Source organism: Falco cherrug, chromosome 6, assembly GCF_023634085.1.
Source record: "Falco cherrug isolate bFalChe1 chromosome 6, bFalChe1.pri, whole genome shotgun sequence".
Taxonomy (NCBI): domain Eukaryota; kingdom Metazoa; phylum Chordata; class Aves; order Falconiformes; family Falconidae; genus Falco; species Falco cherrug.
In genome coordinates, this window is record NC_073702.1 from 66,767,146 (window position 1) to 67,055,503 (window position 288,358).

General features: G+C 41.0%; 3 protein-coding genes across 10 annotated transcripts; 2 read left to right on the plus strand and 1 right to left on the minus strand.

The window, feature by feature from the left end:
• The first annotated feature begins 17,578 nt into the window (after positions 1–17,578).
• PDSS2 (decaprenyl diphosphate synthase subunit 2) lies at positions 17,579–137,856 on the plus strand. Of its 2 annotated transcripts, XM_055714167.1 has the most exons (8): positions 17,582–18,094; positions 70,266–70,397; positions 94,155–94,353; positions 110,771–110,845; positions 119,208–119,381; positions 120,832–120,963; positions 126,344–126,379; positions 135,606–137,856. In XM_055714167.1, exons 1-8 carry the CDS (start codon positions 17,868–17,870, stop codon positions 135,762–135,764), a joined length of 1,134 nt encoding a protein of 377 aa, XP_055570142.1. In that variant the 5' UTR covers positions 17,582–17,867; the 3' UTR covers positions 135,765–137,856. The 2 variants fall into 2 exon arrangements, with proteins under 2 accessions (XP_055570144.1, XP_055570142.1); XM_055714169.1 differs by lacking the exon at positions 70,266–70,397 and having other exon boundaries at positions 17,579–18,094.
• Positions 137,857–151,301: 13,445 nt separating this feature from the next.
• BEND3 (BEN domain containing 3) lies at positions 151,302–173,197 on the plus strand. 7 transcript variants are annotated; one of them, XM_055713552.1, is made up of 6 exons: positions 151,302–151,481; positions 158,365–158,486; positions 161,508–161,552; positions 162,020–162,243; positions 167,298–169,238; positions 172,233–173,197. In XM_055713552.1, exons 3-6 carry the CDS (start codon positions 161,519–161,521, stop codon positions 172,245–172,247), a joined length of 2,214 nt encoding a protein of 737 aa, XP_055569527.1. In that variant the 5' UTR covers positions 151,302–151,481; positions 158,365–158,486; positions 161,508–161,518; the 3' UTR covers positions 172,248–173,197. The 7 variants fall into 7 exon arrangements, with proteins under 7 accessions (XP_055569527.1, XP_055569526.1, XP_055569523.1 ...); XM_055713551.1 differs by lacking the exon at positions 172,233–173,197 and adding an exon at positions 170,222–172,080 and having other exon boundaries at positions 151,303–151,481; XM_055713546.1 differs by lacking the exon at positions 172,233–173,197 and having other exon boundaries at positions 151,307–151,481; positions 167,298–172,080.
• A 6,189-nt stretch (positions 173,198–179,386) lies between these two features.
• Positions 179,387–183,956, minus strand: MTRES1 (mitochondrial transcription rescue factor 1). The gene is made up of 4 exons (XM_055713553.1): positions 183,798–183,956; positions 181,849–182,287; positions 180,941–181,013; positions 179,387–179,853 (listed from the first exon to the last, which is right to left on the minus strand). Exons 2-4 carry the CDS (start codon positions 182,277–182,279, stop codon positions 179,677–179,679), a joined length of 681 nt encoding a protein of 226 aa, XP_055569528.1. The 5' UTR covers positions 182,280–182,287; positions 183,798–183,956; the 3' UTR covers positions 179,387–179,676.
• Between the last annotated feature and the right edge of the window lie 104,402 nt (positions 183,957–288,358).

Here is a 288,358-nt window from a genome sequence, read left to right on the forward strand (position 1 = left end):
GGCGCGGACGGACGGGCTGTGGGACGGCGGCGCGGTGCCGGGTTACAGCGCACCGTGGGGATGCGCATTGATTATTCCTGGTTGTGCTTTCCCGCTCCCCGGCAGCCCCCAATTACCCGAGACAATACAGCACGCTACGGGGCTGTCCATTGTTCCGTTAGTCAAAATGGTAATTGTACGGGGGTTCTCATTATGACTGCGGTACACCTTAAAATTACACATTGGGGGAAGAAAAAAAAAAAAAAAGAAAAAAAAAGAAAAGAAAAACCCGCCCCGCAGTCAAAAGATAAACTGCGTTCCATGTGGGTATGAGTAGGCTCCCCATATAAATCTCTGTTTAGCCTGTCAAAGATAAGTTCGTTTCGCGTGCAACAATGTCTAATTTGCATTCTCTGTTTCTGAAGCCTAAATCACTGACATTTTTCAGTACGAAAAGTTGAGCGCTACTCCTCTGCTCACTTCATGACTAAAATGAGCCTTGCTTGGCTGCTTCAGGTGGCAGAGCAATCAGAGACACGGAGCACGTTTTCCCCCGTGGCATCGAAAGCGTAGGGAGAAACTGGGATTTTGCATAGCCTTAGCTGTTAGGGCAGCAAGCATCCAGGGGTGAGACAGCAACCAGACCTCAGCCTGTAAAATCCTACAGCACGGTAAGGTCACGGCCGGTGTGATGCGAAGGTGCTGCCACTCCCCTTGCTGCTGCCTGAAAGAATCGAGCAGATATTGGGGGGAAACAGATCCCGATCGTTGTTTTTCAGAGCAGCAGGACCTCACACAAACACTTAAGAACGCTGCGCCGGTGGCGAGGGGCCACAGGAGCCAGCCACGGCGGGGGTCGTGCTGTGGGCTCGGTCTGTTCCGGGGGTCGTGCTGTGGGCTCGGTCTGTTCCGGCACCCCAGGAACACAAGGTCTGGCCTCAGACTCACCAGCAGCAAGCATCAGAAGCAACCAAGATTTATTTTTTACTTGCCTGTAATATTTTAAAGTACAGTGAGTTCTGAAACTTGGGGAAACTAACTTGCGGCTCTACAGGTAACCTCCAAAGGGTGGTGCTTAACAGGGAAGCCTCCCTCCTCCTGTGCCCCACCACCTCCAGCAACCTCCTCTTTATGTTTTGTTCCCCATATTCTTCCAGCAACCTCCTCTTTATGTTTTGTTCCCTGTATTCTAGCATAAATAAAGCGGTACGGTGGAGCTCTTATCAAGTACAGGAGATATTCCCAGAATCTCAATGTGTTCTCTCGCGCAGTAGGGGCAAGACAGATAGTGCAAGGGGAAGCTGTTTATAAACACAGTCTCATGTAGCCTCAGAGCTCTGAAACCTTTAGCTGGAAAAAGCAAGCCGACCTCAGACAACTATTCTGCTTTGAACCGCCACCACCTTGCTGACACTTGAAGTTGTTGTAAAGAAAAAGGCAAAATTAATTCTTGTGTTAGGGACATAACTCTAGTCTCCCTGTAGGGCTGATGGCAGAGTTTTAATGAAAACCTTAGAATTTCTACTAAAGAGAGTATTGCCTCAAATGGTTCTCGTTCAGTGAAACATCCAAAGGCTGCTTCCCAATACTTACCATATATATTGCAATAAAGCACTGGTTTGCTACATAAATTTAACAGATTGAGATGATAATCTGACAAAAAAAATAATCCTGAACTCCCAGCATAAACAGAACTTCCTTTAATATTGGAAAGAGGCTTTGGAGAGTGTATTTGCAAGCCCAAATGTTGTGAACTGTCTTCAGCAGGTGACAGTGAGTACACCAAAATGAATGCCTTCAGGATAAAATCTGTCACTCCAGTTTTCCTGCCTAACGATGGTTGGTTTGGCTGCAAATTGAAGCACTTCCCACCCCTCTTGCTACCAATTCTAAATGCTGATCTTCACTTCTTGATCACCAAAAACAGTGGCTTTCAGTTAGGATTTTTTCCCCAGTATTTTTCCAAAATGCTTTTGAATGGAGATGTGAACTCATGCCTCCTGACAGTGACAGTAGGCTCACTTTTCTTAGCTACTTCTGCCAAACTCCTGAAAACTAGCTGCCAGTCCCCCAGTACCTCACCAACCACCAGATGAAAGCCATGGTCGTAGGGCACATCCTGGTTTTCTCAGTATCTAACACAGGCTTGTGATGGATACAAACGTTCTACCTCTCTGTGTCCTAATAGTAACATCTTTTCATCTGACAGCAGATGATTTCTGCAACTGTCATTGTGATAAATTGTGAACTGTTTGTTCATCAGACTTTGGCAGAATAATGGAAACTTACGTGAAGCATGCAAGGTCAGTCACAAGCATCCAGCTATGTAAACACGATATGCAGGAATGCTAAAGAGACTTGAGAAAGAGAGGGAGTTGGGGTCTGAAACTTGAGAAAGAGAGGGAGTTGGGGCCTGAAACTTGAGAGGGGTGGAGGACTCATGAAGACAAGGAGCCTTCATCTCCACGACCACCAGGAGGAAGGCAGCGAACGACCCCCTTAGCAACAAGCCGCACAGACGCAGAATGCACCACTAAAGAAGACACATATACTGGAAGACGAAGGGTATAAAACCAGTGTCTTCCGGGAAATGAGTGCACGCCATTGGTGGAACAGGAGACTCCCTGGCCGCCCAGCGCTGTTTTGCTTACTTGTCGCTTGCTTTAATAAATTCATTTTTTTAATTTGGCCAGTCTCTGTCATTTAATTGGACAGGTAAACTATAACAGTCACGATTCCTACTTTTCTAGAGCTGTTATTACCTTTATATATTGCATATTATTATATTACATATTCTCAGGAAGTTCTTCTAGCGATAGCATATGGAGGACCATCAACTGTCAACACAGAAGTTCATGCATTCAGGGTGCTCTGACACGTTATCTGACATGCATCATAGGTACCGAAATAAGTTTTGGAAACTGCCTAATTATTCCACTTGTTACTGGGGAGGGAATGACTAAGAAAAAGGAACGCTTTCAGGTTTTAATGGTAGCTCATGAACTCATAAGGGGAAGCAGAATATCAGAATCTATGGAAACCATACATTTGTCAATCGTACAACGGCATTGATCTGAACATCTCCATAAAGTTATAAGAAAATAAATCTGGTATTTACATTACCGAGACCCTAACATTAAATACATTTACTGAACTGTGACAGCACATATTTCCTGTGTGAAAACCTGTATTTTTGGTAAAGAAACTTGGTGCAGTAGTGCTCAATATGGATTCTGCAAACATCTTAAATTAGGTGAATAAAGGTGGCTGATTGGACCAGTAGGGCTGCTCGCATTCATTCTGCCAGAGAGAGATACTGGGGAATGTGGTATCAGTAAGCAGTTTTCAGCCAAGGATGAAATCCTGATCCTGTGGAAATCAGTGAAGATTTTGCTACTGAGTTTAATGAGATCGATTTCCTTGTGAAATTTCCAATGTGATTTTAAATCAATCTATCATATAGTGTGCATTGGAGAGCAAGAATCCCACACTCTTAAAGAAAGAACATGCAGGGTTTTCAAAATATGTTTCCATTCTTGTTCAAAGCAAAAATAAGATTTTTCAATGTGAGGGGAAAAAAAAGCTTCCTGTGCCTTATTTTAACTCATCTCAAAAAGAAGTAGGAACTGCAAATTGGGCTTACCACGATGAGTGTGTGCTCTAACCACAGTGCAATAGAGCAAGTTTCTCACTGTCTTGCCTGTTCAAGGGTTTGGGGTTGGTTTGGGGGGGGGTTCTTGGTTGTTTTTTGGTTTGGTTTGGTTTGGTTTTGTTAGCTCATTGGTTACTTTCAAAGTTCGGAAGAAAAAAGCCACAGGATCTGCCTTTCAGTGGTCACTGAGTCACCTGCAAGACTGAGGTTCAGGTCCCTGCGGTATCTGAGTCACAGCAGGAACCTGTGCTTTTCCTTCCATTGCCCAGGCACATGTCTTACTCCCAAGGCGCTTTGCCAAGCTCTGTATTTCTGTTTTAGCATGGCTTTGCATTTCCAGCTCTGAATTTGTGCTTGGATTTTCGCAAGCACCGTAATTTGGATTTCTGAAAAACAAGTATCGTTCAAAAAATGACAGGTGTAGGTAAATTGCCTAAACTAAATCACCCCGGGTTTATTTTAGATTCTATTATTCATATTCCTATTTATTAGCGTTTTGAGGTTTTAAAAGGACACCTACCCACTTAACCAGAGTTGCTTTTTAGGTAATGCAAAAGCAACACTTTGCTATGACTAAATTCTTCAATCTGGTCTTTATTAAAGTGCAACTCTCTTTAATATTCTTTAATATTTCTTCCTCTGATTGCCTACCAGAGGGGACAAGATAAACACGCAGGCCTGATTTTTCCAGCTGGTAAATATGTAAGCGGCACCGACGGCTTTAAAGCAAAAAGGTTTGGAGAGGCGAGGGCACCAAACAAGCGGCACTCGGTGGGCACGCTGGGGAGCACGTGGCGGTTTCCAGAGGCAAAACCGGGACGGCCGGGGTAATCCCTGCGGCGGTCGCGCTGCCCCGTGGGGGGCGGGGGCCGAGCCCCCCGGCCCGGTGCCCGCAGCATCCCTGCCCGGCCCGGCCCAGCCCGGCGCGGCGCGGCGGCCGCGGCGAGAGCTCCCCCTCCCGTTCCTCTCCCTCTCGGCACGGTGGGAAACGCATGTGGAACCCGGCAGGCCGAACGTGGGGATGGGTCTCCGCAGGGACACCGGGGCGCACAGCGAGGGGCGAAGGCGCGTGGGGTGGCCGCCGTCTGTGATCCCAAACGGCAGCCACAGGCTGCGGGGCAGCGCTGAACTAGTTCCTCTGAATCTCGCTGATAATTCACCTTCCCCGTCCCTGCTTGCCAGGGTGTTGCCAGCTCTCCATCAGGTTGCTTAGTAATGCCAGTCACTGTGGAAAACATGTGTCTACGCAGTCTCTCACCAGCCAACCCATTCTCATTTCACCTGTGTCCAAGGGGAAGCCATAATAAACAGCAATTTAAATTCAGGTATTTGGTTTGCTGAAGTGTTTAATTAAACAAAGAAATTCACTATATGTGTCATAGAAAAGCATCGATACGCTGATTTTTTTTTTCATTTGACTTGAAGTGGAAGTGTTCCTTTGCCTTCTTGTGTGACACGCTGTTGATAGATTTATGCCATCAGAAGCAAATAAATGCACTGAATAATTAAAGTCTCAGCTCCCAGTCTTTTAAAGTACAGCCAGCCATTTTTATACACGTGGAAAACACACATGTGAACTTCTCCCTCGCTTCAGTTCCACTCAATCTCTGCTTCCACTTCAGTGATGTTGTATTCCACCCGTACCTTTGAGAAGGGGTACATTCCACTCGTTGCTCAGCTTGGACAGACACCCACAGCATTACTCACACACAGCACAGTACGGTCCGTAGGTTCCTTTCTGCTGTGGTTACTAATCTCAATCCAGAGTTTCCTTAGACGATTAGAGGCTGTTCTGCAAATTGTCAAGAAGTAGTCTCTCCAAAGCAGACACAGTATGGCTGTTGAAATGGAAGTAGTGGCGACTTTCCAAATACAAAGGCCTGGAAATGTTTGGAGGTATTTTAATACTGACAAATATTTCAATTTTTTGTGCTGCTTTAGGATATCAGTATCAAATCTGTCCAGATTAATGGCAAGAGAGCCTTAATGCTGTTAATGCTTTTTAAAGTTCTGGCAAACAGAGAGAAACTTTATTTAACTTATTAAATCATCAATTAATGATTTCTCTTCTTGACTGAAACTTCACATAATTTGATAAACAGAAAGAAATGTTAACTTGTTTCTCTGGTTCTTTGTTAAACACTTCCAAGTCTTTTTTTAAAATGCCTTTTTGTTTCTTGTTTCATTTCTCATGTTCCCCACACCAAAAATAAGCAAGAAGGAGTCTTTTCCTTCTTCAGCATCAGAGAACACCCATGCCATTAAAAATCAATCAATATTAAACCTTTAAAAAGGTATCAGCAATGCATTAAAAACCAAATTAGTAAAATATGCCCCGGACACCAGTATTGACTTTGGGGAAAAATCTTTATCATCTGTCTACTGCTACACCCTACCTATCCACTATGGTTATGCAGTGACCCTGCTGTGACGCTTTCACATTGAATATAATGCCGAAGATCAGGTAGAGGAAAATGGAAGGACCTATGGGTGAGCAAGAAACTTAGACACATTATACCAGACTTGAACTTAGCTGTGACAAACTATGCATTTGCCACCTGTAGACTTCATTATGATTAAAGACTGTACCTCAGAACAAAACTTATGAATCTTTTAATGTTTCATTTGGTTCAAAACGGTGGTCTACTTGCTTTGTCATACACGTTGGTACGAGCGTATACTAAGCCCTGCTTTCTTGAGGGCTTCTTGTTTCCTTCTGACTGACGCCCCAAATGCTGACCTCTGGAGAAGGTCTGAGGTACCTGAGAGACACTCCTGCTCTCAGTGTGTCCAGCCCCTGTTTGTCACATACCTTGAAAGCAGGGAACCATCAAAGTCAGAAGCAAAACTGCTGGGGGCTGGACACTTGTGCTCTCTGCAGCTGTCCCACAGCTGTAAAGCTCCCTCCAAGGTGAACTGAGAATATTTGCAGCCAACGCACACTCATTTCTTCACCTATCATTTCTCGACAATGACCATTTCTGTCCCTTCCCATTCTTTTACTTCTCCACACAGAAGGCGGCAGGAGAGTCTTCTTGTTTTCACTTTATTAAATGGGCAAGCCTCCCAGATGCTAGAATGACAGGAGGAGAAGGGGAGAGGTTGTGTGGGATTGGGATACAGCAGAAAGCTCTCCCTTCTTTTTAACTTCATTCTTTCTTTTCTTTCTAATAGAATAATTGTGCTGATACATTCCTGAAAATATTATTACAGTAATTTACATCAAGTTCTTCCTAAAAGGCATCCCTCCTCTCTTTGTTTTTTTGAGAAGAATAAAAGAATCTTTTACAATAAAGATAGTGGTTTATACATTTTCTCATAATCCTGTATTTCCCCTGTGAGCTTTGTTGCACGATATAGTATGTCAGTTTAAGTAACATCTGTCAAGGGATGGAAAGCAATTACAGGTTCTTTTCATTCATAAAAGTCATTCTGGAGTTTCTTCATCCTTAATTTTCTTGTCATGCTTTCAAAAACATTACATCATTTTGTCCAAATCACCCCCTGCATTGCATATACAAGATACAGTGGGTTATTCATTTCTTTCCTGGACCCAAAGAAACATGTCAAGGTATCTACAGTGACACATACTAAATGATTTAGACTTGGGTAGAGTTGGGCTTTGACATGTCATTATTTGACAATTACTCTTCTTCCACAATGCTTGCTTTCCTGCCAGCACCTCACCAGAATCCTACATGACATATGATTCAATCTCTTGATCTTCTCAGTTATATTTACATTAATTTTACACATCCTAATGTATAATGGCAATGCATTTGCATCACTGTGGTGAAAAGTCTGTCAAAAAAACCCCAAACATATCTTAGGAATGCATAACAGAAATATATTCAGGACTAGGATGTGGCACATATTTTCAGTGTAGGAAAACGTTCTTCAGCAAATCAAAGAGTAGCTGAGATTGGAAGGGACCTCTGGAGATCATATAGTCCGCTCTCCCTGCTCAAAGCAGAGCAGGTTGGCTCTGTGTCCAGTCATGTTTTGAATATCTCCAGAGACGGAGACTCCACAGTGACTCTGGGCTACCTGTTCCAGTGTTTGACAACCTTCACAGTAAAAAAAGCTTTTTCATATGTTTAAATGGATTTTGCTGTATTTTAATTTCTGCCTATGTGCCCCTTATCCTTGCACTGAGAAGAGCTTGGCTCCATCTTCTCTACTCGCCTGCTGCACTATCAGGTATTGATCACATTGATCAGAACTCCCCTGAGCCTTCTCTTCTCTTGGTCAAACAACCCCAAATCTCTCAGCTTCTCCTCATATGTCAGATGCTCCAGTCCCTTCATCTTCTCTGTGGTCCTTCACTGTCCTTGTTCCAGTGTGTCCCTGACTCTCTTATATTGGGGATCCCAGACCTGGACCCAGCACTCCAGACGTGTCTCACCAGGGCTGAGCAGAGGAAGAATCACCTCCCTCAACCTGCCGGCAGTGCTCTTCCTAATGCACCCCAACCTTCTTTGCTGCAAGGGTGTGCTGCTGGCTCATGTTCAGCTTGTTGAATATCAGGGTCCGCAGGGACTTCTCTGCAAAGCTGCTTTCTAGCCAGTCCCCACCTATATTACTACAAATACTATTCCTCCCCAGGTGCAGGACTTCGCATTTATTTGCTGAACTTCATAAGATTCTTGTCAGCCCATTTCTCCTGCAATTTATTCAATTTGCTTCAATTTATGGAAGGATTTTGTCTTCCTGAACTGTGTTGCTTTTCCTAATTAAATCACGCATATAACATTAATGATAATAATCTATGTCTTCATAACCAAAAATAGATTTTGCTCAAAGACAGTCCTGAGAATCCTTCTCTACACAGGTAGGGGTTTTTGCCTTAAAATAAGATCAATGTATGTATCCATCTCCATGCAAGATTATTGAAGTCACGTGTGTTTGTCAATTTCTTTTGACAACACTACCAGTCAAAGCAGTGAAGACATGTCCTCACCACTCCCTTTCAGAGCACCAGAGGGTGCTGATGGCAGACGATCCCATACAACTTCCACCCCACCCAGCCAGCCTGGCAAAGGCTTGCCAGAAGACTTCCGCTCCGGGTGACTTCCAGGAACTGAAGGTCAGAAACTCCATGCATATCCCGATTAACATGCTCTGAAATCCTGCCCACATACACGTCAACCCCTGCCATGCTGTGGTTTCTTCTGAGTATCGTTAGAGGACCCCAGGTGCACCACCATTCCTGCAACCTCAGGCAGCAATTCAGTTGGCTTGCAGAGCCAAAGCTCTGTATTATTGCTTCCTCTCACCCACTGAGACAATGTGAGAAATTACCTCTTGCATATTGTGTGTCACAGCTAGTGCCTCTTAAGCCCCCGCGTGAAGAGCTGTAGACTGAGGTTTATTTGCTTTACCTGAACTGCCAACACTAAAACCAGGTCCAAGGCCAAGTTCCAAACCTAGACACCCATATGATTAGTTGAGGTCTTCTTGTCTGTTGTTAACTAATATTACAACTGCCAGTTAGTATTACAGCTATTTTGCAGATGAGAAATCATCAGGAGAGAGATAAGGTGACAAAACACATGTACTTGAAGAGTCTCACAGCCTCAACTAGAACCCAGCTCTTATGTCTTGTAGGACAGTCCTGTCACCATTAGAACATGTAACCTAACCTTCTTGGAAAAAAATGAAATGTGAGACTCCCTTTGAACCAGCTTGACTTTGAGCTTACTCATGAAACACCACTGACCTTTGAAAGAACATGGGGATGGCACCATTGACAGATTTTGCCTTACTTGGCTGCAAATAAAGTTATTTGAAATAACTGCCAAAGCTGTAATTTATCAGACTTTTTCACAGATTCCACAAAGGCAAGGAAATTCAAAGTTGAAAGGCTTTCTCCAGGCAGCACATGCCAGGCATTTGTGCATGAATTGCAGGATGGGAAATGATATGTTTCTTTTAGAGCTGTTGTTGCCATCACGGAAAGCGAACAAGCATCTGTGCTTCGGAAATCAGCGGAAGGAAGGTGTTCCGTGAAAGGGAGCATGTGGGAAAGCGGCTTAAAATGGTGAGAGTGTATGAAAGTAGCAGGAGTTCTGAATGCCATTGGGGAGAAGAACTGGAACAAGGCTGACACATAGAAAGGTGGTGAGAAAGCAAAAAGAAATGCTAAGAGGAGTACACTGAAGGGAAAAAAAAAAAAAAAGAAAAGATACTTTTGGCTAGAGACTAGGTCTGAGCAAATTCCAAGAGTGAGAGGAGAACAGAGAAAGAGGAAAAACTATAGGGCAGATGGAAAGCGTATCTATTGGATGATTGTGCACGTGAACGTGTAAGTTAAAGTTTTGGTGTGTTTTACAGTGGAAACAGATAGAAAGCTGAAAAGCAGATATTGAAGCAGGAAGCCTGATACAGCAATGATCTATATACATTTATACTACGCAAATTCTGTAAGATGGCTGTCTGCTGTAGCATTTGCCACTGATCTTGAAAAAGATGGGAAGATTCATATTTAATTCAAGAGGACTGCTTACCTTAAATCACCATAAGTAAGGGCTGCACCGCTAGTCCTAAGGTTCTTAATTTCATTCTGGGGCTGATGGTTTCCTGTGTCCCTACACTGTGAAGCTGAATCCAGAATAACAATTTAATCCTTGAGTGCCCAGAGCCAGGCAGATGCTTTGCATAAAAGTGTTCTCTTGTGCGTGTCAAGTGCCTGCAGCTCCCCCCAGGAGGTGGTGGGTGCTAAGCACCTCTGAAAACCAGGTCACCATCATTCCACAGCTCAGAAAGGAACTGAGGTGCCAGAGTTTAAGATTAAATTTACAAGCAGGTGACATCATCGTGGAAGAGTATGTCTCTGAAGGACTGCCATGCTTTTAGTCATTCGAATTTTGGTACATAATAGGCATGCATTTATAAATTGGATGCCTGCGTAGCTTGGAGAATAAAAGAAAGAAGGAATGAGAGAGAGAAAAAGGAAGATGGGTGGAATTAATAAAATAGAAAGGGAAGGAGATGTTGTTCAAAGCTTCTTTTAGACTAGCTTGGGCATGCCTTATTGGCTCTGAGTGCAAACTATTAGTTAGGAGGCTTAAAATAAATACAATGAAGTGGGTTTTTTTCCACATAACGCATAATAAAACTGTGGAACACATATCCACAGGATGTTCAGGGGAGCAAAAGTCTAAATAGCTTCAAAGAAGAGCTTCGAAGAACCAGACTTAGAAGTTCTGGAAAACAGATCCATTTTGGTTTATTAAATGTGGTAGACTTGATAGAGCAGCTGCCTCAAGAAGTCTCTAAAGTGCAGTCAGGTGGAAGCTGGGCGGACATGCCACAGGACATACTTCTCCATACTTGCTTGATTTCTCATTTTCTCCCCTTAAGCACTTCATGCTGGCGCTTATCAGAGACAGGGTATACTACCTTAGGTGCTTCTTTCACATGACTCAATACTCTTATATTCTATTTGGCACTAGTAGCTTATGGTTTCCCTTCTATAGCTTACTTAACACTGTTGGCCTAGATCAATTGTTCTTCCTCTTGTACAGCAGCAGTAACTATGATTGCTATTAATGTTCAAATTTTAATCATTTAAAGGCACGTACTGAAGTGGCAGGCTGGCTTTTTAATTACAGGCACTAAAAGGAGAACAGATGCAAGTGAGTCAAGTGCTAGGTAAAAATAAATGCATTGCCCCTTGTACCCTGAGGACCATCACTCTTTGTCTCCAACGGACTGACAGGATAAATTCAAAAGCAGAGGGAATCATACTGAAAAACACCTATATTGAACAGAAGGGTTTACGTAGACTTGGGGGAAAGTGTCTAGATAGTACAGAACGCTACAGATGAGTACCTTTGTTTATCTTGTTTTAATTTCCCCAAAGCCACTTAGTCAGTGCTAATACATTAATTTGTTCAGACACAGAATTATAGGGGTGGATTCAAATGGTTTTGTGTAACTTGGGTTTTCTAACTCAAATTTTAAACCCATTTTCTTTATCATCCAGGTTGACTTTCATATATTGAAACTTGGTACCCAGACAGGCACTACTCCTCACCTGGTAGCAAGGCAGCAAGTGGGCACAGAGGCAGAGTGGCCCCTTAGAAAACCATTTCCTCGAGTGCTCTGGGCTTTAAAGTTGACAAGTAAACAGCAAGCCAGGGCTGAGTCTCTGGTGCAGAGCACTCGTGCTGTGCTGCACTGCTCAAGGAGTGGGTAGCGGCTTTCTTGGGAACTGGATCGTTCAGGCACACTTCAAAGGGGACTCATAAAGTAGAGAAATCCAGGTGGAGGTAATAAAGGCACCGGTGACTTCTGCAAAATTCACTTCAGAGGAAATGTGCAGCCAGTCTTGGTGGAGAACACATAGCTTCCCATCTAAGTAAAAAAATAGAGAAAGACAGAAAAAGGTGTATAGATCTTCTCCCCTTAAACCCAGCATTACTAGCAGAAAGAACACTTAGTATTGTATCTATGATTTGATTATGCATGTGAATAGCAAGCAGCAAAATATAAATAACACTTCATAAATTACATATGTTTAATCTGTGATAAATAGGCTTTTTAACTGATAAAGGCTTCCATTTATTTGTTTAAATCCATATAAAATGTGTACATTATATATGTTTGCCAGCTTCCTACTATACTATGAATTTAATCCCTGGTTGTATCACTGCCTAGTAATTGTGGAATGATTGAGGCAGAGTTTTTCAATCTATTTTTCACATAACGTACAAAAATCCCGTATTTTTTTTTCTACTGGACACTCCCAAACTGCATAATCTGCCGTGATTTTAAGGGATGCTGAGGTGGAACTCACTGCAAAAAAAAAAAAAAAAATCCATAGAAAATCTATAGATTTGTGGTGTAGGGAGTTTGATAGAGGGCATGTGAGTAAACCTTTGTTCAGCATGGCTGTCATTTCCTCTTTGCTGCATTTTGCTCTTGCCCAGACCATGAACTCCTTAGGCAAGGGACCATCTCCTTTGTTCCAGTTTGTGTCTGGTTGGAGTTTTCCACTGCTACTAGAGTTCAATTAAATACAAATAATAAATAGTTAATGGGTTGCTGAGCTGCAGAGGTGGGGCTAATCAGCTGAGGCTTCATGGGGTGGTTAATGATGGATTAGGAATGGGGGAACTGATAAAGCTGAATATTTAAAGGCTAATATTGTACAGGATGATGGATGCTTTGTCAGCTTCAATTGCATATGACCAGAACTAACATTGTGCTTATCTTCCTCCCCCTTCTTCTGTAGATTACTTGGCTACAAAACATTGCTGTTTTGAGAGTCTCTGTCCAAATTCCCCTGAGTGGAGTACTGCCCGTCAGAAGAGACAGCCTAAGAGGCTGTCTTACAATTGAAATTGGGTTGGGAGGTGAAAAAACAGTGACTCTGTGAAGGAGGGGCATTATCAGCCACACACTCGTCTGCTCCTGTTCCCACTCAGCTTGCTGAAATGGAGGGATTTCAACTGATTGTTTTCTGTGCAGTGCTGGCTGGCAAGCCATGAGAAGGGAACTGTGTTCTGTGAGTGTGCAGCACAGGAGGGGCACGTCCCACTGCCTGCGCAGCACTGCTGAGAGCTACCGGGAGCTTCGGCTTCTCATCTGTGCCGTGCACCGACGAGCTACTGTATCACTGCATTTTGTGCGCAGAGTGGAAAGCGTAACATACACCTGCTCATACAAAGGATCCCTATATCACAGCTGTATTTATTTATTTGTTATTTAAAGAAAATTGAAATAATTATGCATTTATTATCATTTATTAACCAGCAACGCATCATGTACTGATATTGGTATCTCAGTAGGTTTAAAAATTAATACCTTTTAGTGCCAAATTCTGTCCAAGGGACATGACTCCTACTGAAATCAACTCATGCTAAACAATGCTGTTTTTTCAGTGTCTAACTATAGGATCAATAAGGCCTTCATCCTTCTTGGTAGTCTGTCAGCTAGTAGGAAGACAGGCAGCCTTGTAGACAAGACACAGACAACGAGGTCAAGAAAAGTGGATTCTTTTCTCAGTTTGCCTTAGGGGTTTTGCAAAGCCTTGGACAAATCACACAACCTCTCTGTTAAACCTCCTGACTTCCAAAATGGAAATGATCATCGCTGTCTACTTTCCCAGGATGTTATGGAATAAATCAATTAACTGTATGTAGGATAAGGAGACACACACAAGACAACTAACTACCTGGATGATTTGGAAGGAACAGACATATTTCTGTTAACTTTTCTTTTTGTAAACATCCTTAAGAGTGTACCTAAGCTTTAACATATTTAAAAAATATAGCAACATCTAGAAGAATATTAGGTTATATAGGCACGGTATAGTTAGTATAAAATATTAACATTGCTAGTTTCATTCTCCTATGGACAACATTTATTTTGGATAAGGCCAGAGTAACTATAAAAGGTTGAAAAGTCAAATGTTCCCAACCAAATGAGAGTGCTTTGCAAGAGTTTTATTTTAGATGGTAGTCAGGAAAATATTTCCACATTTCATTTGTTAGAAAAGATATCCAGAGATGGTATTAGTTGTGGCTTTGATGTATTCTCTGGTACATTAGTCCAGAGCATGCTGGTGTAAACAGAAGTGTCTCTTCACCTTTCATCTTTGTTCTTCAACTTTGATACTGACCCCCTGCAGTGGCTTCTTTCTCCTCCTGGGGAGGCTTAACAAAGTCAATTGATAGAGAAAAAAAGAGCTTCATTTCTCTTCTCTACTTAACACTCTAAAGAAATAGACACATCTATTGTACAGTCACTGAAGCTCTTGAAATAGTGTGGGTTTTTCTCTCAAATCCTGAGGGGAAATGAGCCAAGGAGAAAAAAGAAGAATAAAGCTTGTGGTTTTGTCCACAATTTAAAATATGGTAAGTACATCATACTTCTGCTTCTCATGGTTTTGTGGAGAGAAAAACTGAGAAACCGTAAATTGCAGGCAGCACAAGCAGCAACGCCTATGGGTAAGTTGGTCCATCATTACCCATTATAACACCCTGGCTTTTGATGCCTGTAACTGTAAAATATTAACTAATTTGTAATGATTTTTATTGTGATTGGTGTGTCAGCCTGAAGCTGATTTTTAAAATAGTTCAGTCAGTTTGCAAAATAAGGTTGGCAAAAAATACATTTTACTTGTGTTAAAAAATATTGTTGGACTGTATGACTGAGAAACTTCTTCTATCTGCATGAACTAAACCTGAAATTTGGCGAAGGATTTGCCAGTGATTTGATGGGTAGGCAACATCTCAGGCTGTTTCCATAAAAAAATGTAAATACAGACCTCTGGTCAGAATGGTCTTTCCATATTCTACTGTCTGAAAAGTCTCAACAGTAATGGACATCATCTGTAGGTTTACTGGGGATGGGCAAGATTTTCCGGCAATTGCTTTTCCTAGCAACAGAGGCCTTCGTGGAGGTGAGTGCAAGAACTGAGACAGGGTTCTGGTGTTGCTCCCCACAGTCCCACCCATAAATGTGTGTGAAAAGAAGAGTCCATCATTAGGATGCAGGCTGTGCAGACAAGAGGATGATTGGAACTTAATGAGAAAAAGATGAGGCAGCTGTGAAGAGAATGAAAGAACTGTAGCCAGCAGGGGTGGTGTGTGGTACTGCAGTGAAGAAGTGAGCAGTCTGGGAAAAAGAAACCATTAACTTGGACCAGGAGTCAAAAATGGACTAGTGAAGTAAGACTGCTACATTGGTAAGAGAAGGGAAAGGGATGAAGGCATTGGGCTGAGAGTGAGACACAGAAGGTCCACGGGTATTACAGTATAATCTTGTCAAAGAGTCTCTGTGGTCAAAAAAATGATGTGAAACTTACTGACAAAATGTATACTTTATTTCTCCAGTGATGACATGTAAAGAACATCAACCTGCTGCTGGTAAATCCTTAGGTAGCTCTAGTGGCAGTGTGCAGTGTTGTGGATATCAAGTGTCTTGCCCGATTTCTAAACCATTTGGACTTAGGAGAATTCTAAATAAGGGGGGGAAAAGGTGTTCAGTTTCTTAGACTGTAACACAAAGAACAGTGATTTTGAAAAGCTAAAGTCTCACACATTAGGAGATGGTAGGTTTACTGCCCATAGAACTCTAATTCTCCTCAGTTTATATGTATTATTTTAAGCAGACCTTAATTGCATAATCATGTTAGTTTTTCACAGAACACTTACCACATTAAGTGCAAGAATGGATATGGCTCAGGAAATGAATCAAGGAACTTGTCACCATTACAGGATGAGGTGACTTGGTCGCTCCTCTTAAGTGCATCCCTCCGGCAATTTTCATTAACTTAGTCTTTCTGCACAGAAACGTGCCATTGCATTCTGTCATTTTTAGACTGTGTTTATGAGCTGAAATTCCCTATTTAGCAACAGTTTGTTCTATGACACTAGCTAACTACACTCACTCAATGACAGCTCCTTCAAAGCAAAGTTTTGTTCTTTCAGAGACAGGCAGCACAGAAAGCAAAGATCTGACACTAGAACCTTAACTCTCCTGTCACCTTTCCAGTTTTTACAAGTTCTCTGCATTCTAGTTTTTTCCTTCTGCAGTTTGGGAGAGGCCATTTATGAGATGCCACATGTACATCCAGCCATCGCTGACTCCACAGTCAAACCCCCTTCCCTGAGACAGTAACTTTTAGTTTTGGCACCCATTTTGAGTTGTCTCAGGCATAAGAACAATAAACACACCCTGTCACTGTCACTTGGGAACAGGTAAGGGCGTTCCTTTTTTTTCAACTTCCCCCTTCTAACTTCAACAGTTACTTGTGCTTTCCTGGACTGCACTTCACCTTTTGATGGAATTGTTTTCCATTTGCACCTTCTTTTACAGTAACCTCCAGTATAACTCTTTTTAATTATGTGGAATAATGCAAACAAAATAAAGTGGCCTGTATCTTGTATTTGTAAAAATAAGAAATGTAACATCCCTCATTTTTCACATGAATGTAGTCAATGGGACTGTTTTCTCATCAGAACTCTGCCAGACACGTTGCAACAAAGCCTGGAAGTTATAGGAGGAATGAATGTAACTGATCATAAAGACAGAATAGCTTGCATTCTTGCTGAAGTATTTATAGAATTGAGGAGGTCATTAAATCCAATTTCTGAAAGCGTCCAGTTAATTTTCCTTCTCTGGGCTACAGAAAACTCATTCTTTGAATTCACAGAAGCTTTGGGTGCATGTAGCTGCAAAAAGGCATCAGTGATGGCTGTACTCAGAATAAAAGACTACACGATATACAGTAGACCACAGTATAGAACTGCAGGACCCAGCAGTCTTCAGCTGGGCACTCAAGATTAGTTGTCGGTTTTGACATTAACCGCTTGAAAGTACCTCTTCTGCTTATACAGAGGCTGTCGATAAACTCCTCAGCTGTGTCACAGCAGAACACCATAGGACAAACCTGCACAGAAAAGGCAGAGCAGGCAGTAAAGCCTGCTGGTTCCACGTCCCAAACAACTGTGGGAAAAGACAAAGAAGAGCATCCATACACTGCAATCATGGAAGCGTGACTGTGCAGCTGCAGACTACACGTTGAAGACTTTATGCGGCAACTTGAACTCCCTTCCCCGTTAGCCTCCGCATGCACCACCGGGAGCGGGCTGCGCACACCCCCTTCTGCGGGGCAGCCCCAGCCAGCCGAGGGCCCAGGCCCGGGAGCACCCCCGCCGTGCCCGGGCCGGCGAGCGCCCGCAGACCCCGCGCTGGGAAGCGGCAAGCACAGAGTGGGGAAGAGAGGAGGCTGCCCTTCACCCACTGCAAGGGCCGAGGGTGAAGGACAAGGGGAGACACACCTCGCAGGCATCACAGCCCTCCTCCCCAGCAGCCGACCTCCCTCACCCAGCGTCCCTCAACCCCGCGTCCGCCTTCCCCCGCCCAACCGCCGCAGCCGTCAGGCGAGGAGGGCGGGCGGGAGGGGGAAGGGAGCGCCTTGCCGCCCTCGCTTTACGTCCCGCCGTGTTTTGCGACACCCAAGATGGCTGCCCCCAGGGCACAATGAGCCCGCACCGGCCACCGCCGCGCTGCCTGCTCGCCTTCCCCTCGGCAGCGCGGCCGCAGCGGGGTCCCGCCGCCCACGGCTGAGCCGGCTGCTGGCGGCGGGGTGTGTGTGTTCTTTGGCCTCAGCGAGCGAGGAGGCGGACTCATCCGTGGCCGCTTGGTCTCCGGGGCCCCGCCGGGGCGAGTAACGGGAGAGAGGAGCCGGCACCCGGGGGCCTCCCCGGGGCGGCGGGCGTAGATGTGGGGCGCCTTGCTGCGGCGCGGGGGCCGCGGCGCCGGCGGCCTTCGGCGCCTGGCGTCGAGCGGCCCACCCTGGAGCCAGGTGGTGTCGGAGGCCGAGAAGATCGTAGGGTACCCGACGTCCTTCATGAGCCTGCGGTGCCTGCTGAGCGACGAGCTCAGCAACATCGCCATGCAGGTCCGCAAGCTGGTGGGCACCAAGCACCCGCTGCTCGACACCGCCCGGTAAGCACCCGGCCCGCCGGGGCACGCTGCCTCCGCCTGGGCGGCCCGCGGGCGCTGGGGCCTGGGCCTCTGCAGTGCAAGCGGCCGGTAGCCCTCGGGAGGCTTGTCACAACTTGTGGGACGTTTTGGGCGTCGCTGGTTGTCAAGAGTTGAGGCTCGGGTGGGCGGCAGTGCTCAGCATCGCTCCGTGGGCCCTGGCGCGGGTGGGCGCCTTGGCCGTGGCGGCTGCGGTGCCCAAGAGCAGCCGTGGAGGTGCCGTAACCTGCGTGTCCTAAGGAAACCCTGCCCTGAGCCCCGAGGTTCTGCGTGGGCGGTTAACCTTTTGTGCCAGCATCTTAATTTCCTCCCACAAACAGGTTTCCCCTGTAGTCATCCTCTGTCATTCAGAAGTTGCTTCATTGTAATGCCACGTGCAATGAACGAGTTTGCCCATGTGCTTTGCAAAAAATTCTTTTGGCAAAATGGAAGAAGTGTGGCTGGCTCGCTAACAGTTGAGTATTCCTTTTAGTATTAACTATATTGCAAGGAAACCAGTGGAAAAAATGGAGGAACTAATCGACTTTAAAGCTCAAAATGACACTTCTCTGAACTGTGTAGTTTGGTAATAAGAGCTTCAGAAAACCTGGTCTGATTTCAAATGCCCAGCTGGGAGCTGGGAGTTTTTGTATATTGCTGAGATTTTTGGGGTTGCTAAGCTGATTATTCACTCTTTCATTTTTAAGGCAGACTGATGGAAGACTTGCATTCCTGCCAAAAAGAAGTTGGGATTGTTGGGCAGTGTTTTCTTTGACTGTAAAACTGTGGGGTGTTTTAAACAATGAAACATCAGATGCTTTAAAAAATAAAATACAAAAGTGCAATTTTCCAAGGGTAGTGCATTGTGGGTTTGTGGTTTTTGGGGTGGTTGGTTGTTGGGTTTTTTTTGATAGAAGTGTGTTTGCTGTAACCACAAATATAGTGATGTTAATAAAACCCAGGTTTAATAGGCACAGAATTTTTGAGCAAGTGTAAATCAAAAATTAGCATGCCTTCAAAACAAATGCTCTTCTTTTAAAGGATAAAAATTGTAGCTGTGTAGTAGGCCTTGGCAACTCCACAGTTATGGTGTAGTGGTATAAAAACAAGATTTGTTTTTCAGGCTCTCTGTCTCTAAATCTGATTGTCTTGAGCGAGCAAAAGGAGTGTAGGGGACAGGCATAGCTTTTCAAGGAAACATTTGGGGGGAGTGGGATTTAGATACTGTTTTTAAGTAGACTTTTCTGGAAGAAACAAATCAACTTAATAAAAATGGAAAATACTGACTTCAGAAAATGCTGGTGGAGGGGATTTCATTGAGTTGTTTATAAATGCAGGTTGTAATGTTGTAAGCTTAGCAAAGGTTTTTGTTTTTCTTTTTTAAGAGGAGGGAAAAGAAGAAGATGATTTTCTGCCGTTGGATCTAACTTTAAGACTGGTTGATGGAATATAGGGAATAGGAGGACTGAAGTGCAATATGGTTGGACTCTTTAAGCTTCCACTGTAGTCATAGAAGTATCATAAAGACCAACCTGCAGTGCTAAAGTGGGACTTAACTTTAGAGAGTCTACTCAGTGTGTAATAGTTGCTGGTTTATTTGTGAATTAAGTTCAAATGCAGTATTTTAGGGCATGGTTGGGGGTTTCATGGTGGAGCTGTGATGTGGAGGGGTTTTTATGTTAAGTGGGCTGCTTCAGGCTTAGTTCTATAAGCCTGTGGTTTGTGGTACACCAGTAGGAATATAATCATGCATAGGGTCAGCAGGATTGAATCCATTCATTTTTTTTAAATTCATACATGTTTCAGAGTAGATTATTAACGTGACTTGTTGTGCTGAAAACAAAGTCAGTATTTGCTCACATAGAACGGAAACAGTGTGCCCTTACTGTGGATATTCTTATTTGGCCTCACTGGTATTTCCAAAGGCTTCGTTGCAGATGCATTTGCAATGGCCTTGATCTTTTATTATAATTAGAGTTAATTTCCTGCTGACAAGTTTTAGTACACCTGTAGCAATGCACAAACTGTACCACACCTTGTTTTATGATTGTGCAATAAGGTGAATTTTGACCTTGTTCTTTCTTAATAATCTTATTCTCTTTCTGCAGTCTGGCTGTTGATTGTTTGACTGTAAATGTGAATGATTTTAGATATGAATCTGAGATCTGTGGTCTGACTTACCATAGCAGTTTAGGAAACAAGCCTTGATTTTTCAATACTAGATACATGTTTTCATTCTCTGGCTCATTACTCATGCTTATTAGGTAACGTAGATTTCCTGTTGTGTGTTCAAGCAAATGTTTTAAGGCATGGGTATCTAAAATATGTTCTTTGATGATTTTTTAAAAAAAAACTTAAGTAATTGGTATGTTCTGCAACTCTAATTTTTCAGACTGTGAGTGCATAAATACTGTATACATGTACTAAGTACTCCAGCACTTAAGGAGTTTTTTCTGTTTGTGGTAACATCTGAAAAATTTGTGCAGTGAAATTGATTAATTGCACATGCTGTTTCTCAAGTTTCTGCTCATTTATTTTTGAGGTTGTAAGTGGTGACAATCAAATTATGATTGCTTGGTGTCATCTCTAAGCAATATTAATTTTCTTTAACCCTCTTTGACTGGTGGCATTTTGTCATCAGTGTTTTTGTGTCTACCCTCCCTTGTGTATAAACGTTTTGCTAGCCTTTTAAGTTTTCCTTAGACCATTAGGGGTTTCTAAAGCACTGGTAGAAAACCCTCCACCGGTTCTGAGCTAAGACAGCATAAGACATAACTGCCATCACATTGAAAGCGTTTACTGTACCAGGAGTACTGCTGAGCGTTTTTAACCCTTTGCTGAGCTTTGGGTCACTAGGCTGTTGCAATGCATAGTGTGTGCTAAGAGCTGTAAAGAAGGCAGCTTAAAGATAACTGTCCATGAGAGACAGGACATGTGGAGGAACAGCTGTTGGGGCAGTATACGTTTCTCTGATGATCCCATCCATTTCTTCCTCTCATTTGGATGCAGTGGTGGTAGCTCCTGGGTGTAAGTGCCTGCCATGAATCAGGATGGCAGCAGGCGTTCTGGGATGATGTGTGACCCTGAGACCTCCTAACAAGCCTGTGCCTGGCTGGTACCTTTATATCTGTGAGCTGTTGCTGACTGCTCTTGGGAGGGCAGAGACGGGTAACTGAGCCCTACAGTGAGGGAGTAGGGACTTCTGTAATCCATGTGGTAAAGTTGAGGTTTTGGGTTTGTTTATTTTTAAGTTTTTAGTTTCTTAAGTCAGCCACATGAAGTGAACATCCTCAGTACTAGCTTTGCCAGACTTGTTAGAAAGAGGGTGAAATGTTAGGGGAAGGCTAAATTTCATTTTAGAAAGGCTAGTGTCTAGTGGTTAGAAGATCATTGGAATCTGGGGTATCTGGATTATATTCACAGATGTGTTTTTGGCTCTCTGACTAGGGCAAGTCACTTAATTTTTCATACTTGCATTTACTTATCTGTAAAATGAATAATGTAGCATCTGTTTTCTGGAGGTGTTACACTTCATTCATTACAGCCGGTATCGATCACTGTGATCTTTGAGTGGAAAATGGTGCATAAGCAATATTAATAAAGAATATTTTAAACAAATGTTACCATTAAAATATTCACCTCTAAAGGATACTCTGGAAACAAAATTGCAATCTGACTACTTCTGGATCTTTCTGTTTGTAGTCCTGTGAGTCACTGTATGGTTCTTCAGAGCTTTCAGGTTTCTTTCCCCATAATGAAGTGCTTTCAGCAGCTACTCAAAACTACCATTTACATTTTTTTGCTCTTCAGGCTTTGTTGGACTGAAGGAAAACTTCTTCAATGCATGAATGTATGACCTCCTTTTCATGTGGGAAGCAACCAAATCTCCAGTTTTCTCTCTTACCTTTCCTCCTCCTTTCTAGGCTAGCATGCATCCTTAATACTGGAAAGAATCTGTAATTGGCACAGCGATCTACTTTTCTCAAATACAGAGTATGAATAATGTTTTCTTGATTATTTAATCTCCCTTGAGAAGGGTATAGCTTGCTGCAGATAGTAAACAGTAAATGTTATGGCCAATGCATCACTTTTATAATATCACTAAATGAAATGGAACACTCCATACACGCAAAATTATTATGGGATACTATTTAGGTCTAGCCATTCTGTCATTAGCATGTGGGAGGAATGGTTATATTTTAGTTCTGTCAGAATTGTTTGTCGGTGATAAATGCTTAAGTAGACTTAGTTGTGGTTTTCCTGGATTATTACAGAAATAAAAAGCCTTGATAGACCAGGTTTTGTTCTCTTGCAGCCTGCTCCGTGTAGATCTCTAGCCATTTTAAGCACTGAACATAAAATGCAGTCCAGAGTAGCTTCAAGACTACATATTTTTCAGTTAAAATGTCCAACAACATTGTTTTCCTCATAGTTCTATTTCTCTGTCAGCTTGAAATAGCTTAGTTCAGTAACACGTATCTTGTTACTTCAGATGTGGTGTACATTTGCCCTCCTATGTGGGTGACTTATTTCAGCATAGACCTAGGGATTTGTTCCAACCTGGTGCTGATGGAATTGTTATTGCCAATTTATATTTTATCTTGAGAATGGTGATCTTAAAACTATCCTGTTTTATAATTGCAGGTGCTGCGATTGACTACAAGTAGCCTTTTAGCAACTTGTTTCAAATGTTAATTAATCTATTGGGGGGTGTGTGTGTGTAGAAAAATGGGAGTATCTGTTTACTTGCTGGTGGCTAATGAGGTAACTTTCTCTAAAAACAGCCAGCAGCTGGATGCTGAAAGTGACAAGCACGAGGGCCTGGTCAACCTGCAGCTTCTAAAACTAATACTTAATACAGTCTTGTTAAGTTTTACTGAATTGCTCAATCTGTAATGGACCTTGGGGGCATAAAGTCCCTCTCCTGCTGTTGCTGTATCAGAAATTGTGGTGGTTTGACCCTGGCTGGATGCCAGGTGCCCAACAAAGCCACTCCATCACTCCCCTCTTTAGCTTGACAGGGGAGAGAAAACAGAATGAAAAGCTTGTGGGTCAAGATAAGGACAGGAAAATCACTCAGCAGTTACTATCACAGGCAAAACAGACTCAGGGAAATTAGTTTATTACCGATCAGATCAGAGCAGGGTAATGACAAATAAAAGCTGACTTAAAAACACCTTCCTCCAACCCCTTCCATCTTCCCAGGCTTAACTTCGCTTCCAATTTCTCTACCTCCTCCCCTCCTGAGCAGAGCAGGGGGACAGGGAATGGGGATTGTGGTTAGCTCATCACACCTTGCCTCTGCTGCTCCTTCCTCAGGGGGAGGCTCCTCACACTCTTCCCCTGCTCAGTGTGGGGTCCCTCCCACAGGAGACAGTTCTCCATGAGCTCCTCCAACATGAGTCCTTCCTGCAGTTCTTCATGAACCGCTCCAGCGTGGGTCCCTTCCACAGGGTGCTGTCCTCCAGGCACACACTGCTCCAGCGTGGGTCCCTTCCACAGGGTGCTGTCCTTCAGGCACACACTGCTCCAGCGTGGGTCCCTTCCACAGGGCACAGTCCTTCAGGCACACACTGCTCCAGCGTGGGTCCCTTCCACAGGGTGCTGTCCTTCAGGCACACACTGCTCCAGCGTGGGTCCCTTCCACAGGGTGCTGTCCTTCAGGCACACACTGCTCCAGCGTGGGTCCCTTCCACAGGGTGCTGTCCTTCAGGCACACACTGCTCCAGCGTGGGTCCCTTCCACAGGGTGCTGTCCTTCAGGCACACACTGCTCCAGCGTGGGTCCCTTGCGGAGTCACAGCTCCTGCCAGCAAACCTGCTCCAGCCTGGGCTCCTCTCTCCCCACAGCTCCTGCCAGAAGCCTGCTCCAGCACAGGCTTCCTGCAGGGTCACAGCGTCCTTTGGGCATCCACCTGCTCTGGGGTCCTCCACAGGCTGCAGGTGGGTATCTGCTCCACCGTTACCCTCCAGGGGCTGCAGGGGCCCAGCCTGCCTCACCGTGGGCTTCACCACAGGCTGCAGGGGCATCTCTGCTCTGGTGCCTCCTCCTTCACTGACCTCAGTGTCTGCTGGGTTGTTTCTCTCACATATTCTCACTCCTCTTCTGCTGCAATTTGTTGTTCCCACCCTCACCCCTTCTTAAATACACCATCCCAGAGGCGCTGCCACTGTCACTGATGGCCTTGGCCAGTGTCAGGTCCATCTTGGAGCTGGCTGGCGTTGGCTCCATTGGATAAAGGGGAAGCTTCTAGCAGCTTCCCACAGAAGCCATCCCTGTAGCCCCCCAGCCCCACTACCAAAACATTGCCATGCACACCCACTACAGAAGTTGAAACACATTTGTATTCACTAAATTTTATTATTTTTTTCACCCTGCTGTAACACTTTATAAAAATATTTTTGTGGTAGAGAGATGTGGTTTTTATAATTGTGGTCAGAATGCCTGTGAAGTTAGCTATGAGGCAGCGGTTGTATTATTTCCTATGCTTACCGCAGAGATCTGTTGGACTTCCTGGAAGTGCTGGCGACCAAAGCTAGCATGCAGGGCACCTCTGCACAAAGTCTTAGTACTGATGTTGGAAATGCAATGTTTTTCCTGCTTGATATGTTCAATACTTTTTGCAAAATTACTGAAATACTGGTGTTACAGGAAGTTTGCCCTTGTCTGGGAAGACTGTTTCTCAAAGCATTTTGTATAGCTGATGGAAACAGAGGTGATCTCAGGAGAGCTCCACTTGAAGCACTGGAGTTAAATTCTTGCTTTCACCCATCAAGAAACTCCTCCCTTTCAAGAAGGGCTGGTCTCTCTTAGCTAAGTTAAGTTTTGTGAGTATCTTTTAGCCAGTTTTGATAGACTTGAGCAGTAACTGTAAAAACTTCGATAGTGTTACACATCTCTTATAAATGTTGGTACTCTCTAGGGGTTTCTGTTACCATACTCACTACCAAGTAACCTGTTCTTAGACAGTAAAAAGCAGCTTCTTGTCTATTTTGGCTGAATGAATTCACAAAGAGCTGTCATGGAAAAGTTAGATATTAAACTGTTGTAGATTCATACATGGACTGAAACTTCTTTCTGCATCTGATTTCTTCCATGTTCTTCCTTGGTTTTCAGTTAGCCACTGCTTCATATTGTCTTGTACAGTTAAAGTGAAGAGACAATCCATTTCTGTAGGTTACACTCGTCCTTTACACTGTAGTAAGGTGAAATGGGATGAATAAATGTGTGCAGTTTGTTCTTTTTTGCAAATTTTGGGGTTTTTTTCTCTTCCTGCATAAGTTTCACCAGTGTATGTTTTTCTAATGAGTTTACCAGTAACATAAGTCATATACTTAAATGCTCATATCTATCAGTTATTACTGCTTTTTGGAAGAGCTGTCCATAGACTTCAGAAGATGAGTTGCATCAGAATTTGTATACTTGGGCTTGAGGTTCACAGTTCATATTTAAGTGGCCTTAACTTTTTTTTTTTGTTGCAAAACTACATTTTTGGGGGGGTTGGCAGTGAGAATCTCCTTCTTGAAGGTAAAGTGTATTAGCCAGTCATATGTGTGTATATATATTAAAAAAAACAATTGGGAACCTAAGCTAAAAAAGTCTGACGTGTATGATGGTATTCTGAGCGAGGTAAGTTGACAGTCTTAAGTTGTACTGACCTTCCTGTTTGCCATCTCTGTGGTGGGCAAACTGTAGTATAGTAATGAAGACATCAAGTAGTAAAAAAGTGTTTACTCAAATTTGGTGCTTTTATTCTTGAAGATTCATTCCTCCTCCCCCCCCCCTTACTAAACTCTAGCTCAAGAAGTAAGCGCAGTCATAGTTACAATCATGGGTTTACTACAAATGTTGGGAGAGGCTGAACTGATGAGTAAACAGCTAGTTTTCAGCTGTAATGGTGCTGAATTCTGTGTTATCATTCACTGATAGTATTTGTGTGAAAGAATTTATGCAAAGGATGTTTAATTGTATGGTACAATACCCAGTTTTGCTGAATATTTTGCCACTGTAAGCAAAGTAGGATTGAGTAGCAAATCTGCAGTATGGATGTGCAAAAGCTCGGCTGTAAATTTAATTCTCTTGCATTTGGATAATTGTTTTTTGCAATGTTTCTCATTTAAATATCTATGTTGAATCCAGGTTTCTGTGCTTATGAGGAGTGTATTATTTCAGCATATAGGGTGGTCTTAGTAAATGAAGTGTATTAAGTAGGTGATTATGCTGTTTGGGATTTTCTGATATAATTATTTATGATGAAAACTAATATGCTGTCCTGATATTGATAATTTCTAGTATTTTTATAGGGAATATGAGTTTGAAGATTTCAATAGAATTTAATGTACAACTCATTCTGATTAAATGAACCTTGGGATTTCTTAAGCTTGGGTCTCAAGCGTGTGAAAAAGAAACTGAATGTATAATGAACAGATCCAAGTACGAGTCAGTCGGGAAAGGACATAGTATACTACACCAAGAGAAAACTTGGTTTTCATTTAGGCACGCAGTAGCCTAAGCATCTTTTTAAAATAAAGGTAATTTTTCAAGTTCACTCTGTTCTTTCCTGCTTTCAAGTACAATTGATTTGTAACGCATGTGAATATTGAATACCAAGTTTAATGTACCAGTGAATGAATGTTAGGTCAATGTTTGCTCTACACAGTCAAAAGAGTAATGAATATGTGGAAACAGTTTCAAAATAATTATTTCTGTAAGCCAGAAGAGGGTTACCAAATATGCCTTTATATAAAGTGCAAATAAGAACCAATGTCAAAGGGTAATCAAAATTCATGTTTGGGTTGCTGGAAATGGTTTTTACTCAGTGAATCTTCTATTTGGCTATGATAAGTTAACTTCCTTGCCTTGCAAGAATAAGGAAAAAAGTATTTGTCCTAGTTGTTCATGCTGCCTCCCAGTTGACTTCTCCTTGTTTTGGAGGCCCTCACAGCGACAGGAGACTCCGTTAACAAGTCACCATGAGCTTTTTTAGAATTCCTCCAAAAACCATGGGTAATACTGTATCCTCTACAGCACTTCATAAATCTATTCAGGAAACTACAAAGTTCACAAAAGACTAATGTAACCTTGGGAGTTAGATGTTTCTGTACTTACACTACTGCTTTCTCCTAGGGGTGGTAGACCATTGTCTTAAATTATTAATATCTTTCCTTTGCCCCACATCTGAGTGTCTCAGTTTCCCTCAGGGTAGGCAGACCGTCTGCTGTGCTTGCCCTAAAGGAACTACTGCTAGAGACAAACCTGACAGTCTATGAAGGAACACCATGAATTTAAAAATCAGATCTATTATAAAAATTAAATTTAAAATCTGTAGCAGTGGCTTTGCTGTCCTTGAATTGTCCCTGCCAATTCTCTGGCACCGACAATCACTTTAGCTTAATTTTTTTTCTTTTCTCTTGCTGTGTGGAAGATTCATTTAAGGAAAGGAAAACTGATCATATAGGAAAACCGGTGAGACTCATTATACACGAGCTTTTATCAAACACATGCTGTGAACTAGTGAGATTTTACTTATAATGATAGGGCTTAGAAATTGGCCTCAATACCTTACTTAACTGAGAAACTCTGAGCTGTTCAGCCTGCTGGAGGTTCTTCAGGTGAGCTACAGTCATCTTTCCTTCAAGCCTCAGCTATTCCTAAAGAAGCATCATGGGCTCCAGCTTTTGCATTCATCTTTCTCATTTCTTTACCACTTAAATGGGAGCAACCATCGCTTGTAATTTTGCTTTCTCGTTCTTCCAGTCTCTTTCTTCAAAATAGCACTAGTTGGTTCTTCTCCATGGCTGCTCTTCCATTTTGGGGAAAAAGAAAGGCAGGCTTGCAGGTAATCTTCTGTTTCTTAATAGAATGACAATGTATAGTAAACATCTCGTCTATTTTAGTCTCCTTTTCTTCTTCCCAGCTAGGGAAAGAAGTCATACCTAGGAAATACTGATTCAGCTTTATTTTTCAAGTTAAAAACCAACACGGACAAGCAAACCCGGTAGCCTTTACTCACAAATTGTTTCAGAAAGTACTCCCTTTAGAGGAGTTTTCTTCAAGATCAGGTAGAAATTATTTTTTATTATTTGTTTACCTAAACAGTCCTATAAACATGAATTGATTGGCTTGATAGCTGCCAGAAGTATGCTTAAAATCAATTCATTTTATAGAATTTGAATTTTTTTTTTTAAATCATTCCTGCTAACAACTTCCATAATTATTTTTTTTTCTGGATCTTCACACTCACGATGCAATCTTGCAGGAATGACAGCTATCTTCATTAACTTGGCTAACGTTAATGTAGCTTCCTCATTAACTGCCTGTTCAGCACACTCCACAAATAACCATAATCAAAGGGTTAATACATCTGTGTGTTGTCACTGGTCCTTGAAATAGCTTACATATTGCACCTTTAAAAAAAAAAAAAAAAAAAAAGAAATTCTGTATTTCAGTCACGAAGTAGTCTTGGGTCTGTAACAGGATGGGCTTGTGTAGCCCCCCATCCTGCAAATGCATAGTCCTGATTAAGGCAATTTGAGGGTAATGGTCCGTGCCAACATGCTTTGTGTCTGGTTGTCAACTGAGTGATTAGCCAGTAGCAGAAGCACCATAATTAGTTGGTGTGGTAAGACTGCTTTTAATCAAACTTAACAGAAAGTTCAGGTTAAGAGCTGAATGCAATATTTGTTAGGCCAAATACACAAGGCAAAGCTTTGTGATCATAACTGGAAAAACGTCTCTCATTTGCACATTTAAAAAATGATTGTGCTAGCGTATGTGTTACTGATTTTTTTTTTTTGCAAACATGCATTGTGTTCATGTTAAATTAGTGTTGAACTTTGAAACTGAATATGACAGAGCCACTTTGTTTTCATATTAGGAAAAATCATATCTTTTCATAGGCTAGAAAATAAAGGTTTGTATGATATATATATAAGTACATCCTTTGTGCATGTTTGTTATATGGGGGAAAGTTGTTATTTCAGTAACCTTCCTGTGTCAGATTCCCAACTGCTTTTCATTTAGTGTGGCTTGTGAAGATGAAGTTATCCTGTGTGCACATTTTAAAAGGATTTCAGTGATGTTAATGCTACATTGTGAAGTTCATATTTAGATCAATCTTTTAGAAGTAGACTTCTGAATGTGAATCTATCTGGTATGACATTTCAGTAATTAAAAAGCTAATCTACAGGAAAAACATGTCTTCCCCAAACCTGTGTTGCCTTGTGGAGGTGAAGCTCAAGTGTAAAGGGCCGAGAGAAGAGTTCATCATGTGTTCTTGATCCCTGGTTGTTAAAGCCAGAAATACTGGGGAGGGTGTGTACTTCTTATTTTATTGTCCACAGGAAAAATTTGTCACTTTCTGATTATATGTAAGGTTAGAGAGTATGGGAGTCATTGACACATTCTGCAAGAAATCAGATTTCATCCATCAGTGGCAGTAATAAAGTGAAAAGACCATTTTCAGAAATAAGACTCAGAATTCTGACTTGGGGAAGCTGGAAGTATGAAGACCTTTGGGGTAATTGAGGGGGAAGCCCTTCTCCCAGTACACATTTATTCAAGGAACGGAAGGCATTAAAGGAGTTTCTGCTGTTAGAACTTAGGGTATGTTGTGTCTTTTGTCTGTACTGTAACTTCATAAAACTGAAACAGTCTTGCCAGTTGGAAAGTAGGAAAGGAATCCATGTAATGACTATAATGTGTCATAGCAACCAAGTTTTAAAATAGTCAAATTCCAAAATAATGTTATAAAAATGACATTGGAGGAAAAAAAGAGTATTGTGTTGTGCTATAGTAACAGAAACATAGGCTTGTTTGTTTGTGAATCACTTGAGATTATATTGATGCCTGTGGGTTTTTGGGAGGGGAGGGTTTGGAGTGTATGTCCTAACACAGTGCATGTTCGAGGGGGTATGTGGTGTTATTTTTTTTTATTTTTTTTGTTGGCCCTTTGTTCCTGTGACACTTTGAAAGAGCTGAAGTTAGGTTCTCCTGTTTTGAATTTATTTTCAAATAAAATACTAACTGAATGTTCACCTTCTTGTTTGCTTTACTGCTATTAAGACTTTAGGATTTCCCTTGAATCTTTTGGGTCTTTTACCAGGGCTTGTTAGGGAACGATTAAATTTTAGTAGCAGAACATTATGAATGAAACTTCAAGAGTTGGAGGGGTTTTTTAATTACTGCAAGCATAGCATTATGAGCGAATGCCAGCCTGCAGTGTGAAGTTTTGGTGCTTCCCAGAGCAACAGTGAGGTTCACAGTGAATGTGTGTGCATCCCTCTGCTCCCTTGCCGGAATGCCCGGCTCTGGGCAGGGAGGTGCTACCTGGGTGGCAGGCAGGCTGGCTCTCCATCCCTCTTACCCGAGTGCCGGCTGACGCTACAGAGAACTGCTGTAAGGAATCGACTTGCGACTACAGCGTGACTAATAACTGTGTGAATGTAAAGGGCTGGCAGCACAGCTCTGTGTCGGATTCGAAGTGTGGACCCAGAAATGGGATGCGTTATATCTCGTTCTACTTGCGCAGATGTTCTGCTTTATAAGATTAGCCCGTGCAGTTAGCTCCTTTGAATATGTTTTCATTTGAGGGCTTTGATTTCTAATTTTGTCCGGTCTTATCGTCAGTCCTCAGGGTTCTTTCAGATACACCATCTTCCTAATAGTTTATCCAAAAAAACTTTTTCAGGTAACTGCTAAGAATTAAACATGCGTTGCAACCAGAAGTTGAGGTGTCTTCACAACTAGAGTTGTTCTCCTGTCTTTCCCTCTTCTGTGGTAATTGCCAGGTGACTTGCTAGAAATATCAAGTCGGGATTAATATATTGTCCCTGGGTGGTACCACCGCTTCAGATTACCTTGGTGTGCATGTAGGTATTAAATATTGAAAGCTGTTTTCATGTTCTCATGTGGTGAAGCTCTGTGTAAACAAATCTTATTTACTGAGCAGTTTGGGAAGCATGTACACACCAGTATGCCTTAGGAAATCTGCCATTTAAGCCTTTGTTGTGATTTTCTCTGGCTATGATAAATGGAGTGATAGACAAGGAACCGTAATAGTGAGTGTTATTGAGAGGAAGAAGCATTGTTCCGAGAATGTGAAGAAAATCTATTTAAGCTCACGGATAACTTAAATGTGTACCAACTCCTATCACTAGACCTCATTAAACATTTTTCAATCTGCTTTTCAAAGGAATTTGAAAGCAAAAGTCTCTGATGTTGTATAAAATAGTGTCTTTATGCTTTAAAGATTTATACCCCATGTGTTCAATCTGGAGACAAACTAATATAAGCCCTTCTTATGAATATAATTATTAGGGAAGCAAGAAAAGACATATTAATACTTTCAATCTACATGGAATGAATGTTGCTATGCTATAGTATGTGATGCAAACATATGAAACCTATCAATGGTGCTGCTAATTACTGAGAGTAATTTGTACACTTCACATTTAAAAACCCAACCAACCGAGAGAAAAAACCCACTTCAAGAAATGGTGATGTGTAAGTTTTGTTTGTTTTCTACCTCCAAACATGTATTGGCAGCAGATGCTCAAACATTATATATGTTTAACCCTTGCCTATTATGAGTAATTTGAAATGTTTTTACACTTCTGTATCAAGAATGGGAAATCCTTTCCCCCTTTGAGCGCTAAACAAACCTTTCAGAGCTACTTTAGCTTTAGAAAGAGTGTTAAAGGAAGGAAAAGAGGGGTAACTCTTTTAGCTCTAAATTTCCTATTTATGATTTTTATGAATTCACAAACAATTGACTATTTATTTACTTATTTATTATTACTACTACGACACAAAGGCAGAAACCTGCAGGCTGGTTGTGGCAAAAGGAAGTATAACTGTGGGTAGCCTATTGTGTTTCCATACCTGATGTAATTTTATTTAAAAATGGAATTTTGCATTAGATTACCTCAAAAATGTCATCATTTGTTGATATAGATAACTTTAAATTCTTCTCTCCCCTGTGAATGATGAATTATTCTTTCATGAGAGATCTAGATTATTTTAATTAATTACTTGGGGGTTTAAATCTTTAAATTTTAAATTAAGTTACAGGTGAGTTAAGCTCTTCCCTGAGGAGCTTTTACTATTTTAGCAGTGGTGAAGAATAATATTTGCTGCATAATTCTCTAATGGGCTGTTGTATGCTGCTCCGTTGAACAAGACTGCTGTTTTGCTTTTGATTTCTGGTCTGTGTCCAGCATTTCAGGGAACAACTTGGACAATTAGAAGGTATCACCAGAAGTGTATTTTTCTGTCAGCTGTGGAAGAGAAAGATTAAGACCCATTGAAATATATTGCTTTGTGAAGTTGTTAAGAACCGCGGAAATTTAATGTAAAACTGAGGCACTGATAACTGCATATGTGAGTTTTTTTAGACAGTGGCAAAATACAGACACAAGTTTATTGGTGTGAATTTCATATCCTGATATTGGTAGGTATTCTTGCTTAAATTCTTCCTTATGTATGTATATAACTATATACAATTATAAAAAGGTAAGCTTATCAGTTGCTTAGGGGCTGTGGGGATTGAACCAATGCTTATTTTCGTAGTCTCGGGTGTGATTACTGGTTGAAGATGTGATACATTTAGGTCATATTTGGCATGTGTTTAAACTGAGCCTGAGACTGATTTATGAAAGAGGGAATAACGAATCTAAACAGTATTTTCCCTTCTGTGGCTGTTACATCCAAGGTACAATTTATTTCTTAGTGTCTTAAGTTATGATAAAAGATACATTCATAAAATAAAGTCGAGTAAAGAGTCCAGTCAATAAACCTTTTTGGTGTTTTTTTTTGTTTTTGGTTTTGGTTTTTTTTTAAAGTTAGCTTTCATTATTGTGCCTTTAATTGTGTTAATTCAAAGAATTTTCTTGGAGGCTAGCTGAAGAGCAGAATCAAAGGGAAGGGGAAATTGCCTTAAGCAAAGGCTTTTTTGTGAGAAGATTCTTATAATGACTTATGGGAGAGAATCATTGAAACAGTCACTTTAAAAATCCCAACTATTGATGTTTGTTTTTTTTAAATCTTAATATTGCCCTAATAATCTTCCAGAATACCATATTTCAGTGCTTGTGGCCAATAGTAGAGTGCAATGTGTTCGTCCTGTAATTGTGGCCAATAGTAGAGTGCCAGGTGTTTGTCCTGTAATTAAAATTTTCTTATATATTTTCATGCTGGTATATGTTGCAGACAGGATACGAACTTAGATGAGTTGAGCTGTGCTTTGGGATACTGGGCTCTGGGCATTTAGTGTGCTCTGTGGGCTACTTTTTTATCTTCCCCTCATCTGATGTTCAGTGCTTAGAGTACTAGCCGCTCACTAAGAGGCCTAAGAGGCCCAGGCTGGGCTCTTCGTTCTGCCTGTGTGACTGACTGTTGGCGAGTCTCTTTTTCTGGGCAAATTGTGCAACTTCGTGTGCAGCAGCATTTAGGGATTTGGGCTCAGAACCCTGGCAGGAGTGCACTGCCTCAGATACCTTAAGGTCAGAACACATGTGTACGTTCTGTTTCCCACTCTGTTGTGCTGTGGAGCCTCCCCCTGAGAAGGCCAAAAAAAAAAAGTTCCCTAGCCTGCAGCCACTGCTTACCAGGGTGCAAAAGCTGGAATACTAACAGAAAAGTTAATGAAAAATTTAAATGTGGGTAATGGCATTTTGTGAAGGTTGGGGTTTTTTGTGTAGTTGGGTACCCTGGGAAGCAAGTGCTTGGAACTCACTCATGACAATGTGCAACTGATAAATGTCAGTTTTGTTGTGTTTTTTGGGTTGTGGCACATGTGGGTTTTTTGTGTTGGTTTTTGGTTTATTTGTTGGGGTTTTTTTTAATTTTTACCATCAGCTACTGTGAAGTCCTCCCTTCAAACGCTATGTGCAGTTAACCTGGAAAATGCTTCATTTTTTTTCACTACACGATATAAGATTGCTTTGGTTGTTACAAATTCAATATAACTAAGTTATTAATACAGAAATACAGTAACAGTTTGGGACATCAAATAGCAAACCCATTATTTACAGAAAATTATGAAGTCCATGATGCCAAATAAATAGGAACTTTTTATTGGTACCCTGTGACACTGAAAAAAAAAGTCTTCATTTATTTCACATGTAAAAAAAGTTACACCCAACCTGATTTATTTATTTTTTGCTTCATGCACAAGTGGTCCTAACACATTTTTAGACTGAGGCAGAAAGTATTCTCTAGGTAACAATATTCTGTGCTATTTTAAGTATGTATGCCCTACTGATGATTTTTAAAGTGCAAAATAATGATGACATGCTATGCAGAGGTCTTGATTGCCTGAGGCAAAGGGTCTGAATACACTAGATGCAGGCTTTTGTTTCCTGGTGAAAGTGTTGAAAAAACTGGGTTTCATTGTTTTGTGGTTATTTTTTGTGCTGTTTTGGGTTTTTTTTTGGTGACGTTTATTCCTCTTAATTTGCTAGTAATTATGTTGCAGTCAATTAACAGCTGAAATATTTTACACAGGATAAGAAAAGAAGCATAAAGGCTTCTGGGAAAGAAGTTTTGGAGCTAAATTTTGGCAAAAGTAAGGTTCAGTTGATTGCTTCATAATGGCAAGAAGAATGCCAGGCAGTTTGGGCAAAGCATGCCAAGCCAGGGGCAAGGTGGCTTTTCAAGCAAAGGATAAGGGTCCTGACAGATAAGCTAGCAATTGGGGAATAGGAGTGTTACCACTGAATTATTAGAGAAACAGCTAATGAGATAGGAAGGAGTCAGGAAGGCTAAGAAACCCACAGATTTCAAGAAGGAAAAGTAAAGAGGAGTATGTTAGAGGAGTCAGATTAAAGAGGAATTGAGTGGAGTGTGTGTGTGCACTAAGGGCTGGTCATGGTGAGGTTGTTAGAGATCTGTATGAAACAATTCCAGTTTGCATCCAGAGTGTTCCAGTATTTTCAGAAGGTTTCGGCTGTGTAGTGCTTTTAAAAGCGAAGCACTATGTTCACTCTTTTCAACACTTTACATTGAAAACAACAGAAAGATGTAGTTCAGTGGACTAGCAGCTCCCCTTATGGACAGCAGTTCATGAACTTTGTCTTGCACTGTGTGTCTGTATTGTGCGTACACTGTATGACAGCCTCTTCTCAGCATCAGTGTATACCTGTCAAGTAAAAATGGAAATATTTAGCGTTTTTCATACTGATCTTCAGGGTACATATGATACATAGAAGGATGCAATGTGACTTTTTTTTTTAATTGAAGAGGTATGTGAATAATACCCTAGAAGAACTGTAGGAAAGGAGAATCTTTACTAATTAAAACTTTATTTTTATATTATATATATATGAATATATATATACATATGTGTATATATATGTAATACAGAAGTAATGGTGGTGTCTGAGTGTGCAAATGACCAGTCAGGCGTTAGCTTACTGCAGATATATTTGGACACAGGAATAGGAAGTGCTTTCCTATTCTTTTGGGACTTAAATAGTGTAATAGCTTTCTAATTTGTAGTGAAGTAACTTCAATTTTAGTTTCATGATTTGCTGAGGGATTTAATAGTTCATCTGAAATCTTGTATTGTGTCTTGTAACAACTCTTGCAATTTGAATCTCTGGAACAGATGAATTTAAAAGTCTGCAAAGCTTTTCCTTTGGTAAGGGAAGTTCTCCAGTATAGCAGGCTCTGAAAACTTTTACTCCTGTTGCCTTAGTCATTGCATTAATTTTTCTCAATCTTCTCATTCAAAAGAGCTCTATGGAGGAAAAAAAAGCCTGTAGGAAAATGGGAGAGAGCCAGAAAATCCCTAAGATATGTGAATCTCCTTTTCCTGGAGGACAAATGAAAGTTGTACTGAAATTGAGGAATACTGTGGAAAATGAGGTTTGTATCAGATTACTGTGTCAGAAATTATAAACCCATCTAGTAACCAGAGTTCAGAAATAAACCAATTTATTTTTTCTTTTCCCTATTTAGTGTCAAGAACACTTCTTCTGTATAGGATTAGTACATAAGATATATTTATTATTGCCATATTATTGTTCTTTGAATTTTAATTTCCTCTTTTGAGGAAGAAAATTTTGTAAGGTGGAAGAAGAAAAAATACCCTTGCACCTACAAGAAGATGACTAATACTTTTGTGAGCTTGTAAATACTTGAGTTCTTAATGATTCGGGGGAAACTTGCAGATAAACAGTTTTATTAACTGAAAATCTTTCTGGATATATTGCATAGCTTAGTTCAGAAAACATGCAAGAAATCTTTTTGGTTTGGTTGTTTGCTAAGTGATGCAGTAGGAAAACTTCAGTAAGTGGCTTAAGGCTCATTGTGTTGAGTGGAAGAAGCAGAACTGGAGTGGTCTTGGATTTTGGTTTCACAAGCAGCTGAGTTGGTCTGATGGCTTGCTGCTGGAAGGGAGAGATCACACTCTTCTTTCCCTTGCTCTTGCCTGTGCAGGTCTGCACCTCCCATGCATTGGCTGTGGTGTGGGTCTGGCCTTTCTGTAAACTAGTGTCATCTGTTAATCCAGGAAAAAACAGGTGTTTTCTTCATTTTGGGTTTGTTTTCTGTTGGGCTGATCAGATTCACTGGTGGAGGTGGTTTAATGTCTACTCTCTTTCAGTGCATGATATTTAGGTTCCTTAGTGAGGTTGCTTTGTTGTGGAAAAATTACTGCTTCCCTTTTTGCGTCAGCAGTCTGTAAGGGCACTCTTGCCTTATGTCTGAAGTAGCAGTGAGCTGCTGAACTCTGTGGCACCTTGTGTGGTTCCACTAGTTTCTCTTGTAGCTGAAATGAAAAAAAGCTTTAACAGTTCTGTTTCCCTCCTTGATTTCAAAATATGGATGTATGGCCTTGCATATTGCAGTTGTTCTTTGCCGTTACTATAGTTGCATCCAGCTGGCAGCCGGTCACAAGTGATGTTCCCCAGGGCTCAGGATCAGGGCCAGTCCTGTTTAATATCTTTATCGACAATCTGGACAAGGGGACCAAGTGCACCCTCAGTAGGTTTGCAGACAGCACCGAGTTGAGCGGGATGTTGATCTGCTGAGGGCAGGAAGGCTCTGCAGAGGGAGCTGGGCAGGCTGGACCGATGGGCCCAGGCCAGTTGCATGAGGTTCAACCAGGCTCAGTGCCGGGTCCTGCCCTTGGGTCACACCAGCCCCACGCAGCGCTACAGGCTGGGGGAAGGGTGGCTGGAAAGGGCCTGGGGGAAAGGGCCTGGGGGTGCTGGTCAGCAGCCAGCTGAACGTGAGCCAGCAGTGTGCCCAGGTGGCCAAGGAGGCCACCAGCATCCTAGCTTGTATCTGAGACGGAGTGGTCAGCAGGACTGGGGCAGTGACCGTCCCCTGTACTGGGCACTGGTGAGGCTGCCCCTCGAATCCTGTGTTCAGTTTTGGGCCCCTCCCTGCAAGAGGGACGTGGAGGTGCTGGAGCCTGTCCAGAGACGGGCAACGGAGCTGGTGAAGTTGTATAAGGAGCAGCTGAGGGAACTGGGGTTGTTGAGCCCGGAGAGGAGGATGCCCAGGGGACACTTTATCATTCTGTACAACTACCTGAAAGGGGGGTTGTAACAAGGTGGTTGTTGGTCTCTTCTCCCATGTAACAAGTGACAGGACAAGAGGAAACAGCCTCAAATTGCACGGGGGGAGGTTTAGATTGGATATTAGGAAAAATTTCTTCACTGAAAGGGTGGCCAGGCATTGGAACTGGCTGCCCAGCGAGGTGATTGAATCACCATCCTTGTAAGTCTTCAAAAGACGTGTAGATGTGGCACTTAGGGACGTGATTTAGTGGTGGACTTGGCAGTGGTAGCTTAATGGTTGGACCTGATCTTAAAGGTCTTTTCCAACCTAAATGATTCTGTGATCCTAAGGTTGTTACCTGTTTATAGAACTACATTCATAAATGAAACCAAAAGGTAGTATCAAGACATGAATTCAGGCATGTGTCTAGAATTTCTGTTTACCCTTTCACTTCAGGATCAAGTTAGTAAGGCAGCACAACTGTTGGCGTTCCTTGTATGTGTCTGGCAGGACTGATCCCTCTCTTTCATGATGGTTTCATCATAATACAGAGCTTAGTGTAGGAAAGGATGTGTTTGTCTGTCACAGGCTGTCTAGCCTTGTGAGGTGAGTAGATGTCAAATATGCCTTGAATATTTTAACAACTACTTTTGTCTCAGATATAAAAAGGGAAGATTACAGATCTGTTTTCCTCTTAAGGATAGCCAAGGTCATGCCCAGTCACTTCTGTATGTTTTCTGAAATTTAATTTACCTTAGGAATGCATTTCAGTAGTGTTTTTTAAATACCTTGTCTGAAGAATCTCAGATAAACTGAGACGGGAATGGCTACCCTCCCAGACAGGGTAAGTGTGATGCTTAAAATCTTCCAGCTGTTTGTCAGATACTTAACTCTCTGCTCTGGAGCTGCTGTACCATCTGTCTAGCTAAAAAAGGTGCGCTGAACAAGAAGAAAAACATCTTTCCAATTCAGATGAGTCTACTGCATCCTGTGAGATAATCAACTCACAGATGAATATAGGAACAGTGAATTCTAAATTTTTTAGGAATAACTTCATAAAAGACATGATAGATGAAGTTTGAATGAATTCATCTTCTGGGTATCTCAAAGGAGCAACATCATACCATCCTAAGTTTAAGTCATGTTTTTGTCTGCTACATGGATTTACTTGTTATTCAACCTTGCATGTAGGTAACAAGTTTTGCTTCCTCTGTAAAATGTGCCATTTTATTTAAATTAATGGTATTAACCATTCATTATTTCATTTACAAAAAAATAATATAAGTTACAGATATCTTATGTGATGAATATTTTTTTATTATTATTATTCTGAAATTTCTGAAGAGATCTGTAAGGTGCAGCAGGAAGACTGGGTAAATTTTAGAGATTAGAAATAATCAAGATGCTTCAAAGAAGTTTTCTACAGTAAATTCAATGAACATGAATGAAGCGTAAAAGGCATCTGACAAGAAAAATATGAAAGAAATTTCTTAGTCCCTAGTGCCATCCACAGGTTTACTACTGGAGCAGACAGGGAAAATAGGGGAAAAGAAATTTGGATGGCAGTTTGCAATGTCTGGTAGGAAAGCAAGGAAGTGCCACCTCCAACAAAACATGCTGAAACAGAATTTCTTTGTTATGCTGAGTTTCATAACAATGTATATGTCAATTTGTTTTCAGCTTGTGAGTGGCATTAGGTTTGTTGGGTAGGGAATACGCCACGTCATGAGGTTTCGCCACACATTTTGTTTTCTGCTTCTGCAATAGCAGGTGACTTAACTAAGCTTGCTTTCTTTAGACTTCTTGGAAGAAATATCAGTTATTTAAAATCATACATCCACTGTGAGCTGTTTTAGGGATGACTGGCCCTTGGGTTCTGCTTCCTTTTCAAAAGCTGTCTCCTCAGAGAGGTGTGATGGACCCTAAATGTTTTCCTAATATTCCTTACCATCAGCATTTATGTAAAGGTGCATGTCAGAAACAATGATGTAAACTTGCAGATCCCTTGTCAGGTCTGGTGGGGGTTTTTGGTGGGTTTTGTTTGTTTGTTTATGGTTTTTTTGTAAGAAAATAATTATTTTCTCCACAGAGCAGTAGGCAAGCTGAGTGTAGTTGTATGTGCTAGAAGTAGGCAAATGATGTATCCATGAAAGGATATAAATAACAACCAAATATAATCAAAGTTGGGGTTTTGGGAGATGGGGAGTATAAGCTGAAACCAAACATGGGTAAGATGGAGGTGATAATGGTGATGGTATCTGGAAAATTAAGCCCTATGAAGCTGCCTTTGGTTAAGAATACACACCTGCTGTTTGGCATGTGGCTTCAGCAAGGCATCTGGGAGCATTCGCATCTGCTCTGCAGGAGCTTAGCATTCATGTTTTCTCTTGCCTCTCACTGACAGGAAACTCTCCCTTGTCAGAAGTTGACCTGACCTCAATTACTTACCTATTCATCACTTTCCTCTCACTATTGCAATGTGATACTCCTGGGCACGGAAGCCTGCAGTTCCTCAGAAGCTCCAGCTGGTTTAGGGTGGTCTTGTGAGCCTGATCTTCCTTTCCATATGGACTTTTCTGCAGAACAGCAAGCTAAGATTTTGGTCCTTAATCTTCAGAGTGCTTGCTGATTTGGGTTCAGCGCGTGTAAAAAGCTGTGGGGACCTGCAAGGGGAAAGTTGTGCCTGCTTGCTGTGCTTTCTGATGTACTGGAGCTCTTTAAGGTGAAAATTGTACGTGGTTGAATGTTCTCTGTCTGGTGTCTTGCCAGAGAGGTAGGTCCCTTTGGGACTAAGGACCTCTTCAACCTGCATTGGGCAGTCTTCTGATCAGTGTCTGTTGTGTATAGAAAGTTAATCATGTACATTTTTGAAGTATCTTGGACGTGGGGCAAAGAGTTCAGCCTGAGTGTTGACATGTCTATCAGGAGCTAATTTTTCTGATGTCAGTGTCTGTATCTGAGCTTGTTGCTGTGTACAGCCTTTGTACAGCTGAACATAGGGAAATGAACGCTTCAGAAAGCACAGTCTGTGGCGTCCTGTGCTATGTTACTGAAGTTGAGTTCGATAGATGCCTTTCTGAGGACCTGTGCAGGGGTGGGGAGCTGAACGATGCATGCTACAGTGTTTCAGGTCTACAGGTGTCACTACTTCAGCTAAAACTGTGAATCTCTAAAATTCAGTAGTCACTTTGAAGGAGTCTTTGGATCAGTGTAGAGAAGTGGATATGGGAAGGAAAGATTTTGAAGTGACATCAGAGGTCTATTAAAGACTTTGTTTCTGCAAAAGTGGAGATCAGACATGCGATGGTAAGTGAGGCATACAGGGTTGGTCCTGTACTTCTGTCTTGTGAAAACCTGAATCGAGAGATTCTCTTAATCCTGGGAGAGCAGATGTTTTTCCCAGATACATGCACTACCACAGAAGGGACATCAAGACTTCCACAACAGAAGCTGGGTTAGTAAAGTGGCTTCAGCACTGAAAGAGTATCTTTACTCATGAGGCTGTTCTGATGATCTTCTGAAAGCAAGAAAGAAGCACCCTAGCAGGACCAGGGATAGGAAGAGACAAAGGCCTTACTTTGTGAGTAAGCTTTTGCTTGTTTAAAAAGAAAAAAGCTGTAGTAGAGGTATGTGTACATGTGATTGATAGACTATGTCTCTCTGGCCTGATTAACCTAGCATTATGTTTCAGAATTGTAAGAAGCTTGCAATTTCTGAATCAGTTCTTTGCTTGGACCAGATCAAAACTAAAGTTCTGAAGTGAATTATTATTCCTATAAGCCACCAGAGGAAAGTAAACAAATAGAAGAACATAGCTGTATTGTAAGTGCATGGTCTTTGTCAAGATGCATGTTAAACAAGTAGACTCCTGGCCTTGAGTTCTCCTAGGAATGCTATACCTTTTTATTCTGTGGTTTTTTTGATGAAAAATAAAGTACGAAAGTGAACCTCTGATGTAGATCAGACATTATCAGAAAGCAAGAAATGATGCTGATGCTAAATGAGCAAAATATGGGAAAGTTGCCATTGAGTACTTACTCATTCTGCACATCTGAAAGGCAAGTGGCTGCTCATATGAGAGCATCTGGAATGAGGTATTTCCATACAGAAGCATCAGTGCATTTCTTGTGACAGTAGTATTTTAATCTGCAGGATAATGCTGGCTTTCATTTTCATTTGTGTCCTGTTTATTTTGATTCCATCTTGGTTAGAATATTATTGGTGTTTAGAAAGCATGCAGGGATAAAGAAAAGCCTCAAACAGCAGGCTGTAGTATGTGACATCAGGTTTGCTTCATTAAAAAATTGTCCATTCAAATCTTTTTAAGGTTTTAGCAGAAATCAGTATTTATTTGCTGTTGCTTATTAAGAGCTAAGTAGGAATCATAAACAGTTTGAGATCAGTAGAGCAGTTTGGGCAGAGAAGATGCTTCATTGTTTAAAGGTGGATGCTAAATGAAGTGTTGTGTACTCTTCTGTAGCTGAATGTGTATGTATATAAGCTGTCTCTCAGTAATTTATTTCCAAGGGCCTGTGGAGAAGAGAATAATTCCATTAGGCAAATTCTTGTAATGAAAATGTATGTACTTCTGGACCAAGTTCTCCTCTAATTTGAATTATTTTCTTCAAAAATAATTTGCCTATGAATGCATGTGCACTGAAAAGCAAGGTTACTATTAGCATGAAAGACTAAAAGCAGATGCCAAAGTGGATGCTCGATTAGAAGACTTTTCCTCTTGGTTTTAAGTGACATGATTAGTCCTTCACAATGACACGGTGGGGAAGGTTTTCAGTGCACCCTCAAGACTGCAACAATGAGTTCCTGTTCACAATGGGAATGGTGGTGTTAAATCCTCATGTGTCGTGCTGAATGTCTGTCACATCATGTCAGTTATTAAGATATGAACCTACTGGGCGAACTGTGAGAACTTCAGAGGGTTGCTGTGGAAGTTATTAGGACCAATAATTAGTTTTGTAAGTTAGCTATACATGTATAGTCATTACTTGTTCTGTTCTGTGCTTGGATTACAAGGAATAAAGTGACATTTAAAAAATCCATACCGTAGGGTGCTTATGTCCTTACAGCTTAAGTAGTCAACATTTAGATATTTCTGTTCAAAAGCAAGAGCATAGAGGGAGATAGAAGATTTTTGGCTTTAACCCTCTTAAGATATTATGACAAAAAAAAATATGTTACTTTTCTTTTCACAGCAGTGAAAGAGCCTGCCTGGACCATGAAGACTTTGGGTTCAGTTTTGGTTTCATCCCCTAGGTCTTAGCGTTTTCTCCCCTCTTTATCTTGCCTTGTTAAAGAAAGGACATAATTAGCTGAGCTCTGCCCTCCCCCCCCCCCCTTTTTTTTTCTTTTTTTGGGGGGTGGGGTGGGGTGTGTTGTTTTGGTTTATGGTTTGTGGGATGGTTTTTTTAATTGTTGTTTTAATTTGATTCATGGCTGCATGAAATCCTGCTGGTAGTGAAAGTCCTGAAAGTGAATTAATTTTTCTAGTGGAAAGCTTTCATGTTCAGTAAGGAGAGAAGCACTGGCTGGTCAAAATCGAAGACTGTTCTGTGGCCAGGAGTCAAGAAGAGCCCTGTAGCCAAAGAGAACAGGGAACTTTCCCGTATGGATTCCTAGTTAAAATGTAAATTATGTAAATTGAGGCACTCACATTTCCTCATACTTTTCTAGAACCCTCCAAGAGAACTCTGTACATTTAGCTGTGGCCTGATGAAATGGTGTTTTGCTGCATTTTTGAGAAAAGGGGTAACTTCTCTCAGAAGTCAAGTGCATTTTGGAGAGGAGGGATCAACTCTATTATGACACCTTTTACTCTGTTTCCTCACCTTTTTTTCCCCCCTCTCCTTCTGTTCATCTTCCCTTCTTTCTGCAGCACCTTCCACTGTTCAACAGTTACATATTGTTAGGTTTCTGCAACAGCTTTCCAAGTGAAGAGCTCAGACTGGAAACAGAGGAAATCTTCCCGATTGTTGACTGCTGTGCTTATCTTGGGAACTTGGTTCCATACAGATTAAAACAACTATAAAATGGACATTTGAATCTGGTGGAGTTAAAAGATGCTTTTATGGAAAAAATTCTGTTCTCTATAAGTAGCTGGATCTTTCCAGGCTGTTACGAAATTAATTTGAGTGTTCATTTGGGTGCAGATTGTAGGAATATGTCACTTTAAATGGTAATCTACATTTAAAAAATTTTGTATCCTATGTAACAAAAATAATTTAAATCCTATATGAGGTGGGCAGATGTTAAACATGTTTTTGCAGTGGCCCTTAAAGTGAAAATTCTGTAAATTTCTTCCATGGTTTTAACGTGTGTTTAGCTGCACAAAAGTGACTTTGTTTTTTTTGTGGGACCATGGAAGCAAGACCATATGCTAAACTTTCATGCTCTGTCCTTTGTATTGCCAGTGGTAGCATACTGTAACCCTACAACACTATCTCAACATGGGATTGAGTCCTAAAACCAGAATTGTTTGTAAAGGGTGTGCAGTCAGGTTACTGCTCATAAGATGAGCTGTGGACACTGAGTAATGTGCAATCACCTAGCCCAAAGCAAATGCAAAATAATGGAATGTAGCTTGACCTTTTCTCATTGCAGGTTAACCCCAGTCTAATTATCTTGGATTTGCCTCAGGCTAAAACTGGCCGGGAATCACGGTTTGGCTGACTAGTTACTTTTTAACTCTTAGTAACTTGCTTTTGTGTTTACATCCTGTGCTACTATGGAGAAGGCAAGGAATTGAGGCTAGAACAAAGGAGAACAAACAAAAAGGGCTTGTAGCAGCAGTGGTAATCACCTGCTATAAATCTTAACTAAAGTTCAGGACCTGTCTACTGGGTGTTGTGCTATAGTCTTCACTAACTTACAGTCCAAACAGCTTTAGGACTGATCCTGAAAATAAAAAGGGATCAGTAGCTGTATCACTGGGTGGTTTGGTTGGGTTTTGGTTGTTTTTTTTTTTTTTTTTTTCTTTGTGACATTGTGAGAAAATGAACCTGAATTGTAGATGTTCAGTGTTGAAACTTATTCAAGTACCTAAAGTGAAGTTCTTAAGTTTTAATTATGTTTGGCTTTGTGATATTGGGGGAACTGCATCTTAGGTATCACGTTTATTTCTTTAAACTTGTGTAATTTTTATTAACAATTATGAAAGTGGCTTCATTTCATAAATGTTTTCTTCACTGCTTTGAAGTGAGGACACTGAATTGGGGATTCAGTGCTCCAGGTTTAAAGTTTAGAACAAAGACATACCCAGTTTTAAGAGATGCTTGCTTTTTCTGTGCCCTCTAAATTCATAAATTTGTTACTTTGTTCTAGAAGTACTCTGGATAGGGTTAACGAAGTAAGCTTACAGTCATGGACTGAGGTAGCTGTTGTGGCTATGCAGTATCAGAACTTTCCATTTCAAAATGCCATTAGGAGGTTTTTTTTTCTTATTCTGAATTGTGCTTTCCTTGCTGTGTGTTCTGCAGTGAGATCTTGGTCATTGCAGCTTGAGATACTAGTTGAAAAACTTGTAGCTTATACAGTCAAGTCCCTTCTAGAAGTTCATGCAAATTTTTTGAAGGTCATAGTTGTGTCAGTGTAGCTGAAAAACAGGAATTTCTCTACCTCGCTGCAATTAATGTGTAAGGTCATGAAACTGAGAAATATACAGCTACATTCTAAATTTGCGGAGTGCCATATAGCTCAGCATGAAATTCTGTTTCACAAGTTATCAAAAAATTCACTGTGCAAAGCTCAAAATCCCACACTTACAAATAACTTACTTAAGCTAGTGATGGTATGTGCCAGGTATTCTCAATGTGTTTATGCATTTATTTTGAGTGTGGTTCAAAATCTCCAACGCTTCAATCTAGTTTTTGTAGCTAGGAATAAATATACCAAATAAGCAGCTTGCAAATGGGAATGGATTTATGCCATAGCTTTTCATGTAGCCATAGCAAAATGAGAAGTGAGGTAAGGAGGTCTTGACTGATGGATTGGACTTCAAAACTATGTTCGCAACTTTGCCGTGAATTATTTGAACATCTCTGGACATAAGAGACTTTTAATAACGTTTAGTGCTACACATGCAATTCATGCAGCACCTTATAGCACCCCTGGGGAATTGTTGAATAGATTCAGAAAAACATTCTAGCTTTATTTTGAAGAAACAGTAGTCTTTTTTTCTTGTTAAGATTATGGCCAGCGTCCATGTTATCCTGTTTCTTGACTTTGCTTTGAAAAAATAGTTTTGGTCTGGAAAATGACCAGTTTTACCCTGAAGAAAAGCATTTCTGTAAAACTGTAGGAAAAACGGTGAAGTCTGAATTACAGTACACTTGCAGTTTTGTTGCATTTTTTTTCCTTTTAAATAAAAAAAACAGCCTTCTGTTTTCATCTGAGGCAGCTTTACTTGAAAGTATTTCCAATATACTTCAGACTTATTTAGGGTCTATAGCTGAAGAAAAAACAGTATGAGCCCATTCATTGATACTTTCAATAATAATTTTGAGCCAAATTCTGCTCATCCTTTTTTACATCAGGGAAAATGTCTATTGTACCTTGCAATTGCCATAGCAATGTACAGTACATCTAGTAATATACAATATTTTGCTGTTGACCTAGGAGACAGAAAGATCAGCCTATTGATTGATTACATTAAAAACTAACCTATTCACAACCTCCACTCCTTACATAAAACTAACCCACTAGACCATATGCATGTTTTGTTGGTGGTGGATTTTTGGTGGATTTTTTAATAGCAACCTACCTAGTGGTGGTGCTTTGTCTATGCACAGAAATTGACTGGCACATCTATAGCATGAGAAGCTATTCTGGAGTAGGGTGTAGACTCTCTTACAGAATAAATTGTCTTTATTCTGTAACAATTGTGGCCCTTTTTGAACAGTGTGGTTATTTAAAATTTCTTTCTTACGTAGTGTTCATCTATAGTTGCTGACATAAGTAGTTTAAAGACCCGTAGCGGTGATCCCAAGCAGCAGCTTGTGAACAACATCTTGTTTATGTGATTCTTTGTAGCCCTGGGAAAGAAAAAGTCAAACCTGATGCTGCCACTGCTATATTGAAATGGAGAGCAAGTTACTGTGATAATGTAGGCCAGCTTGCTGAATGTTTTCTCTGGGTCAGCAAATGTTTTGTATCACTGCTCTCTAGCTATTGGTGATAAACTACATCCTTCAATTTGCTCTGTCTTCTCTTACAACAAAACAGTTGTCATCTTTTCAGTTGGTGCCTGCTGATGCTGAGGATGTGGTATGTGGTTCCATACACCTAACAATTTATTCATCTTGCATATGTTCCAGTATAAGAAGCCTTGATGAATGGTAGAGTCTGTGAATGGGGTTCAGGCCTCTTGATGAGAAAAGCCAGTGAACATCAGCTGTGCCCTCTGGTAATGGATGTTTTGGTCTCCCCATGAAAGAAATCTTATTTGCCTGACTCCTTGAACAGTGCAGTAGATCACCTCATCCTACATGTCACCAGGTAGTGCTTAAGGACGCACTTAACTGCTGCCTAGTCTCTAAAATTTTAATTATTTTGTGCAGAAATGGGATTGCCGATCACTGACCTGCAGTAGCAGTAACATTAGCCAACATTGCTGGATATTCATAACCCTTGGGTTTAGATGAGGACACATTTCTAGAGGCATTCAAAATGAATCATGTGAGAGCATATAAGTGCCTATAGTGCTTATATCTGTCCATAAATTTGTGAAGGATTATTCAGCTTGCCAGTGGTGGTATGGCCAGAATGAGTGACCCAGCACTGGTGGCTCTGATCCTCTCTCTTTAGCAGAACCCTGCACAATGACTTAACAGCAATTATTCCCCTGCACTGGGCATACCAAGGATAGCTTCCCAGCTCTTCCAGAATCATGTGCTTCCTGGAGAGAGATGTGAAAATGGAAACTGAATATTGTTAACTGAAGCATTCTTGCTCTGTATCTTCTGGGACTTCAATTCTAAAGGAGATTTAGGGAAATTTTGGAGTTTTGTTGTTCCTAGATAATAATGAAAACCTTTGTTGAAAGATCCTTCCACTGAAAGAATATTAATAACCATCATCTGTCACTAACTTTAACAGCCAAGGGGGAAAACCTGATTAAATCAGTTGAAAGCAAGTTATATTAATTGGAAAAGGAAAATAAAGCTTTTCTCAAGCTAAGTTTTACCCTAAAATGTAACATGCCAGAGACCAAATGTACTCAAATATGGAATTCTCTGTTGATTTCATGTGAGAGGTGCAAGAAGTAGTGATGACCCTCAGTCAGTTATATTCCAGTGTTACTTAAAGAAAAGAATGCACTTTTAACCTTTCACTCTTTTCCAGTGTGCAATGTTTTTTCCCTTCCTTGCATGCTTGATGGAATCATTTTGACTGTAAAACTTAATTGTCTTAATGCAGTTTGACTGCCACCTTTTCTGAGGTGAGAGAGGAGATTGCCACTTCAGTGCTGCTTTAGCCAATCTCCTCCTGCATTCCCAGCTTGTGCAGGGCTGGGCTGTTTCTGGGGAAGAATCTGGTGATTGTTAATCCACCTACCACCAATGTAACCTCTGCCACAAGAAGAGCAGCTTCAATGGGTGCTGTGACCTGTGGCACAGCCTCCAGCCTAGCTCTGTCCTTTAATTTTGCTTTCTTTTCAGTCCTGTCTCCCCTCCTTGGGCTGTAAGAGCAAGGACAGGAGCTTTAGCATGTGTGGCAGTAACTGCAGCGCTAAGGAGGAGCATGGTTGATAGCAGCATGGCGTAGGCAAGAAAAGGGGAGGTTGGGAGCCAGCACTGCTGCAGAATGCACTGGAGAAAGGTCGGCGAGGGAGTAGCCTAGAGCTGTAGTCCAACCACAAAAGTTGCTAAGATTGTGTTTTACAAAGGCCTCCAAAAAGTCAGAGTAGCCTAGATACTAACAATTCTAGCTTCTAAAATAAAACATTATTAATAATTTTTAAAAAATAGTCATTCCCTAGAGCAACACCTTCTTGGTTTCAGTTGGCAATACTACCTTGCATTGCACAGCAGACATATGTGTTCCATTGCGTATACGTTACTGCATTAGCTATGATTCTTTTCTTAGGTGTGGATTGTGTTGGGAGAGATCTAATTTGAGCTGCTGTGTGCTTTACTACGTATCATTTACAAGAACGGTATCCTGATGATGTCTAGTTAATGATGATGTCGTTCCTCTCCCTTCCCCTCTATCTTGCCCTTCAAGAAAACTCTGCAAAATTTTTTTTAACAATAATAAAAGAAATTAGTAAGATACACGGCTGGACCTTCAACATTCAGGAAATGCTGATGTTGTGTTTGTAGTCTTATATATGTTCTTGGAATAGTCATGGTACACTCTTAGATAAAAGAATAAAATGCTATGGATGTTTTTGGTTTTCTTTTTAGTCGCAGACTAATAGTAGGATTGTAGCAGATCCCCAAGAATAAGAGAATGTACCAGAAGCACCAAGTCTATGATATTTGAGATACGAGCTTATTTTCTTTTATTAAAGGTACTACATCCTTTATTTAAATCAGTCCTGCAAAGAAGTAGTCATAGAAGCTTCAACATGCGTTAAGAGTCACAGTATGCAGCTACTCTGCAAAACTGGAAGGAAATACAAGGTTAGCAAAGGAATATTTGTTCCCATCTCTGTTAATCTCATGTTACATTGAAAACTTCCCTAAAAAGAGAGAGAATTCTAAGAGACCGTCTGAAGAATTTTATTGCAGGGTCCTAAAACTGGGAAGTTAGTATTCACTACAAACAATTTTTCACATGAAATTGATGGAAGATCATGACTGATAGAAAGAATTGAAGTCCTAACACAAGTTCTTTTTGCATTGGCATTGTATTGCATAATTTCTATATGATGAAAAAGTGAAATTATTTAAGATTTGTGATGTCTTATAAATCATTGGCTTGAAGTAATTGAAGTAATCAGTCTGACATTTTGATAATCTGTAATTCCAGGTACATCCAAAGTTATTTGTATTACTTGTCACTTATACCAGTTAACTTGAATTTTCTGCTTGATGCACTGTCTCAAATACTCCTTTGGAGCTAAATTGAGGTGATAGAAATTCTTCAGTCTTCGTTTTTATGGATTTTGAAGGTATGTTTTGTAAATTTGATGCAGCATCATTTACTGGCAAAAAAATTTAGATGTTCCACGTTTAGGTGTTATCTTACATAAATGCTATTATACACTCGTATTATTTTACAGAAAGAATGTTTTAAAATTTTGTGTTCTGATTCTTCTGCAAGTATAATAGACCTGATGAGACTGCAGTACCAGTGCTACAAAATCATTGTCACACGTGGCAATAAGAACTTGCTTAAGAAGTAAGGAATGTAAGTTAAAAGACAGTGGGATATTTGGCTTATCTTCATATGGAGTCTTTGAAAGAGGGATTGTCCTTATACATGAATGTGCACTGGAACCCTGGTCAAGGACAATATATTCTAGTAAATTTAGTATTAAAGTTAGCAGATGAAACACACCAAGAATTAGCATGTCTGTCCTCCCTTTTTTTGCCTGGAAGAAGCATTTACATTAAATCATCACATTGTCATTCAAGTCTCTAGATGACATTACCAATGCCCTCTGACACAGTCACCAAATTTCTATCTAATACGAAGACTGAATACGCTGTTTTTATTCTTTTATCAAAATATGCTCTGTGGAGTCAATTCTTAAAAGGTCAGTAAGGGGAGCTAATTAAACTTTACTTTTTGAGAGTTTGCACCAGGATTGACATTTTCTATATACAGTCTATTAACATTTACAAGTTCTTATTTTTAGATTTCCGACCTATCTATAACTTACAGATGCACCCTTGACAATTGAATTATCATTTTCAGTCATTAAATCTAGAGAACAAGAATCTGATTACTTAAAGACTACAAACTTTGATTTGATCTCAAGCTCTGCTCAGTGAATATAGCTAGTAACTACTGTTGTAATTACATTTCATTAGCATGCATCATTTTAGGTCCTGCCATAGTGTTAAAGTGCCCTCAGAAGTTGCTGTATTTTTAAAGCAGTGATTTCAGTATGTGAAGAGAAAGGACTTCTCATGAATGGATGTTTCTATATGTGTTTGCAGTGGTTGAGAAGATGAAATACTTTTGCTTATGGACATCACTCTATATTTTTTTCTCTGTGTAAGTTAATGAAACCATGTAGTCCTTTCTGTGAGGTAACAGGCTGTCAGTAATTTGAAGTTTATTCTCTGTCCAAGATGGGCAAAACTGAGACTTTCCATAGATGTTATTGTTGGGAGTTATTCTGCATATTCAGAAGTATCACCATGGTACTACCATTCTGTTTTGTAACACTAGTCAGCAGAAATGTGTTTCTGTAGAGAGGACAGTGGTCTTCCAAAACCATGCAAATCCCAACATTGACCTGAACATTTGTGTTTGATTTTTATCTGCTTTACTCTCTTGCTCTAGTCCTGCAAGAGTAGGAACCCTGACTCATAACTAATTTCAAAGTTTTGGGGCTTGGTTTGCTTTTTTTTCCTCTTGTGGTTTGCTACTAAAAGCATGCCCTTTTGTTTACATATGATGTGGTGGAAGAGGTAGTAAGTTGGGGAGCTTGTTGAGGCTGAGGAGGGCACTGCCTGGTTTGCTGACACAGCAAAGCTTTGCAAGTTTGCTTTTGGAGTGAGCATGTGTGTGAACAACAGGGTTTCTTCTTTGAATTTTTAAAATTTGGGGAAGTTAAGGAGGTTGGTAAGCATAGAATCTAGAAGAAAGTTTGTTGTACTGTTATCAGCCTATAAATAAAGCTGTACTTCAGTATCTTTTAGTGTTTTGGGGGTTGAATGAAAGCTTGCCTAGCAGGTTGAACAGAAAAGTCAGGCTCAGCCTTTATATATTGATGGCCTTTTTTCATCACTGGCTTTTGCAGGTTTATCTGAAGAATTATCCAGGTTATAAAAAACTGTGTGTATTCTTGGGTGAATTTTTCTTTTCCCCCTTCTGAGAGACTGAATAATGTTTGTGGCAGGAGGTGGTGCATCCACAGTTGTGTTGCGACATAAGCACCTCTCCTGAGGCTTGGCTATTAAGGAGCAGTGTAGATGGGCAGGAATGCATATACAGATGTTTATTGTGAATTATGTCTTGCCTCTGGGTCAGATTGTTCATTGTGTCTGGAGATTTTTTGTACAGTTTCTACTTTATTTCTTCTAGTAGAGCAAAGTATTTTCAGTATCCTCACAACAGGGTTGCATGTCTCTGCAGAAATTTGTCGTAAGAGGGAAGACCTTTATGGTTTTTAATTTTTCATAGAGTCATAGAATGGTTTGGGTTAGAAGAGACCTTAAAGATCACCTAGTTCCAACCCCCCTGCCATGGGCAGGGCAGACCAGGTTGCACAAAGCTCCATCCAGCCTGGCCTTGAACACTTCCAGGGATGGGGCATCCACAGCTTCTCTGGGCAACCAGAAGGTTCCAGTTCCTGACCACCCTCACAGTAAAGAATTTCTTCCTTATATCTGATCTATATCTACCTTCTTTCTGTGTAAGGCCATTTCTGCGTGTCGTATCACTACGTGCCCTTGTAAAAAGTCCCTCTCCAGCTTTCTTGTAAGTCCTCTTGCGTACCTTTTGTTGGCTATAAGGTCTCCCTGGAGCCTTCTTTTCTGCAGGCTAAACAATCTCAGCTCTGTTAGCCTGTCTTCACAGAAGAGGTGCTCCAGTCCTCTGATCATCTTTATAGCCCTCCTCTGGACTCACTGCAATAGGTCCATGTCCTTCTTATGCTGGGGGCCCCAGAGCTGAACGCAGTATTCCAGGTGAGATCTCAAAAGAGTGGAGTAGAGGGATGGAATCACCTCCCTCAACCTGCTGGTCATGCCTCTTCCGTTGCAGCCCAGGATGCAGTTGGTTTTCTGGTTTACAGGTGCACACTGCTGGGTCATGTTGAGCTTTTCATCCACCAGCACCCCCAAGTCCTTCTCCTTAGGGCTGTTCTCAATCCATTCTCTGCCAGTCCTTATTTGTTTTTGGGATTGCCTCAACCCATGTGCAGGACCCTGCACTTGGCCTTGTTGAATTTCATGAGGTTTACATGGACCCAGCTCTCAAGCCTGTCACGGTCCCTCTGGATGGTATCCCTTCCCTCCAGCCTGTCCACTGCACCACACAGCTTGGTGTCATCAGCAAACTTGCTGAGTATACACTCAATCCCGCTGTCCTTGTTGCTGACAAAGATGTTACATGGAGGTCCTGATACTGACCCCTGAGGAACAGCTCTCATCACTGGTCTCCATTTGGATATTGAGCAGTTGACTGCAACTCTTTTGAGTGTGACCATCCAGCCAATTCCCTATGCACCGAGTGGTCCATCCATCAAATCCGTGTCTCTCCACTTTAGAGACAAGGATGTTGTACGGGACAGTGTCAAATGCTTTGTACATTTCCAGGTAGGTGACATCAGTTGCTCTTCCCTTATCCACCACCACTGTAGCCCTGTCATAGCAGGCCACCAGATTTGTCATGCATGATTTGCATCTAGTGAAACCATGTTGGCTGTCACCAATCACCTCCTTATTTCCCATGTGCCTTGACACTGTTTGCAGGAGGATCAGCTCCGTGATCTTGACGAGCACCAAGGTGAGACTGACAGACCTACAGTTTCCCAGGTCTTTCTTGTTTTCCCTTTTTAAAAATGGGGGTTATGTTTCTCCTTTTCCAGTCCATGGGAACGTCACCGGACTGCTGTGACTTCTCAAATATGATGGGTAGTGGCTTAGCCACTTCATCTGCCAGTTTCCTCAGGACATGTGGAGGTTAGTCATCAGGTCCCGTGGCCTTGTGAGCCTCCAGGTTCCTTAGATGTTCTCAGACCTGATCTTCTCCTACAGTGAGTGGGTGTTCATTCTCCCAGTCCCTGTCTTTGCCTTCTGTGACTTGAGTGGTGCAGCTGGAGCACTTCCTAGTGAAGGCTGAGGCAAAAAAAGTCATTGAGTACCTCAGCCTTCTTCATGTCCCTGCTAAACAGATTTCCTGTTTCCTTCTGGAGTGGGCCCATGTTTTCCCTAGTCTTCCTTTTACCACTGATGTACCTACAGAAGCATTTCTTGTTACCCTTGATGTCCCTGGCCAGATGTAATTCTGTCAGGGCTTTTTAGCTTTCCTAACCTGATCCCTGGCTCCTCAGACAATTTCACTGTATTTCTCCCAGGCTGCCTGTCTTTGCTGCCACCCTCTATTGGCTTCTTTTTTGTGTTTGAGTTTGTCCAGGTGCTCCTTGTTCATCCATGCAGGCCTCCTGGTATTTTTGCCTGACTTCCTCCTTGTTGGGACACATTGCTCCTGAGCCTGGAAGAGGTGATCCTTGAATATCAACCAGCTTTTTCTTGAGCCCCTTTTCCCTCCAGGGCTTTATCCCTGGTATTCTACCAAGCAGATCCCTGAAGAGGTCAAAGTCAGCTCTCCTGACCTCCAAGGCAGTGTAGTGAGCTTGCTGTGCGCTTTTCCTGCTGCCCTAAGGATCTTGAATATTTTTTTTTGAGGAATGAGTAGCCAAAATACAATAAATCATAGAAACAAGATACTGGTTTTTAGGGTAGAATCAAATTTCTTCATTTTCTGCCGCCTTTATTTCTGATCACTGACACTTCACCACAAAACACTAATCACATTTCATTTTAGAAACCTCAGGATCCACTGTGGCTGGCCTCATCTGCAGAAAGGAAACATCTGAGCACAAACACAGAGGCACCAAAAGGTTCTAGCTGGCTACCTCCGTAGTCTGGTGAAGAGAGTAAACAAAATCTCTGAAATTTTTTTGGAATAGCATCTAACAATGCTAAAAGCAGTTTGCCAACTGGCAGAAGCAAAGCTGATAGGTAAAGAAAATTGCTGAGAACACTGTGTATTATAATTGTAGTGCTACTGGTTTTTTAAAAGCTCTAATACATAATTCTGGTGACATGCTTCTTAGATATCTGTGCATTTTTCATTTACATTTTGACATTTAAATTTACATCGTTTTGTGATCCTGTAATTTTACAGCTCATCTTACATACGCTTTTTTCAATGGCAAATTGAAATCACAGATGAAGTGTGCTTAACTTGAGTAAAGAAGAAAAAAAAATGTTTAGTGGGATGGGGAAAAAAAAGAAAGTCATAGCACACAAACATATTCCTTGGCTGCAAGCTTGTATGTGCAAATTAGACTCACTTACAAGAACGACCTTTTTCGGTTTTTCTCTTGTGCTAACAAATCCCAAGGAAAGTGCATATGGTTCCTCAAAGTATTAAAATGTATCCCGCTGTTGGCATGGTAGGGAACACAGTTTGTAATACTTAAGAACTTGCCAGCAAACTGCAGTAAAAATATAACTGGACTATGGGATTTTTGGTGAAAGTTTAGCATGTTTGTTAGAAGTACTTTGACTATGATCCAAAGTTAAGTTCTATCCTTCAGTTGTAAGGTAATATAGGAGAAAAAAAGTTCTATGTTTATGTCTTTTTGTTATGCTCTATCTCTTAATTTTTATTAAAAGTTATTTTTGTAAATCATGTACCTTGGAAGCATTTGCTGCTGAAGTATTTGCCCGAATGTTTGCCTTCTAAAAGAAACTTAATAATTATACATCTACGTTAGAGATAATAAACAGCACCATTATATGCCATGTAGCAGTAAGAAAATTGTATTTGAATGGACCATATTGCTTTGACCAAAGACAGCCAAACAGAAGAATAGAGCAGGCTGGCACTCATCATAAATTTAAAATCTTGAGCATGCAATCCTAATGTTTTTTTCCTGCACTGAAATTGTTTCAAGAGTATTTCACTCATCAAGCATAAGCTCCTCAATTAACTGAATGATTTTTATGTGTAGGTAGTACAGAATGGCTATTTCTGAAGTCTTATAGAATAACATAGAAATTGAAGTGAGAGTTTCAAGGCTGTCCAGTTGTGCTGAGATGGTAGCTTTCTCCTCAGTTCATTCAGATTTACTTACAGGAATGTTTGTAGTTGCCTTTCAAAAGCAGAACGCAGTTAGCGTTGTTGTAGTGATTAATCAAGTCACGCACGGCACATCAGGCAATGTGTATATTGGATTTTGTCTTTTCCACTGTCTCATGTGAATTAAGCGAGGTCAGGCATGGTTGGTGTTCAGCTAAAGTAACAGCTGGAGAGCTGGTGGAGGGAAAAACAGTGTTCACAGGTAACTTGTTAACTTGTTTCTGCAAGTCAGCAGTGTATTAATACTGACAAAATACCATTTGGGAAAAACTGTTTCATAGAAGCTGCTAAATTTGAGGTGAGAGTTTAAAAAGATCCTGAAATCTGAGGTTTTCTTTTTGTGTAACTTTTTCTGCAGACAAGATGTAGCCCTGCCAGTTCTGTGCAATAGTTGTTACGGGTTTTCTGGAGCATTTTTTTGGTTTTGCAGAAGGTGGTGGTGATTTGTCTAAACCACTTTTTTTTTTTATAAGGTCTTGCATTAATTTTTTGAGTGTGTATTTTGAGAGATAATCCTGAAATGGTATTTGTATTTAATTCCAAAGGTGGTTTATATAGCCAAAAACCTAAAGGATAAAATAATGGAATACTGGAAATCATTGTCTTTTTTTCATAATTGTATTGGTTGATTTTTATTTTTTTCTCCAAAATGTCAGTACACTTGGGAGAACAAAGAGCATGGGAGTTGTCATAGTTTTCAGTGAATTATATCTTTACATGGGTTCGTTTTGCTGTTGACAATAGTAGGAGTTTCCTTTTGGTATAACTAAAGAATATTCGAAATAAATGTAAAATTACTTTCAGAAGCATTTGACATCTTTTGTCAGTAGGGTGTTATTGGTTTAGATAATGTTACATATATGGCTGCAAACAGCATTTTGTTGGTCTTCATTCCACACAAATTAGAAATCTTTTTTTTATAGGGATAAAAGTTCAGATATTTTTATCGCGATGTTGAATTGCAGTTTGTGCGAATGAAAGTATTAAACAGAAACATTCTTCCAGGTCTTTAAGGAAGAAATAATATTCTTCAAAGTACGCTGGACCTCCTGTAGCAATTTGAGTTCACATTTTTCATGTAACACACATTCTATCATAAATTGTCTAAGATGAAACTACTGCTGAAAATGCCAATCCTGTTCCAAGTTACTGTCAATGGAAACTTGCAGCATTGTGAGCTATGTGGCAAGATGTGTGCTAGATCAGAATAAAATATCAGGTACACCTGCATAATGTAAATAATACTAAGCCACATATAAACTACACATAAAAAACTTCAGCTACCTTCCTGCATGTCACAGGCAAAGGTTTCTCTCTCCTCACTCCCACTCTTTGTCTCAGCAAAGGTTTAATACCAGTGCTGTATTCCTCTGTCAGAGCCTGGCATTTAATTTTTTTTATTTATTTATTTTTTATTTTTTATTATATATTTAATTCTATATTTTATCTGTATCTCTTGGAGGCAGGATCAGATCAGTGACTTAAATTTTCTTCCTTCTGACTTTTAATACTGGGGTAATTTTTCTTTTGGCAGCTTTACCTTGAGGTCTCTTCAGTTTTCCATAGGTGGTAGACCCCAGAAGATCTGTATTTTTAGGTTGCCTGAAGAAGATTTGTCTATTTTCACCTTTCCTATTACAATGTTTGTCTTGGAAATTTTTCTAAGGTTGCCTGACTGGTATAGTGAATAACAGTTTTCCTTGTACTGTAGGCACCTGAAGTGGTAGATGCACTTCTTTAAAGCAAATTGGCAAATCTGGCATGTCATTTATTTTTCTTTTCATTCTTGTTTCTACTCCAAGAATCACATTTTAGTAAGATGCCCTTTTTGGCAGTTCTGGAGTGGCTCTTTTTCCCCCTCTGTTAGCAGTGCTGCTTCCACTTGTTTGCCGTGCAGTTGAGGTTGCTCTGGTGGGGAGAAATGAGGTTCCTGCTTCACATTCCAGCATTGCTTCCTCTTGCCAGGTTTTTCTTGTGGACTCCAGTAATTCCTACAGGCTAAGGTCCTTAATTTGCCCTCCAGGCTCTGGCACCAGGTAGTCCAGGAAAAATTGAGGTGCTTGGTACCACCAACGCCTTTGCTGCATAAGTACCTAACTTTAGTACAGCAGCTCCATCTCTTACTTATTTCTGTTGGTGTACTGTTTTGAGACTCTTGTCCATCTTTTTGTATTCTGTTTTATGTTATGTAAATAAAGCAGTCAGTGAGAGCTTGGTTGTCTTATGTTACATGTGAAACCTGGAATCCTTTTGAATGGTACAAAACATGTTTTTGCCTTTCACTCCCCACCCCATTCCAGATTGGTTGTGGTCTGCATACTCACCAAACTGAAGTTCAGGTCCTTCAAATAATGCTTGTTCTGGTTGGCCATGCCTTTTGAAAGGGCTATCTTAAATTGAAGGCTCATTTATTTGGAATGCTAGTTAAAGGTTTTATCCCTACCTGTGTTCTTCCAGCTGTCTTTGTAATTTCCCAGCTTTTTCGTTGCCCTTCTTGAGGGCAAGAGTGACACTTGGTTTCTTCCAGTTCTTGGAACCTCCCCTGATCACCGTGACTTTTGAAAGATTATGGTGTGACCGGGCAATAATATCAGGTAGTTTCTTCAGCACCTGTGTGTGCATCCCATTGACTTGTGCACATCTGATTTATTTAAATGTTCTCTAAACTTGTCCTCTTCCACCTGATACTGATCAAGTTTATATATCAAACGTAAAGGTTAATGCTGGTTTTATGTTATGGTGGAGTTAAATCACCTGGGGCATGGAAATGGTGGGTTTTGGTGTAGCCAGCAGGTGATCAACAGTATCCTAAAGTGTCAAAAGTGTATTAGGATTGCTGGAATGTTGATCTTGGCAGTGGGCAGTTGCTTGATCCTTGAAGGCATAGACAACAACAGGGCCTTCTTGTTGTCGGAATGTGGCTTGCGCAGCCAAACCAAGCTGGGAATTTTATGTTAAGTACTGTTGGATATCTGCAGTTTAAGTACTGTTGAAAACTGGTGGGATTTTGGCAGAATGGACTCTGCTCTTAAGTTGTACTTGTGTATCATTTGCATGGTATCAAACAGATAGATACAAAACTAGCAACAAAAAAATTGTGTGTGACCTGTTGAACTTGTTGCTTACTGCAGTCCCATTTGATATGCAGGAAGACTTCTCATCCATACCCTTGCACATTTCTGGGTTCTCTGTGCATACTGAATGCTTGTTATCCTCTTGATCTTTACCAAACATGTTCACATCTTTAGTAGTTCACACTTTTCCAAAATGTATTATTGGTTGTTTTATGAAGTTGAGTGGGTTTTGAGAGCTTTGGTTTGTGTGGGGATTTTTTTGAAACTCAGGCTTATTAGTGATAACTACTGTGATACTGGTAGAAGACTGGATAGGAACAGATCTGGAAATTTGAATTTGGGGTAAAAAAAAAGATAACTTTTTAGGTATTACTTACATCCTTGAGACGTTATTGCTTAGTGAAAAAAACACCAGACTTCACAAATTCTCTGTCGTGAGTTTGGTCAGAATTATTGATATTTTTAATAGTTTGATAATAATCTGGTTAGAATACATGTGATACTTCAATCTAAAATGTGTAATTTGGGCTCCTGACAATGTACTCTGTAAACCTGATGGGAGTTCTGCTTCTGCCTTTCCTCTGCTCTTTTTTTTCTGATTTATGGCATGAAACACATTAAACAGCCAAAATACTGGAAGAATAAGCTGGATGCAAAGGCAAAAATCTGTATTAGCTTGCGCTGCTAGTAGTTAGTGCTTCAGAGAGGTACCAAGTCAAATTCTCTTGATACTTCTAGCCATCTATGAAACAAGAACACTTGGACATGGTGTGCAGTAGCTACAACTGAAAGATTAAAATCCAAAGAGATTTTTTTATTTTACAAATCACCTGCAAGAATAACCTGTGCTTATTATGACATAATGAAAGTGAGTTTAGTTTGCTACATCTTCTCCAAATAATTCCAAATGTAATACAACAAAACCATAATTCTAAAGTACACTTTAATACCAGTGGGTGTAAATATAGTCACATTCCTACTTCCTGTTTGAATTCATTATTTTAATCCCTGTCAGATTCATATTTGTGGTAGTAATGTACCCTGTGTGGCAAGTGCTGAGAAAACATTTATAAAAAGCTTTGCCAAAGAAATGTGACTATATAGACTACAGTGACTTTACTGTTGAGAATCTTCATGTGCTTATGGAAAAAAACCATACTAGTTAAGCAAGTCTGATTTGTAGATTTTGTTGCTCGAATATCCAAGTTACTTAATAACTCTAATATATGCGATAGAGTAGTACAGCAGTTCTATTGATATGTTGGCAAAGAAGCGAATATGACCAGTCTTTACCATCTGTTTATAATGCTATATAAAGAAGACCTTACTGGTTGCCATGGAAACCAACATTTCCCAAACCACAAGTGTTTGCTTAAAATCTCAAGCTTTCTAAAATCTTGTATTTTCTGAGGGAGAAAGAATTGAAAATCTCTAAAGTTTTCCAGTGATTTTTTTTTCCTGACAGTTGCTTCAGTGTAAAATGCTTTCAGTATTTTTGCGCTGTATCTTCTTTCATGACTTCATAAATTTAAATAATGCCGCTGGTAACTTAATAATGTTTATTTGATGCTTAGCAGTGATCCAGAAAAAGGAGGCAGATACATGCTGGGGTTTTTGTTCATCTTTGTAAAAGATTTTCTCGTTCAGACAAACAAGCCTGATTGTGATAATTGACACAGCAGAGGGAGAACTATGGAATTTTGGTGGAGGTCATGTTGAAAATACTTCTCACCTGAGTAAAATCCCAGATTCATCTTAATTAGTCAGCCACCTGGGTCTCACTGAAAAGAGACTCTAGAATCAGTAGTCAATAGTCTAGAGAAAAACATCAAATGAAGATAATAAAGCCCTCAGTGCGTAATTTTTAGAGGTATATAAATTTGTTATAGTATCCGAGGGTATTTCTCTTTCTTCCCATTTGTGACCTCACATACCTATTCCTGCCTTGTGTTCTGTTTTGATTCTCCACTGTTTTAAGATTATTTTTTTTCCCCACCAGTTTACAAAAGGCTTCTGCTATGTATAACCACTTAACTCTAGTAGGTGTTGACACATGTAGATGAGCTGCATTTGGACTAGTGGTGCTGTTTGGTTTTCAACCGCTTAGAACAATTTGTATTTCTTTCTATTTAAAAGGAAGATTTTTATTTTCAGAACTCTTGGTGTATATTTGGTTTAAGTGACTTATTTTAAGTGAGAACAATCCACTGAAGAACAGAACTTGGAACCTCTTCTTCACTACTGGTAAAGAGCTTTCAGTGTTTTAAGGAATAAATATTTGTAATTAATTCATCTGAATAATGCTGAGGATCAGTTAAGTTAATTCAGAAATATTGTTCTTTTGACTGTCTGTACTCAACTTTTTAGATCATTCTGTAACAATAATATGTGTCCTAACATTTTTGCCTTTTTGTTTCATGCATTTGTAAAACATGAGCATCTTCTGTGTAAGATAATGGACAGGAGTTGACCTATTTCATTGTTGCATTTCCCTAGTAGAGTTTATTTAATGCAAAATAACTTTTATGACAGGCTTAGCAATTACAATGTTGCTGAAGTGACACTGGACCTCCAGAGGTGTCTGAATTCATTAGGCTTGTGAAGCTAATCATATTTCTGTCATTCATAGAACTCTTCCAAAATATTTGTATTGCTTTCACTTAGCAGAATATTCCTGTGTCTGAGAATGCCTGTTTTCAAAAAGGTAGTCTTGTGCTTGAGTAGACCTGTTGATATTGGTCAACGGTGGGGTGCTAGACCTCCCACAAAGTTTAAATAAAGCAAATATTGATGGAGAAATCAGACACACAAAAATTAGGCTTCTATCTAAGTATTTGTGGTTAGAAAAATAAGGGTGCCAGACTTGCAAGCTACTATTGGTCAGACTAATTGCACTTCAGACACTAACTGCATTTTTTGGTATTAGCTTGCTTTGCTATCCACATCACATTCCAAGATAGTCAAACACGGACCATGAAAAACAGCAGACTGGCAGTAGGTTTAAAAAAAACGTTTTGGTGGTTTATTTTCCATGTGGTGTCTTTAGCATCACCCTTAAGGTAGTCCTTTTTGCCCTCCTCCTACCTGATGGGGGGGAGGGTAGAATATTTAAAACAAATTTAGAAACAAAAATATTCTTTTTTCTGAATAATCAATATTTTTTAGATAAATGCCTGATTATAGCTGTCCTTTGTTTTTACAGTGGGTTTTTTCAGTGTCCATACTAAGCTGTTTTCAGACCTTAAATGACCATGCAACCTAAAACCAGCTCTTTTGAAACTGCTTTCAAACTGTTGCTGTGCATCTTCATGCAAATGAAAAGTTGGTGGTTCCCTTCTAACCAAGAAAAACCTTTTCCTCTTTGTCCTCAGCTGGTGATAAGCTTTGCAGAAAAGTGGGAGTTTTGGATGTTTCTGTTTGTTTTTAATAGCAACTCCTCCCAGTGATCCTAGGGGATAACCTCTCCTTAAGGAAGCAAGTACATCAAAAAACCTGCAAAATAATACGCAGTTATGTAGCTGATCTTCATGGCAATGATTCAAATAATGTCTGCCTTTGGGAAAGGCAGTGAACTTAGTAGCAGTGGATGGTAGGCTGGTATGAGTGTCTAAATGGGGTTCTACAGGCTCCAGGGAAAACTTTTTCTTTCAAGAATTTGAAGGCTGTATTGGTTTCTAGGAGCTGTAAATGCTCGAATACAATGAACTGCATGTAACTGAGGCCAAGAATAGGTATTTGCTTTGCACCTACCCAAAAACCTATAGTTGCTTGACCTTCATCTTTGTGATAAGATTTTATTTTTGTGGCATCTTGCCCATTTGAATCTCCACGACTTTATTCAGCCTTCTGACTTTTACAGGTTTTCCAGAAGGGTCCACTTATGATCATTGCTGTGTTTAAAAGGTTGTTGGAGTTCTCTTCTTGAATGTAGTATAGAAGGCGGGATATATACTAAAGCCTGAAGAAATAGGTACATGTAGCAACTCCAGGAAGAGATCACTCTCTCTTCTGATCTTGAGGGGTGCTCTGACTTTTCCTAGAAATGCTGCAAAAAGTTATTTCTTAAGACTTTCTCTTGAGATAAATTAGTTTTGGGAAAGATGCAGTTGACCCCAAGTTCTGTATGCCTCCTGCTCTTCCAAGCATAGTTTTCTGCACTGAGTCCCTGTGAAGATCACATGTAATAAGCAATAAAGTGATGAAACTTTGCATGGATTTTTCACCTTTAGTTAAGAAACGTTTCTTCTCGTAAGCAAAATCATATGAAAACTGAGCAGCTATATTCTACTGTCATGGAGTCACTCAGGTTGGGAAGGACCTTAGGAGTTCTCCTCCACGAGTTCTGGTTTTAGAAGGTATGGTCCTGCCACCTTCTTGCAAGACAAAGCAACTAAGATCATCTTTGATATGTTTCTATTCAGTTTGTGAAGAATATATTTAATATTTTCAAGACACACCTTATGTGGATCTCTGCGATACCTGAATACCTAAATTTCATTCAAGCTGTATTTTAAGTGTACATGGAGTGATCTTTAGTCACTCTCCCCAGCTGAGTTAGGTGTCTGAGACTTCGTAAATGCAAGAAACATTACCTGGATCTAGAAAGTTCTTTGCATCCTGAAAAATGCTGCAGCTTTTGTGCAGCTAAGCATTTTCAGGCCTGTTTTTCACTGAAGGCCTTGGCTGTGATTCATGAAGCATCCTTAAGGCTAAGGCCAGCCAAGCAGGAGCACAGATACCATACATCGTCTGTCAGTTACTCAGTGACTGTACCTATAGAGGTGCAGCTGTGAACCCCTGATTTTCAGGCAAGTACTTTCTCACTGGGCTGCAATCATTCTTCTTTTGCACATGGTTAAGTTACCATCTTGGCTTAGTCTTAACTGTCCAAGTGTCACACCATGTGGTGACTGAAGTTATTCAAAAGTTGCTTTTTATCATAAGGGAAGGCCACACTACTTCTAAACTGCCTTTCTTACTACTTCTTTGGCTTTGTATGAAGAGCCAGTGCAAAGGCAGGCCTCTGTCATCTTCACACCAGAGTCCTTTTTGACTGTGAAATGTTGTGTTTCTTTGTGACTGGCTTCACAAAGATCGTGAGTTAAGGCTCCTTGTTTGCTCTCCAGCGGGCAGAGCAGGAGTGCTGTTAAGAAGTCCCCTGTAGCCTGCCCTAAGAGCACCTTTCTGTGAAGTGCGATGGGAACATCGATTCCCCCAAGGCTGGCCTGACTCATTGCACAGGTGTGCTCTTACTGGCTTAACCTTTTAACTACTAGACACTTACATAATAGTAATGAACCCCGTCCCCATCACAACCCTGTTTTTCAGATAATGAAATTCCCCCAACCCCAGAACTTATTTTCTGTATGCAAAGAGATGCTTAGTTGTCTGAGGCCAGGAATAAGTTTCTGAAATGCAGGTTTTCTTGTCTGCAGCCTCTAGCGGGCTTTTAAGTCGAGATGGCTTGTGGGTTTCAGAGCATCCTTCCTTCTGTCGTTTCTTGTCAGCTGGATATTCTGTTTGAATCCCATTTTTTAATTCTGTTCTTCCCATGTGATGTAAGTGTGTCTTCCCCAGCCCCTGCTGAACCATGCTCAAAAAACGTGCCATGACAAGGCTGATCCCCCTTTACAGGTCTGGCTATGCATGTTGGAACGGACCAGGGGTTTTAATGTGTTTTGAAGGTGTATTGTGCAGAAGGTTATTTAATATGTATTTGAAACTTGAGTAACAGGTGAAAGTAAGTTGCTATAGACAGCTGTTAGCATATACCAAATACGTAAAACTGAATGCTCTGAGTATGTAAATGTATGCATATTTGACTGTGATCATATGGTCATGTGGTGAATCCTATGGTTCATGTAAGTGCATATGTAATACAGTGGTTTGACAACTGTTTTAAAAATGAGTATGTCAGAGAGTTTTCTCTTATTTACTTCTGACAAGTCATTAATAAAGCAAATTGGATAAAAGCCCTGAGGCTGGTAGAACTCCTGCATTTCTAATAAGGAAGCTGACAATCTTGCCAAATAGCTCCATGCCTTACCTCTAGTGCTAGATATAGAATTGTCAGTTATAATTAGTTTTGAAAAAGAGGGTTTTGGTGGTTTTGGGTTTTTTTTCAGATGTACCTGCAGCAGTAACCATGAATGCATCCTGATAACCCTTCTTTGTTGAGAAAAATAGATGTTACTTTCCTGAGATGTTACAGATTTAAAACTGTGTTTATATTGTCACATCTGGGACTGTCAGTTTGAGTAGAGAGGTTTCTTTTTCAGAACAGTTTGTATTTCAGCCTAAAACTAGCCTGTGTTTTCAGTGACATTATCTTAGGCTTATAAATCTTCTTCATCAACATAATTGATTTTGGTTGTGTTACAGACTTTCCCAGCTGCTTTTTATTAGAGCTACGTGAACAGGTGATTTTTTTCCCCTCCTATTTGACATCTGAAGTGGAAAGGTAGAGGAATGGCTGACCACCACCCTGTATTTCTCCTTGTTTTCCTTCCCCTAGTAGCTAAACAGCTTGTGTATGACCTGAAACAAAATGGTTGATCTTGTCAGTGGGACACTTCAATAAAATGCATGGAAAGGATGGGCAAAATTGCCAGAGGTGGTGAGAAGGACAGTTCATTTCAGCCCCTACCAGCAGGCCAGTGGCAAATGCACACACCTGGGCAACGGTGGAGAGTCTCCCACTGGCCTGCTGGGTTAACTGGTGGAAGGGCTACAAATCCCACAGCTCTTGTTTGCTTGGATCATGAGCAGAACATCTGGGAAATAAACATTTGGCTAAACATTTACCATCCCTTTTTGACCCTTCCAAAATACCTTATCACATCTGTTTTGATGGGAAATTTGTTCTGTATTCTTAGTGGTTAATCTTGAACTAGCATTGCTACCCATAAGTGTGCTGTCTTCTGCTACACCTACTTGCAGAGTCAGTTGACTTCATAGTTGCCTGAGCTTTCCCCCACACAGACACTTCCATGAAATTTCCCCCATGTCCATCTCTTTCTCACAGTAACTTCTATTTGCCGTGTTTCCTCTCTGTTCTTTAATTTCAGAGTTTAATGAAAAAATGTGGTAAGAACGTTAGCTGGTTTTTCTCTCATGCAAATAATTTAAATCTTTGCAGTATTTAAATAAGATTGCTCAAAAATATGAATGGTGCTTGCAATAAATAGTTGATCTTTTTTTAATGCAAGTGTAAATTACTGATGGAGTTAAACCTGACAGTTATTGGAGGTTAATATTTTAACTGCCGAGTCTACTGAAATGGCTGCACATGTGGAGAAACACACAAAGCATTAAGTGAAATGCTCATGTTTGCTTGATTTATTCTCTGCAGCAGACGGACTCTGGTAGTAGGAGGTGTAATTTGCAGCACATTAGCTATTAGCCAGTGTCATTGCTTGAGTGGGTGGTGTGAGTCTCTTGTGCCTGTACAGCGTCATACTGCGCATGTGTCAGAGCCAGACACTTCCACTCAGTGCTGCAAGATGAGTTCTTTGTGAACACTGTTCTCTGTTTAAAACTGAGAATCTGCTAGTTTTGAAATGGGTTATTCTGTCACATGGATAATATTTAGCGTAAATGCCTAGCCCCCCTGGCTTTTTTTTCTCCCCACCCCCCAGGTCCTTAATGTTTTGCAAAACTGAATTGTAGAACCATTTGACTTTCCTACCTTGTTGGTGTGCAGTCCCCTGGAGATGAAATATGTAATTTGCAAGATAACCAGCCTGTAACTTGGAGCAAGAAAATTGTGCTAATGTTTCTTTTTTAGGTACCCTATGCATGTACTTGTGGTGTTCAGCAGAGGTTTTCCAAAAGTCTCAGCTTGATGCATCTTTTTTTGTGTGCACAATTTCACTTGGGTTGCTTTTGGTTCACTTTTTTCCCCAGAGGCACCTGTCTCCTGCCACATACCCATCAAGACTAATTGCACCATCTGGAAGACTTTTGTGTAGCTGTTACTTGTGCAGAGTATCTCTTGGGAGCTTAATTCAGAATGTGAATGTGACCCCTGAAGCCATGTCAAGTAGCTGCAGTAGTTTCCAGTGTCTAAAGGATGATCACCGTGGGCTTTATTTGTTTCAAGTCTAATTCGGTTTGCTTTAGTGTGGATATGTTACATGTCAGTAACACAACTTCAGTCATGTTTTGAATGGAATTTGACTACTGGATTTGTAATTCATAGAAAATGCTGTCTAAAATTACATCCAAACCATATGTAACATATAGGCTATATGATTAGGTGTAGAAATGGCAGACATGTTGCTCCTTATTATTACACTATTTTAGTATGTCCTGTTCTTCCCTCACCCCCCAGCTGCACTTCTCATTGATAGCTTTCTGTTAAGAATGCAAGGCAGTCGTCGCTAACAGTGTTGCAAGCACTCTGAACAGCTCTGGACACTTCTTTTTGTTATTGCTATGAAACTGTTCAGGTATTTTCAGCACAGGTAATTTTCTTCATCTGTTCCTCACCTAGTCTGAATCAGGTGAAAGTACTGTAGTGCTTCACTTCTAGCGGTGTCTGTTTAGGCAGTGGCTTATTTGAAGGCTGGTGCTTTATAATTGTGTGGTGAACACATTTCCTCTGTACTTCTGTAATATCTTGTCCCTTGGCAAGCTGCAGAGCACTGAGTATGCAAAACCAAAGTGTTCTGATTGTTAAAAGTATCACCATAATTGCTATATTTTGGTTTAAAAAAGAAAAAGTGTTATTAATTTCTCATGGGATCCTGCATTTAATAAGACACTCTGATTTTTACCAGCATACATACGTGGGGAAAAAAGCAATTTTTTCCTAAACCCACTTTTTTTTCAAAAATGGAGTTGTAAATAGTGTTGAGGAAATATATTTAGTGGAATCATCTGTGTAACTTGTGAGTAATGTGGTCAACTGAAGTTCAAGCCAGAGAAGTACTTAAACCACCACAAACAATTATGGATTCTGTATACAGGATGTATACACACTATATATTATTCATCATATGTATTTTCTGTTTTTTCCTGGGTAGTTTAATGTTCATTGTGGCTCTGACTTTGGAAATCTATATTGTTTTAAGTGTTTAACTGTCTTGGCTGCATTCTGTTAACTGTATATTGGAACATGGGAAGAAAAGAATTATTTATTTGTGTGCTTGAGAATAAAGGTATGCAAGTTATGAATTCACAGAATGCTGAAGGCAAGCAACTGTCCCCTCCTTAAAACCCCTCACTACATGTACCCAGTACCTAAAATGAAGGTGCACGTTGCAGGACCACAGCGTGTGCTCTTGGGGAGAGATCTGAGCTGTCCAAGCTTTCATGGGTTTGAGCGGTTGGGAAGCACTGGGGGACTGATCTAAAAAAGAAATAATTTCTGCTCTGGGAAGTTATATAGTATCTTCCTTTCACCATTTTTTAATGCTGTTTTAGTCAGAGTTATGTTGCTGTGTTGGGGTTTTTTTGGTGTTTGGTTCTTTTTAAAGGCTCTTTGAGGGTGGTGAGAGCTGGTGGCTCTACGGCATGGTTTATCCTTGGGAAGTTATGTTTGAATCTCGTGCTAAAATCTGTGCTGAATGTCTTCCACTAAAATATTGATTACCCGTGTTCTCCTAATTTTCAGAAACATTTTAATTGGTTTATTTTAAGATAGCTAGCAAGGTAATGTGTTAATTGCTATTTGCACGTTACTGCTCTGTTAAGATAGACGTAACATTTAATTGCATTATTGCAGATTAAGATTGGTGGGTAGCGCTTGCTTTTGGGTAAATTTCAGCTTTGGCTGTAAATGATTGGTATCCACTTGGTTCTTAAAAACTCAGCTTAGTTGAACCAAACTCTGTAACTGTCTGAACTCGGCAGAAGTTGATACCTTGTGTAACACCAACATGTCGCTATGTGTGTGGGGGTTAGTGCTGCTGGGCTCCCACAGCACACCTAGCTTGTAATAGGTGGACCAGCCTGTTAGTCTGCCAGTGAAGCAAATGAGATGTGGGCAGATTATAAAGGCACAGAACAAGAAGTCATGGGCTCGTTTGGCTAATTAGACCTCACCAGAGCTAAAAAATGTTGTGGGTTGTGGTAGAAAGCCATACTGGCCTCCTGTTATGTTAGTTGATAGTGGTATTTGTAGGATGTAGCTGCACTGAGTGTGAGCTCAGGGCTTCTCTGGAGGGAGAAGTGCTAGCCTGGAATCAGTGTGGGTGTGAAGATCAAGCCCAGTAGCTGTCCGGCACCAGCTACCTGGATGGACCCGCTCATTCTCCTAGAGCATGCATGCAGTTTAGGCCATTTCCCCATCACTGTAGAACAGGCTGTAAAAACTCAGGAAAAGAAGTCAAAATTTTATTTTTAGTAACACAGGAACTTTCACACAGAAGGGTGCAATTTAAGTTATGATTTTTTTATTTTGATGTGTCTGTGTAAATGAAATAGTATACTAAAGATATTCTTGCATTGTGAAGTGCTGTAAATGTAATGAAAAAAAAATCCAAATGAAACTTTAGGTTGCATCCACTGTTCTCTTTATTCAAACATACTTCCAAGATCAACATCTTGCATTTTAATTCAGATCTTTTAAAGACAGTTCTGTTTTGATTTCCTTTGGTTATTAGGGCTAAAATTATACTCTGTAATAAAATGAGTTGAAGTGCTTGGTAATCTGTGATGTAGTTCTTCATATGATTTATTTAACAAATATTTAGGTGATGTAAATATGGGCTCTTATTTATTTAATAGCATCTGGAATGTATTATCCTTTCCTCTAGCTATTTAGCCTTATTGATGTATATAGGAACGAGAAAGCAGCTTGACAAGGACAGGACAAATACAAATGGAGACATTGCAGTCAGAAAGGAAAGCTAAGCTTGCTTTAAAATGAGTTAATTTCTGAGATAGTGTATCTAAGTGTCATTTAGAATTGCTTTCAACAGCTGTGTTTTTGGGGGCAGTTTCTTTCTGACCCCAAATTTAAAGGTGCAGCATTTCAAATGTTTCTTTTGTTTAAGACAGCCTTCATTTATCTCTAACTTTTATTTTGCATCTTTCATCAGTTTCTGTAAAGTCTATTGCTAATATACTTAGACATGTTGTATGTATTGTGCAGTCTGTCATAACCACTCTGATCTAAACAGTTTTCTTTCAGGAGGTTATAGATTTTGGTTGTACCTTTCCTCCTTTCCCTTTCTTCTCTTGAAGTATGAGACTTCTTTTGTCTTTTTTTTGTACTTCAAACAACAAACTGAAAGCTCTTATGTTCCTGTTACAGTAGATCGCTTTGAATTATTCTGAAATACTCCTTACATGACATGAAATGCAGGACATACACTGCTCCTTGGAAATAAACAAGATTTAATCCTGAATACTTGCTTTTCTTTGCAATAGTAGTATTTCATTGTGTCAGGTAAAGGATGACAAAAGATCATGATTAATAATTGCAGCTTATTTCCATGCAAATGTGAGTATTAAAGAGTTGATGAAATGATGGCAGCCTGAGGTCTGAGTCTTTCTTTCCACTTTAGTATGACCAGTGAAAATGGATAGTGAAAACATGCTTTTTCTTCCCCCTTTCTTTTTTGCAGGGGTTTTGTGTACGACAGCCGAAATAATTTACAAATGCGAGGTTTGGTCGTGTTGCTTATTTCCAAAGCTGCTGGACCCAGCACGGCAGAACTGTCTTTCCAGCACAACATGGTCAGTGGAATTTATTCCAGGTATGTAGTAACTTTCTTTAGCAAGATACACCAAGTTATATTTGATAGGCAACTTATGGTTGTATAAAAGCATCTTAAGTGGTCTGCTCAGCTGTTAAGGAAAATCAGTACTTACCTAATCACAAAACTTTGTTCCTCAGGATTATTAAAAGCTTTCCACGATAAAAACCATTTCTTACACTCTTTGTATAGCTCTTATAATATCTACATTGATATCTTAATGGTGGCTTTTGGGCACAACCAAATTAAAAACATTTGGATCAGGGTGGTTATTTGAAAGGTTATGTTAAGAGGTACTCAGAACCAAAAAAAGTAAAGATGCTTGAAAATACTTTTAATAGAGTATTTTTGGTTTTGAGTTATTCAGGTGTTACTGAGGTACACCTACTTAATAGAAATTTCAGAGTCAGATTACCAGTCTTCTGGAATACCAGTTGGTTTCACTGAGCACATAAGCTTTGCTATAGCCCCTTTGAAGGATATTTCCCATGAAATAGCAGTGTAGAATAAAGCTTTTTACCTCCCATGTGTCACAACAGAATTACTGATCCTACTGTTAAGGTTCCTCGGGCTCTCACTGAGATAATTCAGTTTCATCGAGTTCCTAAATATTTTTGAAGTATTCAAACCAAATGACGTAATACTAGTAACAACAGTAATCAAAAATAGTGGTTGGTCTCCTTTATTCAAGTGAATATTCTCCTAATATTCAAGTTAACTGTTCCTTTGAAGTAATAAGTGAGATCTGATTGAAAAATTTTAAAGTTTGAATTTTTTAAATCCTTTTGAAAAACAGTGAGTGTTGCTTGGTTAAGGGAACAGACTTGTATTTTCAGTTAATCATGTTTCTGAACACTGTGATGTATTAAATGAACGTGTGCAAACTTAGTGACATGCCTGTATCCTGATTTGTTTTAGAAGTGCAGAGGCAGCATTGTAAAATTGAAAAGACCAAACAAAGATGTTAAAATATATGTAGTATCTTAAAATAACAGAGAAGAAAAATATGTGTAAATGGGTACAGACAGAAATAACAGTAAGGAAGAAAAAAGACAGGGCTATAAAAGAGGTTTGTTATGGAGGCCGGTGTTATCCTTTCAGCTGTTTAATTCCATTCTTGTTTTGTTTTGTCCTTGATGTCCCCTTAGGCTTGTAAAAATTTTTATATTTATATGCAAATGATTCTGTATGAAAGCATAATTTTACTTAGTTAATTATGGTGCAAGAGGTATTTTAGTTTTTGTAAATGATTGTAAAAGTTTACCTTAAGTATGCCCCATAAAAGGAGAGAAAAAGCATTATTTTTTGATAACTTAAGTTCTTGACTATGATGATTCTGACCATGGAGGTAACGTTTGAGCGTTTAAAGCTGCTGTTGGGAAGGTGACTAGTGGAAGTACTCATTAAGGAGCAAATAAGACCTTGAATTAATAATGAGCCATTTGGTGTAAATGGACATCATTGGAACTATGCCAGTTCAACCAGCTGAAAATCTAGCCTAATAATCTAAGTTTGAGCAAGTCAATAGCCATTATATCTAGTTCAGAGTTACAGAGGTACTCCAAATGTGAAGCAGTTTTGAATACGCCCACACAGGTTCCCTTAAGGTTCATTATTATCTGCAAAAGTGATAACTATGGAGTTGTTAATTCAAATGGGTTTTCAATGACACTTGACACAATGAGTCTATAGCATGTTGTAAATATGAGCAAACTAGTGCACGCTAGGAGAATGCCGATGCGTTGTTTCATTTTGTGCCTATAGTGGCGAGTTCTTGCCCTCCGTTGAAGTCACTGTGGGCTCTGCCTTTGGACTCCTTTCTTTATTTAAGGTACTTTTCCAAATACACTCTCAAATGTGGGTCTAATTTCTAATTTTGAATTCTCCATTGTGTAAAGCTAAGAGAACAGGCAACTTGTAAAATTGTGATCTTACAGGGCTTTTGTGATTGTTTTATGTATTACAAATAGTGTTTTACGAACTACTTGTGAATACGAACAAAAGGACATAGTTTGCTATTAGTATGTCTTTGTCTGCTATCTTGGTTACAATGTAATTATATATGGTGTCTATATTAATCATACTTATTGAAGGTAAAGTATATCCCTCAGTAATATGAAGTGAAGAAATACACTTAATCCTTTATTGTTCATATATGTCTCCAGCTTTGGAAAGTATTTTAGGAAATAGATTCTTACAGATTTTCAGCTCAGCTGTAAACTATACAGCTCTTTTTGTTGCCATGCCATATAATTATTTCATCTTTATATATAATATTTTGCTGGAAATATTATTTCTGGCACTGTAATGAGCATCTTCATTGCCTGATACTTACGTGCTGTGAACGTTATATTGTGGACTATTAGCTGGGATATGGCTCACTTGATTTTATGGTACTTAGTAGTGATTAATTAATTGCATTCCTGAAATCTGAGCATGAGCTAAGTTGTTCCAGTACTTGTCAGCAATTGCACCAGCCCAGTCTTTCTTTTCCGACTGTTTGTATTGGAACCAGCTCTTGTGCTCTCTTTAAATATTCAGTCCCACAGTGGATAGCCAGGTTACATCAGCCCTCTGTATCTGGTACAATACAATCTGTGACCAGGAAGATGTAACAGTGTGATAATTATTTAAATTAGAAAACCACAAAAAATATGATGAACTTTTTCATCCTGGAATCTGGCATATTCTGCATGACCTCTTCTCCCTATTTCATATTCTTGAATCACAATATAAGCATGCAGTGTAATAGCTATAATTAAAACAGAAAGATACTGAAAGCTGAATTTTTATAGCAAAAAAAAAATAATTTTAGCCTATTCTCCTGTTCTCTAGATATGTCAATTCGTGGGACAATTGACCTAAATGTATAAAAATAGATTAGCTAGCTGCTTAGCTGGCGTCTGTTTTTTGCTGGTACACAATGGAACAAAACTGATGGCTGCTACCAGAGAGCAATCTTTCCAGAATAGTGAGGATTACAATTTAGGTAGTTACAGCAGCAGGGCTAGTGTAGTTATATGGTGCTGCCTCTGGCCGGCATTGCCTCCAGCTTTAGCACTTCATAATTTGCAGGAGATGTGATCTGCCTGTGTTAAGCTGGGAGTGTGGGGATCATTGTTTGTGAGTATATCACAGTAAATGCAGGTTGCCTACAAGCCATGCTGAAGATAAGGGGGGGAAGTGTTATAAAAGCCTGCTTGGCATGCTTTAACTCTGTACAGCCGCCTCCCTATCATGTTGCCAGCAACCTGACTTTATTCCTATTGGCGGGGAAGAGAAACTGGCTTTACTTCCAACTCAACACCAGTGATCCCAAAAGAGGATGAAGAGGAGAAGTAACAGCATGATAAACAGCTCTATTTCAGCTGCTGGACAGATTTCCTAAAGTTGAAACTTTCTGCTGGTCTCAGCCTTTAGGAAAATATTTTCTTGGCTACAGAAGCATTGCAAATGTAATGATGAAGTGCAGCGCTCACTATAGAGTATGCAAGCAGTATCGGGTAAGGGTTGATGTCATTGCCTGTACTTGAGCAAAGCATGCATCCCATATTCCCTTGATACTCCTTCCTACTCCTGTGCAGAAGAGAAAGCAGAACTCACATTTGGGTTTAGACAGAATCCAAGTAATGATAATTGATCATGCTAACAGTGTCAGAGAACACTTTAGATGTGACACAGGAGCCTAGAGCTTCATAAGAGCTTTGAGACCCTTTTCCTAACTGGGGATTATATTAGAGTCTGACATTCTTATTACCTGCTTTCAGAAGAACTCACTTGGATAATCAAGTATGCAGCTTACTGTTCTTTGCTGCTAGAACTGAGATTTTTAATGGAAGCTCCAGGATCATACGGATTCTGAACACATAGAGCTTTATGCTTTATAGTTGGAGCTAGATTCTTAAAGTTAAAGATACCAAGACTGACTTGGGGCCTCTCACTAAATGCCCAAAGAGGTATCTTCTGTTCATGTCTAGCACTGCCAGACACAACTGGCTGGGGACTGAGGAATCTCCTTGGCTTTGTATTGAGTAAGGAATTCCTGACATAGCCTCTATATTGCAGCTTAAAATGCAAGTGACACCAAAGAACAAACTTACACCATCTCTTCAGGCCTCAGTATTCTTGGCTGTAATACAAGAAATTACTTTTTTTTTTTTTTGCCATTAGTGCCAGTTTCAAAAATACCTTCTAGTACTGACATCCATTGAGTCAGATTTGCAGATTTCCTTGGATGCTTGTCAGAAGTTTAAAAAAAAATATCCTTTTTTTTTTTTTTTTTTTTAGTCAAATCTGCCTGTGCACACACACTGGTGACTCCTATGGTCGTTGACAAGCAAAGACCTTTTTATTCTACCAAATGCAGCAAGCATGGGTCAGTGTGTGTGTAGAGTGGAATATAGGAAGTACTATTTCATATCTGTACTAAAACATGGTAAATCCAGCAAATAGATTGCTGGGCTGGTACTAGCAATACTGGGCTCTGTCCCTGCCTCTTCTGCCTCAGAATGATGCAGCTGGTCTTTAAAGCTGCAGGAATTCATCTCATCCAAGATGAACATGCTTTCCTTCAAGAAGGTGGTACTCACTGGATAAACTCTTCTCTCAATCAGAATTCTTCATGGTGCTTGGAAGGGTGGTGGTAATACTGTGATCATGTGATCATGACAGTGATCATGAACATACGCTGCTTTTCCTTAATGTTCTAGTGATGATTTTGGACCCAACATTGATACTACTTTCAGCAAAAGCCCAGTTTAAGAGGAAGTTAGCAGCAGATGTCAACTCCTTGCTGTGGTGATGGTTTTTTTGCTCATTGGATTCCAGTAGTAATTCTTACTAAGTGTCCTGGGTACCCTCTTTTGGAGACATACACAAACACACACACATCACACGGTCTGATTTCATATGCTCTTCAACATTATGGCTGTGCCAAAGTCATCTTGTTCTCACCTTCTGTAAAGGAACATAGATTCGCACCTTAAATGTCTCCAAGAAATACTGGACCTTAACCAGAGGGCTCATTCATCCAATGGTTGCTTTTCCTCTGGAAGTTTCTTTGGTTGCAAAGAGGTTGGGAGGTGGTAGGTGTCATTCTAAGGCCCTTAAGGACAGAGGGCATACTGCTCTGTTCCTTTGCAGTTCCATCTAGCTTAGTCCCAGCTTTTATTTGCTAGATATGAAAACAAAGCATTGCCTTAACTTAATAATTTCCTTCCCCTGGATTCCAGAGAGCTTTAAACTATTTTCAGAGAAAGTTCAACCTTCCATTACTGTCCTTTCAGGGTAAACCAGATGCTGCTTTGATAGTACATCTAGGTTCACAGGATAATTCAAGTTGGAAGGGATCTCAGGAGGTCTGTAGACCAATCTCCTGATCAAAGCAGTGAGCAGTGAGATCAGACTTATGTAGCTTTCTTCATGAAGGTCAGGTATTTCGAGAACATAGTCTTCTCCACAAGGTGATAATCAAAATGTGTTTTAAACAGATGAGTGAACTTTCTACCCCCTGCCTGTAGCCTCATGCTCTGTGTTTAATGCTGTAGTTGGTGTGCATTCATGAATGTGTAGCTCACAAGGGGCTGCACTGATGTTGGCATAATCTAGCCTGTTACATGTCCCTCAGGTAATTTGAGAGCTGAAATATCCAAAGAACTTTTCATCCCAAGATTTTCAGAATTAGTAACATTGGCTGTGTCAAGGCCTACTATGAGAGCACAAGCGTAAAGTTCTTGTCTGTCTTGGGGATGTGCCACCAAAAGTTGCTGTGTATTAGCAGAGACACTAGGAATCTCTTCCATTTCTCATAGGTGACAGCTCGCCATCTGCAGCTCTATCTGTTCCTTCTCCAAAACCCATGCCATGGCAGGCATAACAGAGGTGATGCTGTGCTTGTTAGAGCAGTCTTTAATTGCTGTATGCATGAAGGGCAATCAGGCTGCCCCCAGGGAATTGGAAGCTGTGTGAATAATGTTGCTTGGATAACTTCAGTCCGTAAAGGTAAATACGGACTAGCGTATTCAAAAGTGTAGAGGTTTTATACTGATTATAGCATGCTCTTGAGACTTGCATTCTGCACAAATCTAAACAAATGGACATTGGTTTATTGACTTCTGCATGTGCCCTGGATTGCTGTGGAACTGGCGTTTTATGGTTGAGAGGGATCTGAAATGGCAATAATCTGTTTAGTCTAATAGTGTATGAGGTGTACGCACGCAGTGTCTGGAAACTGAGAAAATGTAAAAGGTGTTCCACTTTGAGTGATGAACAGAATACATGCTCCATGAGGATGTGTACCTTGGGCTCTGCATTCCCTGAGAGCTCCAATTATTGGCAAGTAGCTTCTGTTCTGTCCTTCTGAATGCTACCGAACAGCTGAGAGCTGATAATGCTGCTCTTGACTTAGAAGACTGTCACATCTCCAATTGGAGTAGGTGATTACAATGGCAAAGGGCTAACTTCTGCTTTAGGAGCAGGTAAATGTTTACTCTGACAAAGGAGGTCTTTTACTGTAAGCTGTATCTTCACTTGCTCAGCTCACCCTTGAAAGCTTTACCAGCATATTCTTTCTACTGTAGACAAGCTTAAAGGTGTTTGTAATTTTTAAGAATTGTTTAAATGCTTTCGAACTGAAACGTGCCTCCACATAAATCTATATCTGATTAATTAATAGTTCTATGCAAAGAAATCAGATAGTCTTCCTTTATAAAGAAGAAAGGAAAATGCAAATCCATTACAAAGTCTCTTGGCTAATAAGCCATGGGAAACATGAGTAAATTTTGGTGAAGATAAGATTAATTGTATTGTTACAGTCTAAGTGACACTTAAAGGTTGCCTTGATGTGTTTGCTACTAAATTTTATAAAAGCCTCCTTTCTACTTTGCATGGTGTAGGTTTATCTGGGGACAAATTCTGTTTGCGAGTTATTGTAAAAGACAAAACTCAGATAACAAAAATCAAAGAATGACCATACAAATTATTATTCTGGTACCTACATAAATAAAAAGAGCATGAGTGTGTAACTTTTCACCTCCTCTTCAGACCTCACCTTTCTTTCAGTTTCTGTACTCTGACCTGTGTAGCGTATTAACTTGGGGGATTGGATTTGACTATTTTGTAACTTCATATTTTGAAGTAAATAAATGATGCCTAACTCTGTCGTGGACTCCTGTCATATGAAGAGTACTTCCATGTTTGCAAGAAGTTGGTTTTTTCCTCCATTACTACTTGTCTCAGTTTACTAGTAATAGAAAACAAAATTAATTTACCCTGACCTGGTGCAATGCAGGGGGAGTGGATGTGAACCAGAGTCTGGGAGACTTCATGCTGCATTGCATCTGTCCACATCAAAGATGTAAATCCTAACAGAATGTGTTTAAACAAAACAAAAAGCAAGAAATCAGAAAAATGTAGTAAGACCAATAGTGTCTGTAGGAACTCAAAACTCAAAGAAGGCAGGGGTTGGTTTTTTTCGTTTGCCTGTGTAAGTATTCAAACTGGAAGTTTTAGTGCAGAATAGCTGTTACACTTTAAATTCATACTGGCTTATTGCACACAAGCCGTGGGTCTCAGCTGCAGATATTGCAGAGATTAATCTTATTAATGGAACTGCTAATTGGTGTTTGACTTCTAATTATAGTAACAATAGGCCATAATAATCAATCCTCACCTTTACTGGGGCACATTAGGACTCTTTATCATAAAAATGATTTCCTTTGGGACTTACTGTTCTTATTCCTATATTCTGGAAGGCTGGCTTTGAATGAAGGTGCAGTATCCCAACTAGCATGTACTTTGGAAGCTTAGCTAATTAACTGGTAGAGAAAATGCATGGTCCTAAAATATTCAATATCTAAGTACATTAAGAAGTGCAATGCTCTTGACAAAATTATTTGTTTGAAAGATAATGGGAAAAGTAGGTCAAAATGAGCAGTCGTGTCTGTTATAACCTTTAAGAAATGTATAGTTTTGTTTCCCAGTCCTTGGTAGCTTTCCCTTAGATTTCAGTGACAGGAAATCTAAGCAATTATTCTAAATTATTCTATTTAGCTTTTGCTCTCCAGGATAAATCCTATGAGATTCTTCATCTCATTTACAAGGCAAGTCTCAGGAGATGAAAAGCACATACAACTTGATTACATATTCCTATTGATCATCTTCCACCCACAACAATAAAAATCAACTCCAAATACAAATCTAACAATATTACTAATTCATTACAACCAGTACTTTTCTTCATTAACTTTTTATTGTTTTCAGCATACACAGCATGTGCAAATACAGCAATTATGTGTTGAATAAGAAAAAGTCCTCTCCTTACACTGTAGGATAAATCAAAAGGCACTGCATTAAAGCTAATCAAAGACTGTGTGGAGGTATGGACTCAAATGTTGTTCAAAATTTGTTTAGCACTAGATAGCTGAGCAAGGTAAAGTCTGTGTACATTACAAAGTTGTTCTTAAAAAAAAAAAAGGGAAGTAATTTTCAGTATCATATAAAGCACAATAGGGTTGGCTTACCTTGGAGAAACTGTAATGCTCCTTGCTGGCTGGCTGTATAGCCCACCCTTTCACTGGAGCTTCCTCCTACCACTGCTTGTGAAGTGAGTACTAGACTGCCATGATGTGCAACGTAGCGCTCAAGACCAGGGCAGCACTGATGAAATTCTGGAGTGGGTCAGGAGCAACAAAGTCCTCCCCTTTGCCCTGCTGGAAGGCCAGATGACCTGTGGGTAACAAGAACCTAGCACAGCCTTCCTGGGGCATGGCATTTCCACGCTCCAGAGCACTTTACCAGAGCTGTGGTTTTGCTGGTTTGCTGTAAAATTTTTCCCTTGCAACAGATTTCTGCTTGAGAACTTTCATATTTTCTTTAGAAAAAATAGTATTTGTGAAGAGAAATCTCCAACTGTCACCCAAGCACAATCCAGTGCTGTGATGAAAGCACACAACAGCTCTGGGGAGTGCTTGTCCCTCAGAATGATGATGTCAATATGACCAATTGCTTCACAGCAAGTTCTTAAGTAACTGTATCTATGTAATTTATTTGTCCTGCAGTCCCAAAAAATCTCCCATGCTTTCCCATCTGCTGAAGTACCAGCTGTCCTCTTCCCAGGCACAACCTATTAACTTTCCCTTGACAAGTTTTACAGTTGCAATTATACAGTTTCAATACAAATTCCTGCAATACTTGGGAAGTTGTAGCAATATGATGTTAAGTATTACAAGGCTTACTGTACCCATTAATTTATTTTCTTAATATGATTCAGTCAGTACGCTGATATTACAAGATTTTTTCATCTGCTGTGGTGGAGTTGAGAACAAGGTCTTCAGGTCTTCATTATACTCCACAAGAATATGTATATAAAAATATGTACTGATCTTTGGCATATTTGGATATGTATGGAAACTATGTTGTTTCTGTGGTGGTAACAGATTGTTTTGAGGTTGAGTGTGAATAAGAGTGGGCCTGACCACTGATGAATGATGTCCTCTTAGCTCAGAAGGTATCACTTTTTGCTTAGAGCTTATGAGATTCTATAAAGACTATACAACATCCATTCTCTTCCACTTGAAATAATGGCCTCATCTGGACCCTGATTGCATTATGTGTTGAGTGAGTATTTCTTATCACTTCCCTGGTAACTGACCTTTAACTTTCAGTAGATTTTTGTGTGGAATTTGACAGCTCTCAGATGCTTCTGAAGCAAAAAAATAGTATATTAAAAAAGCAGCATATTATTGCAGGTGATACAGACAGAGCATTGTGTTGCTGGACGGACAGAGAAGCTTGGTTATTTGTAATATAATATGTTACCAATATAATATATTACCAATATAAAGGTGCACCTGTGCGTACCTGCAGACAGCAGGTAGAAGAGACAGAAGTTACCACTTACTGCAGTGCTATAGACAGGACTCTTCAAGGTAATAAATTTTATGTGGTGTGCAAAAACAGGAAGCCAGGCAAGGGAAGATTGCCTAAGAACCTTTCGTGTGGGTTTTTGTTGTTGGGTTTGCTTTCTTTTTGAAGGTGGGGAGAAAGGTTTCTAAGCTGCACTCTGGAAAAGAATGTAGAATCAAAAATTCCTTGTTTCAGAAACTGAATTTTCTTCAGGACATGACAGCTGAATTGGGAGAAATGAGTTTTTGGACTGACTCCCTTTTAAGTAGACATTGACAGTGAAATAGAAAGTGCACGCTGACATCTTTATATGGTAGGTCTTCATCTTCACAAGCACAGTGGGGTTTTTTATTTGATGCAGTGGTGGGAGGCAAATTACTAAGGAACAATAGCAAGAATTAACCTTATGGAAATGACTCGTAAAAATGAATCGGTTTTTAAAAAACATTTCCAATGGGCATGAAGTGGTATTTCAGTAGATTGGAATGGGCAGCGTTAGTCCTTGTTATGTTGCATCTTGGCTCTTAGATTAGAAGGAAAGTTGAATTGTTATTTAAGTTACGGATGGATGGATTGCGAAACTAGCAAGTCTAGATTTAGAGGTGATGGTTCCATTCTGAGTTTAAGGTACTAGAAATAAGTATGATGACAGTGATCAGTGATTTTAGAAGAGGAATAAGGAGTTGGAGAATTAGGGATAAAGATTTCAAGAATATGAATACAATGTGATATTCTAATAACGTATTTAAGAAGGGGCTTAGGCAGTCAAAAGAAATCAGAAAGATGAAGTTGTTTTTGAGGGTTTGCAGCAGTTGAAGACTTCTGATCAGCACTGTCGACGTGATTGTGAAGCATGTTCAGTGTGTGTGACGTTTTGGGAGCTTGATTGCCCAACCCTTGAAATCTATTAAAGTATTTATAGTTGCAGATTTTAATATTTCCAAAGACTTGCCATATTTGTGTAAATTTTTGTGGAAAGAGTAGATGCAGCCTGTTAAATCTGTCATTTCCAGAAAGGGAAGAAACATAAGAAAGTTTCAGATACTGGACAGTATTTCTGGTTTCTTTCTCGTAATTGTTATGTTTCACCAAAACAATGTTCTGTGGAAAGCTTACTTCAGTCTTTTACACTGAAACTTCATTCTGGCTTCTGATACCCGTGCAGCAAAACCAGTACAAAAAGTTCAGCTAAATTTATGTGCTGTTCCAGTCAGCAAATTGAATTTTAGCAAAACTACAGTAGTGTCTGCAATCAAGAAAGGATCCTATTTGTGGACTCTGGTAGGAATTCAGTAGAAATTAAGTTTGTTCTTGAAGGTGGTTTATTGGTACATAGCTCTGTCTCCACCATCACTCACTTGGGGTTAGTTGCTTGAATTGGTTGATGTCGTTTTATCCCATATTAAAATGTGTAGAATCACTGGGGTGAAAGGAGTAAAAAAATCAAAGCATGAGATTTTCAGATACCTTATAGAGCTGCTGTAAATAAGATAAAAATAGGTGGAAATGATGCCGGTGGTAAAATAGTAGGTCTTTATTTTAATCAAAAGACAATATCCCAACCTGGATATCACAAATTCTTAGTATCACACGGTACTCTATTTGCATAAAAGAGATACTAATAGTAATGATAAAATTTTGCAGACATCAACAGCACCAAATGCTTGTTACTATGCTGATATGGTCCCAGAAGCAGCAGTCATTGCCTTGCTCCAAAAGGTTTATTATCCTTTCCCTGCTGGTGATTCTGTCAACACACCTGGTGTAAGGGGCAAGGTCTCTGAGAAGTCTGCTGTCTCCCTTTAGCTATTTGTCTCATTCCTTGTACATGGCAGGCAATATCCATCTGCTGCATACTTCTGCTTTGTGAAAAGCAAAACCATTCCTATAATAAACCATTTTAATATATGTTATTAATGTCCCTATCCAGTTCTGAACATTGAAAGTTCAAGAGGGGATAGGAGAGAGAACAGGTGTGATAACCATACTTTTAATTGCTGACTACCTTAAATGCAGTTACAGCTGTTCCGAGTAGGACAGGTTTCCTTGATAGCATGAGTATCTGTGGCTGTGCAAGCAGTGAATATTTTGATATTTTTTTTCCTCTGTGGGTTGGATATTTGTTGGTATTTCAGAAAATAAAGTCAGTTTTACATAAGCGTGATAAAAAAATATATATATAAAATAAATCCCAACCCTGTCTGGTACAGTATAGTCTGGTAATTCAGATTTTATTTTTTAATGCCTTTTTCTTGTGCAGTTAGACATATGAACAATCTATTCTGTTAACAGGACTGCTCATTTATCAGGTGTTCATTCTTCACTGCATAAAGAAGGTTACCTTCTTTTCTCTCGTATAAAAAAGTTCCATGTATTCCAAGTGTCATTAGTAGCAGAGCTTTAATGTCAAGGTTACTGCACCTTAACTTTCAGCTACATTGAATACAATTATAGACAAACTCTTCAGAGAGATTTCAGAGAAACTCTTGGAGTGATAAGTCATGCTGGCAGTCTCTGCATTAGCTGACCGTACACAGGAATGGGAATTTCTGTTATGTTGGTTCTGTCTCCTGTAGTCATTGCAAATAAAATTATAGCTAGGCTTCAAAGTCTTGGAGGGCTTAGAAACAACTAATACAAGGTAAGAGAAAGTATGGTCATAAAATTAATTATTAGTAGCCTGTTTCTTCCATTTACCTGCAAGTGAGACCTTTTATTTCCCTTCATATCCTTGCAGCTGGATTTAATGCAATAAATATTTTGGTTAAATAAATAGAATAGTCAAAACAGTTTTTAAAGCATGATGTGAAACTTGTTATAGAATAGATGCATGAGACGTAATTAGAGGACACTTGCTGAGGACCTGTAGAGCAAATCTGGGTAATCTGGGATGGATGGGCATCCTGGGTGGTGCCTAGTCGTTCCATAAGCAGTCTGGCTGATACATGCTGCTGTCATAAGGGAAGGAATCTTGGTCATTTCCATAACAAAATGTGATTTTTTCCATCATCATGTTCCTTTTTGATTTCTGCTTTGGTCACAGCTCTGTCATCCAATCTACAAATTAATCTTTTTGTTCATACCTCATCTTTTGAGTTTTTTCATCAACATGCCTTATTCAGTTCTGAGTCTTACTGTCTTTCCTTGCATTGTGTGTCCTACCATCCCATTTTCCCAGAGGCGGTGCTAGAGAAGCTGTCACCAAAGGCTTTGATCACCTCCTGTCTGTTTTAGACTCCCGTTTACAATACCTGCACCTTACTTCAGTAAGCCAAAAAGACCTTTATGCTAACTTAATTTTAAACTCTTCTTTTGGCTTGCTCTTCTTTCACCCTGTCAGTGTTCAAATGTCTTATTGTTACCTTCAGGTTTTAGAAACGTAGCACTGCTGTTTGACAGAGACGGTGGTGGTTCTGTTGTTTCTAGACCACTGGTAGTTGTGCAGAGGTGGACCTGCTTGTGAACAGCTTCCTTGGAATTAGCCACTGGTCTTCCATTTCTGAATTAACATTACAGAATTTAAACTTACTCTGAATTGTCTGGAAACTTGGCCTGAAAATAACTATATAAGACTTCTGCATAATATTTGCTATGTTCTGCTTAGACCTTTAAATTAGCCTGATGCCCTTTGAGTTTTACAATGAATCAGGCACTTGCGTTTGTTTCACATTGCACGAGTTTCATATTTGTTTCATATTTGCTGATCTGCCTGCAAAAATGCCACTTTGCTGAGGTAAGTAGTTTTTTGTCAGTAATAAAATGAACTGTATAAATGGCAGGTGGTAGAATTAACTTGATGCAAAATATTGTTAATGATACAAAATTGTTTACTGTATTTAGTCATTTAGAGTACCTGTTCAGTTATCATAGATTCGCATTACCTGGAACTAATAGAATTCTTTTAAAATTTGTGAGCTTTGTTTTTAAGACTCTATTAAATAAAACATGCTTTTAATCTTTCAAACAATTGCAAAACATGGATAAGATTTGTTGGCTAGTTTAACTTCGGAAATTATTCAGGTGGGATTCTCAAACTGGATATGCAGTGTTAACGATGCTCCGTGTTCTTTAGCTACTGACTAAGCATTCACTGATGACGAAGGAGGTCCAGGTTTGGCTCCCACAAGTACTGGAAAGGATGCAAACTCCCGGTACTTCTCTGTCTGAATTTTCAGAAAAATCCTCTTCACAGAGGGGTGTAGGACACCTAGGTCAGGAATGCCTGAGATTGTAATGTTGTTTCCCTCGCAGTAACTTTGTGGAGCAGGAACTGGAGTCCAGGTGTCCCACCTTTCTTTCCTGTAATCTCCTGGAGACTAACTGACTTCAGCCATCTGGCTGAATGAATAATTCAGCATTGTGTGTAAGGGCAGAATAGCTCAGCAGGAGTGGCCAAGGAAGGAGGTGTAAGGATACCATGGCCTTGTGAGCCGGGTGGCTGCCTGATGCGAGACCCAGATTTCCAAGTGATGCTCTGCATGCTTCAAGAGAGAAGCTTGGACTGAAAAGCCAGTTGTCTGCAGTCGTGTTGTCAGGTGGCATGTCCAGTGCTCAAGTACTCCCTCTCTTTCACAGATCCTTGACTTTCAAATGCTGGCTATCACTTGGAATTTGGGAGACGTGGGCACATTTTAATGGGATTAATATATCCTTGCTTGTGCTGACAAATTTTATATGCCCTGTTACATCTTTTCACCCACATACCTTCTATAAACACAAAAAGGCAGGAAAATGTCTCCAACACTCATTTTCTAGCTGGAAGTGAACATAAGCAGTTGGGTGGAAAGGTACTTTAAATCATCTTGTATGTGTTTTCTCAGAGATGGCTGCCTAGTTGTTTGAGGCAACTATTTTTCCAACCTGCTGTGAACAATGAGTTGCCTTTTGGACACTTAAATATTTCTGAGCTGTTAAAGCAGTGAACTGCAGATGAGAAAGTTCAAAGCCAGGGCTGAAAGTTCAGTTTCAAACTTCTAGTTTTAGGCCTTTTGTCACTTTGTGTCACAACCTAACTGTTGTTTTCACTTAGTATTATTAAGCAATACAAAGTTTGCTCATTTGAAATAGGCTGACTTTCTTCATGGCAAATGACAGTGAATTTCATTCTTTTTAGTGTCCTGTGTTAGATAACAGTTGAGAGAATAATAGATTCCAGGGACCTTTGATCCACCATTACTGTAAAATAAAAATACAACTTAATTTTTTTTTCCCTCTGACCGTAATGATTTTAACCTTGTGTACTAATTTGAATGGGCTTGTGGGGGCAGAGTCTTAAATGAGACACAAATGAAGGAAAAATTGCTAATGCTGCCACTGTATATCTAATGAGTGCTGTGTAATAAACCATAACCTCTTCAACATTTCTGTGGAAAATGGTGTGATTATTTTGGATGGCTGGCCCTTTGTGCATGGCTCATTACCATCTGGCATAATGTGTATTGATATAGCTTGTAATTGTCAACTCTTATTTGACGTGCTGCCTTTAATAAATGTGACTTGCATGGCCAGAACCCCCTAATGGTTATACAGAAAACTGTAATTAAAGAAAATATGTATACTTAGGTAAAATACCCACCCTTATATACATAAAATAATTTTGTAGATGGTCTCTGTTTTTCTTTATCCCCTGTTCTTTGTGGGAATACTTGTATGTATTCCCAGGTTAGTACAGCACCAAATACATTGCGTTACCAATGTGGATACCTAAATGCGTGAAGACAGACATGAATCCCTAATGTAGGTGGTTTCCTCTTGCAGAACTTGCTTAAAATGTATTTTGAAATAATTATTCTCTAGGTGCCATATGATAGAATTAATATACCTGTTGTAATAGAACAAATTCCCAGCCTGCTGGTGGCTTTGGATGCTCCTGCGCTGGGAATGGGACATAACTGTAATGGGCAAAGGAGCTCTGTTTTTGTTATTTCTCCTGAATAAGGTGGCTGAAATAAATGCATTTGGAAATCCCAATGCTGAAAGCACCTATAACTCCTTAAAAGAAAATGGACTTCTGGCCGATAGTAAGTTTTCAGATAACAGGGACCAACATTATCTGCTGCCAAAGCTAAGTTATCTTTTGTTTATTTCCTGAAAACTTTCCTTCCCTTGGCTTGATAGTTTATGAATACATGAGTAACTAAGAGACATCATTTTGATAGTCAGATCAACTTGCAATACAAAACAGGGCATAGGATTTCCTTAACGCTAATCAGCTTTAATACTTGTGCTTAAATGGGATTTCATCAGGTGTTACCTTCAATTGTGCCGTTGTTGGAGAGTCCATCGTTGCTCTTTGTAATAGATTTTGGAAAGTGCCTTCAGCTTATTCTTCTCTGGGTTTGCTTAGGTTCAAGCTTCTGAATCTTTGCTTGATAGTCTATTTTCTCCTCTTGAATTTGTTTTCTGTTGTGTAGATAACTTTCTATAAATGGCAATGACCATATCAATCTGCAGATTCAGTATCAGCCTTCTCCTTACATTAAATAGATGTAGTTTCTCACTTCATCTGTTTTCTTTGCTCTGATTGTTAGTGTGACTTTGCAACTTTTTCCTGCTTTCCCAAATTCTTCCTGAATGAAGTTTCCCAGTAATGATTTTTACTGGCATCAGAAACTTAGGGTTGACAGAAACACTGCTTTTGCTAGTATTCTTCCCTTAAATCTTCAGTGGATCCCACTAGCCTTTTTGACCACAGTGGTATCCCCTATCTTAGTGTTGTGGTTTAACCCCGGCCGGTGACTAAGCCCCATGCAACCACTCACTCACTCCCCCCACAGTGGGATGGGGAGAGGATTGGAAGAGTCAAAGTGAGAAAACTTATGGGTTGAGATAAAGACAGTTTAATAGGTAAAGCAGAAGCTGCGAACACAAGCAAAGCAAAGCAAGGAACTCATTCACCGCTTCCCATGGGCTGGCAGGTGTGCAGCCATCCCCAGGAAAGCCGGGCTCCATCACGCATAACAGTTACTTGGGAGGACAACACCGTAATGCCAGATGTCCCTCCTTCGTCCTCTTTCCCCCAACATGGCGTCATATAGTATGAAATACCCCTGTGGTCAGTTCGGGTCCGCTGTCCTGGCTGTGTCCCCTCCCAGTTCCCCGTGTCCCTCCAGCCCTTTCACTGGCAGGGCCTGAGAAACCAAAAAGCCCTTGGCTTGGTATAAACATCACCCAGCAACAACCAAACCCATCGGTGTGCTGTCACCATTGTTCTCATGCCAAATCCAAAGCACAGCACTGCCCCAGCTAGTAAGAAGAAAATCAACTCTGTCCCAGCTGAGACCAGGAGTCTTGGAGCAGGTATACCCTAAGGGATGTACCTTAGCTGATTATCTGGGATGATCTATTCCTTTACCTTCCTTCTACCCTTTTCCAAATCTTGAGTGTTTTCTTCCCGAAAGAGTCCCTGTTCATGTATGTATATGGTTTGCTTTTCTGTAATTCTAGCTGAGATCTTTTGGTTGATCTTTTTTTGCAATGTGTATTTCTACTTCAGTAAAGCATATTTAATCAGCTCAGGTGACTGTGTTGAGGATGACTCATTTTCTTTGCTGTTTATCAGCTATGTCATTCCTTTTCTGTTGCCTTCTCTCAAGTGCAAGTTCTCTGGACCTAACAACTGTAAAATCTTAACCACTGCTGTTCATGAGCATTATTATTCACTGCTGGACTACAAGATATTTGTATCTGGTTGTGTAAATATATTGCTTATAAATAAAACAGGCTTTGTAAAATCCCTTGCCTTTATGTTGTTTATGCTTATGTTTCTTCCAAACCTTATCTAATGGACCATTGCAGTTCTTAAAATTCTTCTTGGCTTTGAGGGTTTTTCAGTATATCCTTTTTTAATTACCTTTGCTCAGCTCCCTGTCAGTCTCTGTACTCCTTCATTCCTTTATCAATTTTCTTCCTTCCCTAGTTTCTTTGATTTGTATTTGTTGCTATCATTTTTTCAGTTTGTTCGAGCTAGGGAGGGAAGGAATTATAGCTGGTTTGGCTTTGTCTAAGCCATGATTTTTTGGCTTTTTGTTTTGTTTTTAGGCAGCTTAGTCTTTTTAACTGGGGAATTATGGCCTTTTGGTCATACAGAAAAATACTCTTGAGTACTTCCCGGAGGCTATTCATATTTTTCTGTTTAATTTATCTGATTCAGCTTGTTTTATCACTGAAAGTATCGCTCATGTATAATGTTTTATACATTATCTGAATATTATGTCATATGTATAAAGAATGTTTGTATACTGATTTTAATTATATTGTTTTCATATAACAAATGTATTGAGATCATGTTAACTTTTACCTAAATTTTTAGTTCTGATCTGAACATTTTATAGCAAATTAAATTTTTAATAGAGAATTCAAGTTGAATGCAACATTTCTTGAGATAGGAAATTTCCTTTTAGAATTTCAAGCTAGTGACAATACATTACATTGCCAGTATATACTATTCAGAGTATTAATTACTCTTGTGTAATATCTGCATCATTATTTAGAAAATGAAAGAAGTACATCTTTATAGAAGGAAACATCTTAGTTCTTGCTATGACTTGATGTAGTACATGATATGTTCTGCATAGCCGTTACTATAATCTGTAGTGGACACCAAGTTGTCTATTTATTAGACGTTTAAGTCTTGATAGTTGCCTTATAAAAAAACAAAATTCATTTGGAAGCTTTACTTCGTTTTGGAAAAGTGAATCTTCCCATAGAGATAACCAGTGATTTTAGAACGGGAATTATAGTATGTGATTTTAATAATGTCAGATTTTAATAAACTTGACAATATGCTTATAAATGAGTAGCTTTAACTTTTGTTACTGATATTTTAGCATCAGTGTTCAAGTAATCCAAGAGTTCTTTTTCCATATATCTTATTAATTTTTTATTTGCATCTTCAGGTAAGTATTCCCCTTTTTTTCCTTTGGTTTGGATAGCCAGGTTAAGCTAGCAAGCCCTCCTTTTTTTTTTTTTTTGAAAAGAAGAAAAAAAAAAAGCCATAAAACCTAAATTGTAAAGCCACTTCTTTTTAACAATACTTACGTAATTACTGGGTAATGTCTACAGTCTGCTTCTCTAGCAGTGTAGAAAGGATCTCTAAGAAAAAGGAAAAGTAATTGATGTCTCCCTCTAACACTTTCTAGTACTCACGAAATCTGTAATAAAGATGCAAAGCTATTTAAGTTTCTCATATCCTTGTCTGTGGGGCTTAAAAAACATACCTTAGGCTTGCCATCACATCTGAGCAATGCAAATGTTCTTTTAATACCTGTCCTTTGCAGAATGTCCTTTGCATCCTTTTCACTATTAAACTCCTAGCATGACAAGATTTGTCTTTATAGAGAGTGTATCTAGAGTCTTACCTTGACAGCCCAGCCCGCCTGCTCCTCATCTGTTTGCACAGCTGGATTGTCACTGGCTTTCTGGTTCTTACAATGGTTAGATACTTCTTACTGTGCAGGCTTCCTCTTGATGTTCTCTTCTTTATTGGTTCCAGCCTGCAAGTCCTGGAAAACATTGGTTTGGCTTATTGATTCTGGTGGTGTTTTTCTACTTGCTTCTCTGATTAACACTTTTTATTTTTAAACTGAACTTGAGGTAGCGATTCTTATCAGGTCTTTGTCTAGATTCTCTCATCTGCTTCCCGGAATTGATGCTTTTGCTTCCAGGCTGGGAGTATTTTTCTTTTAGTCTGTGGATTTGAAAAGGGAATTGCCATGATGGTGCTATCCAGCACAAGAAAAAAGATGTGCTGTAGGTTGTGATCACTGTTACTTCGGGGGAGGGAAGCATAGAGGAATAATAGAAATTGCACTTGTTTTACTTGTTGCAGGATCTAATTGTTTATATAACTTAATCTTGCATTTTTCTAGCATTTTTCTGCAAGCTGGTGTTTCACAGTCCTGGAGTCAATATAGCTCCAGCAGACCTTGCTGAAGAGTTTTTTTTTAATTACTTGTGAAGTTAGTGTTTCCTTTGTACTTTCCAGGATGACATTTACTGTTTGAGGAGCTCATAAGCTAAGGGATACTTCATAGCAAGCATTTTACAGAGATTTAGGTTAGGTACGCTGGTACTAAAAGTGCAGGAACAGGGAGTCAAGAGAAGAAAAACAAGAGGCCACTTTACATGCTGCACCCTTTTACCTGCCACAGGCAGGAAAAGTCTGTGAATTAAGATTTTTTTTTTTTCCTTGAAATAAAGAGTAGAACTAAAACAAAAGAAAGCCAGGAACAAGCCTGAGGATCTTATCAAAGACTGGGGGGGGGGGGAGGAAGTAGTCACTGAAGTGTTAGATATTAATTGACTTGAAAGCATAATAAATATGTCCTGTTCCTGTAAACAGAGGTTGCAGAGTCTCCGTTCTTGGAGATGTCAAAAAGCTGCCTGGATGTGGTCCTGGGTGACTGTTTCTAGGTGGCCTGCTTGAGCAGCAGGGTTGAACCAGATGGCCTCCAGAGTTCCCTTCCAACCTCAACCATTCTGGTATTCTCTAAATTGAGGAGGGGAGGGGGGCCTGTGTTTCACAATTAACTATGCTTAAATAATGCACCTAACAGTGGATCTTGTGCCTTTTTGACTGTGACACATCGAAACTTCTTAGAAGGGTCCCCCAGGTGCTGTCCAAGCCTCTGTACCATCCTCTTTGGAAAAGCCATTCCTGCATGTGGGTTGATTTTTGGAAGGAGAGAAAGAAAAGGAGATTAGGGCACGTGTGGAGTTCAAAATTGTATCATCTGTCAAAACATGATGCCTGTAAGTGGAGCCTCTGGGGCATTTGGTGGTGGTTTGCAGGGAGTTCTTGCTTCACAGGTGAAGGCCATGAAAGTATGTTAGCATTTGGTGAAAAAGCTTTCCCAGTTCTTAGCCTGCTTCTGTTGAGGAACTTCGGGCATTTTAAAAACACTGAGTGTTTCCTCGGTACTAGCTTGCTATGTAGGTAATTCCTGCGGCAACCACTTCTTAACAAAGAAGTCTGAACATGGCTTTGGAGCGGGAACAGGATGGAAGCGGTAGGAGTTCATAATCCTGTTGCCCTGTTGTTTCTGCTTTTGTACTCTGATGTATGTTGTTGTTTTAAGTCTAGTGTTGCATAAATATTATTTTTTATTATTATTTTGGGATTAGCTGCTTTCAAATACGAAATTACTTAATCACTGAATAGTACTCCAGATCAAGAAAGCTGTATATAGTATTGCTTTAGCCATTCAATAGCAACTTAATATGTGAATTTTTTTTATTGGATGCTGGCCTTTAGAAAGAATTGTCAGGAACCCTCCTGTATCCGTAGCAGCACTGTGGGCCTCTTATTTTGCCTGGGTATTATGGAGGTTATCACAAAGGCCGTTAAGAAATCTATTGCCTGGGATTTCTGCAATAGCTTGGTTCTTGTATTTTCAGTTTGCTAGAGAGAGAGGGTGGAAGAGCAGTGTGTAAGATCAGAATTAGTTGCAGATTATCTGCCTAATACAGTTCTTGTTAGCACAAATAATATGAATAATGTTTGGAGAACAAACGGGTTGTAGAGAAAGAAATGAAAACATCCAGATCCTGAGCATTTGGAAGGCGTGACACTGATGTATTTGTGTAACCTTTTCATGAAGAGCGATGCTGAAGTCAAAGAGGGGATTTTGATTTCCTTCATTAAAAGCTTATTAAATGAAGAAATAGGACAGTCGTTGTTTTGCTTCAGTAGTTGGGGGTCACAGAGGCAAGCCTGATCTCCTCAGGATATTAATGCCTGCTTTCAGCTGGGGGAAATGAGCCATCGCTTGAGTTAGCTGCAGCTTTATGTGCTCGTCACTAGGGATCCCCATATGTCCTGGGATCTGTGGCAGTCGGAAATGGCAGAGCTCGGCAGCAGGGAGCAGAGGGCTCTCATTGCTATTCATAACAGGTAGCTCGGCTCAGTCTGCCCAGAGCAAGTCTGTTTAATGTTGATCAGCTGTCCATCTGATAAAACGAATTGATATGGACATTTCCTCCAAGGGCTGCCCTGACAATGACAGCAGGAGCATCGAGATGTCTTGTTAGTCTTTTTCTCTAAGCTTAAAATTTTATTAACCCTTTGTTAGAGCTGAGCCAAGCGTGATTACAATACTGCAGCTGTAGATTGTGCAAGTTTCTCCCTTGCCTCTTTGGAAAACAGCATCACCTTCAATTTTGTTGTCTGTATGGAGAAGGGCTAGCTGTTTTGTTTTCAGATTGTTTTTCCTGCATGGAGCAAAAATTGTGAATTATAAAGGTAGATTTTAAAACAGCTTAGTTTTTTGAGTGTGTGACAAAGTATGTTGGGAACTTCTGTTTATCCTTCCCCCCTCCCCAGCTCATCTACCTTTTGCATGCCTGCCCAGGCTGTGTGACACTCCTGGCTCTTCTCTCTTGCTAATTGGCATGGATCACTGGCCTGAAACAGTTGTTGCTGGGGCTCTTCACAGGTCAGATACGTTTAGGGCAGAGGGTTACTTTAGATTAATATCACTGGGGGCAGTTGCAACACATCTGCACTGTCCAGAGGGAACAGTGTTAATTTACTCAGTACTGTGCTGATACTGAGGAAGAATCTAACCTGAGCGTGTATCAGAAGGTATATATGTATGTGAAGGTATGGAGCAGTTTGGTTACTTAGTGTATCAGTGCTTGGCCACTTTTGAATAAGCACAGGGAGCATAGCATGCCTTCGTGCTTGCAATTAAATCTGAACTTTAGGAACCTTTCAGTCATCTGTCTAGTTGAGGGCATGCATTGGATTTTTGCTCATGTGTGAAGTCTCCATAAAACAAAGAGTGAGTCAGAAAAGATGTGAATGTGATGTGAATGTGCTGAAGATTTCGGGGGGGGATGTATCTAGGTTTGCAGCGTTAAGAGGATGCTCCAGTGTGTTGCTCTGTTCCCGCCTCTCCTTGTCCCTGCTCAGTTATTATGTGTGTTCATCGCCCTGTTGTAGTTCTGAGCTAAGGTGACATCTCTGGGCTCCTTGGAGTGACAGTCACTAACTATCAGGGGCTACAGGGTTGAATTGTGGGAGGAGGGGAGGAGAGGGTTGTGCTAATGACTCTTTTTGTGCCTTTTCCAAAAATGAAAATAAATAGAGGGCAAGCCTCTGTGGTATAACCACTGTGGCAAGCTATTCACGGGGATTTGAAACTCCTAAATTCAGAATGTAGCACACTGTGTGTTGGAATAAGAAGTAGTTTGTAAATCTATCCAAATAAAACTGGGTCTGCCCCTTTGCCAGACAGTCACCTTTGCTGCTTGTGACTAAAACAACCGGTGAAATATCATTAGTACACAGTTTTAAAATGTTCAGCTATTTCTCGTCTCCCCCCTGCACACTTCCCCCTTGGTATTATTGAACTGCAAGGTACCCTGTTATTAATTTAACTCTAATTTGAGCAGTCATTGACTGCAGCATTCTTACAGTGTTCAGATCGGCTTGCTTGCAACTCCCCTGCTGATATGTCCCTTGTTCCTTCCCATCAGTGCTTCCTGCTTGGCATTTTCTTCGCATCAGTGTCCCTCAGCCTTCTGGAAGACAAAACAGAAAAAGAAAGCACCGTGAGGACTGTATTGATTACTTAGCTTTATTTTGTGAAAGAACTCAAACAAAGGACAGTGTTCCTCCAAATGGAACCTGTGGCACCTGTGACTTACCTGGAAATATTAGTGATAGTTCTCAGAGCTTGATACCACCTGGTTGTGGCTTCTAGAAGTAGGTAGAAGAGCTACATGAGAATTCATAAAATATCTGCTTAGCACATGCAGTTGGGTTACACCAACCCACCCACCCCCCACACCACTCCCGAATCTATTTTATTAATAGCATCAAAAATAATTGTACTTTTTCTTTGCTTTCAGTCAAAGAAGTCTGGCCGAGATTACAGAATTGATCCACACTGCCTTTCTGGTGCATCGTGGCATAGTGAATATTGGTGAGCTCAAGTCCTGCGATGGCCCGCTGAAGGATATGCAATTTGGAAATAAAATGGCTGTTTTGAGTGGAGATTTTCTTCTAGCAAATGCTTGCACAAGCCTTGCACAGCTGCAGAATACCAAGGTAAAAGAAAAAAATTCTTCTACTAGCAGAGCAAGTAACTATTAGCGAATCTTCTGAAAGAGAGGCTCTTTAAAAAATCAGCAGTTATGATATGTATGTATATATGGAGCATCCTTTGAAAATCAGCATACTTACTTTGTAGCTGTAGATGGATTGACAAGCTGCTGCTGCTGTGAACATGTTTACCACAGTCCTATAGAATTACTGTGGTGAGGCCTTTAATATACATTCTGAAGCACTGTAGTAATGGATGAGTGGTTAATTTGGTGAATTTAACGTATATGCAGTGGCATCTTCGTGACATGTCAAACTGCACCACCTCTGGCAGTCTACCAGCTGAAGAAGTTTGGTTTGTTGTTTTGGTTTACCTTGTGCTTTGTGAAAGGGTTGTCTGTCTCAGGAAATTCTTGGGGGAGAAGCTTCATTGCTTTGTCTACACAGTGCTCAGGTGACTTTTTACTCTTAATAAAATACTCTTACTTTGTTGGGCATTTGGATGCCCCTGAGTATCAGGTTGCCCTATTAACATGGATCTGCTGGCTTCTAAAGGGCAGCTGCAATCTGGCTGCTCAGCCAAACTCTTTGAAACTTTACAGGGAAATGTTTTTCATGACGAACTAATTGTATATATGTATGATCTTAGAAAATTAGACTGATGGGGACCTTAGGAGATCATCTCTGTAGCTGGTTCTTCTTTTCACTAGATAGCATTAGCTACACCAAATCATTCTTGACGTGTTTGTGTAGCTTGTTCTTAGACCCTCCGATGGTAGAGACCAATTCCTGGGCATCCCTGTGACAGTTTAGTGTAACACCTAACTGTGTATGGGTGAAGAGCTTAGTGTGCCATTCCAGTGGAAACAGAAAACAATTCTATTTTGCGGGGGTACTTTTTATACATCTGAAGATTGCTGCCATATTGTAATGTAAAATAAATGTTTATCATGCATGCGGTTGTCAATAATCAACGCAGTTTTAATCCTAAGCTTAAGGAGTCTATTGTTTTTAGATCCTCATGCTAAACTCCTTGTGATGGTAGTTGAGTATTTCTGTACTGCTTTGATCATGAGTGTGACAGTTTCTCTCAAAAGTGGTGTCATTTTGTAACATAGAGCAGAGATTCAGGAGAAGAGAAAATTAAATGTCATTCTGCTGGAATAGTGGGTTAAGCCATTATGGTGATAACTGCTAGTAAATATTTTTTTAAAAAAAGTTTGCAATAGTGCAAAATTTTAGTCATACCGTAACCAAAACAGGGTGCAATCGATAATTACTAATTAGTTTTGATTTGTATTTGTTCATTTTTTTTAGTACTTAGTAAGATTTTCGAGATAGATGAAAGTATTTAACCCTATATCAACTTTTTGTTTCAACATAAGAGGGAATTTTATAAAATGTAGCACTTACTACTTTGCATGTAGTACATCATTAAGTATTGCAGCAGGAATGCATGATCCCTGAAGGCTTGCCAGGAAACAAGCCTACAGTGAAATGAGGCACAAGTGCAAAGAAATACTTACTTTTTTTTTTTTTTTAAGCAATTATTATATTGCATGTTGGAAAATTCTGCCAAAACATTTTAGCACTTTTTTCATTTTTCTGACATCTAAATACTTTCATAGCTTCTACATACGATAAGTGGGATGCTATTATGGAAACTGATTGACTTAGTAAATTATTCTTTTTCATATGTCTAACCCTACTAGCAAAGTTAGAAAAATTGAAGTACAAGCTACAGAAATCTCTTGACAGGTGCAATGATTTAAACATACTGTATTTATTCTTTTGTAAATGATGAATTTTCAAATCTGGCATCTGTTTTTCAGCAGTGTGAAATAACTTCGACTTTTTTCCTTCATAATGTTTTGTTTTCTTTGGTGTAAAAAGTAAAAATCACAGTACTGCTTTTTTGCTGGCATTTATTTGGTAGCTCAGCAAACTGGCTAATGAAATGAGTAGGATTAGATCGTACATGGTACTGACAATGGTAGGCTGTAACCTCTATAGACATGCATAGCTGTTGTATAGACTAGAATTTAAACTAAAGGGCTTTTCAGCATTAACTGAAACCACTGCTACCAAGATAATTTTAATGTGCTGTTAAACTCTTGTCTGAGCTTGTGTATGATGCATTTATCTCTGTGCTTCTCTCGGGGCTGACAATTAGATGTGAAATTCTGTAGTCATAATGAAATGCAGAGCTATTTTATAATTGCCAAGGGTAAAATTAGCAAAGTCAATTATTTTCCCTTAGGCTTTTCCCTGTAGATATTAAAAGGCTGCAAGGTAATTGCCTTAGGTAACACTTTGATTTTTAAATAACATTAAATATAGGAATTGTTGTTGTTAATTCGTTGTAATTCTCCTCGCTACTGTAGTAGAATATAACTGTAATGACGTTAACAAGAGTCTAGGCTCAGGGTTTGATTTTGGGGGGTTTCTTTTGAACTAGTGCTCATACTTCTATGTTTGCTAAAGTTATGCAAAAAAATGGTTTGGAGGGGGGGTGGGGTGTTATTTTTTGTTGTTTTTTTTTTTAATATCTTTGAGGTACAAAAACTTTAGATTTCTTGAAATGCCAATTAGGAAACCTCCTGTAAGATAAATTTTGCTGTTGTGCTATTATAAAGTCATCCAAAATTTTGATTTTTGAACACACATGATAATTCAGGAGGAATCATTCTCATTTTCTACTTTGTGAAATTAGGAGACATTAATTATGATTACAAAGTTGGTATTGACTGAGACTTAAAATGAATTACTGAACTGCATGTTATATTTTTGTAATCATGGCAAAATTTTACATTTATTCAGATAATAAAAACTGTTTAAAGTGAACAGTAGTTTCTGCAGCTACAAAACATTAGCTTGATCAGATCACATCTATTTACAATTTTTTTGTACATTCATGTTAACTTTTGATCATCTCTATATAACTGTCCTTTTTTTTTTGTCTACTTTGTATTTTGGATGGTAGCTTTTCTTGGCCTGCTGATTGCTGTGATAAATTGTTGTGAATTGAAGATGATACAGATAAAACCTTACTTCAGATCTGCATCCTGTAGTAGATTGGACATTGTTAATCCATGCATTTTTAGAAAATAATTGAGCCCAAAGATGAGTTGGGTTGGGATTTTTTAGTAGCTGGTATATCAGCAGTGGGTTTAGGAATGGTGAGCCTTTGACAAGGAAGGATATGTTTGTTTTTTGCTCTTCAAATAACAGCACAGTAATGCCTGGTAACGTGCTGATTTATTGGATTGGGATATGTTTATTTGGGATGATGAGGTTATTTTGATAGGTTTTCTCATTTTGAGGTTGCTGTGTTTGGATACTAGGATTGTGATACTTGTAAAAATCATTGTAAATATGTAGATGTGGGAAGAGATGGAAAAGTAAATGATGTTTGCCTAACAAAATAAGATGGCTCCCAACTATCTTGTGGGATATATGACCATGTGCAGTTTTAAATAAATATGTGAATAAATTATTAAGAAGTGTGAAAGAATATGTTTAATGGTTTGTTCATTGTTGCCATCTGAAGGTAGCACATCTTTAACATTTGTCTCCTGCTTTGCCTAGCTAGGGATATGGGGATGAAGCTGCTAACAGCAAGTTTTATTGCATGAAGGTCCTTCTTTGACTGTGGTAGCAAAACCTGATATTTTTGTCTATGATTTCTGCATAAGTAACCTTCACTTGTAATGTTTTTAGGGTGGCGTTCAGATGCAAACAGCAAAAGTAACAAGCATTAATTGGCATTTTTTTCACCTGGCAGCCAGATGGACATTTTAACACATGATGATATTGACCATGATGATACCATCTAGTGTGCTTTTTCCAGGGTATATCACAGATAAGTTGGAAGAAACTTGTTGCATCATTGAAGGTGGAGTTTCCTAGAGTATCTGAATCATCAGTTGTCTTATGAAGCTATGGAGAGGGTGCATAAAAGATGTAATTATGACCAGTAATGTGCTGATGACTAAAGAAAACGATAAAATAATATATAAATGCATTGCTTGCAACTCAATATACTGATAGGGAGGCATTCCTTTGTATTTAAAAACAAAAATTCCACAAACCAACCAACTAAAACCAAACTGCCAAAACCCAACATATCCAAAACAAAAAATACCACACACACCCACACCCCAAAAGCAAGAAAAAAAGAAGAAAAAGCAAAAAAAAAAAAAAAAAAAAAAAAGAAAGGCCTAGCTGAAAAACCTGAAATACATGTAATGGTTATATTCTCTGTAGTTCTTACTGGAATCTTAAGAATGACTTGTTTTTTCCTACTGTAACTTGGTGAACTCGTTCAAATGATTAAACTGTTCACATAAGGACTTAAAAATCTTCAGCCTGAAAGCTTGGAATTGAATTTAAGAATGTTGTCTGTCAATGCAGAGCTTTGCCAGAAGACCGTATTATAGAGCATTGTTTTATTAAGCATTATTTGTTTATAAATAAACAGTAGCACAGATGTAGTACTTGTATAGTAGATGCATTTCCTTATGTTAAGTTTATGTATTCCTAAAGGCATAAATGTGGTGTTTACAAAATAGGCCTTGTGTTTGCATAAACATCAACAAGTTACTGCAACAATCTGAATATACATTGTGCTTCATAAAAGAACTGCTTATCTTGAACTATGATTTCTACTTCTGTAGCATCAGTTGTGTTCCTTGTGGGGAAGGCTTAGTTTTGAACTTGAGCAACTTGGTTCCTTGCTGATCAGTGAAAGGTATGGAGAGTATCCGCTTTCTGGAATTATGCCAGTTGCTCTTTCGATGTAAATTGACATTTTTGAGAACTGACAAATAAGTTAGCTAGAATCTTCAATTTATTATATGTTGTCTAAGAAAGGTAGTACTTGTATCAAGATTTTTATTTCCTTGAACGATGTCAAGAGAAGAACATAAACTTTTCAAATAATAATTAAGTATTAAAACAGTGAAAAATCAGGGATTGGCTAAATAAATGATTGCTAGGATCAGTGGCAGTTTTCTGGTCCTCTCTCCAGAACTCTTTATCCTAAAGAACGCGAGGAGTGCATACCATCAAGAATCCTGTAAGAAATACCCTTTCTAGAAGGAAGTGTCCTGTTGCCAATGTAATGGCAGCCATTAGCAGCCACTGACTTGTCATAGGTCCAAATTACTGTCCCTCAGAAATGTGCTTTTCATGTTGTTTGAAGTGAGTAGAAGGTACTTCTTGGTAAATGTAGTTGTGAGATGAATTATTTTCAGAGCAGTGAAAAGTATTTTGAAAAAGCTATTATTCATTGTTTTCTCTGGTGGAAAATGTTAACTATAAATACCCATGAAGTATATTTACATTGTATTTTACATAAAATAAGACCCTTACTCTGAATTTTCCTACTGATCTGAGATTCAGCTGTATTGCTCAAAGAAGGCAGGATGAAAAAAATCGTGGAGAAAAGGTGAGAACTAGAAGAAACGTGTTTGCTCCCAGTTACAGTGTTAATATAGAAAATATTTATTCTTAGCAAATAGTTATTCTTAACTCTTCACCTCTGCTCACATATGTACTACTTTTTTTTTCCCCAATACAAGCTGCCCTTAATAGATGAGTACCTTTAAAATGATCAGCTCATAATGCAGCTAGGTTACACTGAAGCATGAATTTGGTAAGAAGCAGAGATGAGAGTAGATTGAGGCCCAGGTTATGAACCTTGATAGAGAAACTGAGTTCTTGAGAGGAAAAAAAAAATAAGAAAAACAACATATTTTTTTTCTTTTCCAAAGTATGCTATCATGTCTATCTCTCTGTACCTTTCCCTGAGGTACTGTTTGACAGTGACTACTGGACTAGATAGGGTATAGAATAGTATGTACATTGCTGAGTATTTTTATTCTAATTCAGTGTTTTAGAGTGCCACAGGGGCGTGTCTCAGAACCAGACACTAGTAAAAAACATAGATAAGTTTAAAGAGCTCTGAACTGATTTATGGAAAAGTATGCCTAAGAATCTCTGTTTTATCTAGGTAATGGAGGAGAAGAAAACCAAGGAAGAAATGTAATGTTTTGGAACTTTTAACCTAGTACGAGATGACGTAAGACAATGTAGCCATCATGATTGCATTATTACAGAATAAAGTTCTTTGTGCAGCCCTAAATAAGCAGTTCTGTATTGAGATACCTGCTCAAAATTGGCAACATAGCATAGATTTTATTGGAAAATGCAAACACACTTCCAGGACTGAGAAATACATCATTATGATTTGTACGTAATTATGAATCAATTCTTAAGAAAAATGTTTCTTGTTTTATTAATTATTTTCATGATGCACCAAAATTTACTAATTTGCATCCAATTCTGAGAGGTGGATCTGGTTTTAGTTTACCTTGAAGTAAAACATAAATGCGATTGTAATTCAAACAAACTTTAATGGACATGTATTGGTTTTTTCTGTCCAGTGTTTCAAACACTGGATTTTTTATTAAGATTTCTTTAGTAAAGTTTTGTTGACAGTCGTGTGAAGTTCCTTTGAGAGCAAAAAGGCACTCTTTATAATAGTTGATGAAAGTATGTAAGCATTAGGGGGGGAAAAATCCTGTATGTTAGAGAGAAAATACGAAAATCTATTGGAATCAGTACTTGAGAATCGAATTTTTTCCCATATCACTGCCTTAAAACTTTTGTCAAGCATTTCTGCTGTCATTAGAGGTAACAGTTCTTGTGATGATGATGATAAAATTGTAGAATTATGCTAGTGAATCTCCTAATTACTGCATTATGCTCTTCCCATTGCCCCTTTCTGTGCTGGTGTCAGAGGAACAGTTCCTTAGCAAGTGCATCATTTGCCTTTGTTTTCAAGGAGTAACTTTATATTCTCTAAAATAACACCTGAGCAAGTGAAGCATTCAGTTTTCTGAATCTTTTACAGATTTTTTTTTTCTATTTGACTTTTGCGATTTGTAACTGGTAATATAATTGTAAAATTTCATTACCTTAATGGCTGCAGTTAATCTTTGGGAGAAGTTAAATTAGAGGATTAGGTGACACAGCTTTATGAACTTATTAAATTGAAATTCTAAAAGTTAGACTTAATCTGTAATTGTGGTAATATGTTAGAAACAGGCTCCTTTTTGATCTGTAAGAGTTCTGTTGCGTTGCGGTGATTGTCAGTTTTGAGATTATAACCGTTTAACTTTGCTTTGATTCCTAATCAGTGTATTCCTCAAATAGGACTATCCTTTACCTTAGTGGCCTTTTGCACCTGTACTTTTTTTAAAGCTAATGCTTATGTTAAACTTCCCCAAAGCTAGACTCCACTGGGTTAGTATAGGTCTGTATTGAAAGAGTTTATTTTTTTTGTGGTTCTTGGCTATAGTGCTACTAGGTGTTTAGATTTCAGTCTTTTTTTTCTGTCCTCCCATTTCTGCATGAAAAAAGTTTTTTTAAAAAGGAGGAAGAAAAGAAAAAAGTTATTTCTGCCACTTTCCTTATGGACATGTATGACTTAAAACCACTGCAGTGCCTTGTAGCAGAATGACTGCTGCAGAACATGGAAGGACTGAGATTGAGACAGATACCAAAATACATAGTCATAGGTATCACTGTGAATCAAGTCTGAGATTGAAGCTTTTTCCCAAAAATACACTGCAAGAATATTTTGAAAGCATCAAGGCGTGGCGCTGGTGAGAACAGAATTGTGTTTGAGATGCTGCCTCAATGCTGCGTTGCCTGAGCAAGTAACAGTCTCGGGAAAAAGTTATCTACTCAGTTCTGATGTATTTTCAATAGACTGCTAAGGATTTTCATACGGATTTGCACAAAGTCTGCTTAATGTTCTTGCCTCTGTATCGTCTCAGTAACAACTTCCCCAACTAGCATCTGAATACACCTTCCTCATAGCAGCAACTGGACACATCTTTCTGCTTTGGTCTGCCTAGCAGACCAAAGTCAATGTTTACTGCTTGAGTTTCTGAATTGAATGCCTGTCATTATTCCACATAAATATTGTCCTTCTCAGAGGTAGACACACAGCTACTTCTAACATGTGGTTAAGTAGTTCTTTTTCTCATATAACTAGTTTGTCTCTTTCTAATTAACAAGATAGTCTGGAAAACTCTAATATGTGTCTGTACATGAGAGAGGGCTTTTCAGAGATGTCTGTTGAGCATCAGTGAAGAAGTGAAAATAAATTTGAAGGAATTGAAGGAAAAGCTTATTTTGTTGAGAGGAAGGACAAAGGTCATTCAAGATCTCAAGATAATCACTATACCTGGGAAATGTGTCCTGGATAGTTGGGGTAGCAGCGTCTGTCCCTCTGTTATTTGTTCCCTTAATGTATGACGCTGAATTGGCACTTGTGTGGTGCTGAGGACACATGGCTTAGGAGTCAAAAGTATTTGCAGGCTTTGAGATACATACGTGCATATTGTGTGTGTGTGTGTGTGTCTATATATATATATATATAAAAACAGTTTCATTGAATGTTAAGGCAAAATTATGGAAGAAGGGTTCTTATTATATTTTTTTTAAAGGCAAACCCCCTCACTTTTCAAAGAAGAAATTGCCTTTCAAAGAGTTGAGGCAAACCTTAAAAAGTAGCTATATTTGGTATTTCCTTAAGTGTTAACAAGAAACTGTATCCAAGATGTTGATCACTGCCAGAAATTGTAGGAAATAGATACTCAAAAGACAACAGAATTTATTCTAAGAAATTGAAATAATGAAAACTTGTGGGTATGTGATGTTTTATTCTCCATGAGATTCACACTGTGAGAAAGGACTCTAAAGAGCCAGCAGTTTGCTGCTTCGTTCGCCGCTTACTTAGAATAGGTATTGGCACTGTCCGGGTTTCTTAAAAGCAGAGATGTTCATTACAGCTCTTTCTTTCGCAGCCATGAATAATCATCATGGGGGAATTCGTTGCTAAATAGCTTTAGCTCATACGCACATTATAAAATGAAAATGAATTTTCATAAGGTTGTGGAAGGTGATGTCCTCCATAAGTGATATTTGCGATGCCAGCTTCATTCTTTTTATAGCTGAAGCAGTGGAAGATCACAAGTTCTGTTTTCTTGGCTTTATTTAAAGTCTGTTTCTTAAACATAATAAGAGTCATATTGAGAGTGGTAGTAGAATAAAAAGCAATCAAATCTGTTTCTGGTGAAACCCTGTCTTAACAATATTATCTCAAATAGACTTTTTCTTTTCTTTTTTTTAATTTTTTCATGAGTGAGGACTTAATACATGTTAACATCCATCTTTGGGTGGGTGGGATCTCAGGACATACTTGGTTCTAGAGGTGGACTTTCATGCCAATGTGGTCAATAAACAGTTTTGCAGAAGGACTGGAGGTCACAGTGGTTAGTATATAGCCAGCTGTCCACCTGAAGTACAACTTCAACAGAGAATACACTATTAAAAAGTGAAAATAGATTTTTATGATGATTCAGTTGCAATTCAAAGCTGTCAACAATAGTGATCAGAATCTAAGGTTTGTCTGCCTGGCCTTTTCTTAGTCTCCCAAGAACTTAACTATTCGTAAAAGGGAAATCTGTTCCCAGTACAATCAGTAAACTTTTCCCTAAGAGAGTACAAAAGCACCAGCTTTGTAGCCTTGGTTTTATTATTTCAAAGACAAGAAACATTGTTATTACTGGTGCTGTAGATGTGAGTATGCAAAATCGCTGTGGTCGTCCTCCTCCACCAGCTGCTGGTATCACGGAATGGTTGAGGTTGGAGGGGACCTCTTGAGATCATCTAGTCCAAACCTCCCGTTCAAGCAGGGTCAGCTAGAGCAGGTTGCCCAGGACCGTGTCCAGATGGCTTTTAAATATCTCCACAGATGGAGACCTTACAACCCCTTTGGGCAACCTGTTCCGCTGTTAGATACCCTCACAGTAAAGTGTTTTCATGTGTCCAGATGGAATCTCATGTTTTAGTTTGTGCCTATTGCCTCATCCTGTCAGTGGTCACTGCTGAGAAGAATTTGGCTCCTTCTTCTTCATTCCTTCCCAGCAGGTGTTTATACACATTGTGCTGCTAGGAGAGGGTAAAATATGTGTCTTGTAAATCAGGTGATAGATAATGTATTCTCCCCGCTTTTTGCACTGCTGTGAAGCTCCACTTTAAAATGAACTTTCCCAGGGTCAAATTTTTAGTAAAAGTGCCTTTACATCTGGAGTGGCTTCAGTGCAATAATACAGTATATAATGTATAAAACTATAGCAGTAATGTAGCTGAGATAATTGTATTTTTAAACAAAACACAGGTATTTGATATCTGGTTAGCTAGCAAGAAGATTGAGTCTTTGGACAGACTGGAACTGGTCATTACTATTAGTGTTTTGAAATTCAGCAGCATTTCACTTGGAGTCTAGAATCTGATTGCCACTGCTGCTGGTACAGTGGGTTGCCGATTTGTTAGTTTAACAAAAATCTGCAGCTTTGTTTAGTTGATTCCATCTGTCAGATGCTAAATGATATTACTTCTGATTCACATTTATTCAGATACAGTCTATGCAAAATAAGTAATACCACTTGCAGGTATAATTTCTGTCAATTCAGAGCTGATCAGGGTTTTTTTTAATTGAGTTTAATCTGCATTTCATTTGTGAACTTAGCCCAGTTTAATGCTTGTCTGCACCAGTGTGACTGGAAACAGTGTTTTACAGCCATGCTCTTCTGCGTCATTTATTGATGAGGATGGTTTTATAGCTACAGAACCCTGTGGTCATGATACCTTCTTTGGTCGCTGTTTTATATAGTAGAAAAATATGTAATGTAATTACCCTATCCAAAAGGGTCAAGCTGAAGAAATCACATGCTTCTCTAATCCGAGTCACTCGTGAACAGTTGGTTGAGTACTTTAGTGCAAGGATCAGCTGCATTGGATCTGCAAAGATTATTAATAACACTGTGTAAGGTACCATGTGGAGGTAGAGAAGGGAAAACGGTATCTCTTCTGTTGGTTATGTTATCATTAAGGAAAATTACTGAATTACGCGCTAGAAGTCTTTATACTACTGAAAACCCCTTCCGCAGACAGTGTTGCATCAGCATAAAAAGGGTAACAACACTGTTGAAAATTCTCAAGGCAGACTGACCTTAAGACAGGTATTTGACAATAATAACAATATTCAGATTGACTGCTGCTGATTATTTTGAAGAGGTCTTTTATGTCTAGGAAGTACCTTTTTATCAGGTAATGGGGTTTGAGTGATGCGTTTACATTGCACATTGTATTTTGCTGCTAATTCATCACTAACAGGGTGAAGAAAACCATAAATGTGTTTTCCAAGAGCATTTAAAACTTGCTAGGAAGCAAATCACTTAAGGAGCCCTTTCTGTGTGTTTCAACTAGGCGAGGGACAGCTTCTTACAGTAAGAATACTAAAGAATAGTAAAGCTCAAGATGATTTAAAATAGTAAATCCAATAGGATTCAATAACCATTACATTAAGAAAAATTCTGTAGGCTGGCACACTTAGTTACCTGTATGACTAATGATGTTTGATGAGATTACCAGGAAAGAAAATTGAATTCCAGTGTTCTTGAAACTCGTTGGAGTTTTTGCTCCCCCTTTTTTTTTTTTTTTTTTTAAGGTATTATTGAACAATCAAAATCCAGTTTCAGCTGTTTACTGAGTTTTGTCTTTACCTTCCTGGCGTTACAATGTTTCTGTGTTAAATGCAAGAGAATATTTAATTTTAAGAACTTTCTGTGGAATTTTTAAGTGTGAAACTATTTCCAAAGATTAACGCTTCTTTGGGGAGGGATGTCAAATGCAAGTTGAAGGAACTTTTGTCTGTATATTTAGCATTTCCTGACTATTTAATTTTCTTTTTTATTTGTATGGAGAAGTCTTGCTACGTTTTCAAGTCTATGCATCAGCAGCAAGGAGTAGGGTCTGTCATAGCAGATGTGTGTGGAAAGGATATTGTTTCAACACTTACAAAAGGAAGAAATTACTTTTGGCCCCTCTAGTAAGAAATCTGGCAAAGCTAAGGAAGTTTGTTGAATAGAAATTGTGAAGGATGAGGAACAAAGATATCCATTGCTGTGTTCTTCATAGTGCTGCTTCCTGTCTTCCCACAGGAGCTTCATCCTTTCCCTGATTTCCCCTTGAAAATACCTAGCAAAGTCTGGAGAGACACTGTGTTATTACTCTGAAATAGTGGTCTGTGTAAGCAATTCCTTTTCAGCTGCTGAATTTAAAATAAAACCACCACACATTGAATGGATCTCAAATTCGTTCCTGTTTTTTTTTTTTTTTAAACTAGAATGAAAAACAGGAAAAAATACATATGCAGTGTTATGTTGCAGTGAACTTTAAACAAAATATTTCAAAGACAACTAAAGGGAACAAAGTGCTTGAGTTGCTAAACTGATGGCAGCAATGTCTTCTTTTCATCCAAGGTGTTTAGAAATCTCGTGAAGGATGAGTGGGACCCAGAATCCATTCTTTTTTCTGTGCTGGAAGGAGTCTGAATCGTACCTTCTAACTCTGAAGAAAGTGTTCTACCAAAATGTCTGATATTCTGTGATTTCCTTGCAGCTTTAAAATGTCACTTTAATTAAAATACACCTCTGTGTTTATCAACAGAGCTGGATTTCCCAGGGCGGTCAACTGCAGCCAAGAACTGGGCTGCGGTACCCGTGACAGTGCACACGTGGCCCTATTCTGTGTCATCATGTATGCAGGGTGCTTTGGGAATTCTGAACCCTGAATTAACTTATAGATGGGTCTTCAGTAAACTGCCTGAAAGACTCAGTCTCATTTCAGGAAAAGGAGGGAGGAAATTCAGTGTGTGGCTGGTTGAACGTCCCAAAGTAATTTTCGGAACCACTAAGAAAATGACCACTGTTGTGTTTTATTTCTTCGATCAATATGTAGAAAATCTGAGCTTGGGAAACTAAACTCAAATTGAGTTTAAAGAACCTTGAAGGGCTAAAGCTGTGCATTTTTGACAAACAAGTTACTATACCAGAAAAGGGCGAATTAAGTTTCACCACATTTCTGATCTTCAAATCTACAGCGCTCTTCTGGCATTGAAACATAGCACAATCTTCTGGACTATTTCCTATCTGCATAAATGGGAGTTATCACATTGTATTATACACTTAGTCTGCCTAAATAGTAGGAGAGATTTTAGCTTCCATCCATCTCTTTTCCTTACGTTCATCCTAAATTGATGGCCTTTGTGTGACGTTTTGGAAGCAGAAGAGATCACATGACTACAAAAGGTCATGAAGTAATACTGCCTTAGGAAAAACAAACAAGCAAAAACCAAACAAGCAAATGAAAAAAAAACAAAATGAAACAAACCACCTCCAAACACCAGCAGAACTGTTGCAGAACATGCATTTAAAGGGCGTGGAATTATTTGCATGTGCATGTCACCAGCAAGTAATGGGTCATCTCCTGGGCTGCTCCTAGCCATGTGGATGCTCTGGGGGAGCAGAAAACACAACGCTTTGGAAGATGCTGATGCAAAATGGAAAGTGAAAAATAGAGTAGAAGCTTGTTTTCTCTCAGTATGATGTTACTCCAGCTCATCTGGAATACCTAAGAGGGACTAGGCTTCTCAAAAGTGTGTAGAAGAGTGGAAAAAAGTAGTGGGAAGAGAGCTTATGAATAGGCTGCCTTTGGTCTCCTTTGAGACGGTGCTGTTTTCAAGCAGTGATTCTGGCAATCCTTTCTTCCCTTTCCCCATCTTTTTGAATCTGTTTAAAATGGAACTCAACCTTCAAATTGGAAGAGAAGAAAAGCAGTTGGGAGCACCTGATTTTTCATTTTCCTTCCCTGCTCTTCAGACTTCTCAGAAATGTCAACAAGTGGAGCAAGGCTCTGGTCAGGCACCAGTGAGAATGGAGACGACCTGAATACTGTTTTCTGCTCTTCCAGTGGCATGCTGCATGATTTGGGGGAAAATCAGTCTTTTGTCACTGTTTTTCCCTTATATAAAACAGGAGGGAATCAATTTTACAGAGGATGTTGATTGCTTTCAAATTTTTTGATGAGAAGTAGCTGCGTAAGAACAAGTCAGTGTATCGTTGACAGCATGGATACTACTGAATCTGTAACAATTTTTCTTCCTGTATGTCAGTTTGGGATGCAGAGTAAAAATTACCTGGTTTCCTCGTTTCTCATTGCTTTCCCCAGTGCTCAGGACCCCAGGCCACTGACATTAAGCAGCATATGCTTTTCATAGATCGGATTAAGGGTTGATGAAGTAGCAGAGCCTCTTGCAAGCATCCCATTGTGCTCTTGAAACTGGAATTTCATTCCTGGTAGTGATCTGTATGGCCTTGCATTTACCTTAGAAAAATATTATTTTTAAAAAAGGGAGATATTTGGAAAGAGGGGAAGTAATATTAATACTAAGTTCTCACTAACATATAGTGTTCGATATGTCACTAAAGACCTAATGGTACTTAATATACTGATTCTTCTAAGTCGTGGATGTGTAATTCTCCTAAGATGTTTTATAATCTATAAGAGGAAGAGGTACAATTGTTCACAAATGTTTCACCAAGATTGTTTTAAGTCAGTTAAAATTGCCTTTGAGAGTAGAGTTGCACTAAAAAGAGGGAGAAGAGATGGAAAAAAGAAACCCCAAAACAGGGTCCTGCTCAGTGTAGAGTTACAGGCGAGAGAGGAAAAGGTCTAGTTATCCAGAGCCAGCTGCATTGTTAAAAGTTCATACTATCACTTTGACATTTAGAGTAGGACTCAGTGTCTTTGTAAATTCCTCTTCGTATTACCAGTGTAGGTCTCTGAGCTCAGACCATTTCACAAACCATAACATTTTTTAGTGAGTGATTGATCTGTATTATGTGTCCTAGCCATCAGAAGAATCTTGGGATGTTGCTTGTATAAACTGTAATACAATCTGGTCCTGGGCATTTAGTTACAGACTTTCATAGACCTATTGGCGATACTCGGTCCTCCTGGATTTGGGAATAAGGCTTATCTGATACCTTTAAAAAAAGGGGGGGGGTAGGGGGGAGGTGGGGGGCAGGGGGCACAAAAAAAATGACCCTCATTTTCTCTGTACCCCACTTAAATAACTCAACACATCTGGTAACACTGTAGGATCATTGTCCTTTCAGTTCCTCTGCAGCTCATATTGCTACAATATTTCTTTGGTATCTAGTTTCCTAAAGGGTAATGTGATTTTTCTTTTTTTTTTTTTTCTGGCTGTTTTTATAGGTCTTGCAAATTAACCCATATGCATTGCAAGAAAAAACATGACTTTTAATCAGCACCATTTCTAAAGTTAGCGCTTGCTCTGTGTATATGAATATGTATATGAACCAGTGTTTAAAAAAAAAAAAGAAAACACACAACCTTTCTGCTAGTACTCAAAACTAGCATACAAATGTGGGGGGTTTATTATCAAATAAAGTATGCCTAAATGTTAAAATATCTTTCTGTTAGGGGTTTTATCATTTGACTTGTCTTCAGTTACAAGTATGATAAAAATTGAAACTAAATCTTTTAACTCAATAAGAACTACATTCAATTTTAGGAAGCATAAAGAGGAATCAGATATAGACTCATATGCATAGGAAATTAAACATTCAAGAAATTAAAACTTTGTGAGCAACTAAAGGGGTAGCCTTAAGGTGTGCTTATTTGAAATGCCTGCACTTAATTTTACAATAAATCTGAGTATTTTGTTCCAATTAAGACAGTTCATGTGCATGACTTTAAATTGTACAGTAGTTCCAGGGAGACCATGGACTGCTTGTTTTACATTCTGGATCAAGTTCAGATTTTTAGGCTTCGCTTGAATAAAATAAAAAGTCTGAACCCTGAAGATAGTACAGATTGATAAATCTGATTTAAACATTCCCGTGTTGCAGACTTTCAGTATATGTGGTACAGCTGAGCCTCAGGCCATGCACTAAATACATCCACAGTGCATTCCCAGGGCACCAGAATACCAAATGATCACATTTGAAAGGTTACCTTTCTATGGATTCTGACTTTTCTGTATTAGCCATGAAGATTAGAATTTTAACAGCTCCCAATGAGAGGTATTGTGAAGTATTTACTTGGCAGGAAAAAAACAAAACAAAACAAAGCCCAGATGAGGTGCTGTCTCATATTCATGAAGTGGGATTTATTAGTTCTGTGAACATCCTTGTGAGAATACACTCCATAGTTCACACTTTGGGGGGGGGGGGGGGTAGAGTCTTGTTTTTCATTTATATTAACTTAAAACTTTGATAGAAGAGTTGCTGTAGTAGAGGTTTTAGCAGAGAGACAGGATCATGCTTGTGCAGAATATATCCCAGTAAATCCTGCAGTCTTTTGAATTAGCTTTCTGTAAGGAAACGACTGTTTATCTCTCTGGAAATCTGGTGGTAGCTTTGTTAATAAATTTGGTGATAATTAAAGATGTAAGGCTGCTTCTCCTTTTCTTTTACAGGTTGTGGAACTCATTTCAAGTGCTATTGGTGACTTAGTTCAAGGTATATATTATGAAAACTCAAAATCATCTGAGGTAAGAATTTTAGTGGTTTTATGTACCCAAGTAGTTTGGTGATATTAATATATGACTACAATAAATATGATGACTTTCTCATCTGTTTAAAAAGAGGACGGAGAGGGAGGAAGAGAATTAGCTGCAGTGCTAGTGTGTTTCATCAGTAACATCATTCTGACACCTGTGAACTCTGGAAGTTTCTAGAAATGCTCAAGGAGGGACTATTTTATTTCTGTGAGTGCATAATAAAACCATATCGTGTGTCATTACCGGGAGCTGTAGACATGTCTTACTGTGGCCTTTCCAAACACTTCCAGGGGTTTTCAGTCAGTGTTCTGTTAAAGGTATTTGTGACAATGTTGTCAACGTCATTCATATTTTAATCTTAAATCTCTCATTTCCAAGCCCAAAGATGTTTACAAAATGCTTCATCCCAAACTTGGATTGGGTCATTTTTTTCTTCTGAGCGTTCATCTTTTGATAATATGTACACGTGTTTTGTCCTGAAGCGGTAGGTGTGTAGCACTGCATTATTCTCCACCAGCAGTCACCATGCACACATTGTGGGAGTCGGCATGGGCAAAGACAGCGGCTGCCAGCGCTGATTTCACACCAAATAATCTTGTATTTTTTCAACGGCAATTACGGATGTACTGTTTTCGTTTGGCAAGAACTATAATGAAAATTGGTCAAATTAGATCTAGGTGTTTTTGTCTTTGCTAGAATGTTTAAGGAAACTTGTAGAGACACTTCTTGAAGTAGACTTGCTCGGGCAGGGTGTTGGAGCAAGAAAGAGTTCTTTCTTTCATTTGCAATGACTGTATCTTAACACATGCAAAAAGTTGATAATTTGAAGTTGCCATGACCTCTACAGGCTTTATGATAGGAAGTTTTCACTCGCTGATGAGCAGTCTGTATATGTGAATATCTGTCTTGAAATCCACTGAGGTAGGTAGTTTTACTTATAGTGACCTTGTCTCATGTGTCTAGTTTGCCTCAGAGGTCTGAATCTTCATGTTCAGTAGGTGAAATGGCTTGAAGATTGCTGAAATATATGAATTCATTTATATTTGTCGTGTATTTAGATTGCACCTCTGGCTTACTATTGCCATGTTGTAGTATACAGCAAAATTAACACCTTAGCGGAAGCCCTGATTTCATGGGTTACTGCTAGAGTCGATACCTGCCCTGATGCCTCTGCACCAGCCAAACCACAGTGGACAAGCAGAGTGCTGTCAGCTGCCAGCGGCTGGGTCCTGGAGGGTGCTGCTGCACCCGGTGACTACTGGTCAGTGTCTGCACCTCCTGCTCTGCAGCAGCAAAGACATGGTGCTGAAAGTAACCTTGTTTAAGCTTATCCCTCTCATTTTGATCGAAGCCAGTTAGGTGGGAAGCGACGACGCTAATGAGCTGAGGTCATCCCTCGGAGGAGGAGGTGAGAGCCTCTAGCAGTGAGGCAGTACTGGCAAGCTTGGGGGACACCCGGGGCCACAGGCTCGCCAGGCAGCACAGCTGCACAGGGGGTGATGTGCACAGAGTATCTTCTGGTTGGTACCTCTCAGGAGGGGGCCTGGGTGGAAGCACGGCAGCAATGTGATGTTGGGAACCTGGCAGTCCTGCACTTGCTGGGTTTAACCTGCGGATAAACAGACTTTAGTCATCGAGGTTGTCCCCAGGTACTGTGCTTAGGGTTTTATGTTAAAATAGATGATGTCTTTGAGATTTTTGCAAGTAGTGTTTAAAATTTTATTTTCCATGTTCAGGCAGGTTTCTAAATACAAGTAGATCCCAGATATATCGTATTTTAAAAAACATCTATTTTTCCAGGTGTAGAAGTAAAGCTTTACAAGTTCATCTTGGTAATGAAACTGCATTTTATTTTAACCACAGCCTCTGTGTAAATGAGAAATGTTGCAGACTCTCTTGGGTTCCTGCCGCTGCAGAAGGTCTTAATATTCTTTTTCTTAGCCTCTCTTTTTCTGTTTGTTTTCTGTTAAGTTCCTGAAGCACTCCACATGTGTAGATTGCGAGAGAAGTGTGATAAACTAAGCACAGCTGCATGATGTTTACCCCTCCCTGGCCCAATTACAAGTAGCAAAGACTTACTTTGTTTCAGTGACTTTTTTTTTTTTGTCTAAAGGAGAGTTGAAAGTACAGTATACCCTTCCTAAGGGGAACCCAGTTAACTCAAAACATAATTAGTATGGTGGCATAATAAATACTGAAATTTACGTGATAGCGTAGTGCATAGCTTCTGATGAGACCTAAAACAAACAAGTGCAGGATCTACTTTAATGTTTTCTTTTTCTTGTCTTCTGAGAAATTTGGTTCCTTGTTGTGTAGGAAATATTCCTGCTGTTTGTCTCGCTCTATTCTGCATGTCACCCATTCATGTCCTGAAAATCCTCTTTAGCAGAGGTTGCCAAACAGACTAGGTCAATTGTTGTTCTGTATCTTCTCGCCTTTTCATTTTTTTTTTCCTTTTTGAGGCAGGAAGACTGTACTTTGTATGTTAAACATCTCTAATGCAGTCATTACAAAGCACCTCAATACCATAGACTAATTTAGCACCAAGTTGTTCTGAGCTTTGCTAGATGTCTACCTAGTTGTTAGACAAAGTTACAAAAATAACTCTGCAAAATTGACCTTTCTCCTCTGAGACCATAAGTTCATGTTTACCCAAAAAAACCCACCTGTTTCAGTTTGCTTCATTTGTATGACACAGCGGGAGAATTGAAAGAATCAGTTGACCTAACAATACTGACCATACTTACTGCCGGAGACATAGAATAGATGTAATTATTTGATAGCTCTCATTACCACTTTTTTTTTTCTCTGTAAAACCACATGCAGTCTTACAGCCATCCCCTTTTAGTGCATTGTTTGGTCATTCTTCACCTTGTCTGCATAGTGAGTCATTAGATCTGTGTGAAACAAGGAAAATAAAGATAATATTTAACTTCTCATCTTTATTTGAAGTGACAATCCAAACTACAAAGTATAGGCTTCAGTTGCAAAGACAGCCTGTAGGTTACAGCTGCCACCCACGTTCAAAGTACTGAATAGCTGCTGTGGTTTAAGACGTTTCATTAGCAATATTAAGCTAGTGTTTTGGACTGCAAGCTGGAGCAGAAAGGGACGATCTGATAAACCTTTGCAGCTTTGTGTGCTGAATCCCCTCTTAACCCAAAATTCTGTGAGTGAAGGACATTCTTCCCAGTTCCTGCCTGGCTTTCCTAAATCTAGATCTAGTTTGGGAGTAAAAATTTGTGCCTTAGTGCAGAGAGGGAAATTGCCTAATCTGGCCTTCAGTCATGATTGCGGTATCTATTTTTAGCAGTAAAAACATTGCACTGAGTCTCTGTTTCCTACTTTTAGGAGACCAAAGGCTTTTAAAATATTTGCTGACTCACAGAATACTGTTGTAGTTTTAGAAACCTTCTGCCTTAATATCCCATAACATTTAACAAATATTAATGAAGAATGCTTTAATGTCCCTGTCAGTTCACTGAACAGGGATGAGAGATACAGGGAAGCTCAAGGTCAGGCAGCAGCTTCGAGAGCAGGACTTGAGTGTGTTGGTGTGCTTCACCTGCCAGACCATTCTAGCAATCTTGAAGTATTAGGGACTGTTATGGGAAACTGTTTTCATGGCTTTTCTGGGTTGTCTTCCTCACCTCCAGAATATCAAGCTGATGCTAAGTGTGCATTATCAGAACTCATTTTAGCGTCAGAATGGGACCGTTATGTAAGACGAGACCACTTCCAACATGTTCCACTGGTGGCTACAAGAGCTGTTAGGTATTTCTGAAATTTTTGCTGCAATTGTGTAAAAATTGTGTGTAACCAATATGTAAAACATGTTTTAAAAAGAAATACATTAGTGGCGAGTACTCATTGTACCATGTAGTGGATTAACAGGTTCAGGGGTTTTTAGACTAATGTAGGGTTTTTTTAAATGAAAATAAGTTTATTTTCCTGCAAAGTACAGGCTACGTGTGGTAAGTGGTACCCATTCTTCTTTGATGTTTGGTCACCGGCCCTGCTTTGGAGAGTAATGAATGTTTTGGAATATGCACATGTCCATGAACTGGACTGCTGTGAGTCTATGTTGTAAGTAAAGGGTTCACTTACAAATGTTACCACAGAAGATAGATCTAATGTATTTTGAGTCATAGAAACCACCTTTTAGCAGGGCAGCAGTCAGTCAGAGCTTTCACTTTTTTTTTTTAAATGTTTCTGTTGCAAGACAAAAGGGAAAGTTAAAATATATTGAATTTTTCTAAAGAGCATCTGTGAAAAGAATGCATAAATGTGTCAGGGGCAGGGGGAGCGTTGCCGGAAAGAAGGCCAATGCTGTTTGTTTACTGCTTTTGTTCTTTTAAATACTAAACTTTTCCAGAGAGATTTACAAGTAACAGATGTGGAGAGATAAGTGAATTTAATATACATTTTCAAACTTTTTTTTTTTTAAATTGTGTGTTGCTTTTTTTAGTGTCATGATAAAAGTATTAGGTAGTTGGTAGCATGCTTTATTGATCCATTTGCAGACACCCTTGTTCCTCCAAAAGCAGTGAAGACGTGTATTAATAGACCAATAAAACATGCCCTGTCATGTTCAGCAAGCAGGAATAAATCTATTGAAAGCTTATGTGAACCATGTGCAAGATGTTTTGTAGGGTCTTGCTACTGGTAGAGAGATTCATAGTTGCACTGGATTTTATTGAAGTTCTTGAACTGCCTAATTTAAAACTTTAAAATGCTGTTTAAAAATATTTCTTAGTGTTTCTGTGGATTATTTGCCCATTGAGAACTCAACTAAAGTTTGATGTGATTCAGGCATTTCAATCATTTTGTGCAACAACAGATGGCTGAGAAAGAACTGCCATGGTATGGGAACAAAATAAAGGCTCCCTTATAAACTATAGCTGAAGTTTTACATTGAGAAGTCTCTGACTTCTGCTCCTTCCTGGTTTTGCAAATGGTTTTGTGCACTTTCAAGATGCAGTGTTCATTCATACTTTCCTTACTATGTTTTCAGCTGAACTGCTTATAAGTATCTTCTTTGGTGTGACAAATCAAACTGAGTTACTGTTAAGTGCCACTTTTGTACTGGGGATCCTTGTTACCACCACTGAGAGCTGCCCTTCCTTATGGGTTTATGATTGCATATTTTGTCCTGCGGTTTCATTTTCTGAAAGTTTTTTGTTTCCCGTTGCCTGAGATGATTGTTTCAAACCCAGTTTAAATTATGGAAGTAGCTTAACGAAAAAATCAGTAAGAGACCTTGGAGTGAGTAAAATGGGAGCACCCTCAGCTGTTCTTAATTTCCCATAGGAAATTATGATCAGCAGAGCTGGATGCAGATATTTTCCCTGTACTCCCGTGCTGACATTATCCAAACCATGTCTGGAGTTGGCTCCTTTCTTCTAGGGATGGGGAGGGGTTGGGCTCTCTTCATCCAGCTTCTGCTACCCAAACAGCATCAGGGTTGGTTGTGATCTGGTGACGGAACTTGTGAATGAGGCCACTCCATCGACATTAGCTAATCAAATGTCTGAGCACTGTCAACTACAGCTAGAATTAATTTGAGCCTAAAAAGGCTTTTATATGAAAGGCTGTTAGAAGTCCTCTGGGCCAGCTAATGTCCACTCTTATATTTATCCTTTGAAATATCCACTGCTCACAAAAGAAAACAAAGCTTACCGGAAAGTGAAAATTTCTCTAGAAGTAGTAAGTGCTGTCATGATGCCAGATTTCACAGATTTTGCAATTTAGAACTAGTTTCATTTTTCCCCTTGATGTTTTAAAATAGTGTTTAGGTCTTGTCATACATACCCGTGTTGTAAGAATGCAGTGTGGATGATGGACAATTTAACGTGAGAGTTAAGCTTGGGAAAAAATGGCATTTGGGTTGTTGGAAAACTTTGCTGAAGAAAGGTTGTGTTTGCCTCTGGCTTCTTAAGCAGCAGAAGCTTTAGGGGTATGCGGTCATAAGATGTTCTGTGATTAAAATCAGCTATACTTTGGCTTGCATGCTTATATGCTAAAGCACATCCATATGGACGTAATGCCTTTTTACAGCCGGCTTCTTTCTGTAACCCAAAGATTCACAATACCTATGTTTTTAAGACTACAATACCATATCTTATATGTCTCAAATTTTTGACTTTTTTGAAGTTAGATGTCCATTTTAGATGCTTGAAGCTCCTACATAATGTTCACGTAGTAGACAGTAAATTGTTGTGCCACTTACAATCCTGTGATGAAATTCAAACTTGTTTAAGAAGAATATATTTTTGTAACAAATCATAGAATTTATTTCCTTTTATACATCAAGTTGCAATGACTGTTTAAGCTTCTTCAGTTCCTGTAGATGATATTTGATGATGTCCACTTTTCTGTTGCTGCCCAAAGGTTCCAGCAAGCACATATTTTCAACTTACAGGTCTTCTGAAAGATTTTTTAACTAAATAAATTGTTTCAGGATACCTTTCTAGAATATTTTTGCCTTGATTGGATTTAAAACAAATAATTATAAAAATCACTGCCAATTTTCAATATCATCCAGCAAATTTTAGTAAATACTGTTTTTTCGCAGAGCAGATTGTCGGTTAAGGAAAAGACTGTGTTGCGTCTTCCAAGAGCTCCTGAATTTAAATTTAAAATAAATTGATCTATATCTGAGTGGGGGAAAAGAAAAAAGACTTGATATATAGGAAAGTACTTGAATTAAATGCTCATTTTGACATTTTGCCAGTCATGGGAATTTGCACATGCTCTGGGCTGAATTAAGATATTAAAACAAAAATACTATAGTAAAATGAAACATGAGGAAAGTTAGGCTTGACTTTGTAAGTTATCATATGCATAATAGCAAACATGTGGTTTCTCTGTTCTTCACTTTCCTTGTATAAGTTAATAGCATGTCTGAAAGCAAAGGCATTTTGATACAGCTCTGTGTTACTTGGCATTGCAGAATTCTCCTACTTTTTCCATTAGTCTCAAATTATCCTCTCCCTTGTAACGCAGCACTTCTGGGTGAGATCCATAAGGGAGGAAAATTAGAGCTGAACGGATGGATTCTATTTCATTTGTTACCGATTTCATGACAGATAATACCTTGCTAGAAAACTATAGGGTCACACAGAATTACTTCTTGCTCGTTTCTAAGTAATTAAATTGACGTCACTTTGAGGGAAAAGGCTTGTTATATAAGAGGATTTTTATATTACTCTTTTAAAGAATACCTTTTGGCTTAGTGTACACTATAGATTTGGCTGAACTGAGAAATTACAAACTTTTTTGTTTATATGCTTGGATTTTTTTCTGTAGCTTCTTGTTACTGATTTTGGGGGTTTTCTAAGCAAAACAACTGTGGTCTTTTCTGGTTTGGGTTTTTTTCCCCCCCTCTTTAGAGAGCACCTAAAGGTGTGAGGGTAACATGTATGTGAGAAGGATTACAAGTAGTGTCCAGCTTTGAAGACCTATTAGTAAAATAGTGGCATATTAACACCTTGTGAGCCAAAGGAGCTGCAGTCAAGTTGCGTTTGGAGGGAAAAGTTTGGATTTGTGTTAATTAAAACACTTTGTGGGAAGTACTCCAAATTGGTATTTTGGATATGAGGGATTCTGAGAAGCGCGCTGAGCATTGCTGACCTTACAGTCAAGGTGATAAAATTCACTAGAGGCATCACTGAGATCTCTGTCAGTCCCCTGGGAAAGTTAATACCTGACATTTCTAAATCACAGCTTTATTTATTTACTTTTTAATACTTTCTGTCATTCCTCATCTTTAATATGGGAGTAGAAGAGGTACAAGTCCTCCATCACAGCCCTTCATTTTTCCAGTGCAGTTCTGTAAGGATTTTTAATAACTTTTGTAATTGGTTTTTTTCTCGGCCACAAAGCAGAAATTGTAAGGATGTTCCAAGTTTGTTTGGGATTGTTGTTTCTTTCTTGGTAATTGATAAGGAGCTGAAGTGCAGAGATGTACTCTGGGTTTTTTGATTGGGTTTTTGTTTTGTCTTTTTTCTTTTTCCTCCCAGTCCCTCATGAGGAATGTAGTTGTCTGTTAAATGTTTAGTGTAATGATACAGTCATTAAGAAAAGGATCTATATTGAATCTGTTGACTGATCCACATATTTTGCATTGTTCTTTTTGAGCAGAAAATGAAAATGTTGTTGTTTGAAACTGCCAGTATATATATTCAGATACTTTTCTCTACTCATCCCCATGCTCTTCTTTATTTGGCACCATGGCACCTAGAGTTCTGTTGCTCACCATGTGTTGTGTTGTCCTGTGCCATAACGTTAACTTCTGCAAGCTGACACAGCTGCAGTTTTGGTGTTTTCATGTTAGCCTTTGTTTCATTTTCAGGAGAACTGTCTTACAGATGATATTGGCATATCTACGTGGAAGGAGCAGGTTTACCTGTCACATAGTGCCTTGCTGGCAAAGAGCTGCCAGGCTGCAATGGAGCTAGCAAAGCACAGCGCTGAGATTCAGGACATGGCATTTCAGTATGGAAAGCACATGTCTATGAGTCATAAGGTACGCCTTTTCCTTTCGTTCTGGGATCTTCAATACAGAAGGACTTGTAAGATGTGTTGTTCTTGAGCTCTGTCATATGCTGCCACTGCGCTGTAGACTTTTGTCAGCAGGTCAGTGATGTTGAGAGATTTAACTGCTGCCTGGTGTGAAGTTGTTTGCAGAAACTGCTAGTATGAACAGTGCTTATGAACTGGCAAAATCACAGTTTGGCAACATAGCTTATTTTATTGAAGGCTCAGTAAACATCCCTCTGGTGCGTATTTCTTTAGCAGCTTAAAAAACTTTACCTTCTCTGCTCCTACGTTCTGCCCAAAGCCTCTGTCCCAGCAGCAGGAGATGCAGGAGGAAGCATGTGTATGTGTTGGGTCTCAGCTGCCACCACGCAGAGATTTGTATCAAGAGGCTCAGCTGCCTGCAGCAGCACACAAGCTGATGTATGAGCTGCAGTGTCTCAAGGACCTGCATATGTTCCCTTCTGAATAATCTGGAGGTAACTTCCAAAGGGGGAGCTGGAGGATAAGGAGGGAGGTCACCAGGGCTGGACAGGAGCAGCCCACACCTCTGCAACAGTAGGATTTCCCAGATGAAGCCTCTGACCTCCATTAGAAGTCTTTCAGTCTGCAGCTAAAGTTAGTCCAAAGGAAAATGCACACAATGTGGACCCTGGATCTCTGGCAGTCTTGTCTTGCCCTAAAGATTTGCTGCTAATGTCTTGTGCTACTTGCAAGTATAGATGCAGCTTGAGACAGGGAGACAGACCTCCTATCTACTTAGGCAGTTTCTAGTTCCTCCAGGAGAAGGAAGTGGTTTTGTAAAGTACGGCTTTACTGCCATAGAAATGCCACTATATGCTATTACAAGGTACAAATCTACCAGTAAATTGCTTCTAGTGCAAACTATAGCCTTAATATTTTGCGTATGCTGTAATACTAATACATTCACCATTGACACATAGTTGTGTATAAAGGATTGCATAATTTTCATAGAAAGCTCCTAGCTATGTAACATCTCCTTTGTCAGGAGGGTCACATTGCGTCAGCGTCCTTGGGTACTGAAGAGTAGAATGTATTACCCTTCACAGACTAAAAACTGATATTCTTCCCATCAAAGACTGGATCATTCTTTCCTTCATATTTTTTCTGCTTCCTGCCACTCAACAGTTGCCTACCTGGCTGTGTCCCATCACTTGCCCAGCTCTGCAAGCTGTCCTTTACCCGTTTCTTTGCAGATTCTCTACATGCTTCTCTTTACCACAACTTTCTGCCACTGCAATGCTTTCAACATCTTCCTATCCCTCCCCCAAACTTGAAAAAGTGCAAGCAAAGTACAAGTGTCAAAGCAGGAAGTGGTGAGTAGGTATAGAATCAGGATATGGACCTTGATTTGGTGAGTGGGTGGATAATGTATAGACTGTTCCTGGGAACTGAAGGAAGATGTTTTTCTCTTTCAGCTACATTCAGACCTTCAGCCATTTATTAAAGAATGTTCTAGTGACACCTTGTCCTTCAGTTTGAATTCTGCGCCTGTGGTCCTCCATCAGGAATTCCTTGGAAGGGAAGCATGGATTAAACAGATCAGAGAGGTAAATTAAATCATTGTTCAGAATTTCTTAGTTTTGCCATTTGTATCTCTTCCTTTCTATACTTTCAATCCGGAAAGAAACTTGGAAACTAACAGTGGACAAGGCAACATGGAGGTTACCTCTGCTCTCCCATACTTAACACCTCTCTCTTACATGCTTTCAGGAGGGGGAAATCTAGGGACCTGATAGTTAAGCTCTGTCAAACTGCTGTGTGTCAGTGTAACAAGCAGATTCATTTGCGTGGAGCATATGTCTGTTCCTCTGCACTACTTGTGCAATCCCACGTCTTCGCTTAAAGCTACTTCCACTGGCAGCTTAAAGCAGAGATCTTTGCATTACACTGGCTGAAAGGTAGGCACACTTTTTCTTCTGCCAACTTGGCTCTGGAAGCAGAGTTTTGGATGGGTGGGAAGATCTGGGGGACTTGGCTTCCTGACCACTACAAAATATTTGTGAGGTTTAGCTGGCCGATAACCTTATTCTTGGTTCTCTTAATTCAGCAGTTCTTTTCCTCTAACCCTTAGATGAGGAAGGCAGTAAGAATAAGATAGCTTTGTGGTGTAGACCTTTTTATGTGCCATGTAACATAGCAAGATTCAGGTCCATGAATGGCTTTCTGGCAGTTGCTGAAACACAGATAGATAACTGTAGAAGACAGCAGGGAGGGAAAGAGGGGAAAACACCAAAAGTACCAAAATTAAGCATTCTGTTGAGTTCCTGCATCAGTTGGACATGTTTTGTCTGTCTAAACAGCGGTGATGGCTACCATTTGGAAATTCCTGCAGTTTTTGCATAGAAAGTCCGCTGCCTTCAATAAGAAGCTAGCTCTGTGCAAGCATATTCATTCAAGATGTGCTTGCTGATGGCTTCTTTTCTTGCTGCTTTGAAAGCAGGATTCTCAAGTAGAGGGTGTGGAGTCTGAACCTCTGCCTAGTTCTGCGTTCATGATGGCCAGGTTGCAGCCTTCACATACCACAAGAAAGAGGTGTAGTTGCTTCAGCAGTGAAATTTTGGGAAGTATATGCAAAATCTACATTACAGTGGTGTGGAGCTGGGGGATCTTAAAGTGAAGCAAACCTTTCGTCAGTTTGATATTAGGGGCTGGTAGTTTATAGTGTGTGACAAGGAATTTTGGAATTCTACGATCTCATCACAAGGCTCATATGCGAGTTGAATATAAATGGATTTGGATGATTGTAGTTGGAGAATAATGGTATTGCCACAGCACAGTGAATAAAAGCTTTGAAACAATTTCCCATCTGCAGAATCTAGAGGAGGTTGCAGGGCGCCGGGAGTACCGTCTGTTTGCTTACTAGTTCTCAATCCAAAAATGGGCATTATAGAAGCAACGGAGCAGTTCTCTCTGAAGGCGGAGGATGGGGAAGTGGCATGCACTATGCAAAAGTATTTACTAACTACTACTTCAGCTCAATGCAAAGTGGACACCGCATCCAGGAGCCTTTCTTGGCTTGTGCTGATTTAGGAAGGAAAATTACTTTTCATTAACTACAGGCTCTTTGAGATGTCATCCATCCTCACATTCACTATGTGACATTCTGTGTAGGCCAAGCATTCAAACCAGGCTTGCTCACGTTGGCAGTACTTGTAAGAGTGTGCTCATAAGCAACCCTCTTGCGCAGTGTCATTTTTGTGGTTCCAATAGGGAAAGCAACGCACAGCACACTCAGTCCCTGTCAGGTAGAATTTTTCTTAGCGGCTGAGTTTATGACGAGGCATATGGAAATCATGTTATGAACCTTTAATTACTGCTAAGTAACCTCACTTTCTCCTTTGATTATTTGCCCGTATAAGCATCCATACAATGGATTAAAGGCAGCAGCTCCCCTTGGCGGCTTCCTCCTCCTGCAGGAAGGTCTTGGAGGTCAAGGAAATGGAGGTAGAGAGCCCCATTGCACCTAGTAGCCTCCACAGTGGTATACTGCTCAGAAAGCATGTGGCTGGGACTCAGTGGCTGTCATGCGTATCTTAGATGAAAGCTGTCTTTGGAGGGGTCATGAAGGATGCCTGAACTGCTGTGGAGTGCCCAGAACTTGCGTGATTGTCTCACCACAGTTCTCTTGTCAGAGGTCCAAATACAGCTGCTGTTCCCAAAGTAGCCTTTGAGTGATAGCTATGTGCACCTTTCTGCTGCTGAACTGAAGACCTTTTAAAAGCCCCCTTGCCTCTTCATTTGGAAAAAGCAAAACACATCGGACATCCAGGTGCAGAAGGTTGCATCAATGCTAAATATATGTGTTTTGAGAAGAGTAGGTTCTGATTTTGATGAAATGTAGAGACTGCCTTAAAAGGGACTTGGGAAATGTATAGGGGGAAGCCTTGTCATAGGAAGAAAAAACTGTGTAGAGAAGTGTGTGTGTGTGCATATACATGTGTACGTATATATAGACACACACACAAATTATCTGTAAAGCCCCACATCTCTCTTGTTCTCACTGACTTCACCACCAACACCCTCTATCTTTGTGCATTTAAAACTAAAATGCTCACTGAACTGTTTGGTCAAGTGTCTGTTTTAAAAGGAGTATGGGTTGAAGTAGAGTCCTGAAATGTTTGGGGAAAAAACCTGCAAAACACCAACACCCCCCAAAAAACCAAACAAAACTCCCCCAAAAAACAAATCACAAACCACCACCCAACCTTAAATGGTTCCTATGAAACACTGTAGTAGACTAAGAAATACCTGAATGCTCTTCTTCAGATGAAGTGTTGTGATAGCTGCTGAATGCAGTCCCGCTGAGCTTTTGGAAAGCCTTGTATTCTTAAAATTTGGCAGGTAATCCAGAATTATCTGATGTAGGATTTCCTAGGGAGAAGAGGGAGAAAGGGAGAAGAGTTGGTCACTTTTAGCCACTTCAGATACCTCTCTCTAGACAAGAGCAAAAATTCTGGCTCCAACATCTAAGCAGTGAGATACAAAAGATCCAAGTTTGAGTGAGAAAATTCAGCAGAATCCCTCAAGAACAGGTCTAGAATCCATCTTAGCTCATAGCATTCATAATTTTAAAAAGGATAAAGTCAGAAACTAGAACCATTTCATAGGCCAAGGTAATCCATGTGCCTTTCACCATATCTTTCTGAGCATTCTCTGAAGGAGCAGGGCTGAAAGAAAAGCATTTATCAAATGCTTTGTGAAGCATTTCTCAAGAATAGATTTTAAGACATGTAAAAGGGACCATCTCATCTGAGAAAGCAAAGTCAGTCTTGGAAAACATCCTGAAAACATGTTCCAAAAACATTGTTTTAAACCGTCCGCTTGTGGTCTGCTGATGCATTTTGAGTAACTTCAGGGATCCTTCTTCCTGGCAAGGTGAGTTGATTTCACACCACCTCATTTGTTAATGAAAAATGTCAGGGTATTACCATCTCTCACTGCTGGCACATGGTGATCTTTGGTGTTCAGGAGGAAGGCTGAGCCGAGTTGTCTGTTCATAGGTCTAATATGCTAGTAAGTGGATGCTTTTCTTTGAGGGCTCAGAGCCCTGACATTCAGAGGCTGAGCCCCCCAGCCAAGCAGTGAGACCTAGAAAGTTACCGGTTTGACAAGAGTGCATACCTTTTGCAAATCAGGCTTAATACCTTTGAGGAAGCTACACCAGATGCAGAAGTCTGATGTAAAAGGAAAAAAAAGATCTGTGTGTCTGAGATCAGGGTCAGAAATTCAGAGCCGAACTACTAAGAAAGAAAAAAAAAACAAAGGTGCAGTTGTAGTAAAGGCGGCTTAGGAAACAGATAAGGCTGCTGCTTGTAGAAGCACAACTGCCACTGACGTGAATACTTGAGAGGAACAGAGCATGAGAAAACATTCTTACTGTTTGTAATGTGTCTTAGACACAGGAGGAGGCATGCTGAGCACACCTCTTCTGGCATCGCTAAGACTAAAAAGCATCTTCCTCAAACATGTTGGCAAATTCTCCACTGCGGTGTGAATCTGCGTATAGGCAATCATTTGTTAAAGAACATATTTCTGGTGTGTTCTGATATACAATATAACTGCTAGATATATTTTGAAGAAGCAGTAAGATCCAACCGGTATGAATAAAAGTTGGCAAATCAAAGAGCTGGGAATACACAAATAAGGAAGCAGTTATTGGCAGTGGTTTTGCTACTCCCAAATGCTATCAGGCTGTTTTCTTAATATGCATTCCAGAAAAGCTGACTCTTAAGAAGCTTAAAGAGAGTAGTAAAGAGATTTTGTGGATCAGTCCCCTTTCTCCTTCAGAGAAGTCAGTTTTGTTATCTACTGTTTTTCTTCCTGCTCTGCTTGCTTAGTCTCTTGTCAGTTCTTTTTTCTATTTTATTTTTCCTCCTTTACAAAAATTATTTTCCAGATCTGTGCCATCGCGGCAACATCTCATCAAAGCTGTGCTTGCCACACTGTTCCTCTTCAGTGCAAGCCTCAGCTCTTCGCCTTATGCCAGCTGGCCTGCTGCTCTCTGAAGTCCCCATAGGGGACATGGAGAGGTAGTGGTCCAAGATGTAGATCTTTTCAGGAGATGCATTCCAGAAGACCTGAGGTTTGTGGTCTTCCCTTGTGGAGGCTAGAGGGAAAGAAATACGTGATTTTTTATTTTTTTTTTCTCAGTGTGCCTGAAAAGAGAGGAGCTGGAGTTGGATGAGGTGATAATGATACAGCTGGATCTGACCTAAGGGAAGGGCTTCAGGGTGGTTAAGCAGGAATGTTCTGGGTCTGGCAGAGCACTGCCACTGGGTGAGAGAGACATAGACATCTCTTCTACAACATACTGTTACAAAGCTGAGGAAGCTGGACTACGTACTTTTACGCATCTGGGCCAGAAGAAATGTAAAATTTACCCATACTTCTTTCTGAATGTGTTAGAAGTTACAGGTTATATGTATCTGCTGCTTAAAGGTGATGCTGATACTTAAATACAATTTTAAACCAAAAGCACCTCTAACCTAGGTCTAATAGCATTGACATAGTCCTGACATCCCCTTTTGAGAGCCCTAGAATCACTTGTGTGCAAATCACTATAGGTACACAGAGAGTTCTCTTTTAAGAAAATAAATCCTGTTACTGCTGATATGAAATATAGCTTATTTCAGAGTCTCATGGGAGAGATTAATTCATGCAAACAGCAACATTTCTTGAGACCAAAACATTTTGGATTCAACAAATGTTTAACTACAAGTCTTACTCAATGTAATTTTTAGGCTTTTTATTATCTGCAGCTCTCATCTGAAACAGACTTATGTTGTATTTTAGTTTTTTTCATATCAAATTCCTAAAGAAAGTCAGTTTATGTTTAAAGTAGTCACTTTTTCAGTTGCCTTCTTTATTCTTGCAACTCTAGTTTTGTAGTATGTAATGTCTTATATAAAATCTCTCTTTCTCTTTAAGGCACAAGGAAAAGGAAATATAATGGACTACAAGAAGGTTAGTAAATTATATTTACATCTCCTTAATGTTTTTAATGTTTCTTGTAATATTTTCAAGGATATTCTTGACAGTTTAGAGAAACTTCCTTATTAAAATCATGTTACAATTTGTGCATGTGTATATGGAAAAGCATCTAAAATTGCTTTACTGAATTAAATATTTGTCAGTGTATTCTGTATTTTGACTGAAATTATTTCATATTTTGGATCCTTCCTATGAAATTTATAAACTTGCAGTGTTCTTAGAATAAAAGGAAAGAAAAGGGAAAAAGCCCTTCAAATTGTGTATTTTGAGCAACTGACTTCAGCCAGAAAGCACGTGATTTTACTAGCTCCGGGTAATCGTCTCTTATACAGGCACAGGTATTATGCGTTTAGTAATGACAGCGAAAAATTCTTCATGGTTTTTGTGGGCTCAAACAATAACCAACTTGTTTTTTTATAGAAGCCAGTTTCAAAACTATTATGTCATGTCCCTCTCTTCTGTGCTTCTTCATTTAAAATAAAAGTGGTCATTAGTTACATCCATGCTAAATGAACCCAGTAACATGTAGCTCATTCCAACATAGTAGCTTGGCCACCACGTAGAATTATAGAATGGTTTGGGTTGGAAGGGACCTTAAAGATCACCTAATTCCACCCACCCTGCCATGGGCAGGGACACCTTCCACTAGACCAGGTTGCTCAAAGCCCCATCCAACCCAGCCATAGCCAATTAGAAGGCATGTTGTGCAGTACAAATTAGTATTTCTTTTTTGCCCTTTGCTGTGTTGTCTTTGTTTCTACATCGCTAGAGTCAGTGCTGTGCATGTGGCTCAGTCTTTTCTTCTAGTATCAAAGACCCCTTGTATCTTTCTATTCAGTTGCTAGAATTACTTGAACCTTCTTAATCAAACCTGGGGGCTTGTTTCTCATTGAGCCTCCAAAATGTCTCCTCTTTAATTTTGTAAAAGCAAAGGTCACGAAAACTAGCTGTAGAACTTCTGAAAAATTGTATTATTTTTGTTCTTTTAATTTTTTATGAAACTTCAGTGTGCCTTTTAGTTGAGATAAAAATGTTTTGCCTTTAGTTGAATTCATAAATATATGTATACAAAAATTGTTAGCCATTTAGCCTGCTTAAGAATATTTTGCCTTATTTGCTGTAGCTTTCAGTTAAAATAATGAATGAAGGTAAACTTGAGAAATTGAGAGCCACTCATTTAACATGCCTCTGTAAAGGGCAAAGGTCTTATTTTATTTCAATTTTGAGACTGCTCAAGAATTTTTAATTGTTATTTTGATGTATGTTACAGTAAAATGGTATTCCTGATTTTTTTCACTGACAAAAAATACCTGGATGTACTAGTAAATTTAATGAGGGCTAGAATTTAAATACTTCCTTAGGTCTGAGACTGTCATGTCAATATAAGGTCACTATGTTCTGCAAAATTTTTTAGTATTTTTTTCTCCCTAGCTTTTCTCAATCTTTTTATCAGAAGAACTTTGATATCACAGGTGGCTTATATTTTAAGGCCTGTTTCTGAAAATATTTTCTCTTGAGTTTTTAACTTTTCTTTTTTTCCTACACCATCACACTTCATTCAGACAAATTATTGATCCATCATTGTGGTATTTGAAAGACTCTTCCAGAGATGAAAAAATAGTTTCAGCTCTGTTTTAGTGGTGTTTCTCAGATAACAAAAGAGAAGATACCAATATATGGCAGGAAAAAAATTAATGTGTGTCATTGAAAGTGACAGCAACTTTCCTGTCACCCTCATTTGTGTGGGGGATTTTGGCAAAAATCGCAGACTTTTAAAATCAAAAAGCTTTTATCCATTCTACATCTACTTTACATGCAAGATAAGCTGTGTAATTCTAAAACAACAAATTGAGATTCTTAGTTTAATTGTTACTATTTTATAATATTGATTAAAAACTCTCCACTGATGTCAAGGCCTTAATGGTGCTTGGCACTCTACAGGCTTGTTAAATGAGTGTAACAAAGGCACAACTAGTAGCAGAAATGAGTAAGCTAAGAATAATTCTTGTTTTCTGGCCAAGGCTCTAAAACAATTGCAAGATAAGGCTAAATAAAGAAATAAATCCTCTGTTTTGCAGCCAGTGAGTATGCAACTGAAAGGATTTGTTTTTCTCCTAAATGTAGTATTCAGAAAAGATAAATGCAGTCAAGTGAAAGAGGACATAGCAAAAAAAAATATTTTTTTAACTGTAGTCCAGTTCTTTTGCTCTGCTGTCTTACAGAGGCCTTTCATGCAAACTGGCATGGGAAATATGGTACCTCAGCATAGTATGCTGTGACATTGTTGGTTTGTATATGAAACACTATGCATGGCGTTAACACAGGGAGCAGATTTTGTACAGAACTGGAAGTAGCATAAGGCAAGAAGTGGTAGATCCAGCCAGCCATTCATATGCTGCGTGGCCCTAATGTCTTGACTTCCTATATGGTAGGAAAGAGGGAAGAAAAATGGGAAATGTCACTTTTGGAAACAAGGAGGTTTCTCGGTGGTAGCCCACTGTCATGCAAGTAATAAATAACAGTACACAGTGCCATCCAGTTGTGTTAGCAAGTCGTAGGACTCCCCTTCCCCAGCTCACCATTGACTACCGTGGTCAGTGCATTCATCCTGCTGCGGTGTTGTCTGCAGAGCAGGTTTGTAGTCCCATGGCATAAATGATGATAGTCCTGCAGTTCTGATTTTTTCAGTGAGATGTGTCTTGAGACTATAGGCCATAGACTGTTCGCTCTCTTGCTCCTGAAATGCAATAAAGAGTTAAAAACAGATTGTTGTTGTTTGTAGATGCTTATGACCTGTGGCTGTCTTCCATGAAAATTTGTCATCTTTGTTTTGGAGCAGCCGTTGCCATTGGTTGCTTTTGTTATGTATATTAAAAAAAACAGAATAGCCTGTGATTTAATGAATATAGGGGTTTTTAGATGTATTCCTAATATTACAAAAGCAGCCAAAACCATTCAGAAGAAGCAATTTTATCCTTTGTTGGAACTAACCATATCTGAATTACCAAGGTGTACATCCAGTACCAAAAATCAGTTGTATCTTTATTTGTAGTCAGTGGGTATTTTCCATGGCTGCTTTGGGGTGAGAATCCAGCACAACTTTTGTTTCATTAAAGCAAATTATTACCACATCTTGTAACATAAAGATCAAGTTAATTGCTTGTGTATGCTAAGATGACAATTAACAATCACTGTTCGCATTGATATGATTTAGGAAAGTCATGCTTTTTCTAAAGAAGTCATCACTTCACTACCATTGTTTAGATTTAAAAACCAGTGAGCCTTGTTAAGTTCGTTGTGAAAGACATGGAAAGGCATAAGGAGGAGGAGCTGGTGTCTCTTCTAAAATATTAAAGGATCTGTACAATCAATCAGTGTCTTGGGGTGACTTGTAATTTTTTGGCAAAGTGTACTACAAGGACTGCGTAACAGCTGGAGTAACAGCGTTCCCTGTAAACAAGCCATCCTTCCTCTGCTGTTGAGAGTGGCTCTCTCCAGATTTGGTCTCTTTCGAGGTAGGGTGTTTTTGAAGTAAAAACAGAATTTTCCTGTTTGTCAAGTGAGTAAGGAAAATAAATTATACTCTACTAGCGGAGGTTTCAGCAGGGCATTTGGGCCGTTTAAAAATGCACTTCTAAACCTTTTGTATAGAAAAAGTTTCTAAGAAAATACTGGGTAAATACTGTCCCAATTTCAAATGGCATATCACGCTGCATATAGCCAACACAGATTTTAAACATAAATAATAAAAAAATTATGACATGATGAAGTGATGCAATTAAATGATTGTCCAGCCCATTTTGAGAAGGAAGAGCATAGCCCTGTGTCCAGCCACAAAAACTGTAAGAGTGAATGCTGAGATGTTCCAAGGTACTTAAAAATCAAAGGAAAAATTTGACAAAATTGATCTGCTAGCTGTGAAACACGTCAGTACCTTTCAAAGTAACATTTCAGCAGCCTAAAGCATCAGTGTTTGAGTATGGTGTTCCCACAAAAGAGAAAACAAATTTGGAAAAGTCAGTACAGAACACTGCAAACACTTGGAGAATTATTCAGTCATTCAGCCACAGATCAATTTAAATTTTGTGGTTTGGGATTTCTTTTTGTTTCAGTGAGTACAGTGTACTTCAGAAGTGTAGAATGTTGTAGCTCACTTCAAGATCAGAGAGAATGCATGATGTTTGAAGATTTCAGTACGTAACAAATTTAGCTGTTTAGGATCATTCTTCTAAAACAACAAAACAAAAATTCTCAAGTTACTTGTTGATATCTTGTCACTGAAATAATCCTAAATTTGGCCATTGTTTAAAAAACAATATAAAAATTAAGAATTTCAATGTTCTCATTTTCCCTTTGCCCATAAAGTCCAGTACAGCCAAAATACTCACCACATATTCAGGGAGTCTTCCCCCCTGAGATTTGTGGTTCCCTACAGGTAAGAGTTACCTGAAAGGAATCTTCTTTCCTTTGGCTAGGACATAAGGCAATAATATCTTGACAGAGAAGATTTGAAGTTAGTTGTCTTTGTGTTTGGACACCTGCTTAGTTTTTGTCTCCTTTAATTCTTCAGTCACCAAAATGCAGCAGTCCCTAGCTTGCCTCTGGCTTCTCACTGCCCCCAGAGAAGCCGTTCTGTCCAACAGCAGTCCAGAGCAGTTGGTGTGAAAGGCAAATACGTAACTTCTGTAATATGGATGAGAAATTTTCTTTCAACCTTTTTAAAACAAAGCGACTGGGAAACATAGTACTTTGAACTCTGTTCATGGGATCAGACAATAATTTAAGTTGGATGCTCCTCTGGGGCATGTCTGGTCCAACCTCTCTCTCAAAGCAGAGCCAGTGTGGGTTTGCTCAGTTGAGTTTTGAGTATCTGCAAGGACAGAGGTTTCACAGCCAACCTGAGCAACCTGTTCCAGTGCTCGACCTCCCTCCCCGTGGAAGAAAATTTCCTTGCATCTAATCAGCATTTCCCATGCTGCAGCCTGTGTCATTTCCTCTCATGCCTTCCATGTACACCTCTGAGAAGAATCCAGTTCTTACTCCTGCCCGTGAGGTGGTTGGGACAGCAATAACAGCCTTCTCAAGGCTGAACTGAGCAATTCCCAGCATTTCCTTGCAGCCCACGTACTGCTCCAGCCCTGTATCATTGGCTAGCCTCCCACCACGCTTGCCATGGTATGGCAATGTCTTTCATTTAGTGGGAAGCCCAAAATTGGGCACAGCACTCCAGACATGATCCCACAAGCCCCAAACAGGGGGAAGTAATTCCCGAATATGCTTGCCTACACAACCAAGAAAGTGGTTGATGGCCTTTCCTGCAAGGACATGCTGCTTCAAGGGGGAAAAAAAAAAAAAAAAGGTGTGTAGATAAGTAACTGAGAAGGAAAAATAATATGGTTGGAACATCAGAAAAACAGGATGTGGACCTCTTGGCTTGTTGGTCATTGATTTAAATCTAGCTGAATGTTATCAAATCTGTTTAGAGGCAGCTTGTGTTGGATGACCATATAGTACTGTATGTGAAACTAGGGTTTGAGATTCACCACCACCATTTCATTAGTCTTTGTACATTTGTAACAAATCGCTAGAATCTAAAAACTGTCTAGACCCTGTCAAGGTGACTATCCCTTATGAATGTGCCTAATAATTGAAATAAAAAAAGCCCAACAAAAAAAAAAAAACCCATATGTTAAACCCTGCTACAAAATAGGAGCAGGAATCTGAATTCACTATGATGGTACATATGGTATGACCTAGACAGCACAGATTTTGTTATTCACTTAACGTTCTACGGCAGGAAAAGTTTTAATGTCTTACTAGGTCATAAGCTGAGGGGTGGGACACACAAACATACTCTTTTGGTTTTATGGTAGACTCAGACATTTAAGTCAGTGAAAAGAGAAGGAAAGTTCTCATCCGTACCTTCTAGAGCCCTAACCCATGGGATTCCTCCAAATAGGTCCTTGAAGAGGCCAAAGGTAGCTCTTCTGAACTCCAGGGTTATAACCCTACTTACTGCCCACCTCGGTGTTGCTGTTGCTTTTTCCTTAGATTCCTAGAACAGCCTTCAGAGATAAAACTTCAGGGTTCTGAGTTTCATGTGTACCAGGCAAAACTGTCAAGTCTGGTCATTATATGAATATATTGAGGAAAATGGAAGGTGCTGAAGGAAAACAGTGCTGGTACATTGCAGGGAGCATCACTTCTCATCTGAGTCTTAACTTGGCTGCGCTATTGCAAGACTGTTCTTTAAGCTGAAATTAAATAACAAACACCAGTCAGTGATTTTTGCAGATTCTTGGCACCTTTAGAATAAAGTAGACCTTTAGTGCCAATGGTCTGAACAAAAGCTTGAAAGTTAAAATGAAGTATTCCAGTATATCTAGCAGTTCAGCTGGAGAAAAGTGTGTTGAAGCAATCTATTTTGACTTGTATTCACTTCTAACTAGTGAATGCTACTCTGAAGAAGATTGTGGGTTTTTTAATGATGGATGAAATTGTTCCTGCAACTGGAAGTACATTTGATGTACAAAGTGATGCCATATAAGTACAAACTAAAATAGCAGATTCCTTTATTTAGACGAAATTTATGAGGGAGTTTAAAGTTCATAAAGTAACAAATAAAAGCAGTTCATTTTGCTTTTCTGTTTATTTGCCTCAAAAATTAGCTGTTCCTATCCAAATGAAATTAAAAAAATAATACATCTAAACTGGGTACATTGATTTTTTTTTTTTTCCCTGTGTATTTAGTTTGTGAAGTTCATTACGTAAAAATCATTGAAACTCAAAAATTGAGTGTGAAAGTGTAACTGCAACACAACTAACGGTACAGCTAAGTCTTAAATTAGTTTCTCCTGCATACAGCAGGGCTACTGAAGCCAGGGTTCCTGTGGAGTTATACGCTGTATTTTTTTAATAGCTATCCCACTACAAGAAGCCCAATTTGTACTACTTTTTTTTTCTTTTTTTTTTTCTTTTTTTTCTTTCCCTCCTCAGCTGAGATAGAGGTGGCATGCAGTCTGATTAATCCAGACCGGTTTGCCTCAGTGTGTGCTTATTTGAGTTGATTGGCTGCTTCTGCAAATGGAATATAAAACAAGTAAGTTCCTAAGGACTATAAATTGTTCATTACTTAGGATGATTTCTGACTGAGAAGCTGAGGAAGGAGCTTGCCATATGAGCAGGTATCTTTCATTTTGAGCTGTCTGATTTTTGTATAGTGATTCCTCTGCGTATAATTTGACACGAGCTTTGCAGTTGTTTTGGCTTCAAGGCGCTCTGTGTGTCTGAGGGCTTACACAAGAAAAGTGTGTAAATGGATTCTGTCCTTGCATTAGAACTCTGCCTTTCCAGATTTCAGTGTTAAGAGTAAATCATAGTATGTATATGCAATCATACATGCTTAAGCTAAGCTCCCCTGACCTTTGACCAATTTGAAGACTTTTCAGGAGCTACTTTCTTTCCTGTTTACATCTCAATATATACTTATATGAGTATTACAAGTGTGCTAAACCTTTGTAATGAGCTTTATCATATCAGCAGGGTTTGTTTCAAGATGTGTGGGTTCTACCATCTCGCAAAGTAGTTCCTCAAGGAAGGGGAAAGAGCTTTTCACACTGCTAGTGTACTTCCTCTCACCTGTCCCCACCTCTGCTGTAGAGCTGTGGTTATATGGCTGATTCTCATTCGTTAGAAGATGTGTTGAATTAGCTGTGCAATGCATTTATGCCTCAGGACAAGTTCCTTTCTGGCACACAGTGCAGCAAGATTCTAACTGAAGTGGAGAATAAAATTTTTATGAACTGGGACTTGAACACTCAAGTGCTGTAATATGCTTTCAGCTAATTTCATCTTTAAATACAGATAATTAATCCACTTCAGTTTGTATTCAGATAAGAAACATCATTCATTCTGTATGAATGCAAGTATCTAAATAAAATGGTTGACTTCCAATTTGGTCATAGCTTAGGGGTTGGGGGTTTTTACGTAATTTAAACTTGATAGATAAATATAACCTTATCTCTTTGGTTTTAATCACTTGTAAATTAATTGGGACATTGGGCTGTGTATCGGAGGAAAACATAATTTATAAAACCTTGTTTCTGTAGATAACCTGCATTCAAGAAGAGCCCTTTTTTTAAAAGCCGATACAGTGCTGTAAGCCAGCTATGAAAGCCAGGTGGGGCACATTAAAGATCATTAAATGCTGTCATGCTTTTGGGATAATTAAATCCTGAAGATCCACCTGGCCTTGGTTCCCAGGCTCTGGCATGAGGCTTCAGGCTGGAGTTGGTCTGGGGACACCTGTATTTTAGGGTAGAAAACATAACAGTGTTTCATGACAGTCTCATGATGCTGTTCAGGAAAAAAAAATAATTAAAAATAAAAAAGCCCTTAATAAGTGTGATTACTATTTAGAGCTTCAGCTAAGTTGAGGTACTGGGAAAAAACAACATGTTTTGTTTGTCATTTTTGTTTGTGTTATTTCATAGGAAATTTAACCTGTCATTTACCCAAGTTTTTTAGGTGCCAAATCTTTCCAGCAGCTTGCCATGAAATGTCTGTTACTCCATGAAAATATTTTGTTTCTCATATGGTGTATCACCAAACCACTGTCAGATTTGCTAGCCTCACTGAGAAGGTTGTTTGCATGGATATAGCTCAATACGATAGTTTTAACACATCCCATTTTACTGACTGAATTTGCTTTTGTCCACTACAACAAAGGTAATCATATAAATAGAAACTTGCATTACAAAAGACAAGAATTCAATGTGTGTCATCCTGTGCCTGTTTCCAAAAGCGGGATGGAATGGGTGTTCATAAAATCCAGGTTTTCACTGCAGAAAATGAGAGCGCGAGCGAGCAGCTGGTCTGCCAGTTCTGCACAAAAGCTCTCGGGCAGTGGCTTAGGTATGAAATGCCCAGATATTTATTTTATTTTTTTTTAATTGTGTGCCCTTTGGAGACCCGGCATCTTTCAGGTAATGAAGTAATGGGTGATGCAGTTTAAAATACCCGCAGTTTTGCTGTAGTGGCAAGCCAAGCCAGAGCAGCTGAGAGTATTTAGGAGCTTTGTCTGGCTGCTTTGGTGTTTGCCTGTCCCTCGGGAAGGGGCGGCGGATGCCCTGTGCTCTGGGCAGTGGTTGCCCGCCGGCACTGCCGAAACCCACCCCGTTGTGCCTATGTTTTCTGACAGCTGCGGGAAGCCATCAAGGCTGGCAAAGGTGTGACTTCTGCCATCGACCTCTGCCGCTGCCACGGAAACAGAGCGCTGGCAGCCCTCGAGCGCTTCCCTCCCTCCGAGGCCAGGGCAGCCTTGGCCAACATCGTCTGTGCCGTGACCAGGTTTCCCTGACCCGCCGCCCTGGGAGGAGCCGCTGTCCCTCCGTCGGTGGGAGCAGCCCGGCGGGGACCCCGGCAGCACCCCTGCACCACCGGTCACCTCGTCGTCCCGTCCCGACAGAGGAACGCGCGCCGGCTGCCTCTGCCGCCAGCAAAATTCAGGAGGGGGAAGAAAAAAGGTCACAGGCGGCTTTCGCTTGCCGTGCCAGAAGCGCACTTGAGGCTGCACCAGTAGAAATAATTAATGAGTCCCGTTTCCGTGACCTCAGCAAATGGACAGGAAATAAGTGGGTATTGATTGGGCACCGGTGGGGACGGCGCCAGGGCGGAGGCCGGTGGTTTTCCTGCCAGAGGGAGGGGATGGAGGGAGGGACGTGGAGATCCAGGTGTCACAAGAAACCTGCTCAAACCTGCCCGGAGGGAGCAAGCCGCTGAAGCCAGGAATTAACGTACCCGCTTATCGAGGGGAAGGGCAGTTCGGGGGTTTCATGGGGGGAAATCCTCTCTCTGTCTGCATGCGGTCGTGTCTCTTCACACTGTTTTTATGTATTCAAATGTAAAATTACCCTGTGCCTAATGCTTTCCGTATTTGAGAAACTTGCTGAGAAAATGTGTCAAGCATGGTAAGTAGGAGCTTTAAAATATTTAATCAAATATTAATTTGGCTCTGTTGAGGGAACTGATTGCCCGGGTTTTATAAAACTGCGTGTATATAATATGTTGCTCTAGGTCAAAGAATGAGGTTTTTCCAGCTCTTCGGGGGGAGGGAATATCCCTCCCTCAGATCCAGCGGTTTATTTCAACACAGTCTTACACAAAAGAATTTCCTAGGCTTGTGACATTTGTGTTCATTTAAGCCAAATAAATGTTAATTTATAAAGCTAGACATCGGCCTTTGGCAGAAAGGAAGAAGGAGTGCTCTTCTGTGAGTACAGTCTTTCACCGCACTGAATAAATGCAGAAAATACTGGAGAAGTTCTGAACCTCAGTGTGTTGAATTTGAAAGTCCAATTACAGACAGCATGTAAGGTGTATCAGAAGCCTGCAACTGGAGACCGTCTCTGTTTTGTTCATAGGAGATGATTTTTGTGGTTTGCATGCATGCAATCCGAGAGCGCCGTTGACAAGAAGGCTGAGTTTACATAAATGATCTAGATTGAGACTCAGCTACCTTTCTTCCTTCTGTGGTGTAATTACAGCCCAATCTGGAGACAGCTAGCACAGCAAACAGATTTCATTACATCCCTCACTCAAACACCAAGTGGAGTTATTTCTGTTAAATTCTCTCCTCCTTCCTTCTCCCCCTGAACTCCTTCCCCCTGTCACACAGCTTGTTTGTCATAGACCAGCATGTTGCATTCCACCGAATGCAAAATATAAATAAAAACTGTCCTCTAAAAATATACTGAAAATACATCCTCCATAATGTACATAATATTCTGTGTAATATATGCCTATATTATAATAAGCAACCTTGAGAGACGATCTTTGTTTAGGAGCAGCATCCAGAACTTAGGACTCACTTTGTTACGGAGAGTGGCTTCAATACCAGACCCCTTCTTGTTTGCACTTTCTTTCTCCTGCCTGCCCTGGCATTTTCTGTCTTCCCAAGACTCTGGTACTTCCGCCTGAGTTTGTGCTGTTGCTGCAGCAGGAAGGCTGGAGGTGGAACAGGGGCGCCAAGAAGGATGGATTAGCCCAGGCTGTGGCAGTCATAGGCATCTGCCTTAGCTAACCACTGTACGTTTTCACCTGTGAAGTCCTCTGAAGTTTTGCAAACATAAAACTAGTGCTTGGAAGAAATACCTAAATTCAACTAGAATCATATTCCAGCTTTGTTTGGCCCTGTTTTTTACATACTACAGGCAGTAGGAGCCATACATCATCTTGTCTTTGTCTTACATCTACAATAATTGGTTCGTAATGATTTAGGGCTACAAGAAGCTAGAGTCTGCTGGAGATATTTTGAGCCATTTCACCTCAGCTGCATGAAAGAAATATCAAAACGTACTGCAAAACTGTGTACACTTGGTTTATTTTTTCATGAAAGTACAATTTTTTTTATTTGTACTTTTTACTAATAAAGGGAAATTGGCAAAAACTAATTACCTTTTTTCGTATTTTTATCACCACAATGTCTTGATTGCTCTTAAACTATTCTTCAACCTTAATTTTAAAAAAAATCAACATGTATTCTCCCTTATCAGTATTATCAAGTAATCTTTTATTTAATGTATTTGCCTGTAATTGTTGAGAAATTTTTGTTGTCCTTTTTCGTCCAGATAAACTACAAGCAAAGTGTTATACCTCTGTCAAACTGTGGGTGAATTTGTCATTGCTGTGCATTGATGTACTTCCCATACCTTATACAGTTTCTGAGCAATGGTAGAACCTTAAGGCTGTTCTGGTTTTATTTTTATCTCCTTGATTCATTTTCCCCACCGACCGGTCAGGGAGAGGGAGGCCTGTGGTTGTGTGGGGTGGCTGAGGATGGCATTCACACCATTTACTTTGGTTATCCAGCTGCTCAACCAGACATGCCTTTCGGCTGCTCCTCCGAACTTGTTCCAGGTGTTGCTTTGCCGGACTATTCTACAGGTGTGCAAAATACAGGATAAGGTCCTAACTGCTTTTTAAACCATACTAATTTCATCTCCTACAAAGAGCACATCTGCAGTGGCTAGAATGGCTGTTTCGTAGGTCTGTGGTGGAAAGCCATTTAACTGCCGAATGAGTGTTTCCAGCTCCACAATTGTGATAACACTGTACAGGAAGGTTGTTTGGAAAATGAGGTACTTAGAAGAATAGAAACGTTGGCTGGAAGGGACTGCTGAAAGTCATCTAGTCACATCTCCTATTTGAAGTGAACTGTTTGCCAGCATGAGCTGCTACCAGGCATGGAGCTTCTACAAGGTTCCCTATGCAGCAAGTCCCAGTGCTGCTCCACCTTCCTTCTGAAGGAGTTATCCTGATGTCCAGCGTGAACCTCCCTCACCATAGCTGGTGGCTGTCGCCCATTATTTATCACCTGCCGCTGCTAAGAATTGTCTGGCTCCAGTACCTTTGCTAATTCCCAATCCTGCAGCTGTGTGCTGCAGTTCGGTTGCCTGTTAGCCACATCAGGCAGGGCAGCCCCAGCTCCGTCAGCCTCTCCTGGTGGCCATGTGTGCTGGGTCCTGACGAATGGGGTAGTCCTCTCATGACCTGCATGACTTTCATATTATCCCTGTTGGGCTGTGAGCCCAAAATAAGCCAGTTCAGGAGCAGATTCACTGGGTATGGTAAGGAGAACAAAACTTTACCCTGATGTACTGGGTCTTGCTGTGGTGGAGTTGATTTTCTTCATAGCATCCCATGTGGTGCTGTGTTTGGACTTTTGACCAAAACAGCGTTGCTAATATGCTGGTCTTTTGGCTGTTGCTCAACAGTGCTTGCATAGCACCAAGGCTTTCTCTGCCCCTCCCTCTCACATCCACCAAGTGGGTTGGTTGTGGGCAAGGGGCTGGGAAGCGGCACAACTGGGACAGCTGACCTGAACTGGCCACAGAGATGTTTTGCACCATATAACATCATGTTCAGCAATAAAAACTGTGGATGGGGTGTTAGGGGTGTTCCGGGGGGTCTCTTGATTGGAGGCTGTCTGGGCATCAGTTGGCTGGTGGCGATTGCTTTTGCATCACTCATTTTTCTTTGGTTTGTTTTCATTTTCTCCTTTTACATATTAAACTGTAACTCAACCCACAAATCTTCTCACTGTTGCCCTTCTGATTCTCTCCCCTATTCTGCTGTGGGGGGCAGTGATTGAGCTGCTGTGAGGTGCTTATCTGCCATCCAGGGTGAGGCCACCACAGTCCTTTTTGGCAGCCAGTGTAGGACATGCAGGGTTCAAGGTAATGAGACATTTGACCAGTGTGTGCTAGAGGGAACTTACTATACCGCTGTTGCTGGTCGCGATGTTATTTGTTCTCGATGCAGGTTTATTTGTTCCCTTACCCACTCTGTGTCATGCTCCCTCTCTTGCTGTACATTTAAATTGGAGAGCTTGTTAAAGGCTGGGTTTGGCTTTTGTAGTTTGCTGTGCCACGTAGCACTGGGTTGTGTTTTACCCAGGAGAACTATGACGAAAGCACTGGCCCTGAGCCTTATCTGGTGTTTGGGCACTGAATTGCTGCTGTCCCAGTACTTCGGGAACCATCTCGTGGAGACAATTAACAATTACACCTTTTCCTTCTTTTCCTCTGAGAACCAATTTTTGAGGAAACAAAGAACAGCACCTTCCCCTTTATCTCCTGCAGGGTTGTGGCTTTCCACCTTGTTACAATGACTATTCAGTATTTTTAACATCCCTGGGTAATCAGAATGCTCACATTGATGTGTCTCAAGAATCTGTTTCCAGCTTTTCCTGAGGTTAACTATTTAAGAATATCACACAGAGATGTGCCCTGAGGCAGTGTGGGCATGGGTGGCAGGGTGCATGGGAGAATATAGGCAGGTATCTAGAACAGTTTTCACCTCCAGTGATGTGGGACTTGACCCCTGAACAAGTGCAGGATCCTGATAAAGTGACAGAACATTTTAGAGAAGGATGCCCTAACTGTGCTAAAGGGTTGCAACTTCTCTCACCATGCTGGGCCTGGCTTGTGCCTGCTGAGCACTGTTCAGCACCCTCAGGGGGGGAGAGAGGGTCTCTGGATCTGAAGACATATGAATGGGACTGTGGCTAAGCCAGTCACCCAACTCTCAATTGTATCAGTCACCCCTGTAGTCAGAAAGAAACAATGGAAGCAGAAGTCAACTCGTTTAGTCAGGGAGGAAGAAGCTTCTAAGGGAGCAGGAGGGGGAATCAGAAAGGCAGCCGGTTGTGCAGCAAAGCAGTCACAAGAACAGGAGAGGAAAGAGAAATAATAAACGAGCCAGAAATCGCTAGCTCCTTATCCCTGAGTAAGCTGCAAGATAGGCACAAAAATTATAGCTATCAACCTGGTGAGCTAATTATCAGCCAGCTGCTCCAGTGCTGGGATACTGGGGCCAACAGTCAGGAATTAGAGGGCAAGGAAGCCCAGCGACTAGGATCCCCCTTGAGGGACTGGAGCATCAGCAAAAGGATTGGAAAAGGAGCAACAATCAGCAGCCTCTGGAGGCAGCTCCTGTGGAGTCCAAAGAAAAGGCATCCCCTGAAGGAAGACCTTGTAAACTATTGAGGCAAGTGGACAACCACTGAGTGGTATCCAGTATCTGAGGGAACTTGCAGTGGTAGAGGTGATGTACAGCCTGGACAAAAACCATGTATCTAAAGACCTGGATGAAGTCCAGTGCGTGCAGTCCATGCAGCGGAGGTTTGTATGGAGGGCACTGTCGTCGTACGTCAGCACCCTGATGCTGATGAGCTGGCCAGACATCGAGGCCCCAGCTGTGGGCAGATGGGCTGGCCAGCTCCAGCAATTTGAAGAGAATCTCTCTTCCATCCGAACCCTACAGGCCTATTGGCTTGGCTGGGGAGAGACTGTCCCACCAATTCCAGCTATTCGAAGACAGTATGTTCTCCTTTTTGCCCATACCAGCCATCATCTCAGCTATCAAGTGAGGTGTTCTCTGCTCAAGGGGAAAGGTACCACAGACACATTTGCATGCCACCCTGCGGTTCTGTCTGCATGACCACAAGGAGGACATGAGGAAGCAGGGTGGTGAACCCACCTGGAACCTAGAAGCTGGAGTATCTGAACTGTGAGGAAACACAGCAGCTTTCCTTCCAGTTGTTGAGCAATTCCCTGGATAGAGTACAAGGGCTCATACTCCTTCTGACCCAAATAAGGAACTTCTGGTTTGCAGTTACAAGAATTGGGTAATAAACACTCTGTCAAGGAATAGAGGGTCCCTGCCTCTGGCCAGCTGAAGGAAAGGGACAACCAGGCTTATTGAACTGCATGGATTTAATGGCCTGGCAGAGCTGATCAGGTGGCTGTGCTTCTCCTAACGTAACCCAGCGTCTGCCTTGCCTTATTTGCAATGAAGAGTACACGGGTGGCCCACAGTCAACTTAGCGTCCTACTTGATGGAAGTTGCTAAAAGATTAAAAAGCTCCTTTTTAGTTTAATGGAAACATTAAGGAAACATTCTCTGGAGCAGCTGGGGAATGCTTCTTGCCCCAAGCGCTGTTAAAGATGCCTGACCAGCCTCCTCAGGGGTAAACCTGCTGGGGAGATCTCTCCATTGCTTTTTCTTCTGAGCAGGTAGTGTTTGAATTTTCATAGATGTGGAAGGCGAGCTCAAGCAACTGTGGCATGCTGCAGATTTATCAAGGAAGTGGCTTCTAGGTCAGATCACTAGCTGTCACTACTCTCATCAACTACTTCAATTTCACAGAAGAGTGAGGCATGAAACTTTTTTTTATTCTCTGTAGTCTTCAAAGTACTTTTACCTGCACAGCATCTTACAAAAAATAAAGAGCTTTACAGTCTCAAACTGCTTTTCAGTCTCAAAGCAGTTCAAAGGAAAGAGTATTTCCAGTTGTGGAAGTCGTCTGTTTTGGCAGTCTTTGCATTAAATTATCTTCTTTTTTTTTTCCTTTCAGAAACCAATCCCTAAAATGCATTAATTATTTACATAATTAGTGTTCACGTGCTTCTCATTTAGGGTAAGCCTGTTTTTCTAGAGCTAAAAGAAAGTAGCCAGTAAGCTAAAATCCTGATAGCAAATGCCTTTAATATAAGCAAAAAGATAAAGCACAAAGCTTACTGTAAATCATGAAGGGGAGAAGCAGGTGTAAAACAAATTGACCGTCGATACACCAAAGCTTCATGGCAATCACCTTTGTCCACATCTTCGGGCATTTTTTTTTTGCGTGTGACTGTGCCCGCAGCTCCCGGTGTTGCTGCCAGATCCGCAGCCACCGACAGCTGGAGGAATGCTCTGGCTCCCTCATGTGTAGGAGATTTGTTCTCTGCAATGCATCGAGTTGACTTTAATCCCTTCCTATTTGCAAAATGCTTTTGTCAGGGTATAGCTCCTGAGGAAAGGCAACTTTTTTCTCCAAAATAGAAACAGCAACGAGACAATTTATTTAGTAAACTGGAAAGCAGTATTCAACAGTATTCTACCAGCTTTACGTAATGAAATTGCAAGTCTATCTGCAGTAGAAAAGAGGGATCGTATCATACGAAAATGTCTTGGCTAATAGTGACAGACAGGTGTCCCAGTGATAAATAAAGCAGTAGTTCTCAGATTTATCAGGTTTTTAAGAAATTTATTTATAAAATCCAGTTTGAGGCATATTTTAATACAACTGTATAGGAGAGTTGTAACGTTGCAGCAACATTATGAAAAATCTTGCTTTAAAGTTTTCTTCTTTACCCTATTGCACTTTGCCTTCCTCCCTTCCCCCAAATACTGAAGACTAAAAATACTCTGCTTTATTATTAGAACAATGGTCAACATTTTTACTTTTAAAATTGTATATGAAAGTGAGTACTTTACTTGCACAGAAAACTATCTTAAAACTAGACAGTTTTATGCTTTCAATGTTTACAGTAAATGACTCTCATCAACTGCAAGGTTCACATTTTAGCAGTTATTAAATGCAAATTATAAAAATGAAATGTTATGTAGAAGTAATTAGAAAAATCTAAAACAAGTAGTGATAGATTAGATTTCTTTTTTTTTCTCCTCAGAAAAAACATAAACACTCATTTTAAAAAGCGTTACTCTCTGCAGATGAGCATGATGCTTTCTGTATGTGACCAGCTTATCCAAAACAGAGCGTGATTAAGAAATGAAGCTTTTTTCCCTCTTGGCTAGTTTTGATGAAAGCTCTCCAACTTGCACATTGTGACTGAACATTTCTTCATTCATAGCATGTGCCCATCGAAAACTGTTTTCTGTTTGCAGCATTTCAGCTGTACTATTTATAAGCTAGTTGAACAATGCTAACTAGAGGCAGTAAAAGGTGTGTATTTCATATGCAAATCACTAGCAATAATTTTCTACAATTACACTTAGTTGCTCACATCATTATTTTCATTAAAAAATGGGTTTAGCAGGAGAACATTACAGAAAAAATGTCTATATTTGTAAGACTTCTTTTTAATCAAACAGTTGTGTTGCTTTTGTCAACCTATGGAAGTTAATATGTTAACATTTTATATCAATGTACAAAAACTATGAATATCCTTACCTCTGCTCAGATGCTGTATGCCCACAAGCTAAAGGTGGCTTTTACACGTACATATGCTAAGATAAGATATCTGCAGAAAAATAAACAGGGTTTAAATATCTAGTATTTCTTAAAGAGAACTGCTGCTGCTAAAAATGGTCACGTTACTAATGACTGGAAGTATTTCTTATGTGAACTTCTATGAAAAATAATTGCTTTCAATCCCATTCTAATATAGTAATAACCGCTAAGGGATTTTGTGTTCTTCCTGTAAACCCAGGTCCCCATACCTACAGTTTTTATTAAAAAATCAGTCCAGATTAAATTTTCCCAATTTCAAAGGCAAATTTATATTGAACAAAATACATTTACTTTTTAAATACGTGATTGTTCTCAAAGTCATTACCATAGGTTATGACTGGGTTATACTAGATGGGTTATAACTAGATGGGTGAAAGGATCTAGTAACCTTGAACCAGAGATCCATGCTAATGCCAGTTCGGAAGGGAAGGTTCCTATCCACCCAAAGAGCAAGGTTCAGGAGTAGCTTCCCAACAGTAGTGCAGGTAAAGACCGGAAAGAGATCGTTAGTTGCTTCTGAGACAGTGACTTGTTTGTCAAAGGAATTGTACAACATGATGTCCATGAGAGAAGCAGCTAGGACTCAAACTACAAAGGCTGTTTCAGTTTTAGCTTCTGAAAGAAAGAGGACTCCTTCCATAAGGATTTCTGCAGTCTGAATACTGCTATTTCCATTTTTAAAAAAGAGAAGGGTTTACATAGAAAAAAACCATAGCAAATCAGCCAGCTGACTTCTCAAAGAAACCTAGTTTTCTACATTACTTACCACAGTCTTTTTTTTTTATAATATTGTTACAAAAATTTAAACTTACCGATCTTAATGAGGCATGAGGCTATGCACCAGGCCCAAAATATTATGTCTCTGTATAATGGGCAGGATATGGAATGGAGTGTTAAGCACACAAAGGGGAGTGTGCTGTTTGCACTCGGTTGGGAGATGTGGATGTCTTTGAGAGAAAGGACTTTCCCTGCTGTATTTACCTCTTTTAGACATAAGACAGAATTTCGCAAACAGACCGTTATGGGATAAATGTTTGATCACTGAGAGTTAGTTATGGTGTAGATAATACAATGACTGTGCATTAAGTGAGCATTACTTCTTTTTAAATGCAAAGCTGTGAGAGAACATACAATGGCACAGTTCTTGGCTGAACTACTATAAAGAGAACTGTGATTTCATTGCCAAGAGATTAAGAAAGGCTTGTGTTTCCAAGAGTGAAATTGCTCACATTTGTCAGTTTTTAAACAGTTATGGGTGCAAGTGATGTATAAGTAAACTGCCGCAGCACAGAAGGAGATTTTAGGTTGCTCGCTGGGTTAGTTACTCTGTTCTTGAAGCTCCTTTACATTTCTGTTCTACTCCGTCTTCCACTGCAGCTTTGATCTGATTTTTTTTTTAAGCTTTTATATCAAATTCTCCTTCCTTTGGTGCTCAACTGTTACATATCTGCTGTCTTGCCAGTGTGCTCTGGTGCTACTTCAGACTAGAAAAGGGTTTTTTTATAATGAATGTTCATTTCTTTGAAACTTTTTTTCTGTGAGCTAAACTCTTTAAGTGTAAGATTTCCAACCCACATGCATTTGGAGATGAGCTGGCTTTTTTTATTATTTTTTTTTTTTTTGGTTCATATCCAAAGATACCGTGTGGATTCTCTATTTTGATATAGTCAATTCAGCAAGTAATACAATAATGCTATTTCTTAGCCATCTCCATGAAGGCTAGGTAAACAGCATTTTTGAAAAGTTTCCAACAGTGTCTATCGTTGTACCTAATAACAAGAGAGCAGGCTACTCAGGAGGACTACAAGGACGTTGTGAGGTTATGCAGGGAGAAAATCAGAAGGGCCAAAGCCCAACTAGAACTTAATCTGGCTACTGCCGTAGAAGACAATAAAAAATGTGCTGTAAATACATTAGCAACAAAAGGAGGGCTAAGGAGAATCTCCATCCTTTATTGGATGCAGGGGGGAATAGCGACAAAGGGTGAGGAAAAGGCTGAGGTACTTAGTGCCTTCTTTGCCTCTGTGTTTAATAGTAAGAGCAGTTGTTCTCAGGGTACCCAACCTCAAGTTGCACCAGGGGAGGTTTAGATTGGATATTAGGAAAAATTCTTCACTGGAAGGGTGGTCAACCATTGGAACAAACTGCCCAGGGAAGTGGTTGAGTCACCATGCTTGTAGGTCTTCAAAAGACATGTAGATGTGGCACTTAGGGATGTGGTTTAGTGGTGGACTTGGCAGTGGTAGGTTAATGGTGGGACTCGGTGATCTTAAAGGTTTTTTGCAAATGATTCTATGAATCTATGATTCTAAGATGCAGTGGTGTTATAAAATAATTTTTTTAAAAAGACAGAATATCATGTAACAATTTTGTTTTTCAGGAAAAAAAAACAACCCACCAATTATATTAACTGGCACTCTAAGCCACTGTTTCCCAACCAGTGTAATATGTTGCTGGCAGAACCCTCCAATGCTGCTTGCAGCCACAGGAAGTTTAAAACTATAAATGAAGTTCAGGTGTCTGCCACTGTTCTTTTCTGCCTGGGTTATAACAATGTATGGATATTGCCCGCAGCACGTTACTTGTTCAGTATTGTTGCCTGTGGGCCAACAGAGATTCTAAATATTCCTGTGTAATGTGTCCATACATGTCCTTTCAATCTGACTGGCAATGAAAAGCATTAAGGTATGCAAAGTTGGTTATCATGTTGCCATTAAATATTTCAGTTTTTATAAACTTTGAATTGCAGACCACGTTATACTGCAAACCAGGTTAGTTAATTGGACTGGTTTTTTTTAATGGTGCCTTTCAGATTCTCTGAAAGTCCTAAGAATCGCTTTGGTTTTTAATTTTAATCTAAGATGGAACCTGTGTGCTTTCTTTTTTTTTTCTCCTTTTTTTTTCCTTTGGCAAACCTATTCAGTCTCTTTGAAGTGTATTTATATCAAATACACGCCTAAATAATTTAAGGTGAATTCCAAGCTCCCTAATTTAAGTACCTGCCCAATTTCAGTGAGTCAGTGCCTGACTCCTGACATTGCACATGCGGTTAGTGCAGAGTTCAGCTGGACACCCGCCGCGGGGGCAGGGGGCCAGCCTACCTGGCTTCCCTCTAGAAGGCAATCCAGCCCATCTGATCCAGTCCCTTTGAACCCTAGCCAGCACGTAGGAACCCGCAGTAAATATTAGCCTCCATCCACTAGGCAATCCCCAGGGCGAAGCACCCTTCCAGCGGCAGCACACTCAGGTAAAGAAATTGCGCCCTATTCCAGAAGACAGTTGCTGAGCTCTGGGCTGCCTTGCAGGAGGGGGCACCGACCCCCTCCAGCTGCACACATGGGGTGGCTGGCAACACAGGAATCATCACTAAAAGTCATCCCAAGAGCAGGCAGAAAGAAGCCTAGTTACCGGTGGGGGCTTGTCTTTCTGGGCAAGGGACTTGTTTGCTCATTAGGTTCTTAATGTAAAATGCATGTAAATTGCAAGGAACTGGCTCCGCACACCAGAGTGCTCTGCTTTCCTTCTGGACTCCATGACTCTTGCGTCTAGCTGTAGGGTGGCCTAGTTTCAAGATGCGTGGTAGAGAAATGTGATAGACGATGTACTGGTACCATAGCAATAGTTTTTACAGAATCAAACTGCCAAAATTAGTTGGTGCTGAAAGTGCTTTCGACATCTCATGCCGTATCTCTGCCTACTGAGTGCTGCAGGCTATTGCAAGGATCTACAAGAAGCCTCGCTAAAGGTTTCGGGTCGGATTCTTGCTTGTTCCAAATGTATGTGGCACAGCACAGGAAGCAAAAAGGCCTCTAAATTTAGGATCATTCTTCTGCTCCCTGTCATCGAACCAGCTTTCAGCACACTGAGGTCTTCCGACTCCCAGCTCAGGGCCTGCTGCAGCAACAAGCACTGCCAGCTCTGCTGCCTGCCTGCTAGCCACCGTGGTTCCTCACCGCTGCGCAGGGGAATCTCCAGCTGACTAGATCCTTTGAACTAATACAGAGAGGGCATTCTCCAGTGGGAGGGCCTGCCACCTCACAGTTTCTACGGGCAAACATCTAAGGAGCCTCCATAGCCCATCCTTATAAAACTCCACACAACTGTGAACAGTGCTTTCAGCTTTCCAGGGGCTCTGAACACATTTTTGTAGGTGGCAGTGGCTGAAGTCTAGTTGCAGTGTGGTCAAGTGAGTAATGGCCCGTTGTACTTGAGAGTGACGGTGATTTCTTTCCTAAAGAGTTCTCTTGCTGTAGCACCACAACTCCCCTCCCTGGTGACCTGGAATTTTTCAGAGATTGCCACAGTGTCACAGAGTAGCTTTTGAGCCAAAGGCATGAAGGGGGGAAAAAATGAACATTTGAATAAATGACTTGTGTAGCACAAGTTCAAATGGTGAAAAAAAAACCGGGACTTGTCTGGCTGGGAAGCCAATCTAAGCTTGCTACCTGCATTGCCTGAAGACAACTTGGCTCACTCCCTTTTCAATGAATGCTGTTATTGCAACAATATGCTCGTGCTTCTTTATGCTTAGCTGAGGCCCTTCAGGTCTCCTCCTGGGCTTGGGTCCCTAGTAGCTACAACGCCTCAGGCCAGCACTATAGAGCAGAAATGAGGTGGAGTTCAAACTGGCAAATATTTTCTCAAGGGCTCTGAAATTGAGTTTGGGATTCCACTGGCTTGCTCTTGCCTTATGGTTGCCTTTCCTTAATCCCACTAAGTAAAGCATTCAAGCAGAATCCAACTGAGATCTGGCACTACTTAGCATCTGGGCCAGGTGTCAAAACATGGTACCCTTTAAGTAAACCTTCAATTAGCCTTACAGTAAAGGGAGAGGGCAAATCATACTATAAACTTCAGCCTTCATAGTGCTAACAGGCTCAGGAAAGTTATCGGGAAGTTCTCTTCATCTTTTAAAGAGTGAATGAACTGCTAACTGCAGAACACTTGTCTTGTTAATAAAATGTATCCTTCATTCAAGTGAATCATCGGAGGAGTTACAATGCTGGTAGTTCCTGCTCTTAAGGGCTTCTTTAAACAGCTATCTATTAATAATAGTAAAAAGAGCAGTCAAAGTTAAAATCAACAAACTATTATCTGTTAGGATTATTCATGGAATATGACACTGTAAAGATGCCAAAAGCCCTAAATGCCAAATTTAGAAGAGCAACGTAAATGGAAGAATGAAATGTTAAAGAACTGCTTCTAAAGGAAGCGCTGAAAATCTGAAATGGTGAGAGAGATGCTCTTTGTATTGCTTAGGTCTAAAGAAAATAGCAAGTATCTAGAAAATGCTGAGTTATTTGTGGAGCAGAAGATGTATCTCAGATTCCCCCCCCCCCCTTATTTCTCTATTGACTTGTGTGGGTTTCTATTTGATTTTACTACAAAAATGAACAAAAAACAACACAGAAAAGTCGGCTTCTCAGAGGGAAATGCAGTTTCAGAGATAACAAACAAAAGATTTATCTGTTAAATTCACATCAGTGCTCAGAGCTCACCTGTTCAACCTGCACATTTACTTGCAACCTGCCTGCTGCGTACTTGCCTTGCTACTTCTATCTGATACACCCTTCATGCTGGAATCGATCAGCCTTCATGGCAGGATCCATCCTCAACCTATTTATTTTACAATAAACACCTTTAGACTTAACTCCTTTCACTCTGGAAAAAAAGTGAAACCATTACAATATAATTAGAGCACTTGGCTGTGTGGTTTTACTAAAAGGCAAAAGGAACCTATTCAATAGGAACGGCAGCACCAGCCGAGTTTATTGCGTAAGTAAAGCATTTCACAAAAAGCTGTCAAGTTGGATACTTTGCTAATTTCACAGTCATTACATGTAGCCAAAAAATGTAATTGCTGTAACTGGCCATAGGTTACAAAACTGGACTTCCCTCTCCCACCTTACCTTTTTTTTTTTGTTTGGGTTTTGTTTTGGTTCTTTTTGTTTAATGGGAAACGGTGTGGTTTTCTACAAGCTGTTAGTAGAAAGGGCAGGTAAGGTTTGCCAGACTCATGTAATGTCTTACGTGCTCCTGTCAAATTCGGGGAAGATAAAATCTACAAGGATACTTAATTAAAAAAGAATGCGATCTCTCTTTTATAAATCATCGCTGCCACCCACCCCCACCCCGAACGTGAAGCATGCGAACGGTCGCTTGTTAAAACGGTGCAGGGAAAGAGCATAAAATCCTTAAGCTTAAACCAACTGACTGAATTAACTTTTAAAGTGTAGGCTTAAGCCTAAAATGGCACCAAGCACCAGCCTTTCCTACTTGGCAGCGCACGCCGAAGCCCACGCTGGCATTACATAAAGGCAGGCGGCGGTCCCGCGGGTGCCGCCAGCCCGCTGCGGCGCTCCCGGGGGTGCCGGCGGCCGGGGGAAGCCTGGCGGGGGGGGGGAGGGGGGCGCTGGTGGCTGCGCAGGGGCGACGTGCCGGTGTCACAACCCATTTGCGTGAGGCGCTGCTCGCCTTCCTCCCGCACCGCCCGCACGGCTGCCCCGGGGTGACCCGCGGCCGTTGCGGCGGGGGGATTTGCCGCCGGGCCCCAGGCGCAGCCGCAGCCGGGGGCTCGGACCGCCGGGCAGCCGCTCCCCGCGCCCGGCCGGAGCCCGCCGCTGCCTCGGCTGCCCGGGCAGCCCGCCCGCCCGCGGCGGCGGAGGCGAGACGCGAGCGGGGCGGTGGGCAGCGGCCGGTGCCCTCAGGCCGCGGGGGATAACGGCCGCCGCGCGCCGTCCCCGGCGGTGCGGGGGCCGCGCGGCCACGTGCTAGCTGCCTCCCGTCACCGGCCGTGGCCACGCGGCGCTGCCCGTCGGCTGCGCGCGGGCCCGGTCCCCGGTCCCCCCCACCGCCCACCCGCGCCCCCCGCCCGGTGGCCGCCCGGCAGCCGGCGCACGCGCACACCCGCTCCCACCGCCTCCCCGCGTGCACGTGCGCGGCCGGCCGCGGTCTCGCGTGGCCGCGGCGCCGGCACCCGCGGCCGGGGACGCGCTTCCACGCGGCGGCTCCCCGCGGCGCGCGCGGCCCGAGCCGGGCCCACGTGCGGCCGTGCCCGCCGCGCCGCCCGCGGGTGCCGGGGGCCGGGGGCGGGGCGCGGCGGGGGCGGCCGGCGGCGGGGCTGCCCGCGCGGCGCCGAGTGGGCGGCAGGGCGCGCGCGGCGGGGGCGGGGGCGCGCGGGGTCTCCAGTGGGAACTGCGCGTCCCCTGTGGCAGCGCCGGGGAGGGCGGGGGGGGAGGGGGGGAGGGGGGAGAGCGGCCTGCTCCTCCCCCCTCCCCTCCCGCCTCTGCCCCTGCCCCGGGGCGGCGGGTGGCGCTGGCCGCGGCGGGTCGGGGCTCAGTGTCCTTGTGCGGAAATGACACACGGTCCCGTCACGTCACGCGAGAGCGCAGCGCGCGGACCCTCGCACACAAAGAGCGGGGGGGAAACGCGGGCACCAGCGGCGGCCGCTCCAGCCGCCCCCGCCGTCCCGGGGCTGCCGTGCCCCCGCGCGGACCCGAGGTAAGTCCCGCCGCCGCCGCTCGCCGGCCGGGCGGCAGGAGGGGCGCCGCTCCGCGCAGCCCTCGGCGGGGAGCGCCGCCCCGGCGGGTAGGGGAGGAACGGGGAGGGGGGCCGCGCCGGCGACCGAGCGAGCCGGGGAGCGGGAGCCGCGGGGCCGGCCCCTCCCCCCGGCCGCGGCTCGGGCCCCCCCCCGCCCCTGCCGCTCCACCCCGCACCCACCCCCCCGCCGCGGGGCGCGGGCCGCTGGGGGCGGGGGGGCTCTTTGTTCGCTGCTTGGAACGTTGCTATAGCGCTGCGGCGCGAGGGCGCGCGCGCCCGGCCCGGGCGGCGGGGCGGGGGAAGGAGAGGCGGCGAGGAGAGTGGGACGGTCACGCCGCCGCCGCCTCCAGCCTCACCTCGTCCCCTCCCCCCGCGCCGGCCGCACGGATCCGCCCGGGCAGGGTTCGGACCGGAAGCGCCGACCGCCGCCGCCGCCGCCTCGGGCTCGTGGGTCTGACCGCGGAAGCGGCCCCGGCCGCCGCGTGCGGGGCGCGCGGGGCGTCCTCGCCGCAGCCCCCGCCTCCGGGCGGGGCCTCGCCGCCGCGCCGCTCCCACGTGGCGGCCGCCGCCGCCGCCCCTCCGCGGGGAGCCCCGGCGGGGCGGGGGGGGGGGGGGGGGAAGCCCCCGCCCCCGGGACTGCTCCCGCCGAGCCGCCGCGCGGGGGCTTCGCGGGGCGTCCTGTAACGGCGGGGGCGGGGGGTCGCGGTGCCGCCCGGCAGCGGCGCCGAGCGGGGTTCGGTGGCAAGCCCGCGTCGGTTCGCGGGGAGCCGTGCGCCAGGGGGGCCGGGGGCGGCCGCCGCCGCCCGGGACCGGCCGCCTCTACCCGGCGCCCGCCCGCTGCCTCTACCCTACTTTCCCCTGCGGTGCGTCCGCGCAGCCCTTTGTAAACAGACGGGAACAAACTCTGAAGCAGCAGAACGCGAGCCGGCGGCGGGCCAGCGGCCATGTGACGGCGTCCACATGGCGTTGACGCAGTCCCGGAGCTTTTTGGATTGAAGTGCGGGTCGAGTTTGCCGCTGCCACCCATAAACACTGCGTGTGCCCGACCCCTGGGGCACAGGCAGTTAAACAGGGGAGGAACGACCTCTTCCCTGCTTCTGGCTGACCACCGAGTCACCAGATCGTGAATTTACTGGAACGACTGCCCGTCGAATAAAAGGAATGGTTGCCACTCTGTGCTGATACCTTTTCTCCCCTGCTAAGTCGCACTCGGCGTTGGAATAGCCGCACCTTTTTATCTTTGCTGAGTATTTTCATAGCTTAGCGGAGTCCAGTGGATAAAAATAGGAAAGTCGAATGCAGTTCGGAGGAGACTTTAAATTGCCTGTACGAAGCTCAGATGGAACGGTATTTTAAAATAAAGGCAAAGAACAAGAGGAGAGAGAACTAAGCATTAAGGAAAACAAAATGTTTCTAATAGACCAGGGGAAAACACCTGACTGAGGAGGAACCGAACTGATGCATGAATGCTGGAAATCGGCTAGGTTACTGTTTTGCTGACCACTGCAATATTAAATTGGTGTTTGATGAAGTACAGGGGACAGGTTGAGAAAACTTCAGCTTTAGGCAACTTGTGGGAAAACTGAGAAGAGTAATTTTTATTCTTTTTTTATTTAAATTGCATCTGCAGATGTAACTAAAATGAAACAAAAAAAGACCCAAATTGAGAACATGCCCTGTAAGTCCTGTTGGCAAAATGCCCTTATAGCGGGCTGGCTTCGGTGGAGGCTTGAGGCTTCCTGTCCTTCACAGGGCAGCAGAGGAGGTTTTCAAACTATGTTAAATATAGGGATTTTATTCTCTGTAAGGGCAACGCTTCCAACGACATCTGCGTGTTCTTTTAAAGGTATTTTTTCATAGTTCTAGAACTTGTTATACATGTATTTATAGTCAGAATGTGATTGCAATGTTGGAATACTGTTTTCTAAGGTATTTAATATTTCAAGTGTCAGTACTGGGTATCAAGAATAAATTTGACTCAAAAACTCCACTCCTGGGTCACTAGCGGCACTTTACTATCTCAAAATTATTAAAATAGAAAGCATCTGCTTTTAGTATTGTTTATATTGTCTGCTTGTGTTTTGCTTACAGTTCAGTGAACGAGGTAATATTGTTATTTCACAGTTTCTTTAAGATGGGTATCAATTTGAAATATATTTTTTTTCTTAACTAAGGTGGTTTCAAGTATCAGACTTCTTCGGAGTGTTCCCTTTTCAAGTAACTTCCCAGCAAAGCTCAGAAAAGTTACGAGCTTTAAGGAAACCTGACTAAATATATACAAAGTGTAGTCAGGTATATAGCTCAAACAGTACAGATTTTCCCCTCCCTCCCCAATTTCTGGCTGTTATAATAATTTTAGGTAATTTGTAATGTTAGTCAGTAAAAATGTTTCAGGCAGCATACTGACAGTGATCCTTTCCTTGCTATTTGCTTATTCTGGGCATCATACCAATGAGTGTGATCATGAGGTTTTCGGTAATAGAAGGATACTTAAATAGAAAACAAAAATTTTAGTGAAAATGCAAAAAAAAGTCCAGAAAAAATGGCATTGTTTTGTGGGTTTTTGAGGCCTTCTTGAAATTCTGTAATACTTATAGTCAAATCACTGGCCCATAGAATTGAACAGAAGGCAAACATTGCCTCTAAGAAATACATTTTACGGCTCAGTTTTGGAGTGGTATTTGCATATAATTCAGTTGAATTCAATTTGAGTTGCATTGGTTTTTTACAAATCGGAGGAATCAAATGTACCCCAAGGATAATTGCAATGTTGAAACTATTGAACCCAGTGCTACAGCTAGGAAGCAAAAGATGCAGATTACTTGGCTCCTGAAGCAGAACCCGGAACATACAGTTCTCTAGGTTTGCTTCTACAGCCCAGCAGGAGAGCTTTCCAAGGGGCAGCCTGGAAAGCACCACACACCCTGGGCAGGAGGCAGCTCCTGGGCAGCCTGAGCAGAGGCTTGTGCCTTGGGTCCTGTCTTCCCCTGGGACTGCAGGGCTGGTGTTGAGAATGAGGGCTGTTGCTTCAAGGCGACGGGACTGCTTCCACTTACCCACGCCAGCTTTCAAAACTGTGGGCTTCCCCTGGGAAGCATTGGTCATTTTCTGGTTTTTATCCAGTGCATGTTTCATACAAAATACAGAGAGACCCAGAGACAGGGAGCAGTACCTCAGACACTTGACTGTCTGGTGAGTGTCTAACTATTAGATTGATTAATCGTTGTCCCTTGCTGAGGATGAGTATTTGTACCATGGTTTGGTTGGCTATGGATAAACCACACTTTAATTACGTAGCATAAGACCATTGCAATTTTGGGATAAAGTCCTGTTACAGGAAGGCATATGTAAGAGGAGATGCTGTTAAACAGCGATTCAATGTACAGATCTTGTAAAATATATCCAGTGTTACTTACTCAGAATATCAGCTTTTTTGGCATTCCCATAATTTATTTAACTTTACTAGGTTACCTGTGCTTTAAGAGGAGGGTTGTATCTTTCACAGCATGCTGAAAACAAGGAAACTGAGCAGCCACACAGGCTATTAAACGCATATGTAATGTTACTAGCAAGCACATGTGTCTCAGCTTTTGAGCAAAATGTAAAGAACAGTTCACCTCTTCAGAAGCATATGACACCCTAGTAGAATACTTTTCCTTGAAGTCTCCGAGTTTTATATATGAAGCAATGTGCCACCATGAGGCTTTAAAAGGAATAAACATCTCATCATACACAATATCTAATCCCCTGTATTTTCAGTAACGTTCTTATAGTCTATAATAAAGAACTAAAGCATTCCTTCCAATGTACATGGAAGATGCTAAAACATTTAGTGGGACAGTGTGCATTTAAAAAGCGGCATCTACACATTTACTGTGCATTAATGAACCGAACAATACAAGGTTATGCAAGCATTTAAATTCTAAATAGCAAACTTGTATAAAACTGATAACAGGCTTTCTTATTATAGTAAAGCGTATTCATTAAGGTAATGATTCATTTAGATTTGTGATTATAATTAACAGGTGTTATGAAGTCAGAATTGCTTTCCACATACAGCAGGTATACACTTTTATGCTTTTCTACATGGTTTTTGCACTTCTTTTTTTCAGTTGTCAGAACTTACTACATTAGATGTGGGAGTTTAAAGAGTTAGTTTTTTACTTATGAACAGCAGAACAACAGTATTTTTTTCTGGTGGACTTTTTTTGTTTGTTTTTTAAAGTCAGAACTTGGAACTGATCAATCAGGCTTTCTTTAAGACTGATTGCAAAGGCAGAGAGCTGCCCTGATCTTACGTTATCAGCAAGATCTTTTCTCTTTGCATTGTGCTTTTACGATGGTCACAGTTATAAGACAGGTAGGGAAAGCATCCTCCAGGGCCAACACATGAGTAATTGTTAGATGGTAAATAGGAGAACGCATGTTATGGGATGATTTAACTTAGGCTTATGATTCAAGTCTGTTTTATATACCAATAAGTAGGTACACTTTTATGCTACTTTTAAGTAGCGTTATGCATTATACTAGATGATATGAGACTGAAATATGTTTAGAGTATGATTTGCAATTTGTTCTCTTGCTCATAAAATCTTTACCTAAGTGCTTTAAATCCTTAAGGTTTCAGTGCATGTTTCAGGTAGGCGCATTTTTGATAAATGAATCGCGTTTTTTGCTCTACTTGCAAAAGCATCATCAGGGTGGTAGTTAGCACCAAATGCATGGAGAAACATTCCAAAACCGCATTTTTAAATGTATTCTTCCATGCTTTGGAACTTGCAACATTGCACTAGGCATTGAGCTTCCCTGTTAGCCACAGGTAATACCATTTCAATGTTGAATGTTGTTACCAAAATGGTATGATGGTACATTTAAGTGTCATAACCTGCTAGGTCTTTGGAATAGAGACATGTGTCTAAGTGATACCAATGGAAGTAGGGAGGGGTAAGTCCCTTCACTGAGCTGTCTCATTCATCATCTAATCTGATGAGAAGAAGGGAGAGCGGGATCTGTGGGAAGGGGATTTGGCCGGTAGTGATGGCCAAGGTGTGCTGGGATCCCCCTTCTTTTCCAGCCCCCTCATGCTCTGACCCACTGCTCTTCTTCCTGCTTGCCCTCCAGCGTGCTATAACCTGGTGATTAGATCACTCTTCTAGGATTTGGGGACCTGAATTCTTGTCTCTGCTGCAGAATCAAGGGCAGGAAAGTTAAAAAAAACCAACCAAACAAACAAAAAACCCCAACAGATTTTCTGGCTCCCAAATACCTCTTTAAACATTGTGCCGTTGCTAAGTGAAAAACCTTACACTTACTTGTGACCGTCCTCTATGAGAGTCCAAAAGTACTGAGCATGTTCTGAAAATGGCTGTTGAATGTTAGCCAGCTGGCCAGATGCAGAGGAGGTCCTAGTGGAGCAGTCCCAGCAGGGCTCAAAAGGTTTTGTGTATCTGGTCTGCCAGCAACTTGGTATCTAGAATTTGTAACCAGCTACAAGTTAGCTGGTAGCTGAGTGGGTTTTCTGGATCTTGCTGCAAATCACAAGATCACAAATCAAACACCCTTAGGTTGGTGTCTAGAGTTACTGTAATGCATGTTCAGTTTATTAGAAATAGATTAACTTGAAACAGGACAAAATGCTGTATATCGCATCAATTCTCTCCAAATAGGCTTATCGTACATTAGTTTAAAATGAACAGTATCCTCATTTACATGATTACAAATCAGGTATTTTTATTCATTTCTCTTAGAATAACAAAACCTTAATCACCTTAAGAAAACTGTCCTTTTTGGTTCATCTATTTTAACTGTTTCAAAAGTGTCAGGACCTGTGGGTGAGTCTGGAGGGCTGAGCCCAAAGGAATGTTTCTGTCGTCCCAGGAAGGCTCTGGTATCACGTAGGCTCCGTTGTGTGACACCTAGCAGTGGCTTAGCACAGGTACAGTACCCGTACTAGCAGCTATCCAGGCAGTTTAGATAGGAAGGTGAGTACATGCTGATAGTCAGCAAAGTGTTTGGTTTTGAGACAATGAGTTCATATTTTCATATTTTGTAAAGCATTATTTTTTTGGTCAGTTCAGGTGAAAATACAAGAAGTTTCAGCTAAAATTCAGACATACAAGTGCTTAGGTTACAGCTCCAGTCAACTTCGTTAGGATCAAGATCTGGCTGTTGACGTAGATGTTTGGTATGTTTTGGAATCCTTCCTCCAGATCCTCTTCTCACCAGAAAATAGGATGTACTGCAGCATCTGTCTGTAGCCCAGCAAGATAAAGCTGCCAAGACAGGTTGCTCTGCCAGTCATGGCTGCAGGTCCAGGCCCCCAGCTTCAGCACAGGGTGTTCACTCCTTCCTAGAACTGGCTAACTGCTGTCCTGTAGATAGCGCTGAGGCAGTATTAGGCTAAAGATGATAAATATATTTACCTTTTGTTTTGAAAAAAGATATATATAAATACGATATAAGAACAAAGTATCATTGTATAGTCAACATGACAAGGAACAACTGTCAGGTGTTTGCTTTACTAGGTGGATTACTTGTTCAGTTGCTTGTTGCCCTATTTTCTCCCAAGTTCTCCTAGGTCGTTTTTACTCCAGCTTTGCTTATTCTCGCAGTCTGGGGCAGAATGCTACCTCAAAGCAGATTTTGACACTGCTGCCTCTTCTATGAAGCCAATAATAATTATTCATAAGTACCTATTCACTGCAAACAGTATTTTAAAGAATCTGAAATGTGTTATCTTTAGCAGACTGTGAACGATCAACAGAATTATTGTTAACCCTACATAGACAGGTGTACATGCATGGACATGATCACGCATGCCCACATACTTTCCTTCTTCCCACAGGCCTTAATTTCCTATGGAGGTGATGATACAGTTGCTGTGTTGACATCTCTGTGTCCACTCACTACTCACTTGTGAGTCCATTGCTACCCAAATTTGAAGCGAGATGGTGGTGTAAATAGGTGGTAAGTGAAGTTTTGTGAAACGGTTGAACCAAGCCAGTGGCTTGCGGGTATGAGAGAGATTAATTCCTCCTCTCTGTCCCAAATCACGTGCATACTCTTGGCCCAATTTCTTGCCTTACCCTTTACCTCTCTGAATTAGAAGAAAAGTAACCCAGCAAAGAAAGAAGTGAATTGTTTTCTGTCAGTTTGTCAAGGTGAAAGAGCTCACTGAAGGTTAAGGCTGGCACTCACGCTTGACTGAGGGAGCAGGTGGGGTTATGAGGCAGGAAATCAGAGGGGCAGTTGGATCCTGTCTCTTGATAGAAGTTGTTATATTTGTGTCATTTTCTCAGGTTACCTAAGTTCTTACAAATCTCACAAAGAAGAAACCAGATAAGGAGACAGATGTTGATGTTTCTAGGGCTTGTGGAAAGGAAAAGGTTGGAGCTCGTGCTTTGTTTGGCGCCCCAGTCTTTCTAGGCCTCATTGATTCTGATGCTGGTTTGGATTATTCACTTTTAATTGGATTCTGGCAGTTTTCAAATAAAACAAAAAATACATAATAACACTTTGTTTCAAATTTTTGAAATAATGTTTTGACTTTGTTATTTGTCCTTAGTTTGGGATAGCTTTCATCTACTGATGTTACCTGCTTCAGAAAGTTAACTGTTACCCAGGGTATGTGCTTTGCTTTAGTTTTCACTTTTTTCCAGTTTTAGAGTGGCTATTCAGATTCTTACTATCTTCTCTTTCCAGTTTGCCTGTATTGTCTCAGAAGAATTATCCTAAAGTTTTTTTCCTATTTAAATAGCAGTAATAGCAGGAGTTAGAAGGAAAATATAATTCCCTATATCCCCTCCTAAATATTTTGTGGTGTTATGGCTGCTGCCACCTCCACAGTCTTCCCTTCTGGCTCTGTGTTTACCATCTTTTAGTGTTTTGCTTTGATAGAGCAGCCTAGGATTATCTGGAAGACCATTTTGATTTCCATTACAGAGTATTCTGTAGTGGTATCGGCTGATTTGCTTGCTGTCACCTCAGGCCCTCACAGAAAGGCTCTGTGTCACACTTCCTGAGCACTGGCACGTGTTGGTCTCATCTCGTACCACATCCCTCAGCCTGAGCCTAGTGCAGTGTGGAAAACTGTAGGAAGGATACAGGCACTGAATATCAACGTATTTGAGACATCAGGGCAAAATACAAATATTTAGTGCTATGTGCTGCTTTCCAGCTTAGATTTTTGATGGTGCTGTATGAAGTACGCTGTCTTAGGATTTTTCATAACAATCTGTGGTGACTGCATCTAAATTCATAAATAATGTTGACTTAGTAAGACTTGGTATTAACCTTCACCAGTGCTTGCCAGGTGTCTTAGAAGTTGGTGTGAGCCACTTAGTTTCATGCTGTTATGCCTCTAAAGAGTTTGCAGAAGTTTAAGTGAAGTGACTATATTACAACTAAGCTGGCATAATTTATTTGTGGATCAATTCATAAATGCAAGTCCCAAAACAGGGAATTGTGGTAGGTAAAAGGAGTAGATAAGGGATTTGTAGTAGCTCTAGATCCAACTGTTGGAGACTTTCTGGTGACATGATGATGAAGACAATCTCTTGTTATCCTCTTGACAGTGCCCTTCACAAGGCTGTACATAGGGGCCACATTGAAGGTCAGCCCATCAAAGGTATTTTGGCTTCTAGAGTGGCCCAGTATGAGCTGATTTTATAACTCCATGCATTTTCCATTTGGTTTGCTACTCATTGTACTGCCATTGTACAAAAGCTGATCCAGAGTGGGACCTCATACTTACCATTGGCAGCCATCAGTTGCTGGTGAAGAAAAACTCATAGCTACAAAGCATTCAAGTGTTTACAAGAGTTCAACAGTATTTTGAGCTTTTTTTTAAAAAAAAAAAAATATTCAACACTATTTAGAAGAAAGGTAGAGAATATATTTTTCTCCAAAACAAATTCTCTGTCTCTTTCTCTCCTTGTCTTTTAAATTTCATTATAATTCCCACTTCTGGGCTGTACATACAGTTTTGATTGACTGGTTTTATTCACTTGCTCCAACCAGAGACAAGTCTGTCTTGATTTCAGACCTTGGTTAAAGGATAAGTGGGAACAGTTGAAAAGAAAACTATCTGAAGGAAGAATGTGGAAAATGTAAAATAATAATATTCTGAGGCCAAGTAAACATAATGCTGTGTGTAGATGAACTGGAGTGGTGTGTGACAGTTTACCAGTCACCAGCTCACTAGTTGAGAGTATCAGTTTGCAGCTGTGCGCCCACGGTCGGTGGGATCTGATTAGGTTACTTGCTTTGCAGATCTCCAGAAGTTTTAGAATATCTTTTAGGGACATGTCCACAGATCGATGTTTGCCCTCAAGTAACTTGCAAAATTAGTTTTCAAGGAAACAGAAATACAAACCAGTCTTTCATTTGAGAAGTAATGCTAAATTCATGCTAGAATAATACATATATTTGTTTTTCCCTCAAAAAACATTCTTGCATTATTTAGAGGCTGACAGTTAGGAAAAGAGGAATTACTGTAGATCTTCAGATTGCTCTGCTTGAATTGATGCAATCCATATAAAAAATCAGAGATTTTTATCCTGCAAGTATATTACAGTTTATGATGAGTTTTCCTTCTGTGATCACTTTGAGTCACCCACAATGACAATATAAAAACATTGGACTGTAATAAGAAGCAGTAACTTGGTACAGGATAGAGAGTTTAATACAGTTAACTTCCATTTATATAGTGCCAAGATACTTTATAGAGAAGGTTAAAATGACTTTTAGTTTTGTCCACACCAGAAAAAGACGTGTAGTTTTAAATACTTTCCTAGCTGTCATATGTTGTCAGCAGTATAGTTTGCATGTTGGCAGGTCTAGTTATTAAAACGTACAGACTGGAAATTATTTGTGGGGTGTTAATGCCCAATGGCTCTAGATTAAAAGTAATTATAAAAACAGATGTAGATGTTTCCTGATTCCAGAAGATGCTGATATTTACCTTTGTGGTTTTGTTTTGTTCTTTAGTGGGATAGAAGATGAATTCAGCTGAAATCACTGATGATGATGAAGGTAAAATATTATACTTTGTGTAATTTATGATCAGGAAAAAATACTTGTTGAGTTAAAGCCTCTATAACCTGATAAAGAATGCACTTGGATCAAGACAAATTACATTAATGTTTCTTAAAGAGGTATCTAAAATACACCATCACCTTTATTACTCATTTTATTTCCTGCTCTGCATCCTTCCTCCCCCTCCAAAAAAATCTTCCTGCTGTAACTGTATTTGTTTATACTTTAGATTCTTCCTTGGGGAAGAAACTGTGATTTACTGGATGACTGAATAGTTCCTAGCATAATAATCACTTGACTTTGAGGTGGCCTCAGCATGCACTTCATTGTACAAGTCATAAAATATAATGAAGTTCTTCAAAACACATTTTCATAAAAAGAAACAAGCCACAAAAGATTGTATTAAGGGTGTCATGGTTTTCTGGAGAGAGTGCTTTATCTTTCTAAACCTTCTATTTTTCCAGTAAAAATTCCTAAAAATAATGTTGTGAAAGTAGAAACAGAAAATGAAGATGAAGCTCTAGACTGCTCGGTAACGTCCAGGTCTGCTGAGAAACACTCACTGGATGGCGCAGTTACTTGCCTGCAGGATTCCAGCAAACGGAAACAGACCTCACTTGGTTGTGATGGTTCAGGGAGCCAGCAAGATGTCTTACCCAGTGTGAAGAAAAGACGCTTTACACAAGAGGTGACTTTTCTATACACGATTCTGTGATTTTTCTGGTTTTTATTTCATAGGCTAAATTATTGCTGCTATAAGCAAAATGCAAGTCATTTAATTAGATTTGCATTAGTAACGAGTTTGAGACAAACATGGCTAATCTTAACCCAGTTTGCACACATTATTGTCTGGGTATTTCTTTAAATAACGTGGGAGCGATCATATCTATGAAATACAGTTCTAGGTTAATTCATTCATGTGAAGTGTATTTTTCTTGTTTGTCAGAGAATGTAGGAGCAGGTAGTGATTTGAATTAACTTGAGCATGACTCTGATTACAGGCCCTCTCATGTCACAGAGTCCTTCAGCTGGATCCACAGCAATAAAATCAGGCTGTAATTCTTTCTTCTGTGACACAGATTTCAATGCCAGTGAGACAAGTATAAATTTGTGTATTATTTGAAAGATAAAAATGCAGGGATGCAGAAGACTTCAGCATATGAAGAGCAGAAAGTATTACAACTTCTGGTGCAGCATCTCACAACAATCCAGTTAGTGAAGGAGATGCCCAAGTTTCTTTGGTTACCCTGTTCTAGTGTTCTACCTCTCTAGCAATTGGAGATTTTCATTAGCCTTTGCTGAAACTGAACAAGTTTCTTTTTGTCCTTGTTCTTTTCAGTAGGGAGAGCAGTGATCATCTGTTCCTAGAAAAGTCTTCTGCACGTCGGAAAATCAGTGTGATGTTGCCCACCCTCAGCCCTTCCTTTCCATGACTGTAATTCTGTTTTTCCAGCTCTTTTTCAGGAGTCGCCTTATATTTTTGTTGTTCTCTTTGAGATTCCTGAAAGTGTAGTGTCCAGTGTTGGATAGTCACATCTCTTCTAACACCCTCTAGAGCAGTGAAATGACCTCCTGTTTTTCACACTCAGCACTTTATTAAAATAACCTAGATTCAAATTCATCCGCTTTTGAATAACTTCAGGCCGTGGGTTATATTTAGTTTATGACCTACTCTAATGCACATATCCTTTTCTGCTGTTCTGCTACCTAGCCAGTTATTCTGTGTTGTATTTGTGCATTTTATTTCTCATTTCTAGCCATAGCTCTTCATATTTCTTTTTCTTGACTGTCATCTCTCTGACTTCTTGGGGCTTTTTTTTCCCCATATGCCTTTGGTAGGTAGGTTTTAATCTTATTACATGGTGTCTTTCTTTTCCTTTCTCTTTTTACAAGTGTTTTACTTACATTCAGATTCTTAAAGAGCTTCATAATGGTCTCTAAACTGTGCTTGCTTTTGATCTTACTGTTTGCTGTTTGCCTTTATTAAATTTTTAATTTCAATTTGAAATTAATTATAACTTTGGTCTTCTAATATCAGAAAGTGACCCAGTAGCAGCGATGAAAATTCATTCTTGACTGACCCCAGTGAATCAGCATGTTTAGTTAAAAATACCAACCAGAAATAGCCCTCAATCCTAACATTTTTAAAGTTAATTGCTTTTCTAGTACCAATGTTTTGATTTAGTTGACTTCACCAACTATGTCTGTTTAAACAGAGGACAAAAATGTTTGTGATTTCTGAGAATATTGTGCTTTTAGTATATTTTAACATCACATAGGCTACTATGTATGATATAAGCAGAGTTGTACTTTTTGTGTTATATAACCATAGTATTGGGCTGGTGATTATAATCCTAAATGACTTTCTATCAGAAGACATTTAGCTTTTTTAAAATTCTGATTGTCTCTTCAGAACCTGAAATTAATTTTCCCTAATTTTCTTTAAAAAAAGTGTGACTTCATAACCAGAAAATCATTTTCCCTATTTTTCTTTTAAAAAACAAGTGTAGAATGTTGTAATTTTTAAAAAATTATGTGCAAGAAATTTCCAAGTTCTCATGTGTTTGATAGAATCTCTTTATATGTTTCTTGCTCATGTATTCATTCTTCTTTACTCATATGCTAGAATATTATGCTCTGTATTCTTACAGATACTTAGACTTCATTTTTTTAAGTATAATAAGGTACACAAATTAGCTGGACTTTAGCACTGAACAGAGCAATAACTAAACTTTTAAAACTTGTCTCGGGACTCTGAGAGATAGCGTGTGAGACTATTTCACAGTTACTTATATTGGTCACTGTGCATTCTGAAAATGTTCAAAGAATGTATAAAATATAAAAACTTGCTTTGCAAATGTAGTATAAAAGTCAGCACTGTCTTATGTACATTGAGTCTCACAGAACAACATCTTTGCTTATTTTTTGATGGTACATTAAAACTGATCATCTTAAACAGGTGTAGTATTAGATGAAATACATTGATGTGTAAAGATCAGTGTTACAGAAAAGTAATTAAAAAATAGTAATACTAGTTTAATTGGACAATTTATGAAAAGCCATGTATTTATGCTGTGGATACTGCCGTTCCCAGATGGAAACTGTTTAAAGGCAAGATAATTAAAAGCAAAAGGAAAGAAAACACGTATGCATCTGAAATAGAAAATCCTTAAATATAGGCCCAAATGTGTTGTCATCTGTTAGTCAAACACTGACTGTGTGTTTTTGAAATGCAGATAACAAATCCGTCCTGCAACTGTATTCAAACACTCTGATCTGCATTAGTGAAAGGGCAGAAGTTTGCTGCCATCGCAGCAGTGATCTGCTGCTCTTAGCGTGCACGCTTCTCCTCATCCAGAGTATGGTGTCAAAAACTGAGAATGCAGACTTTCACAATACTCACTGTCAAAGTGCAAGACAATGAGTTTATGCTAATACACTTTCCAATACTGCTTTGCCCTGGCTCTGGATGTGGGGTGTGCATTAATAGAAGTTAACCTCACATTGCCAAGTTTTATTATAAATTAATCAGGGAAAAGGTATGGCAGGAGTTCTGATGAGAACTGACAGACAGCTGGTGGCCCATGGCAAGCTATTTAGTAGAGAAGGAATTGAATGGATCATACTCCGTCTGTGAAGGAGTATTTGGAATGTGCTCTATAGGAGTGTTAATGGAAGAGCTAGCTACTTAGGTAGCAGGTCTCACTGTATGTCTAAGAAATGTATTCTCCAGAATTGCTGTTTTGTTTTGTTCTTTTGATCTAAAATGGTAAGAGTAATTTGTAATTCAGTCTGGTTGTCTGACTGAGGAGCAGAACTACGTTTATGTCAGTGGGGATTTTTGTGACCTGCTTTCCCATGATGTCTCTTTGGGAGAGCCTTATTACCATCCGGAAATACCTCTGTTTCTCCGCTGACAAGTATAGGTGGTGTATGACACCTTCAGTCCCAGCGTAGAAGCCTGCAGTTAGGTGGGAGCAACGTGGATCTCAGTCTGCTCCCAATTTGGTCTCTTGTGTTCTGGTATTTTACAAGTCACAGAGAGCTGATTTAGTTAGGGTGTATCATACCACATTCTGGGGTGGTATCTTTATTAGCGGGTGGTGTTACAGGACTCTGATTCTTTGCTGTCCTCATAGCAAATGGGTGGGACTGGAGCAACAGTCTTCTAAATGGGACCTGGAAGTCAGGTGTCCTATACCAGCACAGCTAGGAATTTTGCGCACTGTGAAATAGATTGCATTTGCATTATGCTTTCATTTTATCATCAGCTTTGGATGTGAAAACACGAGGTTTCATATGTAGGGTTGCATGATGTGAATGAGAGCAGAACCTGGAAACACAACTTCAATCTAGCCGAGTCTGCTGTTTCTAAACTTGGAGCAGAAACCAGCTTGTTCTTTCTGAGCCTGTTTTGAGTGTATATTGCATTAGAAATTAAAAGTAGTTTGATTCAGTTTGTCACTGCAGTAAGCAGATGCCAAGTGTGAGTACACATAGGGACCAGATTAATTTCATGAGTGTTACAGTTCTATTTTTTTCAGAAAGGAACCTCAGTTCAAATTCCTCACTGTAGGACGTAGTGGGGGCTTCACTAGAATTTCAAATTGCTTGTGACTCTCAGCTCAGGCCTCAAGGCCGTGTTCCATTTGTTTTAATCCTTGAATGCAAATTATGTTTTTTATCTAATTAATAATCTGTGGAACAAGCCAAGCAAAACGTTGCAGTACAGCCTTCTCTAAAATCTGTGTGTTTTCTCATATTTTAATTCTATACGTTGGATTTTGATTCTGTTGTATCTGCTTCCTAAGAATTACTTGCAATAGCCATGTGTTTGCAAAAAACACCAACCCACCCAAGCCCTGCATATTTGCTCTGATTTGGTGAAAATGCTTGCTTCCGATTTCCAGCAATGAGGAAGAGCTAGAAAGTCTTAAGAACATTAATTCCTTAGGAACTCATTACTGTTATTTATATAAATAGTTTTGAAAACTAGAAACCCATGAGTCTAAACTTCCCTGCCTTTAAGAATTACAAAAATCTTAGGCTTCTCTTTTTAAAAAGACAATACCAAGGTACTTTTCACTTTGGTTTTCACTTTTTATTATTTATATAGAATACTTTTTTAAAATTATAGTCATTCTTAGAACTTGCTTAGGAGTTGTACACCATAATAAAGATTAAAAAAACCTCTACATAAACCTTTCACGTTGAAAAGAAGAGAATAAGCATAATTCTGGTGTTTTATAACCTGGTATTTTCAAACGCTAACCTAAAGAGAGTGCTGGAACATTAAATGCAGTTGTTGGAGGCAGTGGCAAGGTCACAGGACCCAGAAGTCAGGAGTCAGAAAATCTAGATTCTATTCTTGGCTCTGTTGCTGACTTGTTGCCACCCAAATTTGCTACAGCCCAAGATCCTCGTATGCAAGGTGAAGCATAATGATACTTAATTTGGGAGAGTATTTAGAGCTCTGTGGGGAGAGTACTAAGGATTATTGCATTTCTATTCCATGGAGAAAGCTATGAGCCAAAACAACAAAACCCAAACACCTAAATAATACTTTACTGTATTTATTCTCATTCTTCCTACTGTATTTATTGATTTTGATCTACTTAACTAAGTCCTTCTGGAGAAAATTTGACTTAGCATATTTATTTAACAATGCCTGCTTAAGGGACACATACTTACAGCTAATATTTTTAAGGCAGTCTTACTAATACAGTATTTGTTCATTCAAAGGGCTCCCTTTCAAACATGAAGAACAGAGATGCTGGCTCACCCACTCAGGTAAATGCAGAGCAGCCAAACAAGAACAAGAATCCTAACGTAACATGGCTCTGTGAAGAAGAATCCTTCAGTGACGTAACGACTCCATCTTATAAAAAACCTCTCTATGGCATCTCACACAAAATCACGGAGAAGAAGAACCCACCAGGAGCAGAGCAGTTTGCTTCTTATGAGTTGTTTGAAAAAATCAACCCCAGCAGTCCCTCACATCTTCGGACTTTGAATGACCAACGGAAAAGGGACTCTGCTACAGCCATAGCCGTAACAGCAGCCACCACAGATGCCGACCCAAATATATATTCTTTGATACAGAAAATGTTTTACACGCTTAACACCCTCAATACCAATATGACTCAGCTTCACAGTAAAGTTGACCTGTTGTCTTTGGAGGTTAGCAGAATTAAAAAGCAAGTCAGTCCAGTAGAGTCCGTTGCAGACTTCAAGCCTCCCCCGGAGTATCAGCTGACTTCTGCAGAGCTCAAACAGATCATGGATCAAAGCACATCAGGCGGAGACCTAGCTTGCCGGTTGCTAGTGCAGCTCTTCCCAGAGCTCTTCAGCGATGACGAGTTCAGCAGAAGCTGCAGTGCATGTGGCTTTCTCAACAAAAGGAAACTTGAATCTCTTCATCTACAGCTTATCCGTAACTATGTGGAAGTTTGTTATCCTTCTGTGAAGAATACAGCTGTGTGGCAGGTGGAGTGTTTGCCTCAAGTCAATGATTTTTTCAATAGATTTTGGGCTCAAAGGGAAATGGAAAACAGTCAGCAGAGTGTGCAGTCGTCTGGTTTTTATGAGACTGAGCAGGTCGAATCCTCTCATTTTATGGAGGATAAAGAGCAGGAGGAAGCTTTGTCCTTGGACAGGAGTAATGCTATTGCCTCAGATTACATGCTGGATGCTCAGGATCTCAATGAATTTTTAGATGAAGCTTCTTCTCCGGGGGAATTCTCTGTTTTTTTGTTACACAGATTGTTTCCAGAACTCTTCGACCACAGAAAATTAGCTGAAAGGTACAGCTGCTTTGGAGACTCTGGAAAACAACTGCTGGATCCTCATCGGCTTCAAATAATCCGTAGGTACACTGAAATTTACTTTCCAGATGTGCAAGAAGAAGCAGCCTGGTTGCAGCAATGTGTTCAACGAATAAATGATGAGCTTGAAAATACTTATATGGATGGGAGTGAATGTGATCAGATGAGAGATGACTGTTACGATTCTTCTAGTTTACCAGATGATGTATCAATAATAAAAGTAGAAGACAGTTTTGAATATGAAAAGCCTGGCAGGCGCTCAAAAAAAATTTGGCTTGTACCCATAGACTTTGACAAACTTGACTTTCCCCCTCCTGATTTCGATGTCCCTGTGCCGGATTACCTGTTGAACAAAGAACAGATTAAAAGCATATATGAAAGCAGTCTTTCCATAGGCAACTTTGCCTCTCGATTGCTTGTTCTTTTATTTCCTGAATTGTTTACTCATGAAAACTTACGGAAGCAATATAACTGTAGTGGATCTTTAGGCAAGAAACAGCTCGACCCCACTAGAATTAAATTAATTCGACATTATGTGCAGATACTGTACCCCAGAGCAAAGAATGACAGAGTGTGGACATTGGAGTTTGTTGGGAAGCTTGACGAGAGGTGTCGACGAAGAGACACGGAGCAAAGGCGCACATACCAACAGCAACGGAAAATCCACATACCAGGGCCCGACAGGAGGGAATTTCTCAGCTATGCAATAAATGCCGAGAGGTTTCGAGAAGAATTCGAAGGGCCACCACTGCCACCAGAAAGAAGCAGCAAGGATTTTTGCAAGATACCACTCGATGAACTCGTTGTTCCTAATCCAGACTTCCCTGTGCCTTCTCTGTATTTGCTGTCTGATAAGGAGGTAAGAGAGATAGTGCAGCAGAGCCTGTCTGTCGGCAACTTTGCTGCCAGGCTTCTCGTAAGACTCTTTCCCGAGCTCTTTACTCCGGAGAATCTCAGACTGCAATACAACCATTCAGGTGCTTGTAACAAAAAACAGCTCGATCCTATCAGACTGAGACTGATCCGTCATTACGTGGAGGCAGTTTACCCTGTGGAGAAAATGGAAGAAGTATGGCATTATGAATGTATACCGAGCATTGATGAAAGATGCCGGCGTCCTAACAGAAAAAAGTGTGATATACTGAAAAAAGCAAAGAAAGAAAAAAAGTGACAGGCTCTTTTAAATTCATAAGACTTTGACCACTAAATTATTGTCAGGATTATGCTTTGGTTTAGACTGAAGGGCCTGTCGAGAGCTGAGAGCGCTCAGCATCTAGGACAGTCAGGCACTAAGTTTGTTGCGTTTTAATGTGTGTGGCATCTATGTGGGCACGGCAGGGGTGGGGAAGTGGCTTACTACATTTGTACATGGCTAAAGACCGTAAGTCATTGGTGATAGAGCTATCAATGACTCACTGAAAGCATGGTTTTGACTGGTGCAAATACATGTATTGAAACTGTATCACACCACTCCCCATTTCTGCATCTTCCTTTTTTTCACTTTATAGTAATAAATAATTTTTATTTTTTTTAAATCATGCTCTTCAGGGGCAATTTTTCATTATACCCTTATAAACAGTCTTTGAAATTTAAACTTAATTTGAATTTGAAAGTGCCATGTTCATTGGAAATCATTGGAATATTAGACTGTGCTTCTACAGTAATTGCAGCTTCCCATTTGTTTTGTTCTTGGTGATACTGAGATACTGAAAATAATACCATGTCAAATTAACTATTGAAGAATTGAGATATGAGCATAGACGCAATGTGAATGTTTTTTTTTTATATTGACACCACAAGCTTGATCCTGCCCCTGTGAGTTCTTTTTTTTGTTTTGTCCAGTGTCACTGCTGGCGTGACTGAGGATGGCTCACCTGAATAAAGCCAGCAGAACAGACCCAAGCCTATACCCGTGGAATGTCTTGCCATCGCCTGCTTGCCACTCTATTTGTAAAATAACAAAGAAACAACAACAACAAAAAAGACCTGAAACAGGAACTTAGAAAAAATTTTACACCTTACTCTCTATCAATATGATTCCAAAGGTTTCCAGTGTTCATATTGAAATACATATATAAAAAGTACGTGCAAAGATTGGTTTTGTGATGAAATTCAGTGTTTCAGGGTCCCCCATGTACGAGCTGTGGTAATGTAACTCATTCTTTGCGTGAATGCAGCAGCGTCTGAATATTTTGGGTGTAGGGATATTGAACTCCCTCACTTTGCCAAACTGATTTAGTGTAATTAGTAGTTATTTGGAGGCATAACTGTGTAGGTATAACTTAGGTTCATACGGTCAAGTTTGCATCATTAATATGTTCAATTGTAACAAAGACCCCCCAGAACCCAATATGAATTTGCTGTATGACTTGTCACTGAAGAGTGCTGCTTTAAAACTAGTTTTCCTCTTTTTTTTCTTCTTTTATTTTTTCTTTTGATGCTGATAGAAATGGTGAGAGTCAAACATGGACTTTTAAGACAGTAAAGGCAGTGATTGCTTACTGACATCACTGGAACACCTTGAAGCAATTGATGTTCTCTGTGGTCCTTTTTTGGTTTGTTTTTTTTTCCTTAGATGGGTCATAGTATCAAATTTGAAGTCAGTTCCAGTATAATTTTCTATTGTAGAATTTTTAAGAAAGTACAAAATACTTGATATTTTTACTTCAGATTTTTAGAATTTGTTGTTCTTAGAGTCATATTGATCCCTTTCTTTTGAAAGCAAAACAAAACGTTTTTTTCTGATGGCAAGAACTAGTAAAATTATGTTAAACCAGGAGTAAATCATAATAGATAGTAGCATTTGCTCATTTTCCCCACATGCTAGCAACATTCTCAAAGAATGTATGAAGAAAGTCATGAATGTACTAAATAATACACTGATACTGTTTATATCCATTTTAATGTTTCCCGTTGGTTTAAATAATAGCAGACCATGCACAAAATGGATATCAGAGCAAATATGGCTATAATAAAATGAAAACATTTTACCAAAGATAAAGAACTGATACCACAATGTCTGCATCTTACCTTTCATTTTAGTGCATAAATTTAGTAAATTGAATGTATTGGAAACCAGGATTTTATCTTGTAATTGTATGCTACCTAGCACCTCTGTTAAATTTTTTACATGCACTTTCATGGGAGATATAAAATGACAAAATATTAACAGCTGCTTAATTTGTTGTTGTGAGTGGCTAGCCAGAAGGTAAGAAATATAATTACATTTTCTTATCTTAATGTCATACATGTCTCACCACTTAGTGATTTTGAAGCTCCCAGAATAATTCAATATATATTAATTTTTTGTACGATTGACAGATGTTACTAGCTAGCATGCAAATTTGAGATGTACTGACTTTTACTGTAGATTAAATAAAAAAATCAGTCCATTCATATTATCTACTAATTAGTGAAAAAAGAATCTTCACCTTTTAAATTACATTTTTGAAAGTTGGATAGTAATATTTTGGTTTTTTCTCTTCTGCCTAATTGCTGCGTACATTCCTTTTATCTCACTCTTCACAACCCTATCATGAGTCATTTGATTGTATGTTTTATAACATATCAAGAAAATACAGACATATGGACAGCGACATAGTTCACTAATGAAAGCTCTTGCAGTGCATCTGAAGTACAGCCACTTCATCCAGTTGGTCAGTCTTGTAAATAAATTAAAGGTATATTATTTTCATACATGAGGAATGTTGTCTGGTGATTGCTTGAGCACAAGCAGGCATCTTTTCCTGAAGTCTGTTACTAAGATCTGAGATAACCTTAGCAAGTCGGACAATACGTAAATGAAAAAACCTTGGTTTGCTGCAGCCGTTTTAAAAATTTTCCTGTCTTTCAGACCTTTTTAGTTTAAAAGAACAAACTTGTCATTTTGAAAGTGAGGCTATGATAGGAAGATTGCTATGTATTGAAGCGTTTGGAACCTGCATAGCCATGCGCACACTGACTTCCTATGGATGAACATTACCTTCTACCTACCAGGTCAGTAAAGCCCGTTAAGGTGAATATGAAGTGTCTTTATCTACTTCTTACAGTTTAAATTTATCAACTTTGGATTAGCATTGAATAGCCCACTTCTAACAGCTTTCTGAAAGAAAGTGTAATATATCCTGTCTATTTTTGTGTCTGGCCCATTTTTCACAAATGAAAGACTGACTTAGAAGCTCTGTAAACAATGTTAAACAGCACACCAGAACGGAGATAAGTATGCAACAGTTCATTGCCTGTTAACTGTATTCAGCTGACAGAATCGACAAGTTTGCAAATGAGAAAAATCTTTACTTGAAGTCAACCTTATGTTGATGCATTACAGCCACCGAAGTGTTTCATGTTCTAGGAAATGTTTGTGACTTTTTTTCTTATCTTCAAAATGCATATAATTTTATTTTTAGGTACATTTTTTTAAATCTGTCATTTGTCTCTTTTCAGTTATTGTTTGATATTTATATTATAGCAGAGAGAAACAGGATTGTGTGCTCCACACTACAAAGGCACAATAGGTTTTATTTCATGCTGGAAGGGGCTAACATGAATTCTACAGCCCCAAGAAGCACAGCAAATGATACGCAGGTTTTATTCATAGTTTGGTTTTATTCAGATTTTGTTTTGCTGATTAAAGGGATATGAAACAGCTGGAAAATTCAGTGTCTTAAGCTTGCATGTGTTGAGGATGGGGCATAAGTTGACAGGTGTTCTTATTTACCATGCATATTTTAGTTGATTGTACTTAAAATCTATGGGAGAACAATCATGGCAGGTTCTCAAGCCTATGATTTTTATGAGTAAATGAAACGCACTCCATCACTGTCATTGCCAAAATTTCTTCATTTCCACAGTTTGACTTTCTGACTTTTTTCCATTGTTACTGCAACTCAGCATCAACAGGGTTATGGGTTTTTTCTCAGGAATATTCTGAAAACATGTGCTTGAAGTTGTTTAAAATGGATAGATGAAGTGAGGGTTTAGTTCCCTGTCTTAATTCTCTCTGTCTTTGCTAAGAAAGGCAGAAAAAGAAAGAAGGTTTGTCTTCTACCTACTTTTTTTGTGCTGGTAAATATTAAGACGGCTAAATTCATAGCAGTGACAGTGCTTTCAAAATTCTGATTTTACCCTCTCCGTCATAAAAGTCATTTCATTTAAACTTCTCACTGGTAGTGATAGTCTTATTTTCTTACAGAAGTTTCTCACAGAATACATAATACTCATCGTTATCTTTGTCACAGCTCATACAAACCCTGTTCTGAGAAGCCAGCTCTCCTGCAGCAGTCCTGGCTGAAGGAGCTGCCCTGGGCTGGCCAGTCTCAGCACTGGAAGCAGATGGCTCCTAACAAAATCAGAACTCTATCATACTCATTTTCCTTAAACTTCATCTGACTGGCAGGAGATTAGCCCCTTACACTGTATTATTTTTATCCAGCCTGTTTGTTTTTGTAATTTTCTAGATGCTGTCCTTTCTAGTTAGTGGCCATAAAAGCCTGAGACATGGGCAGACCATCTGCTTACTCCATTTCCTGATCTGTTCCATGATGGGCGCTGTGGTCCCCACTGAACATTTTTCTTTCATTAACAATTCAGAAAGAAGAACTTTGATTCTTGCAGGAAGTGAAGAGCTGTAATAGCCAAAAAGTGGGCAAAATCACCACGTGTCCAGTCACACTAAACTTTGTGTTAATAGATGGAAACAAATTGTGATTAGTGAAGACTGGAGGAAAACGGCTAATTAGTATCTCCCCACCCCCAATGTCAAGTAATCATTCCCAGTTTCTTTCACAAATTTCATTATGGCAAAACAGTTGTTTGTGATTGTTTCCAGAGGCATTTTGTAGTCTTGTGTGTTAGTGCTCACTTCTCTGGGAGTCAAAATATTCCTTTAATGTTAACACTTTGAGGACTGTACCACTTTGGTTAGCTGGTAAGGTCATGTGTTAGCAAGGTCTACAAACGTTTCCTGAAAAAGAAAAATCCAGAGGTACCTGTCAGCAGCAGGAACGAATCACTCAATAGGATCACATCCTACATGTGTGATTTGATCCCTCGTATAAAACCTAGAGTTTGGGTTTATGTCATGTAATGCTCTCCCTTGTCTCTTGCTCTCTATCTCTCTTGTTCCAAGAATTAAAAAAAAAACCAGGGTCTCCTTGAAGTGCTTGTCTATATATACGTTGAATGCTGAAGTACTGGAAACAAGAATTTTGGCTTCAGCATTACTCAGATTTGCAGGGCTCCCACGCATCCCCCTTTTGCATTCCTTTCCCCACATGCTATCATAGAATGGCCACTGCAGCTGGCCTGCACAGGCGGTTGGGTGCTGTAATTTGGTAAGCGCTGAAGGTAGGCTGTCCTGTTCTGATGTGCCATTACAGAAAAAAAAAACAACAACAAATAAAACCCAGAAACACTTTGATGCTTTTCTGTTCTAAGGAAACAAGAACTACCTATTATTTTGGGGGCCAAAGGAGTCAGAGTGTAATCCCCCTCCACGTTGATCTGTAGGCAGCAAGAACTCAGAACCCGTTCAGGAGTGTCAGTATGTGCCTGCTTTAGTTGCCCAGGCTGACTCTTCTGCTAGACCTGAGTCCAGCTCCTGTGTAAGCAATTCCCCAATATTCCTTCACAGGATTCTCCCGCACCCTGCTCCATAACGCAGGCTGGCCCACATGCAGCAGGTGCTGCAGCATGTAACGTTGCTCCTGCAGCAGGTGGAACATGCAAAGCTGTCAGATAACGCTGGGTGCTGTGCAGTGACAGCTGGGTCCTGTACCCACAACCTGACGGTGCCTGCCTCTTACAGGACCAGGCAAATTCTAGATCAGGTTATCCCTCTGTGCAAGGGCAGGGATGGTGGCCATTCTGGGCTCCACGCCTGGCAGCCAGCATAAGGTTGGATTCGTCCGTGGTTAATGCAGACGTAGCTGGGACAGCACAGTCATCTCGGCAGCCTCCAGTGAACTTAGTCACGTGTCAAGCCGTCCAAACTATCCTTTATGACCTCTCGGCAGTATCTTTGCGAGGAAGCCCTTTCATGTAGTTCCTCCACCATGCAGATGCCTGTATCCTGGAGCAGGAAATTCATTACAGCAGTGAGAGAAGGGCAGAAGCGATGATCATTTACCCATTCACTGTCCGTACCCAGAACTCTTGAGCAGAAGGAAAAGCATGTATATGTCTCCCACCACTCAGCAGTCAGTGGCAGTAGCAATTTTGTACTTGATTAGTGGCAGTCTCCGTTTTAGGAAGATCATTAAAACTTCTGTTTGACCACTTCTTACTACTTTGACGTGTCCTTTGACCAGACACCTGACCATGTTATCAGATGAACTCCATCACCTTCCATTCCCAGCTGATAAAGGGAAGATGCACAGACGATTCCCGAATAAGTTTAGGTGTCCTTTACATACACACATTCTATGTGAGCCTACTTTGTCTAAAAGCCACCTGAATGTCCGGCAAAAACTGTGGCTGTGATGTGCCTGTTCCTACACCTCTGAGAACTCATACAGGCTCTGCTCACCTGGCACACACATCAGTCATTAACCAAGCCTTGTCCTTCTTTAGCTCACAGTCCAAATGTTTGAAGGCTGCAGAAACAAGCGCAACCTGCTCAGCAGCATCTGGCCCCAATAAAAAGGTCTGATCAATACAGAGAAGCTTATCCAGCACTGATCAATGTAGCTAAGTGGAACAGCTACTCACCTTCCTGCTGTCATAGTTTCCCTCCGAGATCACCCTGCCTGTGGCTGAAGCTTTTTTTTCCTGAAGCCAATGGGTACAGTTCTCTCTCCAACTATTTCAATCCTGAATCCACAGAGGGTGCTCCCAGCCATCACTTCATTAGAAAGCCTGCCTTTGGTTTCCTTTACTGTGCGGATACCGCTAGTGGATCAACACTTAAACCAATCAAAGCCCGCTTCTACCTTCCATCTGTCAGTGAAGACCTGGTTTTGGTAGCAGTCACGGAATAACACAATGGTTTGGGTTGGAAGGGACCTTTAAAGATCACCTAGTCCACACCCCCTGCCATCAGCAGGGACATCATTCACCAGACCAGGTTGCTCCAAACCCCATCCAGCCTGGCCTTGAACACTTGAGGGATGGGGCATCCACAGCTTCTCTGGGCAACCTGTTCCAGTGTCTTACCACCTTCATAATAAAAAATTGCTTCTTTATAACCAATCTAAATCTACCCTCTTCTGGTTTAAAACCAATGCCCCTTGTTCTGTCACTACAGACTGGTAAAAGGTCTCTGTCATCATTAGGAAAGGGCAAGCTCTTGTCTACTTTACTTCCCAATAGACTTTTGCAGAAGTTAAAATCTATGGCTCTGGCCTAATACTGTATTCATATTCTGTGCAGCTCAAGAAGTTACCCTGCCAGTGCTCTGTCTTAAGTCATTGGCTTTCAGGGATGCAGCTTTCTTGCCCATCTTGGATGCCAGGCAGACGTTGGCTTTTTTTGTTGTTAACTGTTTTTATCTTGCACAGAACAGACTCTTTCAGAAACTTAATTCCTTCATGTCTGTACCTTGGCTATCCCCAAGCCCCAAAGCATTCCTGGGGCTCATGGATGGGGTCCTATTCTGGCCCTATAAGCGCTGGTGTGTAAGCTACTGCTGCTGGAGGCGGCAGGCAGTGTGACCACATTCTGACAAGCACTTAGGTAACAACTGGTCACTGACCAGCAACTGGAGCTCACTGACATATTGCTCATAACACATCTTTCTGTCACAGCACTCTCAAAACTAGCCGGCTGCAACAAGGCTTTTACCATCCCATACCAGGTTAACTTCAGTAAGTGGCTCCCACACCTTGCCCCAGCACAGCCACCAATCCCCCACAAGGTTTCAACAGTTCATCTACTGTTCATGCTGCTTCTTCATACTCTTCAGGCTGGTCCCTCTGCTTCTTGCCTCTGCGGCATCATTCTTGTCTCCATCCAGGGCACTCTCTCTTCTTCCTCCGCTTCTTCCAGATCTCTCTTCATCCAGTGCTCCTCTTCCATACCCCTTAGAGCTATTCAACTACTTCACAGAACCAGCCACAGCTGCACCTTATCCCATCAGCCAGCCTACCACCCCTGAAGCCAGCTCACAGCTGTATATTATCAATGTTAATTAACCCAGTTTCATTCCTCCACATCAGGGGTCCTCAAACTTTTTAACCAGGGGGCTGGTGCATGGATGCAGTGGCAGGCAGTCATCTGCGGCTGCTTGGTTCCCCCCCAACCCCCGGTGAGGGGGCCCGGATTGAGGACCCTGGGAGACTGTATCCAGCCCACGGGCCGTAGTTTGAGGACCCCTGCTTTACATCTTTCTACTTGTTTCTCTCGGTGACCCTGGAGATTATGGGAGCCACTTACAATAGCAATGGTAGGTGGGATGGGGGAGCAGAGGATGCAGCTCATCTCTTTATTTCCATAGCACTTGGTGCAAGCTCCAACAAAGACGGTGGAGACAGCAAAGCCCGCAATGAAAGTACAGCCTGCCATGTTCCTCTGGGTGCTTGCTATGCTGAATTCCTTAACGTCTGCAGTATAAGGATCACCAAAATCCCCTAGGAAAGCTTTCCAGGATCATGTCTTCTCAAGAACCAATGTTTTTAAAAGGTCACTATGCCTTTAAAATATTAACTACACATATATCTGCATCTTTAAGCATCTACACATTCATAAAAAAAAGCCCAAAACAGCACAGATTTTAGTTATGCCTAAAGAAAGCTAGAAATTACTTTAAATCCCACACACAGTAGCCACCACTTTTAAGGCTACAGACAGCAGCAGGTACAGCCTGCTTAAACAGTCATCAAGTAACTGTTGGCAATTGAGCCCAACAGTTCCCATGCACTCCTGACCAGGTGAGCAGTATCGCTTCCTCTCACCTCGGAGACAATTTATGCAGTGAAAACCAGTCATCGCTTTCCCAGAGCTTTTATGCTTACCTCATAGTCTGATGCTTAACCAGAGCACTAGGTCTGCTTTGTGAGCAACAGTTCCTTGCCAGTGCATTTAGATTTCAGGAACACCAAAGAAAAAGTGTCCTGGAATATGCTCCTGCTGCCTACTCTCTTCTTCCCTCTGGGCTCTCCAGAGCAGGTAGGGAGCAGACCATGGACTGGACGAGCAGTAGCTAGCTGCTCCTACTGGCCAGTTGTCCTACACACACACACCTGCTTGTGGCTGTCTAAACACATAGAATAAAATCTCTGCCTGTGCCACAGTTCACACAAGTTGCTTGTGTTGGGAGACGGATAGGTTGTAACGCAGGGGTCTTCAAACTACAGCCCCCCAGGGTCCTCAATCCGGCCCCTGGTATTTACAGCCCCCCCCGCCGGGGGTTGGGGGGGAAAACCAAGCAGCCGCAGATGACTGCCTGCCACTGCATCCGCACGCCGGCCCCCTGGTTAAAAAGTTTGAGGACCCCTGTTGTAATGTTTTCAAGTGTGAACAGTTACTCCAAAGATGCCTGTCCTAAGTTGACAGTATTTTCCTGTAGTAAGACAGACGTGAGCTTTTCACCACAGTATGGTCTGACCTTTGCTTGGATCTTTACATCACCCAAGTATTAAATATTCTCTTAAATGCCACACTGAAATGAATATGTGACAAGCCAACATTTCATTTTTGCTCTGCACGGCTACTTAAATACTAAAAATCAGCAGTACTACATGCATATCCTCCCTGATCTGCCTTCTCCCTGAGAGCAATCACTGCCATCATTCATTCTGTGGCACCGTGAGGATTCCTGCTTAGAAATACACAGCTGCAATCAGTATCCTTCTGTATTCTTGGTATAGCAGGAGCGTACAGAAGCACAGAGTTGGTATTCTTAACCAAGACCAAACCAATAATGAAAGAGGAAGCAATTTTACATAACTGGGGGTTTTATCCCTATCATCCCTAACTATTTCACGAATCTAGAGAGAAAACTAAGAAAGCAGTTCTGCTTGTGGTACTGTCAGCTTTAATGTAACCTTTCCAATGAACAAAATTAGACAGCAATTAAACACTGATCAAATTAGTCTTTATTGGTTCATTATTTCTAACATCTGTAAGGGAACTGCCTGGAAACGTAAGGGTTGGTTCTTTTATCCCACAGTACCATGAAAGAAAACTAACAGCAAAAAATGACAGGCTTATTGTATGAATATTGATGTACACAGCAGAGGGAGCTAATATTCTGACACAAGCCCTTAAAAAAGGGTACTGTAATTTTGTTTAACCAAAATTCATATTTAACAACAAATAATGGTTTTCTGCAAAAATCTTACAGGGCCACATGCAACCCACTGTTACTTAAGTACATCCTGTTTGGGCACCTTTAAGTTTTTCCAGCGCCTCAAAATTACTTTGTATTTTTCACTTTCGGTTTTGTTAGATACTTTTTTAAAGACTACCCGCATAACTACAGCAGTTCCTGTTTCTTTATCTTCACCTACTATGAGATCCAGGGTGTCACCAACTTTCACCTGGAAACAGAAAGAGAAGATGAGTGATTATTAACATTCCCTGGGGAAAACAAATCCCCACAGTCTACGTCCAATTTTAATTTTGTTCCTTTCGTTCCGTTTAATATCCTTATCTCACAGCAGCAGAGGAAGGCAAGCAATACTAGACCGACTGACTATAGATCCTCCAGCTATGAACATCTAGGCAAGCCCTGGCAACAGGCAATTAAATCTCACAACTTTCTCCGCCAAGAGCTTTACCCTTCCTGTTCTACAACCAACACCTAACTCAGTGAAAAAGGTGTAACGTGGTATTTTTTTTTCCTGAAGGGTGTTTCCTGCCAATCTTTTTTTTATCAACGCTGACACAAAACAGCAAAATGCAAAGTTCTCCCTCCTGCCTTTAAAACAGTTTAAAGTGTTTTAAAAACCAGAGCACTCTTCAACTGCTTGTGCTCCTTTCAAGTGTCACAAAAGCAGTATGCCTATCAAAAACTAGCCTTAACTTTAAGGGATTGGGTACTAAACCTTTTTTTCCTATTGTCCTTTGATGACACCACCTAGGATCACCCTCACAGAAGGGGTGCATACAAATATGTCACCATTCTGGTGAGCTCTGCTGTAAAAGAGTATGGGCTGCAACCCTTCTGGCTCTTCTCCTAACTGCGTTCCTGTGTGCTCTATTACAGGTACAATAACATGTCCTGAGCTACCCCAATTTCAATCCCTTTCCATCATCAAACTTTCTCTTTTTCTTTAATCATGTGCCTGCTCCATCAATATCTCAGATGTAATAATTCCTACTCCATCAACCTTGCATATATATCATTCATTTCCTTCAGCAACTTGGAAACTTCTGCCCTTGCTGCCGTCTGCCTTCCTCCTGACTTTCAGCCTTAGATTTTACTCTAAGAACACAAGTCTCCTGTCTCCCCTAGGGGATAATAATGTCTTACCCAGGGAATCACAGTCACACACACACACAAAGCTGGAAGTGGTGTTAGCAACGCTATTCATTCACCTTTGCAGAGCGATTTAGGGAGAAGAGGTCATGCCTTAGTTATTTTCTTACACTTTACAAAAAGATTTAAATTTTAAAAAGTCTTACAGTTCTACTTTTCTTCCATAGTTTTTCTCCATTCAGCCTGAGTTCATTATGGTAGAATGCATCTTCTACTTTACTGAAGAAAAACAAGGTTTTATTGCATTTACAATGTGCAGCAGACCAAATGCAATTGTTTCTTTGCAGATACACAAGAACACCATTCATGTGCAAGGCACATTTCCACAACTCTAATTTGCGCAGAAAGGATACCTTTATTTAAGGTCAGGAGAGACTTGAACTGGAATTAAAGAAAAAGTCTTTCATAGATATTAAAGGAATAGAGTATAGCTGCTCTGTGCCACAGGTGCAAGCAATAAAAAGTCATTTCTAAAGGCCTGTCCCCTGAATATCCAACGAATAATGTCCCCTTTCCTGCACCGCCCAGTTTAATAATTTTTAAGTGATTGCTATACTAATACTCTGTTCTAACAACACTGCAATATAAGGCTTCTGCAGGTTGCATTAGATCAAACATTGTGATATATTTATAGACTGCACATTAACCTGGTTCACCTGGTATGTTAGGTTTATACTTACCGTCTCCTATTTCTACAGCCATTATGTAGCATATACTTTACTCCCTCAATCTCAGATTAGATATTTTTGTATTACTTAGTACAGTATTTTGCATTTTCTTCATTTTAAATGAATAGTGGCTGATAGAAAATGCCTCCACAGCAATCTTAGAAATATCGCAGACAGTGAAAAGCAGAAAATAGGCTCTTTCAAGGGAGGTAGGGTAAAACAAACGAGAACACCCATACAACCGAAACATATTTTTAGACAGTCAAGACAGCTACACCCAAAGAAAACTCACATACTGAGTTATTCCAGCAACAAAAGGGTATCAAACCTCAAATTTTAGATGCATCACATCTTTCTCATCAGCAGGTTGTTTCTTCCTTACTTACTTTCTTGCAATGTCTAGACCAGCTTTCATGATCACATCGTATCGAAGAGACTGCACTACTTTTTCAAGATCCTTGTAATCTTTTACTACATTTGGGTCATTTTCAAATTCATCTTCCCAATTGCTTTCCCCTTCATCTTCATCCTCTTCTTCCTCTTCTTCTTGTACGGTTTGTCTGCTCCTTTTAGAGCTTTTGTTACTTTTGTTCCGCAGAGAAAGTACAGAGATATACTCTGGGGAAAGTTTTAGTGCACAGAGTTTTACTGGGGAAAAACTGAAACATCTTCTGTAGTTTACTGTGCTTGCTTGACAGCTACAGAATACACTTCTCCTCCAAGAGGGATACAGTTTATTAGAGGGGAATTTCTCCCACAGTCCAAACCAGACATTTAGTTTTCTAAAAGTAGTGACGGGGAGTCTGAAGCCAGTCATAGCATACCCTAAAATAAAACAAACATTCATATGTAAAAATTAGCAACTGCTCTGACTATTGGAAGGATTTCTCCAGGTATGGCATAATAGTTACCGCAAAGATTATTATCTTGTTCCCCACAGAGCAGTACATCATCTAAAAGCACAAGGCTATATTGACTTTAGGATCTGCCCTTCTCCTACGCTATCCACCATTACAAAGAGCTAAAACACCACATGAAAAACAAACACTAAAACCCCCAGCGGAATACTCCCTTCGTAATTCCTTTTCTGGTGTTTAATATTAACTGTCCAACACATTTGTGGCATTTTCCTCCCTACATCTGAAATACAATTCACAAAATAAACAGAAATGAAGTTAACTATGTTATAAAAACCACAGGGAGACCTACATTTATTATCACTCACTCTCAATAAAAGCAGCTTGCTCAATACTGCAAGCAAGTAAGCCCAGAAGAGTCAAAAGCTGCTTGACTTCAGCTTCTGCTCAGACCACAACACTCCCACATGGCAGAATGCTGCACAACGTTCTCCCACTTCTCTGAATGGGAATCAGCATTGTGCTAGCGTTCAGGAGAAGGAACACTCCTCCATGTACCCCAACAGGACGGACACCAGCAACAACCCTCTCATGTGCTAGCTTCCCAGTACTACTGCCTTCTGGAGCAATCTCTAGCCTGGGAAAAGCAGGTGAAAACACCCCCCAAAAACCCCAAATGTCTTTCAGCTCTCTTAGAAATTGATTTACAGTCCTTCCTAGCTAGGTGGGGCACTGGCTTTTATTATGGCCTTGGAAGTGTGGAAACGAGCGTTTCTTCACAAAACTAGGGTTTGTTTTCCCCACATCCAAGTGAACTCGGCCGAAATCTGAATGAGGCACTTTTTGTGGCCCGCAAAAAGCCCTGATCAACGAGTCAGTTACCGTCCAAATAAAACCAACCACACCTCCCTCGGCTTTCTGTATTTAAATATGTGAACTTAAAATATATAACACATGGTTTAAAATTTAGGCTGGTGCAGTCCTCGCTGAAGACTTACGCCTCTCCTCAGTTGGGGGACAAATTCCTAGAGGAGTTATTTGAAAGTGTAAACAACTGTAATTACTTATTTTGGCGCTCGATCTTTGCTCCGCGTTGGGCGCCACGGCAGCCCCTGCCCGGGGCCAGCAGCGCCCCCGGCGGCCGCTTCCCCTCACGGAGCCCGGGCGCGGGTAGGCCGGCCCGCCCGGGGGATGCGAGGCCGGGCGCGGCGGGAGGCTGGAAGCCCGTTCAAAAGCAGGTGGCCAAGCCGACGCCAGCCTCCGCGGCGTGCGGTGGGGGCCCGCAGGCCACCCCGCCCCAGCCCCAGGGACGGGCCCTGGCCCGCCGGTAGGGCCCTCCGGTGCCGGGCCCGCCGCGGGCCGGAGCGCCCGGGGAGCCCCGGCTTCTCTGCCCGCTGCCCCAGCAGAGGCCGGCCGGCGCCCGCCCCCGCGCGGGGAGGCCCGGCGGGGCCCGGGGCCCGCGGCCGAGGCGCGATTACCTGGCTCCTCCAGGCGCCTGGGGCCCGGGCCTGCCGCTGCCGTCCCCGCGCCGCCGCTCGCAGGCCACAGCGGAGCCGCCTCAGCCTGGGCTCGGCGCCCTCTACCGGGGCCGGCTCCCGGCGGACCGGCTGCGGGCGAGGTGGGTGGCTCTTCCCTTCTCGCCGCCCCCTGCCCGCCGGTTTGAGCGCGGCGGCCGGAGGGAGCTGGGAGGGTGCCGGGCTGAGGCGGCAGCGCTGCCGCCCGCTCCTCAGCCCCGCGGCGGGAGGTCCCCGGGAGGAGCCGCCGGAGCCCCTTATCCCGCCACCGCCGCTCTCCCGCCCCACCGGGATGCGGCCGAGCTGATTCCCCATCGTTGTTTTTTCCGGTGTTGGCTCTTCCAGCGTACGCTGCTTTCGGCAGGGCCCGGCAGACCGCGGGCTTGCCTGCGGGGGTGCCTGGGCAGCATCCCCCGCGGCGGGCAGGGCCCTGCCCCCCCTCACCGCTCGGCCTGCTCCCCGGCTCTCACACTCCAAACACTCGGGAGTGGTTATGTTAATACTTTTCGTATCGTCTTGATTTTACATGCCTTTCATCACTCCCTTTGCAATACCTGCTGAAGTACTTTGCTTCAGGCCTCCCGGCCCTCAGTGCCGAGGGCCAACCCGTGTTTTCAGCCCCTCAGGCTCTGCCCAGATGCCCAAACCAGAAGACAGTGGAATTCTCTCACTGGGGACATGACTCCAGCAGATGCTGAGGTTTTCTCTGACCACAGATTAATTTGAAAGGCTTGGTCACCATAACAATCTAATCCAAATCCCATTGTGGCCTGGGTTTCCCCTGTCCTTATCTCTGCTACTTTCGTTCCCATTTTATCTCACTCTTTCACTCTGCACCTCTGTTACTGGTGGTAATTCATAATCCCTTTCCTTCGGAGCTCAGAAACTAGGAGAGGCCCATCCTTCCAACTGCCTTCTCCCAGCTTTCTCTCTGCCACGCACCAGCACACCTCTCTTGGTGCTTCTGAATGCTCTGGTGGCTCAGCCTTTGGGGAACTCTCTGCATCCATACAAAACGGGTACAAAATGCAGCCCCAGCAGGTTGGCAGCATTTTGTCCTGATGTAAACGGCTGTACACTGTTCAGGTTAATTTTGACAAATGAAATTGCTTCTCAGCTTTAAAGTTCTGCTTTAAAATGCCCGTCACCTCACTCAGCAGACTGATCCTCCCTTGGAAAATCACCAGCAAATACGGCAAGTGGTGCAACTGTGGAGCTACCGGTGCACAGCAGTTGTGCAATTAGTACAGACATTATAAGTGATTGCTTAATTTTAACCCTGTATAAACTTTGTCATAAAACATTTGAATGAGAGGTTTTTATGTCAGGGATATTTTGTAATGGAGCAATTCCTTAGCAAAGCTGTTTTCTCTCTTTAGAAACCTCACTGGGAAGGAAGCTGTGAACATCTTTATGTCTTTGTGTATGTTGAATGTTCCAGTGTCCAGTTCTGTAGGATTCTGATCAATTTCTCTTGGGAATATAGCTGTTAGCTTTTTAGCACTTCCCCCCACCCCACCTTGTGTCTAAAAAATAAACATACATCTTTTTTGAGGCAAAAATACAGCTGGTAAGAGTAACGTTCTTGCATTCATAGTGGCACATAGTGAGTCAGAACAGAAATGAAGGTCCGAACGGTGAGGATTCCTTGAGCAGAAATGCTACCTCCTCTGTGGCAGAAAAACCCACACCCAAAACCCAACACCTCCCATCCACCCCACCCCCAGCTTTCCATACACCCTATTCTTTTCAGAGCTCTTAGGTCTCATGCAGGATTAAAGTCACACTCTAACTTTGCTAAAAGGAAAGATAACTTACTCTTAGTAAACAAAAGTATGTGTTAGTGCTTTTCTAGGTTAGTCTGGCATTATATATCCTTATTGCATCTTCATATTGAAAGGCAAGGTAAAGAACATGCCTAAAGTCACTCTGTCTTTTATGTTCTTCAAATATGATAATATAGCAACACCTTAAAAACCAGAAAGTGATCAATTCACCATTGGGTATCCTTTCCTGCAGGCCTTGCAGTTTGCAGAAGGTTAATAATGCAGTGCTCAGACAGGTCCCTCTCCATCAGAGAGGAAATGTAACTTGGATGTCATCAACAGGCATCGTGCATCTGATTTATCTCATCATTGCACAATCGCAAACAGAGACACCACTTCTGTCATGCTTGCTTCATTTTCTAGTCCACCTACGTGGGCCATTGTTCTAGTTGCAGTAGTTAGAAGGTACATCATGTTTCTATTATATCTCAGTCACAAAAGAAGATGCTTACCAAGGTTTTTGACAGGATTCATTCAGCCCTATACTGTAGAGGAGCTTCAGTGTCACTCCAGTCTCCTTGTCATCAGATTCCCTCCATGCCACATAGTAAGAAGGGCTGTGATCGTCTTTAAGATTTGTGCTCCAGTTGTGAGGTCTTGACAACTTCCAACCTGGGACATTAAATGCATTTGTAATGGCCAAAAAGGCAACGATGAAGTTAATGTTCATTATTCCTGTTTTAACTATATCAAATTGTAATTGCAACCAAAACGTTCCGAGGGGTGAAAACCAATATCTAATTTTTCTCTTCTTCCAGTTTACCATTAGATGGCAGCGAATAGCTCCCTCGCAAAGCTGCCAGGCTGCGCTCTCCAGAGGCTTTGCTCCAACACGGGGTAGTTAGACACGTATGTGACAAGGCTGTTCTTTAAGCTGCTTTCAGGCAATTTGAAGCTTTTTATTTTTGTAAATCGTATGACACCTCAGCAACATACAGTCAAAAGTTTCAGCTTTGGTTGAAACCACTGATCATTCATCTCTGGCAGAAGAGTGGTGGTCTATGTATCCTTTTGAAGTCTGGGTGAGAAATTAGTCTGACCAAGATGTATTCTTCTTCCCATGGTTATTGTAATAGAATTATTTTTATAAATTTTTCCCCGCCCCCCCCCCCCCCCCCAAGTGGAGTCATCTTCTGTCTAGCATCTTCTGTCTAGGAAGGGCAATTCCTCTCCTGCTTACGGTTTTCATTTTCTGTTATTTCAATATACTCACTATGATCCATTCACAAGGAGATTAGTCTTTTAGTTTGGATAGCTCAGAGGAAAACTTCTTAATATCTTGTGACTTGTATGTTGGAATCTGTAATTGGGAATTCTCTCCCCACTGCCTAGGGTTTTTTGTTACCTTTATTTTCCTGCAAGTTGGTCAAGTGACAGCAGCAGATCTTCTGACGCTTGCTGCATCTCAAAATAGAGTCAAGAGCACCATGTGGCCATTCTAGCCCGGTGAGTAGCTCTAACATCCTGCAATGCACATCTCACCAGATTACTTGTCACTGCAGATTTAGCATCAGCATTACCTTGTTGGAACCACACAGCTTTTAAATGACACTGCTTATTTCAAAGTGTACTGAGAAGGTGACTAGACAGTGTTCAATTCATATTCATGCAGCCTGGGAAAGCACAGTGTCCTCTTGTGAGCATCACCTTTAAGTTTGTCCATATTAATTTGAATAATGAGCTAAAGCTCCCTGACTGCTAATTAATCTCTTCCAGTGTCACACCTATTGTAAGTGCTGAGATGTTCTCTTTTCTTATTCCATAGTCTGGAGCCAATTCCTCTAGCTTGTTACTTGCATCCAGTCTGTGACCAAATAATCCTACCATTTCTTTCTCTAAAGGCTGACTCTGGAAATTAAGCTTTCATGCAGCAGAAGCTCCTTTTCTAGCCCTTCCAGTACTGCCTTTTCAGTTGGCACGCTGCTCTAAACTGGTTTTTCTTTCTCACACATTTACCTATAGCATCTACTCTGCCATTTTTACTATAAACCATGGGGTTTATGCTCTTTAAGATACTTTTAATGTGTCCAGCCCCCATGCACACTGAAACTTGGCTTCATCTCTACTTACCAACTGTCTGTGTTGCCAGTTCATCTCTTGCAATAACAACCACATTATGAACTTCTGTCCACTTTTTCTTGTAGTCACACTGGCATCCTGCACATGGAATCCCTTTCCAGAAGTGAGCAAGGTCTCACAAAGTACCTTTGCTTGCCGCCTACTTATTCCTTGAAAACTCACAATGGATAATTAGATGAGTAAAGTAAGGTGGATGAGTTTCAGGTATTGTTTTATATTTCTTTAATAGATGAAGATATAGGCCCTTGCTAAAGTGTAACTTTTTTCCCCCTCATCCTTTTCACTACCTGACTAATTTGGCTTTTGTCTGCCTATTCTCTTTTACAGTAGAAGCTACGTTGAGCCATAATGAGAAAGAAAATGGAGATGGGCAGTGCAGACTGCTCTGACTAGTGCTGGAGAAGCTGATAGAGGCCACCCTAATAAGTCAGAGCATGGTGACCCACCTAAACCAGAAATACATGGCTGCCTTGCCAGAGAAAATCAGTGTTACAACAGTAGTTAAGCAAATGGGAGGAAAACAGTGAGTAACTTCCTTCAGTCAGCCTGGTATCCAATCCAGCTACATGGAAAATAAATTCTCCACAGTTTCACTGCTAATCCTTCAAATCCCCAGTTTGGTGAGAGGTTTGCAATGAGATTTTTTTGTTTGGTTTTCCCTCCCTTTCTTTTGTGCCAATTGTCTAAAACACAACAATTTTTGGTAGGAAAAATTAATGTGCTCTTCCCTAAGACAGGCTTCCAGGCTTTCATTCATTCTGTAGTGAACATGCTAAGGTCCTGCTGGTCTTGGCTGCTGTTATAAGATTTATCGAGCTACTGGTAACAGTGGGTGACAAATGCAATAAAAAGCAAAAGCAATCAATTAAACATTTGTTATTCAAACCTTACTTATTAGCCATAAAACTACACATTCCACGAGCAAATGTTAATTAGTTTGAATTATTTGTTTACTTCTGTGTTTCCTCTGTATTCTCCTCAGATTAATGGCTTTACTATTAGAATAAAATGTTATCTTCTCTAATTGATAGTAACTAATTCAAGATATATGCATGGAAGTCTAACATAATTGATTTCCAATGAGGAAATTTAGATTGTTCCTCCATCTGTGTACAATTAAAGTTTTCTTTTTTTAGATTATGTTTTGTGTGAGGTTTGCTTTTTAAAGGAGAAAAAAAGCTGTTTAAAGTACTTCAGCTTCCATTGTGGCTAAAGGACAAAGTTGCCTTGGTTAGCATTTATAAATGTTACAGCATTAAGAAAGAAAAATATATCTGTATTTTGATATAAAATTTTGATATAAAGCTTTGATGTAAAGAAAGAAATAATATAAATAAAGGTGCAATAGGGAGGGATAGAATGTGTAAACCACATAGTAGCAAGATCTGGGATGGTCTGTCTCCCAAGGAAGTGTGTCCTTGCAACACTTGCAATTTAAACTCTGGATGTTCTCATCACTAGGTGACGACTCTATCTCTGCACCTTGCCTAATGATACCCTGTGAGAAACAGTTCACCATCTAAAAGATACATGAAGTTTTAACACTCCTGGTGATACATGATACGTTTCCTTTGAGCAGTTCATCTTCTCAAATCCTAGGCTAGGCCTTTTTTCTATTATGAAATGGAAGAAGAGCTGATCTACCTTCTAGAACTTGTCTATTTATACACCTTTGAATCACATTTTTTCTTATTTCATCTTTTAAAATAAACAGTTTCACCTTTTCTGTTCCTGTTTATCAGAGTTCTCCATGAGTCATTCGCATTACCTTGTTATCTCTGCCTGTCCCATACCCAAACTAGAAATTAGCTAGAAAAGTTACAAAAGAATAAGCTTCTCAGGATGCCATGCGGCAGTCATGACTAGGAATGAATTCTGAAAGTGAGTGCTCCGTAAGGCAGTCCTTTTTTTATATAGACTATCTTTTTGATAACTGTGGGTAAAAATCTGCCCTGTCTAGTGGCAAAGAGAAGGCACTAAAGTAAAGATAAAAAATAAGCAAGCAACAAACAAAAAAGGGAAATGGAAGAATACTAGATTCAAATTGTGAAATACAGATTTTCAACACTTCTCAAGAGAAGATAAAGACTGCTACTGTTTCCAGAAAAAAATCAAATGTTTGGTAGGCAGGGCTAAAAACATAAGTATTGAAATGTGTCAAGGATAGAAGAAATCCCAACAGTCATAAACTAATGATGATGGTTAAAATGACTAGTAAGGATTTTCAGTGAACATTTTTTCATTTGTTTGGAAAGACACAGAATGAAGCAGCAGTATAATATCAGGATAACTAACTTTGCATCCACTGGTAAGTGAGGTAATGCAGAATATCATATCCAGTGGGAGAAATTGGAGTTACAGAGCTAGGGCTCAAGCTAATGGTGAGAAGAACTTGGCTGCACTAATTGCAATTAGTAATAAGTATTATCAAAGAAAGAAAATTCAAGGAGCTGGTAAAAGTGCTAACGTTGCACTATTGTTCAAGAAATGGAGCAAGATAATCTCAAAATTGCATCAGACCACAAACATTATGAAGCTGCTGCTGCTGCAGCAGAGTGGAGTGTGCTACTTTGGGCAACATGATCTAATGAAGTACAAAGGGAAGCGACAAAAATGCATACATATCCTACGAAGGAACTCAACCTGTTCCTCAAAATAAGGAAAATATAGTGGCAAATGTCTGAGCTAAACATCTACACTCTTTTGATAGTCAGTGAAAAGACCTAGGTATCTTCAGGATGTGATTATTCTGTTTCAGATGTCTATGTAGAAATGAGATTAATGACATCATAGAAGTGCTGGTTTCCCTTTTTCTATTAAGGGTTTCCAGGGAGACTCACTTAGATGTTGATGGCTGCTGTCACACAACCCTTCCTTTCTGCTCTCAAAGCAAAGTGCCTCATACATTTTCAGCTGGTAAACACTTTGTTACAAATCTAGCCATCATTACTATCTGTGTGCTTTACTATGCCGATGTAATGAATCATTACTTTAAATTTGCAGCAAAGAAGACTCTGTATTAAGATAAATATTCTGCAAAGATAGTTTGGCAAAGAAACAGGAAGCCTATGGGCTGTGAACCACCCTTCATGGATTTTGTCTGAGAATTATATTTAAACCTGCGTCAAATCAGAAGATGGAGAAAATGAGCTTTGATAATTTTTACCTCTTCATGTCTATAGGCCTGTTATCTGACATTATGCCTCATGAGCCGAAGGAAAGCTCTGTCTTGGTTTTGTCCCATACCAAATAGCATGATCTCAAACAATTCCTGAGCATGATTCAGGGGTTGGCCCAGGCCAGGGACAACTACTACCTATAGGCAGCTTAGATTCAGCCTCCATTTTCTGGAAGCTAGGAGAGTTTAATAGTATGGATGCAGCTAGACACGTCAGTTGGCCTCAAGGCCAAAGAACAGGCTCTGCTACCATTTAATTTGTTTCTATTGATGTCACCCAAGAGTTTGTTTGACTAAGGGAGAAAGGTGTGCTTTCCAGCAGATCTGAAGCCACACCTATCTGTGTAAGCTGACACCATCCCTTGAAGTCCACCCAGTAGCCAAAAGATCCATGGGTATGAGGGCAGCAGCTCTTAAACATTTCTTCTTGACAGTAGTTCTGGAATCACGCTTTCACTTCTGCTCAAACTTCCAGGCTAGAAATTGTGGCTTTGTTTACTTCCATAACTATATACCTCTAATTAAGCAGCCTGATGCTTTTTGCCTCAGATTGACATTGAAGGGAAACAGTGGCACTGCTGGAATCCTGGTGTAAGGAGGGTCTGGATTATAGCAACAAGGCCCATGTCTGAAGACACGTATAGTGGAACCCAATCAACATTTATTACCAAGTGGAGATTTACAGTACCACCAACCATTCCTTCCATTAGAAGCTCTACTAACTTAAATTTAATATAAACCCTCCACTGGAAAAGAGAATGTAACCCTCAATATATATTTCGAGTTCTTACCCAAGACACACGCCAAAAAGCTTTGTCCTGTTGCCTAAAATCTGTTCCAACCAGTCAGCTCCCATCAGTATTTCAGTCTTGTTCTGCACTGATAGTGAATGTGCAACTGTAAGGAAGGATGCTTCAAAAAAAGCCAGCAATTTTTGATTACATGGCTGGAGCTTTGATGCTGCTGCACAATACGTCCTTTCTGCTAAACAAGTAGCAAGAGAAGGGCCAGCCTAGCTTATGAAAAAATAGTGTTCCTATATATTAGGAAATAGTGACCTGTGAGTTTCTCAAGGCAAAACCCATATGGCAATATGGACATCAAAGGAACTTATCAACAGATGGTGTCAGCGTAGATCACCACATATGGGCTAGTCGATAGACACTGCAAAGTTGGATTTCTCTCTTCAAAGTTGTCCTTTGAAAAAAGGTCAGGTTCTAATATACGAATGCATAACATGTTCACAGATGGGTATTAACTAAAATAATTCATAATAGGACCCAGGTGAGTACTGAGAGCTGCAGTGCACTCTAGCATGAGCTTGAGATGGATGAAGGCCCTGCAACGAGCCACAAGGTCTAGTAAGTTCTAGTCTATGCACAGCCAGAGGGATGAAGATTAGGTTGGGAATACAGGATCCAGTGATTCTCATTGGCAGCTGATGCTCCTAAAATATTTAAGTTTAGATTGATAAAGATTGGCAGCTAAAATGCAGGAGTAAATTAATGGTTAAGTCAAAATTAGTTCCCATGAATTTCACTCAAAAAAAAAAAAAAAGTGACAACACTTATTTTGCTAAAGTTGTCCAAATTTAAATACATTACTTAGGTGTCTTAGAGACTATTTCTCTCCTTCCTTTTATAGATGGCTAACTTTCTTTTTCTACCAGTCATTTTAGCTGATCTTATTTGATAATGCATTATACAAAACAGCACAAGTTTTGCTTCTGAACACTAGACTGAAAGTTATGCTTATTGTAAAGTTCAATCAACTTAAAAGTCACTGGTGGAATATATGGATGAACTTACATTTAACTCAAAAGATCAAAGTAGTTTTCTCTTCTCTTTGTTAAGCTTTCTCATCAGATATTATGCATTTAACTGGGAGAGGTGCTGAGTACTATTCTGACCTAGAAAAAAAAAAAAAAAGAAAGCAGAACAATGGGGATTTAACAATAATATTTAACACTGTATCTCAGCAACATGAAAGCTCTTAGAGCACACTATCAAGGTATGTTTGGTTGAGAGAGTATATTGTATTTTCTGACAGAAAAAATCAGAAGTGCCTTTTGGCCACCAGATAGCAGTGCTTCACTTCGTACAGTTCTCAACTCAATTACAGTGCTTCTTGCCTCATAGAAAAATCCGTATATTGGGTTCTGGTCTCTTGCTCAGATACATCTTTTGCAGACTTCATTATAGATGTCAGCTGCAAAAAGTAAAGATTTTGGAATTGGGAGCACAGGTGATTTATGTGTTCAGGAGGAATCAAGACTATTGCAGCTTTCCTGAATGGGGAGAGTTAGTTGTAGGAATCTAATGGAACATAGGCATTATAATTATAATTTCCAATGACAAAAGTTTCAAAGAAAACCTTGGGCATAAAATATTTTTAGCGCTTCTCTTGTGCTGCTAGTACATTTCCTTATTTGCTTTAGTATGTCAGGAATATTTCAGAAAGGTGTGTTTTTTGGCCTCAGAACATACATTTAACATAGTTTTATAGTTTCAGCCATTTATAATTTCTGCCAAATGTTTTAAAACCTCTGCATTTTTATTTATTTTTAAATAGAAAGGAACAGAGTTAATAATATTTTTAGCAAGATATCCCCATTTTCGCTGAAACTTGTTAAAATGCTAACACTACATAATAATAATGAGCAGTTGTATAATGCTGTGTTGGTTCATGTCACCTTACAAGAACCGTGCATCATCCTTATTTTTTACAGGTGCAGTTCCAGACCTCAGCTAAGATGCACTGGGTAGAGAGAATGGGAAAAGCCATCTGAGAGTTGTTCCCTCATTCTCATCTGTCCCAGCTTTGACATTAACATGTCTCAGCTGCTGCTTTAACCTGAAACAGCTAGCTTTGATCCCCATGGGATCATGCAACAGCTGTATCACTTCGTTTTCTCCCAGACAAGGTGGGAAAGATTATAATGGAAACCATCTCTGTCAGCTTTACACTAGAATATTCTTTGCTTTGGCTAGCGTAGAGCCCTAACTGGATTCCCTTCCTTTTGCATCTCCTCCAGGGGGTCTGGCATCAGAATAGTGTGAGCCCTCATTTTATTGCTACGATTCACATGACTTCTCTCACAGGGAATTTCACTTTTCTGTAGCGTTAGCCATGCCTACTGAGTGAAAAGGTGACCTTCCCTCCCATTTGTGATTTCATTTAACTGTGACAACTAAAGGGAATTCTTTGCAAGGAAAAGTAGTGACAGGAATGTTTTCAGCTTTGTCACACCTCTCTTGTTTTAAGTCCATCACAGTTTCCTTTTTTCTCTTCTTACATCTCTATAATAATGATAAACCCATCTTCTGGCAACCAGCGTTCAGCAGACAACCAGTGAATATTCAAAGACATAAGATCCTCAGATTGATGACTATTGCCATAGTTACTCTACAGATAGACTATGCCTCTAATAGTTAGGAACTGGAATTTGACTGTGATCAAGGATTTATTAAAAAACCAGGGAAATGTTACTTCATCAGTGCTTTGGACTTGGTGTAGCTCTCAGAAGATCCTCCATCTTGGTATAGAATAAGGATTGGTGTCTTGGGTGGTACAGTTTACCAAATACCTTTATTCCTGCAAAAACAAAGTAACTACAGCTTTGTCAGGCATTCTGAAGCAAATAATGTGGGGATGGATTTAGAATGATACATCCTCGCCTAACACAAGTCCCAGCATCTGGGTCTGCGGCGTGTCTCTCCATGTTTCTTGTGCTTTGGGACTGAGTTCTAGCAGTACCCTCGGAAGAGCTGTCCTGCCCCTGGAGATGGCCAACAAGTTATGCAGCACTGAGCTCGGACACCTCCTCACACTTTGCTCTGACGTAAACATGAATGTACCCAATTTTAAAATCCATTTATTAGTTTGAGCTAACAAAACATCTTCCTCTTCTTTTCAATGGAAATAACTGTCACAATGAAATCAGCACATCAGTGTCTCTTTTTGTAGTTTATAAAGTGGACACAGACCATTTTTGTTACTTTGTGCACTGAGATGCCTGACCAATTCGGTGAGGTGCTGGCACAGCCGACTGTCCTGGTCTGTTGAGGGTGGAGATGCCACGTAACTACTGTATTTACTGTGCCAGAGATGGAACCTTACCTACAAAGAGGCTGCAGCTGGAAGAACCTTCTGTTCCACAGGTTTGTTACTCTTTAAGAAATAATGGTAATGATCAAATATTTAGATCCAGAGACTGCTTGAAATGGCAACCTGCAGCCTGAAGTCCTAGCACTAGTGGTAAAGCAGCTCCGAGCAAGGCGGGATCTCAACTCCTCGGCCTTTTATCTGCTGTTCCCTTCGTTCAGAAATACTTAGAGCCTTTACCTTTCCTTCACTCACTCATGATTATTTTTTTGGGGGGGCGGGGAGGGCGCGGATAAAAAAGTCTGATGCTTTTACAAACACGTTTCTCCGGAGTCACTGCAACGCAACCTCTGCAGCGCCGTGCCAGCCCCTCGATGCCCGCACACGCCGCCGGCACCAGACAAAGGCACCACCGCCCGTAAGCCCTAACCGAGGGGAGACAAAGCGCCCGGGCAGCCGCCGAGCAGCCAGCGGGACCCGAGCGCGGCGCCGGCAGCGCGGCCCCGCAGGAGCTGCCCCCGCGCCCCGGCCCGGCGCTGGGGAGGGGAAGCGGAGCCCTCAGGGCCGCGGGGGCGGCGGGCGGAGGGCGGGAGCAGAGGTGTGGGGAGGAGGAGGGGGAAGGCGCGGCGGGGCGTCACGGCAGCCCGCGCTGCCATAAAAAGGCCGGGCGCGGCCGAGCGGCGCATCCCTTTCGCCCGCAGCCACAGCGGCAGGAGCAGCGGTAGCAGCGGGGCAGTAGCAGACGGGCATGGGGACGGCGCTGGCGGCACGGCTCGGCTTGGGGCTCCTGCTCCTGGCCCTCCTCCTACCCACGCAGGTGAGTCCCGGAGCGGCTCGGCGCCTCCCCGCTGCCGGCCCGAGAGCGAGAGGCGGGAGAGCAGCTCCGCCGAGACCTCCCGCAGCAGCCCCGCACCCGCGGCGGTCGCCTCGGGAGGGACGGGCTTCTCCTGCGGGGCCGTGGGGCGGGTGGCCCCGAGGGGTGCTGCCTCCGCCTCGCAGCCCGCCGCGGCACCTCGCCGGGCAGCCGTGGGTGGCGGGCGGCGCCTCCGCCCCGGGGCGGTGGCGGGGTGCGAGAGAAGCGAGCCCGGGCAGCCCCGGCTGGGGAGGGGCCGCGCCGCCCGCGGGTGGGCTCGGCCCGCCGCCCTCCGGGGGACCGGGCGGGTGTGGGCCCAGCTCCCCGGGACGGCAGTGCCGGTGCCATGGGTTACTCTGGTCAAATTAAAAGAAAAAAAAAAAGTCGGAGTTCTCCTTCCTTTTCCTCGGGGAGAGCCGCGGTGCGAGCGGCGGCGGAGCGCTCCCCCGCTGGGAAGAGGGGCGACCCCTGCGACCCCGAGCCGGCTGCGGGAGGGCACCGGGACCCCGGTCCGGGACCCCCGAAGCGGCGGGGCCGTGGGTGGGGCCCGTGGCGGCAGCGGGAGACCTGGGGGCTTGAAGCAAAAGGACATCGGTCTCGGTGCTGTGCTGGCCGAGCCGTACCCGTGGTGCCAGGGTAACGAATGCAGCTAAGCCAAGTGAGGCTCTCAGGTGGACGTTGTTCCTAAACGCTGCCTTTTGAAAAGGGTCAATAACACAATATCGTAAAAATAAACAGCAAGAGGATTGCTGGAGACCGTTTTAAATATTCCCCTCCCTGCCTTGTTTGTGAGGAAGAGCGTTATCTCTTCTCCACTCCTCTCTGTGGAGTCCTGCCCTTATCAGTGATGAGAACAGGATCAGACCCTGTGAGTTACCAGTATTTGTCACATGCATGTTAAGAAGATCTGTCTGGGGTCCTATCTACCGTGATGTTGTAGAACTTGGCTCTAAGCCTTTCCTTTTCCACCATGAAAAAAGAAAATCCAGGAACTAGGCTTTCTGTTCAAGGCTAAGAAAACTTTAAGAATGTATAACCAAATGTGAAACAGCAGTGGAGACTCTGTGTGAAGACTAGAAAAATTCTGGGGCAGGCTGGGACTTGCCTTGTATCCAGCTGTAGGTTATTAACTCTGCAATTCATTATTGATCACTTTCGGACTGATTTCAACAGAAACTTCCACACTGTAATTTTTATCCTGCAGTCCTAGATTGCTTCCAGCATGTTGCTGGTTGCCAAGAACCCTACCTACCAGAAGCTTTACACCAACCTGATATTTTATGATAAGTTTTTTCTGTAGAAAGTAATTAAAGAACACACTCATGCAATTTTCTAACAAATATAACATTGACTTCATGGCTTCAGGATTGAGAGGCTATAATTTTTTCAGCTAAAGAAAATTAATTTTCCCGGCAGCACTAAAAGTGTAAGATAAAGACACCTTTTATGGAGAGTATTATTTATTGAACTAACTGCTCTCTCTTACTAGAGCTTACCAAAATGCTCTGGTACAATATAACTTGTTGCCACAGAGCTGAAGCCAAGCTTGTTATATTATGGTCATTTTTGAGAAACAGTTATGTGATTCTTGCCCTTGTTTTTTTAATCCTGATGAATTGCATGTGTGGTTTTTTTTTACTTGAAGACCATGTTAGCTTAGCTCTGAAAGTTTTCCTGTGCATGTGTAGGAAATAGCTTGATACTGAAGTTACATAGTGTGCACAATTTCGTGCTTTATCCTTATAATGCAGAGTTGGGGGGGAGAATTTTTGTATTGCTTTCTCTCAGCATTTGTTTAATTTGCTAATACTATATGGTTTCTCTACTGCATTTCTTCTTTGTATGTTCTAGCATGCTGATAGGTTATGATTTAATCAGTGTAGTTCCATTGTTCTAAGTTCTGCAGTTCAGTACTACCATAGCAAGAGTAGGAGAGGGGCTGAAATACTAACCCTGCTCACATAAGCCTCACCATTGCTTGAAAGGGATCCCCAAAACCAGCCCCAGAAACAGTATCAATAGATTCATCATCATTGTTTACTCATATTTCTGTCTGTGGCTTAGTATGCAAAGCCAATGAATTTGTGCAGTTGTCTTAATTTTGGGTTTTCTTTTTCTGCTTGTAAGGTATTCCTTTGCATAGTTTTACATTTACTCTTTTTTGGTGTGAGCTTTTTCCAAAGCTACCTCTATTCCAACTTTAGTTTTAGTGCAGGGTTTTGATAAAGTGATAACTATGTAACAACATAAACTTTTAGAAAAATGTTAATTTATTTCTTTAATGAATCCTGTGTGTGCAATTCAGTATGTCTTTGTCCTTAACTACGCCATGAGAGTCATGAGAGCAATTGCGTGTATCATATCTGAATATTGTGACTGACTGGTGCTACGCATTGTTCATTACTACTAACTTGTCTTCTGAACTAAAAATGAAAAAAGACAAACCCCCTTTTTTGTTACTCTTTCTCCCCCTCCCCCTTGCATTCTAGATCTACTGTGATCCCAATGGAACAAATCCAACACCTTCAAACAATTCAAGTTCCACTTCTCTGTCAGCTGTCACAAATTCAGTGAACAATACCACCCCTCAGGGACATGGAAATTCCCTTCACTCAACCACAAGTCTTCTTTTCATTCTTTCAGTTTCTCTTCTGTATTTTTGCTGTTAAGAGACTCTGGCATGGAAATGGCTACCACTCCCCACCCAGTTTCCTGAACCATCTGAGATGGCTAGATCTCCAACCCAGCATGAAAACAAATCAGTCCAAACTCTGCATCAAACCAGCTTGGTTCTACTCCATACTCAATTTAGTACCAGTCTGACCTAGAGAAGCACTCAGTATTCTGTCTTTCCAAAGCTGACCAGTGTGAGAAGACCGACTTCAAGGAGATAAAATGATGACCTCTTTCACCAAATGAGCTGGAATTCGAAAAACAAGATGGAAGCAAAAAGAGACAGTATTGACAACCCCTGATTTAAAGCTGAGAAGAAATGCTGTATCTTATAATATGGATGGATAGTGACACCACCAAGAAAAAAGGCTACAGGGTTTATCTACCATATAGAATAAGGACTTGAAGAGACTTTATTTTCCGTTTAAATTCATTAAAGTCAACAGGCTCATAGAACTACTAGAAAACACAGAAAAGCTCAAACGGTTCTGTTTCTCGCACAGGCTATGTGGTTCTAACCTATGGGTAGTAGGATGCATGCAAAAGAAACAAAATGTCAGTGGAAAGGGTTTCTTCTAGATTTCACTTAAATTGTTACAAGGCTAGGATACTAAATTTTTGTAAGAATCCTCTTATTTAACTTCTGAGTCCTAACCAAATAGCTAGCCAGGCAGGGCTAGTTTTGAAATAGCTAAACCCCACCAGTTTTCTTAAGAGTTGAATTATTTATGGTGGGAACTTGAATTTGACTTTTTATTTAAATTGTTTGTATATTAAACCATATGTGCCAGAGAAAGGAGGTGTGACAACATTGGGAAAAGTACCAGGAGGTTTTTGTAAATTTAGTTCAGACAAAACAAAAAAAAGTCAAGAGGTAGAAGTTTCCTCTTTCCCTATTTCTCCTCCCAAGTTCTACAAGTCATATAAGTTCTTCTTGCTTCTGGAACTTTCCTTAATTATGAAGGATTTATGGAATCTTGGAATCTTTTGAGTAATGCTCTAGTGCTGCTTTTCTTTTTTTTTTTTGGCACAATGTGAATAACTTACTCTTTGGGGTTTTTTTGAAGAGTTTTAATTGTGATAGTTTACTTTAAACATGGGCTAATACTTCTAATGAGGAGAAGGAATGGGGAGAGGAGAGCAAATGACCAAAAATAAGAAATTAAATGATCAGGTGTTTGGAATATGAAGACCGGAGTCTTAATCACTGAATTTGAAATCTTTGTAAATACTACTTTTTAAAAATTTTTCTGAATCAAAATTGCTACACTTGCACAGATTGTTTCTGTATCATCCTACAGTTTAGATAATAGTATCTGGTACTTGATCAAAGCAAGCTTTGTTGAGGAGGTTCAACTACCTTGATGATAATATCTTGTCGGGAGAAACAAAAATAAAGTTGATATGATCGCATGTGAGTATACATGATCATATCACTGTGTATAGATATTTATCTCAGTATATTATGTCAAACATGGGTGGCTCTCAATTTTTTTTAAATATACATCTGTCTTTTGGTTACATTACCACCAATTCAGAGTATCATCTATTAATCGCAAACTAACACAAATTCATGTCAGTGAGTGTACATGGACATTTCCTTATGCTTATCATTTGTACTCAGTAAAATGTTAATGATTGTATTTTTGTGTTTGTGTAATTATGCTTTGATTTATTAGCTACTGATTTTCATTTGGGAAAAACCTGTAAATAAAACTGTGGACAGGCAATGCATTCTAGATGCACTTCCAGACACTTCTACAAAAACTTGTAACTTGCCTGCATAAAGTGAATGAACTGTTAAGCAAGACAGTATATGTGATTAAAAACCTTAAGGTCTAGAAATGCTGAAGTGTAATTAGTTTTATTTCTTCGTAAGGTCTGGTGACACAGGGAGTCTGGATGCTACTCTGAAACCAGTGAGTGAGACTTGATTAACATCTTTAGTAACTGTACTAAGTTTTCCATACTTATTACAGCCTCTTCCCTTTCAAAGTATTACTATGCTTTAATTTTATACAAACAGTTCTTGCTCAGTTTCCCTTTATTTCTTACTGTGGCAATGAGTTATTTTCCTTATAATGGCCAAAGGTGTCTTTCAGCTTCTGGTTATCAAGTATGTGAATTAACTGCTTGAGGTTTGAGTCCTGCAGACTACACTAGTATAAGAAGAATATCCTAATAATAATACAAGTTTTTCCATGCTTGATGAAGGACAGAGGCTGGAAGAGGTAGGAATTTGTGCAATATGTTGTTGAAAGGCAAAAAATAACTGGATAAGTATACAAAAGCATTTACAGTTCACGACATTCCAAAGTTGTCTTTGATGGTGGTTGTTTTTTTTTTTTTCAGGTATGCTCCTTTCTAATAACTCTTAAAGGCCTAACAATATTCAGAGCAATTCTCTTTACTCCCTAGACAGTGAGAAATGTGTTTTAAAACACCTAGCTACTTAGGCATGCTGCAGGAGGGTCTGCAGTTTTCAGTGGCAGAGGCCCCTGGAGAGGCCTCCCAAGGCTCTGGAGGGAATGCAGCACAGCAGGCTTCTGATTGTGTTCCTTTACTTTTCCAGTGGGCTGAGCAAATCTGAAGAGCAGGATGAGTTTATCAAAGCTCCCATTTGAATAACTCTTGGAATGTGCAGGGAGTATCAAAGCACATTGATCCCTCATTTAGTTTGTTTCTGAATGCCCTAGAAGAAAGCATGAAGATAAACCACATGGCTATGCATCTTTAAAAAAAAACAAAACAAAACCCCAACACTGAAAACGGAGGTGCTCTCCAAAAAGAGACAGAATGAGAAAGGCTGCAACAATGGGCCTTAATTCTTCGATGTACCAGTAAAATAGATGAAGTATTTTGAAATCAAGTTTATGCTAACTATTCAAGTGGATTGGGATGGCTGGCTTAATTGGCGGCATGCTCTTTTGTTTTCTTTTGGGGGCTGCTTTGTTGTTTTTGAAGAAATGGGACCGGTTTGCTTTTTTAATAGCATCTAAGTCACTTGATTTTCTGAGTTTTCATCAGACCAGATGAGTGATTCAGAAAAATGATCTGGTAACCTTTGTTCTGTTCCATTCCATCACAGAACAATGGAATCAGTGATGAAGAAATCCACACAGGCAAAGAGGACATGATGGATTTATTTAACGACATGGGAAGGTGGGAGGGAAGGGAGCAGAATGGAGCCTATGCACTTCACAACTATTTAATTTTTTTAAATTACACCTATGATAGCTGGGACCAGCTTTTACCTACACCTCTCACTTTCACAAATCTGTCCAGCTGGAGTGTGTCTGGATAGCATACATTGTGATGACTCTGAAACAATTCTGCTTCTGGTTGATGGATGGTGCAGCTTTTGTTGTAAACATGCTAGCCACATATGTCCTGAATAAAGTATAGTGCTATTATTTGAATGAAAAAGCCTAAAATGAGCACTTACAGTTTGTGTGCAGCCTACTGTTCCTTCTTTCACAACATCATATTCTGAATAGCCCTTAAGGTTTTTTCACGTTGCAGTTTTTCAGCTGGTTTAGAAACTGCAGGGACTTTGAATGAACAGCTTTCATTCAACAAAAATCTCCACTAAGTGAAGTATTTTGGGCCAGATCCAATGCTGTTAAACCCATAAGCTTCTGCTAGTGGCTTCCTTGTTTTCAGCAGGATGAAATAATGTATGCCAAGCTGTCCTCTGCATGCAGCGTGCATGGTGCTGCTTTGTTGTGCGAAGGATAACCCCACTATGTCTACGGAGATGTGACATTATTAACATCTCAATAAATGACTTTTCAAATGAACTTGGGACTATTTTGACAAGCCATTCTCAGCTTTTAGCTTAATCCCTCCAACATTTAGGATTTGCCTGTACAATGCAAATGCTCTCAAGCTAGCTCAAGACAGTAGCATACTCTCTAATGTCATTAGTACAATATTTCATATGGAGTCATTTCCCTTGAGAGCAGTTCTTATGCAGCTCGTTGACCTGTAAGGGCTCATGAGAAGAAACAGTTGCAGGGCTAGGCTCTTTGCCGTGTGTATTTCCGAGTCAGCATTTCCCTGCACTCGGATTACACCGCCCCTGCAGCAGAGCTCACAATGACACCTTGTATCTGAAAGCCAGGATGTATATAAACATGCATATATTGGAGGCAGTCTGGAGTGATTTGCATTTTGTGTGCATTCAGGCTTCACAGGGATTTGATTTCTAATACGAGACTGAAATGATTGAGGTAGCAGGCTTTATCATGCAGCAATTTTGTTGTAATGGATACAATTGTTTTTGCATTAAAGATAACTTTGAAATAGGATCTGTCAGCTCTGCCGCTTAGCAGCACAAAGCTCTTCGTTACAGAGTCCACATTACATTTTATGCACTGTACTGGTCTACTGTGCTCCAGTAGACGAAGAGGCTGGTTATTTTAAATCCATTATTTTATCTGCAGCAGTTTAAAAGCAGCACTAGGCTTTGTTTTGCAGCACGTACTTTAAGACGTGATGTTTTCATCATTATGCAGTAGCCTTGGGAAAGATACTTGATCCTTACTTTGGTTATCAGCCTTCATTTTTCCAAGTGAAGCCCTCAGCATCCTGCTCATGAATGCATAATTGCTCTGGTTTAGTCTTCATCAAAATGTCCGGAATGAATGACCTGGAGCTGAAGAAAAAACATCATCCATTTTATACAGCCCAACCAAAATCCTCAACTAACAAAATCTCATCTGTGAAGGCTCATTCAATTCTCTCTTGAATCCAGCAATACTTCCTGCAATATATGTGCTACAAATACATGAATAAAACATTTTCAAGCTTTTCAGAAGCAACCTGAAACTCTTTTATGCTTTCAGCTTAGCAGGAGCGTTGCTTTAACAACTGATGGGTGCACAATGTAAAAATTGAGCACACAGCAGAATTAAATTGTGGTAGCTTGATTTTGCTGCATAAACTGAATGATCGCATTCCACCAAAATCTCTCTTGAATGACCTAGCATGGAAAGTATTCTTTATGTGGCACAAATTATTAAAGGAAGCAATGCCTCTGTAAAGCAATTGTTCTGCTTCCCTCTTTTCAACAACTGTCACTGAAAACACAGCGTGGACTTTTTTTCAGATTGTTTAGTGTGCATAATCTGGACTTAAAAGTCTCTGTTCATTATACTGAAATATGTAAACTTTACATGACAAAAGCTGTATATTTTGTCTACTATGTATTGTATAAAATTCAAATGGTTTTTAAGGGGTAAGACTGAACTTTGAGACTGGAGGGGTATATAGACCAGACTACAATAACAAATGCATATTGTCTGATTGATTAGGCTAGTAGGATTCAAAACTGATTGAGTACATACAGCTAATTATAACATTTAGAGCCATAATAGGAAGGATTATTGAACAACTGTAAAATGGGTAGAAACCGTGTTTTGAGTACCCTCATTGTTTTAGGAGTCAGGTAGAATTTCTTCTGCAAGCAGATTAGCTGCTAGCTGTTTAGTTGAGAAGACAGTCTGAGGCATGTTAATAGCATGAAGATGGACTTCATAGAATCATAAAATACGGTATAGAATATAGACTTGATGAAGCCTTTGTGCAAACATGACAGTTTCAGTGTTTTAATGCTTAAGTACGAAGAAATTTTTGAATAATGAGCAAGGAAAGTCCTTCAGCAGGACTGTGAGAGTAATGCAAAGGTGTGATGGCATCACTATGAGACATGGTGATGACATTTGCTGTCATGTAGCTACTGATGATGACATTTGCTGTCATTTATCCACTATCTACACATTTTTTTGTATGTTTTCTAAAACTTGCTGGCATTTAGTGTCTTTTGTAAGTTTCCAATAGTATTTTCATATACCTTTTTAAGTCTGTTTTCACTGCTTTCTTTATCTGTTATCTTTCCTGTTTCAGGTAACTAACAGAAAACTACATGTAATGTAGCAGATCTTTTCATGCTGGAATTAGACATTGCCTGCATTCCAAAATTCTCAGGCTTCTGTAAGGTGTGCCCTCTTGCAAAGTGCTACCAGTAAATGACCCCAATGTGAAGCATTACCAGGATGACAGACTTGGGGTTTTTTTTCCTGCCAGTCTGTGTTTTCACTGAAATTAAAATGTCAAAACAACACACAGCTATTTTCAGGACACAATGCAAACTAACTACACAGTAAATTAGCCCTGTTAATCTGGTACTGATCTAAGCCCTTTGCCACAGTTTCACAGTAAGCAAAAGCACATTGCTAACATAGTGGAGGAACTGGATGAGCAGTAAAGCATCTACACAAACTCCTGTGACGTGACTGAGATGTCCGCTTTGATCCCAAAATGTGTGATCTAATCTGCTAGGGATTTGTAGATCTCTAGGTAGCTGATAGGGGTCTGTGACTTTCCTTAGTATTTCAATGTGTTTACATTTAACAGGTCTGTTCTTACTCAGCAATGCAAGCTGACATTGCTCAGCTTCTACTTCACTCCTTTTTTTTTCCCTTCAGTCTTACATCATATGTTCCTTAGAGCAGAGGCAGGCATTGCTGAGTGTCTGCAAAACTCCTGCCAGGCATCAGATATTTGTCAGCAGGTTTTACACTGCTTTCTGTAACAGCAGTAATTAAAGCCCAGGTCTTCAAAGGTAATTTGGTGCCTGACTTCTAATTCCTATTGAAAACAGTGTCCTTGTGGGTTGTAGTCTGACTGCCTCCCATGTAAAATTAGTATATAATACTGAAAGCTTTTATGGACCACTTGGGATCTCTGCTTATTTTTCGGGGAAAAAACAATTAAGCTCCTCTCCTTTTTTTTCTTTTTCTTTTTCTTTTTCTTTTTCTTTTTCTTTTTCTTTTTCTTTTTCTTTTTCTTTTTCTTTTTCTTTTTCTTTTTCTTTTTCTTTTTCTTTTTCTTTTTCTTTTTCTTTTTCTTTTTTTCTTTTTTTTTCTTTTCTTTTTCTTTTTCCTTGCTTGCTTGTCTGCTTTCTATATTACAGAACCTGTAATTGCTATGGCAGAGGAGTGTTGGAAATACCTTTCTATCAAGGTGATGGTGTTTATCCCTGCTACAGTGAGATGGAAGGTTTTCTGGAGTTCAGTGCTGCCCGGTCTGCACAGCCTGACTGCATTCCTTCCACAGGGAAAAGCCTGTCCCAGGCCCTCACATGCGGGGGTCAGCACCATCCCGGAGCAGCCACACTCCTTCGGTGGCTCAGCCCAGGGACAGTGGAGTCAAGCCCCAAGTTTGGGCTTGGGCCCGTCATTGCGCTGAAGACCTGAATGATGGATTTAACTGGTTTCTGAGAACAAAGAAAGAGGGGTTGAGTGAGAGGCTGATGAACTGGCAATCTGGAAAATGGCATTCTCTTCCAGCTGGACCCTTCACATTCTATTTCCAGTAATACTGAAATACTGTATTTACTCTTACAATTTTTGTTATTGTAACACTATAGCCAAGTGCCTTGAGATGGTCTCGGCCCTGAGGATCTTCAGTCTTACTTCAAAAACACACACAGCAGATGGGTAGACAAAATAAAATGTGGTTCCTCATAATGTCAGCACACCCAGCCTTCGGGACGTGAGGGTAATGGGTGCCCCCTCCTGTTCTCACCTACCCGGGGAGCAGGCAAGACTCCCCAGCCATGCAAGCCATCTTGAGGTGAGCGGTAGCTGCTGGCTGTGGGTACGGAGCAGGGCAAGTGCCCAGGATGGAATGGCAGCAGTGAGTGTCACCCTGGGGTGGAAGCTGAAGCCAAGGGCAGGGAGCGCCCTGCCTGGGCACCTGCAGGGAAGCAGGGGCCTGCAGGCACGGCACGCACTTCTGAACCCCCCCGGCTCATGAGCGTAGCCAGCAAGTCAGGAACGGGTTTGAGGGAAATGTTCACTACCCTTTGTTCATCTCCCCTGTGACCACATTTGCAATGCAGCGCGCAGTTTGGGGACCCCAGTAAAGGGGTCTCCTCCTGAGAGAGGCCAGAGGAAAGCCACAGTGGTGGTCTTAGTTCTGGAGTATGTAACAGCAGGAGGGGCTTGGGTAGCTGGGTTTGTTCTGCCTGGGAAAAGGAGAAAAAATTAGGGTTTAATTGCTGACCTAAGTGGCAGGGTGGGGGGTTAAGGAGGCTGGAGAGAGGGCAGGGCTGCAATGGCAGGTGGTGTGATCTGGTGGGGAAAAAGGCAGTGTCACAGAGGGACTGATAAAAGAAAGAAATGCCTGAAAAATGCTTATAGCAAATGGTTCAACAGAAATCTTACAAGCCCCAAAGAAGAAGTCCTGTGTCTGGTTTTGGACACTGCAATTAGCAGATATGAACTCGTAAAATTCAGAGCAGAGCAATGAAAAACATGGGAAGTGTAGATGGAAAAAAGTAGAAAGAGTGGAGCATATCCAGCTGCAAAAAGAGAAGTGGGAAGCACAAAGAAACCTGCAGGTAAAAGACCGTTGCTAAGACATAGGGAATAGCCTGTCCTTCCTGTGTGCTGTGAAGAGAACAAGTCACGTACTGAAGCATTGAGCTAGATTGCTGGGGTAGGTCATGGGTATTTCTGAAAGCAAATAGATAAAGCAGGTTAGATAAACATCATTCGGGAATAGTCTAGATCTAGCTGATCATACCTTTGGGCAAGGGGATGGCCTCTCCCAGCCCTTTTTTCCCCTCTGATTCTAGGATAATAGTGTTGGTGCAATCCCAGAGCACGAAGCATACATGTTCACAATTCCTCCTTTCCTCTCAAGAGAAATTTTCTTCTGTGTAAAATATCCCTTTAAACCAAATAATTTGAACTAATAATGCTGAGTTGCTCTAGTTTCCCACTTTTGTGAGTACTGCCTCCCTGAATCAGTGACTTGGGTATTTGAAGTTCAGATGGATCCTCTGAGCTATACAGCTGGATAACAGAAACAAACTTAAATGTGACTCCTGAGTGAGACTTCACCTTTCTGTGTGCCCAGTATGTAGCTCTTTGTTTCTGTTGTGTTAACATAATATAGTCATGGGTTTCTGAAGGCTTGTGGATTTATTATGTCATTTTGTCCTCTTTGATGTCAGTTGTCAGCAGTCAAGGGAGGTTTGAAAGCATTCCACCTCAGCTGGTGATAATAAGACTGGTGGATATCTCCAGCTCCAGCCCATACCTCCAGCTAGCAAATTCTAATAACTAGATTGTCCATTCAAGTGCTTGGAGTAGTGCTATACTGGGTGTGTTTGAGAAAGGGTTAACACAGCTCCACCACAACCCTAACCATGGGAGGTGGAAAGTGTGAAGCCATGTGTCTCTTGCACAAACAGATGCTGGTCTTCCAAGGCAGGAGGACAAACTTCACCTTGCACAGCACTCTTCGGAGTTGGAGATCTGCAAAGCATGTCAAAGGGGCTAGTGTCTCCATAGGAGATGGTAATGGATGATGCCTTTACCTCAGGTCTGCAGAGGAGCTTGTGCAGTGGGAAACAAAAGGGCAGAGCAGTCAAAGATTTGGGGATATGGAGAAGCAATACGGCATACGTAGGACTGGCAGAGCTGTTATAAGGACAAAGGAAAACAAAGAAAGAGAGACAGCTTGCATGGGTAAGAGTCAGATAATTTTAATGATGCTGCAGGGTGGGGATAAGGAATTATTATCAAACTACTGTTTTGCTGCTTTTAAAGCTAACTTTATTGCCCTCTAATGAACAACCCCATGAACAGGAACATGAAACTAAGGGAATTCTGGTATCTGACAGACACCTTTTATGAGCTGAGCCTTTAGAAAGGCTTGCTCTCTCTCACATGGGACAGGTGTATGTTGTTCCCAATTTCTCAACTGGGGTTTTTAGAGGATGCTTCTCTCCCCTAGCCCTTTGTTTTCATGGGGTGAGCAGGAACTTAATTCTGTTTGGGACTTTGACCATCCTGTTAAAGCCTGTTGAGATGGGCTAGTGAGTTCCAACATAGGAATTAAAGAAATGTGAAGATGTATGTGCACGGTCATGTAAGCTAAAAGTCAGTTAGCCAAGCTGGAAATTATGGGAGTTTCAAATAATAAAACCCCCTGCCATTCATTTGATGGTATGGGGGAGAGGGTAAGAAGGAGAAAAACAAATTCAAAGTTGTTTCTCAATGCCTCTCTCCTTGAAACATGCCTCTGTGTGTAGCAATACTTAAACAAAATAGTGATAAGAGGTTTGTCAAGGGGCCCAAATTTACTGTGCTTAAAACTGGACGAGGAGTTACCGAAATGTGAGTAAGTACACAGGAGACCTGGAGCTCATAATATACCATGAATGGTTTGTTTGTTTTGTCTAATTTATGGCTTTCAACCTTTCATTTTCTGTAGAAGGAGATAGAATATGAATTACTTTTTTAACACAGCAAAGATTCTCCAAAGGTTACTATAGTCTCTGTAGTCCATTCAGCACATTCAGAATGCAAATTAGTTCCACATCAGAGTCTTTTTGTGAGGCTTTTCATTACAAGGGGACAAGTAAAGCACTCAAATTTCTTTTCTAATTTTAGATAAAGTTGAATCAAAAAGTGGATAGATCTCTTTATTTGTATTTTTAAGAGTCTTTTAAATACCTTTTCCTATCAAACATGAAAAGGAAAATAGTTATATTTCTAGGTATTTGGGGACCCCTTTGAAGCATTGAGCAAAGGAATGCTTAATACTTTGAAACTATTATTGAAACTATCAATTATTTTAACATTTTTTCAAAGGCAAAACAGGATCCTCACCAGACCAGCTTTGTGTCTTGTTTTTCTTGTTCTGACAGATTGTCTATCTGTAGTGTAATGAGAAGATGGTCAGACTAGCTTAATGTTTCACACATGATACTTTTCATCTTCGAAATGCTTTGTGAACATCAAGCAAGCATATCAACTTATGTTTCTCTAGTGAATACTTGTGTTGAATACAAGCAACAGATAGTGACGTTTTGTAAAATCTTGGGGGAGTCATTATATACTAGTGTTAATTTTAAAACCTTCCAAATATTAAGTAGGGCAAAATTAGACTTTTTTTAGCAAACTAAGACCTGTTGGATTTCTAGTGATTAGTAACATTGTCTGCTGAAGGTTTAGCATTACTGAGGCCTGGTTTTGTAATTTTAACACAGGTTTTTGTTGAAGTCAAAGACTGCAGCACTGAATTCTGGTTGAAGCTATTGTTTTATTATTTGCAAAGTTAATGCTTTTGTGACTCCTGCCCTTCTTGTTCTTTCTTACATTTTACTGCTACTTTCAGGATGCATCAACAGAGGTGAAAAATCTACCTAGAATATACGATGGGCCCTGACAAGAAAGGCAGGGAATATACTGTGAAAACCTTGTTTCTTAGAGGTTTGTTGTGAGAAATCTGTGTTGGGGGGTTGTTCATTCTCTAAAGAGCTCTGATTTTTCAGGGAATATGTAATGGTTGTGGTGCCAGGAAAGGTGATGGAGAAGAAGAAAAGGACCAATTTGTTGTTCAGTTCTTGATACCAGATACTGCTAGATGTTTATATAGTAAGACTTGACTCTGTGTACAGTGGTTAGAAAAATTAAAACCTCTTCATCTCAAAGGAAGAAATAATTTGGAAGAGTCAAGGAAACCACACCTGGAAGATTCTAAGGAGAAGTGATACTGCTGCACATATTCATATTGTTGAACGCTCAACATTTGTATGTAAGAAAAATGCAGTGATGTACAGAGGAATATAAAATGGGATATAAAGTTCTCTGATTATGTGTTATTTGGTTTATGTTACCTTTCCTGTTTTCTTCTTATTTTCCATTAGAAACAATCTCGTTTTGCTATTTCATCCATTTTCTTCTCTGGTGTTCTGTTTTTAATGTTAATGAATTTTTTTTCTTGTGATATTCAGTGCTTTAATCTGTGTCTGGTTTTGACTCTTTTAGAGCTAGCCGTAACGCTCCCTCCTCCCAGTCTTAAACTGTGCATATTTCTGAGAGGCTTTTTTATGACCTAGAAATTGGTACCATGCCTTAAAGATTTGTTCCCCTTCCTTTTTTCCTCACTTTCTGGATTTGTTTTTTTTCACCAGAAGAAATTCTTACTTTTTTAATAATCATGTAGAATTGATCTCTTTCACAGATTTACGTAAAAATTCCTTTATCTTCCTTTGTTTTAAAAACATAAATGGGTAATGCAGACATTGAAATATTCTGAAGCTGTTGAATCATTACAAAAGCTCTGTAATTACATCTATTATTAATGGTTTTCATTAGTGAATTCTTTGAGTTTACATCGGTCCTTTTATCCAAAAGGCTTATGGTACTATATAATAAAATGTCCATTACATCTTAAAACATCCCTGGAAGACAAATGGAGCCCTCAGACTTGCCTAGAGTTGTGAGAGAGGAACTGAGGCAAAGGCTGCTTACAAGACAGGAGCAGCGAGCTAGTGGCAGGAGGAAGAGTAATTCTCACAAGGTCTGACTTCTCCCCTTGTGTTTCAACCATCTGAATTTTTTGTGCGGTTTTGAAAAACCTGTATCTACATCTCACAAAGTCACAAGCATTGTTGCAGAGGGAGCAGTCTCCTTCTGCCAAAGAGAGAATGAGACAGCTGGAGAACAAAGAAACTGGGATTTCCCTGGTCAGACCCTGAACAACTGATCCTGAGGTCACAGGCAGGCCCGTGCCTAACGCAGTGTGGTGGAGTGCATCTAGTGCATCTACTTTTGCTCAGCTCCTGCTGGACCCAATTGCCAGAAGCTGGAGACAGTGTTATGTGAATATGTGCCTGAATTTCCTCCTGAGTTTCAGCCCTCTGAGTTTGAGCTCTGCTTTGACAGAACTCTCTGACATCTTTAAATGGAGAAACACGCACTGTAGTACTAACATCAAATACCACTAACCTGTGACTGAAAAAAAAAAGAGCCAGAAACGAAGTCACCAGAATGAATTGTCAGTTATCCTGGACATGCAATTTTTTGTTTCAATAACAGAGGGAAAAGATGTTCACAAGACCTTGTTTGGTGCTTTCTACCCACCTTGGCACTGGAACGCTGAATAGCTTCCAGTTAATCACTAATCTGCTGGAGCTAGAGCAAAAATCAACACCTAACTGTTCTGGAGAAGTCAAGCGCCTGAGCTGTTTGTCATGAATGGCTTCTGCTTATGGCATGATCTGTAATCTTACAAATAACCAGAAGTTTGCACTGGTCCATGGGAGTGAGAGGGAAGGACAAGTTATGTATTAGACACTGCGCCTCACTGATGGACAGGTGGAACTTCTGTCCATAGTACTTCCTTGCAGTGCAGAGACTTTTTTTTTTTGGTGAGTAATGTCCTCGATGAGAGTAAGAAGTCAAGTACTGACACCTAAATTGAGGATATAAAAGTCTTCCTTTGCTGCATAGTTGCTTTTTGCACCTTCTAGACTGGAAGATTCTGGTAATATTTTTCAATTCATCATGTTGAAACAGCTTGCCCCTGATGTTGGAGCTTAAGCAAAGGAGGTAGCGCAGCCTTTGAGCTGCTTCCCTCCCAGGAATCTCACTTTGCATCTGTTCATGGAGGAGGAGAAATTTCACTGTTTCTAATGGCATCACTCCACTTCAGGTGGGGGTAGAATTATTCACCTGCTCTTTCCTCCTGAAAGCAAGGTCCTTTGATCAGGCAAAATAACAGCAGCATTTCTCAGGGGCTTGGAAGTAGTGTTCTACAGGAACTGGACTGTCTTCTACTGAACCTAACAATTTCTTTCACTTTGCAGACTTGCCAAAGTTAGACTCCAGCCATGCTGCTTAACTAGTTATGATACTAGTTGAGGCAGCACTAGGAGCACTGCACATAGATTATAACCTTGCTACCTGTTGCATAAACATTGAACACAATGCCCCTGCTGCAAAGATCTTACACTTGAAGAAGGTACCGTTTGTTGCTGTTTTGGGGCAGATACCTGCCTTTTTGTACATTATTGTTCATTTTCACTTTTTAATTTTAATCTCAGTCCCTCCAATCAGAATTATCACATGGGTATCCTTGACATTTTCCCCCTTTAGGCTGACCGTATTCTATCAAAAGTGGTATTGTGAATGGGAATTATCCCTTTGCTTTGAAAACTATGACACATTAAATTATTCACCTCAGCTCTTGGCAGCATGAAAAACCTCAAAAACTTCCAGCAGCTTTTCAGTTGCTGCCTTCTTGTATTTCACAGCTGGAACTGAGTCCTTCAGTCAGTGACATCCATCCATTTCTTTGTTTTAATGCAAGTTTTTTGAGGGTACTGAAACTGATGAAGCCTTTATCTGACAGTTCTTCTCAGATATTTGCTAAGCATCTTTCCCAGTAATCCCTTCTGCTTGTGTACGCATACATAAATATGCTGTGCTATCTGAAGGGGGATGTAGAAATCACTCTTCTGTAGTGCTTCCAGCTGGGGCAGCTCCAGGTGTGGGGCTGGAGCACCTGCAAATGTGAGACCCACTGCTGCAGCTTGATCTGAGTCTGCTTAGCAGGCTCAGAGCTCTCTCTGGCCCATTGTAGCGGTGCCTGAGCTGCATGACTCCCTTCCGTAGGCAGATGCTCTCACCTTGGCTATGGTGTTACTGAACTACAAGAGATCCCTCTCCCTGCACACATGTTAGAGTACGTGTGTGCATCTGGTAATGGGAACTGAGAGGCCAGGACACCTCAGCAGTGGCAGAACAAAGGGAAAAGATTCATTTTTCCAGAAATGCTCTCCTTAGGTGTCTCCTGCCTGAGAGCCCAAAGAGGACTTTACACACAGGAGTGCTAAAGGGGAAGGGAGAGGCCATCAAATTGTACCAATTTGTTTAAGTCTGACCTTCTTTTTTTCTCAAGGAAAAATATTTGTCTTTAGTTGTTTTGATAATTTCTTATCAATTCTTTCCTCTCATTTTGTTTCCCTATCCTCAAGTAAAAATACAATTAACCCACTACTTTGAGTGTGAAATCTTTTTACAATAAATCAACAACATATGAGATACAAAAGAACCTATCTGTGCATCATCTTTGACTTGAAACTAGAATTAATTTTCTCTTGGAATCTAGCTTTGCCCTTTGGGGCTGAAATAATCCAACTTGTCATTCATTCCCTTTAGAAGGTCACTTGGATACAAGCACGCACAAAGCTGTTGATGACTCAGTAGATGAGTAAGTTCAGGAGACTTGAAATGAAACACTTTCATTACCCTGACAGTAATTTCTTATAACCATATGAACTGGCTGCAATGTAATGAGGGACTGGGAGAGTAACACAAGAGTCTACCTGGCAGAAGAATAACAAGAGACCTGTTTAAAAGGAAAAAATTGTGGCATCGACCTACACTCTGTCCTGATAGCAAATGTAATTACACTCAAAAAATGCAAAAGGCTGAAAGGTAGATAGAAAATGGAAATTCTTTCTTTGCTCCTGAGAGTGCACATCACTCAAAGGCAACATTTTCTGAATCTTATTCACACTTTTGACTCTAATCATACCAGTTTCCAAGGCAAATAATTTATTTTTCAGAATAGTCTATAGTTCTTATGATTGATAAAACAGACACCTAAAGTGGTGGGAACCGTCATGCAACAGAAAGACTGTGGGATATTCCTTAGTCTGAAAAGTTCCCATCCAATGAGAGACTAAGTTGTGTGAACTAGATTGACCGTAAGGAAAACTGAGTCCTGACAGTAAATGCCAGGAAAGAAATATTAATGTACAGTAATGGAGTTAGAAGATAGCCTTTTTTTTTCTTCTATTGCAACTTCAATAATTACTTGCAAAAAATGTCTACTAAGTGTCTTTTTAAAAGACATAAACCAAGCTAGACTATTCTTTATATAAAAGCTTGAAATAAACTATTTAAAGACTAATGGGAGATGTGTAGGAAGAGAAATTGGCATAAGAAGTTCCCGGACACTTTGTAATCGTGAAACATGTTTTAATACAGGGATATTTTTTTCTTTTGGCTTTTTAGGAGAATTAGGCAAAATGCTCAGTGAATTATTACTTTATTTTATTGCAATTTTTTTAAGGAAAACAAAGAGGAGAACATGGGTCATGCTTCCAGTCACTCTTGAATAACCAATGTGGTTGATGTGAACGCGCCCACCTGAGCCCCTCTCCTGTGAAGTGTTAAAGCTGATCTGGATGAAGAACAGCCGTGCCATCTCATGGAAAGTTCTTGAGGTTCTTGAAGTCTCTGTATCTTGTGAGAACAAAATACAAAGCAGCCCCTTTCAAATGCCTTTGTGAAAGAGCTGCATTGAAATGCCTAGTTTGAGATCAAAGACCTCAGGTATTCAATTGGGAGTTTTTATTTTGGACACAAGAGAAACTCTTGAAATGTTCATGTTCCTCTGAGATGATTCATCTTTGATGTAGTGGGATATTTGACTAAATACCACTTCAAAAATGTTCTGACCAGGTCTATGTTTTCAGTGCTATTGCACTAGGAGGAGAGGAACCTCAGCAGGGAGAGCTGTTAGACGAGGAGTTATGAAAAGACCTGGAAAGGAACATGAACACTTAATAAGGTGTTACCTCTGTGCAGGATCCAGCCTGCTTAAATCGACACTTAGGTGCCCAAAGCCTAAGGCTCAGACAATAACCCAGTCTGTCTGTTTCTTGCACCGCAAGGTGCCTCTATACTGCATTTGAAATTTCCTTGGCACTTACTGTAGTCACTTATTCATACCTAAAAGCACCTGTTAGACAAGAGACAGGTACCTCTCGCTCCCCAGAGCTGTCACAGTTCAGGCAGGCAGCCACCCGAACGGTGTGACTGCTCTGGGGTGGCCCGAATGCTGGGCTGTGTCTCCCTCTCTCTGATGGGTTAGTGAGGTGGCAGGACAAGACAACCTGCTCCTGAGGAAAAGCCAGACTTTGCTGTGGTGCCCAAGTCCTCAAGCTGTGTCCCTGTGCACAGCGACACATAGAGAGAAAGGTGAAGGCATTCCCCCACATTCCTTAAAGACCAGGGGTCAGAGAGTGTCTTCAGCATAGAAGGACTAAGTTCAGTCTTTCTTGGGCTAAGCAGCGTTTACAAATCATGTCTTTTGCCTTATCAAATGGTCTCATCATGAGGGGATGGAGACACCTAGCACTTCCCACCAGTTCTTTCTGCTCACAGCAGAAAGGAGCAGCTTTATACCCAGAAAACCTCCCTGCACATCTCCAGAGACCGCACTGGGACTGTATGCAATTAGGGCAGGTGGGCTGACCAGTGTCCGGCCGAGGGACCTAAAGCATGTAGGGTTTTTGCAAGGCAGTGTGTAAAATGAGCACAGAAGTCAGGTCCGCATTACAGCTCTGTTTCTATATTCTCCAGTGTTCAGCGTCAGTGGTGGTAAGATCAGGCTTTTCATATGCTGCTGCCTTGTGAATGTATTGATACGTATTTGTAATTGTAGGTGATGTGATATGCAGTGTGACACCTCATCCCGCTGCGGATGATGAGTGTGGAAAGCAGCAATTATTTTAAAAGATATCTGCATTTCTATACATTATATTAGCTTTATATTATAAAGGTTAGTGGAATTGACAAAGTACAGTCCTGTGGAAATGGAGATAAAAATCAAATTAAATGCTGGACAGGAGAATTTTCATGTTCTGGTCTAGTGCAAGTACAATATCTGCTCAGTATTAGGGAAAAGGAAAAAAAAAAGAGTGGCAAAGCTGTTAAGGTTTGGAAGGTCATGGCTTTGTTCTCCCAGCTATAGTAACCTAGATCAAAAAGCATCTCTCTGTGAATCACACTTTCAGGGACCAATAACAACAGAAAATCAGGAACCCTGAAATAAGCTTATTTAAGATGTTGCCCCCCACACCCCCAAACAGAGCCTCTGGATGTGAATGCCGCTGTCTATGGTGCATTCTCCCCCACAGAGGCTACAAATACTTTCATCTCATGGACAGACAGATAAAAAAGCTCAATTACTCGTGGAGACTCATATGTCATAAACTAGGAGATTAGAAACTGCTCTTCAGAAGGAATTACACATAGAGATGGAATGTGTGGATCCTGTACATCCTCACAAAATCTTTCAGTTTTGTCTCAGAGTTTGCCTTAGAAAGGTGGCTCAGTGCCAAAGCTACTGGCAAGTATTTATCGTAACTCTGTTCCAGCTCTACCCTATGCACTCCTTATTACATCTTTGGTGGACTGGTTATTTCTGTATCCCAGTCCTCATCTGTAGAAGAGATATCGTATATCTTTTTCCTCCTAGAATGTAAGTTTCTGTGCTCCGGTACTGTCTTTTATAATGAGTACTGAGGAGGTGAACTTGCTTAGTGCCTCTGAGCTTCCACTGTATGTAATTATCAATGTTAATGTCTTCAAATTGAGGGAGAGATTTGATCTAGCAGAGAGCTTTGTTGTTAGTGTGTTGTGTAATTATCAGCATTCATTACAAACAGGTATGTCTAATTTTTCCAGCTCTCAGCAAGCTGACTACAATGATGGTATTATGGGTTGGGTTAAAACTGACTGGAACTGGTGAAAGAAATGGCTGCCCTTCTGTTACGAATAAATGCAACAAACACAGAGCTAGGCAGATTGAAAAAAAAGACTTGTTCAGTATGTGAGCTGTGGATTTGAACTGCTCACAGAGGAGCTGAAAGCAGGGAGCTTTGGTGGGATTTCCCAGGGTATTGTTTAACCATGTGCACACAGCTGTCTTCAGTCAGCAAACAGCAGGTGAGAGAGAGGCACAGACAACAACAAAATTGGAAATATGGTCTAAGAAAATGTATGCAAGAGGGAAAGCATTTAAGCAGCGTCACTAGAAACTGAGAGCAAGGAGCAAAGAAACACCTGCTGTGCCAAGAGATACTACTGGGGTTTGGCCAGCCTCTATGAATACACAGGGTTGTATCAAAGAGTCTGTCCTCAGCCAAAGTGCTCCAGTGGTTATATTTCATCAGGAAAAATGTTCTTGCTTGAGCACACTGCTGTGTATCTTCTCTGTGGTGCGAATGGGAAGCTGAAGCTGCGCTGACGGTCTCCCTGTCAAACTGCTTGCAATTAAGTTTATCGTCAATGAGAAAAAACCTGGTAAGAAAACCTTTTCTAAAAATTAAAAGCCCCTCATACCTAGACATATCTAGGAGTGCTAATATTTAGGAGAAAGGAGTGTTGCTGTTCAAGAGGATACCTGCCTGTTGCTTCTCCTTTTCCTGTATCTCCCCTGCTTTGCTTTGGCACAGGTGTTGCAGCTTGCCAAAGAAACGTGATGCGCTTGCAAGCACAAAATCATAGCCTGTGTTTTCAGGCACACAGGCAAGTCACCCGGATCCGGGGTAGCCGATACCACACTGGGCAGCTGCCAGTTTACAGAAAAGTCACAGTTACTGCGTGGTGGGAGGCCCTGGGGATGCAGGGAGGGAACTCAGCTCTGCATGTCTCAGGTGCTGGTGTGTCGGGAGCTGGGAGGGACTGGGTGCATTCCCCAGGGGACCGATGGCTCAAACCCAAGGCCTGCTGCTTGGTGCAGGCACAATTGTGCCTTTGTTCGTTGTGGTGGGAAGGAGGGTAGCTTGGTGCGGAGGATGCTGTGGGGAGGGCTGCCAGGTGGCAGGCAGGTCTGCTGCGACGCCCTGCCTGGCACAGAGCTGCAGCCATTGCCGAGCGTAGGAAAGAGAGAAAAAGTCAGAACTGAAAAGCTCTTTTGAAATGAGTTCTCCAAGAAAATGTGCAAAAACAGGCGCTGGCACTCTTTTGAAATCCAAGGCAATGTTTCACTTGATCTTGATAGTAGGAGAAAGCAGAAAGTGTTAATTCTTCATTCCTGTGCCAGGGGTGATTTGGCTAGGGGGGAGGTAGAGCAGTGCTCTGTGCAAGTTTATATAGGTTACTGTGCCAGGAGAAATGATGAGGTGTCGCAGAAGGGCAATTAGGAGAAATATAATACTCCTGTTAATAAAGGCGGATGTTACTTGTGTGCCACTACAGATAATTCTTACATGACCCTAATTTTGCAGCTCAGAGCAAAATAAAGTTCAGCCAGCTAAAGTATTGTCTGGGAATATACAGAAAGCTGGTCCTTGTTGCACAGTTATTCAGCTGAAATGGGTTTAAGCACTTCACATACAGTAGACACCAGTCTTGACATTTGCACACACCGAAGGAATAACGTCTTGTTCACACACTTCCTAAGTTTGATGTAAGAAAATTAACACCACAACTGTGGATTGTTCATGCAGATCGAGGTCTGAGCTGCAGGAAATAACATCAAATTTTCAAATCACCACTGGTGATGCAGAATAGCCATCCAAAAGCATGAGTGAGAATGAATTTCTAAGTTTCCTTGGCTGCAAACAGAATAAATTGCAGGGAGTTTGAGGAAGTATTTGGTGTTGGACTTAGTCTGACCCCGCTAATGTTTTGTTTGATCACTGCGGTCATTTAAAAAATTGTATCCTAGGCACAGGGCAGATGACTGAGAGAAGAATGCCCTAGTTCATCCTATACAAATGTTACCAAGGCTGTATCAAGAAAGCTGAGACTGGTGTTTGACTGTTAGAAAATGTCCAAAGGGGTATTTCCCCTGCAAGTCTCATTCTGCCCTTTATTTGTGTTTCTGCCATGCTGTTAGTGCCGAAGAGCACTGGTTGTGTCAGGGAGTTCCAAATTCCTCTCCCCATAACCACAGTGAGTGTCTAAGTCTGGTTGGTATTTTGGGGCCAGCTTCTGATCTCTGTCGCAATGAAGGAAACGCAGGAAGGATTGACTGCATTGCTCCGGGCTTGCCCCTGTGCAAGCAAAAGCAGGAGTGGGAGGCTGATGGGCAGAGGTGGCCAAAGAAACAGCTAATGGGGAAGGACAGTTAAAAAAAACCCAAACCAAACCAGAAGAAAACATACAGCAATACTTCTTTTTATGCATAATGTTTTATTTAAGTCTCTTGATGATGTTTTGTGGGTGCTTTCTTTGGTTCTTGTTTTTTAGTCAATTATCATAAGAGCAGGTTGTGTAAGATTTTCAGGTCTCTCTGATACAGGAGTTGCTTAAAAAGGTGACTGAATATTCTACCCTGTGCTTCTGTATATTTTGCTTCTCTGCACACACTTTGCTCTGTGGATAGTAGTTAAAATTCTAGTCGGCTGCCCTCCTATTAAAATGCCTTTAATGTTTTATTGGGATACCTCCTACTTGAAAATGGTTTAGCATATAAAGGTGCTTTGCTCATTTGAGAAAAAATGAAACTATATTTCTGATGCAGAGGCAAGATTGTTTGAGCAGGTCTCCTATAGATTGCTTTTTATGCAAATGGTGCCTTGGGAACAGGCAGATGAAAGTATTTCAGGGCAGGATGGTGATGCAAATGTTTCATCTACCTGCCTGGGAGTGCTCTACTGCAAGAAGGGAGACAAGCTCTCCTGCACGTTTCTGACTTACCTCTTCCTGTCTGAAAGTTCAGCATATGCCTTAGAAAATAATTAACTCATTTAAAGTAAGGAAAGTCCAGTGTGCCTGTTTCTGAGCACTTTGCCTTAAGAAGGTTGATTCAAAAATTTCAATCACTGTCCCACTGAAGGCTGCTGACAGAATTGTGGTAGGACGCTTGGCTGGCTGGGCTATTCCCACCACAGCTACTTCCAGCCCTGGGGGTCTCCTTCAGCCTTCTGCCAGAGATTGGGACAGAGCAGTTTTTCTTGGCGGGCAGCGTGGCACATTTGTCTTCATCCAGTGTCCTCCTCAAAGGGACAGTGGAACATATGCCATGAACTGCTGAACATCTCAGGGAGAATCAGGCTCTGGCATTGACCTGAAAAGTCTCTGAAGAAACGGGAAGAATTTTTTTGGGTGAAATAAAGTTATTTCCAGCTCTGCACGCTGCAGGCCTCTGAGCAAAGGTCTGATTCAGTACCAGAATTCGTGCCTCAATTCAACAGCGTCTCTTTATGCTCCATAGAGATAGATGCCTATAAGGGGTTGACAGAGCAAACTTCGTTTTTCATGCCAACATTTCAAAGTGACAAAGGAAGGAATAGCACCTTGGGGGATCTGTAGATAATGTGAACACATGGGGGTGTGTAGAAAAACCTTGTTGTAGCTACCAGTAACCATGGCATGCGTTTTCTGTTGCCATCCTTACGCAGCATTTTCTTTGTCACTGAATTAGTCTCCAAACAACTTGCTGTTATCCTGGTTGTCAGTGTACCCACAGTGTGCAGCAGGAGATTAAGGGAGGTACTGTGAAAGACTGAGGCACCACAGGTACTGCAAAGAGCTAATGGGACTTTCTTCATTGGAAACAATATCCTTATACTGCCCCATAGAAGTGGCTAAAACCTTTTACTCAGAGAGCTGCAAGAGGCAAGATTGACAACGTCACTTCAGAATGTGTTATCCCAAATGATGTCTGTAAACCAGACCTCTTCCACTGCTATTTTGGAATGTCTGCCTAATAAATATCTTTCCATCTATATAACTGAAATGGTATTGCTCCTTCCCTCATGACCTTAGTTAACAGCCTGCTGCAAAAACAGAGTAAACTTGCAATTCCAGTGTTATGGTACAGACCTGCTATGTCTGCCTAATTTAATCAAAATAACTGGAAAACAGTCAACATCTGAAGAACAAAATGCCCTTTACTATTGTGCAATGACTTTTACTGGAATCTCTTTAAGTACTACTGAAAGAGAGCAGACATTCACCTCTTCCATTTCCCTTCCCTCTCATCCGTCCAGAGGAGGAGAGTCCATTTCCTCCACTGATTTAATTAAGGACTGAAAATGCAATTTGGAAAGGAAGAGTGGAACTGAAGACTTATTTTGGTACGCAAAAATCTGGAGGTTTACTTGTTGGTTACTTTTTTCCCTCTCAGTTTGGATGAGGAGCATCCTCCGAGGTGTGCTGGTTACTTGGGGCAAGATCTGTCAGATGTGTACTGTCCATTTTTCAGACTGGAGAACTGATAAGGCAGACAGGGAATATGATGGTTTGAGTGCTGCAAAGGGGGTAAAATTAATTGTGCTTAGACTGAACGGGCCATCAGTCCCAAGCAGAAATAGGACTCCATAATTTCTGCAAAGCACTATTTAGAAAAGTAAATGGAAAAAATAAGAGGGAAGGGAATACTGCTCATACTTACAATTTAATTCCACTGTCAGTACTCATTTTCTACTTGAATCAAATTTTCAGGGCAGGAAAATGAGAGGGGAGACAAAAATGATGGAAGTATGGCATATTGTATTAGTCACATCAGAAATAATGAGTGGTTAGTTCTGAGCTGTTGAGGAAAGTTAAAGAAGAAAGTTGTGAGCAGAGCACCAAGGGAAGTGTCTTTGAACCGAAATTCTGAGGCCTTGCTGGAAGGTATTACACAGGGTATTCAATCAAGTTAGTGTGCTCAATAGGGAAGTCTCAGAGTGGAAGTGTTTGGTGTAAGAACACTCTGGAAGTCGAATGATGATTCTGTCATTCCTTCCCAGCCTTCAAATTTCAAAGAGATCAGTTCTTTCATAAATAAGAACCGAAGGCACTGAAAAGGTGGTTGGTAGCTTGCTGTAGTCACATGGGGGTGAAACTAATTCTACGCCAGTTGCGAGGAGGAGGAAGAGATCCAGGTGCTCAGGGGCTGTTTTGGTGGCAAGTGAAATTGCATCTGTGACTTGCACGTTGCATCTCAAATGCTGTCAAAAGCCTCCTGTAAACCGTGTATTAAAGGGGCTTTCAGGCAGGAAGGAAAGAATCCTGCACACAAATGCATTGCTGTGGCCGGCAGACATCTCGTGATGACTGAAGATGTTAGTGACTTCTCCAAAGAAAGAGAGGGTGATAAACTGAAATGAGGCAGTACTTTCACAGCCGTCCTGCTAGCTGCCAGGGTACCAAATACCACCTGCAGCACAGCTTAGGATCAGGATTCCTGAACCAGGAATTTACAAGCCATCTCAGCTGTCAATTTAAAACTAAACCAAATGAAGCTCCTGCCTGTGAAAATGGCCAAAAAAGCACATTCTGAAAGATGGGAATAAAAAGCTATTGTTAAAATTTTGAGGATTATTTGGTTTTGGGGTTTTGTTGTTTGTTTGGTTTTTTGATGATGTTAAACAAGAAAGCAACTACAAGAGCTAATTTCTTTTTGTTCTGCTTCTTAAAACTGTCTCTGCACTGGCAATGTTCTTGTTACCTGAAAGCCCAGCTTGAACAAGACTCCCCAGAGAAGATGGTTACAAAAATGACTCCAAAGGTGGCAGTATCCTTTAGGCAGCAGGGAGCAAAGGTAATGCTTACACCTTCCTTGCACTTGGCTCATATGTCAGTGATCAGGAAAGCCTGGGACAGTGTTTCTTATTAGGTTTCTGTAATATGATGCACATTCAGATAAGTAAGCCACTCTTTTTTTTTTTTTTTTTTTTTTTTATTATTGTCTGCATCTGTTGTGAGAAAGGAAGGGAGAAATCTAGGCAAGTCTGGTGGGGTTTCTGTCCTCCCCTTTTTTAAGGTTAGAAGCTAAGAAAAGAAGACTGTAATGGTTACAGGGAGGCAGTGACCATGAGCAGCCAAAGGTACTTCTGTAAGCAGTAGTTCTGCCATGTGTACTACCTTAGATTGAGTCTCTGACAAGTTCTACTTACAGAAAAAAATCAGCCTTCTGCATGTCTTGAAAAGGAAGATCAGAGGATTTGGGAGGTGATGCTGGAGGCAAGGGTGGATTTAATTCAGATGGAGATTTCTAGATATTCTGTAGGAAGTGCAGCCAGCTACACAGGCTTCTCAGAATTTGCCCAGCAAGAACACTTGGAGCGTAAACTGTTTAATAAAGAGGGTGACCATCCAAGAAAGAGAAAGATATCATCTAGGGGAGTAGATTAATCTTGAAACAGACAATCACAAAAACAAGAAGTGATGGAGGTGGTGGTGGAGGAGGGAAGACATGATGCATTTGAAGGAGACATGGAATTCCTGTCAGGTCCAAGGCCCAAAGTTAGGTAGAATTTGTGAAAAGAAAAACGCCAACCATGAAGTTTGCCAGACCAAAGAGAGCATCTCTAAAAAAAACCCCAAACCTCCAGGGAGAAGGTGGAGAGCTTTTGAGCAGCAAAGCAGTGGCTGTTCAGCAAAGAGAAGTTCCAGTTTGCAAGTTGGAAAATGTAGTGATGAACTGAGACTTGAAAATCAAGCCAAGATTTGCAAAGGATATTAACAATAAACCATGAAGGATCCTACAGACATACAAGTAGTGGGGTTCAAAACAAGTTAAGCTTTCACCCTGGTATAAAATTAAACCTATTTATGATGTGAAGCTAGAAGACCTGGCAGAGTGAAGGAGACTTATTCTCTGTCATGCAGAAAACATTAGAAGATGGTAAAAACTAAAGAAATAGAAATGCAATGATGAGGTCAAATTCATGAATGGTGACAGCTAATACCAGTTCATGCTATAGGATAGGCTCAGATGTTCATGGTTGACCTGAAAGAGGAAAGGGAACCCTATTGAGAAGCAGTGACTGTGTGTGTGTGCATAGAAACTCTCCCTGGGTGAGACCTCTGGTGTCTAGAAAAGGGGGGTGTATCCTGGAGACTCTGGAAGAGGCAGTGTGGTTTGATAAACCTTGTCAGGTGACACGCAGGTTTCAGGTGTGGGTGCTGAATGGGTGATGGGGCGATCCATGCTGACCAGGTGATGTGGTGGCCGTGAGGAGCTGGTGGAGGCTGAGAGGTCTATTTTGCCACATGCTCAGCATCATCCCTGCTATAACAGATGTAACTCTCTCCTCCTCCATCATACTCCTGCTGCCTGCCCACTGTGGTGTTTTTGTGCCAGCCAGAAATGCTATTCCAGTGCCTGAAAACATCTAGAACAACTGCAAGGTTTGCTCACTTGTAAATAACAGGTTTGTTAGTGTAATGTCTTAACTTCTGTCACTTGAAACATGAGCTTGACCTCTTTAGCGTGCTCATAACAACACTGATGTCAAATTGGGGTATGCTAGGTTACATATGAGACACTGCTGATCCTTCTCAGTTTATCTCAGCCTGTCACCCTCTGTTATCCCAGGGAACAGGAGGATGAGGGAGAAGTGGGATAACCTGGGTAAAGCAGAACCAAGGGTAACGCAAAACCTTTGTATATTGAGAAAATATTTACTTGGCCTCTGCTGTGTGTTCCTGTTCCTCAGACCTAATTCTGTCTATCTGACTTAGGTAAAACTAGGGTTAAAAACTGCTTCTGCTCTGGCCCTGCTCTTTGGGGCATCCCAGGAATGCTGGATCTCATTTATATTTGGATCACACCTGGCCACAACTCAGTCATGGTCTGGTTAAATCCTCTAGATAGCGCGTGACAGACCCGGCTACCGGATGTGATACTCACAGAGTATGTTTCCATCCTTGAGATGGAGGCAGTGTGGAAATGAAGGAAGCTATCCCTCCCCATAATGCACCCTGGTGTTCCTCTGGTGTAAGTGTAAAATACTTCCATCTGGAAAATGTAACCTTGCAATTGAAATGAGACCTTAATTTAGAAAAACGTCAGTTTCCAAGTTGCCCATGGGCAACCACTGCACAAGAGTGGTACTACCACTCTCCATTTGACTGTGGATCTTGTGTGTGTGCTGGAGCTCTGCTCCCAAGAGTCCCCTCACCCACCGCCCTTGATTATTTTGGGATGTGGTGAGGGAAGGCTAGAGACTGGTGAGAGCCCACTGAACACACAGGAGCTATCTCCTCCCTCCAGCTGGTGGCTGGCAATGCATTCCCACAATAAAATTTTTAATTAGAAAAGTTTTGCCTCCAGAGTGAGTATATGTTGTGCTAAACTTACTTCCTGGCTTCAGTGAAGTTTCACTTTCTTCCCTAATTATTTGTTATTTTATTTCTTTGAACTGGTGCTAGATACGCTCCCTTTTCATAGGTCTAATGGTGTCTCATCAGCACGGGGGAGCTTGTTGCCTGTAAGGCACAGTCAGTGCTGCGCTGCCTTTGCAGTGAGGTAGCCGGGCTGGTGGAACTTGTGGGAGTGTAGGGGAGGCTTTCTGTACCTGTTTTGTACAATACAGTACGTTCTTTTTAGATTAAACATTTACAGGAGAGAAGGTGGGTTGCTGTTGTATGGATCACTACACCTGGTTTGCTTAGCAAACGGCAGTCTGGACAGGCCTGGCAAGTGTCACCTCTTGGTGAGAACTGGGAGCCACACAGGCGTGCTCAAGCCCTTGGGTATCTGTGACCTAAGCACAGCTTCTTCACGGTTCTTTGGGGTTTTAGTTTGGGTATTGCTGTTGGTTTTACTGCACCCTCTGGCATGCAGATCTAATTAGGCAGAAATGTAGAAAAATCAGGAACAAAGCCCGCTTTCCCTGAAACCCAACAGTCCAACCTGTGCCATCTAATCAAATGATACTTAGGAAGCCTTAGATGAAAAGGAGAAGCTAGCTGGATGGCTGTCACATTTGCAATCTGTATTTCTGGCCACATCAAAGAGAAATTTGGGAAAAAAATCTGAACAGTCCATATTTAGTTTCTTTCTTGTGATAGAAAACATGCCGGTACCAGCTTCTGGCGCAGTCAATGGCAATGTTATCGATACACACTGAGAGTGGAACTTTATCTTCGCTATTTTTTTTTTTTCCTTAAAGCCTGGTATTTAGGAGGATTAACTGCAATACATAGTGGACAATCAGCTCATAAATTATCAGAATTGTACATTCAAGTATTACCAAGCAACTGCATACAGACAGAGACTGCAGCTGATTGACTACTGTCCCTTCCCAAACAATGGAACTGCTTCATATAATAAAGAAGGAAAATTAAATCTGCTGTTTAGCAAAATGTTTTTTTTTTGTTAAAATTACAAGAGAGAAAATTAGAGATCCAGACGTCGCCTCATTTATGAACATACAGACATTTCTGGCAGTTTAGTAAGTGATGCAATGTTTATTCTTTCAATAAACTATTTTAAATTGGTTGTTAAGCCATAGCTGTAATTCACATGAACTACAGGGAAAATCAGAACCGCTGCAGCACCTCTTCAGTACCAGGGCTTTTAACTGTGCCTACTGCTCTGCACAGCATGCACAGCATGCAGCTCCCATGAATGCTTTACACTGTGCTTGTACGTCGCACAGCACAGGCAGGAGAAATGGCATGACAATTTTCAGATTGCTGCAATGCTTAACTTTGTGTGACCTGCAACTCCTATCTGCTGAAACCTGCAAATGCCATGTCCTTCTCGGTGCTAGAGGCTAAACCCAGAGGGTGATATCCACACAACATCACAGAGCCTCCCTGGCTCACCGTGCTGACAGCAGTGGCTCACTGTGCCACAGTACCGATTGCAGACCTGTTGCTCTACTTTCCAAGGCCCCTTCACAATTTAAGCTGTTTGTAAATTGCAAAGCTGGAAGAGCTATCCCAGGCAGACCCTCACCAGGGCATGCTAACACAGCACAGAAGTGGCTTCATTTTTTAATCAGAAGAAGAAACTGTTCTTTAGGAGAACACTAATTATTTTGGAGAATAAGTGAATATTTTCTTTCAGAGTCTTCCACCCACTCAGAGAAATCCTCGTTTCTGTGCTGTTGGCATCAGCTAGCGCTCACAGTTCTCCTCTGCTAACTGTATCTCCTCCACACTGCTCACTCCATGACACTTAAGGGATGGCTTGTGACCCTGAGGTTCCTGGTGCCCCAGCTCCTGTGGCACAGCCCCAGTACCATGTCCCAGCTGCATTGAACATGTGGCCCATCTATGGGCTTTTTCCCAGGGGTTTATGTTTGGTCACTAGGGTAAGCCATTTTCTTCCTGTGCAAAAGAGAGGAGCCTGTGTAGGGCAGAAGTCAGAGGTTTGGAAACTGGGCGCTGTCAGGGGAGAGGTAGAGTGGGCAAGGATGGGTCAGGCACTTGGAACGTGCAGGACTGTGAGGATTTGTGGGAGAGAGAAAAAGGAGGGGGGTGAAACGGCATATGTGTTGGCTTGGGTAAACCAGTGCAGAGAGGCTGAGGGGGAACAGAAGATAGGGAAGCTCATTATTCTTCAGATTAACTTCCAGCCCTGCCTTGGGTGATCCTGTTCCTGCAGCTCCTCCTGTGTGCTTGGAAGAAGGTTTGGACCACTCTGCAACTGCCTTGCACCCATCCCTGCAGGCTGCTGCTGCTGCCCGCTCGCCCTGGTCAGGCAAGCGGCCAGCTGCAGGAGGCTCCACAGCCTTGGGCTGCCTGTACTGCCTGTTCCCTTTCAGACATGGAGAAGAGCTGGAGCCTTCACCTTCTCCTAGGGACAGACAGGTGTTTATACCCTGTCTTGTGGCTGTCCATTACAGTGGGAGCTTCCCAGGGTAGAAGGCATACCCTCACCACAGCCCTGGTATGCCTGGGGGAGTAAGGTCCCAACTTTATTTCCAAGGTCTTTGTCAGAGTATATTGTTTTTCTTACTATTAGTAGTGGCTGCAAAATCATAGTTGCCATTATAATCAGCAGGAGCTGGAGATACTCAGCACTTCTCTGGGTTGACCCTGAGGGGTGGGATGCCTAACGAGGGAGTCTGGAAGGTAGACATCTGAGCTAGTCACCTAGCCACCTAGCATTAGATAAAGGTCTCGCTTCACATGTTTTCCTGTGGCACAGAAGGCCAACGTGTTTCAGCTATTAAGTGATTTAAACTGCAGCTGCCGATGAGTTTGGTGAAATTTATTTCTGATCTTTCATCAGTCTGATAAACTACCTTTGCAAGGACGGCCAGCCTTGTGGGCAGGTGCTTGGGAGTGCCTCGCATTAAATTGCTTCTGTTGCATACTGCAGGGCTGACTGATGGCAGAGGAGACACATGGTGATCCCCACTTTGACTCCTCCAGTTGCATGACACCCTACCAGTTTTTTTAGGTTACAGGGGTCGAGTTTTTTGATGCTGCTAGTTGAGGTTCTTATGGGTTTGGTTTTCTCTAGGTTTTTAATTCTTCTGGAAGCTTTTAGTGAGTTTCCACCCATGCTACAAAAGCCAGGATTTCCTTGGCAACCCTGCTCTCTGATGAGGGAAAGCTCTCAGCAGACCCTGCCTCCTTCAGGCAGGAAAGACAATAGGTTTGCTTGGTAGTGTCTGTTTATCAGGTATTCCAAGTTCATTAAATGAAATGGAATGGGGCTTTTAGCAGTATTATTAGCAAGATGAATATAATTTAAGAGAGTGCTTCATTTCCTACCTTTAGCAATAAACTGAAAATAAAATGTAAATGTCAAGTGGTAATGTGGCAATGTGCTTAGCAACCAGATGATCAAATGTTATGAAAATGCCAACAGCAGTAAGTCAGAGCGGTGCGCTTGTGTGTTTGTGTGCATGTAAATAATCTTCCTTCCCTTCCTAGGACCTAAGTGTTGGCAAAAGTTATTTTGTTCCTTTCCACTTCTCCATTGGAGTGATAATTAGCTTAACAAGATTAAAAGATAGGGGAGAGCTGATAGACAGGCAGGCCCGAAATCTCCAGATACAATAATATGCCTTTATATCAGCGTGGCAATCAGAGCGGTATTAGGCTGGACAGAAATGTGACAGACTTTTCAGACTCTTCACAGGGCTGAAGTTGGTATGAAAGTGGATATCTGATAAGCATGACAGTACAAGAGGCGCCCTTAGTCTTTGAGATAAAGGTCAGCTGTGTTTAAGGGGATTTAGATTAAAAAAGTATGTGAAGGGATAGCCTCCTACCTTAGGATGTTTTGAGCCCTTCATGTCCATTGGAAAATCTTAAAACAAAGAGAAGGCACTCCTAGGCTTTGGGAAAAACTTGTTTGACCCATCATGAGGAAACAAGGGAGTTATTTCACAAGCTACCTAAGCTTTTGTGCTAGGTATTAGAACGGCCTCATTAACCACCATTCCCCTGCCTTCATGTTTTCCTGATTATATCATATAACGTTTCTTTTCTTTCGCAACTGTAGAGTTTTACTAGTCCCTGCTCACATGCCTTTAAGAGGTTTTCCTGCTTTTTCTGTCAAATCAGCCCCTCTAGGGCATTACACATTTTTGGTTGCTTTTCATTGAACTACCTGTATTTTATCAACACCTTTTTTGCAATAAGTTACAAGGTCTCACTGTGCTATCTGAAGAGCAATCTCATGAGAGCAATAACTATTGCTCCTAGCTCTGGAACAGCTGCATTTTACAAAGCAAAAAGATTTATATTTTTTCCCTTCAAGCCATTTCAAGCAGCCTGCAAACACCAAAAGACTGATCTACTCCACAGGAAAGCTCTTCCCGTGGACTGCCGATGTGTAAGTTTTCTCCATGAACATGCAGCTAGACATGGCACTGGGAAACTCTGAACATCTGTGGACAACACTAGCAGAAAAGGGTCCCAAGCTTTTTCCCAGACATCATGGAGATTTTTGGAAACCTGTTGTAAATGTGATGCAGATGGAGTGCCTGCTACTGCATAACCTCCCAGTGCAACCAGCCACTGGTTTGAAGGGCTTATAGGCTGAAAGACGGGTCCTGGATAACTATAGTGCCTTGTTTTGGTCTCTGTAACTGTTGGATAGATTAAATTTTACTCAGCGTGCTGTGCCTCGCCTTGCCCATCCTCCTGTATTCATTTTCTTCATGTGGGGTAGGAAAGCTTTGTTCACCTGATAGCGGTAGCCCTGGCCTCGTGCTGTCCTGCCTGTCTTGGATCTCAGCCCACGCGCTGCCTGTCTCCTTCCCATTTCAGCCCTTTTCCTCAGAGAGAAGGCCACAGATCCGAGCAACGTTTTGTGATGTTATTCACCACCAAAATAAAAGCCAAAGCTCTCACTGACTTCACTGAGCAGAGAAATTCATGTTACTTCAGGACTGCTTTTTTTTTTTTTTTAATAGGAAATATATGATTGAATATATTGTGTCATCTGTGTTGTCTATACATCCAGATGGACCTGAACGAAGGTTTGTGTTGTGAAAGTACAGTTATCATCAGTTAACCCAAAAAGGAGGCTGAGACCATGTGTATCTAACATCTTTTTCAATCTTTCTGCTCCTCTGTGCCTATGATCAAGGGTTGTACTGTTTGGTAATGACTAGATCTGGGCAGGAGCTGGATTATTCCTCTTGTGAGAAATTCCAGGGGTTCCCAAACATTTTTTGTTACAAAATTGACCACAATAAAAAAAACCAAACAAACAAAAAAAAAGAAGGTTGCTTTTTTCTGTGGGAAAAATCTGAAAGCAACCAAGAGGAAACAAAAAGGAATCTGTTCTGATTTTTATGGTTGTCTTAAAAATTTTGAACATTTGAATTTTAAAATCTTGGAAAAATTTTACGAGTCTTTTTGCAATGGTAAATGAAAGAGCATATGCTAAAAAAAGACCAGAGCAGATGCTGCTTCTAAAGGCAGTATTTACACTCCAACTTTCTCTCAGAACACATCTGCCTTTCCCTTTAAAAAACGTTTTCCTAAGAAAAACTCTTGCAAATTACATGCCTGATGCCTGGTAGCTCACTTTTCTCACCTGTGTTCTGGTTTGCTTAGCTCCTCTGAAGCCTTCTGGGGTGCAAAAGCCTCTAGAAATGCCATGCACATGGACTACTACATGGCATATGTGGACTTACTTTCCTAAGTCACTGCCATGAAACCATCAGCAGGGATTTTGTAGGCTGCAGAGCAGTCGTGCAGCTGGCTCCAGGCCGTGTGAATGCTGCACTCGCAGCACGGGCAGCGACAGCCACCTTGACATGATCCTCACTGAAGAAGTAGTGTGTTGGCTGGCTTGCTGGAAACCAGAGAGGGATTGGTTTTTAATGAATGTTATTGCTAAAAATATCAGAGCTTTAGAGAAAAGGTAGTTTTTGAAATGTGATTAACTTTTTCTGTGGAGTTAATGAAGGGAATATAACTGTAGACTTCTTTCTCTGTCACTGTGGTTTAATACCAATCACCAGCAGCAGAGGACTCTGGTGAAATTCTGCTTTCCTGTATTGACTTCCATTTAAATTTTTCATATCAATATAATGACCAATTTAAGTTACGATGATCTGAAAATAGCAAACATGGCTAACTAACAGAATGGCCATTTGAGCAAGTGGAGATCTGTTGGCGGCACTTAAAAACCTCTCTCAAGTCCTGGCCTTTGGCTGTGTGACAGTAAGCTGTCACTAGCATCCTTTTAGGGTCTCCTATGTATATGGGTTGGTAACTAGTGCGGTGTACATACAGTTCTGTGTAATGCTATGGTGTTCTGATGCATTGTGTTAAGTGAAATTTTGGCCCTGTTGATACTGATCCAACCTGGTCTGAGCTGTAATGCTGCAGTTCCCTCGCCTTCACAAAGCTGCACTGGGCACAGACCTGGATCCACAGCCCAGATAGTTTTATTCTGAGTAATTGATTTGTTAAATAACAGCAGGGCACAGATCACTGCATAAGCTCTGATTTCATAGAAGAACTTGGATCCAAGGAAGAACAGTTACCTAAACAGGAAGCTTAGAAATTTTGCCCAGACATAAAAGTTGGGAAGAAGTTAAAGCATCAAATTATCTGGGCAGCTGATATAAGAGAAATTCCTGGAGGCCTGAATACAGCTGCTTTCTGCAACAATGCAAATTACTTTTGCTGGCACTTTTGCTGCTTAATGCCACTTGCACTCAATTAATAGTGCCTGTGTGCATAATATAAGTAAAATTGCAGTAGGCAGGAACATAATAATGTCTGCTTGCTCCCTCCACTCCCAGCAAAGGAATAATGTGAGCCATTAGTTTCTCCTTGATGATTTGAAAGCCCATTTGGTACACTCTGTATCTGTTTGTGTGTATTAAATTATAAAATTTGTATTAGGTGGATGTTTATGAAATTGTATTTTAAGGATTCATGAATTATTTTGTGATTTTTTCCAAAATCTATGTAGCTTTGGTTATTTTCTTTTTGTGTATAGCAAGGCTCTTTTAGGGATTAGAATCAGCATCACACCCTGGGGAATTTTTTCTGGTGTGCTTGCTGGCTCACATTTCTGAGCTCTGTTTTCTGGTTTAAGATTTAAAATTGATACAACTGATACCAGAGTTCTGAGTGGCAATAAAAGGGTTCAGTGCAGGTTTTTTCTGTCAATAATTTTAGCTGGTAATATTTTTACCACGACCTCTCTTCACTGCTCTCTAAATTGCAATTACTCTCCTGAACGGGAATAAATGTTGCCTACCCAAATTCTTCTGTATGGTTTCACATAGACTTAATGTAACATATTGATCTCATCTCACTCCAGGCTAGAAGCAGGGCATCTCACATGTTCTCACATTTTAAAATTAGTTCTGCCAGATTCACTGTGATTAATTTTTGAAGAGAATTTAACTTTCAGAAATAGGGGAACTATCAGAGGGTTCATCTTAATGAAGCTGTTTCCATTCTGCTCCTCCATGACTGATAGGTTTTATCTTAACTAGTTAAACAAAAATGCTGTGATGAAAAAGGAACTTTACAGAGAAATAATCTCTTCAGATATGCAATGTACCAGAATCATCTCTCTTCTCTAGAAGGCTGAATATACATACAATACTTTTTTCAGAGTTTTTTTTGTCTTATTGCAATGTTTTGAACAGAACACTTCCACTGTCATTTAATCAGCTTGATATACTTCCTTAGGAAGATTAATAGATTTACAAAGTTCCTAAGAGGATTTAGATACATTAGTAATCACAAAGCTAGGAGACTGGCACTAGTTATTTTTTAAAAATCCAATTTAAGAATTTAATGAGACTGCAAACATAGTTCTGGAGAATTTAGTCTCTTTTGTATGTGTGTATGTGTGAGGAGAGAAAGGAAATATTTTCTGCCAAAACCTCTGTAATGCTGCTTGCTGTGTACATGGTATGTGGGCTGTATCTAGGAATTCAAGTCCAATGTCTGGCCCTATGGTCTTTTTAATGGGATGGCATACATATGACAGGTGCTTCAAACCAAGGACAAGCAATGGGCAATTCACAGCGAGAGCCCACAGCAAGTTACAGAGTGTTTTCCAATCTGTTTGATCAAGATTTTTTGCTGGGGGGCAGGAAATGTTACGAAATAGAAGGGCTGTACAATTAAATGTCAAAAAACATCACTCTTGCCTGTTGGTTCCTTTGATTGCACTGACACATCCAGCCAGGTTGGAGCACAGCATTAATGGGCTTCTCTGCTGACCCCCCACCTCAAAGGCAGGCAGGCTCACAGGGAAGGAGGGAGACAAAAGGGAGATTTTAGGATTACAGCTGGAGGTGCTTCTAGAGCCAGTGACTTAAGAAGAGGGAAATCTTCTACAGAAAGTGAAATATTAATCAAACTCCAAAAAGCTATTGCATTCACCTACTTGGATCTTTCAGCTAACATCAGCCCTGGACTTCCTTTAATTCCCATTTGGAGACAAGCACATTTTTAGAGAGGAATAATTATAGCTCAATATTTTTAAAAATCTTTGAGTGATAGAGGTGCTACCAGAAAACCTGAGAGCCTACTCCAGTATCTGACAGCATGTGCAATTAAAACCTTACACCTTTTTATTTTGTTTACCTTTGGGTTCCTGGCTATTACACTGAATGGCTCTGTATCTCTAGTCCTGTTCCGTATGGCTGGTATTTATAAACAAATACACATCAAATAGCTATGGAGAAAGCTGGGACTTCATCAAGATACAGAACTCCGGACATGTCTGCTTAAAGTATAGTTTCCAGTCTTTGAGTTGTTCTTATGCTTTTCCTCTAAATCTCATCTATTAACTTCTATTAATATCTTTCCACAATTATGGGCATTAGAATTAAGTCAAAGTTCTCTAATAGCACTCACATCCCATTAAGAATACAGAGGCAAAATAGCATCTTTGGTGCTGTCCCATACTCCTCTGTTGCTCAGCATGGGATCATGCTGTCTCTCTCAGCTTACACTGGAGATCTGGCTCAGCTGAAGGTCCCGGTGAAACCCAATTTCTTATCAAAGCTGCTCTTTCCTGGAAAAGATGCTCTCAGGCCCTGAGCCTGGCCTGCAGACTTTGTTCCCAGATGTCTGACTTCATTTTTCTTATACCTTTGTGTTCAGTTTTCCAAATATCTCTAGCATTCTGCCCTGTCTTCCCAGCTGCTTCGCTTCTCTGTTCTTCAGATTACTTGCATATTTGGGTCAGTATCAGTTTTTATACTTCTGTTTCACTGATAAAAAAATGTTGCAGAATGAATATCTGCATGAACCTGTTAGAAACCCACCTCTGCAGTTATGATTTCTTGCCTATAGGTTCTGTGCTTGTAATTTTGAATCTGGTGTTCAGTGCTGATTCTTCTTTCCTCTAATATTTTTACTGTATTAAAATACCCTATATACACCTGAAGTTATTATATCAGCGCTATTACTTTAACAACCAAACTTGTAATATCACAAAAACATCATCAAATTTATTGGGCAAAATTGATCTTCTCTAAATCTGTATTACTGGCATTAGTTGTCTCATCTACTTTTAAATCCTATTAATTTTCCCTCAGGTATTGAATTATATTGACTAGGATTGTTGCCCAACTGATGATCCAATATTTATTTATTTTAACTTCCTTTAGAAAGTCTTGGCACAATATTAGGTCTCTTTCTAACCTTTGTAACTTCTCCAATACTCAATGAGTTATTGAAAATTGACTTATTTTCTGATTTGTGTAACTCCTTGACCAACACTTTTTGATATTTGGGTATGATTTTTCAGGATATGAATTTTTAAAAAATATTTTTGTTTAAGTTTAACTATTCATCATCCTTCTCAGTTACACATCAAATAAAAAGCTTCTTAGCAGCCTCTGATTTAACTATACCATCTGGCTTTTTTGCAAATGGAAACTTGGCAAGGAACTTTTGAACTGTAACTTCCTAAACAAAAGAGGCAAAAATGTTCTAAAACCAAGCTATAAAATGGAGCTGTAAATCAAAGTTATCTAATCAGAAGATATAATATTTGGATAATCTCACAGAGGGATAATGAGTGTCCAGAAGTCCTGTACTTGCAAAGTCATTGGATTGAAATCTGCTTGTATATCCTTGGAAAACTCAAATGTAGCCTTATATTTCAGAAATTTCTTCATCAGGTTAGTGGAAACACAAAATACCCTACTTGCTTAATGACAAATGTGGATTAAGGCAAAGATCTTTGCTCTGAGACAGCATTTCCAGTAAAACATGGAGAAGTGCCAGCAAGAGGGAAGGGTGGAAGAGGTCACACTTGATTTTAGAAGCCGCAGTGTTGTCTGCCTGGGAGAGGACTCCCAAGGTCACTACCCAGCAATGATGGGCAGGCATGAGAGGAGCTTAGGAAATACTCCAACCCCGTGGCTGACTTCCCACTGAGAAGCAGGTGACATGAACAACCAGGCTTGCAAGGAAAGGTGAGTGACGGTATTGTGAGCACTGAGAAGCCCTCAGGGTGCATTGTAGCCTGCAATTTGGATCAGCAGGATGGGAACTGCGCTACCGCCACGTAGCCATGGTGGTAAACGAGCATACCTAAAACTGAAATCATGCAGCACTTGGAGGGGAAGTCTGTCACGCTCATGCCTCTTTCCCAAGCCCTTGGAGGTGTTTCTTGCAGGTCAGGTCTGTAGCATAGAGGGATAACTAGGTGGTGAGGCAGAGAGATAGAGCATCCTTTACGGCTCGCTCTCTTCTCCATATGGCATTTCCTCACCTTCCTCACCCAGACCAGGCAACAAAGGAGAGAACTTACTAAAAGCTTTGTTTTCCAGAGTAGTTTGGTGTTTTCTACTTAGTAATAGCACACTAGTGGAATAACTTTTGCAGCCTAAGGTAAATCTGCTTTTGTAATAAAAATGGTTTTATGGAGAAGCTCAGAAATCAGGAAATCTGACTCCTCCTGGAAATCAGCCCTTTCTTCCTCTTGCCCCAGATAACTTTTGAACATATTGACCAATTCCACCCTTGCCTGACAGAAAGATATGAGGTATTAGGCTGCTATGGACTTTGTCAAAGGAGGTGTGGCGAAGCAGTGAGGAACCACCCCAGGTTTGATGGAAACTGCAGCATATGCTCAGCCTTTGTTAGCCATCAGAGTCCACACTGTTGTTTACCTTCAGGATGCAAACTACAGGATATCAGGTTTCCATGTAGCTCACAGAACCGCTGCTGTTTGTTTATCCCACATTCCTGTAATTCTCAATCAAAAACATTAATGACGGAATGATTGAATTCCTGTTTGTACCTTTATTTATATCATTATCTGGACCTGAAAATAAACCCATACTGACCCTTTTTCAGTTAAGCAGAACTTTTGTTGATAAAGACTCCTGGAAGTATGTAGCTGTTTGTCTGTAAACATTTTTGGTGCTTGTATGCTGTAGCACTCTACCCTGAAATGCTCTTGGTGAGGTGGGTTGGTTGCTCATCTGCTCTATCAATGACCCTTTCCAGGATGAAGGTGGGGGGAGTTGGTTTGACTGATCAAAAGCTAATCTGCCACCTGCAAGATTTCAGAAAAAATGTCATTCTGTGGCATTACAAATCTGTTACAATTTGGTTTTTAGGACCCATTTGCATGCCTGAAAAGATGAAAAGAAAAAAAAGAGTTCAGATCACATTAAACCAGTCCCAAACACCCTCACAAAGAGAAGCTGATTTAGTTTGTTTTCCTGGAAGAATGTCTATCTAGGTTTATTTCTTCAATTACATTGAAACTCACATTTGTAATACATCACAACAGAGCAGCTGCAAAAGACCGGTGAGCAAACACGAGCCAGGCACATTGCTGAAATGACAGCAGGGTCGCCTGGACACCTTTCTAGAGACAGTGAATTGGTGTGAATTACCCATATTGTATGCACACCTTCCTTCTCCAGCTGTGGAGATGAGAGGAGAAAAGAGAGGGCTGAAGGGGCCCTCCACAAGGGCTGTGCCTCTCTCAGGGCTGAGCCCAGGCTCGTTACAATCCTTGCCTGACACAAACACTGCTGCGTTCGAATAACATCGTCTTCGGTCACACCACATCCATCACATCTTGAGCGCTACTGAAGTTCATAGGCAAATGGCTGTTTGCTAAGCAAAAGCCCCATTTAAAGTGTTTTCTTAGTCTCTGTATAACTTATTTAAGGGAAAGTGACATTTATTTTGATGTAACAGTTTTGCTTAAACCCTTGGGTACATCGCTCTTTATTTACTAAAACTTCTGCCTATGCCTAATGTATTTTTTCAAGGATAACTTTCTCAAAGTGTAGAAGTCATCTTAGTTACCATCAAAACAGTAAAATCCAGTATTTCAGTTTTCCTGTTAAGGCTTTATTAAGTCATTAATTGTGCTAGTGCCAGCAGGGTATCCTTGTAAATTTAAAGAACCAAGGCAGTTATTTTGTAATATGCACGTTCCAGGACATTTAAATTATTGACCAGGTATGTAAATAATTGATGGCTCACAAACATATCAGTGTAAGAGCCCTGGAAAGCATCTCGTTCATTTGCCAGGGAGATGGTGGGGTCAGGACTTCTGTAGCAAATAATGATTCATTCTTCAAGACTCAAATGCCATTATCCTGCTCAACTGCGTGAACAATACATTTAGGCTTGAACCAAGAAATAAACCCTTGACGCATGCACTGAGTATGAGGAACATTGTGTAAAGGTACCTTTTAGCGATAAACACGTGAGTCTGTTTTCATTTCTGTCCTGGCCCCAAGCTGAAGTGGCCTTGGAAATGAGGAAGCCCTGTGAATTTCTCAAAGCATGAGCTGGCAAAAAGAAAACTGTGTCCATCAAGGAAAATTGACCCCTACATGTCACCATCTCGCTGCCGCCGCTATATGCCATGCCTCCCGTGGACCTGGCAGCCCTGCCCTGGCGCAGCCATCACAGGCAGAACCCCACTACGGGCAGTGCCATGGCTGCTCGGGATGGCGCAGAGATGCCAGCCTCTGGGGGCGGGTGTGGGAGCACACCCCATATCCAACCTGTGTGGAGCATGGAGAGGTGTTTGGGGCTGTGGATTACAAAAAACAGTGCGGTCACTGTTGGCCAGCTATCAAGGGACACCAAACTACCGGTGGCATGGGAGCAAGTGGCGGTCCTTAGGCAGTGCCCTGCACAGGCAGCCCAAGTTCCCACCCACACACCGTGTCCTTGGCACAGGGCTCTGTGTGTGGCTGTCATTTGGGTCTCCTTTGGAGCCAGCCGAGGGAGGAACATGGCTTTGAGCCAGCCGGTGGCTGGGGTGGTCCCTGCTGAGGTGTGGAGGGATGTAGTGTGGGAAGCAGTGTCAATGAGCTACGGATCCACAGCACCATATGTGAGTAAAATCCATGCTGCACAATTTAAAAACATGCAAGTATTTGTCAAGTTGACCAACAAGATGTAATATCCAAAAGCATATAGGTCACCAGAGAGGCAAAATCCACTGTCCAGCCTCTGGAGTGGGAAATTCATCCCTTTTCCTAATAACTCATAGCTGCTGTTGAAGCCATGCCCACATAAATATTGAATTTTTTTAAATTCAGTTTAAGTCATCAGTCTTTCAGCTGATGCTTTTTCTCACCCAGCTTTTGCCACAGGCTTGCTGACCCTTTTTTCATATACCAGGTTTAGCCTGATGCCTAAGACAGAAGAAGGGGGACACTGAAACATGAGAGGTAATGGGTGACCTAGAAGTAGAGCTTCAAGAGCATGACAAAAGGTGATGTACAAAAGGTGACTTGAGCTCACTTGGCAGTGGGGTGCTCCAGCAAGGGGTGAGAAGAGTGAGGAAAGGCCACTGGGAAGAGGGGAGAATATCAAACAAGGTTAGAACCCCTTCATTAGGAGGAATGATGTAATATATCCTTCCTCACCAAGTGAGAAAAAGGAACAATTAAAAAGTCAGGAACGGTATGGGAAGGTGAAGCGTAAAGAAAGAACCTGAGACTCGTGGAAGGAGACAGTACCTGAGGGGACCAGCAGCCGCAGCAGCCTGGGTCACTGCTCGCCCAGGGTGAAGGAGCCTCGCCATGCACGTTCCTCACAGGTCAGATTTTCTCAGCACCAGTTATTCCCCTCTTAAAACCCTCCATCCAGCTTGGCCCCCTCTTTGTCTTTCAAGTGAAACACTTCAAAAGGGACTTGGTAGAGTACCTTAGCCCTGAAAAGAGTGAAATTATGTCTCCTGTCTCTCAAAAATGATATCCTTCCTAGCGTGCCCCAGGCTCACACATCTTCATGCTATTGATACATAAGAAATCTTGGACCTATTTTATCTTCGCCCCCCCCGCCAGTCAGGTGCTCCTCATTTTGTACTTGATTTTTTTTTTTCTCCTTCTGCGGTGTAGATCTAGCACTTGTCTTTGCTGAATATTTTCACAGTGATTTCATACCCTCCACCCAAGTTATTATAGATCACTTTTAGCTCTAACCCTGTCCTCCAAAGCATTTACAACTTACAGTTTGGTGTCATCCACCCTGAGCACTGTCATTTAGTTGTTAATGAAAATATTGAGCGAAAGAGAGCAGATACCACCAGGTCTCCTCCTAACAATCTCTCTCCCCACCTGACAGTGGTCTCAGGACCATCAATAACTCCTGTGCTAAAAGCAGGTTTTCAGCTCCTTGTGTCCACACCTAAGGCTGGTTACAGCCAGACTGTTGCTAAAGCTTGTTTATGAGGATGTCATGTGAGATGATTCTAAGTCATGTATATAGCTTCCCCTTAGTCCACAAGGCTGGTTACCTTGTCAGAAAAGGACATGAGATTCATCTGACATAAGTTTTTAACAAAACCAAACTATTTGGGCTGTTCGCTTAACCCTTTTGTCATCTTCTGGGTACATGTGAACTGATTGTTCCCTTGTTTTCCTGGGAGCCCAACAGTCTGTTCTGTAATTCCCATGTCCTCTTTCATATCAAATTTACCTTCTGCAGACTTCTCCTCTCTTCCACACAGTATTGAAAATAATTGGTAGTGATTTGAAGGTTTTGTTCGCATGGTATATTATAATGAAATACACTCATGCACACCCACCCACCTGGGGAAGGGCTGGGTGATATCTCAGCCAGTCTCATAAGAGTTTTGACAATTGCCAGATGTTCCCCATCTCTGGGAAGGTCAGTGATTACTCACAGCTAAGAATCCAGTTGTAGATGAGAAATAACCTCAGGCAAATGGAGAAACGGGGAGGGAAGAATTGGGCCTCTTGAGGACAGCAGTGTTTTTGACAAGCTGACAGTAGCACAGCATATAGGAAAACTTGAAAAAAAACCAACCTGCTGTTGTGAGAAGGTGGGTCTTCCTGGTAGTCTTTATTTTTTTAACTACTGTTTTTTGAGCACAAAATTACATTTATGATTTAAACCTTTCTTTACAGAGATTTTTTCATTTTGGAGTATCCTGAGTATCTCTGTTCTTCTGTGGGATATTTTCTCAGTCTTGGTGTCAGATGATGCCCAGAAATTACTCAGTCAGAGAAACTGACAGCATTTGTGTTCCTTCTGCATTTCTGATTCCTCCTAGACCCAGGGATTCAGTTGGGGGGAAACGTGACTGCAAGAGTATTAGGAGAGAAGATAATATACTTAAAATATTTAACGAGACTGAGGTAATAAGCAAATTTGAAGCTAGCTAGCTGTCCTATGATTCTGAAGATCTTTTCTTTTCTTAATCTGAAGAGCTTATATATCTTATGTATTTTCAGAGAAACAGAAAATTCATGTCATCTAATGTGTGTACCTGAACATCACCTTGCTAAGTTTAAGCTAGTCATCCTAAGCTTTATTTACACTGGTGGAGAGAAATAGGCCCCTCTAGAAGGTAATTCATCAGACCTACTTTATTTACATCTCTTTATGAGTCATTCTCTTGAGGTATCTGTAGTTCTCTATTGAGTATAAGTGGAGCCCAGGATGATGTGGATAATTTCAAGATGTCCATGTTAGATAACACAACTTCATTCAAGCAACCGTGAGCTTGTTTTAAGAAATACTAAGAGGTTTTGGGTTATTTCAGTCTTTGATTTTAAAAAAACACAGTACCAGCACCAATAGAAGAGCCATAGAAAGTAAATTAATACATTTTAGCTGGAGGCTGTCAAGACCAGAAGGATTTGGGAATATTCAAATTTCATTCTTCTGAAAGACTAATTACCATTGTCAATTTGAATGTTACAAAGCTTCAAGCAAATGCAGAAGCATTCAAAGATCAGCCATTTATGCTTTGCATTCAGTACAAAAGTAGCTGAACATTTGTTCTCCTAATCTTTTATGCCTTCTTTATTGTCATATGTTGTTTGACATTCAGGAAATAACACAATGTTTTAATCAACAGTATAAGATTGCATTAAAACTTGATGACCCATGGTTTAATGGCAAAACTGAGTAATTAAAGCTGTGGCATGAGTAATAGTTGGAGGCAAGTTCTGGTAAGATTTCTTCTGCAAACAAGGGAACTTCCAGGACTTAGTCACCCGCGTCCAGGGGCACAGAGGTGGAGGAGCCACTTGTATTGCTTTCCTCTGTTTTGGGCTGTGTGGTGAGCCCACCAGTAGCTAGACTTCCAACGGTCATGCATAAAGCGGTACAGTGCTCTTTCCAAGGTGCAGCCCATAGTGATGGTAGTAGAGAGACTACTGGTAGTCCTTTTACAAAGGGCTGGTAGTCCTTTAATTGGAATAAACAACAGCAAGAATATGCTTATTGCTAAATATCAAAGCTGCTTCTGGTGCAAGCAGAGGAGGAAATCTCTGCTCTGACCACCACCCCACCCCCAGATATCATGTATCTCTGACAAGTTAATGGGAGGATTTTGATTACAACCAAGAAGAAACTCCATACTGAAACAGCCTGGTATGAGATAGGTTCCCTATTGTGTCCTGGAGCTCTCTTCTTCCTCTCTCACTGTCACAGGTCACCTAATATGTCAGGCATGAAAGGTGCCTTAATCTTTAGCTTTGCTGTCCTGTCTGATACAAAGCATGTTTTAAAACTCATGTCTAGGGTGTCTTATTTGTAACATTTTCCAGCCGTATGTAATAAAGTAAAACCTGGTTCTGGTACCTTAGAAGAACATTGTCTTCTTGGAAATGTCTGTCATCCACACACTTGTACCATGCAGGTCTCCCAGGTTTGTGTGTGGTCTGTAGCAGTTAGAAAAGAGAGTATCATGGAAGGAAAGAGGGTCGCACCATTTTCCCTCTGCCGGCTCTGCTTATCATAATGCTATCATCTCATAGGTATGAAGTGTCTAAAAATGAAAGCTTTGAAACAAATGCCCACGTGGCAATGTCCTTCAAGAGAATCGGGGAGTGAGATGACCTAAACATGGCTCTCTGAGGACAGTGTGTCACAGAGCCCTGAAATGTGGCCAGATCTTAGGAAGAACGGGAGAAGTGAGGTTACACTGGCAATGTGCTGAACAATGCCTCACACATTTCAGAGGCTGCACTTCCACCAGCAAATTGAACAGGGCGCTTGGAGCTCTTCCTTTGTGAAATGTAATCATATTACCTAACAGAAAAGCTCTCTCTGTAATGTTCCTAACCCCCCTATAGAATCCAATATACATTCATTTTGCTTCTGAAACTGGTATTTTAAAATCCTAAAGCTAAGACATGCTGTGGTTTCTAGCACAGTGGCTGCAGCATCTTGCAGGTTCTGTCCCTCTTCCACAGGGCATTTCCTCAGGGCATTTTCTGAAGGAGTTTGCTCATTTCAATTGGTTTTCAAAATAATTTGGACTTAGGTAGGGGTGTCAGGGATCATTAAGGAAAAAAATAAAATCCTGAGCAAAGTCCACTCTTGTTCATAGAGTGTTTGCTTCCATTCGTACCTTCCTCATATAGACTGATTTAAGTTGTTGGTTTTTCAAAAGGAAAAACATGGACACAGTAGCAGTACTATGGTAGGCAAAAGCAAATGTGCAATCCATATTCCTTTCCTTGTTCAGTGTAGAAAGATTAGGTGCAGAAGAGCAGATATTTACCACTGTACCCAAACCGCACCCTATGGTACTTGCCTTGGGAATTAGAAAAACTTTCTTAAAGTATTCTTTAAGATACTGTTCTTGGTCCAGAGATAAAGAAAGTGAATTTAGGTCCCACATGGCACTTCTCAGCTGTCTTGTAAAAATAGCATTTTTCTCCGTTACAGCATAATAACTGTTCTAAGTAGTAAAAATAATGCAGTCCCTCTTCTTACTACTTCTTTTTTTTTCTTTGTGAGGTGTAGCTTTTCTCTCTCTCTATCTGGCTGTTTCTACTTGTTAATAAATAGGGAAGGAAGGATCACACTTCTGATCTTTGAGGCCTTTCTCTTAGAGGTTCAGCCCTGAACATGGGGTCCTGGTATTCCTCAGAAAAGCAGCTTAATTGTCATTCTTTTCACATATGCACAGTCATTCCTCAATTTCTGTATTTCATAGGAGATGGATAGTAGAGATAAAGTAAGTATGCACTGAGATTTAAAGCACAGCTCACCTCATCAGTCCATAGCAGCAGAGATGAGAAAAAGCCCACCTACCTGAATAAAATGATTGCCCAGGCTGTCATAGCATGCATTTATTCATTCATGTTGCTCCTTGTACAGAAAGACCATCTAGGAAAGAAAAAAGTGATTTATAAGACAAAAATAAATGCACTTACCTAGCAACTAACTGGATTTATTCCAGTACTTGCTGAACCCCCTGCGGAGCAGTTCTTATTGATTTGTAATAGAACCTATCAAAAGACCTTTTTCAACTGTAGATGTGCTGTCTGTGAAACTGAAACTGGTGAACCATGTCATGCTCTGTTCCTGGAAACCTTTCTGCTCCTGAGATCAAAAGAAAAATTAATGTGTTTTATTATTTTCCTGTCCTTTCATATGCTGGTATCTCTTAGCTCAAATAATTTAGATGCTTCTCAAGTGAAGTTGGCAAAGGCTTCATAGTGGGAGAAATTATTTACTTGTATATGCAGGTTTGCTACCAGGCCATGTTCCAAAAAATAACCATGCTAATTATGGGCTGAGATAAGGTCTGCATAGTCTGGCTTAAGTTAATAATAAACTGGGTTCTACTGGCTTGTTTTCTGCCTTTCACAGCACCATATTTAAAAAAAAACAACAAACCAAACAAAAACAAAACAACAAAAAATCCCAACCTCTTTTGTCATTCAGACCAAAGTTTCAACAGAAAAGGATTAAAGGTCCTTGTATTGAGAATGGAAGTACCACCGACTGCTTCTGTGCCTGCAGAACTGCAGTCAGGTTTTGCCTGATGATCTCAAAAGGCTGTCTTGTAACAGTCTGATAGCATCAGGTTTTGCTCTGAAACCGTTTAGATGTCCATACTGATAAGTAAGCAGATTCCAGGAAAGGCAACCCCTCCTCCCTCAGCCACAGTACTATATGGAGAATTATTCAACCAAGAATGGGAAAAGCACACTGAGAGCATTGCTAGAAGAATATTGAATGATCTAATTGAGAGAGAGAGTGAGTGAGCGGTAAAGCTGATGTAACAGAAATGATCGGAATAGACATGTCTGAAAATATTTGAAATTTATGGTGTTCTCACTTTTTTTTTTTTTTTTACTCTAGAGCATCACGACTTACATTCAAACAGCTTGGTAGGTTTGAATTTTAAATTAAGATGGCTTAGAATTATGAATAAGACCATTAAGTATTGCCTTAATAACCTTTTATTGCCTGGAACAACTTCTATAATTGCCAAGGGGAAAAGAACTTCAAGCATTTGCATTTGAGTAATTGATGGGCAATTTACAATGTTTGTTTTCTATTTTCTGGGGAGAAATGAAAGGGCCCTAATTCTGTTGTTGACATTTGTTTTTCTCTAATGTGATTTTCAGAATCCAGTCCCATTGATCTGCAGTAGTGTGCAAAGCTTATAAAAGTAGCCAGCCAGTTTGAATCTTGGAAGAGGGAGAACACAGATTTTTGTGGGATGAGAAGTGTGGCTCCAGTCTGGGTAAAGCAGTTTGTGCACACTTACTGCTATTCTGTAGGGTTGTCAGCGCCACTGGTCCTATGAGAGTTGCATCTTGCACTTGATTCTAAGGTTGCAACAACCCAGCCACTAACCCTGAATACCAGATATTCCCTGGGGATTAGGAAATGAGAAATAGAACTGAGAAAGAGTTATTTAGAAAAAACATGCTGCAGTATCTGTCCTTTACATGGGGAAATACACAGTAGCAAGTACTACACTGATTAGGAAGGTCAGATTGATTGGCATCATCCTAGCATTGCAAAGTGGCGTTCAAATGCAGAAACAAAGATTAAAAGACTGCAGTGAATCAGAACTTTGGTTGGCCTGAGTTATGCTAGAAGTTTAATGTGATACTTACAATGCTGGCTTCAAAAATCTCATGATGGATTTCACTTTCCTCTCCAGGTTCCTTCAGGTCAAGGCTAAGTTGTGTTTTACTGGTGCTGCCCATGCAGTCTTTGTTTGTGGATAAATATTATGAGTGTTCTCAGCCTGGCAGTTTTCACAAGCACTAAGTAGTTCTTAATGTTTTAATTGATTTTGGCCACAAACGAGGAAATGGAAAAGAAACTAGAAGCATGAGGCAGTGCAAGACAGAAGTACCAGTATTCAGATTCCCCTAATGCAGATTATTTTCTTAGAAAAAATACTCTTGTTGAATAGGACCTTGAAACAGTCCAATGTGGAAGTGGCAGAAGGTGAAAAACACCCAATGAAAGGCATTTACAGTGATAGAAATGATATTTTCTAGGCACAAAGCAGAAACTTCAAATTCCTCTGAAGTGTCCACGTGTCAGGAGCTTGGAAGCTTACTTTTACTCATAATACATAGTGTTTTCTAAAAGAGCTCAGAAATTAATTAACTGGTGCATGACCTATTGTTTATACATTTGAAGAACTGAAGGTTTTAGCCGCGACACCAGGTTTTGAAGGTGTTTGAGAGGAGATCCCGGAAACTACGGATAAATAAATCTGCTGTGTCAGTACCAGGCAAATCACTAGGAACTGCACTAAAGAAAACAGTGTACACATGGGTAAATATGATATATAGGGGATGGGCAAACACCGCAAAGACTTACTCTTCAGGAATGTATCAGAGTTTGCTTTCTGATGAGGTTAGTAGGGATGTTGATAAAGAAGATCCAGCTGCTTTGACTACCAAAAGGCATGTGACAAGGCTTTAAACCAGGCAGCTGTGGATGTTCATCCCTGCAGATACATAACGAGCTAAATGAAGAGGGAAGAGAAAGGAGGAGTCTTGCATAGTTTTCACACTGAATGCCAACCAATGGAGGCTTATATAGCTTTATGGGGGGGTGGGGTTTAAGGTCAGTGAAGGGTCTGAACAGGCAAAGTGACCAAACTAGCAGTAAGATAATTCAGAACAGTAAAGGTAAGGGCTAAATGTGAAGGATCTCTTGATATTGTGTGATAAAATGACAGGTGAAATTTGACATAGATAAACATAAAGGGAGGTCAAAAAACACTTCTAATTTTACAGTGTTGGAATCTGAGCTGCTGTTTTTCAGAAATGAGACTTTGGGGTTATTGCAGACTTTGCTAAGAAACTTTGTAAGGAAAGGAAACTTTGGGACTAAACAGGTGTGGGTTTGTGGGTTTTTTTCTGTCATGCTGTTGCATACTCCTGTTGTGCTCCAGTAACCCTGTTCAAGCTCCCGGAAAAGGTATAATAGAACTTGCAAAGGGGGTGAAGGGCTGAAAGCCAAGAAATAATGACTAAACAGCCATGAACTTTTCAGTGTGGAAGCTAGATGACTGAGGGAGGGTCTGGCAGATATCTACAGTACTGCTAGTGGGTATGATGAAGAAGACTGAGGAAAAACTGCTTGTTGTATCTTGCATCACAATAACTAGGAGTCCTCAAACAAAACTTGTATGGGGCAAGCTCCAAACAAACAAACCAAGTAATTTTTAGGAAACATGCAAAGAAGCTGGAGAACTTCTGACAGAGGACGTTGCGGAAGTCAGAGGTTTATATTTGTTCAAAATGCAGCGGGATAGATTCTGGGGGGAAAATATGTAAAGATGCCAGCTTTGACCCCAGATGCCCTTGACTGGGGGTCTGGGGCATGTACCAAGGAAGCATCCAGGTACAAATACAGCTGCTCTTGGGCATTAGTGTGGGCCAACGGTGGAGACGGAGCAATGGGGAATATGAACCTGTGACCTCCCCAAGTATGACTGTTCTGCTCCTATATGAATGTTCTTCTGCTCTTTAGGTACTTAAAAATGCAAAACAGTGAGTGTGTTTTGCCTCTGATTCTCACTAGAGATTAGACCTGATGGAAAACAAACTTTGGACACAAGAGTGCATCCAGACCATGTGACCTCTAGTTATGACTTGCTGGGACTGGAGTCACCCCAGAAGATGTTATACAACATTCTGTTAAAAAGATAATTTCCCTGTGATTGCCATGGTATTCTATTTGGCAAGTACTGTGCAGTATATCTCTGGCACTGAAATTTTAATATATTCACTTTAAATATCCACCAGTTTCCGCAGACTGAGCCTGAGAAAACTCAGAGCTTTTTTTTCTCCCTGCTAAAGCTAACAGGTTATAGCATATAAATTCAGATGGTAAGCAACTTCTGGGAAAGTGTACAAGAAGGTAGGATGTGAAGCTGAACAAGAAAACAGAGTTTTCAATGGCTTTTGGTTTTCCTCTTACAAATCTGTGATGAGTTGCCTTTTTATGCTTTCAGGTGTGGAAGAACAAAAAATTCAGGAGTCCTTTAAAAAGATAACCTCACACCTGTGTTTTACACTAAACCAATTCTGAGCTGCAGCAACCAATACTTGAGCTAGACTTATTATTTATGTGCCACCATATTACGTGTCTAAGTGCTTCCCGCGGAGCAGCCTGCTGCAGCTGAGGTAATTGTTCCCAAGTTTCAGCCCTAAATGTGCATTTCCTTTTCAGCAGATGCTATCTGAGTGCAGCAGCATGAAGTTCAGCCTGTGCTGATTGTAGCCTGTGCTTGCCGGTGACTCTCTGTACACACAAAGCTACACCAAGTTGAACTCTACACCCATACTACTTCTGGTACATAAACCAGCTCATTTAAAGCTTCCTTGGGTATCTCTGTTGCTTTGAAGCTTCCAACATAGGTGTAATGTTACCTGAAAAGAAACCATAACTGGAATTGAAAGCCATATCCTGGGGAAAACTACAGGCTTTCTCCTTTAGTTTCTCCATCTACAGCCAAGATTTGCTGCAGGAATAGCACCCTTGGATTAAAATCCTGGTTCATGGGTAGGGTCACAATTTTCAGTGACTGTGACAGATGGGTCAGATGTGTTATATAGATCATTGCTGCAGAGGGAAAGAGGAGGATGCTCAGTGTTACATGGCAGGACTGGAGATTGATATTTTGCTTATCTTCCTTCCGGAGTGACAAAAGAGAGGCAGTCCTGGCTAGGTGTTAAGTGCAGTTTCCCTTGTAAAAGCAAAAGGTTTTCACTGCAAATGTTGGCATAACTTCCAGCAATCCAGAAAGACTGCAGAAAACAACTGAGAATGGGGGGTTTGATGCTTGATACAGAGCTGTCATCTGCAGATGATAGTCACAGGCTGTGCTGGAACAGTAGCTTGTGTTTCAGATCCACTTGTGACATTTTTGCCTTTTTTCCTGTGCATCTTTCTTCTTTTTCAGTGTTTTATATAAGATTGTTGTTACCCGGAGATGCCTGCTAAGATCCTATATAGATATTCTTTTATAAAAGAGCATAAGGAAAGATTTTGTGGTTGGTTGGTTGGGGTTTTTTTTCTACCCCGCCCCCCCCCCCCCCCCCCCCCCGCCCTTTTATGCAAAAAGAAGCTGTGGCATAAAGGTGGATGAAGTTGCACACAGTAAGAAATAGGAACAAGTCCAGTTTTGCTCATTTCCCCCTACCCTGGCATCTTATCTGCTGACTTGCATTCACTCTCATACAATAAAGAGCATAGCTAACGCCAAATTTAGCTCTGTGCATCAAGGTTTACCATGGACCGCTGCACTCTTCATAGCCGCTAGCCATTCAAAGCTCTTACCTGTCTACCATTTCCTAGAGGTCAGTCCTTGTGTTTGCTATACAAAGGCTGACATACTCCCTCTGTATTTACTTTCACAGTCGGATATTCATGTTGACAAGTTATTCCAGTCTCTTTCTAGATACCTGTTCAGGTAGAGTGGAAGAGTCTTCTTCATTGTCATTGCCATCATCAGGGGCAGCAAAGACACCAGGCAGGGACAGAGTAGGAGATAACTGAGGGACTGTGTCTTTGTCTTTTTCCTTAATGGTGCAGAAACACTTAGAGTATTTTCTTGCTCCATGTTGGAAAATTCCTATTAAGAAATGTCTTTGGAGTAACAGTAAATGCTCACTTAAGGAGTGTGACCCGTGTTGCAGTTTGTCAGAAGGATGCTTGGTGTGCAGTGTGCATGACTGAAAATCACTTCTGATACCTCCCCCTTCCCTCATTTCCCTACCCATTTTACTAATAAATAAGTCACAAACCGAGCACAGAAATATTTTCCTATTATTTGACTCTTCTCTGTTTATAGCAGTGTTACTCTGTATGCCTCACTCTATGCCCTCCCATGGCTGCAAAAGGTTTTTTTCAATAAAATATTCTCAAGCTAAACCTAAAAGTCAGTAATACATCATGGGTGTTCAAAAAAATTATTAGTAATATTAATGGAAGCAAATTGCTTCCACCACTTACCATCACTTCATACATTCTAAATCACGTCTTAAGAACACACCATTGATGCTGCTCTTTTTTCAGTTCAGCATTGGCAGATGCCACTGGAATAAAAGTCTTGACAAGCAGTTGTCATAACTTTTTTTCCTCCTCCTTTAGCTAGTAACTGATTAAAGAAATGCCAGTTTTCCCACACACTGTGTCATATGTTTTGAATGCATTATGTCTTAAATTACTTTGAAATAGTTGGTACAAGCTAGCTGGCATCTCTCTGGCAGCTCCGGAGGAAGCCAAACATAATATGCATGCACTTTTAAATTATCTATAAGCAGTTCTGTTTGGTTTTCAAGGGTGAATGCTCAGCTGTGTTTCATTTCCAATGCATTTTTGTTTAAAGCTCATATTTAAATATGAATGTAGTAGTAGATGGGGAAAAAAGGAAACTAATGTACATTGTTAGTATTTCCACAAATTTGAATAGTTTCAGGTTTTATACTTCAATTAAGAGAATGGAGCATAGAGCTAATTAAATAATAAACACAAATTAAAAAAAAAATAGAGTAGGATCTAAACCTACATAGTTTTAAAACTATATTATCTTGAAAGCAAATGTGAATTTGAACTTTTAATGCCATTTTGCCACTTGTCCTTTAAGCACTGCTTTTTCTTTATCAACACCCAAAAGACTTTGGTAAGAAAGGAGAAATGGAGAAACTGTCTGCAATCAGAGCTCTGCTTCGTAATCATGAATCGCCCCTGGGTCCATGGATAGAAGTTGATAAGACTCTCTTGAATTTTAAAATGACACTACTTACTAAGTTGATGTTGTTTTTTTTTTTATTAAAATGAGAGTTTAAAAATACCTAGATGAATAGCTATGATAAAGCTCATAGTAAAGTTAGGGAAATACTTTTACATGAAGGAAGATCCTAACACGACTGCATAGGCAAAAGAAAAATATGAATACAAGACTCGAAGCATGTCCCTGCAGAAATGGTCTCCACTGGTGCTAGGACACCGGCTGTTGTGCTTATCCAAACATCTGTCAATAGAGACATGGCAGGGTAAGTGGTTAGGAAACTACCCAGTAACAACTTCCCCCTTATGACTGCCACAATAGGTCTTAAAAAAGGTTGTAGATGGCTGTTTCTCTGATTATCATTCAAGCAAGAGTTTTGGAGACACATTATCAAAGCTACCGCTTGAATAAACTGCAGATCAGTATGACTCAAGGGCAAGGGAAAAGTCTGAATAAAATTTCAGGGCAAATCCAAGAAGGGACCTAGAAAATGAAAAGAAATAACAGGCTTAAGAAGCTGAGACTTTCTCCTGAGCTTGTATCTTGAGGGATGTAAAAAAATTACAAATACTCAGGTACAGATGTTCTGATAGATACATAAAAATTAATTAAGTAGCTTAAACGTCTGTTTCTCCGATTTCTGTGTTTCAAAAGCCTTTGAACCACCTTATTGCTTTTGGTGTCTGCAAATAAACGTAAAAGCAAATGAAAGTATTTATCCTGACTTTTGCTAAGAGTGATCTTGGGATATTAGTTAACATCAAGTAACTCCATGGTTATCATGATAATCTTTGAACAACACAAGGATCCTGGCACTTCAGTGCTTTTCCCCAAAGCAGAGAAACTGAAATGGGGTGCATTCACTGAAGATGTTATCAAGTCTGTTTGAAAGTTAGTTGCATGGAATTTAAGTAGAAGGTGCCTCTTCTACCTAACCAGCAGGCAAACTGAAACAAAGAGAACCTGCTGAACCCCAGGCAAATCTGCAACCAGGACTTGCCTTGAGAATTATAACCAATATGTTGTAAATAAATGTTTGGGAAACTCTGACTTGGAGAAAGTAATAACCTGTTACCTCAGCACTTGCTCTAAATCAAAATGTTTGTTATCATGACCTAATTATGGTAATTTTATTTCCATCATACACAGAATAAAACAGACAAGTGATTTACTAATGGATCTTGGGCACAAAGAAAAATCCCAGTCTAAATAACTAGTGTAACACCTTAGTATACTGAGACCTAACTCTAAAGCTATCTCACTGTCTGTATAATATAGCAGACAATCTGGAGGATGCTTCCAGCAGCCCTGCCTGAGGACTACTTCCCATACAGTGTTCAGCCTTCATTTACAGAAGGGAAGCGAGATTTCCCTCTGCACCCCCAACCTTTGTCAGTCACAAGGCTTTTTCCTCTTGTCGCTTCTATTTCACCATTCACGGACCTGTAGAAGTTCCCTGGCCCCTCTCCTCACCCACCACTGATTTTTGCCATACAGCTCTAGGAGGGCCTGGCATCCTTAAGCCATCAAACTCCAGGTGGAAATATAAATTTTTTTCTTCCATTTTGTTCCTGTATATTTGCTCCTACAAACTGTTCACCTGTACTGTTTGCTTGGATTCTGTAAACAGATGCTTCTATTTGCTTTTAGTTTAACCTTGTTTGCCTTAGGGTGATTTTAAAGTAGTTATCTGAACTCTTGTAATCCCTCTGGCAATCTTAAAAAATAAGATACTGGCTGCTTTTCGGGTTCACAAGCTCTGTACTGTATTATCTAAATTCAAAGAAGCTATGTCTCTACCTGTTTATGGAGGACAGTTTGAGAGCTGGTTAAAAAGGGTTTGGGAAGAAGAAACATTTCCCACTTACCTTTGTCAGCCAGAAAAGATCTCTTTCATGTAGCAAACACAGAGGGCCATACCTCATCTCCAAGGGCACTTAAATTTCTCCATAATAGATTGATTTCGCTTCTGAAGGAATGTTGTGCGTATTTTGAATATAGGACAACAGTTCCTCGATAAGTATTGGCTGTGATTTAAAAGTAGATGAAAAATTCTGTTCTTTTAGTTCATCTTTTCTTCATGTAAAACTTGGTGGGGGGGGAGGGAAGCTTGAGGAGGCTGTGATAAGAAGGCAGAAACAAGATAAATACAGCTTTAGGCTAGCTAGTTGGGCATAGTTGATAGTATAACTGTGGCAGCATGGCACTGAAGTAAGAGCATTTACCCCTGATTTAAGGAGCATTTGCAGCCTGTGCTGTGCTTAGTATCACGTCAGATATTTTACATGTAGCACCTGAGCCAGCCAGCTTAGGCACGTCTACTCAAGCTGCACTGTAGCAACTCGCGTAGTCATGGCACTCACTTAATGGGTAGAGTTTTGAATATTCATATGGAGCTAATTCTGCTTCCTGGAAAATAAATGGAGTGTGACTGTCGGCTCCAACGACAGGCAATCACTCGCTCCTTCTTGAATATTCAGTAAGGTGGCATGGCTTGGAGTATTTTATATGACAATTCTAATATAACGTTTGGAGGGGGTGTGGATTTTTAATTGATAGCTAAGTAAGCAAAAAGCTGTGGTAGGGCACTAAAGACCAAGTAAAAATACAGTTGGTTAGTTTAACTGTCACTCACAGAGAAACTACATGCCTTCAGTAGTATGACAGAGTTGAAATACCACTACAAATCAGCCTCCTGACTGGTCCATGGCAAATGAATAGGCACCAAGTTTATACTTTGAAACCATTCACTCTCACAGCTGCATATCTTGTAATCAGACACTGTGGAAGGAGGGGTGGTCACTGTTCCCCCCATACATTATGTTGAATCTCATCCTTTAATCAGCCACAGCTGAGAAAGGATAAGCATTGAAAACATTACTTTCTAAGTATCAGCTGAGAAGCCCTGATTGTAGTGTTGCAGATGTCTCTTTTCAGCTAAGTAATTAAGTATAATGTGTAAGAAGTAGGTATTCTATATGGCAGTTGACTAAACCCTAGCAAAGAGTAGAGGAATATTTTTACAGTTCCCACAAGGCCGCCTATTTACTTTGAAGCATTCCCCAAAGGTGACTTTATGAAACACAGCCTCCTCTGGTAGTGGTGGTCTTCTAGTTTCCTTCCTCTGGTTCTTGTGAGGTGGGAGGGAAGATCCCAGGCCAGATGTTCATATGTATAAATTGCCACCACTCTGCTGAGTCTCAGCCTCACTAGGCCAGTCCTTGCCACCTGACCAAGCAGAGCTAAATGAATTTTGTAATTATTACAAACATCTAATTAGACTGGATTCTCCTGTTTCATAGGTGGATTTAATTCTGAAGTGGAGATGATTAAAAAAAATAATAATTCCTTAGAACAGATACAAGAAATCCTATGTTATGTTATACCCTTGAAAGTCCTTTTCATGAAGCTGTAAATCATAATGCCATGAAGGCAGCATGTATGGAAATTTGCTGATTATTTAAGATCCTGAACTTGCAGGTTAGTAAGCAAGTTTAAAAGATTTATCTGACTAAATGTAGATGTCTACATCTGAGCTACTCATCTTCAGCTGTCTTCATAGTGGCAGAGACATAGTTGAAGATGAAAAAGATTAAAGATGAGTAAGATTCATGTCATCTGCGAGCAGATTTCTAAATTTAACTGAGAGGAATTGCTCCTTCAAAGTACCTATTTCCCTCCATCAGATATAAAGGAGTTCCAGAGTGTCTAGACATCTGCAGTATAATAATCTACATCTGATCTAAAGTGAAATGTCCTCTGTCATCAGTTATTTCAAGTTTTTGCCTGTGATCACAGTAACAAAAATGATTGGGAATCCATATGGGTGCAAATACCAAAACTACCTAAAACGTGATAGTGCTGAGGTGCCCTGTGATACTGTCTGTATTTGCATTGCAAACTCAAGAGAAGCAAAACCAGTTTGTAAAATGCTGCAACACTCCTTTTCCATCAAACACCAAGTCAATGTCGATTATATGTACGTGCAAAAGACCCCTCTAGCAGGCAGCTGTGTTGAGTGCCATTTGCTTGGACATGACTTCTGTTTCCTCACCAGCCCACAAAAAACCTGTTATTTCCCAGGAAGCCTCATTTGGAGCATGCCTTTTGTGAGGGATCTCTGACTATGTTAATGTTAGTATTGAGTCTGAGTTTTTTAAGTACCGAATACTCACTTTTATTGCTTACCCTGCAAAACTCACTGGCCTGTTGCTGAAAGTGATGCTGAGGCAGAATCACAGATTTACGCTTTGTTTTGATGCAGGTTGGAACCTGCCAGCTCCTGCCATCTGGTTTATAGCATCTTCATAATCCAAACATACTGTCAGTCTATGGCTATGGATGTCTGGGATGGAATAGTTTGTTTCAGCTGGTAGGTTCTGCAAGTGATGCACCTAGGGGTGGTTCTACGAGGCAGCAGATATTAAAAACCCTTCTGAAAGCATTAACAGTCACTGAGTTTTATTTGGTGCCAGGGCTGGAGCTGAAAGTAGTATCTGGGTTTGGAGGATGAGTGCTGAAGAGGTAATTTTACCACTAGATCTGGCCAGATACTCATGTTTAGAACTGAGGAATGGTGCCTGAGAAGACAGGTTGATAATGTAGAGTGCTCTGTGGGGTAGGGTTCACTTGGGGTGTGATTGAGGCTATGTTTTGGCTTCGTTTACTGTTCAGATCAACCACAGCTACAAATGCTAGGTATTTCTGGATGACAAAAATGACTTTTGGAGAGAGGCTGGGGTGGGGCTCCAGTGGCAGTTTCAGGGGTCATAGTTAAATTTGGGGCCAATGCTTGGCCTCTCCTTAAGGTGATGGACAGCTGGATTGGACAACTAGACTTTTAGCTATAGAAGGAATATCATCACTCTGGCCTAGGTTATGGGCTAGTTTCACAAAAGAACACACTTTTTTTTTCTTTCTGTGGCCTGCAGCTAAGGTAGAGGTTATGGTTAGCAGGGCCTGATGGTAAGTAGGTATCTATGTGGCAGTTTAGGGTTAAGGCTGGTAGCCAGAGGGGAAGAGCTCATTCTTTTTTCAAGCTATGATAAGTATCTTGGGACTCTAACTATGTCCAGACAGCAGGTTAGTGTAATAGCAGGGCCAGAAGAACAATGTTTGAAGGTACAACACAGAAGGCACTGTGGACTAAGATACTGGCTTGCCAGGAGGCAAGAATATTTAGTGCTTCTCTACAGCCTGCATGAGGGTTTTAAAGATACAATCAACTTTAAGGTTGGAAACAGCAGAGCCTGAAATACTAGTTTGACTATTTGGATCCTTAAAGGTGCCATGTCTAGGCATCAGGCAGGTGTAGGTTTTGTAGACCCATAATCTGGTCTATAACTATACCAACTGGAGTTTGGATTTTTGAGTACCAGACCTTAATGAGTTTGGATTAATCCAAGAACATGAAGACCTTAAGCTGAAGGGCTGTGCAAGAGGTGGAGAATGGTCTTCATATTACTTCAGCTTCCTCCAGCAGGCTAGACACACATGAATAAATGATGTGTGTATGTGTGTACTTTATTAGTTTTCTGTGTTTGAGAAAAGGGCTAATAATCTGTCTTGTGCTAGGGCTGGTAGAGATACTAACAGCAGGACCTGAAGACGTATTCATGGCTATGGTCTTCAAGGCCTGATCTCTTACAATGATGACTATTGCTAGAAGGGAAGGATAGGTTACAGGTTTTTTTTCTTTCCAGGTAGGCCTCTCTGTGTTAAGACTAAAGCCTACCTTTATGGGTGGGAATAAAGTTAAAAATTTAGTATGTAGAACTACATACATTTAGTATATAGGACTAGCCTAAGCCAAAGTCTTGTCAATGAATCTTGTAAAACATTCAAATTTAGAATGAATAGTGGAGAGGAATTGTTCCCCTACTGCTGCTGTCCAGTAGCCACACACTAACCACATTCCTAATGCTAGTTATACCAAGAGGCATGCCCCACTAGCAGATGTATTCACAAGGAGCTTCCTTCCTTCTGATACCAGTCCTCATCCTAATCTGCTAGGCCTGAGAAGATCCAAGTCCTTGAGCTCTTCTCAACATAACCTTAACTGTAAGCATAACCACAACCCTAGCCATAGGCTTAACAATAACAAACTCATCTAAACATGAAGAAATATCATACTTTCCTGTTGATAGCAGTCCAGTCCACAGGCATTTCAGTACCTGTAAATATCTGTAAACCACTAGCTCGTCAGCTGAATCTTGGCTCAATTACATCGCCCAGAGTTGCCTCTTCTCTTCAGCTCTCCATTGAACTTAGAGTAACAAACCATTCTCGCACATGGCCCCACATCTCATCCTCTGTCATTGAACTTTGCACCACTAAACTGAGATCTTGAGCCCCTTTTCCATAACTCTTATCCCCTCTCCAGTCTTAATCTTAGGTGTGAATAATAGTTCAAGTGACATAAAAATCAGTTTAGCTAGTGAGATGGACTTGTCATGACTAGCCTTAAGCCAGTTTCTCTTTTCAGTCTGAATCTCCATCCCACTCCTCTGCACTTGACAGATCCATGACAAAGCTGTTCCTGCTCTCAGTAATTGTAACCAAAAGGAGTACCCTAACCTTCCTTCACAAGCATTCCAGAAGTCTGAAACCAAATTAAAAACACGCAGGACCCAGCATATGTCCTAGGAATTTGATCCTTCCAGTCCAGAGCCCCACACCTTAGCTCATCCTGAATTTAGACTTGCCTAGAGCTGGGGAGATCCCTGTTACAGCAGGAACAATTTAATTTCAGCATTGGTCCCTATTCTGGCTCAGGGCCTTGTATTTTACTTTGACCTTCAGTTGCCTGCTCTTTGCAACCCTACCTCCAGCACCAGTTCTAGCTGTAAACCTAACAATAGACCAGAAATATCTACCCAGACAAGAAAGAAAAAAAAAATATTTATAAGGTATTCTGTCCTTCTCCTGACTGCATTTGCTTTCCATATCAGTGGGCCATGCAGAAATGAGATTTGCCTCCACTGCTGCATGTGTTCATGCCTTATTCTGGCTCATTCTTTTCCTGCTCCACAAGTGACCACAGTTGCTGCCCCACCTTTGAGTTTGGTCTTTGGCCAAAGACACTGTGTAGGAGAACGGTGGGCTTAATTTTACAAATACAGCAGCTGTTCCAGGAAAGCAGCCCCGATAAACTGCTTGCAGACCTTCTGGGCATCCTTTTGTTTCAGGAAGAAGACATGCATGAGTTCCTGGGATTCTTTGTGTTAAAGATTTCTGAAACTATTGTTCAAACTCTCTACTTATGGGTAATGAAAGTGGAAAATTAGTATGAACTCATCCAGGAATTTGCCTTCATTGAGTTCTTGGAAAATACTGGTGCTTTTAATGGAATCCAGTCCAGCCAGTGCCTGGCTGGGGACAGGCAGAGTTGCATCATCCTCCACATGTGCTGCAGCCTCTGTGGCTCACCAGCTGGGCCAGCCAGATGAGGAGGGAGCTGCCAGCTTTTTGGGGAGGGGGCAAGTGAATCCCTACAGTGGAGGAAGAGTTGTTGTGGTCCACCAACACACTTCAAAGTGCAAATACAGTGACATACGGTCACCAGTCAGCTAGGGTGTAACTTTATTATCAACTATGGGACATGTTAGATTATCTGTTACAAATAAGCCAAATTGTAGTTAAATGAGCGCTGATCAGATTTTACACATCACCATAGAGCATCCCTGGTTCTTGTGTTGTTTCTCAGGTCCTGGCAATGCTCCTTGATGTTAGGTCCTGATCTGCTCTCTTTAGTTTTCTTCTCCACTTGTCTGTCCTCAGCAATGACTTTTCACGAGCTCCTATGTGCTATGCAAAACTGGTTTTTACATCAGAGGTTTTATCACATCTGTTATGGATAGCTTAGTCTGATTTGGCATTTCTTTTAATATGCTACAGTCTCCAAACTGCCTCTCTCCGGTTTATGTTCTTACTGAGCTAGGTTAAATACAAGTAAGACCTTTTCTGTTACAAGGTCAACTCTTTCTCAGGTTCTGGCATTAGCAGTTTATCTGGCCATGTTGTTTTGGGACCCACAACACTATCTGAATAACAGTGCCTCTCACTGCAGCTTGTGAAGTGCTGCTAAAACCTGTTTAGGAATCTCCAAGAACAGACTGTCCTGCAGACCTCGGCACATTAGCAAGGCAGAGTTACAGACCTACATGTCGGCTTTAAGGGTGTGAGTACTCTTGGAGGGGCCTTTCAGGTTTGTTTTCTCTGTAAGGAGACTATTTACATGTGCCATCTGGATGCAGTACAGCCCTGTGCGTAGTAAGAGGGAATGATCAGAGGATTAACTTTAAAAGCACATTGTAGCTCTGATTTAAAAAGCTATTGTAGACTTACACAGTAATATCCTTAGACCTGCTCCATAAGCCGTACCTGGACCAACACAAATATAAGCCGTTCTCCACCCTGTTAATGCCGCTGCTTTAGGGCAGCAGGCAATACACCCACCTCCTCCATCTTCCACACTCTACATTTTGAACCTTCCATAATCCACTGGCAAGAGGGGAGCAGCAGCCCTCTCATCTCTCCAGTGAACAGCAGCAGTTTTCTCCTGCTTCCCATCTTCACTGTCCAGGCCCAGCACCTGCTACCTCATGCCAGCCCATAGGCAAATGGGCGCTGCTCACACCTGAGCTAAGCTTTAGTCCTCACACACATGTCTTACTCTGGTTCTTGCTGTTTTCAGATCTGACTGCAAACTTTGGACCCCACTGTCAGTGACCCTAACCCCTGCTCAACCTAAAAGCTAAAGTTAAAGCTTCCACCCCGTATGCTATCCATACCGCTTTCTCCTTACCACAAACCAAAGCCTCACTCTCTGCTTTCCTAAATACTCTTAATCTAGCCCTAATCCCAGGGCAAGCAGTAAACCTGATACCCCAGCGTGATCTGATGCTGGCTTTATGCCAAATGACTGTGAATCTTTTTGGAGCCTGGTGCTTTATTTTTTCTAAAAGTGCACTGTAAGTCGTTGTATTCAGCACCATTTCTTTTATCATTTGTTGCTAATTTTCTTATTTCTGTTGATGAGAAAATAAAAAGCACAAGTAGTCTGGGCTAGCAGTCAGGTTATGGTCATAGCAGGGACTAAGGTTTGAGGTGTTTTATCATTCAAAGCCAAGACAACTAAAATTTGGGGGTGGAATTATGGTCAAAGTAGGATGGAAAGGTTTGTCTTTAACACTAGTTGTGCAGGTGTCTCTGGACAATGCTGAGGGCATTGGGAAGTTTGGATTTGCAGTTAGGCTGTTGTGTGCTGAAGAGATTGCTTTGCTGCTGGATCCCACAAAGTCATCACAGGTGGTCCAGAAAGGGCTCTCCCTGCAAAGACACTGCCCACACCAGCACCCAGTGCTCTCCTGCGAGTAACGAAGGACCTTGTGTTTCCTTCCTTTGGTCCAGCTTGGGGGGCAGTTTGGTCAGAGACCTGCTGAGCCTGGCTTACCCCAGGGCAGTGGGGGCGACTGGGGGGACTGGTGGCAGTGAGCAGTGTATGGATTGAGAGCCCACTACAAATCCCACTGCAGATTTGTGGGGGTCTTTTTTGCAGAAACTTGTCTGAGAGCAATGAGGTGAACAACTCCTCCAAGAGACGTGGTAACCAAGATTTTTAACTCACAGAGAATTAATGTTTATGCCATAATACTGTCACCAGCAAAATGCAGGCTCTAATAGTCTTATTCCCACAAGGGCTGGAGAGAGTTAAGGTACAAATGCTTCCATCATCCCTGTTAATTTAAGTGAGCACCTGAAACTCGCATACCATGCCGGCAGACCTGAGCCAGCATAACAGGTTCTACTTAGGGTTGCCTTAGTGAATTGTTTAACCTAAAAAACAACAGAACCTGAAATTTTCTTGATGTGGCAACAGGCTAATGTTGCTGAGACAAAGGGCCTGCAAATAAGCAGGGGTCCCGTGACACAGGTAATGAGGCTTTTGCAATGATGGAGGTCCTTAAAAATGGTCCTCATCTCTGCTGGGACTTGTATAAGAAAAAAAAATTATACAAACATTAAACATGATACCTTTAAAACCAGAATGTAAGTCTTGTTGAAACCTGTCATATTAGCAAGCCTAGAAAATTAATTCACCAGTTATGTAGCACTAGCAGCAATTTATTTACCACAGCTTAAAACAAAGACCTGTGTGAAGGCTGAATTCATTGCGGTAGGCTTAAAGGGAGCCTGCATACATCTCGGGAGCAGCTGGATTTTTCTGAGTGATGACGGAATTGAGGATTTAAAAGGCAACTTCCGTTTACTTTTTTTTTTTTTTTTTTTTTTAATATTTGGATTTTCAAATCTCTCAGCTGCTGATGGAGTAGGGGTAGAAGAGCTGTGCTGTGTGGCTGGCCTTCAGCCATGCGTGGGTGTGCGGCTGCGTCTCAGCCTGAGACATTACATACAGTGTCTAATCGTGTAAACCATAAAATCTCACGTGAATAGTGCCATTGATGAAGCTTGCAGGTAAGGGCTGCTTGTGTGAATGACTGCTTGAAAGACCCAGCCCTCTAATTTCAGTCTGCAGGAAACTTTCATAGCTGTGTTTTGTGTAAAAACACCTAAAAATCCGCTCCTAATAACAATCCTGGCAGACTTGCTGCTGTGGCGTAGAAGGTATTGCTGATATTTAGCTGACTGCTATGACCGTGAAAAATGATGAATGGATTAAGGCCCTGGCCAGGCTCCCAGTGGAACCGATCAGTTGCACCAGGAGCCGAAGCCACTCCTAAATATTGGCGGGGCTGAACCCCTGGAGCAGGGATAGAAGACAGACAATCCCTGAAAACACCGTGAAGTGCAGTGAAGCTGACCTTGCAGCCCTAATTTTATGCCCAAAGGACAAGAAGGTGGGAGGTAGGAAAAGGGGAAAGACTGAAGTTAATAAACTTGTGTTAATGATGTGAGTCATTCCTCCAGTGTCTGCAAAGAAGCAGTTAATTTATCTGCCAGGAATAAATTAACACTGTAACTGCTTTGCTAGTCTAATTACCTTGCAAGCTGAAAGGAAATGAGGGCTTGTTGTTCCTTAATAGCTTTTTCTTCAATGAACAACTTCAAACATTTGCACTAAAAATAATGGGGATGAGGAGGTGTGTGTGGGGTGAGATTTGTGTGTTTTGCTCTGAGTAGCAGGGTTTGTTCATTCTTACAGAGACAAGGGAGGAAAATTTTATGCCCTAAGCTAAACAGATACATTAGATATATGTGGCAGACAACTGTCTCAGGGTAAGATACTTGGAGAGAGAGTTGTCTTCCTTGCCAAAGCTGCTCTGTTCCATACAAGGAAGATTTCATTCTAAATATTTTAGATGGATCTTGATCATTCAATCCAACAGATACATAGTCTTTTTTTCTTTTTTTTACCATTCAATATCCTCTTCTGTGCATAAGTGGAGAAGACTTCACATAATCATTTGGCCTCATATTCCAATACATTACTAAATCTTTTGTCATTAAACACTTTTTTTCTAGTGCACCTAAGGAAGGGAATATTAAAACCAACATATTCCTAGGAAAGTGAATTTGAAGGTTTCAGATACCCAAAACGCAAATTCTGTGTCTATTTGCCCTTCTCAGGAAGTTTTGAATGATGCCACAAGTGTGACTTTGGACACCAGCTCTGAAATATGTCACTGGCTATAGCACATGCAACTGGATTTGAGGAAAGTTGATAGGTAGTCATTTTTCACACAACCACCACATTCCTAGATGCTTCTGTGGGCAGAATCAAACACTTTAGTACAAATGTGAAGACCTATGAATGATTATAAAGACCTCTGCAGGCAAGTGTTGTGGGATTTAATATTTTTGGCTGAAAATCTCACTGGATGAAAATGTCACAGAACTTAAACGTTGCAATATATGTAAAGGAGAGATGAGCTTATTTGGAGGCAATAGTTGAAGAAGAAAGAAACAAGAAACTCACACTGGGAATATTTGTACCAGCAACTCTCCATTCGAAGCCAGTATTTACTGTGCACAGGCTTTCAGAGACCATCTAATGTGATGGTTGGATTAAGTGCCAATTTTTCATTACTTAGTCACTGAAATGTCTGACTACATCTGTTTCTTAGCAATTGTACAGCTGGTTAGGAAAAAAAATCAATAGAACACCTACTCAGTAGAATTTATTGATTTTTGTCAAAATTAAAATGTTATGTGGAGAGGGTTCTGATTCAGCGGAAGCCACAAATATTTTCTCCCAGGACCACTATGCTTGATGAAAGGGGTTGTTGCAGTTCCCCTGCCATAGGCTGCTATCTCAGGTGAGTTCCTGGCCAAGTGGCCCCTAATGCCTGTCCTGAAAAATCAGTCCTGGCAAATCAAAGGGGTGGGCGGGGAGTAACGAGCTTGATTGTTTAAATCTGGTTTAAATGAATGAGAGAATGCTTCTGTAGGAAAATCTTGGGAAACAGTAACTTGTACCTATATGGCTGGGTCTGGAGAGTATGCCCAGAAGTCTGAGTGATGCCTGGGTCCCCACAAACCAGGTTTCCTCTTGTCCCTCTGGAGTTCAGACAGTTTATTTTTCTGGTTCCTCTGGCAGGTACCCAGTGGTAGAGCTTGGGGGTTTCCAAGCCACACTCTGAGACACATGGCCAGGCGCAGGCTTTTTGGTGGCAATATTAAGTATTTTTATACTGACAGAGCATTTTGAATTCTGCTGGGGACAAAGCTGTTTTGAAAGGCTGAAGACTTCTCACAGAAGAGTTTAATCTTTTAAGATGTCTCTGTTTCAAAGTTAAAATGGTATTTTGACTGAAAGTACATGAAAAGGCAGGCTCTCACAGAGCTGAAGACAGACATAAAGGTGGTTTCTGTGCAAAATGGGCAATTCTGCTAGCTGATGCAGGCTTGTAGGAAACTGAAAGGATGGTGAAATAAGTTTGAAAACTCTTTTCAAGGAGAAGTCATTTCAGCAGGCTTTTGAAAATATTATGGACGTTTACAGTAGCCCCTATCACCTCCTCCTTCCCTCATGTCTCTGAAGTAGAAATAGTAGGATGGAAGAAGGTTCTGTATGCAGTAATCTTCACAAAACCTGCATGAAGAATATATTTTGGAGCAAAGAATTGAACAGAAGCAATAGAAAACTAGTTTGCTGCAAAATGGATGGAAGAATAGTACTCCTCTGAATTGCTTTCTTACTGAAGCATCTGCTTGAAACATGGAGCCTTCCTGTGTTACGACAGTAAGGTAAGAGGTCTCCCATGCTGTGGTCATATAGGGTGGAGGTGTTGCTCAGGAAAGCTGCCCCGTTTCTTGTATATCTGTGAAGCATGTGGTTTCTATATGAAGACAGAAGTATATAATAAATAAGGTATTTTGTAGATCTTGAACTGTTGTTAGAAAAGCAATAAAGCCAACAGAAGATTATCCTCAGGTCTTTTGTTGGTGGCATTAATTCAGAAGATTAGATATTTAAATTTTGAAATTCAGATTTAACTGATTGAAAAAATTATGAGGTTTGGGGTAAAATTACTTGAATCTTGTAAAGGATTGCAGAAAGAACTGTGTAACTGAACACTTAAGACTGTGCTTTCAATTTGTTTTTAAAATCTGTCATCTAAGAAAACATGTTAGTCTCGTAATTGTCCATTTTCAGTAAAATAGTGGTCTTATTTAATATGTTTTGCTTTCATTAAGTTCTCTTTCCAATTCTTGATTTATGCTCCTATTAAATAGGTTTTTATATACATTCTAAAGTGTTTGTTGGTTTTGGATCAGTTGGCCAGGAGAGAGTAAGGAATCACAGGAAAAATCAGGGGGTTTTGATGAAGGAATTTGTCTGCTGGATTTTCTAGTAAAAACCAAAATTGCCTGAGAAAGCAGGGGACTTGACTTTGTAGTCAGAATTTCAGCAACAATGTTCTTACGCATTGGTTTTGTTTCCTGGCAAATTCTGCATTACTCAGGTACAACCCAAAGTATCTCCTGTTGATTTTGAATTTGCTAGAGATTTTTATAATCATCTCTTTATAGGAGAAGAAAGGGAGAGGAAGAATGAGTGCTAGAGAATTAAATTATAACTGAGTATGATTGATTGTATCTGTATTTTTTTCTCTTTGTTTATAACATATTGTTTCTTAGTTTGTCTTATGTGCCAAGATGTCAGGAAGATGTTTGTATAGTAGTTATAAATCTTACTGCAAGCCTAGAAAAGGAGATTAATAAGTAATACCAAATCAGTCTTAACTTCTTATGTACCTTCTCAGTTACTGAGGACTTCCATACGAGGTTAGATCTTTCCGTATCTCCAGGATAGATTGGTGTGTTAGATGTTCATCCTTGCTACCTGCCTTTAGCACAGCAGCAGGTGTTCAGCAGTTCACATGCACAAACATTTTGAAGATTGCTCTGCAAGTATTAGCCCATTTTACTCACCTATGGGGCTGCTTTTTGTGTATATTCAGTACTTTGGGACTGTTCCTGTATTTTGATAAACAGACTCCAGAGTGTAACAGGAGAACCACTTGACTGCTTAGCGTCACTGAAATCCAAAGTTTCTTGGTCAAAGATTTTGTCTCTGAATGCAAGCAGGAATGAAAATACATCTGCATGCGTGTGTGTACTTATTTTTTTTTTAAATTACTAGAATCTGAAGATCTCTGGATAGATATACTGGGTTTATAAAGTGGTATATTTCTAAGGTGAATTCTTAAATTTCAGATACCAGAAAAAAATTCTTTCCTCAGCTACAGCTTCACGGAAGTTAAAATTAATATATAGGCTTGAATGAGAGCAGAGAATGATGTGTAGATGTCTTATTAGGCACAACATAGAAGCAAAAAGCCCAGGGTGAGTTCCTCTAACTCCCTTGTGGTGACCTCCGAGGGTTATCACTGTTGAGTGTAGGCAAAATTCTGTCACCAAAAGGCATGTGCCGCTCTAAACCAGGGAAATGAAGATCTGGAGAACCTCATCTGGGTGTTGTGCTGGGGCCTGAGAGATATCTCCTCATCCTTCTTGGAAGAGGAGTTTGTTCTTCAAATGAGTGCAAGGGAATTCCATGGGCTCCTCTGCAGTAGCTTCCTTCCGTCAGGAGATACTGTGCGGGGACACCTTTGTATCCACTCTTACACAAGGGCCAAGATGTGCATCAACTGATCAGCGCTCTTGGGAGAATAGGGAGAGTAAAACAAAAATTGAATGAAATGAGAAGGTAATGTTAGTAAAGCTGGTCAAAACTCGGTAATTCATTGCTACTGTCTACAATATTGGCGGCATTGCACCTGGCAAACTGGTTTTAAAAGAAGTGTGCCATACAGAAACTTTCATTTCCTCATGGAGACAAGTGTTGCTATAATAGAGTTCTTCAGCCTAGAAGACCTAGAAGGGGATCATAAGAAAGCTTAGTGCTGAAACTAGAAGAATTATACCAGAAATAAAATGCATAAGGCCATTGAAAATGCTTTAATTTAGTAAAATATCTGCTGTTTAGGAAAGGCTGGAATTCATACGAAGGTTGCTCTGGGATTTAAAATCTATTAAAACGACTTGTGAATAATTACTTGCAGTAAACATTACTGACACCAACTCAAAAGACCTGATGTATATTGGTTAAATGTTCCTAATAACAGTTCTTAAAATCCAGATTCTTCTACTTTCAAATGTCCATAATATCCTGAGAAATGAAGTCTTAGATTAAGATTTTGTTGGTTTAAGATAATCCAATACATGCTTTAGAATCTGCATGACTCATTATAATAAGAGATTAGCTACGTTTTTCCAGAAAAACACTAAAGAAATAATTAAAAATTGTTGAAAATTAATGATGAGTTTTGGAAGATAGAAATAATCTGGAGTTTCACTTTCTCATGACCTTTGAAAAATAGATTAGGTTTTCTTCTTTTGGCTTTTCCTTTCTTCTTGTAGCATCATTCTATCTTTGCTCACAGGTTTAATGTTGCTGTGCAAAGATGGGTGTGGGGTATTGGCATGTCTTTAGCTCAGGACATGGACAGCAATTGTTGCAGTGCATGGAGAAAGCAGAGCAGGAGAACCTGGCTTGAAGAGTTCAGACATATCCTGGGATGGAGAGCTGCCGCTGCCAGTCAGACTTCATGAGAATGTGGCACATCGTCTGTAACAGAAAGAGGGGGAAGAGTGAAAGACAAACCTCATGGAAAAAGAGATTGTGAAGCTAAGTGCCAATATGATCATTCTGCATGAGCAACAGTGCACTACATAGTGGTCCTTAGTGCAGCAAGCATGGGGAAGGTCCCTTACAGGCAGACGGCAGGTGACAGATCACAAAGAGGCTATATTTGCACCTCATAGACAAGTTGATTAACCAACTCTCATACACAGAGCTGAAAAAAGACAAGAGCGCTTGCAGTCTGTTAGGGCCGATCTGAGCTCAGTGGGAGAAGGTGCTGCCATGTACTGAGGGGGTGTGATCCACCACTGCCTATTTTCAGGAGCATCCCTTGCTCCACTTCTTTGTGATGTGAGAGTGGTAGTTATGGGTTAAGGATCTGTCTTCAGTGTGATCTTCCTTCTCTGAAGGCACTTGTCTTTCATGTGAGGAGCCCCAGTCTTTAGATACAACCAAGAAAATGTGTCTTCTAAAGAAAAAGCTGTTAAACCATAGCTGAGGATGACAGGCTTTACCCATGATATTACTATATTACACTAAGAATTAAGTGCTGTACCCAGGTAGAGAAATCTTCTGTGAGGCAGAGAACTTCCAAAAGGTTAACGTTAGTGACTATGTAAATATAATACATTTTATTGCCAAAGTCAATTCAGCATTTCATGAAGTGTGTTGCACTGGAGTGTGGTGGTATGCTGATTCACTCAGGCATGGCATGGAAACTTCTGCTCAGAAGTCATAACAAGGCCCTCTGGAAATGTTCATCTTGCAGCCTATAAATAGGTGAGGCCCCCAGCCCATAAAGACTTACTACGTTACTGGCACTTTCTGAGCAGTGAGGGAAGTCGTAAAATGAGGGTTTCATGACTTGGTCATAGAACTAGAAAGAAAAAAACATTGCTTTCAGAGCTGGAGAGAAGAACTCAGTGTGAATTCAGAAAAGACATGCAGAGGAGGACGCCTTCAGAAGACCTGGAGTGGAGGCTCCATGGACTTTGTCAAAAGTCTTGTGCTTGAAGGCTGAAGAGCCTGTCTGGGTGAAAGACATGGAAGGTTCTTACTTCTCTGGAAATGTTCTCTGACTTTGTGACAGACAGTGCCAGAAGGCTGGGTGCCCACTCCTCGTTAAGACACCAAGTCTTCTGAATTTGATCCAACGACGATTTACATTGCAAAGGATCTGAAACATTGTTAATTCCACACCAAAACATGCTTTAAATCTACTTTCATCCCTAAAATAGCTATAGCCTATGTAGAACACTAGAACCTGTGATTATGCTTAAATGCTTGAGCTTCTGGCATCTAGGGGTGAATTTAATCCCATTTTTCATTACTTAAATATTCACTAAATAGAGTATATCTGTGGTCTGCAGGCTAATTGTGAAACAAGACCAGTTTGAAATACTAGTGATGTGTCATTGACTTGACTGGTCTCCATGGATCATGACAATGGTATCATTTCCCCCAACACGTCCGCTTCTGCCTAGATTGGAAGAAACGCTCTGTGTTGCCTTCCTGAGTAGAGCAATGACTGCGTGGATCAGTTTAGGTGTGTGGGCGTAAGGCTTATCAGCACATGTAGAAAATGTTTCTTTATGACTGATGGGGTACTGTCAGAGGTAAGAGAGCAGGAAGACAGAATAGATTAGAAAAAATAATTGTAACAGAGCTTCTACAATAAAAACTCATTAGGTTTTTAGAGAGAACCAAAAAAATTAGTGTTGTAAAAGCATCAAACAGCAATTGTACTCTCTGCAGTCATTTACATGAATCTCTTGACTGTGATAGCAAATCCAATAACATTTTCTACCTATTTCTGAAGCAGCCTAGCTTTTTAGAGTGAGCTTCATTTACTATGAATAACATGTTCCTCTTTCAACTCAGAAAACAATTAAAGATTGTGGCTACTGACGCCTCAAAACCTTGGAAATATCCACGTTTTCAATGTTTATTGTTAGGTAGGCAGAAAAGAACAGTTTGATCTCTAAATAAGCATTTTCAAGACCTCAGTAAACCATCATTATTGATATCTAAAAATGTAGCAGATGTACTGCAAACAGATGATTTGGGCTTTACTCATCTACCCCTGCTTGAAGCTGCTACAGCTGATGTAACTGTCTAGAAAACATTTTGTCTGCAATCTAGTAGACAGTAAGAAGCAATACTTGCTTCCAGCTACTTTTCTAGATCACAGGCAGCTTAAATCAGGGAACAAAAATACTCCTGAAGGTGATATGGCAAAACATTTTGATTGCTTTTCTGCAGATCCTAAGAAAAAAATTGGGAGTAATTCTGTCAGCTCTGTAAGCATGGAAACGTTGAGGTATGCCCTAGTAAGACGTTTATCTCTCTAACCTGCAGTGAACAGGATCTTAAAATATTTTACAGCTTCTATAAGTTATTTCTGCACATTAGGTAAGGCTACAATAATTAAACCTTGTTTATTAAGGTTGAAGAGACTCTTTCAGTAATTGCATAATGCTTCTCTTTAACAGCATACCAAATGTAGCCTTAAGATCAAAATAGTCACATTTTGACTGTGATATGCTGGAGGAACTGCTATAAATACATTAGACCATTAAGAAATAGATGATAAATATTTTGGCTATAAGTGTACCCACACAACTGGGTACCTGTGTACCCGTAGTAGCTCAGTAAGATACAAACACATTTTATGTGATAGTCTGTGCTACCTCTGAAATACCTGATTTCCTTCTGAATTCAGAAAAAAATTGTCTTAGCTTAATTCAACCACTTTCTCTGGAAAAATTGTGTAGAGTTCAGGTGATTCTATTATTTACTAGTGCTTAAATACTTGACAGAATGTTGGGTACTGTGTTTGTGTAAGGGGTGTTATGCACTGAGAGACCAAGGAGCATGTGTTTACGTGCTGTGGGAGTATTGATTTCGGAAATGGTATAATTTTCTATCTGTCTGTAAAAAGCTCATTTTCTTGGTTACCCAATAAAGTCTATAAATACCACATTCATATCTACTCCTGATGTAATAGCTGAAACACTCTTTCCCTTGGGTAAACTGACTTGCACAAACTGTGAAAACTGATAAATAATGATTGTACTGAGGCTAACTGTGAACTAATTTATATTGCATGTTTAAGGAATGGATTTTTAAAAAAATCTAAAATGGATAAGTGTTACTTCAAGTAATAGATAATTGTATTTGAGTGCAAAAAACGTGCACTTGCCAGAAAAGTACCTGACCTCTTGAGAAACATTTTCCTAAAACCCCTCTTAAATTAAACTTTGTCAATGAAAAAGACTTTTTGTGAGGAGGCATGAATAGTTTATTATGTCTGGGGGCGGATATGACAAGAAAGACGTCTCACCTTACAGCAAGGTTAGGCAATGGGAAAAGTTTTTCAATGGTAAAACTGGTGAAGTAGTGGAGCAGATTACCTGGGAAGTCCATCAAAGTTTCTAGACTTTGAGCTGTGTAGAGCAGATTAGACAAGTATCAGGAATTACATGCATGTACTGGGTTTAACTCTGGAGGAGAGTAGGTAAATTGTTTCCTGGGATCCTTTGTTTTCCTTTTCTGTCCTTTCCCCTCTCCCTCCCCACACCTCCAACAGGCTGGTCTTTAGGCCTTTTCAAAAAAAGGAACAAGCCTTCAAAATCATCCCTGAAAAATCTGTACCAGTTGGGTTATAGCCCTGAGGTTTCTGCGTCACCAGCAATAATTCAACTATTAAACCTTATGCTGAGGCACATCATGGAGCTGGTGCTCATCGTGGCCTTTGTTCATGGACATGCTTTCCTCTGGCTCTCAGACTGAGCGTGGAAATCCCCCGTGGGGATTTTCTTAATCTTAAGTGGGGGCTTAACTCTGCAGCTCGTCTGCAAAGTCAGAGCAACTCTAACTTCAGACCAGCCCTTGGAAGGCAACTTGGAAGTCACTGCTGACTTATTCCCAGGGAAAGTAGATTCATAAAACCAGCCTGTAATGGCCATCTGGATTAGAGAGGGACCAGAGTAACCAAGATTAATCCAGCTACCTCTTAAATATCAACAGAAATGGGTATGCCACAGAGTTACACAGACTCTGACATGCCCTTCTTAAAGCAACTTGCCTTTGTGTAATTTTCATTTCAGGCAGAGAGGTGCTCATGGCTGACAGTTAATGTCTTGTGTTGAAGTGTTCACCGTCTTTGGCAAGATGCTGTTCATAGAATCATGGCTTTCCACCTCAGGATCAGGTTTTAATCCATTGGTTTCTCTTTTTTGAAAAGCATGCAAAAAAAGATGGGGTAACCAGGGCAAGTACGGTAATTTTAAAAAATAGATTCTAATGTGGTTTTAGGTTACTAATTAGTAAGAGGTCCTGTGCTTCACCCATGTTTCGGCAGATGGCAGTTATCTTGTGATTTGCTGGGCACTTCAGATTTTGAAATGATGCTGAGTGGCCTATAATTTTCTCAATTAGTAGTGGCCTTAGTAGCCACCTTCGGCAATCAGGTAATTCACTTGCTTTCTATATGTTTTCTACAGGTTTTGAGATTGCTTTGTACTTTTTTAAACAATGATATCTTGACATTCCTCAGACTTTGTTTTAGTGCTTGGTACAATTTATATTGTATTTAACCAGTGACAACAGCAAGATTGTCTTTGTTTCTTTACACCGTAAGTTAGTTCCCAATAACGCTACTTATAATAATAGCTGGCATGTAAAGACAGAAAAAGAACAATCTATTTGAAAACATCAGAATAAGTGAGAATGTGTGAAAGTTTACTTGTTGATTTATAAATGGGGAAATTAAAGTTCATTTATAATGGCTTATTTAATCTCTAACTGAATGTAGGCAGTAACTTTCTAATGGGAACAAATACGCATATTGACAAAAAAGTTAAAAATTATAGTACAGATATTTATTGATTTAATTCTTTAGTCAACCAGTCTGGCTTTTTAAACCAGTGGCTCAATACTAATAAAAATAAGCATGTTATACAACGTTACAGCTGTAGGACTTTCAATGCTGGCAAGGGAGTGCTTAAAGAGACGAAGGAAAAAGTTGCTTTTGCCTTCAGACTGGTTGCAGGCTGTAGTGTGGGTAACACAAGCACTTCAGCAACTGCTGCCAGTGTGGTCTTAATGGGAGGCTACACTAAAGCAGAAGTTCAGTTCAGTTTGGATTTATGCTGTATTTTATCTCCCTCCTGAACATTCATACTGGAATCTGGCAGTGTATCTGGGAGGACAGACGCTGTCTGAGGGACTCAAGATACATATAGTGATCAATCAGATAAAATACAGGATGCAGAAACAATTCACTGAAAATTAGTTATTTGAACCACAGCCACATCAAGCCTTCCCGCTTCTTATAGGCAACCATAAATCTATAAAGATTAAACTATCCTTCCCTTCCCGAGTTTTGCCAAGAAGTTACACAAAACTTCCCAATCAGCATTTTTCTTGAAGCTTTTTGCAAAGCTTAGTGTTATAACTCATCTTTATTTAAGCCTGGAATAGTGCCAGAAGAATTGTACCTCCGTCATTTCAGGAGGCAATGTCTGACTTGTGCCCAGTGCAAAAGAAAACCTTCCCCAAAAAATTACTTGCAATGACTGGGTAGTTTCTTGTGACTGTAGCTCTCAAACTGGAGAGTACGAAGCCTGCTCCCTCCCGGTGCCTCTGGGAAGGCACACCATCCTAAAGGTGCAAGGAGGAGATGGAGCTGAGGTGGCACCGACCCAGGCTGTTGGCTGGCCTTCAGGGGAGGGAATAAGGCATTACTGGAGCAGATGGCAAAGTCTGGCTTCTCCTGCTTCATTCCTCTACACCTCCTGCAGGTGTACCTGCATCCTTTGATATCCTTAAAATCAAAGGGAGCTGCTGAAAAGTCTGCCTAGGGCTTTCTAAAATCCTCATCACCCATCCTTGCAGGTCAGATAAGATTGATAGCTGTATATGCCCCTGGTTTCATTTTTTTTGATCAATACAATCGCATCAGATGCTGCTGGTGCCCAGAGGTAGGGGAGCTGGGTGCAGTACAGCACACACTCACACATCTAAATGAGCTGTGTGACCAGAATACAACAGCACAGTGCATCAGGGATACACAGACCCTTAGAAACAACAACCAACGGTGTTGAAAGGGATCTAATTGTTGATGAGTACAAGCCAAACACCTCTGCAGTTTTTTGGACCTTACATCTTCAAGCCCTTATATTTTATGAGCAATGCTTAGGCACAGTAGAAGTGGCTAGGATGTGAAAAGAACAAACAGTTCAATGTCAAGAGCAGATCATGTGGCTGCAAGTCAGCCTGCTTGCTCACTGCACTAAAAGCTCAGCCAGGGTACGGCTGGAAATTCCCACTCAGGACGTTAAACTGGAAACTGTTTTGTGCTGAGAACAGTGTGGGTGTGGGGGGAGACAGCCACCCACTACAGCAGGGAAACTCCCCTGTTCTCAGGAGGGTTTCGAGACTGAAAAATCAGATTTAGGGATGAAGGTGAAGCAGCAAAGGTACCTCAACACTTTGCTGCAGTCCACTGAAGACCTTGAGCTGGAGCCAACTATTGTCCGTGCCGCCCTGACACGCTGCCCACACCTGCCTCCCGGCAGCAGCTGCCTTCCCCTCCGGGCACACTGGTCCCACCAGCCGTGCCCACTGCCCCCCAGCCTGGGCAGCCCCCGGCACGCAGGGGACACAGCGAGGCCTGGCCAGGCAAAGTCAGTGGGGACACGCTGCCGAAGCCTGATTCACACAGGCACACGATGGCAGAAGAAAGCCAAAAAGGCATAGGGAGGGTTTTTTCTGTAGAAGTACTCTCACCCTTATACTTGCTTATTTTTGGCAAAGACATCCCCTGTGCTCGCTTTAGCAGAGGATTGACGATATGTAGCAACCCCTACTTGTCATTATGCTCTTTTCAGGGCAGCAGCACTCGCTTCTGCTTTCTCTCCCTGTTTAACAGTCAATGATCTGGAAAAAGCAACAAGGAGTAAGGTGACATTGCCAGTGCTGCAGCTCTGGGGGAGACAGGCTCTCTGTTGGAGCTCATGCTCTACCTGAATGTCGGTGGCCAGTCATGCCATGTGGTGTGTGCGCTGGGGAGGCATGTCCCTCGCTAGGGTCACCTAACCCAGCATCTGCGCGGGCCTCATGGTGCCCTGGCAGCTCGGCTGGGGCAGCTAAGGGATGATGGGGAGCTGGCGCAACCCACCTGGCAGGACAGGGGCTGGACAGCCTGGGCAGAAGGGGTTGCAGCCAGAGAAGATGGCAGGGGGACCTCTCTCTTTGAGTGGGTAGCAAATTGGGAACAGAGGTCAGGTGGTGGCAAGTGTGGGGACAGATGCAAAGAGAACTTGAACTATGGGTGTTGGGAATGTAAGTCTGTGAGAGCAGCCACACCGAGAGGCCAGCACTGCCCTGGGTGGCCCCAAACCATGGTCGACGCTTTTGTATTAGTCGTGGCTGAACTTTTCTTCGTGGAACACGCCCTGTTGCAGTAATGGGCTGGTAAAATTGCAGTGCGCTGTTAGGAGCTCCCGTAAGCTTGCGTTGCACGCCCAGAGAAAACAAAGGCTATTGAGATAATGTGGCTGCTGTCTAAGCAAGGTCTGAAAAGGCTCCAGCCAGCAAGGTATGGCCTCGCTGGCAGCACTGTGTGCATCTGACACCACCCAGCCTGCCTGCCCGTGGAGTGGCAGTGGTCGCAGCATCAGTGTATATGTGCTCCTCCTTTTCTGGGGGTCACAAATGCCCTTTGGCACAGCAGTTATTTTAAATGAAAGTCAAAATGCTTTTATCCCTCTAAGCACGCTGGGATCTCGTGGTAGCGACAGCAACAGCTAAGGGCTGTGTTTCCTGACGAACGCACATGCCTGTGTATGTGTCTGGGGGTGTGTGTGGGCATCGTGTTCAAGGAAGGGGCTGGTGCCCCAGGGTGCCGGGGGGGCATTTGCCCTTCAGCAGGACTCTGAGTGCAGGGCTCCCCCAGGAGCCCCCCAGGAGGAAGCTCCAGCCCAAAGAGGGCTGTCCTGGCATCTTTTGCCTTCATAATAAGTGACAGTATCAGCAGCAAGGAAGAAAGGGAGCTGCACCGGCTGCTTTTGGCAGTAGGTACCCCTGCACATTTCCAGCCTTGGCTGTGTGAGCTTGAGCACGTCTTGCCTTGCAGAGGGGCCCTGCTGTTCGCTGTGGAGGTATGGCTTCCCACAGGCAGCACGTCTGCACATGCTGGCCTGGCCTCAAGCCATGAGACAGGCAGATTTTGAAAATTGAAACAATACAGACTAGCGAAGGAGACAGCAGCCTTCGTGCAGGGGGAGGGCAGTGGTGGCTTTCCAGTGGAAACGTCCTCTTTCTGCTGGTGGTACTGTGGAAGGCATGGTGATGGGGATGTGTAGGATTGCAAGAAAGCAGCAAATGGTGACTGTTGAACTTGCTGCAGAAGCTAATAATTACCAGTGAGGTGCCAACTCCAAAGAAATTAAGATAGGCTTGACATAGTTGCTTGATGATGTTGCTATCCACTTCATGGACAGTCAAAGCTGGTTCAGGACCTGCAGGAAGAGCTGTCAGAGGCACTCTGGGTCTTGCAGTGAAACCCAGATCTGGGCAGGTCTTGGGATGCAAGAGGAAAGCCTTACAGTGCAGTAAGAAGGGTTCAAGACAGCATCTCTCTTGCCCCCCAGAAATGTGAAAACTTTCAGGAGCCTGAAGTCCTAAACCCAAGCTTTAGCTTGTGAAAAGGGACCTGACTGAATTTTAAGGTAGTATTGAGTTGCTAGTAGCTCCTAATGAGTTTATTTAATTTCTTATTTCTCAATTTTCTGTATCTATGCTGTCACTTTAAAGTAGCTGCTCGTGTTCCCAAAAAGCAGCCAGTTCTCATTATATCTCTTACCTTGAGACCGGGATGAGAAGGCAGTACTGGGAACTGCAGAATACCTTCTTTGAAAACTGTTGCTGGACCAGACTTGATTTTATTGTCCATCCAATACAGAGAGCTAAACAGCCAGCTGCTGGTTTAAAATTGGCAACGTCATGACTGCTCGGGTATCAAGAATGTCAGCAATTCAGCAGGGCAATGGGAACAAGGGACTTTACCTCCTGCCCTGGATAAAAATACCATAATCATAGTCATAATATTCTGATTCTTCAGTTTATAGCTGAGAACAGAATCAGAGGTGGCAAGAAAGCATATTTCAGTTTTATACTCTCAGAAATATTTCAAGTATATTTACATTTTTCAGTTGAGTGAGTTGCTGGAAGGTTAAAGGCTTTATTTCTTCCCTGAATCTAAGTAAATGTGAGGCATTGATTTAAAAATAAATAAGCGTTAATCCTTTTAGTCATTGTCACTTTAATGCTCACAGTGGCAGTGCTGCTTGGAGAAGGTGAACAATGTACTTTGATGGCTTCTAAGTAGTGCAGCAGAGAAGATGAAGCTCTTCCTGCTCAAATTCTTGATGGTGCACTGCAAATTGATATGATAATTACATCACATTGAGTGCACGTTCACAAAGTCAGCAGCTCAGTTTTGTTTAGCTTGCAGCGTGCCGTGGGCATTTAGGGATGCTTTTCCATTCACTGGTGGAATGGGATGTGTTGCACATCAGTATGGCTTTGGGACCTTAGTCTGAAAGATTTTCAGAAGGTATCTGCATGGTATTTTCAGCTAGACCTTCTCCTTCAGCCAAACCATATGTGTATGCTCTCAATACTAATGATTCTGTTTTGGTGTCAGTCGTTTTTTGCTCTCAGTTTGTTTCTGTGAAGAACAGTTCTACTGCATTTTTTCAGAGGGATGATCAAAAAATGCGAGTCCTCAGGCTTCAGAAGCATAAATATGTCGTTGGTTCAGGTGCTTCACTTTAGAAAGGTGAAACCATAGCAATTCAGACTTCTCAATTTCCCTGCACCCCATCATGTGAGACACCTTAGGTCAGGTTATTTGATCTAGAAGGGCAAAATGCTTGCACAATCAATCACGTGTGGGAGAATGTGATGAGGACTGCCCAGGCACAAGGACGCAGGGGCTGGTATGTCTGTGCCCCTGTGTCCTCAAGGAAGGACCTGGGGCTCAGCGATTAGTGATGCTGCAGTGGGGCAAAGAGCGGCTGTGGCACAGTGCTGCCTGGGACAGCACAGCAGCCCTGGAAGCTGAGTGGGCCTGGGGATTTGCTGTCAGATTTGGGGACATGGTACTTGCTAAGTGACAAGCTCTTTGCTTGCCAAGCAGAATAATTAATTCCAAATAAGCATGATGCTTGCTCAGGAATGGCATCTGTGGAGGCTGCTGGGAGCTGGCTGCATCCTCACTACCTGTGCCAGCAGGTTTCCTCATGTCAGCAGCCCCTGGTAACTTTGGTAAAGGATGTGGGTAAGGCAGGCTGATCACAGCAGCTCTTTGGATACCCTTAAAAGCTTTAGGAAAGGGATTGCCCCATCTGTGAGCATCTCCTCCATGGAGGAGGCAGGGAGTAACTCTTGCTTGAAATGCAGGTCCAAAATGCAGGAACTTGTTCTAGTTTCACCTTCCATGCTCCTTAGCACATGCCTTCAGAGCATGGCTTGTTCTGCTATGGCCTGTCAGGGTAGATAAAGTGGTACAAGCTCATTAATGTGGGTACAGTACAAAGCAAGCAAGGTTTGCCCTTGTTACAGCAACTGGTGCACTATGAAAAACAGACAAGATTTCAGGCACTTGAGCCTTTTTCCAGGTTGTCTGCTCCTTACACAACCACAGATATGGACATGGCTACTACAGTGCTGTATAGGTGTCCTATAATACCTGGCGATTCCCATGCAGAAAAGGAAATATGCACAAACTTACATACAACAGGTAACAAGCCTTGCAGTAGGTTGTTGTGTTTAAAAAAAGAAATCATACTAACTGAAACAAGAAACCTTCTAAACTCAGTTTGGCTTTAAATCCAGCTTTAAAACCTGTAAGTTCATCCTGTCATATATTACTAACATATGACTTCACAAACAAGTCCAGGTTTCCTATCTCCACACCAACACAGAAGACAAAAGCATAAGCTTTTTCATTGAAATGTAAAGCTGACAATTTCTTTTGCTAACAGACCAGTTTACAAAAGGCAGGTACGCCTGGATGCTTGGTGACAAGCAGGATCTGAAAGTTCCTTCAAGGCTCCCAGCTGCAGTGACACAAGGTCAGAGCAGGCTGCAAAGTCCAAGCAGCCACTCTGAAAACTGATGAGTTTCCATGCAGTTGTGAACAATATGTTCATACATTTGCTTTCCTGACATTTCTTGTATATTCAGTGTTTTATGCCGTGTCTGGGTTTCATGCTATATAAAAGGTCTGTATTGCCAGTTTATTGATATGCCATAGGAACCGCGAAGGATGAACCTGGAGGATTTTGACCATTGGCTAGAAAGCAATTGGCATACAGAGAGGCATATGTTTTCTCAACGGTTTTGGTAGCACAATCAATGATGAAACCACTAAAAAATTTGTTATCCAAATGGTTGTCCACAGCTTGGTGACCAAGCAACCCACAACCCATTGAAATGCGTGAGGCAATTCACGCTTTCCGAGCACCGTTAGTCTGGCTGCCAACTTTGGAAATTAACGCTGTAGCAATTTGCACTTGTTTCGTGTATTCATAGCCATAGATCTGGAGACAAAAACAAAACAAGCCCTTAAATTTAGGAGGATTGGGGGATCCTGAGCTCCATGGAGTATTGATGAAAGAGTATAAAATCCTGGATGTCATTCAGCCATGCTTATTAACACGGTTTGTACCTTTGTTCTTGGTGGCTATTTTCTAGGCTTTTTACTTATTTATTTTTCTTTCTTCCAACAGTCTTGCAAGGAAATCTTTGACCTACAATAGCCTTGCAGTGGTATTGGCTTTGAATTGAATCAAGTTTCTGTAGGCATTTGAAACACTAAGGGGGTCACTAAATGTGAGATTTGTATTGGGCTAAGCAAACTGAGTAAGAAGTGGTTGCAGAGAACACAATAAACATCTAAGTATGAAAATGCTTCAGATGTGGGAGGAAAAGTCCTGGCTTTTAAAGTGGCTCTATAGGCAATAGTTCCTTTAGGACATTCAACTGGAAAGTTGCTTATTTGATCTTCCAAGAAGATGTAAGTTCTCCCAGCACAAAATGCTGAGCCATTAGGAGATTTGGATTAGGAAGGAATAATTTCTGTTCTGAGAGTAAGAGAATACTGCAGCTAGATTTTTTATTCTACAAAGACATATAAAGGGCCAGCAGCAGAACATTGTGTTACTGTATTGGCAAGATGACAAGGTTTGAAAGTGGCAGGCATTAAATAGATAGGTGGAAGCACAATTACTTTGAATAAATTGCTTTTTCTCTCTTTTTCTTTCACTATTTTTCACACCTTCTTTCATTATTGCTGTTAAGTACTAATTACACTACGATTTGTATTACAATCTGTAAGAATAATTGGTCCTGTTTTAAAGCATATCCTGTAAAAGGACCATTTCACAAGGTGTTGACTAAATTTATGACTAAAGCCATTCTCATTCCGTGTCCGTATTGGACTCTAATAAGATGCAGCACTGATTTCAAGAATGGGCTTCTGTGGGTTTGATTATTTGTGCAGGATAACCACCCTGATGAAAATTTGTACCATACTAGAAATCAAAGGACAGGACTGCATCATTAATGCCTGAATATGTGTGTAATAAAACAACTTCAACCTTTAACTGTCCTCTGATATTTTTAACGTCATGTTTCCTATAAAACAATGAAAGCTAAGAGCAAGGGTATGGACACACAAGGAATGACTTTTGCTTTAAAGATTCATTCCTGTCTGCCCTCCTCTGAGGTGCAAAACTACTCACAGGGCAATGTTTTGAGTTTTTTTTAAGGGGGGAGGGAGAGGCAAAGCAACACATGGTCAAGTATTAACTGGAGTAAGGACAGAAACTACTTGTGCATGCCGAAGAAAGGCTGCAGGCATAAATTTGTTTAATGTCTCCTGCCTTTGGTTGTGGGGGAGAAGGGAGGCTCCTCCTCTTGGTGGGTTTCTGGTGAGTGGGCAGCCCCTGAGCTGGCTGCGGGGGTAACTGCTGCTTCTGCCCCTTTGTGAGAAAGCGACCGACAGCAGGGCACGTGGGACCTCTGGCTGCCCCAGCATTAGGAAAAAGTGAAAAGGGGAAACAAATGAGCACCCGTTTAACTCCAAGTCTTGCTGCGGTGAATAAAACCAACCCAAATGCACAAGGACATGATAAGGAGAAATTATTTAGCTGCTTAAACCAATGTGAGGGTCCTAGATAATAAACAGAGGAAGTGGAATTGCTCATTTATGAGCATAAATTCAATAGAGATGGCATTGCTGGAACTTGATGGAAAATTTCTACTGACTGAAATCTTTAAATCACTGGTTATAATCTCTTAAGAAAGGTTTAGTGGACATAAGGGGATGAGAAATAGCATGCTATGACCAAAAAAAAAAAGGGGCATGATTTATTTACTAATGACAAATGACAAAGAAATGATCTCATGGATTGATTTCCCACCATGAAAAGTGTAAAATGGAGTATGAGTTGCTGTCTGTGGAAGAGTGGTCATTTTTGTGGAGGACCAGATGACTGGCTCCTTCAGTTACTATCTATAATGTATAGGAAGAAAAAGAAAGTCACTTTTTTGTGGGAGACGTTAATCCAAATGACATATGTCAGCAGTCTCTTGCTGCCAGCACTGAAGCATCTTCAGAATCACTAAATAACATTCTTCATTTTCTTGCTTAAAAAGAATTGCACCAGGGAAACTCTAGACTAGACTTCTGTCCTAGCTGAGGGGAGGAACCACAGAACTAAAAATTAGCAGTACGATAAATTTAAATGGTCATAACTCGATTACATTTGTTGAAGGCAAACAAAATGCAAATCAGTAGCTTTAGCTGATACAATTTGACAAAGTGGAAAACAATTCTGAACTAAGTCAGTTGAGGGGAAAAATGTAAATTATAATTGGAAAACATCGAAGAATACTTTACGGGTTGCCTAATAAGCTGTAACTGGGAAGAAATAAGGGTACATTAGTTTCAAGAAAAACAACAACATCCTAGCTGAGGGAGCTGTTAAAACAATAATCCTCTTCTCCGTGAATACATAATAATAAGAAGAATGGGGAAGCTGAGAGTGACAAATATAAGATAGAAACTTCTAACTGCGAAAGCTGATACAGCCCTTTCCATAGGATAAGCTACTAAACACTTGAGCTAAGGTAAGACATTAAACACTTGAGCTCTAAGCTTTCTTAAGAATAAAAACGACCTTTCCTTCCCAGCCCAGCTGCGCTCCTGGTCACCTACTGGTGCCACTGGCAAGACAAAAGCTTTGTCACAAGCAGCAGAGAAAGGACTTTAAAGACATTTATAGATACAAAACAGGGATGCTATAACCATGTCTTCTGACTGTATGATATCTTCCCCTCCATAATAATTTGGGAGAATGCTAAATTGCAGCTAAACATTTGAAAATGCGTAGCTTCCCTCCAGGAAACTGAGTGGGGCTGAGAGGCTGTGATGAGCGTTGGGGTGGCTGGTGGGGAAGCCCCAAGGAAGGCAGGGGGGAAGCTAACCTGTGAGACCTGCTAGCATTTCAATGGAGACAGCCAATCATAAGTGTGTTGTGCCTTAGCCACAGGAAAAATAATAGAAACCATGGGGGGGGGACACTGGACTGATAATGCTTTGAAAACAATATAATATGACTGTCAACAGACTGATAGAAAAATGCTTCCTGTCAAACCAACCTGAGAGCTTTATAATGTTGTTAGAAGAGGTGGTTGATAAAAATAATGTTGCTATCATACATTTAGAGTTGTAGAGTGCTGGTTTTTTTTCTTGGATGGTACTTGACACTTGTGTAGAAAGTGAGTGACACAAAACCAGCATAGCACACTACAGTAAATATGGCCTGCTTCCACAGAATAATAAGAAAAATTATTTATGGTGAAGTGATGCAAACGTGGTCTCTGTTGGTCTTGTCCTTGTAAGTCTTATCAGGCTTGTGGAAGGCACCCTTAAGTCTGATGGCTAGTAAAGCTTTCAGAAGGGGTGCCATAAGTACAGAGTTAAGTCATATCCAAAAAAGATCCGTTTGAAAACGATTTCTTTGGTTTCTCTGTGCAGCTGCTCTTCCTCTGTAAAGCGGAGAAAGCCAGGGCCTCCTACCTACTGTTAAAGATTAATATATTGAAAGACAGAAAAATATGACAAGTGTTCTAGAAGTGGCATATGGGTAGGGACCTGACAATGTCAACCTTATAGAAACAGAGAGATATCTCCAAAGGTTATTCGTGAATGATGAAACTCATTTTCAGATTTCATCTTCATGTTTGGAGACTTCGTAATTTTTCAGGGCTCTTTCTTGCCAATGTTCTTTAATGTTAATTACATATAAAGGTTAGTGCTTGCAGCAGGTCCTAGAAAAAAGGCCTAAAAATGGGAGAGATCAACAGAATAATGAAGCGGTGTTTAGTCTTCCTGTCCCCCACCCATCCACTGCGCTAACTGATACTTAAGGCAATGACAGCAATTTCTGACTGTAGCAGCCAGAGTCTGAGATGAGTTAAGTTCTCGTATCTTAAAGATTAAAATATACTTTAAAATGGCTTCAATGTGTTGTTAATTCAATAGCACATTCACTCTGGTAATACTAGACTCCATGGCAATATGATGTTTGTTTAGTGAGTTTGCTCATGAAAGCCACAGGCAATGGTTTAGGGAATGTCTGTGCTTTCAGAATGAAGAATGGCAAGACAAGGAAGTTTTGGACACCTTTGTTAGGCAAGCATGCACATTACTATGTTTACTGATTCTCTTCTTGACGAGAACATGTTCATTCCGTTCACAGCAAGAAGAACCAGTTTTCATCTCACTTTTGAAAGATTCCTCCATCATCTCCAGTCTATCAACAAATTCCGTGTTTATTGCCAAATTCATCAGGCAATTTTGTTTTTAAAGAGAATAAATTTAGTGGCAATGAAGTGTCAGACTGGAGAAGCAAGAGTCAGAGATACTGTACACAAAGAGTGCAAAGGTTGCACAGAGAAAAGCAATAGCTCCCTAAAGTTCCTTTATGCCATAATTTGTCTAACAGTCTCACTTTTAAAGAAGAAAAAGAAATAATTGTAGTCTTTATTTTCAGTTAGGGTGCTAGTTCAGTGCAGGTTCAGCTGAAGTCTGTTTTTTCACCAGGTTCAAAGCATGTTAGATCAAGTCCCTATCCCCCAGTGCTCCAATTTAGTCTCACAGAGATGATGGAACTGGGGCAATGCGCCTCCCTTTCATCAGGCTGTTTGCAAACATAACTGTGTGTGAAAAGCAAATGCATTAGAATATTTTGCTGACTTGCTTGCAAAAAAGATTTTCTGCTTTGGTATTCCATTTCATTTCCCCTCATTTTTTTAAGGCATGCTACAAGCTCCCCACCACCATCCTTTCCTCTAGCATATACTAGAAAAGAGAAATTTGATTTTCAAGAAAAACACGCCAGGTGGAAAAAATACGCTTGGCACCTGCAATGTCTCAGTGTATATTCTAGGGACAAAACAAGAGTTTTTTTGTCCAAGAATAGTGTGTTTCTCTGAGTTCCTCCCCCGAGATTGGTACGAGGAGGTGTAATCTGCTCTCCCCTTGACTGAAGATCAGTGTGGCCTCCTTGCTCGCTGTGTGAGGGACCCCCTCCTGCCAGGATGTGCTGTGGTCCCTGCTGGGCTGCCCTCAATTGAGAAGGTCTCATGGCAAAGGTCTGCAGCAGTGTTGGCCACAACACAGAACGTTTTTTGGCTTTGAGGGTGATTCTGTCGACTGGGTGCTTTAAGTCCCAAATCGAACAGGCGTAAGCAGAGCTGGGTCCTTTTTCCTCTCTGCGGATATTTAGGCACATCCCCCAGGTCGATCTCATGCTGTGGGATAAGTTATCACCTCGACTGTATAGTCAGTGTTTCACATAGCCCTTGTGGCTTTTATATGCTCCTCACACTGTGTGCGTGCATGAACCTTGCGATTGAGCCAAGATTCAAGACTGAGATGGGAAATGAAGAAATACATATTTATCATTGAGTCCTTGGAAGCTAAGAAGCCTAACAATTATTGCTATCACTATGCTTGAAAACTGTAAGAACAGACCTATTAAAACAAACAGTCCTAAGAAATGCCCTTTTTCTAAATGATGTTAGCTTTCCTATGGACCAGCACTTCTGGCAAGGTGCCAGGACTGCCCTCATGTCTTCCTGAAGACAGCCTTTGCCCTGCCTGTAGTGGACAGCCCTCTCAGGGGCAGCTCTTCCTCCTAAATATCTTCTCTGACTTGTTGTGTGACCACTGTGATGGAGCCTAGCGCCTTCCCACCGCTGATCATCTGCACAGCAAGCGAGCTGGCCTCCCTAGGAGCGGGCAGACTGACTCAGAGCTGCTGCTGCTCTCTCAAAGTCTTTTTGAGGTATTTCATGCTCTCCCTGAGCCAGGCGGTGTTGGGTGTGCACTGTCAGTGAGCTTGTGTAGCGCAGGGGGCAGACACAAATACAACCCAAAATGAAAGATCCAGAATGAAGTGTAGTTTACAGCTCAGCTCAACAACATGGACATCCTCCTGCCCGTCACACTCCTGACTGGGAATGCAATAGAGGATTTTGTTGCTTGTCTGCCTAAATACTCTGATGTTAGATGTTTTCTTCGGTAAAAGAACTGGCATTGTCTTACATGCTGTATCAAAAAAGCACAGCACAAACTTTGCAACACAGTTGTGCTTTCCCCCTTGCTATTTGAGTTAATACCTGCCAAAGTGCTATGGCTACAATATACTTTTAAAGTAGTAACATCCTCCCTGTTTAGGTTATGCCACTTTCCTTCATAGTTTATCCTGTCCATTCCTCTGGGCATAAGTCTTAAATGTAAGCATTAAACAAAAATCTACACTTTGTGTATGAACAAGAAAGTAACATAATGGCCCCTCCTTCTAGCTCCAGTTCCAGTGACCATCTGGAGACTTCCTCGTTCAACTCTGGATGAACTTCAGCTGAAGTACAAGAGGCAGTTTGGCTCCATACAAGCTGTTCCAAGCCTCATTGTTGCTATTAGCAGTTTGTCTTAGTGACAAGGCTGCATTTTGCCTATTGAAGGTTTGGTTTTAGTGATTCAGCAAGTTTCCATTGTTCGCAATTGAGAGTAGATCATTCAGGCTCTTATGTTTCCAGCACTGTGGATACAATAGCATATTATCCTGGGGTGGGTTTTTGTTGTTGTTTTTAGGGGGGGGTGGGGGTGGCGGGTAAACATGCAATAGATGCAAGCTCTTTTCAAGGGCAGGTTCTTTTCCTGATATTCTTGCACAGTGTCTATTGCAATGGGGCTCTGTTTGCCTGTAGCCTTCAAAGCAAGCCAGTTATGGAACAGAATGAGGACCAAAACTCCAAGTTTTTAAGTGTGGCTGCAGCTCCTCAGGCTGTATCTAGCTGTTGTCAATAAGTGATGCACTGTCATGAATCATCAGGCCACAGGTGAGATTTACTGAAGCTACACAGAAGAAGCTGGATTTTATTGTTCTCCAAGTCCATTGGCAGCAAGGGCTTGGAAAATGATTGCAATGAGGGTAAAGTTATCATGGAGTCACAGAACAGTCAGGGCTGGAAGGAACCTCTGGAGATCATCTAGTCCAACCCCTTACTAAGACAGGTTCTCCTAGAGCAGGTTGCACAGAATTGTGTCCAGGTGGTTTTGGAATGTCTCCAGAGAAGGAGACCCCACAGCCTCTCTGGGCAGCCTGTCCCAGGACTATGCCACCCTCAAAGTAAAGAAGTTTTTCCTCATGTTCAGATGGGTTGAACATCCATCTGATGTTCAAAAACCACAGGTTTCCTCCCGTGTTGCAGTTTGTGCCCATTGCCCCTCATCCTGTCACTGGGCGTTTGACGCTCACCCTTAAGATACTTGTAGACAGTGGTAAGATAGTGATAAGTAAAGATATTTGAAGGACACATTCTTTGTTTCTGATGACATGAAGCTGGGAGTTACTGTCAAAACAGTGGAGAGTTGGACTCTACAGGAAAAACTGGAAAACTGATAGTTTGAATAGCAGTAATGAGGAATGCAGGCTCATTAACCTAGAAGCCTAACAATGAGCTCTCAGCTCATATGGAAATGCTTATCTGTTGAAAGCAATGGAGACAGAAAAAGCCCCTGAGTGCACTGGTTAATTGTAAATTGGCTTTGAGCCGCCGGTGTGGTGTAATATGGCTGAGTAAAAGCCAAGTGTGGTTCCAGATTGTTTTGGGGAGGAATTTTTCAGGAGCAATGGGGAAATATTAACGCTGTTGCACTTTTAAAACTGCACCTGGAATCATCTTTACAATACTAGTCACCTGTGTTGGAAGACAGATGGATTCAGCTGGAGCAGGTGGAGTGAACGGCTACAGGGATTAGCACAGGGCACTCTAATACACAGGAGTAAACTGGAAGAGCTTGATTTATTTGTCCTAGCAGGATAAAGGCTAAGGAAGAATGCAACTGTGCTCTATAAACACAAGAATGAATTAAACACAAGGAGTGAGAAGGCATATTTAAACAAAAGAACAATATTGCCTTGAGCAAATAGGTGTGTATGGCTTGGATGTGATTAAAGTTTCTCACAAAAGGTTCTGGAATACTAATAGAAGAAACCAAAATACTCTTTAGATAGATTTTAATAAATTTATGGAGATGACTGTATGAAATAGTTACCTATGAAGAGAAATTGAGCTCATGAGGTCCTTTTTGCAGTGTGTCCTTAGGCTTCCTGAAGTATATTGTTAATTACATGTTTTCCTTTTGGTCTTTGTTAAGCACGTATTATGTGTCTGTGTCAGGCATTATGTGTGCCTGAATAGTACTCACTTTGGGACCAGTTTTCAAATGCAACTCTTAAACATTCTGGTCTTGGACTAAATCAAGTGGACATTCTAGTTCAGAGAGGTGCAATTCACAAAGGCACCCACCTTCAAAGATTTCCATTTAGGAACATGAAGTTGGGGCCCCTCCCTCCTTCAACAGAATATTTATGCTTCCTTGTCCCCATGTCCTTTTCTTCCTAAGTCTCTGGCTTCTCAAATGAGTTAACAGCTTCTATGACACTTAATCTTCCCCCTCTTCCATGTGTTTTACCCCCTGGTGTTTCACAGCCTGCCTAGACAACTTTTCTGTGCTTCTGTGTGTCTCTTCCCAAGCCGAAACTTCTCCTCTTGGGTGGCACAGTGAAGTGCCTATTGCTTGTACCCCATACACTGCAGCAGTGCAGGAGCTTCTCTCCCCGTTGGGATTGCTGTTAGCAAACAGCAGGTGCAACCCAGCAGCTATCCCAGTTCACAGTACAGTGCAGGCAAGTGCCCAGTTGCTGCCAGCCAGTAGTGACCACCTACCACCTCTGCTCCTGCTCCCTTGTTGCTCCATCTTCCACACCCGCCCGCAGCAGCCTTTCAGCTGGTCTTTCCTCTGCCCTGTAACTTCAAGCCTCTCCCACCACAGTGCACCCTCCCTTGAAGAGGGGCATCTAACCCAGGAGGCTCCATTGCTGCCCCAGGTGTTTGGGCCAGCACAGATGACAGCAACCCATCCACCACACGTCACAACCAGTGCAGCAAGGCAGGTCACACAAATCTGTTCACTAACCAACACAGCGACCTACAAGAACAGTCCTTTTAGAAAAAAAAATAATTTCCCAGTGCTTTGAAGTCCATTTAATTGCATATTTTGCAGTGGCATTTGCTTTTGACTCTACAGCCCTTATACCCTTATTGTACAGGTATCGGCCCATAGCCCAGGCTACAAAACCACATGCAGAACCAGGCAAAGCCCCCCAACTTGAAAACAGAAATGCGGGAACAAACAAGTAGCAGCAGTCAGGTTAAATTTTCCTTTGAATTTCTCCTTACTATGAGTCTATTAAGGAGAGTGAAGGAAAAACGACATATGTGGAAACTGCATAAACTGCAATATCGGATTGCAGTTGTATTTAAAAACATCTTAAGCAAAAGCTCTTAATACTTTTCTTCTCAAAAATAACTTTTCCACTACACAGTGTCCTTACAGTTTCTAAAGCAAACATTTGCACCCCTAAACATTAAAGCAGATTACTTGCTTGCTAAAGCTCTAGCTTTTTGTTTCCTTCAGGAAACACTGGAATTATCTGGGCTCACGGTGTGGTTAGGTTACACCTACCCCCCGCTGTGGCAACTGCAATACCATAAAACTTTTAACTCTATTATTTTAGCAAATTGTTTTTCAAGGCAGTTATATAAAGTATTTGTATAGACAGGTTGGGTTTTTTTAATTTGTTTGGGGTTTTTTTGTTTAACCCCCAGACCTTTCTGCTCCCTGGAATTCCTCCGCATCTGTAACAATGAGTTTCGAGTCTAATTACCCATCACAGAAACTTGTAACTCTGGAGCCATGACTTGGGCGCTGGCAGC

What these genes read in the sequence shown, in the direction of transcription:
- PDSS2 (XM_055714167.1), top strand. Translation starts at nt 17,868, where the DNA reads ATGTGGGGCGCCTTGCTGCGGCGCGGGGGCCGCGGCGCCGGCGGCCTT. An exon ending in CACAGCTGCAGAATACCAAG is followed by an intron (nt 94,354 to 110,770) that starts GTAAAAGAAAAA and finishes TTTCTTTTACAG; the next exon opens with GTTGTGGAACTCATTTCAAG. An exon ending in GGATTAAACAGATCAGAGAG is followed by an intron (nt 120,964 to 126,343) that starts GTAAATTAAATC and finishes TTTCTCTTTAAG; the next exon opens with GCACAAGGAAAAGGAAATAT.
- MTRES1 (XM_055713553.1), bottom strand. Translation starts at nt 182,279, where the DNA reads ATGACTGGCTTCAGACTCCCCGTCACTACTTTTAGAAAACTAAATGTC. An exon ending in GGTCTAGACATTGCAAGAAA is followed by an intron (nt 181,014 to 181,848) that starts GTAAGTAAGGAA and finishes GTTTTTCTTCAG; the next exon opens with TAAAGTAGAAGATGCATTCT. An exon ending in TATGGAAGAAAAGTAGAACT is followed by an intron (nt 179,854 to 180,940) that starts GTAAGACTTTTT and finishes TTCTGTTTCCAG; the next exon opens with GTGAAAGTTGGTGACACCCT.
- BEND3 (XM_055713547.1), top strand. Translation starts at nt 161,519, where the DNA reads ATGAATTCAGCTGAAATCACTGATGATGATGAAG. An exon ending in AATCACTGATGATGATGAAG is followed by an intron (nt 161,553 to 162,019) that starts GTAAAATATTAT and finishes CTATTTTTCCAG; the next exon opens with TAAAAATTCCTAAAAATAAT. An exon ending in AAAGACGCTTTACACAAGAG is followed by an intron (nt 162,244 to 167,297) that starts GTGACTTTTCTA and finishes GTTCATTCAAAG; the next exon opens with GGCTCCCTTTCAAACATGAA.